Below are 288,358 nucleotides of genomic sequence, written 5' to 3' on the forward strand. Positions count from 1 at the left end.
ATTGGCATGAAGCTCTGAGCCAGAGTAAGAAAAGTTAGGTGGCTAAAGGCTAGGGAGGGATTAGATGGAATTTGGGCCTCTGGAACACAATCTCTGCACTCCATCAAGAGAATTTACTGCCATCTCTGACGATGAGCAGGCTGCAAATTGAAATCTAAGACTAAGCTACCAGGACAAGTTTCTGGCTGGAGAGCAAACACTCTGCTATGGGGGCAGGAGCTGTCACATCAGCAGTGGATAAATGGCACATTGCCATGAGTATGAATTCTGAGGAACTGTCACTGTGTGCCCTGACACAGCCAATCACCACATATGTTATGGCAGCCCTGCACAATTGGATGCAGAGAATGACCAACCTATTCCTTTTCACTTTTGTGCTTCCCAGGCTGTTCTTAGGTTCACAGATAAAGCACTCAGCTTCCATCTCCAATTAATGGTGCCAGATCAAGCCTTTCCACAGAAGATACTCGAGCACCAGAAATGGTAATTACCTGACATGAAACCAAAAGTGAAGAGTTCAAAAAGAATCTCACTGACTCAACAAAAGGTATCCAATTCTAAGCTTTGACTGTAACACTGGGGGAACCAGCAAAAGCAGGACAACACAAACTTAGCAAAAAACATTACTTAACAACAAGTTCAATCATACCCAGCAGTTTGTACACAAGCCAAAGCCTCAGCTACAGCCAAGGTACACAAATGTCCCACTTCAGTGTATGGTTTCAAACAAGGAGCCCAGACATAGCCACTATGAGAGAACAATTCCTAGGAAAGGCATCACAAGGGAAGGTGAGCCCTAGTTCTTCTACAGGTTTACTATAGCTCTGAAAGTTAATGAAATAAAAAATAATGTCCAATCTTAATACTATTACCTTTATCACAAAATAGCCTAGTCATAAAAAGAAGTATTAAATTAACTTAGAAATACTCATTGACCATTTGACTTGAAAACACATTTCTTCTGCTTTTGGGATCTCATGACTTGGGTGTATAACAAAGCACAGCCCAGCCTAGCACACACCTGCAGAACTAAAACAGACCTGTGGAACTTGTGCCAATGAATGATCTATCAATGCAACTTAACAAAAGAAACAATTGAGACAATATATGTCAATACCCCAAGAAAGAAAACCCAACCTACAGCTCTAAATTCCTGCATGGAATATTTGCAGTCATTGTTAAGTGGTCTCTGTGTTCCTGAAGGAGAGAAGATGGAGCACCACCACCTGAAAGTTCTTGATTTACATTGCACTACTGTTCACATCTTTGCATGAAGGAGATGGAGATGTTTTCTCTTTCAGACAAACATCACTTCCATATCCTCCTTTGGTCTGGAGCATTAGAGTGGTACATTCTTTTTATCGGAATCTTTTACAAAGTGATGTTTGTAACTCTGTCTGTAAACACGGAATTCCAGCAACCTATGACTGGCTATGTACAACTCTTTTCTAATCTGACCCTGAGGCAAAGTTTCAAAGTCACAAAAGGAACAGAGTAATAACAAACTAAAAAAAAAAAAATCATAATTTACAGGTATTAACTGCTAGTTTACATTTAGATTTCCAAATCTTACACTTAGGACTCTTAAACAAGAATTCTGTTTAAGAGATATGCTTCTGAAATACAATTAGCATCCAAAATGTTACCACAAAGATTTTTGTTTTCCATTTTAGTTTATAATTACTTAAGAGATAAAACAAATATTTCATACTAGTGGGCTGCTCAGCAATGGAGAAATTAGATATTTTTACCATCACATTAAAACCTTCTTACTTTCCCTGCAGCATCTTTGCGAGATTTCATAAGGGAATCATTTTTTATATTTAGAGCTTTTAATTTTGGGCAAGAGAAGTCATTTTTTTCTAAAACTTATGAAAACAGAAGCTTCAGTTCTGAAATGTGTCTGTCTAAGTGGAGAGAGGGGAAGGGAGAAAAATTGCAAACTTCTGGTGGGTTCCTGCCCTCTGAATTAAGAGAATATATTAGTGTTACACGTTTTATTTTCTTCAAGCAAAGAGTAAAATACAGTGTAAGGAAACAAGTGAGAAAGAAAAAGCACAAACATGGAAAGTCATACACTCTTGCATAGAAACAGAAGTCTTGATCTTGAATTTGCAAAGAGTACCCTACCTGCAATTAAAGAGATGAGAGGTGGAGAGTAGAAACAGTGACCAGTTTCCCAGCCCATTACAGGACACTCACATCAAACTTGTTTTGGTGCAACTGGGACTCACTGCACTTCTTTAATAACTCCCTACATGCTTAACTTGAATGACAAAAAGGATTTCAAACAGAAGAGCATAAAAATCTGTGCTAATATATATATTTTAAAAAGACTCAGATATCATCTAACAGGCAGTTTTCTAGAACTATTTCTATTTCTAGAGTTCATTCTTTACAGTGATTCCACATCTTTTAGGTTTCACACCTCGGAACGTCAAGCCTTCTGCTCCCCAGCTGTGGAAAAGCAAGTCCTGGCACTGCTGGGCTGTGCTGGCAGGCAGCAGCAATTCACACGCAGCAGCTGCCTCCTCCCGCCCAAAACCCAGCCCCGCACAGGCCCTGCAGAGTGTGTCTGCCCTTCCCTAGGCTGGGTACAAGTGGTCACCACAGCAAAGCTAACAGGGGCAGAAAGGCCTGTGGAGAGCCCCAGAAGCCAGAGTTCCAAGCACTCACTGACACCTCTGATGATGCAGAGTGAGCACTTCAAATTAATTTGACAAGTCCCATAGTTCTTGAGTTATTGAAAACAAAAATATTAAACCAATTTGTCTCAGAGCTTGAAAGGTTAGGTCCAATAAGTAAAACAGAGCACAGATGATGAATAGCTAAGGATATACAAGATACCAGAGAAATTAATTTTTATAATAAATAGGTTTGTCAACCTCTTTTATAATAGCCTCTGTCCTAAATCAAATTTAGACAAAGGAATGCAAATCAGAGAATATTCTTAATCAGTGCCTTAACTACAAGATTAATGATTCATTTAAAACAAATGTCTACTCTGATAAAATAAAATCTCATTATTTTAAGAAGCTGCCTTAGTCTACTTGATTACTCCATCTAATAGGAATGTAAATTAAATAACAAAACATAAAACTCATTTATCTTATAATTTTTACATTTAAAATAATATTGTTGTAAGTTGCTGCTGAGTAAACTAGTAATGAAACAGCTACACAATAGTTCCAGTTAAAAATCAGCAGCAGCTTGGTTTGCAACATAAAAGACAACAAAAACACAGCTTGCATATCAATTGCATCTTTCAGTAAAATACACAAATAATAAAATGCTGGCCAGGATTACAACACCTGGATTGAAACCTTTCAAGAGACAGGCCAATAGAGTCACTTAATGCAGGGACCATGGTACTTTATCACTGCAACATATCTAATCAACACCCTATTGCAAGAAGCAACACCAGTGTTTTCTCTTGAACAGCAGCTTTTTGCACAGATGAAAATGCTTGTACAAAGGCTTTTGCCAATGTAGGTAATATTTCAGAGGGAAAGGAAATTGCACTCTTAATGATGTTACCATTACAGAAATTTCAGTTCAGTGAAAAGCAGGCTGGGGAGTCAATGGAAGGTCAAGCCAGTTAGAAGTCAAGTTCCTTGAAAGAACAGGCTCTGAAATTGAATTGTTTTCAGGGAGAAGCCTGTTGATAGGTCAATAGCTTGAGTTTTATAGCTGACAACATTCATGGGAAAAAATAACTTCCAAGGCTGAAGTGGCTATGGACCACTGAACAACAAGATTGGGAAAAAAGTAGCTCTACAAGTCACAAAGTATTTAAGATCCCCATTTACCAGCTTTTTAAAGAATGCTACTTGCATGACTGATAAGTAAAGCTGGGTTATGTATCTCCCAGAAGCTGCTGAAATACAAAGCAAAAATACAATGTTTTACAAGACAATATAGAAATCTGAAGATCATATAAAAGTTGCTTGATGTTCTAATAGATTACAAAATTTCTTAAGTTGAAAAGATTTTAAAGACCATTTAACTTCTTTGCTGTGGGCAGGGACATCTTTCATTGCAATTTACCCATCCAACTATCAACACAGAATTAAAAATTAGGAGAAAGACAGGCAAACATCAAGTGAAATCTTCAGATTTCAGACTCATCCATACATATTCTTAAACTGCCAGGAAAACTTACATCATATAGGAAGAAAGAATCATTTCCAGTGTTATAATCTCAGTGATCTTGTCTGGAATATGCAAGCCCATGTGGGCACCTTCACATAGCATCCACAGAAATTCTTCTTTTTCCTAAGCAAAGTGAAAGAAAGAAATGGGAAAAATCTTTGAAAGTACTCTGAAAGTACTCATAACCATTCACCTGTTCCTCAGTAAGTGATAACACTTATAGCACTCTTGCAGATAAGGTTTAAAAATAAAAATTGGGAAGTGGAGCTGGAGTCAGTCCACAGCCAATTTTTACTTTCTCAACTGTCTTGCACATATGAATAAATTAGCAAGTCCTTTCAAAGTACTAATGAAAAACCCTGTTTCCTCCACTTTCATAATCATAGGAGATATATTAATAACTTTTCACTCCAACTGAGTAGGGCTCCCCATCTGCAGCTTCACAGCCCTTGATTGAATTCACAAGGTACTATTTGTGTATTCAGATCAGAAATCTGATTGCCATCTGTATGCACTGATTAGTTAGTGATCAAATAAGGTGCAAAATATATTCAAGTATGCAAATCAACTCTTTGCCCAAATACCAAAGGCTCAGTTATGCATGGCCACCTGAAATGTGTCCTTTATGTTCCACAATTTGCATAGTTTTAGTATTAGTTTTCATCATCATCTCAGAGAATCAATTGCACTACTATTACAAAGTTAGCATGTTGATGTTGGACAAACACTGCACTAGTTTTGTTGGAACCCAACAAGGACTGTTATTACAAAATAAGACATTTTAGTTGTTTTAGGTCTCCATTTCACAGTCTTGCAGAGGCAGGATTGTCTTAAATTACTTCCTTTTCACAGAGACAGAAAACTGCAGCAGACATAAACTCAGCAAATAAGAAAAACCACGCAAGAAATTAATACTGAAGTCATCAGTATTGCACCAGATGAAGCCTCCACTTGATTTCTATACCTGATTCTACAAAATCAGGCAAAACTCAGAGCTGAAACCGCACAATGGTTTAGTGATATGGGAAAGTGTGTTTTTGGGAACTGAGAGGGACTAAGAACACTCTAAGAGTCTATTCTCTTCGTTATGGCCTTTATATCACCAGGATGACAACTTTTTTTCCAGATATTTCTAAAAACATCTGACTCAGCCTCATTTTGAGAGCACAAAATATCCACAAGCATGGGAAGTGACTGTGCATCAACAGAAGTGATGCATGGCAACCTCCTGCCAGGTCTTCAGTGCAGTTAGCTCAGAAAGCATTTAAGTCAAAGCTATATACATCCTTGACCTTTCCTGCTCCTGAAAACCAAGCTAAATTCATTCTACCATAAAGTGGATGTTCAAATAAGAACAAAACTTTATGCACAGAAGCACAGCATTTGATCTATTATTTTCTCCCTTCTCGTCCTTTGGTGCTAGTGCTAACAGAAAGCCAGAAATTCCTCAGTGGGTTAGTTTAAGGAAAACATTTATTAATCAATTGTTTCTTTTTTTCTTTTTAACCTTCATTTGTTATTTTGAGAAATTCTGTACAAATCAGTGTAAGATATAATCACAAAAATACTACCTGAAGGCAATTCAGAATGTGAAATGTATGTCTATAAAACACACTAATTAAACATTGACAACTAAAATTGATTTTGATGTAAAAAGTGAAAAACAGCAAGGCTGAAAATGCTGTAAGTTCCTTAATGGTGGCACAAACACAGATCTCAAGACAATCCATCAATTTATTATTTTTTTAATAATTACATATAAGTTTGTACAGTTTCCTTCTTTTAGTCTAACATATACTAAGCAAAAAAAGAAGCAGAGTTTTAGCAGACATTATATTTATAAGCTATATACCCTGCTATTTTTTTCACTAATAACTTTACTACAGGAAGAGGGCAAGTAATCTATTCCTCTGAACAAATGCTGCCTTCCCTGGTGTGCTGGGTCTGGCTGGGATGGAGTTAATCCTGAGTACAGCCCATACCATGGTGTATTTTGGACTTGTGATTAAACCAATGTTATAAACACACCAGTGTTGTGACTTTCACAGCACCATGGTTTTCTTTCCACTACTCTGCCCACCTCAGCAAGTAGGCCAGAGATGTGACATGAGGCTGGAAAGGGACACAGTTGGGACAGTGGCCCCAAACTGACCAAAGGGACATTTCCTACAGTATACCATTATGCTCTGCAATAAAAGCTCAGGGAAAGGAGGAGGAAGATGGGGGTTTTGGTCATGGCTTTCATTTTCCCAACCAACCATCATGTGTGCTTGCTTTCCAGGAATTAGATGGACTTTATCCTGCCAACAACAAATAGAGAATATAATTATTATTTTCTATTCTGCTTGCACATGCTGCAGCTTTGCTGCTTCATCTCAGCCCAGGGGTTGCCAGCCTTTGCTCTTCTAGTTCTCTCCTCTGGGCCACTGTGGGTTGAGTGGCTGGGTGGGTGCTCAGCTGCTGGCCAGTTAACCCATGGCACCTGGGCACACTCAAGACACTGTTCTCACATTACACTCCCTGTGCTCCTACTCACTTTTGGCAATTCTGAAAAAAGAAGACAGATTGTGACATTTCTATTCCTTTTAATCTAACATACTCATTGCTGCTTAAAGGGCAGGGATGAAGATCCAATTTAGAATCTGCAAAAAACAGATAAATATCTCTAAAAACTGTGAAACGTTGATAACGCCTACTCTCAGCTACTTAAAGGCAGCACTGTGAAGTCATCGTGCCCAACAACTGATTAAGATAGCTGATGAAAATTATCTAGTGCAAATAGTATGAGTACCTCTGAGGCAAATAATCCTTTATACATTATGAAACCTTTAGAATTTAACTGAATTATTAACAAACAACTGAGAAAAAAATGAATTTAGGTAAGTGATGAGTTATAAAACTGGGCCTAAGACTGTGAAGCTGTGATCTAAAGCTTCCTACATGTGTTTGACAAATATTGTAGAAAATACTAAAACAAAAGCAAGATATATATAAATATTTTTTTTCCATCCCTTGTTAAAGCAGGGGTTATCTCTTAGCTACACACACATAACTGGGCACAGAGGCAGGACCCAAGTACAAAACAGGCTCTTAGTGAAACCATGCAAGGAAACAAAAAAATACAACAGGAGGGTGGAGTCCCTAGAACAACACACACTTCATATATAACAATTCTACAGTTCTCCAAACAGCTCAAATCAAAAAGTTCCTCTTTAATAAAAATTACCTCCTCCTTTTCTGTCAAAACAAACAAGGACAAACAGAATAAGGTATCATCTTGGTTACAAGACAAATTGTTCATTACATCAGATCATAGAGTGATAACCTGTTCACTAAAATATGTTTAATTATTCTGCTAAGTTAATGGATTCTGTCCCTTTTCACATTTAGTTTTTCTCATCTTTATTTGATCTCCCATGTACAAATGATGGGGACATGACTCTCATCTCTATCACTAATACCACTACTTTTGACTCTCATCAGAAAATTATGTAAGCAAATAACTAGGTAAAAAAAATCCATGCCCTGATTTTTGCTGGTGTAAAAAATAAACAATTCAGATGATTTAATCTCTATAGCCTTAAACAGCAATTTAAATAATCCTGTAATTGTCAAAATCACATGGATTATTATTCAGGTGAGCATTAAAAAGTATCGCATTTACTTTGAATGCAAGAAATCCATTACTTTAAGATAGGAACTGGGTACTTTTTCATTGAGACTGGGGTCTTCATGAAAAGTGGCACCAGCATAAAAGCTCTCCTTTTCTTTGAGAAGCAGCAGCAATCAGGAGGAGAAGCTTCAGATGGGCTCAAGCACAGTATCAATTCACATGACAATTTTCATCACCAGCCTATGTGTATTATGCACCTCTTGGTGAATAAACTCACAGAAAGTGTGATTTTCTTCTGTCCTTGCCTGAAAAGGACAAATAACCCACATATTCCAATTCAAACCCTATATTTTAATCTACATAATGGAAAAATATTTCAAGAACTCTACAATTTTTCAAGTTCTCCTAACACCTTATTACTTAAAAAACCCCAACAAAGCCGTAACAAATGTTCTCACCTAGCTTAATGGAAGAGAATATCAGAAATTTCAGGGCAAAACATAGCAATAAAGTCCCATTGTTCTGTGATACTCTAGCATAAAATGTCAGCTTCGACACAAGGACAAGTTAACCCATGTAGTTTCTGGTGAAAGCTGAAGTTTGAAGGTATACACTGAGATGTACAGCAGACCTCTCTAACATATCCATTGGTGGAAAGTAATTTTCTCTTTCTTACCTGTCTGGAGAGAGACAGAGCTGTAGGCTCAAACAACAGGGACTGAACACTTTTTCACTCTAGTGTACTCTGATAAATAAAGGCTACATGCAACTGAGACAGGAATGAGCTTTCACAGTCAGTACCTCAGCTTGCTTTGAAAGATCCCCTTTGAAACTCAAGGCAAACCTTTCGCTGAATAGTATCTATGAGTAAAATTTTCTACCATTTCTGGCAGACTCCAAAATAAGTATCAGAAATAAGAATCAGAATAAGAATAGATTTAAAAGCTCACATGAGATCAAATTTGCCTAGCTGAGGTTCTCTTCTCAAGTTCTGAATATCTTTGAAGGTGGAGATTACACAATCAGTCTCGTATGTAATGTCTGACCACCCTCAAGGTAAATTATTTTCTACTATTGAATTGGGTTTACCTCATTGCAACTTCTCTTTGATGACTTGTTCTTTCATTGTGCACCTACTAGAAGAGTTTGGCTTCCTCTTCCCTGTAACTACCCACCAGACAGTTTAGGACAGCAACAGCCTCTTTTTTTCTTCAGACTAAACAATCCCAGCTCTCTCAGGCTCTCCTTGTATATGATTTGTCCTAGCATCCCAGTGGCCTTTCTCTGAACTCACTCCAGTATATCTATGTATTTCTTGTACTGGGGAGCCCAGTGCTGAACACAGTATTTCAGATGCAGTCTCACAAGCACCAAGCAGAGGAAAATAATCACTTCCCTCCACCTGCTCTCCAGGCCCTTACTTTTAGTCTAGTATGCAGTTGGCCTTCTTTATTGAGAGGATACATCACCTTCATATGTTCAGCTTGTTTGCAGGGACACCTAAATGATTTCCTGCAGTTCCACATTTCCAGACTAGACTGTTATAGCTTGATTCCTGTAGATAGTAAACTCATCTTCATTGCTTATGATTTTAAGAGCATCTGGGCTACAGTATCTCATCTTTGAGCACTTCACAGTGTCATAACTCTTCACAGCAAACCAGACAAGGTCTGTTTATTGCTCTACTCTAGCAGAGCACATAAGCACTAAAGGCAAACAAAACCTTTTCATAAGCCAAAAAAACCTTGGCTTTGCAGCCAAGGCCAAGACAGTGCTGGCAGAAAGCAAAGTTACTGTGTCTCACCTCATAAATCCTGGACTCAGCTCACATTCATATGGAGCTAGGAAAAGGCTGCTATGAGTCATCTCTCAAATGCTCTAAGGTTACACCAACCTGAGTGTCCTCATAGCATCCCCTAACAGCCACAAAATAAGCATTTGGGCCTTTTGTTTGTGAACATACTATCATTTACTTCCTCTTCCTTGTTCTGGTCCTTTGATACGTGATGCACAGAAAGTAGTATTTATTAGCTTTCATTTGCCTCAGAAGAACAATCTCTGTCATGCCACTGGGTGTCTGACCACTAAATTATGTAATTGATCCTGTGGAGGAGGGACTGGAAGTAGTACTTAATTATGAGTAGATACCAAATCTCAGCCTCATTTTCTTTGCACTGTTTCCCTCCATATAAAGATCAATGTATCTGTAAGCAGAAGTTAGAATGATATATAACATCTTGCACTGAAAATTTTGCTTTGGAAAAATAAATATAAGCTGCAAAGCATTTGATATTGTGATTTCCTGGTGTAGCTTACCAGAAGCAGAATGATCTTACCAGCCCAGTATCAAAACTGAATGCCTAATTCTTTACTCCTTTACAGCCTGTGTTCCTATGGATCTGTAAACAATGGGAGTAAAATGCTACCATTTTAGCAAGACAAATTTTCTGCTTTTTAGCAAAGAGTAAAATCTGTCAAACATCCAAAAGAGATTTTGGCAAGATGTTGATTCATTGCAGCCATTACACCTGAAACTGATTTTTACTGCTAAAATACAACTTTTTGAGACCATAGTTGAGCTTCCATGAAGATTTAGTAAAATATCCTAAGGCAGCAGTGAGGAATAATTGCAAAAATTAAGTATGGACACATCAGCTATCAAAAAAAATCAGAATGGCTATACAGTGCTGACTCCTACTTCTTACCTCCTCTTCTACTAATGCATTTGAAAAGGAAAAAAATATTACTCTCTTTCTTGCCATCTTATAGAGAAGTGCATGAGTCAATAAAAGCTGTGCATTAACTGTGATGTGTCACAGAGACACAAATAGGACAGCAGAAAAACCCTGCATTGAACACTTTGAAATGTATTACAAACTTGTGATAATATAGAATTTGAGAAGACAAGAGCTCCAGGAAAAAACTCAACAGTGGACACACGAAGAACTACAGAATATCCTGATTTGGATGGGACCCACAAGGATCATCCAGAATCCACACAGGACAACCTAGAAATTAAACCTTATATCTAAGAGCAAACATCTATTTAACACCAAGAGTCTTGGGGTCATGATCACTACCTGGAAAATCCTGTTCTAATGCTTGACCACTCCCTCAGTGAAGAACTTTTTCCTAATAGCCAATCTAAATTTACCCTTTCACAGCTTCAAGTCATTTCCTCACCTATAGCTTTCATGATCAGACACACTATTTTATAAACTATGTAACACCTACATAATGTCAGCTGTTCCTATTTCAATATCAGCTTTAGCTAAGAGGATTCTACAAATTTCAAAGTAGTAAAATACTAGTAACCTCCATGGTTTTCTTGTTATTTTCACCTTTTGTCATCTTGCTTAGCTATTTCAGAACACTGTAAATATGTACTTCTATACCAACAGCAAGAGAAGTTAATGAGATTATGGCAGCTGTTAAGGCACTTAATACCAAGATGTTGACTTAATAAAAGCATAAAAGGAATCCATTTTGAGAACTGTAGCACTGTAACAATAATGTAATTTTTTTTTTTTTTTTTTTTTTTTTTTTTTTTTTGCAGGCACTGCAGTACTGCCAGCCTGAGACAGTTGCCCTTACGCCTGTCAGGCAGGGGCAGACTCAGAAACTCCATTCACAGCCTCATCAGAACCAGACTGAGTGAAACAGAGGAATACAGAAAGGGATAACAGAGCAGCATGTGAGATGTAATACCACAGCCTGTGAAGCCAGGAGAATCTTCAGAGTCCTGAGCCACACAGAACTCTGGGCATCAGCAGGGGGCACAGGGAATAACGAAAGCAGAAGTCACAGCTCAGAGCTCTTGGGACACAGCATATTAAGAAGCCACAAAGTTAGATGAATCTCTGAAGTAATCATGCTTACCAGCATAAGGAAGTGCAGCTGGAAATGGCACCTTCTGGACATTCTCAGTCTGTACCTCCTTGCAGATGTAGCAATCTCTTTGAAATCTACACCTATTTCACAGGGAGGAAAATTTCAGTGGCCGCTTTTAAGATTTTTCTCCTTGAAACAGGTATAATGTAGACATAGGATAGAAAAGAACAAGTTAATTTTAGTCAAATCTGAAGTTCAGGTATGAAGCATGACACAACAGAAGAAACACTGTAATAAAAGCTTACTTTCTGATCACAGAAAGTGGATAAAATCAATTTTTGAAGCATTGAGGGGAGAAAGATAACTGCATAGGATCAGAATAAAATAAAAACCAAAACTTGGGGGTTTGGTGTGTTTGGGGATTATTTGTTGCTTTTTGGTTTTTTTCTGATTGACCAAACAAAGCTTTTAAAACAAAGACATTTTTAGTATGTAAAAGTAGTCTGCAAGAAAGCTAGAGAGGGACTTTTTACAAGGATATGTAGGGATAGGACAAGGAAAGAGGGTTGGTTTAGACCAAAAATAAGGCACAGAAGCCCTCTCTGCTTTACCTTTCTGGTTAGGCAGTTGTTTATTCAGGAAAGCTATCATGTAACAGCACAAGAATAACAAAACCTTTTTGTTGATGTTTTCAACAGCTACCCATTGTAACCACCCTTTAAATGGCTACATTCTTACAGAGTGCATCAAATTATGATTGAAGAAAAAGTAGTTGGAGATAAGACTTAGATACCAGGTACAATATCACTATCCCCTGATATTAAGTTTTGTTAGGGTGCAATTGAGTCTCTGTCACAGCAGCTGCACAGAGATCTATTTCAACCAGCACCTCTATCCTACGTACAGTATTCCAGAATACCATTCTCATCCCTGCTACTGCCTGAGTGAATGCACAGGCACACATCAGACCAGAAAAAGTTTCAAATGGTAATATGGTACAGGATTGAGGCTTAAACTAACCCCTGAAACTCTAAGAGCAGATAGATGTCACTGTGGTACAGGTTACTCAGTATCTTATATTGCTGCAGTTTGTGTCTGATTACTGTTCTGTACAAAAAGCCCACTTCACTCTTGCTGTGAAAGACACCTAGAGATGGTTTCCAGACAGCCAGATCTTAAAAGTTCTGATGACCTCTATGCCCAACTTTCTTGTGATATTATATTCCAGCTACAGATTTTTTTAAAATGTGCTCACATGTAGCATATTGCTCATCTAAGCTGCACTGAGATATTTTTAAGCATTTTCCCACAGACTACAGGGCTTGACAGATAAAAACAGGATGCAACAAAAATCCATGCTCCCTTTTAAATACTTTTACATCAAGTAGTGGTTCTGCTATTAAAATAATGGGTGCTCAGTAAAGATTGAGTATGATCCTCTGTTTTGGTAAATGCAACCTGGAAAATGTAGGTCTTTACCACCAGGGCCCATAATCTTTTGGGAGAAAACCTGTTGAAATACACTCTGAATAATATTTAACTAAAATACTTTCTTTTTAAAATAACTGTGAAGATAATTGTAAAACACTGTTTAAAAACATTTGAATTGCTGAATTGCAACTCTTATATGCCTCTTTCATAAATAATATGCACCTCAAACTTACTGCAATTCAAGCTTATAACTTTAGACAATATAGTTATGCATATAAAGTAGGTTTATATTCTATAATAAAAATACCATTTGTTTTTAAGACTGCACTGTGTAAATTACATACATGTACATATTTCTTCTATTACTACATTATTATTATCATCATCATAATCATCAAGTTCTCTGTAATTAGTTTACATTTTAGACTGGGAATGGAATATCATGGAGCCAGTACAAGCTGGCATGGATCAGGCTGAAGTAGGAATGGCAGCATCTCCACCATGCCCTCTCCTCTGGCTTTCCTGGAAGAGTCCTCTCCCTGCTCACAGCAGGAACACACCTGAATGCCTCCACAGTACCCCCAACACCATGCTATCAGCTGGGGCACCTCGGTTTTTCTTTAGCCACAGATTAATGAGCTGAGAGTTGATGAAATATATTGTTCAAGTCCTTTTGTAGAACCCTACTTTTGATCCTTTGGGTTTATAGTTAATTAATAGTAAACTAACTCCATAGTAAACTATTAGTTGGATTTTGTGTTTAGAAAAGATGCAAGAGGCTTCAGGACTAGAAATTGGTGATAGAGCTTCTCCACAGGCTTTGCACCATTAAAGGACAAATTGGAAAAAAAAAATTAACTCTTTAACACAAGGAAACTTGTGCTTTAAATTCCTGACTATTGCTAAGTACCTCCAGTGCAGAAAAGTAAAACTGCTTAGAATATTTTCAAAGGTGACAACCTAAATGCTATATATAGTTCTTTAAATATCTTTTATTCAGGTTAAAACTGTGCAGCAAATGAATGTCTTTTGTCCACAACTAATTGATTCAAAAGCATCAATTGTTTGTCCTGAAATAATACCACGTAAAAGTTGAACTTAAGTCACGGACAAAGATCTCAAAGAGTGAGGTGAAGATAAATCACTTACAGACAGCATTTATATTATCAGTACCACTGAGGCTTCTTTGTTTATTGAAAGACTGTTAGAAAATGTATTAATAACTTTTAATTTGATAGACTGCACTTGCCCAAAATAAATCTAAGCCATTTTTAGACCAGCACAATTCATCACTTTAACTTATTACATGGGAAGAAATTCTTAATTGCCTCCAGAGTAATTTATTTTAAATGAAAGTGAAAAGAATTCATAAATTAATCATCCTTTTCAATTACTCTTTCCCAAAGCAGTGGGACTACTTATTTTCAAGAATGTTTTTCCTACTCACAGAACATAAGACTGCTCAGTAAAACTCACTGAGCACCCAATTTCGTGCTGCATTTTGGTTAGTGACACAGCTGCTGCCTTGACATTTTCAGCCTTCAGAGTGGTTGCAAGAATCAAAGTGAAGCAAGGAAGGACTAAGTTGAAGTCAAAATTGGACTAATCTCTGATGACTAATCAGTATTTAAGAGCTAAACTTGTACTTAAACCAGTTTATCTTCTCTACAATTACCAACCACAGTTCCAATCTGGAGTTTGATATTTCAATGAACCAAGTGCATTTGTAGGGATATTTCATTTGGCCAGCAATGGACAAAATTATTTAGATTTTTATCATGTTATAACACTCTTTTCCTATTCCCCAGAGGTGGTAACTCAATAACTGCAATTTAAGTCCAGAAAAAAAAAAGCAGTCAGAGGCTAAAATCCACTTGAGAGCTTTTCCATACATTTAAGGAAGGCTAAACAGGCATGCCAGAGAGGTGTGAAACTTACCAATGACCTAGCAAGTTTTCATGGTGCAGAACTTCCTGCAATTCTAGTTAGGCATTATTATCTATACTTCAGGAGAGCACTATGCTTGGATTAATAGCAGACAGAGCAGCTACCAGTCTTTGTCTTCTTTCTTATTTTGATTTGCAAAAGGTTAGAATACAATCTTCACTTTCCAAGAGGATTAAACTAAAGGGGTGATCAAAACAACACAGTCTGAAGCAATGTTCTTCTGCTTAACAAGGAAAAGACAGTGCATGGCATACTTGGCTTTCAAATGAGATGTCATTGACTCAAGTCTTAACTTTTTGGTCCTTAAAATGGTCAACACCTTTATCAAAAGGAAAATGAGATAGACATCCAAATAAGACAACGAATATCTCCATTTTTGTCTGCATGTCACCCGGTACCTTGAGCATGGGATGGCTGCACCAGCTGCTCACCAGGAACATGGGTGGCTGCCAAGCCTGCAGTCAGCCCTGGCTGCTGCAGGATATAACTGGGAATCTTGAAGGGGTCACATTCTCACTGTGAAGGCACAATTCACTCTCTCTCCAATATAATTGACTCCAACAAGAATGTATTTTCTAATGCTATGAAAGGGTAAAGTCGCTCCACCCTAGTGAGTTTACTTCGTTTCCTGAAATGCACTGAAAAGACAGCCAGGCCAGGCCTAGCTGGAAATCATCACTCTCTGGCCATTTCTCTGGTGCTGCTTTTCTGCCCTGCCTCCCTGCCCAGCTGGCTGCCTGTGCTGCTCCCCACCTGCTGCACCTGCAGAGGATAACTTCACCCGGACAGAATAGCACTCAACAGAACAGAAGAATGAGAAATATTAATATATTCCCTTTAATAAAATTCAAACAAAAGAGCAAAATTAACCCAAGTCTATTCAGATTCAAAACAAAGGAACTCTGAGTAGAGTCCTCCCACAGCTATAAGACCAATCTTAAGGAAAAGTGCATTCCCAGCACTTGATCCCTGATAAGCACATTATCTCTGCAAAGATGAGTTCAGAGGGTGCAGCTAGTGCAGGGTGGTTGCACACTCCAAAGAAATATACTCTTTATAAAGAAAAGCAATTCAAGGCAGCCTGCCCGTGTAATTAGCAAGGGCAGACTGTAATATGACAGGCGTGTTGGGGAAAATGAGTTCCTGAAAGCTCTGGAAGCTGGGCTTAGGTAAGCACCTCTTGCCACAGCATTTAGTGTCCATTTTAATTGCACACATGTCCTTGGCTCCGAATTACAACAAATTAAGGCAAATAACATCTCAGTTATTTAACTGCTAGGGCCAGACAGCCCGTACTGTAAATGGATGACATCTCAGGTAATGAATATTCTTCCCAAAACTGGACCACAAAGGTATAAAATAAAAATGTCCTAAGCACTCATTAGTGCCTATTTTCTGCTGCAGTCTACAAATGTGAAATCTAATTTTGTAGGTCTTTATACTCTCTTTGCATTCATTTTGGCTGGAAATGAATGGTGGTGTTAACTAAAAATATCCTCTCAACATTAAAATGAAGTACATTGGGTTAAGAAACATAGTCCAAACAGATGCAGTTCTTCTCAGCTCAAATTATACATTATTTAATTTCATCAAGTTCTCCATCATTTCAAAATACTTAAGCATGACGAACCTAATGGGAAAAATTGTTTTGAGCACAGAAAATATTAACCTTATTGTATATTCATGGTCAACCAAAAGAAGCAGCATGTCTGATGTTGACCATAGGTAGCCTGGTAGAGATTTTACAATTTTTTTAACCATCCCAAAGAGATGGTTAATTATGTTAAGTTCAATTATGTTAAGTTCAAAATAAAAATAACCCTCTCAGTCTCAAAAAAAAAAAAAAAAAAAAAAAAATTAAAACTGGCAACACACCCTGAACAACTAGCAGAGATAATTGCTTCTCTTAGAGCATGTACCAATCTCAGCCACACATCCACATCTGGCCATGAACATTATGTTTACATTCCCCAGAAATGACCACACAAAGACAAAAAAAAACATAGTTTGACACGGTGTTTCTCCATCAGCATTAAAATCCGGTGACATGCTGGTAACTCAATCCAGGCATCTCAGTGGGGCTGACAGGCTCAAAGCCTAAAAAGTTTCCACACCTTCAGCATGAGCAACTCCTATACATATATACCATTCTTCAGACAAAATGTTCCCTCAAGAATTACCTCAATCTATTTGAAAACTGTTGCTTAAAATATATTACTGTAATGTTGTTAATTTTAAGTGAAACTTAAATGTAGGTGTTAAAATAGATATTAAATCCTTTTCATGTAATACTAAATATCTACTACTTTCCCTCAAATTCTACCATGTTGTGCACTCATAGCCTTTGGATACTGAGCTGTCACAACAAACACGCTGTAGGTGTTCTGTACATGGCTAGCCTGGTTATCAAAACATATTAAAAAAATATGAGAAAAATGATACTGTCACAGGCTTTTGTAAAAGCAGAACATATTTCCTGTGTCCTTTTGAAAGAATGATGTCTCAAATCATCCCTAGTATGAAGGGCTTCAACTTGAATGAGCTCTCAATACTCCAAGGAAAAGCTGAGATACAAGAAAGTTTTGCTTTCAGAAGGTAACATGTAACACTTGCCACGATGAGGCTTTTCAAAAGAAATTGCCTCTCCAGTTCTCCTTTGTGCTCAGCTACACATGAGAAGCTGTGGGGTTCAGAACAGAATGCTAACCCCGTCATTAAGAGTCTGCCTTATATTACATATAAAGTTTCTACTTCCTGGGAAAAATCAGAAGTGCAGCTCAGTATCCTCATGAACCAAAATAAGTCAGAACTTAGTACCCAAAACCCGGCACTACCCTTTTAAAACCACAACTAACTTTTGCTAACAGAGAAAGGGTGAAGTCAGCTGTCATTATGTTTTAAATCAACCCAAGCACAATAAATATTTGAGTAATTTATGAAACCTTTTTTTTTTTTTTTTTTGTGCAACAGTTCCTGACATCATCTAATTTTTTCAAAACAATGTAATCTAATCATCTGGGAAACTAAGTGCACTGCCATGTATGGCCTTACACTGTAGTGGTTTGTAAGAAGAAAACTAGAAGCTGTAATAGGATTTCTCCCTTCCCCCTGACAAGCTGTAGACACAAGTTCAAAGTCTGTAACAAAACAAATATACAAGGCTCAGTTGTGCCCCCCATAACATTAATTTCATATCACTATAATTACACACTCACACAAAGCTCCTCCTTGTTTACTTCCAGGACCACAGAATGGTGAAACTAAACTTTTGCTTACAGTCATAAAAAAGCATCAGCTCACAGGAAAAGTCAACATTTATTTGAAATTATGTTAAAATAACAGTTTAAGTCCAAAATTTACATGAAGTATAAACAACTACAAGCCCAGAATTTTCCTGACTTTTGCTTTAAATACACACAATAAATTATCCTATGATCCTCCAATCTCAAAATACGTTCAAATTCCAATTTGCAAGATGATTACAAGTAAAATATCACCTTTATGAATCCTGAAACATCCTTCCTTTCTGCATGACAAAAGCATTTTTACCTTTTCTTTGTCTCCAAACTTTTATCAATGTATGTATATATGACACACTCCTACTGCACTTGTTTCTTTCTAAAAAGAAGAATAATTTCTTGCAATTGAACAAGAGGAACTGTCTAAAATATAACAAAGGCAACTGTGGGGTCTGTCCCACAGTTGTCCAAAATATAACAAAGGCAACTGTGGGTTCTTGCATTTGAGGTGGAACAACCCCATGCTCCAGGACAGGGTGGGGGTGACCTGCTGGAAAGCAACTCAGCAGAGAAGGATCTGGGGGTTCTGGTGGACAACTTGTCCATGAACATGCAGGGCTCTTGTGGCCAGAAAGGCTGATGGTGCCCCTGGGTGCATTAGGAAGAACATTTCAGCAGGAAAAGGAGCTGATCCTGCTCCTCTGCTCAGCCCTGATGAGGCAACATCTGGAGTGTTGTGTCCAGTTCTGGGCTCCTCAGGACAAGAGAGACATGGAGCTCCTGGAGCTGGAGGGGAGATCCAGACCCTTCATCATTTTTGCGGTCTTCCACTACAAAAATGATGAAGGGTCTGGATCACCCCTCTTATGAGAAAAGGGCCTGTTCAGCCTTGAGAAGAGACAACTGAGAGGGGAACTCATCAATGTCTCTCAGTACAGAAGGACAGAGCCAGGTTCATCTCAGCAATGCCAAATAATAGGACAAGAGGCAGTGGGCAGAACCTGATGTACAGAAGGTTCCACCTGCACATGAAGAAAAACTTCACTGTGCAGGTGATGAGCACTGGTACAGATTGCCAACAGAGGTCGTGGAGTCAATCCTCAGTAAACATGGTCTAGGGGACCCTGCCTGAGCAGTGAGGCTGGATGAGATGACTGCCAGTGTCTCCTTCCAATCTCATCCATTCTGTGATTAAAATACCAGGATAATGACATGGCACTCTCATACCAGCCATAGATGCAGACTGAAGATGACAACCATGGCAGGCTGTGTGCTTCCCTTGGCAACAAAAGAGGGAAACAAGGGCATAGTCCTACACATCTTTCTCTAAATCTATTTTCCTGCATAATAATCCTCCCATTTTCAACAGGCAGCTGGGTCCTAATACCCTCCTAACATGTCAGAACTGCAAGACTTCAGAAAAGCTCATCCTCTTTAGCAGCATGTATGGAAACAGTGGCAAGGTGCATTTCACACAGGCAACAGCAGGGAAGGCAGGGCTGCCACTCCTCTTGCATGAAAGCCCTTTAGACCAAAGGGTAAAGCAACAAAACAAGTTAACTTCCAGCAAAACTTTACACAATAAAAAAATCAACCACTGATGTAAAACAGACCCTCTATTTCTGTGCACAGGTTAGTCATGGACACAGACTCATGCCTGGGTGGAAATTTGACATTAGTTTTACATTGCTGACCTTCCCACAAAGAGCATTGGAGTTGTATGGATAAGAAACACTACAGGGACAAATTGTAACTTCAATAGTATTATAATCACAGCAGTAAGTCACAACTGATTCACACCAACGTGACTGTAAAATCCATTCCTTTAAGTTCCACAGTAAAACAAAAGAGGAAGGTATTGCATATGAAACAGAAGGAATAATGAAACAGAAAGAATATAAAGTTGGGATGATTCAACAGCATTTTTGAATTATAATCACCCATGAAAAAAGTCAGCAAGCAGATCCTCCAAAAAGGAGAACAAAAATCTATGTAGGATAGAAATACCTTGATTCCTAAATGGTGCTTTTTCCCTTTAATTGTGTTTCTCCTTTCAGGTGAATTTTGAAAACCTTCTTAATCTCCTGCTGGATTCCTCTACCAACAAAGTCACTGAAGAGGAATTCATGAAGGATATACAAAAACCTAACTGGAGCATTTACAGAAATCTGCAAACTAGACTCTGTAAAACAGCATTACTTCTACATATAAGTCCTTTGTCCACATCCCATGGTTAAAAAGTTTGATGGAAGAAATCAGAACCATTAGAGTGAAAAAATGTTTATCTGTACTTATGCCCTTAGGCCAAGCTGCACCAAATATTGCCTGAAATTCTTCCTGAAAAGCTGACCACTTAACCCACTTTCTGAAAAGACTGAAAACAAACAAGCAAAAAGCCAATAAGCAAATAAGATTTGAATGGCCTGGTTATGAGAAATTTTCTAAGCTGAGAATATTTAATGTGAATTTGTAGACACCGGCAAGTGGGACTGGAAATGAAGGCAGAGCAAATCAGATTTCTCAGAGAAAAGCCAATTCTCAGATCCCTAAAACTGACAATACTTCTTACTTCATTCTCACTCAGAACAGGTGTTGCTCCTTTCTGCATTTTTATTTTTTGCTTCACTGTTTGATTTTGAATATTAGCTCCACTGCCAGCCTTCTTCATTCATAATTCATCCCTTACTGACAAGATTGAAGCAAAACCTTTTAAAAGGAGCCAGAGACTTCGTGGTGTTTAGGATATTCAGCTGAGATAAAGTCAGGTTTGAGAAGCAGATCCTACAGTTATTCCATTATTTGCAAGGGAAGCTCATTCTACCAGGAGAGACTTCATGGCCAGCACAGATGTTTGTCATGATCCACCCAAGGCAGGCCCGGGCACGGTTTGGTTACTCCTGCAAACCCAAGTGCTCCCATGTGTCAATTTCATTGCTTCTCACAAATTTAAAAAGTCCAGCTTGGGGCTCAAAAAAGGCAACTTCTGACCATTTGCTAGATCAACAGCACTCATTTACCCTCACAGGAATACATTTCATCCCGAGATTGCAATTCTCACTTGCTTTGCTTGCATTTAATAATTGTTACCAGTGCAACTGTATTAGCAAACAACACCTCTGCAAGGTCCTAAAATAAGCAAATCCGTGAACACAATTTTTCCCCACAAGCCTTTTTAAGAAGGGCACTTAGCTCCATCTGCTGGATTTATACAATTTCTCTCTGATGCTGAAGACCACACAACAGAAATGCATCGCTTTTCCATTTGTTATATGTCTAAAACAGGATTCCAAACTGCTGCTAAGTAAATACCTCCCCAAGTGCTTTAAAGGCATCACTCCTCCCTGAAGGTCCATTAATACATCTCATTAATGCCCTTAGGAGCAGCAACACCCATCCTTGGCACACCTGTCTCCAACTTAAAAGTAATTCCTTGTATTTTGCCCTGTTTGCTATGCTAATTATAAACACAAAGACCAGGGGTCACTGAAACTAGGATGTCCAACCAGATTTAATTAACTATTTCAAGCATCTAAGCAAAAATCTCTGGAGGGAAAAAAAAAGCCTGACTAATAAATATAAACATGATCTTTCAATCTGAACCTGTAATACCATAAAAACCCACCCACTAATAATACTGGTGTGCCATGAGAAATCTTTAAAATTGGTGTTTTGCAGCTGATTCTCTTAGTAAAGGAATATCCTTATTTAAAGAAAGGATGTTCTTTAGAGTAGTAGAGTTTAGAGGTTCCTAAATATATATTCATTATTGCTTCTTCCCTTGGTATGCATTGTTTCAGCTCATCAAATACTTCTAATGAATAGCCAGAATGAGATAGAGATACGTAAAATTTCATTAAAATATATTTTTAAAAAGCTATTTACAGTTATAAAATTTTAAATCAGAAAAAAAATGGGGGGAAAAAAAAACATAAAAATACTTTTATCATCTGTCTGTGATGACCAGTGTAACTAATATATGGCTTACCTGTGTCAATGAACCAATAAGAATTGCATCGATAAAACCTTTAAAAAACCTCAACCGAACAAAAAAACCAAAACAATATACCCAACAAACACGTCTATACCCTATTCTTTTTATAGGCCTTATTCTTACATTATTTTTACAAGTGTATTTTCTTTTATCTTAATGAAGCATGGCTAAATTTACACTGGAGTAATGTAAAGCAGAGCAGGGACTGCATGCCTGCAGACTGACCTCTCTGTGTACTTTGGTGGGGTTTTGCTCATCTGAGCACAGGTACAAAATGTTTTTATGGCATGGTAGGTATTTCAGTGGAAAAAGAAAACCATCTGAAACACTTTGGCTGTCAGTCACCTGCCTTTGGCTGTTTGTTACACTTTCTTTCCCCCGAGTCAGTCACCAGAGGAGACACTGACTTTTCTTAAAATCTCTCCTCCTGAACAAGATATACTGAAACAGCTATTTAGTACACAGAGAGCAAATCCAGGGGAAACAAACGTTTTCCTCATCCTATACTATACAGAATTTTTAATGCAAAGCAATCTGAGATACATCTATTTTCCAAAAATAGGAGGGGATTTTTTTATTTTTGCTTGTTTGTTTGGAGGTTATTTCTTTTAATTAAAATAAAAATGAAAGTTGTGTGGTTTGTAACTACATTTCAGAAGTCCTTTGCTGCCCTCATGTGTTTCATGGGCAAAGTAACCCTTGAAGTCTACATACAAACCAAAACGGCTCCTCCAATCAGGATTACTTCTGTTTGAAAACTGCATAGTCTATACAAATAATAACGCAAAAATAGCTGAAAGTTTATGCCTTTTTTATATTAAAGCTAGGTTGGCTTGTTTAAAATTTAATGACTATATATTAAAAATATGAAAAAATATTCAGCTTGAGATAATCATAATCCTGGAACAACAGATTTCAAGGGCAGCAGGCCAATTTAGAGAGTGTTGATCATGTTAGACTGATGGAAAATCCTAATTTTTTTATGAAAACTATGTTTTAAAATAAAGCATAATTTCAACATCTTTCTGTTGCTTACATTAACTGGCAAAGTAAGATCTTTCCTGTTCCATTCTGCTGCACCATAGAGAATAAAACCATGTGACTGCTGCATTGAGGCTGCTGTTCCTCCCACAGCCAGTACATCCAAAGCTATTGTGACCACAGCAAGCTGTCCTTTGACACTCCTGCCAGACCCTACACCTGCACTTCTCACGAGGGCCTCAGTGCTCAGCCACAGTTTGATGGAATTTGCCTCAGAATTTGGCTGCTGAGGTTCAAACCATCCTTACAAAGGTTTCACCGTTCAGTTCTTATGTCATCCTATTCAGTCCCTATGCTGATCCCAGACCTCAATCTGTCAAGATGAATTTGTAATAAATTGGAGTAACATCTCCAGCGCCAATCCTGGGTTTACAGTGATGAACCGTGTCAGAATAACCAATAAAATTTGCCCTGCTAACAAGCTCTTCCATACACTGGTAATAAGCCAGAAATAGCCTTCTCTGTAACAAAACCAGTGGCAGTTCAGCTAATTCCATGGGAGGAGGGCTAAGGCAAAGCTGGATTGTGATCGCACAGGTTTGTTCCCCAAGCACAGTGCTACCAGGTGTGCTACTGGCACCACAGGACAGGACATCTGTGTTAACAAGAGGCAAGAGGGTACGTGGGGGGAAAACAGCAGAGAGAACTGAAACATACAGCAGGTTTAAAGCAGACAAAGATCCTATTTACAGGCACTGCATAAAAATACCTGGTGATGGAAATTAACTAAGAGGGCGCTATTAACTCGTAGCGGCCTAATGGAGCTTTTAAACGCTGAACACTGACCTGCTTACCCAAGTACCAGCATGACCAGTCTCTGAGGAAAGTCATGGTTTCTCTCCGTGCGCTCTTTCAGCACCAGCTCTCTCACTGGGACGCACGGCTGCGGGCACCAGGCAGCTCTGCTCTGCCCGCCCCTGCCTTCCCTTGCTAAAGCCTTTAACCTGCATTGCTGCTGCTTCCCTCTCCTGCTGGCAGCCCAGCTTGCAGGTACCAAGCAGGACCTGACTCAGGTACCAGCCTCTCGGAGAAGGTTTTTATAACCTGGCAAATACCTGAACGCTCAGCATCCCTTCTCCCCTCCCTGGCAGCCCTGCGCGCCTGGCTCCCACGTGAGAAACACGGCTGCAAACACGGCTCTGCCCAGGCGCTGCTGAGCGCTCTCGGGCATGCCCAGGCGCTGCTGAGCGCTCTCGGGCACAGCTCGGACTGGGCGCCATCCCCCCGAGCCGCCAGGAGAAGGATCCGCAGCAGCGCTCCCAGCCCCGTGCGGCGCTGCGGGATCGGCGCTGCGGGGCGGGCGCTCCTCCATGCCCCGCCCGGGCCCGCCCCGCCCGCCGGCCCGCGGGAAGCGGCAGCGGGGACAGCCTCCGGCCGCGGGCTGGGAAGGAAGCCGGGCTCGGCCCCTTTCCCGCTCGGAACCCGTCGGACCTCAGCCCCGCGGGCGGGGTGCGTGCCCGGGCCCGCCCCGCCATGGCGCGGCGGCCGATGGCGGTGCTGGCGCTGCTGCTGTGCCTGCTGCGGCCGGGCAGTGCCGCCCTCACGGGCACCCGGCTGCGGGATGGCGGCGGCCGGGAGCGAGGAGGAGCGGCGGCGGCTCTGCGGGTAGGTGTCCCAGCCCGCTCTGGCCTCACCATCCGCGCTGCGGGGCTGGGGCGGGCTCTGCGGGGCTGTCGCGGGCTCTGCGGGGCTGGGGCGGGCTCTGCGGGGCTGTCGCGGGCTCTGCGGGGCTGGGGCGGGCTCTGCGGGGCTGGGGCGGGCTCTGCGGGGCTGATGCGGGCTCTGCGGGGCTGTCGCGGGCTCTGCGGGGCTGGGGCGGGCTCTGCGGGGCTGACGCGGGCTCTGCGGGGCTGGGGCGGGCTCTGCGGGGCTGTCGCGGGCTCTGCGGGGCTGGGGCGGGCTCTGCGGGGCTGGGGCGGGCTCTGCGGGGCTGATGCGGGCTCTGCGGGGCTGACGCGGGCTCTGCGGGGCTGGGGCGGGCTCTGCGGGGCTGACGCGGGCTCTGCGGGGCTGGGGCGGGCGGAGCGCCCCTCCTGCAGGCCCGGACGCGCTCCCCGGTGCCGCTCCCGGTGCCACTCCCGGGGCTCGCCCACTGCCCAGCCACATCGGGCCGCCGGGGGAGGCGAGGAGGCCTCTGTGTTATTATGCTGTTCTTTGGGTCCGTGAAGTGGTGGGGTTAACTCGTATCTGGAGACGTTTTTGTATATCTCTCAACCACAAGGTTTGTTGTGCTGTCAAAGAAGGACATCAGATGAGTTTGACGCAGCTTGCTGTGTTTTGTCTGTTTCATGTAAATTTTTTGCGCCTAACAAATGCTTTTTTGGTATCTGTTGGAGTTGAAATTAGCGTAATGGCTTTCCTATTGCTAGGGATGCAGGATGAATTTAAGATGAACAGTTCTTGTTATCCAATTTCATGTTTACTGTTACTGACCTTTTTTTTTTTCTGCTCTTACAGTTTTGTTCCTGCTGCCAACTCAATAATGCCCACAATTATTTTTTGTATTCCTTCAGGAAAGTGCCGAAAGAATTAGATTATTGAATTCATTATCAAAAGATAATACAACTGCTGTCTATGGAATAAATCAGTTTTCTCACCTGTTTCCTGAAGAGTTCAAAGGTACATTTTCTGGTTTTCTAGTACCTTTTCTGTCATTTTTTAATTCTTTCCCAGAACCTTGTGTCTTTCACACTTACAGATTCTTCCCGTGCTGATAGTCAGCTAATTTACAATGGCTGGTACCAAACTGTAAGTACTTCTGGAGGACAGAACAATCCTCTTTGTGTTCTGTAGTCTTGCAAGGTTGAATTACCCACAGCCTGAATATGTTTTAGTATTCAGGCAGTTCTGGTTTTCTTTCTTTCTTCTCACTGCTCTTTAAAGCTTTCTTCAATTACAACAGAAGAAAGGAAGATACACAAAGTTCTTCCTTTTTCAAAAAGGAAGATACAGAATGTTCTGCAGTAAGTTCATATTCCCTACCCCAGCACAAGGCTGACCACAATCCAAACAAAGCTTGGAGGTCCATGGCTGCATAATGACAGCTGGAGCTTTCTCAAGCAACATGACATACTTGATTTTCTTTTTTCCTAGAAAACTCTATAAAACTTCCCTTCTTGTTGTTCATGTCTGTTGTTACATTTTCTATTCATCAGAGGATTTAACATCTTGCTTTAATTTTAAATAACTAAACAAAGTTTTTTAGTGAAAACGTAGCAACTTTAAGGTGTTTCAGAATCCTTACTTTATTCTCCTCTTATTTTCCCCTTGTACATGACTAAAACTAAGTATTTTTTAAGTTAGTAAAATGTTTTGCAAATTTTCAAGTAAAAATTTTTTTTATGGAGTGGTTATGGTTATTGTTCAACTTCAGACCCACATTCCCTACCGAGAGTATTTCTGTTCTTTCTGAAACTGTAGAAATACATTCATTCTGGAGCATAATGATTGTTTTAAAATACATGAATTTTCTATGGATTTTAGAATGAGATACAATCTCATGGTTGCAACTGTAGATCAAAATTACCTCTGAGTTCTAGTAAAGTAGTTATTAGGGGGATTTTTTTTTTTTTTTTGTTAATAGATTTAAATATGTTTATATTCTGTGTTTAGCTATTTACTTGAGAAGCATGCCTCACAAACTTCCCAGATACATGAAAGTGCCAAAGGGGAAGGAAAAGCCTCTGCCAAAGAAGTTTGACTGGAGGGACAAGAAAGTCATTGTAGAAGTGAGAAATCAGCAGACAGTAAGTCCTGGTGTTTTCCCTTCCTGATTCTCAGCGGTGGGCTGTAGAGCACAGGGAAGGTTTTGCAGGGACCAGCTCTGCCTGAAGGCTCCTTGGAGCACTGGCACAAGAGTGGCCAGCTGAACAGACACAAAGTCATGTAGCATTTTATGTAAAGAGGTATTGGCTTAAAAGAATGAGGTGTAGGAGTTGTGCATTTAGAAATTGTAATATTCTTTTTGATCTAGTTGAGTGAATCTCCAAATATTTTGCATCATGTGTGTTTTGTATTTTTCTGAAGGAACCAAGTTCAGTACTTGGTCTCATCCCACCTGGAGGGGTGTAGATCCTTTCCTGTAACCAGACCCCACACAGTTATAGTTTGTCCGAAAGTGGTTATGGTCCCTGTTAAGAAACAAGCTGCTCAATCCCCAGTGTCTCCTTTCCATGCTTCATGTAGGACCTTGTAAGGAATAAATTCTGCTGCTTATTTTAAATGTCACAGTTCAAAGAGCCTGGAATTGCAGTATAGATTGTTATTGTCTAAGATTTTTTTTCTATTATGTTTAATTTCATTTTATCATTTCTTAAACTGTAATCTGCTTGTACAAAATTCTAGAAAAACTTACTAATGTGGTTAAAAACTGATTTCATCCTGAGGCCACTTTTTTTTTGGAAAATAGATATCTCACAGTAAAAGCATCCTCAGACCTATCATCAAGAACAAAACTTCATGAGGAAAGAGTCTTTAAAAAAATGCCCATAATGCATTTCCAGCATTCAGAGAGCAATATAGGGGGAAAAACAGTTCAGCATTTTAAATTGATGATAACATTTCTTTTTAATTGCCTTAAAAACAGAATTCAAGGATGATGTATTAAATGAAGAGCATTGGAAGACTCTTGCCTCTTTTTTTCATACCAGGCTTCGAAACCAAAGCTGACTTCCCCTTTCTCTGCCATTTCCCTTTTGTCTCTCTCAGTGTGGAGGCTGCTGGGCTTTCAGCGTGGTGGGTGGCATAGAGTCTGCCTATGCAATTAAAAGAAACACCCTGGAAGAGCTCAGTGTACAGCAAGTTATTGACTGCTCATACAATAACTACGGCTGCAGCGGGGGATCCACCGTTAGCGCTTTGAGCTGGCTGAACCAGGTTTGAAACTCTTTGTAAAAATCCCAAAAGGCTTCATCAGCTTCTCTATTAGCATTCTTATTTATTGGGAAAAAAAACTCATGGGGAAGGTGAAATGTACAGAGATTTTTTTTTTTTAATCACATGTGTGTGTACATATATGCATACACCTATGTGATTGTGTGTATGTATCTATGCTTATTTATTTAGTTTGGAACCAGGAGAGAATTAGTTCAAGCAGAATTCAAATTTAATTGGAACTTTATGGTCCATACATGTTCTTGTGAACTTAACAAATCAGTCCACAGGGGCTGAAAACAATGTTCCTGAATTCATTTGTGGGCATGCAGTACCAGTGTAGACAGAGCCACCTATGCATATGGCATTTTGTGGATTTAAAGCACCTGCATCTGGGGAAAAGAAGGGATCCTGACATTTTCTGCTTTCAAATTTCAGTAGTTTCCCTTGCAAACACTGTAAAATTATGTACAAGTGTATGTGGAAAACCTCAGAATAAAATGAACTGCATTTACCTTTGTTTCCCTTGAAGACCAGGACATTCAAAATGCATTCAAAGTTTCTACTTCAATTGTTGCTAATATATTTCATTTCATTAAAAATTCAAAATGTGTGTTAATAACATGGGTACACAGAAACATTTTAATATCATTAAAATAAAAATACTCTCTCAGATTGAATTACAATATGAATTAAAAATATGAAAAGAGATCTTTCTTTTTTTGAATTAAAAAACCCTCAGAATTTAAGAAAGCATAATTCTACCCCTATAGAGTAATATACCCATGGCTAATAACAGTCTAGATAACTTGTATAAGTTTGAATATCAAGAACAACAGAGGATACTCACCTTTTATTCCTCTGAAAGAACATTCCCTCTTGGCTGCAGAGGAACCACAAATGAATTAGGCTGAAGAAGTAACTGTCATAAATATGCTGTACTCCAGAAGACATGAAAAGCATGAAAGGCTGATGCATATGTCATGTATTAGCATGAGAATTACATGCTAAGAACAGAATTGGACTTTACAGTATTTTATATAACTTTTTGGGATAATTTTCCTTCTTTAACCATCCCAAGGAGAATATAATTTTGTATGTGGAAGTCATTTGAGGAGAATTAATAGTTCATGAATGAACATCTGTGTCTTGAAATTGACAGAATTGCTTATGAGGATAGTTTAAATCAGAGATGCCTTTTAAATTTAGTTTCTTATTTAAAGATTTCTGAATCCCTGCTGAAGCTCAGTGAACAAGGAAACTAGAGCTAGTAAATAGTTATTTCACAATGTGACATTCTTACTTCTAATCTCGCCCAGTACACACTGAATTTTGAGTGGGTTATGTGGTCATTCTCCATATGTTTTGAGGTGCATAGAAGAAAAGTCAAATGCATTAATTTCTTCCTCCATTACCTTCTTGCAGACCAAAGTAAAACTCGTGAGAGATTCAGAGTACACTTTCAAAGCTCAGACAGGACTGTGCCATTATTTTGAGCGCTCAGATTTTGGAGTTTCAATAACAGGATTTGCTGCATATGACTTCAGGTAGCTTTTATTCATTCTTTTCTTTCACTGTCCTTTTCCTTCTGCAAACAGCAATCATGGAGTTAGGTGGAGTGAACAGTGCATTGACCAGGCAAAGGATGTGAGGTTGATTGCATCAGTTCTGTAGCTGTGTGCTGGAGAAGGATTAATGCATAACATCTTTGAGAGTTAAGGCTTGCCACAATGAATCCGCTCAACACTGCTATCATTAAGCCTGTTCAAATGAGAAGGCTTGAAATTGGGTCTTTTAAATTTGCTATAAACTGGAACATAGTCAGTTAGTTTTTAATATATGAACATGACACTGCTTTTGTCAGAAACAGTAAATCCTACCAATAGTGAGTGGAATTTATTGAAAAACATAGGAAGCATTCAACTACTTCAGTATTCATGCATTTGCATATCTACCCACATCCTCTCCAGTCCATGACTTTAGAAACCGTGTTGCCACCTGAACTCTGTAAAAACTTCAGCTTTTTAGGTTTCTGTGTGAAGAAACTTCATTTCTATTTTTTATCAGTGCAGTACAACTACTGAAAAAAGACAAGAAGTATTATTCTGACTAGGAATTGTGTTACTTCTAGCTATAAGTAAACAAAATCAATCATATCTTTGCCAGTCTGTATTTGCCAAATTTACCTAATGAACAGATTTTTAGTGATGAAAATTTCCTGCTCCAGTCAAATAAAACTGTGCGAGGGTGCTAATGATAAATGTCTGATAGTGGAAATGTCCTGCATTTTGATATGTTTGAGGCACATACTTTAGTGTATTATTAGGTAAAGAGGTACTTGTGTAGGTTTAAAAAGCAATGGGAAATTCTAATACAGACTAATGGTTTGTTCAAAGCTTGTTTGATTGAGAAGGGGGATGTACAAAAAGTATGAAGTGCTCTCCACTGCCACTGGCTTGGCCTAGATACCTTTTGCTATTTAATAATGTTATGTGTTTGGATCTACACCCATCCCATAGTTTGTGTGTCCTGTATTTGTATCACTGTGTTGTAGTATATGAAATATATAATTACTGATGTGTGATACGTAGAACTTGGAGGAAAGAGTTTAATTATTTGACTTTTAAACTGTTCTTAACAAGGAGATTACAATCACTCTAATCACTTTAGTGTGCTACCTTAAGTAACTTGGTATTTTTACTCACTTCTTTTGCAGTGGTCAAGAGGAGGAAATGATGAGGATGCTTGTCAGCTGGGGCCCTTTGGCAGTGACAGTCGATGCCATTAGCTGGCAGGATTATCTCGGTGGAATCATACAATATCACTGCTCCAGTGGAAGAGCAAACCATGCTGTTCTTATCACTGGTTTTGACAGAACAGGTGCGTTTCCACCAGCTGAACTTCAGCACAGTAGGTTTCTTTGACTTGCAACTTGCCTTTTGTGGGATAAGTGATTAAAATCCAGAACTCGGTTTTCTGTTGGAAGCTCTTGGGTTTGATGTCACATCAGTTCTGGAAGTTCTGTGAAGATCACATCATCTTCACATCAGCCAGAAGAAAAACTCTTTTTGTCATTGCTTCTTCAGTTTGTAGGACTTCATCCTTGTAAAGCCAAGACCATGGCTGTATGTGTCCTTATGCAGCCCATATCCAGTGTTCCCATACCAGAATATTAGCTCTGTTATCTATGTGAACAGCAGTAGGTTTCACTGACCTGTATCGTCCATCCGTCAGAAGCTGTGTGAGATACTGAAATGCTAATTAACTCTGTGGAGTGTTAGTAGGCTAAAACTTCCCAACTCCCATTTTGTCTCTTGTTCATGAAATGTCTCTTTCAGGTAGCATTCCTTACTGGATTGTACAGAACTCTTGGGGGCCAACGTGGGGAATAGATGGCTATGTTCGTGTTAAGATGGGCAGCAATGTCTGTGGTAAGTCTGGCAAAAAGTAAGTGGTAAAAGCCATGGGCTGGGATATGTTTTCCAATAGCTATAAAATTAATTATCACCATAATATAATATAATATATATAATAAAAATATAATGGGATCCTCAGAGAGGCAGTACAATCATCGCTATGCTTTAAAAGAGATTAAATGAGTCCAGATGGAAAAATAAATGAAGTGGTTGCTAGTTCAACCAAGGCATGTAGTGGAATGATTGAAAAACACCATGTAAAGGCAAAGCTGTATAAGACAAAACAAATAATCAAAGTACTCTTGTCCCTTACCATGCAGAGGTAATGGCACTGTAAAATATCCCGTCATGTGTGATCCTTGTAGGTGAGTGCCATTGCTGTACTCCCTGTAGGTAAAACAGCTGCTGTTCTTGTCTGGTGGGTGCCAGTATCTCTGGGCTCAGTTTAACAAACAAATATGAAAAACTAATCTACCTGGAAATTGTGTACCCTGCTTGTGGCTTTCCTTGTAGGACAGAGATATATCCTTTCAGTGCTAGTTCAATCTCCTGCCCTATTGTTGTTTGCATGAATTTTTTCTTTGTGTTTGAGGGATTCCTGTAGCATTAAATACCCAGTTTCTGCTAGACATGGAGGTAAGGCAAGTCAAGCTCTGGTTTATCATCAGATTGCTGAGCCAAATTGGTGGGATGGTTCCACTAGATATGAAGAGTTGTGTATCTGTGGTAATTTTATGTGTTAGAGTAACCCATTGGCTTTCCCTTCCATGTGTGTTTCACAGCAGCTCTCAGTCATTGCAGGAACTGTTGGATTACCTAAATCATCTGCACATAAAGAATAGACAATATTCAGTTTGCCTGCACTTAGTAAAGATCAGAGCAATGTATCCAATCATAGCTTTCTCATGTTACTGAATCTTTGTTCTTACTGTTGTTGTATAAACAGTTTGGAAAGAGAAATTTACAAGTAGTGATACAGCAAATCAGTTATAGACATGGCAGGGAGAACAGATGTGTTATTTTCAAAAAGCAGGATCTTTCATATTTTCTGTAGTGTACCACACAAGAACAATCCAGCAAAGACAGTAGTTCCTCCTTTTCCCACAGAGATGTTGTCTTCTGATTTAGAGGTGCTCTGAAACCACCAGGACATAAAATTTTGAACATAAAAGCAGAGGAAGGAAGAGATTAGGCTTCAATTATACACAGTGCCAGGAGAGGAAGAAATAAAAGGGTTGCAGATGATTCCCTAGATTCCTACTGTCCTGGCTTGGAGGGGAGAGGGCATTATATGAACATGAATTTTGGGAAGTCTCCACTTCTGTATTTATTAAAACCAAATTTTATGTCATTTCTAGGTATAGCAGATACAGTCTCAGCAGTATTTGTTTGACATTCCTGTGAGCCTCTACAACTGGTCAAAGACCACAAGTATCATGAGGACAGACACTGTATATGAAGGTGGAATTCAAAAAACCATTTTCAAATATAAGAAATGGCTGTAAGGGCAATTCCTGCAACTCCTGGCTGAAGTTTTTAAAAATGTTTTTATTTTGAATTTGTGTTGAATGCCAAATTTCTCATGGATTAAGAAGACTGATTTGCAGAGTGCACAAAGAGAAGCTACAAAGATGGACTGAAGCCTCAAATGTAAAGCTTTATCCAGGTGTTGAATACTACTCCATAGAAAAATCTTGAAAGAAATGATGACAAATAAGAAGGAATTTGAATCAAAAAATCAATACTATAAGAGTATATTTGAAATCATTTGAGTGTAAGAAGAATCATGAGTAACAGTTTAGAAAGTCAGCAGTTACAGAATATATCCAATAGAGTGAGTGTTAAATTTCCCTCATTAATTGAATTCAGACGTGCAACTTGCTGGTAATAAAAAGGTGTCCCAGCTTTGCTGAGCTGTGAAACTGCAGGTGTGGGCAACTGTAACTAGAACTCACAATGAAACATGTAATTCTAAAATGCTCTGAATTTTTCACCTCAAATGCTTTACCTGTATCTTTTAAGAAGGCCTACCATGAAAAGTGTTAAAGCAATTCTGTAATTTTTTGCACTCAATTATTGTACCATGTTTTTAGATCAGTTTTTTATAACTTTTATGACAAGTGCAACAAGTATTTATAATTATATATTGTTAGGTGATGCTGTTTTATTCCTTTAATTGTTAATATTTTAAATGAAAGGAAGACCAAGTGTGATGTTTCTTTACTTCAGGTTTTGCTACTTACTGAATTTACTTGGCTGAAAACTTCAGTTTTAAAAAATGTGAAGTCTTCTGTACTCTTGAGTGTTGTGTAGTCTGGCCTTCCCTGAGTGGCTTACAAACAAAGATAGCACTCTTTCATAACTGGAAAACAAAGTCTGTAATGGGCACAGATAGGAGTAATGTAGTCACAGCAATATGAAACACAGATGTGCCTCCGGTGTTTTTTAGGTGCTACTGACAGGTATAAGTACCTGAAGTACTGTGGTAGAGGGAACTTACCAGAAATTCCAGCCTACACTGTTTGTGTCTTTCCAAAGGGAGCACTTAAAAAGACAAAAGTCCATTTTATAAGATGGCAGTGCTTTATCAGTATTCTATAGCCAAAGTTGCCTTTTATTGTATACCAATTTGAATAAAAATCACTTTAAATGCCTGTCATACTCTTGTTTGAACTTTATAGTTTGCTTTAGGAGGAGACTTAACAAAAGATGAGCTTTAATACTGCTTTATTTGGAACGCAAAGTAAGTACTTATATCTGCTATTTTTAACAGTATTTCTCTGTAAGGGATTTACATTCACATGTAAAGAGATAGAAACATGATTCTTGATGTATTATAAGTTCAGGATGGTTTGGTTTCTGTAGATTCAGGACTTAGTTTTTGAATCTAGCTTTGGAAACTTTTAACCCAAAATTCTTTTTGAAATTGCATTAGAGCTCAGAAATGAATATTCTTCTGAAGGTGATGAGATTGATTATATCCTTAAGTAGTCATAAATTAGTAGCAGCCATTAGGCAAACAAGCAAATACAAAAACATGTACAAATAAGTCATGATCATAATAACTGCATGTACTTTTCTCCCTTTCTCTAGGTGCAGGCTTTAAGAAGCCAGCCAAGAGTTAAATTTGCCCTGGGTTGAATTGGGGTATCATTTTACTCTTAACACAGGCTATCTCAATACAGATTTATTTTCTCTACAAGCAAGTAATTTCTTCCACAGGACAATTGTTCTATTCACAAAGCTGTCACACATAAATACATATTTACACACCCACAATCTTGGTGGGAATGGCTGGGAGCACCACTGAAGGTGAAAGTCAGGAGGTTGTTTACAGCAACAGCCTAGAAAGGCAGGTTAGTCAGAGTCATCACTGCTGAAGTAGGAGCTGTCACAGTATTCTGCTGTGTAAAGGAATTTATGAATGCTTGGGTTCATCTTTGGTATCCAGTGTCTTGGCACTAGAAATGTTGAAAGATTGAACAAATCCACAAACACCTTGTATCTGTCACTGAAAAAGACAATTGGAACAATACTTCCATCAGCATAGAAGGCCATAATTTCTAAATCCTCAGTAATCATTCCTTCTCATGCAAATAACAAGATTCCTTGCACCAGCCCTCCGGAATATTGCAGAGCAAGAATCCAGTCCTGACTTCCTAGGGCATAGAAGATCAGGCTTAATAGGGATCTATAGTAACATCTTTCTTCTGAAAATGCAGAGTCTATAGGGTGTGATCTCTAGCAGAATTTATCTAGGAACAATAATGTTAACCTGACATTGAGCTAGAGTGGGAGACCTTTCTAAGAAAGACCTCAGGCATTCAATCCTCAGCATCAGTCTAACATCTGCTTTCTGCTCTGCCCTCTGTACCATTGGTTGTGATAGTAGTTGCTCACAGCACTGCATGGTGGTTCACAGCTCTTTGACAGCAAACCTCAAAGAAGATCCTCTTTAAGGAGGTTGTGCAATTAGAGGTCATGCTAGGGAATAAAGAAACTCTGTCACACAGTAGCTGGTGCTCACTTCCAGCCTGTGTCACCTCCTTAACTTGGGCTAGCTGGCACACCAGCTGAACAATGCAGGGTTCATATTATTGCTATCACTGTAACACTTTGACTGAGAATTACAGATGGCATGAGTGATCAAAAGGGACTTTTTTGCCTTAGAAGGCTTGGAATTTATATGTCACTGATAAATAAATGTACAACAACCAAGGGGAGATGTGCTGGAGTCCCAGAAGAGAGTCAGCAGCCCTCTGGCCTCCAGTGAGCCATCTGAATTATGTCTCCCAGCATTAGAGTGTTTGTGAGCTGCATTGCTGCAGGTACAGGGGAAACACATTATTTGTACCTCACTGTGGAACGCAAGTAGTGGTAGCCTGAGGAGCCTCCAGTGCCAGCCTTGCCACCAATCATTCTGTGCACCAGGCAGACATGGTTATCTAAATGATACAACAGGAGAAAATAACACATGTTCAGTATTTAAATATAACTAAAGGGTCACACTTATTGAAGGTCATTCAGAGATCTTTACAGGGATACAGAACTCTTAGGTGTTCAGCAATGCAGGAGTTAATTCTGCCATTCTTTAGTCAATTATATAAAATTATTGTTAATTCAGAATGAACACACTAATTATTACACATTACTATGCTCTGTGAATACAGAATTACACATTCACTTATGTATAGATATGGAAGGAGGCAGAAGGAATGTTTGCATATAAAGACATGACATTATGACTTTTTGGGATACATTGAAAAATAGATACCTGTCCCTAGATAAGATAGTACACTTAAAGCAGGTCAGAGAAGTGATAGCTATACCTATGTACATAATGATCACAGAAGCATCTCTTTATCTTCCCTCTTGGCTGAAGTACATACAAAAAGAGTCATTCCTATTGCGTGAACTCCAAAGCTCAATTCTAAGACAGGGTGTAACTCAGAGACAGAACAATTTATTTGCATCTAGAAGAGGGAGTGTCACAGTCAAAAAAGTCAAACTTACATCTCCATTTAGTCATGAGCACATCAAGATCCATAAGGGAGGTAAGAAGCTGAAATGGAACCTGGAAACGAGGCTCCTCCCTTGGAAAATGAAAGAGGACAGTGAGAGCTCTCAGCATAAGCTGTATTTTTCAAAGTTGCACTTCACCAGTGCTTAGTGACTTAAAGCTTGCTTTTCCTAAATTGGTACTGGAATATTACTAGATATTTTAACAAATGCTTCTGCTATGTAAGTCTTGATCTGCCCCTTTATTTTTGAACTTGGAAACAGACTCCAGACCTTTCTAGGACAGGTAAAACAAGGCATTTACTAGTTACAATCTGAGGAGCAGCACCTGGTCAAGCTGCCCAGAGGGGATGTGCAGCCTCCCATCCTTGAAGATATTCAGAACTCATCAGGACATGGCCCTGAGCAGCCTGGTCTGACCTTTGAGCTGCATCTGACTAATCAGGGTTCCTGTGGAGGGCTGAAATAGATTCCTTCCCACTGCCCATTCCAGCCTAACTAAACCTGTGCTGCTGTTCTTAACCTTCACCTCTCCTCCTGCCAGTCACCATCAAAGACACATCACCTGTAGAAGTAGATCATCAAGGCCCCCTTCAGTGCTTTGTAGGACAGTCTCCTCTCTCCTGCAAAATACAAGTGTCCTCAGTTGGCTGCTCATTCTCCTGCAACTTCAATGCTACAACAAGCATTTATAAATAACATGTATAAACCATACAAAGTACATATTCACATATGGTAATAAAATCTACCTTTACTGAGCAGATGTTCATGGCGTTTTTCATCAAACAATGAAAGTAAAATGTCTCTCTGCTTTTGGAATTCAGACAGTAAGTCATCTTTTTCTTCTGATTCTGCTTTGGCCTTTGGTATTTAAAACAAAGACAAGCTTTAGAATTCAACAGGGAAAATTAAGCACTTGAATGACTCATTTTGCAATTTTTATTTAAATAAATACTCTGAAGTTTGAATCTTAGATGTAAGAACTGTATTTTCAAATAAGATACGTGAGTCACTGTCCTTTGAAAAGTGCAATTACCAAGAAATGTACAATTAAATAGATTCCAACACAACCCAGATAAATGAATATTCAAACAAACTGGCAATTTATTGCATTTCTTGATCTAGAGGCCTTAAAAAGTTAATCATAATTTGTTTGAAGTCTGATTTATTTGTTTTCAAGGCAAAAATGTTACATCTTTGCAGAGCAGTGGCCAAGAAAATTGTAAATAAAAAGTTTAGATAAGTTAGAAAGACAAACAGATATTCTCAGGAAGTTGATACATTCTTAATTTTTTTTCATTAAAAATGAAAATATTAAAAAATGTTATTTAAAGCTGAAGATCTTGAAATAGTCAGGGATTTTCTGATGCTTATTTGCCATTGCAATTCAAATGATCACATAGCAGCAAATTGCCATATACTGTGTTAAACAGAAATGGGCTCTTAGTGGGACATTCCATATCCACAGCTCAAGATTCCAAACTTCATATTCACTTTATATTGTAGATGCAAGCACTAATTAATGGTGAAGTTGTAGTTTCAGTTAAATCAAATTCAGCCCTTCCATTGATACTAATCCTTCCCTTTTGCAATCCTGATCATCCATGTATCTCATGCTTTAAATCATCTTAGGTGTCAAATATAAAAAATATTCCTATTTCCTGAAGAATTTGCATTTTTTTCTGCTTCTTGTAGAAAAAGACTGATGAAGATTAAGTGAAGTGAGTGAGAAACTTTGAATAAGCCAAAAGTTAAATTTATGTCACAATATCATTTTGCCAGATGTCTTTGCCTATGGTTCGTTCAAGAGTAAACTGTATACCTGTATCAAGGCAAATTCCTCTTCTAGGCCTTTTAAAACATTCTCTTCAAATTGTCCCCAGAAATCAAATTCTTCTGAGTCAAGTCCCGGAGTTCTTTCCAGCCATGCCTTTAATAATAAAAGCAGTAGTGGTAGTAATGATAATATATTCAAACAATAGCAATGCAACTGCATTATCTTAGAACTACAAGTTATAGCAACATAAATTCTACTGCTACAATTCTGGTTTAGCAATAAGCACTTTACAGTATCCTGCAGAAGTGCTTAGTGCTAAATTCAGCATGTCCATGTGGATGATTTACACCTGCCATACCATAATGGTGCCATACCAGCCCCCTCAGGCTCCAGGTTGCATGGACAATGTTGGAAGACAGAAGCTGTCTCATTCTAAGGATATATTTAAAGCAAACTACAGAAAAACAAACCTTATTCCAACATGTATGTAAGATAAGAGTAATGATAAGTCTCAGAAGGAAGACAGAGCCATCTATAGTTTTTAACCTCTCTAACAGCCATCACTAACAGTGGGACTATTTTTAAAATTTTCCTCCCAAAAGGGCTTATAGTCACAAAAAGCAATGCAAGTGAAACAGTGCATCTACATTCTTAGCTCACACTTCCACAATGCTATTTACCAGTTTAACAGCCAGAATTTTCAGATGAAAGCAAGATGCTGTGAAAAACCAGTTGGTTTACTAACAATTAACTCTCTTTCATGCCAAATTTGTCAAGAAGCCAAAATACAATTGACAGAATTTGCCAACATGCTTGTTTCTCTTAAGGTAGGAGAATTTGTCACTGACACTAATGAAGGACATTCTTGGGAGATGGGGAAAATGTGGCAAGGTCCAAGACAGACGTTGTTACCTCCACAAGTTGCAGTAGTGTTGGTTCTTGCTCTGATTGAAGCAGCAGTTCATGATCCTGTCCCTTGAAGTTATCACGGTAATGCCTTCTGTTATAAGGCACTCTCAGGCTTTGGGGAACTCCAATCTTGTTCTCCAGCAAGCGAAACTGCAGGCTCTGAAACCCCGAGGCTGGGCTTAGGTAGTACCTTTGGGAACAGAAGAAAAGATACAAAAATGCATGATGTTATTTTACAATGGTGGATTTTTCTTGTTCTCTAAAAATCCCCCATATTTCACATCTGAAGAATATCAAATAGCTATCTGAAGACTTTTTTATATGACTGTGCTTAGGAAAAGAAAAAAAACCAAGCAATTTTTATGCGACTACAGTGCAATTAAAATCTCATTTTCTAGTTCTGTATTGTTTGTGCATACACAGGTAGTGCAAACATAAACATGTGAATTTGTGCTTTAAAAGGGCAGCTTTGTGCGTGTGATGTACAGGAGGCAATGTCAGTGAATAGAATTTCCTTTCCAAATAGACTAAGCAGCTGCACTCCAAAAAGCTATTACAAAAATTTTCACAGCAACAACATGCCATTTTAAATAGTCTTGATACACAACATAATTCCTATATATTATTATGTATAATAGTCTATACATGCAATATATAGATCTGCAATATTGTATATTGCTTTATTCTATAGAGTAGAATAATGCTCAAAAGAACTCCAGTGGAGTTTTTTTTTGAAGGATTCATTAATGGGAATCTTAAAGAGTTAAGTCATCTGACCATGCTGAAAAACAATTACATATTAAAGCAACCTGAAATCCCACATTGCTAGATAATTGTAATGCATTTTGAATTGTGAGTACAAGATTTGACAGTGACACATCATTGATTTAATCTTATGTTTACTTATCAAATGAGTATGTGGCTGAAAAGCTGAAGCAGGTATGGATGTAAATGGATGATTAGCCGATGGATTTCCCCTGCTGTAGGGTAATGCTCAATTCAAACAAGTGAAGAAAATTCATAGTTTCCTGCTCTTTTCAATGGGGAACATTAAAAGAAGGGAAAGGCTGCCAAAATGCAAAAGTGGATGGGATGCTGGATGGCACTGAGGTCACAAGACAGACAGATATGCACAAGCGACACAAGCAGGAGAAGAATAGGGAAGGGAGACTATGGATGAAGCTGTAACACGTGGTAGTGTGGTGAAAGGGCCTAGATGTAGAGAGGCAAGAGAAGGAAATGTGAGAGGTGAGAAAAGCCAAAGGATCCAGAGAAAGCCTGAGCAGAAGGCAGAAGAGGTACAACCACCCAGCCCAGCAATGCACTGAGCTGCTACTGGACAGCAGAAGTTATTGGGGAAAAGGACAAGGGGCAGCAATGCTTCCTTCAGCCTCCAGCACTGCAGGGCCAAAGCAGCACCATGCAAACCAAGACAGCTGAAATACCTGTTTGATAATCTAGAGAGAGTGCATGTCTCTCCCCCAAGCTCTTCTATGATTTGCCATGGAGCAAGTCTTCAATCTGCAGTGCCAAGTTTCAACTAAATTGCTATCAGAACTGTGAGCTATTTCTGTTGTTTCTGCTGTTTTAACTTTTGACCCTGAAACCAGTCAGCAGCACCCTACACAAAAGAGTCAACAATTCATTTGTACTTCTTTCCAGAACATGCTGGACTCACAGTCAGGGTCAATTTCATAACTGACCCTTGCACTTTAATGTCATGTTTGCCTCTCCAAGGTGAGCTCTCAACCAACACACATGCAAAATTCACAATCCGTTCTAAGGGTGGGAATTACCAGCTCCTGGATTGCTGTGGAGGAATAGTAAGTCTTTACCTGAAATCAAAGAAGTCCAATGCAGTCATAGTTTCCAAAACTGAGAACTGTTCCACAAGTAATTTCAGAATCAGTGAAATTCTGTTCATTCGAGTAATAACCTTCAGCATGTTCCTCTCATCTCTTACCTGTAAAAAAAAAACAAATAGAGATCATAACCAGAATGGTGCTTTGTCATTTTTTATAGATCTATGTAGTTTTTTCATGTCTTTTCACTGTTGTACATCACTGTAGTTCCCAAGTCCTTCCCATATGAAATCCATAGAGGCAGAATCTCATATGGAACAGAGCACTCTGGTTTTAACTTAAAACTGAAACTCTAAATTTCAAAGATTGAAATATATTTTTTTCTGACTGATGCTACATTATAGGTAAGCCTATTATAAAGGGTTTTCTTTATTTTTCTTTTCTATGCTTTTGACTAAAATAGAAGTCAAAAAAATTAAATTCTAAAAATAATTTATAATTTCCAATATTTGCAATATTATTGTAACTTAATATTATATATATGAAAATTATATATTTTCCATTATAGTTACTTCTAGAATAATTTCTATTTTTGCTCCATTCTGCAAGCCATAAGGCAGCTAAGGAAATTACTTAGAACTTGAGAAGCTAACTGATCTGACAGCTATATCAGGAGAGCACATCTAAAACATGTTCATCAGAAATGTGCATTAGCAAGCAGAGAAGAAGAGAAAAGACTCCATCTGGTGGGAAATAGATAATATTAAATGGAAAATGCAGAAGTTCTTTTTTTTCACTAAATTAAACATTCTGCCTGCAGAGGAGTCTGCTAAAATTCTGTTCAGTTTCAATGGGATTAAACTTCTCTCTGAAATCTGGGCATGCAACCAGGAAATACCAAACTACAAAAAATGGCAGATGATATTCATTTCCCTAACTGCTTGGCTGTGTATTTGACCTTAACATTGACATTTCAATTTCTGATCACAAGCAAGGCTTCATTTTTCACAAAAAAAAAAAAAAAAAAAAAAAACAAACTTCTCTTAAGAACTGGTTGTTACAATTTGATAAAATATTAAACTAAAATGCCAATGAAATTAGGAATATAATGGACAACAGAGAACATTTTCATTGGACCTTGAAAAGAAAGTTCCTTTTTTCAATCTGGTCTAGTTTCAAATCTGCTGCTTAGACACATGCTAATGATGTACTCAAGGTATTTCTCAAACTGCATGCTGTCAGGTTTTTCTGTGGATGTAGTATCAATTCAAGAGTTTTCCTTTCTTACCCACTCTTATAATGTCTGCTTAGCTTTGGACAAATGTGAAGAGTTGCTTATATTTCTAATTTTCAGAAATTCTTGCGCCGTATTACACTGCTTTGGATTATTGCTTCTCTGTTGGATTTACTATTACACAATCACAAAAATGTGTTCTGCTCACAGCAGATATTGCATGGAAGGAGATAGTATGTAGACTTCAGAAACTGAACAAAGGCAGAAATTACTTTTCAACATAAAAATACCTATAAGCCTTCTGCTTTTTAGTTTTGCCTCTGAGCCTGCCTTTTCTGCAGTAGATATTTCCAGCTTGAGTTTCTGCAGTTACTCAGCACTAGCAAGAGAGTATGAGAGCATTTTGGCCAATGAAATTGGCCCTGGAAGGTGATCTACACAAAAGGCATACTTCAGGAGGAAGTAAAATTTTGCTGATCAAAAATCTGTACTAATGGGATATAAGACCAAATTTTATTTGGTCTTTTGATGCTGTTTCTAAAAAGAGCACATGTTCTTAAGTAAACCCAAGTATATCAGACTCAGAGGCAGGAAGCAAGAGAAAATCAGGGCTGAATTTTCCCAAAATTCATATTTGTTTTAACTTACATGACCATTTTGAAAGATCACTCGCACAGAGTCCATTTCCCACAAAATCTGCTTAAACCAAAGTTCATATGCTACAACAAGAAAGGCACTGTTAGCATCAACTTCAAAGTTACTTTTTCTTCTTAGCACCAGGAAAAAAAAAAATTTACATGTTGATTTGAAATTAATAGCCTACATTGACACTGCCAGTGCAAAAGAAGATATATAAAAACTTATTACTTCTTACAGTATTCTGTCCTTTACCTGAAGTATTAGGCAAAATAATCTAGAGTTGAGAATACTGACAAATTTTTTTTAAATATGCTTTATACATCAGATATTTCATCGGCAGATTGCTCATTACAAAAAGAGGAAAGAGAAAATCCAGATCATATACTTCAATAAAGTCTAACTCAACACCTGCTTACAAACTACGTGTTTTCTGTCAGTAACAGAAAATATCATCATGCCAGGGTCTGAAAAACAGAAGGATATGGGCATTAGGGAGTACCTGACTGGTGTGCTGATTTCTAGACAGATTCTAGATGGCTAAAACTGGAATTTCAGAGAAGGCACAAGGCAACACCCAAAATTTGCCTACAATAACCTGCATAGCAGCCTGTTGCTTGGATGACCCCAAGGTTTTCACTGCCTTCATTTCTGTAAGAACAGAACCACCCATGTCTTAGTTTACCAAATCCAAATGTTATACTTATGGCTTCACAAGCAAAGAGTTGATTACTGCCTTACAATTTATAGATTAATATATGCATATACAAAAAGAGATAAAATACAAAGATAATGCTGTGCCAGTGTCTGAAATTAGAAAAAATGGTGTATTGCATGTGTCAGCATCAATTAACTCTCTGTGGCAAAAATATTGGCTAAGTAAACCACCCCTGCACCCCTCCACTTACCTTGATGTGTCACAATGAAAAGATGCTCATCATGGATTTTTTTCCCTTTCTTCTCACTCTCAAGTTCTTGAGCATTCAATATTTTGTTCAGCTTAAAAATAAAGGTAAGAACTGTTCTGTAAAGCTCTGTATGTTACTGCATACAGCTAATTTTTAAGAATAATATTTTTAAAAATACATATACAGACCTCACACTCTAGGTTGTATGAAAATTTGATTAAATTGTCTCAGGTATGACTTTTACTTTTTAATTAGAAAAAATCTTGCCTGAAATGGAACATTTAGGTACCTCAAGTAATAAAGTTTTGACAATAATTTAAAGGGTAATTTTAATTACATAAATATATGTATGCATAGTTTAAAAAAATAGAGAAAACAAAATTTCCAGCATGTTTCCCAGATTTTAGATATATACTGTCCTGTCCCATGAAAACAGAGTTCCTATAGTAAAATTCTTAGTAATCATGCAACAGCATCAGCATAAGAGCTCTGAGTTGAGACAGTAATAATAATTTCAGTTCTGACATTATTAAATTTTTTTAGTCACATTTACAATCTAATCATAGCTGTTTTCAAATTATTCTTTGCAAAATTCTAAAGAGTATGTCAACAAATCAAAGTTAACATACTCTTACTTTAGTTCAAAAGAAGAGTAATTCCCTTCAGTTCACGCTGTCTAAAAAATAAAAACTCAAAAGAACTTCTCGATTCTTTTACTATCTATGGTACTTTATCTGTAGTTATTTCTTAATTACTTCTAGCTTTGGCAGAAAAGGTTTTTTTTTGGGGAGGTTTCTTTTATGTTCCCCCCTAGTCATCATCCTACCCCCTAGATTTACCCTCCCCCTGAAATAGATTTTTCCAGCCAAGTGTTCTGGATGTTCAAGGACATTGCGCAGATCCTGCTGACGTGCAGAAATTGCTGACCAGAGAAAGCTTTTAGTGGTGTGTCACTTTGCAGTTTGCCAACATGGATAATTCCCTACCAACCCCCACAAAATATCCATATTCCTTGCAGTTTGAGAGCCCACCTTGGGGTCCCAGGTGAGATGGGCACCTGTGCCTGCTACGCCTGGAGATGTGTCTCAGTCAGTGACCGACTGCTGGGAGCAGTGTCAGTCACAGGGGCTGCCTCAAGAGCAACCAGCACAGCACACATGAAACCAGTTAACTTACTTGTAGGTATTCTCCATAGATAAGCCCACCTTTGCTGGCTTTATTTATGCCTTCTTGAGATTTGTCATTATTTTCATCTTCCAAAGATAGCTTGCTAAAATTAAATCTAAGAAGAAAATGAAGTAAATATGTGAGTTACTTAATTAAAGAATTATGAATATACCTGTCTTTTTACTAACATCTACAATTCAATCAATGCTTTATTTTGATAAACAGAACCAGTAAAGCAGGCTCTTGATAAAAACTGAAATTCCTCTTGTCACAGTAACAGCTGGTAACATCACATAAAATAACAAGTGCTCAGACAAGTCCTTGTACGATCTCTACTTATTTAGCAACAGCTAAATGACAGCTACAGCTACAGCTGTCTATTTGCTGATAATAAGTAATTCCTCTCTGAGATTTCATATTTTGCACTAACACTTCATCATTTGAATGGAATTAATAGAGCAAACAGAAAGAGGAAGGACTCACAGGTAATTCTTCCCCGCAAAGGGGCACTGGCTCATGGTTTCAGGATCCAAACTCGCTGAGCTGCACACGGGGGAAAATACCCTGATAGTGTTCCCAAACCTGCTGCAGCTCCCTTTTATGTAGCCTTATCTCACTGCCAAGGCCAACCCCCAAATTCCCCTCCTTAGCCCTCAGCCCAACCCCTCTATGCAATAATGGCAGAAACCATCACAGCACAAAGGTCAGGAAGTTCATGTGTTGTTGGCTCTCCAGGACTGTGTTTTTCCCTGCCCGTTAAAAAATGAATGGATGAAATGCTTGTTTTGTCCAATGGCACAAGCTTTTTGTGCTTTTCATGCAAGGTTTCCACCAGTTGCTTCTTTGGATGCATTTGTATGGTGCAGTGTGTAAGATGTAAACCAATGAGAGGTCTGTGTGTGATAAAAAGGCAATATTTAATAAAACCATGAATTGTTAGAGTAGGTTTTTAACCTGCAGCCTTTTGTATCAGGATACTATTAAGTTTAAAAAATTGGACACAGGGAAAGAGAAAAGAGGGATGGGCATGGGGGTGGAAGTGAAAAAACATGTTTCCATGACAGACCAAATAGTGCTTATTCAAAGAGATTTCAAGTAATATATATAATTTTTAAAGAATGTACACAGATTAAGTGAAGCACTAAAAACATCATGAACCTCTCATGCTGGTTTTCCAAGTATTTAATTCAGAATTATTTCTTAATTTTATCTCCTTGCACAAAAATTTCTGTCTCATTTATTGACAAATGTTACTCAATTCTATCTGGTCAACAGCTTAACACACAATGAAGTAACATGTAACTAGCATACACTTCTTCTCTGCCTGCCAGCCCTTTCTGAAAAAAAAAAGTTAATGCTCAGTTTCACTGCAAACAAAACTACAGGACCTCTGTGACCCTGGATCATTTGCTCTCTGCAAGACTTACTCTGCTTAGTGGTGTCTGTGTGGTGGTTTCAGCTGTTCCAGTCCCTTAAGAATAGTTTTCTCATTAAAAAAAGGCAGATGTAGGATGTGGGTGATGGGATAGATACCCCGTTCAGCCAGATGTCATTTCTCAGGCTTTACACAAATCAGCTTAAATTGAAGTTGAGCCACAAGAAATGTAGGACTTCACTGAAGCAACTACCAAGCAAGGTCAAGGAGTTCTTCCTTCCTGATATAAAACCTGACAGAAGAAAATAATCCTCTCCTTACACACACCTACATGTGCTCAGCAATGCAGACAACTAGAGATGAAAGTGAGGACATCACAAACCAAATGCTGAAAGCCACTTTTCACATATTTGCACTCAAACTGCTTGATTTACAAATGTGGAAATCTTGCACATCCATATATCTCAAAAGAAAAAGAAGATTTATCTTGTCATTCCTCTATATCTTCACCTGAAACATCCAGACTGAGCCTGCATAATGAAATCAAGCTGTTATCTTTTCTCATGGCACAAAGAAAGAAAGAATGCAAAACTAGTAAAAATAAGGACAGTTGGAAAATATTGAACTTTTAACCTCACAAAGTATGTTAATGTGTGTTTTCTTGTGCAGTTTTATCGTCTTCTGTGAAATACAGAGAATTATAAACTTCCGGTGCAATGATCTCTGACAGGCAACCTTTACATTGCCTACCCAGCAGGCAAAGGACTTTGAAGTAGCAGAGCCCTTTTACACTCTCTACTTAACAAAACATTAACTCCCTATTTGGGAAGTAATAGTACCATTAATTCACTCAGGGTTAGCAAACTCACTTGAAATCTAGCTGGGGATATTGTCTAAGCAACAACTATACAAACACCCTTTCCAATTCAGCAACAGACAGCCTTCAGTCAATCAAGTAAATCGGCCAGACAAGAGCAATTTAGAAAGTTTTTTCCAGTGTTTCCAACATGTCAAATTCCTTGTTTAAGGACCTCATAGCTGTTTAAGGTCCCAAAGCTGTAAACTGATCAATTCCTAAAGAACTGGGTAATGTTATGGATAACATTTGCATCCATTCATTTAAGAAAATTTAATCTCACACTAGCTGAATTCAGCTCTCTAACTGTTGCAACTACAATAGATCTAAAACTCTCCAAGATCAGTGGAAAAAGATATCTTGATGAGGACTTGAAAACCCCTGAAAAAAAACCACAGACAATGGTTTTCAGACAATGGTTGAAGCCATCTCGATAAGGCTTCAAAGTATGTAACTAACTTGGTAGTAAAATAATTTAAGTGGCTTGTATGACCTGATTATGAAACTGTCTGTTGGTAGTGTAGATGACAGCACAGCTTACAAGAGCCCTCAGGTTTGGATCAGCTCAGAGCCTTGAACTCTGGCATGGCTGCAGACACCCTTAGAAATAAATGTGCTTCTGCCATGCTGCTCAAATCTGGGGCTCACTGTAGGGACCTGATTTTTATTGGAGTGTCCTTTATATCCTGACAGAGATTTATAGCCACTTGGTCCTCTCTCCTACTAGCATAATCATAAACAAGTCTTGATGAAAAAAGCTCTTCAATGTGAATGTATCCAAAAGCAAAACATAACTTTAATTTTCATTGATGGTATTGCTTTTTTCTCAAAATGTACCTTCACTTCCCTTTTTCATGTTGAACACTCAAAACCAGAAAGAAGCAGATCTAGCCACATGCATGACTTGCTGTTCATGCTGCAGATGACTGAGCAAGGCTGTGAAAACTAAGAGTGTGTGCGCCCTTGAGTTTTATTTAGTTATTTGTTAATTTACTTCTAACACGTGAAAGTCAGATAAAAAACCTTCTTTTCATCACAGGGGACTCTTATCTTCAGCAGACAGTGAGAATGTTCTGTTTTGTGACTGGGCTGAATACAAGACCAACAGTTACATACAACAGAACCCCCCCCCCCCCAAAAAAAAAACTCTAAAAACAAAACAAAAAAAAAATAAAAAACCCCACAGCTTCCCAAAACTGCTCTTTGTGGCCTTCAAATGCACTGCCACAGCCTTCATGACCAAGCCTGGGAATTGTTAAGCACCCCTCTTAATTCACCCTGGCCCCTTTTCCATTTACCTGCTCTTCCCAGGGGGATGTGGGGTGGCTGGACTGGCTGCAGTAGGGCTGCAGAGCAGGGACAAACTGAACTTGCTTGGACTGAGAGCAGTGATTCACATGGGCAAAAAGGGAGCCTCTCCCCAGCCTGGCCAAGGGAGGTCCCATGTAAGGCAGAGGTGGCCTGCAGCGTGATTTATGGATACAGCCAGAGCCAGGAGTTGGCATGTTCTCACTGTGGGGCCCTCTGTCTGAAACATTATGGTCTGATGAGGACAGGTAAGTAAGACTGTCCTTCTACACACTGTCATGAATCCAAAAAAAGTATGAATTGGAAGTGACCTGTCCACCCAAGCCAAATCTCAAGCTTTCCTACATGAAATCACTTATGGAGAAGAAAAAGTACACACACAAGTGGTTTGGACAATGTCACCCATTCTACTGCTCAAACTCTCATCCTGATTACAAAATCCTCACAAATCAATTTGTTTGTCTAGTGTTTGCTAACTTGAAGAAAGAGCTCAGAGAGCTTCTGACTGCAAACAAATGACGCTTGAAGCTTCCCAGCACTCTGGTCCAACAATTGCAGACTAGGAGCTACCCAGCACACATGGCTTCTACCTATGTTACAATGCCTGCAGTCAGTCAAAGATCCAAGTAGGTCATGCCATGCTGAAAAGTTTCAAAGAGAAAGTAAAAGATTGGGAAGAGCTATTAGAACAAAAGAAACAAACGTTAAAAAACAAAACAAAACACCAACAGCAAAAAACCAAAACAAAACAAAAAACCAACCCAAGCAAACTAAAAAGCAAGCTTATAAGCAAGCTTATAGTGCAATAATTTCCCCAGAATATTCATGTAACTTTCTAATTTTGATAGCTCGTGACTTCCTAAGATTTCTGTGTTCTCGCATTTAATAACCTTTTTGTGGATTCTGTGACTCCACAACCTGCAGCAATGAATTCCATAACTGAAGTACACATGTGAAGGAGTATTTCCATGTGCAAGTTTCAAACTTCCTGACAAATAATCAAGTAATTTTCATTTTTGTTTGGTACTTATTCCTGGCTAATGAGAAATAGGTGCACTATACCTTTGTAGTCCCAGGCACCCTGTTCTGCATTTGTGCAGATTCTGCTGTGACCTTTGTGAGACAAAGCACTCAGAAGGAAAATATCTTTTCTACATACAGATGTTGCATTGGTAATTTGATAAAACTATAGTGATGAAATAATTTTGATAACAAACATACAACTATAATAGTGAAATACAGTGCAGCAGCTGCTGTTCTGGTTGACAAAGTGCAGCTCAAATTGTAGAGGCGAAGCCCCCAGTGTCCTAAGCCAGAACCTCACTGTGCTGGCTACTCTGCTAGCACTGAACAAAAACCACTTCCTCACCCAATAATAACAGTAAGAGATATGTGAATAAAGACACATGAAAGGAGGGTGAAGAGCAGAAGATAAACTTGGAACCAAAATGTGTCCTCTGCGTGTTTTGTGATTTTCCAAACTGGACTTACTATCTAACTAGCACTTGAAATTAACAGTTGGTTTTAAGAAAACTAAAATTTGGTGACTCCAGGCTAAAACAAACAAGCTTAAAGTTGATGCAATATTAATAATCCAATCAGACATTTGTACCTGGGGGAGGAACAGAGATCAAGGTCTTGCAAACTACAAACAAAGAGATGAGATAGTGCTGGAGAGATTTTTTTTTTCTTTCTAAATACTGCATTTGTTCAAATTCTTAAACACAAAGAACTGTGTCATAACTTCCCAGAATACTTTTAACTTCCATTTATGTTTCACACATCCCAGCACAACCTTCCCCTCACCATCTCTCATTTGTGGCTCAGCAGAATGCAGCAGCGTTTCTTTCACATGCTGATAATTTTTGACTGATAATTATTCCCCAAGTATGGAGAAAATGTTCTTTCACTTCTATTGCCCAAACACCCTGCTTTCATCAATGTAAATGGATCAGTGCCAGCCAGAACTGTAAACTTAGGAGAAACAGCATATCTTGAACACATTCCACAGTGTTGTCCCAAGGCAAACCTATCCCTACTAATGCCTTTCAGCCACACATTGCAGGGTGCAGTACTTTAGTATATAAAGAATATAATCCTTTGGGCTGTTTTTCCCCTCCTGAACACCCCAGTCCTGGTTACCTGTGAGGTCCAGTGAAGCACAAATCTGGAGCCATGAGCTACTCCCTTGCCTCCACGTGGTTCAGCTCGTGTTGCTGTTTACTCCACAGCTGCCTGGCAAGTGCAAAGGGCTGGTTTAGGACAAACGTTGACAAAAACGTGCTCATCTCATCCCATTCAGCATTATTATTAACAGATGGGGTGATGGAATAGGTTGTGCACTTCTTGAACTGACAAATGAGAGCAGCCTGGAAAGTCTAAGAGCATGCTGGCAGATAGGAGCTGGAATTCAGAATTACCTTAATGCACTGAAATTAGTAACGTGCGGGTTCTGTGATGCAAAGAGCAGTACTTTTAAACTTCAGCCATGATAACCAAACTTACAAATAGGAAGTTCTGTAGAGAAAATCTTATACTGGAATTTTTAAATAGCAACTTTCTACATGGCATGGAACCCCTCACTTCTATCCAGCATCAAAAAAGACTTTATCTATTACATTATGTCCTGGGCATCGCTCTTCAAGACAGATGAAGACAATGTGGAAAGGGTTCAAAAGAGGATGGCAAGAACAACAAATGTTTGATGTAGAAAATATGGCCCCTTAAAGATTGAAAGAATTGACCCTATAACTAAGGGAAGATTGTAGATAGAAAAGTGAGAGATACTTTCCTATCAAAAGGAAGGGCAATAAGCAACTTCCAATACACCACAGGATGGGAAAAGAAGTAACCAGTTTAAATTATGTCAGGATAACACTGGCATAAGAAAACAAAAATTAAGGAAATTCTAGTATCTTTAATGATTAGAAAACAATGATGAGAGCTCATGATTTCTCATCAATGTAGAGAGAGACTCAATGAGTCCTCAAACTCTCCTTGAGCACCTCCTGTGGCAGCCCCTTCTGCCCCCATTGCTGAATCCACTTTCAGCACATGCTCTAGGGAAGGAGCAAGACAGATGCTTGCATATACTGTTAGTACCAGCATTCCATGGAATGGCAATACATTACAACAATCCAGGCAGTGTGTTGTTTTCCTGTTTTGCCTTTTTCTGCTAATATTTTTGTATGAATTGAGTAAAAGTATTTGTAGTCTGCCATATTAGTAAATGCATTACTTCGGTCTTAAAAGCAGATAATATTTGAGATGCTTCTATTAAAAGAGAGAGCTAAGCAAATGAACAGAAGCATTAATATCAAAAAAGCACTTATAGAGGGTGATACAATGTAACAGGCATTGGAAAGAAACACTTTAATATATTCTAAAAAATACAATTTTGTCCAAAGAAAGCTAAATATACACCAAATGCATAATGTGTACACATGCATTTTATCTCAGCAACCCATAAGAATTCTCAGAAGATATTTTGCTGCAACTAGGCTATAAAGAATTAACTTTATCAGAATCATGTTATCTATTTGTCTCAGGAAATAACTATGTAGTTACGCTGCCTGCAGCATTACTTTTTAATTTAGCACCATAACAGCAGAACTGAACAGCATGTAAGAGTGACTTCAAATAATAATTTGAGTACAAAATTAGTATTATGTGTGAATGCAAAAAATGGTGACCACCTCTGTTGGTTTTCCTATCTTTACTGCATTGAGTGTTAGGGAATGTGTGGTTTTAATAACCAAATACATATGCTAGGAGTGAGTGGCCAGAGCAAGCTGCCTGTCACCAATTTACACCCTGGAACCTGTTTGTCCAAGCCATTTGGGAAGGATGAACAAACATAAGATGGTTGGTCTTCATCCATTAGTATTTGCTTAAGAATTAATATAAAACAACCATAAAAGAAAGAAATTTCTCAAAATCAATTTCTTATGTAAAACACAAGGGGACAACATAAGCCTTGTTCATCTAAAGTATTGCATAAGCATAACAACTCTTTGTAAGGCAGCAACACAATTTAAAAACAAAAGTTGAATCACTTGCTGTATATAGAGCCAAGTAACTTACAGTTTGTACTTCTTAATTCTATACACATAACAGTATAAAAGATTAACATAATTTGTTTTATGAACTCAAGCAACTCGGGCAAGAGGAGTTGTCTGGGTTCTGTGAATTACAGTGGTTTGCATTCATAGGAGTCAATGGATCTGCAGGGCTCAGAAACTGCTCAGCAGAGCATCAGCTGGGCTCGAGTTACAAACATCTTAAAAACTGCTTGTGTCAACACAAGTGCTGTGCAAAACTTGTCCTGGCAGAGTCCCACCAGTGAGGCAACAGTGATAAATGGAGCTGGGAATTCCAAGCACTAGAGTACAGAAACTTGTCAGCTGGGAATAATTAAATGGAGTTCTTTACCTTGTTGCTTGTACCATTAACAACACAGCCAGAAACTAGCAAACAACCAGGCAGTGAGGCACCAAGGACCCAAGCTGATACACTAACCCAAGAATTCTGTAGGTGACCAACGGGACAACAGAGGGAAAGAAGCAAAGAAATCAGAAAGAGAATGTGAGGGGACTTTTTTCTTGTTTTTTCCTAAAGCGTTAATGAAGTATATCCCAGGTTTGAATTTCTAGTATTTTTATTCACTTTCATTAGATGTTCAGCTCTTTTCTTGAAATAAATTTCAAACAAGATAATTTTGCACATTAACAAAAAAGCAGCCTCTGTACTTTTGCATAAGGCCTTACTGGAATGATTGACCCTGTGTATATTCATCCTTGCCTACAGGGTTAATTCTTAGAAGTAACAGCTCGTTTTTGCTGAAATGTCTACAAGAACAAGAAATCTGGAGCTGGTTATGAAGACAGCTATTCAAAGTGTGGATAAACTGCATCCTGTTCCTGCTAGCAATCTAGTGAGAGACATTTTACTGCTCTCCCGACCAGGAAGGGGCTTCTTATTTATCTCAAGAGAAGCTATTTAATTCTGAACAGCACAGTATTTTAGCAAAGATCATAGGCTTTTCTAAAACAGAAGGAAAATATGTGAAAGAAATTTGTAAGGTGATGCAATACCCAAGTGCACTTGTGCGACTATGAGCATAATAAGTAATTATATATAAAGGTGTACATCTGATCCTGTAATCAAAATTATCTCCTTCACATTGCAGACTGTGTTAATAAAAGGCAAAACATAGCAACCCCAGCAGGTAAATTACCCAGTCCCATGTGTCATTGAGAATCACCTCCCATTTAGTGTTCTATAAAAGCCATTACCTGGCAGTGATCACAGTGGTAAGGCAGCTTCTTATCCATCCTTTCCTCACTGAAATCAGCACGGCCTCATGGACCAGCTCAGGAGATTCATTCAATGGGATGCCAAAGGTATGTAACTAGGTATTTTAGAGTACTTTACCAACAGCTTTGTTATTTGTCATCTTGTCCAAAAGTAGCAATAATGTACCTTTTCAAGATACAACAAAGAAGGGAGAGCTCAAAAAAGCTTGCAGAAAAAAATTTGTATGCTTACTTAAAAAATGTTAAAAGCCTTTAGCTATTGGCCCTCTGTGTATTTAGAATAAAGCTAATACAGTTTTAACTAGGGAATTGCTAAATAGCATTTTCTGCAGAAATCTGGAAGTAGAGTAAGAATTCTTTAAGACACTCACAAAGTAGTGCTAATGAAAGCAGCAACATGCTATTATTAGATTATCTTATACATTAAAAGCAAAACTTTTATTGATTTTTTTTCTCAGGTGAAACATAATTTTTACTTACTACTATTTACTATACTAGCTATGCACAGGAGGAGAAATGCAGCTTAGCTTAATTTTTGCTAGATTCAAAGTTACACCTTTGCTGATTAAGGCAACTATTGTTTTTTGATGGCACTTGGCTTCTAGGTAGGGACATGCTATCATTCTTATACTAGCTCAATGCATATAAGAGAAATAAATAGTCACAGCATTGTCCTTGGAGAAAAGGATCTGACTTGCCTGTGATCTCTTGTTGCAGTCTATAGGCTCCAGATGCAGAGATGTAGGAATGTAGGAATGTACTTCTCCCTCTGTTCTGTTTTGGGGAACAGGAAAAGAACTCATCCCACTGGCCATGTGCTAGTGAGAGAGAAGCCTACAGCAAAACCAGAAATCTTCTCCATTCCAGCATGATGTACAAATCCACACAGGGCTGAACAGATTTGCAGTGGGCTCCAGCAGTCACTAGAGCTAGGAGAGAAACTTTTGAACAGTTTTGCAGCGGAGGATAAGGATAAAGGATAAGCGGAGTCTGAGGATAAAACAAGGTCATAGTAAATTACATAATATTGATCAAAGTACTTACACAAACCTTAAAAGAGCAACATGAAGTAAATTCTTTCCCTTCAGAAACATTTTGAAATCCAGCACCACCTGGGATTTCATTATCATGGTCCAGAGACTGTGGGCCAAAGAAAGGCCCCAGAGTACTGATGTGGTCACGATGTGGCTCTGGCAGATGACTCTTACATCCTTTGTTCCTTTGCCCAGCTGTAATAGCCTTGAGTAACTCAGCCTTTAAAAGGCTATATTCTCTATGTACCACACATGCAAAGAGTTAAAGCTAATTTTTGGATACAAACAGAAGAGAAGCATTTAATTGCTGTTAAACACTGATCTAAAGAATACATTTTTGGATATTAAAAACTGTCTCTCAAACTTTCTTGATTTACTGTTCTTATGGACTTAATGCCAAAAAAAAAGTAGTGGATGGCAACCTGTGGAAGAAGCACTTTGCAAAAAGAGAGATCCAATTTTGACAAGGTACAAAAAAGATCTCATGAAGTTTCCTTTATTTGGATATTTTGGGAGAGAAAATTAAGTTTAAATCCATGTCCAAAAGGTTATTAGGCATTAAGCACAGTAACATTACTGCAGTTCCAGATATTGACTACATTCATTATTGTTATAGCCCTTTTTAAACTTTAAAAATGGTTTGGTTTATTTTAATATCAGTTTATAGAAAACATGATGCAAACGAAAACTAAACCCATCCCATTCCAAAGTTATGGAATCAGACAAGTGTGAACCTAAGGAAATGAGATTGGGTATTCTTTTGAATCTGCAAACCTTCCAATACTTATCTTGAAAATTTTAATAGTGAAAGAGTGAAATTCCCTTTCATATAATTCCATATCATTCATTTTAAACCTAATTTGTCAGAGCATGTGTGAAGGACCAGTCCTTTATGGAGTTGTTGCTGTAAAAATGAGATGTTTAACTTTTCACATAAGCTCACCAACCTATGGTTTTAGACCCCTGATGTATGTCAAAATCCTATCTTTCCCCCAAAAGTGAAACTACTCTTAAATTAAAGTGCTTAAACATTTGTGGGCTTGAAATACTGCAAGATATACTTTATACTCAGGGCAACACTGAGCCCATCTCTTCCCACACAACTCTTCCATCCTCAGAATCAAGTTCATTACTTAAAGAGAGAATTTGCAATTAAAGGGAAAATTCACATCAGAATTATGAGGATTCCTTTTTTTTTTAGTGACGGTTAAACGCTAATTTTTTTGAAACTTTAACTTCGTTCCACATTCAGGAATACTGGAAAAGATACGATTGTGTTTGATAAAGAAACTGCTGCCAGACTGGGAAGACAGAAGGAAGTATCACGAGGAGTTTGCCTCATCCACTTCGTTCCATGGCGTGCACAACATTGTGCACAGGCAGAGCAGGGCCCGCAGGGCGCTGTGGCTGCTGGTGGTGGCGGGCTGCCTCGCCACTGCTGCCTGGCAGATCTGCAGCCGCTTCAGCTACTACCTCAGCTGGCCAACCACCACTGCCGTGGTGGTACAGTACACGGAAAAAGTCAAATTCCCCGCCGTGACCTTCTGCAACTTGAACAGGTACAAATTATGTTTGTTGTTTGCTCTTGAGACGCAGCACATCTTCATCTGAAAGCAGATCGGTTTCACAACCTGTTTGGACAAATCACATAAACCAAGGATAATATGGCTATGAGGGGCATGTCTTCCACATGTCCCTCACCTCCCTCACCACCACATGATACTTAAAAGAGGATGAAAATACAAGAATCAAGAAAGGGAGGCTGCTTTCATAATCTTCCCCTTCCTTCAGATGACATGATTTTTAAGTTTCACAACAGAAATTGGAATAGAAAAACTCTGGTAGTAGTGTTCTGTGTATCAGTGTTGCTTTTCAGTGTAACTAAGGGGCAGCCATCAGCCCCATTCAAGTTAAAAATAAAAGACAAGATTAAAAAATTATTTTAAACAGGAACTTCATGCAAAGGTAAAAATCTTAGGTAAAACAGATATTCCTTTCTCAGAGGTGCTCAGCCTTCATGACTCCTGCTGATGTCTGGAGGTTTTGCAGGACAAAAACATTTGGGTTGTTTGAAAATTGTGTGTTTAAGCAAGAGCTTCACTACAGATTTCTACATTTGAAGACAGTGTCCAACATTCAGTGCAGCCACTTCAAAAATAATTTAATGAAATTGTGGCTGATTTTTAGAGCAAAAACATGGAACAGTTTTAGAAACACAGAAAGCTTATCCACATCTTTTTCCTCAAAAATTAGTACATTTTCTCATTTTCCACCTTCTGCTGGCAGAATCAGCCAGAAGCCCAAGTCTCAAAGGCCTGGAGTCGTTCTGCCTCTCTCTGCCACTTCCTCATTACCTGCATAAAGCTACCCTGGGTTGTACCACACGATGGGCACTGCAGACAGAAGTCTCTCTGGCTGCAGTGGGCTGGCTGTTACATATGAGCCTCAGTTCTTGTACCCATAGCAGCAGCACACCGTAAGGAGCCAGCCACTGAGCACAGCATTTTCCCATCTAAGTAACCGTTTGCTGCTGTATCCATCTGCCAGTCACGCTGTGCTTATCCTCCCCTCCTGCTCTTATTAACTGGGGTTTTTTCATTAGCAAGACAAAGAGCCACAGCACTCCCTTTGTCTTTATTTTTTGACTCAAATTTAGTGGTGAAAAGCTGTTCCTATTAACCTTCCTTAAACTGGGGCATCAAGATCTCTTACACAAATATGTTACGTTAATACATTTTTAAAAATAACTTTATAACTTCTGTAAAGCCTTACTTTACTTCAATAAAGAACTTCAGTGCTGTACATAAGGTAAGCACCATCAAAGTCTCATCATGCTTTTGAGTCTTTTCTAGTGGATTCAAAGAGTAAAGATCACCTTTGATTAAACCACCACGCCACCAGCTCATGGGAAGGTACACTGTCTAGAGTGGGGTGCAGCGCCTTAGTAAAGCAGGCACATGAGACTATTGCAAATGTGCTGAGAATTCCATTTCCAAATTAATGAAGACAGCTTTTTTTTCTGGAAGGGACAGCTCCTCTCAGCTAGTTTCCCACCCGTAAACTCAATTGTTCAGCTTGTCATCGGTTCTACTAATCTGGTTGTTGGTTTACGTGAACGGTTCATTTTTGTATTTGCAGGGTTTCCAGACAAAGGAAGAAATGATGGATCTAACTTCCCAATGGCAGGAACGTGGATCTAACTCCACATTCTTAGAAGGCTAATTTATTATTTTATGATACTATATTATATTAAAGAATACTATAGTAGACTATACTAAAGAATACAGAAAGGATACTTACAAAAGGCTAAAAGATCAAAATAAAAGCTCGTGACTCCTTCCAGAGTCCTGACACAGTTGGGCACTGATTGGCCAATGAGTGAAAACACTCACACCAGAAACCAATGAAACAATCACCAAACACATTCCAAAGCAGCAAAACACAGGAGAAGCACATGAGATAATATTATTTTCCTTTTTCTCTGAGGCTTCTCAGCTTCCCAGGAGAAGAATCCTGGACAAAGGGATTTTTCCAGAGAATGTGACGGTGACAGTTCATTTACTCAGGGGATTTGGTTTTTAATGTTTAGTAAATAACCACACACAACAGAAATATTTCCTATATGACTGACCAGAATAGCCATGGGAAGGTGGATATTTGCTGTTTCCAGATATGGAAATACAATCCTAGAGATAGGGACTATATTGTTTGTTCATGTTGCAGAGATCAAACTGCAACCTGTTGGGCAAGAATCACTCATAGTTTGTGAGCAGATAGCAAATTTGTCACAGTTTTGTCAAAATTAGCCTTGAGATCAGTCCTATAACTACAGAATCCCAAGCAATTCTTTTCCTTTCTCATTGGCAGGTTTCAAGCTCATGCTGTGAGCAAGCTGAAAGTAATTTTTTTAATTTGGAACACTGTATCTGCAATTCTCCAAAAATTTGCTATGGAAGACAAATATTCCCAGGAGTTAAATGATTTCCTTCTTGGGAACCAGAACTTCAGCATCAAAGACTTTACAAGGCAAAATGGGTTTTATCTGAACAGCAGCACATTGCTTGAATGTGATTTTTTTGGAAAGCCATGTTACCCACAGGTAAATATGTTTATTTTATTAAAACAATAGCAAAGAGAGGAAGGGGATATATTCTTTATACTCAACTTAAAATATCTAGCTTTGCCACTGCTCCCCTATTGCTCTTTTACAGTCAGAAAATAGAGAACAAAAGTGCTGCTCTAAATTACCCTGAGGGTCTCAGTTCTCCCACTGACTACAGAGGCAGCCTGCTGGACTCTCTGAGCTGTAAGATGGGAATTCAGTTTAAATTGCTCTCTGCCTGATGCCACTTCTGCACAGACAGCAGCCCTTGAAAGCTGTCACACCCCCAGGCTGTATCTAACAACCTTTCCCATCAGTGGCCTAAATGAAGGACAGTTTGAACCAAGTTTTTTTACATGACGTGATTCTGTGGTTTTGTTCTTGAGGTCAAGAATACAGACAGCCAGGGTAACAGGAATTTTAAATCTTGCAAAGAAAATAGCCCATGTTTGGGAATTTGGGATGACAGCCAAAAAATATGATCGTCCCATTTTTATGTCAATTATTCTGTAAAGGAATTCCCAACTTAGACAGAAATGTGAACAAAGTCAGGTTTATATCCTTTCAGATTAATCTAACCTTTAGATATGCTGTAGATTCTAAAATTAGGCATTAGAGACTTCTCTTAACTGGAAGACACTAGTGCTAAGAACTAAACTAAAGCAATGAGATGCAGTCATATTAAATTTCGAGGTGGTTTCAGGAAAAAATGCAAATATTGTACTTTCATATGTAACATGACATTTATTTTTGAAACAGTCTGCACTAAGCAGCTAATGGAAAAAAATTAAAATTTATTTTTGAATATATAATTTCTATATAATGTAACAGGTATAGAAATAACACAGGACCTCATTAAATTATTCTGAGCAGCTCATTAGTATTAATAAAGAATGTGAAATTTCTCCTTTAAACTTCATTTTCTATAGAAAGGGCTGAAATACTTTTGAATATTTCATTAAACGCCTCTTTTCTTATTGTAATATTGAGCACTTTGGACAAAAAAATAAAACTAAATAAGTCAACAACAACCCCAGTAGCCCCTTTCTTGCATTGTAATTAACTAAGGAAACTACAAGTGTTCTTTCTTTCATTTCACCCTTTCCTATTTTCCTTTATTGAAGGATTTTGAACATGTGTTTACTGAATATGGAAACTGCTTTACTTTTAATCACAATGATCTTTCAGCAAGAAGAGTGAGTTTGTCTGGAAGAGGCTTACATTTGCTTTTTGATGTCCAGCAGGTACCGCTATCCTAAGGATTATAAGCAATGAATCATGTACTAACTTATAAATTTGTGGAGGGGTTTTTTTGTTTGGTTTGGGATTTTTGTTTGATTGGGGTTACACAGGCCTCCAGAATTTCATGCACAAAATTCAAAATCAAGACTATTTCCAAGTGAGAGTGTATTTTAAAGGAAATACCAAAATAGAGCTTTAAAAAGACAGAATTAGTAGTGACTCTGTCCCCAGCTAAGGGGAAGAAGGTTGTGAGTGAGCATACACATACACTGCTCATTCAGAACTGAAACATGTCATCAGAAGAGTGATTTAATTTTATACAAGCAGTTCATCTTAATAAAAGGCCCAGAAGGGAAGGTCACCTGGTGTCAGTTTCTATGTAGCAACAAATTTTAGTTAGAGCAGCTGCAGCAGCTCAATGCCAGCCAAGACCTTTGCACTGTAAATTGTTTCTGACATTAGAATTGTCTTTGACCAACAAAAAGGCAGAACAGGGAAGAAAACTAATAGATTGATAAATTATTAGACATTGGCTTTTGTTCTCTAGGAATTATAAGTCAGGAGTGAAAGGTTCTGAAGAGAATAATGGAAAGCTTAGTGAAATGTGATGGGTAGTTGCAAGTAAAAGGAACAAATCTCCAAGTTATGAGTAAATGCTAATCTATGACTTCTTGTATTTAAAATTGGGGTTGCCAAAAAGAATAAAAAGGTTAAAAGTTTATAGCAACTGGAAGGAAAACCACAGAGGTAATGAACAAAGGAAATTCAAGTCAGTTTGCTTCTGTACTTTCCTGTAAATTGCCAAAAATATTACTAAACAGCACGGTACCACAATAAATATAGCTAAAAGTTCAGATGGCAAGCAAAGCCAAAACGATTTAAACAATTCTTTTTGTATCAGGAGAAATTCACTGATGAGCCTACCCTTGGTTATACTGACGCTGGAATAACTTTTGTTGTCCACTCACCCCAAGAGCTGCCGCGCTTTGATGGGTTGGGTTTGCTGACGCCGGTGGGCACGCACGCGCAGGTCGCAATCCGCCAGCTGAAGGTAAGGGCTTTGCCCAGGGACTGGAAGGAGCGTTTGTTACTCTCTCCTGTTCTCTTCTGAAGCACTAACAATGAATCAGACATTTTGGAGTGCAAAATATCTATTATGCCTTAGTGAGTCCAAAAAATAACATGTCCTCCAAACGCAAGCGAAATTTGGGAGAATATCACTGCTTTTCCAACTTTGTCTACCAAAGTCAGCCTTATTTCCTGTAACTTTACAACCTCATTGACAGGTAATGATAAAAAGACATCACAGAATTTCCCCTATCAACACATTCTGCTATCATTAAGGGGTTCTCAAATTCCTAGCAGAATTCAAGTGGAGTAGAGAACCATTTTACACTAAGCTGTCTAATCAAGCTCTACTTTGTCTTTGAGAGAGGGGAGATGAATTTTTAATCCCAAGAGCATGAACTGTAATTGCCTCTAATTAAATCACAATGTTACAGCTTGTGTCTTCAACAGGCTTCCTGCAGCACTTTAAAATGTGGAAAAGCAATACCAGCGTTTAAAACAGACCCCAAAAAAATTGTATCTTTTGTTATTATTATCCTACAGTCAATTATCCAAGAATACCCATGGGGAGAGTGCAAGCCTGATATAAAGCTTCAGTACCACAAGATTTATAGTACTAATGGATGTTTGCTGGAATGCAAAGCCCGGTACATACAGGACTGGTGTGGCTGTTTGCCTTTCATTCTTCCAGGTATTTCTCAGGAAAATCATTATACCCCACGCTGATCATCTTCCTGGAAGATCTCATGTGTTATTGAATAACCAGAGCTATTGCTATATACTGAATAGATAGAGCACACATTTGAGGGAAATCTCCAGTTGATGTTAATTAAAATTCCAAGGAAACAAGCAAGATATTTGGTCAAGGCTAGACCTAGCATTGGGTCAATGTCTATTCTTAGGACACAGTCCAAAAAATAGAAACAATTATGCCTCAGGAGTGTGAGACAGGTCTGTAGTCTTCAACCTGACTTCCTAAGGAGCTGGAACTAAACCCATAAGAAGGCATAAATTTTCACACATAATCCAGGCAACTTACTTTGCAGGCAGGTGTTCAGCAACCACAGCAGAAGAGCTGGCTTGAAGACAGAATCTCAGGACTCCTATATGAGCCACAGAAAGAGCCTGGCAGCAGCAAAGGCTCCACAAAGCCAAAAAGGCTGTATGAAGCCTTCTAATCAGCTTCAAACGTGGAGCACCAGGTGCATGCTGTAATACTCCCCTAAAGTATCCAGGTTGCTTAATCACTCCAGAAATGTAAGGCAGTAACAGTGAGCTCTCACACCTTTTCAGCATTAATGACAATACTGTCACCTAAAGCAACCCTGGAACCCAGATCTCTGCTCTTGCACCTCTTTTCTCACAACTGGTGGGCAAGAAAGCCACTAGATCACAAGAAAGCCTGTACTGACTCATTGTATTTTTTAAATATTCTGCTCAAGCAAGGCAGAAAGCTCTTACTAAATCAGACCCCCTAATATGTAATCTCTAGTCTGTTAGTTTGGGAACCCCTGGGAAAGGAGGTTGGCAGCCTTCTGCAAACTGTCATGGAAAAGGGGTTGCCAAGACAATTAAGTCTGGGTCTCCCATGCCTGGGGTGACAGCTTTATACTTTATACTAGGACAATTAGATAAAGGAGAGCAATGCCTTCTGGAACTGTGTGCTGAACTGCTACACCACATTTCCGTGTGATGGAAAAAAAATTTAAAATGGGGTGAAACTGAGGCCAACTGAAAATTTTGCTCTAGTTCAGCATACTATTTTACATCCTAGATCTCCAAAAAACTCCTGCATGAAGCTCAGAATTTCTGCAGAAACATGTGGGATGTAATCTCATATCAAATCTACCTTACTTTGGGTTTATTTTTTTCATTTCCACTAGGAAAAGCAGAAATTCCTGTCTTTAGCAAGCTAACACCAAGAGTGAGCCACTCTTAAGCTTAAAAGCAGTTCAGGCTGGTACACATAATGAAGGTATTTGCTCCATCAGCATCCTCCTGGCTTGGTCTGTTGTGTCTCTTCAGCCTGTACCCCTCCTGGTGTTGGCAACTGCACTTTGCCCAGCCGAATTGATTTCTCAGTTGTGTAATCATTAACCTGAAGTGATGAGCAAGTTTTGATGACATTACATTTCAGTTTAGTACAAATAGAGCTAAGGGTTAGATGGTTAATTGAGGCTCCTAAATATTTTTATTTATTTTTAGGAAATGGAACAGAATGTGACTTGCTGAAGTTTTACAAATGTGTTTATCCAGCAGTCTGTAAGTAATAACTTCATATTCATGATTTCCAAGCCAATTACAAATAGAAGACAATATCAATAAATATCAATAATGAAAATAATCTGAAATGGCGTACATCCCAGTCCATTTAATATTCTGAAAATAGACACCAGACAGAGCATGAAATATATTCCATTAAAAAAAAAACCACACAAAAATACTAAAAAAAAAAGTGTGTGTATGTATGTGTATATATAAACTAATAGGAGAATTCATTTTAGCAATCAGAAATGGTTTAAAATGGAAGAACATCCAACTAATATGCTTTCAATTACCAAGCCTCTGGCTGGCATTTTCACATCTTCACAGCATCCTTCTAGATCCAATGTTATATTCTTTGTGCAAGAAGAGTGAACAGTACAGTAATAACAGGTTTGTTAACAGGTAAAACAGAAATCACTAGCTTTAAGATTTCATCTTTTTAAAAGTAAAATATAAATTTTGAAAGCACTTGAAATGCAATTCTTTTCCATAAACAAATAATCTATGCACAGTGGGTATGAAATTTGTAAGTCGCTGCAACAGACTGGAAAATACATAAAACAGTAATCTGAGAAGTCACTTTTCATGAACCTCAGAAAGCTTTGTTTTTGAATTGGTTTGGTTTTTATTGTGTAATGTGACTCTGAGTGATTAGCAGACTCAGAAGTTGGTGGGGGGACTGTTTTGATAAGGTGTGTGCAACATTCAGGCCAGATCTTCTACTGTCAACAATTACTTGTTTCCCTGTAAGCTATTTTAAAATGGATTCCACTAAGCTCACATTCTTATGATCCTTAAAAGCCTGTCATGAGGGAAGATATTATTTTATATTATTATATTATTTTACTTAAGAGATATTCAGTGACTGAATGTCAAAGAAACCACAGAGCAATAAGCAAAAATGACCCCAAATTCCTCTGAAGGATGGCCAGGATCCCAGAAGGTTTGCAGATTGATGGTCTCTGGGATCTCATTTTAGGGGCTGACCCTCCTTTGACAGTGTTGGAGAGGTAAGATAACAAAATAACAAAATAGATCTGATAACAAAATCCCAAGTAACAGCACACTTATCCAGTATCTGCAGGACCCACTAAGAGCATTATTTTAGCAGCTCTAAAGGCTGCCTCTCCAGAACAAAACCCACAACCCCAGCATCCCTGGAGAGTATTTCAAGTCATGAGCTAACAGGCTGAGATATCTCTTCCTCTGTGCTTTGCAAAAGTGAGAAGCCCACCAGCAGAATGAACAGACACTGCCTCTGCCACCCCACAAACAGGACAAATAGAGCATCACAAGCAGGAGATCACAGTGCTCATCCCACAGCGATGGCTTATGATTTAGGAAACATTTATGCCTTACAATTTTTCATCCACATTGTTTTTCTCTAGCTTTGCCAGATTTCTGTAATGATTATTTTCTGTACTTCTTTCTGTACTTCTTTCTGTAATTCCTTGTTAAGACAAATGGTTCCCCAGTTTCATGGCAGCCAGACCTGCAGAATTTTATGACTTCTCTTCAGTGTTTGAAGAGGCAAAGCTTTCCCTAAGCCTTCTTAGCTGTCTTGAGCCCAATTATGAAATGGCAGGCAGAGGTTAAGGTAAAGTGAACTTATCTTACCAAGGTTTTTACAGTTATCAGATGATAGCCAACTGCAATTGGAACTGCTCTGGAAGATGTTTCTGTGCACTGAAATGAGCTGGTCAGGCACTAAGGCATTAATATCAAGGATATATACCTAAGTATTTAATTAAAAAGCTAGCACAGAACATGGAAAGTTGTCTGTTGTCTTTTTGTTTAACTGTGGGTGAGAAATAGTAAGCACATAAAGCCCCAATGAAGGCAGAAAGACTTAGAGGTGCTGTATTTCTTTGGAAAAAAATGAGAAATATATCTCAACCCTTGTTTTTGTGCACCAGTTTCCCAAATGAAAGTCGCAAACACTTATTTGATCCTTCAATACTGGTAAGTATCCACTTTTCTTGGGATAATTAATGCACACATTTATGAAAGAAAATTAAAAGTAATTTAGTAAGTAATTTTAAAGTTTTTAATCTGTGTGCTTTCTAAGAAATATTGTATAAAATTATTTATTCTGAAATTTCAGATAATATAGAGATAAAAGGATTATGTACAGTAGGAACACACAATTCCACTTGCCCTGCCCCGTGTGAAGAAACAGATTATCCTACCACTGTCACCTATTCAAACTTTGGAGGAGAAAAAGCCATAAAATATTTTTCTACAAAACTGAAGAAAAGCCCAGAATACATCAGGTAATCTTGCTTAACACCTTGTCTAATAAAGAAATTATCAATTCCTTTTAACCATGGTAGCAGAGTGTATGATGAAAATATGACCTTAAAAAGATATTCTTATGTGTGGTATTAGTAACATGGCCTGTGAGACAACATAATCTCTTGGACAAACTGGTAAAGATTTATACTAATTCATGTCTGCATTGATGTATGTATGTATTATACACATAGATACATATATATATGTATGTATATAATATACTAAGATACACCTAAGACTGTATAAAAAAGAATAGAAAATGCAATAATTACAATGTAATATTCTCAATTACCTTCTCTTTCACTAATCTCTGATGACAAAGTTTTTTTATCACTGTTTCAATTAGGAATTAAAAAAGTAGAGTTGTCAAACATACTCACAATGGATTCGTTAGAGAAAACCAATCTTCACACTTCCACAAATTAGGGCAATGAAAAAACACAAATAGATGCTGCATAAAGTTTTTCTCCTTTTAGCCTATTCCCAAAGGAAGTTTTGTAAATACTGAAGACCTGGGTTTTATTGTAGCAGCAAAGCTAAAAATTTAATAACATTTTCTATTGCTAGTAGAATTCCTTAACACTATTTATATTATAGAAGTTATTTAGAAAATCTTTGGTACCACATCAATTCTCACAAGGTAGCAGAAGACAGAAACAGGTTGGTTGTGTGTGATTGAAAGCACTACTCAGAAAAAGGAGGTGGAAAATTTAATCCAGTTTCATACACTGAATTGCCTCTTTCTCATAGCCAGAGATGTCAGTAGTGCAAATAAGTATTAAGGCAGGTGCTACATGAACTCATGGTATATACAATATCAAAGTATTTTTATAAATAACTGTAGAACATTTGATTCCTGAAATATCTATGAGTTTCATTCTCTCAGTGACTTTGGTTTTCTCACTTTTGAAGGCATCAGTCTGCAAATGCTGACTGATATGCTGGCATATGTTTATACATGCATAGGAACTATACAAATCATAAAATGGTTGGGCTGGATGGGACCTTTAATGGTCAACTAATCCAATTCCCCTGCAATGAGCAGGGACATCATCATCTACATCAGGTTGCTCAGAGCCCAGTCCAACCTGACCTTGAATATTTCCAGGCATGGGCTAGTCACCACCTCTCAGGGCAACCTGTTCCAGTGTTTCACCATGCTTGTTGTAAAAGATGCCTCCCTTACACCCAGTCTGAATCTACCCTTAGTTTACAACCATTACCTCTTGTCCTATATCTACAGGCCCTATTAAAAGTCTGTTCCAAATGAACATTATGAAAATGAAACCTGTTATATACAAACAATAATAATCCCTTCAGGACATTTTATCTTTGTTGATTATTTTATTGTCTGCAAACATTATGCACAACTCAGTAATTATTCAATTACATAAGGGAACATACAAGAAATTCCCCTGTAACCAGGCCTTAACCAATAGGAATCCTGCCAACACATTAATGAGTACACATTTCAAACTATAAAACATAGAGATGTAATTATTTCCGAAGATGTTATGAAGAAAAAAGTTAAATATTTATTGATAATTCTGCTAGCAAATCCATTACAAGGGCAGGAGCCTTACTAACAGAATCTAGGAGAAAAGGATTATTTTTATACATTAGCGCTACCTGAATTTTAGTATTTTCACCCAAAGAGATAGAAGTGATGCTTTTGTATAGAAAACACTTTATTTTCATTATTATTGTTAATGAGCTCACTGTCACTGCCAAAACGAAAACCTGCAGCTGTTAACACTTCTGAAGAATCACAGGAGGGTTTGGATTGGAAGGGACCTTAATGATCATCCAACCCGTGTGGACAGGGATACCACCCTCTACATCAGGTTGCTCAAAGCCCCATCCAACACAGCCTTGATCACTGCCAGGGATGGGGTATCCACAGCTTCTCTGGGCAACCTGTTCCAGTGCCTCATCACCCTCACAGTAAAGACTTTCTTCCCAATATCTAATCTAAACCTACTCTGTTTTGGCTTAAAGCCATTCCTCTTGTCCTATCCCTACATATTCTTGTAATAAGTCCCGTTCTGTGGTTTTTGTGAGCCCCCTTTAGGTACTGGCAGGCTGCTGTGATTTCCCTCCAGAGGGTTCTCTTTTCCAGGCTGAGCAGCCACAAGTCTCTCAGCCTGTCCTCATAGGTGAGGTGCTCCAGCCCTCTGATCATCTTCATGGCCTCCTGTGGACTTTCTCTACATCCTTTTTATGATGGGAGCCCCAGAACTGGACAAAACACTCCATTCTGCCCCTCTACTTCACTCTTCCCTCAGTGTTCTGGTCACTCTTCCTTCGAAGCAGTCCAGGCTGACTCCAAGGGCTCCAAGTGCACATTGCTGGTTTGTGTTGAGCTTCTCCTCAACGAACAGCCCAAGTCCCTCCACTTGGGGCTGCTCTCATTCTATTCTCTGTTCTACCTCCACCTGTGCTTGTGCTTGCCCCGATCCAGGTTCAGTGCTTAGCACCTGGCCTTGCTGAACTGTGTGAGGTTTGCACAGGCTCACCTCTCAAACCTGTCCAGGTCCCAGCTCCTGGGATGGCAACCCTTCCCTCCAGCATGTCAGTCACACCACACAGCTCAGTGTCATCGACAAACTTGCCAAATAAGCCCTCAGTGCCACTGTCCGTGTCACTAAAAAGATGTTCAACAGCACTGGTCAAAATATTCTACTTGGACATTGAGCCATTGACATTATGTGTGCAGGCAGTTTTTGTGTCAGTTTTCTTCCAAACCCATTATTTTTATATTCCATTTAAGACTTAGGCAGAGTCTTTCTGTAGACAAGATACCATAAAGAGGAGTTCTTCACTCCTCTTTATTACCTGAGTTATTACACAGGTCTTGCTCAAACTGAGATTTACCTACTCTTCCACTTTTGCAGCAGGCAAGAATATAATTAGATAAGTGAAGCTGCTTGCAGAGGGTAGAACTGAACATCCAAGTTTAGGACAAGCACTGCTCTGCACAAACATCCCAATTGAATTAAGCACAATTAAATATGCAGTTGCATGTAATTAAGAGTGGTAGGCTACACTTTACTTGACATGTCCATTCAAGTTTCTCTCAGTGATCCTTAAAAATAATGAGTCTATCCCACAGTACAGATCTAGAGCTACCTTTTCAACACAGTGGGAAGATCTACTCCTGCTAAACTGCTGTTGTTATTTGGATTTAGGTGTTTCTCCTTCTCTCATGTAACTGATTTTGATAAAACTCATCTAACTTCTCATTAAAGACACCATCCCTCTCCCTGAACTCAGACCATGCTGACAGATGTTGGTAAAAATGAGCAGCACTCCTGACTGTCTCAAGTAAACTGTGTATTTGTCATTAGGCAAAACCTGGTGCGTATTGAGATTAAATATCATGATCTGAGCTACAAAATAACACAGCAGCAGAAGGCTTTGACTATCTCTGAGTTGCTTGGTAAGTGAATGCATAATATTTATTATTGATTAATAATTAATCTAAAAATAATATTTAAAAAAAAACCAGAAAACAAACTCCCCCATTTTTAAAATTCTCCCACTTCCTGAATAAAAAACTACTTCTGAACAAGAAGCACAATTTTTATATGTAATAGTAATAATCATGTCTGTCTCGTGGTGACTTTTGATACAGTCTCCCATCATTCCACTAAAGAAGCCGTGGTATGGACAGCAGCTGAGAGTAAGAGTTAAGTTTGGCACTAGTTTATGGTTCTGTTACACACAGGACTGTAAGAACAGTGACATTTGGGGATTTGGAGAGGAGAGGAAGAACATGGGAATGAGAAGCAAGGGAACAGCTAAAAGGGCACAGAAGTAGTAAATATTTTAAGTATCCATTTCACAGTAGGATGTCTTGTGTTGTACTTGCTTTATTTAGAATTTTCAAAAACACATTACTCCTCTTCAGTAAACTTTCTTAAGAATATTAATTCTGTTTTCCTAAAGTGATGGATTATGTATATTGAATTTATGCAGCACTTGAGCCTGGCACGGCTTTGTTTGCTTGCTAGACTAAACCAGATGCTTTGTATGACACATGTTTATTTCCTTCTATTACAGCTGATGTAGGTGGCCAGCTTGGATTGTTTTGTGGTGCCAGTATGATTACAATCATAGAACTGCTAGAGTATGTTTTTACTAACTTCTGTTGGATGTGCATCTTTCTTCTTTTGAAAGCTCCTGAAATGCCTCAATGGAACAATCCATCCCAGAACCAACCAACGCAAAAGGGAAAAAAGAGGAGAATACAAGAATGTTAATGGCTTGTGGAAGTCTGGAACTAATTGGTTTTGCAAATTCCCTTTCTTTTTAAGATACAAAGGAGACTGTAGTATTTTACACCGCTCTCCTTATTCTCCCTATTATTTCCTAAAATGATTTAACTGTGCTAAATAACTTTAAAGAGCGCATTTCACAAAGTCTTACTTTCCTTCTCATATAAAGAAAAATTTAATCTTTAAATTTGATTTAACAAATTAGTTTTTTTTTTTTAAATATCATGGCAAGTGATGCTGACATATGATACAATTTAGCATTCATAACCCAGATTTTATCTTCTGTGTTTTGAGTGATGAGAAGTAATACACATGCCAATTTATCTCACAGAAATTTCTTGACTACCATAAACACGGAGCATTGCTATTTCTAAAATGCTGGTTCCTTATTAGCAACTCCTCTAGTATGTTATCATTGTAACATATTCCATTGAAGAACATGTAACTTCACCTAGAACAATTAGGAATGTGCCTAATAGCAATAAAATTTACAATACTACCTGTGTGAAACACATCAAAAAATCTCATCAGTCTACCAGTTGTTATGGAGAACAACAGGGCATCCAAGTGGATGGCAAGTGGGCAAACACAGGTCAAGTTCAGTGTTTAATGTCATGAAAGATGATAATAAAGGCTTCATCTAAGTCTTACTAAATATGAGTCAGTGTAAGAATGTTGTGGCTTTGGTACTGATTCAGGCTTCCTGAACATTTATTTCAGTGTTCAGAAAAGCTTCCATGATTTCCTGCATCTGTTTGGGCTTATAGAACAGTGGTGGTTTAGTCTTCTACTTTTTTAAGACTGCAATGATTAAATAAAGTAATAAGTGTATTTACTGAAGAGCCAAGTCCTTAAGGTCAGATATAAAGTAATGAAAATGCTACCACTTGGCCATCATTGGCAACAGCTTCCCTTCAGCATAAGCCCTAGGATTTGCAATTCAGGAAACACAGGAAATGTTTTTGCTACCTAGAAAGAGTTGCCTTGATTTTTGTCCTCTAACCTTTTTTCTCAATTCTTATTTATTGGTCACTCCACTTCTGCTGGGACTTTCCCCCCTCACTGTTACCAAGCACAGGCACATTTGGCTCAGCACTGCTATAAAAATTGTTCTAACCCCACTGTTCAAGGTGTGCATTAGCCAACCCAGAGGAAGAATGGAAAGAACAGAGGAAACATACTGCAATATTTCTCCAAAGACTTCCCCCAGCCTCAAACAGTTTCTAACTGTGGAATTCTCGAGCCAAAAGAAATTATAGGTTTGGAAGTAGAAACCAGGTATTATCTGACTTACGGAAAAAAAGAAAAGCAGGGTAAAGTTTAAACATAGTAATCAAGCACATCTTGTATTTCAGAGATCAAAGTGTTTTGTAGCTATCAATCACAATGATTTGTTTTGTTTGCTTCTATTAATAAGAGCTGAATAAAATAACATTAGTATTGTAAGGGCTAAAGAAAACAAAACTGGTATTGTTTCTGTCCAAAGGTTCACGTGAAATGAGGCACAGAACATGCTAAAAAATCAGCCAAAAAAGCACCAGTTCCCAGAAAGGGAACGTACTGAAATCTTTGCTTTGTTTAACAAGACTAAAATGACTTTTGCTTACACCACTGACTTTGGACAAGGACAGCTGAAATCACAGCTTGGTTACAGATTCTTTTAACATACGTGGCAGAAGGAGTTGTGAAGAAAGCACAAAGACTTGTTTTGCCCAAGGTCAAGTGACAGACTTGGATGGGGTTTTTTTTCAGCAATGGTTTGTGATAAGATTATATAAAGCAATTGATTCCCAGCACAGCTAAATTTAGCAAGTGTGCTGTGCAGCAGAGCAGAAGTAAGGGTGCTTTTGTATTTTGATGTATGACTACTCCTCTATTATGGCAATAGGATTTTAAAAAGTGTTAAAGAAAATGTCTGGCTCTACTGACTGGGTGACAATGTCATATCTGTAATGACAGCAGAAGCAGGGTATTTTAACAGTTTGATCAGATCATCTCCTACTTTAGCATGACTTTGTCGCTTATTTATTCAGTTTTCCTTTTCACAAGTGCACATCCATGCTCCAAGAAAACATACTGGCAAGCTTTTCCCATAGCAATTGATTCTAAAATGGTAGTCTTAACAATGAAATTAGTTTATATGATTGGAAAAGCTCCCTTAAGCTTCTCTCAAGTCTTTTTCTAATGTGCAATATAGAATTTTGTAAAAAAATTAAAAATACATTTTAAAATGCATTCTGTAGAAGCCATTAAACTTTAATGCTGTAGAGAATCTCAGACTCTTGCATACATTTTCTGAAGAACCAAGGAAAGAAATTTAGTTACGTGGATAATGACCTGTGTTTGGGAGCTCTGGATTTTATAGAGTGGTGTCACATTCACTTATGAATTTTGTAAGTATTTTTCATAGAGTATTGTTTATACATAGAGTATTATTTATACATAGTATTCATTTTCAACTGAGTTCCTGGTATGAGGAAGACAGACTTAATACTATCAGAGAACTTGCCATAAGAGAATGGGGTGGGGGAAAGCTGGGGATAGTTAAAGACATGAATCACACCTTTTGACAAGTTTTTTAGCTCATTTCCCTTCTTCTAACTGTCTCACAATACTACTATTGCAATGTACATGGCAGCCATCTCTAAAGGAGTGCCAGAAAGTAAGGAATTATTCAAGAAATAATTTCCTTTTTTCCCAGAGTTCAGGAAACAGGTCTGGCACTTGCTTATTTGGCACAGCAAGATGTAGAATGTACAGAACGGCCTGTACAGAAGGATTTGGAGCAGACTCTCATGGCGTAGATGAATTCACTGCAACATTTCACCAGTAGATGCCCCACTTACCTTAGGCTGCTGTTCACAAGACTCCTCTTGCACAGTTGATTTCTCAGCACTTAGAGAATTTCTCAGAGTAGCTGAAGTCAGATTGTTTCCCTCTGGTTAATGATGTATCAGCTGGGGAAATATTTCAAAGGAGCTTCTGACAAACCTGCCATTAATTAGACCTGCCATTATTTAAGAGACATCATCTTTGCAACACTATGTTTAGATGGATTTCTGAGGAAAACAAACAAAAAAAAAGTACACAGCCATCCCCACTCTGCATCAAAATAACCTACCAAAGCATTTCTTAAGGAGCTTAAACATGCCAGCTGATCTAACGTTGCTTAAGAAAGTGTTGGTTAAGGTAAAATAATTATCCTCACCAACTACTTTAAGCTGAAACTATGGGGCAGGGAGGAGGATTATTTCCCTATATAATCACTCAAGTTTGAAGGCACTTAGCTGTGCCTACACCCTAGCCCAAATACAAGTGATTGCACTGTGTGTGAATCTGGTGCTGGCAAACCTTCAGAAAAGAACTCTTCCTCACCTAAGTAGTACCTCATGGCAGTTGTTCAGTATTTTGGAAATCCAAACATGATCATGCAATTCTAAAACCTCCCAGACCAACATAAACCATATTGTTTCACTCACACTGTCTCTCAAAGTATGAAGTGTTTCCAGAACTTCATACTTCTGTACACAGAAGTGAGTATCCCTTATGAGGCTATAAACATTAGTACATCTTGTCATACTAACTGTATCCAGAGTTAAACACATTTTTGTGTTGGCAGTCAGTGTGCTCAATAAACTCAGGATACAGGAAATATTTCCAACTTCATACCATATTAATTACTTGTGCAACGTTGAAACATGACAGGGTTATAAATGATAAATTCTGTATGGTGAGGGTACTGCTGCAGATCCAGGGTTAGCATCACATCTTGTTCATGTTGCTTATGGCCATCCTGCACTGTTAACCCTCTTGCACTCTGTCCCTTCATCCAGCAGGAGATGCTCACCTCTGTTCACTCCTCACTGAAAGCAGTCACCATGAGAAGGAAAGCTTCTTTAGAACACAAAAGCTTCCAAATGGCTCTTCCCACTACACACACAATTGATGTTTAAACAGGGAACACCCACGCATCTCTTGTCTCAGGACAGAAATGCCCAAGATGGTGGGGTTTTGTGGTTTTTGGTTTGAGTATTTTTTAGCATCTTTTGGGATCAGGACTACTTCCACAAAACTAGGAGAAAGAGGTTCACACATGCAGCCATTCTTTCTCGTGTGAAATTCTAGAACACTTCTATCTCCAGAGAAGAATGTCATTTTGCAACAGGAAGCCTGCTTAAATGCATATCTAGTTTTGCCTTGCTAATTCTTGGGGGTTACTTTCAAAGAAATAACCCTGAGCTTTAGAAAATTTAGTACCACTTCCAGTACACTTAAAGGTCATTAACGGAAAGGCTGATAGCCCATATTTGTTAGTATTTCTGCCTATTTTGTGACACTCAAAGCCACTCTCCCCTTAGCCAGTCATTTTGATTTAAAGAGATGAACACTAAATAAACACAGGTTGTGTCCCTTGTGGATATCAAATCTCAGCACAGCATTGAGTTCCCTTATCTCATTCTACCTATTTAAGAACTTGGCAAACAGGTGTGCAAGGCAGGATTGATGATTAGACACTTGACCATTCCTGCTACACCCCTGACACACTGTGTATCAGCTGAAGATAAGAAATAGGAACAGTTACAACAAGGAATGCTATCATGCACAAGCTGTAAAAAACGTGGGTTTGTCAGGGCTGCACGCACACCACAGAACATGCAAAAAGAGTTCATTAAAAATGAAAATTTTCTTCTGGTGTTTTTCAACTGAACCCATATGCCTCCCACAACAATGACTCATTTCTTATGCAGTTTCCGTAACTGATACTTCCAATAACTTTAGCTAAGAATTTTAATATAACCCTTTCGCCTGGGGTAACCAACAGGTCTTTGTGTACAGTAGCTACAAAGAGAACATCAAAACTTAGAAAGCCTACTGTGAATCCTCCCTAATAGGACTAGCCCAGGAATATTTTCCTGTTGGTCACCTGGCCTGCTACATGTTTAATCCTGAATTTCACCTAAACGTTTCTAGCCCCATTGCGTAGGACTCATATTACATGCTACACACTTTGATCCAGAGTTCAGCAGAAATTTTCCAACCTTAAAATGCCAACAACTTCAGACCATGCCCACGTAAATATACTGTTCACTTATAGATTGTGCATGCTCTAGTCTGGAAGTGCTGCATCACATCTTCATCTTCTCCTGCAATCTGAATAAATTGAATTTTCTGAGGCTGTTTTACTCCAAACATCTAAGCAATGTATGAATAAAAATGGCAAACAATCTCCTACATGAAACAAACCAGGTATGAGAAAAAAAGCCTTGTTTAACTGGAGAAACATCACAAAAGTCTGTTTTAAAACTAATTATAAGAAGCTGCTCACTGTTTAAACATGGAAGTCAAGCAAACAGTAACAAGTAGGAGAAAAAATTTTTTTAAAGGCCATACTGTTACTAAGAGACCTACATAATTCTAAAAAAAATACCTGAGAGAAGTGAAGTTATAGAGTGCATTACAGCACCAGATTTTAGAGAATTCATTTGTCCTCAAGCCTAAGTTGCTCCTTATTCTTTTTTTCCCAGTATTCCGGTTCAGACAAGGACTCTGCTGTGTGAAGTACCTCACAGACCCTGTTCCAAACAAAACTGTAAGGCACCTGGTTTTCTCCTCAATTCAAGCACATGTGTGTTTGGGAAGCCACTTTACATGGTCACATAAGAAAGTGTGGTTAGGCAGGCAATGGTAACTACGTTTTCTCTCATTCTTACTTATTGCACAGAAAACTTAAATGTCTCAAAAGAAATGGCCTCAATAGCAAGCAGAGAACAGCAAGAGCACTGTCATGTGATAGACATGACTTTTCCTGAGCTTCCCTTGTGAAGGCAAAGAGGTTTTGTACCTGGTGTATGAAGAAGGGTGGAGAAACAATGCTTTTGAGTTATGTGGACAGAGCAACTTCCTGTCACCCAGTTGCTTTGATGACATCTTTGGGTTTGCTCCAGAAAATACTCACCCACATAGGCTCTGCTGGTGACACTTGCAAATACTGCATTATGAGGTTTACATCTATATTTGGAAACAATCTATTTATTCTTTATTGCTGACACATGGCTGAAATCCCACTGGCTGGCATTGCCAGTTTCTGCAGACTCCATAGGAGGTTTTTAGTACAATAAGCCAATAAGAAAATATTGCCAGAAAACCTGTCTGGAAATCAAGAACATTTTTAGCAAATTAGTAATGGTATTCAATTCCAAAGATGCATCCAAGAGTGAAAACCATCTCTTTAGGGAAGAGGAAGGAGTAGGTTCCCATTGAAGAAGAGAGTACTTCTCATGATGGTATAGCTCATATCTCTGAGGAAAATCAGGAGAGCTGAGGATTCAAACAGTTGCTGTGCTAAGGGAAACGCTAGACTTTTGCTTTCTCAACCTCTGTGTCTTTCACAATGCCCAACAAGAAATAAACCTTCTAAAGGTATAATTTTCTACTGAATGTGCACCCAGCAATGGAATTCAGCTCTTCAGCTCCATTAATTAACCCCTACATAAAACACTCAACACATTCCCACAGTGTAAAGTCAAAAAAAATAGTTCTGAATTCAGCTGCATAATTCTGACATTTTTGCCTTAATAAAGAAAATAAACAAGTCCACAAAGTGATCAGTAATTTACATGATATCAAGATCAGACCCAGGATGCCCTGTAATGAAAATATGCAACAGCTACTTATCGATATGAATGTCATTAACAACAAACTATACAATAGTGGTTAAAGCTAGCAAAATCCTCCAGGATTACATCAGGGACAAAGTTTGACTACTTCTTTTTTCCAGTCTCCCCGTCTTAATTTATAAATACTATGTTACTCAAAAGCATTCTACCATTAAATAATCAGCAGAAAGAGGTTGAGGGTTAATTTCTGAGATTGCTCAGCAATCAGCTGAACAGAATGGCTCTCCTGCTGAGAAAGCTACAAGTGGAATGGATTTCTAGCATGTATTCTGAATGCATGCATTTGGTTTTGTATTACTAAGAGCAGGTTGATGAAATAAAGCATTTACAGAACTTGGTAATTAAAATGAATGCACACTTCACATGCATCAATAGATGAGTATTTGCCCTAAGGAGGTGAAGGACAGCAGAACAGAAAACAGATGGCAGGCAGGTCTCAGATCCATAAACCAAAACTATTATTTTGGCCATGCTTACAGAATCTGTTAGTGCCCAAATTCTGTCCCTCTTTTTCTTGTTAAAAGTGGGAAAGGAGCAACACTGCTTGGTACTGTTGTTTCTTTGGATGCTGATGGAAGATAAAGTCCTCAGCAAGGTCTTGGGTCTCCAGCACCTTGCCCAGGTCCCCTGCACCCACAGAGCCTCACTGCCTCTGCTCCAGGGCAAGGCAGGCGCATCCCAAATGCTGCTGCTTGTGCAAGTGTCCAGACAAGGAGAGAAGCCCAAATGAGGCCTGGTGCTCAGGAAGCAACAAGTCTCCTTTTCTTCACCCTCCTGATTATCTGCTCCACCTGCCCCTGCAGGAAGGAAAGAAGCAGAGTTGAAAAAGCCTTGGCAGTGCTTAAAGTTATTGCCTGACTAATCTGTGTGCTGGTGGGTGGGGACCATTCCTTTCATAGCCTAATTTCCCACTCAGAATCCTGTTCCACTGATTACTACTAATTTTTTTTGCACCAAGCTGTGCACTGATAGAATTCACCCACTTGCATACCAGCCAGAATAAAGCTGCTTTTTGTTTTTCCACAAGCAGGGAGCTTTCCTGCTTGTTTTTTGTTTAGGAGCAGGAGATGTTCCAACCTGACCTAGTGACTGCTATTAGTAACTCTAATGACCTGTGGATGTTTTCAAGCACTTGACTGAGCAAGTAAAACAGCTCTGATAAATGCAACCCAAAGTTCAAATCTGCATAACTGAGATGCATAGAAGGGGAAATGTTACAGAAACAGATGAAGGAAAGAAGCAAAGACTTTAACATCAGTCCTTCCAGTTTGTCCACATCCTCATAATTAACAATGGAAGTAGTTTGAAGGCTGCAGAACAGAATAAAAGCAGATGCAGGGAATTTTGGCGTACTCCAGGTATAAGCAACAGCCTGGAAATAATATATTAGTTCTTCCTGATTTGCAAGTATTTTTATTCCTGCCTTCAATTCAGAGACACTTTCAGTAGCACTTTTCTCAACAGAAATTTTCCTGTGTATTTACCAGAGAGCTGTAGAGAAAATGAACATAAGGAACAGAAAGAGATGTGTAAAATGGACTATTCTGCATCAGGAGTGACACTGTTGGTCAGCAGGAAGTCCTAGCAGAAAAGTGAGCACTCTACAACAGAAGCTAGTCCTAAAGTGCTGACGAACTCTTTCAAATACTTAATTAACAGACCAGATAAATTTTTTTTGCAGCAGTTTGCAATTGCCATGGGCCTTCATATTCATGGGGACAATAAAATCAGTAATGCAAACAGAAATAATCCAAAAATCTTTGTATGAGAAACTACATATGAATGAAGAATTTGAATGTTTAGAAAGACCTGTCAATGCAGCATCTTTGCCTTGTAATTTTTAAATAGTTTAAACAAACTATCTCTCAAATATGACCTCCTATGATGGAACAACTTTAAGTTATTTGTAGGATGCTTTCCTTCTAAGAGCCTCATGTAAATGCAGCTATAGGAATGCTGGGTTCTGCTTGGGCAAAGTTGAACTTTTCTTGAACAACACTGTTGTTACATAATCCTTCCCAAAATGTTACCAAAGATCCGTGCCATTGTAACCGTGTCTTATGTTAGATGTTGGAATATTATATCTTCATATAAAATTGTAGCTTATGTTACCTGCTTTTACACATGAGAGATGTTACAATTCAAAGTACTGATACATCCATCAGAGACACAACATTTGATTTGTGCATTCCTGAACTAAAATGTAATGAGCTACATGATATATGGGTTTTGGGTAGCATCAATAGCACCAGTAATAGATGAAACAACCACAAATATTGGACTGACTTCTGAAGTCCAGAGCAGTCAGCAGTCAAGAAGGAAAAGGCTTTGATTTTCTTCAGAGTGCCAGGGGCAGTCAAGGGTAAGTTGAAAATTTAGCACTTAGTAAAAACAAAACCAATGAACTAAAAGGATGGACAGTGCTCCTTGACAGCTATGCAGCATGGTTTGGAAAATAAGGTTCAAGTGAAAACTCAAATTGAGTCACTCATAAAGATAGAAATGTTATCATTAACCCCAGCCCTTTTGCCCAGATAGCCTCTCCTTTCAGACTTATAAAATGAGCAATGGAAAGAAGCAATTGCTTTCAAAACTAAATACTTATCTGTATAAACAAAATTGATCTTTTCTTCCAGTGATGAAAGCAACACAGTAGTTATTTCCATGGTCTTCCTTTGGAGAATTGAGCACTTCAGGAAAGCAAATTCTTCCAACAGCTGCCAACTTTAGAACTTGCAGTCTGTACACCACTCATGATATTCTATTCAAGAGCATGTAGCACTCAAATATGTGTCTGTGTACATACACATGGCATCTATAAATCCTGAAGGGTAAGCTAATGTAGGAAAGGCTGTGTGAAAAGGCATGAATCCTTATTTTGTGGGCAAGTTTCTTATCCTCTAGATCATTACAAAATTGCCCAGAAACACATATATAATGTGACAGAAAGTGAGGCTTGGATTTCTTGTTCAGGTAGTTGAAGCTCTGAATGCTTCACTATGCCCTCTGTAGAAAAAGAATACTTACACTTCAATCTCCTTATATGAGGGTTTTTGGTTTTTTAAAATATGTTGTTTCTGAACACTTTGTATAGGAAAGCTTACATTTATTAAGTTGACTTGCACAAAATATCTGAAAATAACAAGGCATAACAAGCTGTCTTTTCTTTCCAGGAACCTTAGACCCAGTGTTTAGGACTTGTAAGAAATAGACGTACATTTCTTCACCTAATACACTGCATATTTCAGTGTGATTTATGAAGGTGGTTTATTTTTCATACACTTCATTAGAGCACTGTGCTCACACTGACACAGGGGCTGAAGACAGCAATACTGAACTCAGAGTTTTACTCCTTATCTGAAAACTATGAACTTTTAGTTTTTGTGGGAGGTATTATTTGGTTTTATTTTTAAACAAAGGCTCAAGGACTATTGGCTTAATTAGTTCAGGATTATGATTAACACCTGCTAGGAAGTGTGAACATTTTTAGCCGTTTGCTGGGGCTCAGCTGAGTTCTGTCATTTTAATCACAAGTCAGTTTTTAGAGCACTAGACAGGACAGCACATTTATCAAAGTGTAAAATCAGTTGTTAAGGGCTAGAATGACCCTGACAACCCACAATACAAAAAGGCACACAGGTTTCCTGCCAGAGCTGCCTAGCATATGAACAGATAGACCCTCGACCCACAAAACTGCTGCCCTTGAAAGCACAGCTGCTCTGTGGTGTTAAATCTGTATTAGGTAATCACCTCTGGAAAACAATGCCAATGTGAATGCTGCATGTGGGAAACAGTCTGGGACAAAACCCTTATAAACAGAGATCCCACATCTTCATCCCAGAATAATAATCAAAATATTGTTTTCACATTCCACTCTTGTAATTATCTCCAAACAGTTATATTGGCAAAAAAGATCCGTTGATTATGATGAAACTGAACATTAGCCTTTTCCTGTTAATAACGAAGAATTACTTGGTAGAGACTGCGTGTGTTGTTGCAGTTTTTCCAAAGTCTCACCCAAAGTCAGACAGACAGTAGAAAAAAACTCAGTGCCTCGTATACATGCAGCTATAGACTGGGGAATGGAACCTCTTTTTTTGTTCTTTTTTTGTTTTGTTCTGGTTTTAGGGGTTTTTGTGGTTTTGGGGTTTTTTTGCAGTTACATTAGCACAGCTCAGTTTACTGGCTTATTACTTGCTCCCCTTCCCATGGTCAGGTCAGTGCATTAAATAACAAGAGTTTCAGACTGTCTCCAGGAAAGAAAGGATCTTGTTATAATGAGAAATAAAATCCTGTTAAAATAAAACAGGACTGTAAGTCCAGTCACCTCCCTTTACTTGGATGTGATAAGCCAACACAGTGACTGGCAGAATTAATTTATAATTGCCCAAAAAATCCCATTTGTACCAGTGTGCTGATTGCCTGGAGAACATGAATACTACATTCTCTTCAAGTTCTCACAGTGCTAGAATCTCATGACCAAATTTTCATTTTTTTTTAATAGTATTTGATGGCTCTAGAAATGCATGGAATAACCATTTTACAGTTTGTGACAATACAGTAAAGTGTTGACCTGTCTACATGGTGAATGAAAACCACATTTTAGGATACAGATACCTCAGACCTTTCTCTGGCTCCGTGGAGAGAGGTGTTGCTGACAAGGCCATAGACATTGCAGAGTACAAGAATGTACATTGTAGTGCACAACTGCCTGCAGCACACTCATTGATTAGCTTTAGATTTTACTAGAGGTTTGTTCAAAACAAAGGTTCTGGGGCCTCCAGCACCACCCATTCATATCAGATGCTAGCACATCCCATCCTGTTTCCTTCTTGTGCCTATGACTGTCTTTCAAAAGTGAGCTTGGAACCAATCAGATATGATTTGCACTACCATCTCAAACACTGTAACCAAGTCATTAAAAAAAAAAACTCACATAACCTTATCAGTTTTGTCTTCATGTGTCCCTCCTGGAGGACTGCCTTTACAGAGAATCCTAGTTTGGAAAACAACTCTTAAGACCACCAAGTCCAACTGTTAATTTAGTACTGCTGTGTTCACTGCTAAACCACATTCCCAAGTGCTGCCTCTATTTGCCTTTTGAACACTTCCAGGGATGGTGATTGCACCACATGCTTGGGCAGCCCGTTCCAATGCCTGCATACCTTTCACTAAAGACATTTTTGCGATAATCCTGTAAGCAGATATCCAAATGAGCATCTCATCCATTGTTTATCATTCTGTTTTTAAAAAATAAAATCAAACATGAAGTTATGTCCCCAGAGGTTGCTCCTACCAAGGACTGGCCCAGCAGTTTGGAAGCCAACTGCAGTGCCCCCTTAAAGACAGCAGTAGAGGCACAGAGCCCCCTGCACGGCCAAAGCACAAACACCACCAAAAATCAGTTTCCCTTGCCTGTCTGATTTCACAGGAATGCATAAGATCCAGGAGATTCCAAACAACTAAGCATTCCATAATTTGCATTTTCGTGGCTGATCTCCCCTTTTTTCTCCTTGTTCTAGTTTTTCTTTTTTAAACAAAAAATACCAGAATAAAATACATTTATAAAGACCTTTGAAACAGACTTTGATGATTACTCTGCCTCATGTTTCAGCTAGAGAGCCTCTATTAAAAAGCAAATCATTATAATTAAATAAAAGAGGCAGTAGAACACACATAAAAGTACTAAATACCTGCAGAAATGTTTAACTGTCAACTGAGAGTAATATTTAACCAAACTGTAAATTTAGTAGTTGAATGCAACATTTAAGTGGAGACTAGTTTTAGTAACAGAAGTGGCTAAGTGCCTAAACGGTACTGAGATAAAAAGCTCTTACATGAGCACAATATGAGCTATTATTCTATGCTTTAAGAAATTTCAAAATTTTAAAGCTCCCATAAGCTTTAAATGTTATGTTACAAGGTAGCTTATGGGAGCTTTAATATTTTGAAATTATTAAGAAGAAACAATATAAACCCAGAGCATTATTTAAGTTTTCTGGCATGCCATCTTCCACCATCTTGAAGTGTGATACAGAACTTCATTTTCTTCAGAATCATTTGCATATGAGTTATATCAATACACAACCACAGCTGTCACAAATTCCATGTCTTTCAAAGGCACCATAAAGTTTTTGTAAGCTTGAACAACTTGATCAGACCACATTGCGGCTGTGGACTTATCTGAGAGAGGGCAACCTCTGATGATGTCTTGGGGTGTGTTGCTGTCCAGCAGTGAGATGATGCAGAAGAAAAAATGAGGTTTCCTCCCTTCATTTCCCATTTCTAAAGCTTGGGTTCCTAATGTACCTCCTGCTCAATCATACAGCTAATAATGTTCAATCATACAGCTAATAATGTTTGATTGTTAAATATTGCCCAAGGGTTTCAAAGGAAGGTTTTATACATTTTTGTCACCTCATCTACTGTTTTTGAAGCATCAACCTCAACATCCTGAACACTACTTTAATTTGAGGATGTGATCCATTAATGTGAATATGTGAGACATTTGGACATTTGCAAACATTAGAACAATGCCTCAACAATTTATTTAAATATGAACTGCAAATTATTTAATGGAGAAAATACTTTTTTTGTATCAAGCAATGAAATAAAGTTTTCTACCAAAAGAAAATCACAAGATTTCTAGAAGTCCGTGGAAAAAATAATTTATTGCAATTTCTTTTGCACATTAACATGAAACATTTATACATATATATTCTGTGCTAATAAGATATACTAGATATAGACAATTTTTATACACAAAGTAATTGCACTATTCTATTTTATAATGCAAATATTCAGAAATGATCAGTCAGATAAGAACAGATACTATTCACATAAAAATGCACTATATATTAAAGTTATGGAAGGTCTATGCATCTGAAAACTTGTCCACTTTTACTGTGTCATATGATGAAACACACTATGACCCTTTCCAAGCTTTACATCCCTTAATTATGTCATAATGCCTAGAATATAACCAGGTCCTCTCAAGGAATAACATAAGATCATTTCTGAAATTAGAGACCAAACCAAAAGGCAACTGTATCAACCATGTCCCAGCAGCATGCCTTCCAACTCCAGGGGCTACATCAGATGAGCGTCAATGCACTACGAGTCATCTAAAATTGTCCAGCAAACTATTACTAATATGACAATTTAATTTTGTTTATATAAATCAATGAGAAATACATTGCAAGTGAACAGCATTTCAGTAGAAGTACATTGGCACATGCTTCAAATGGCAGTATCAGAAAAACAGCTGCCCCCTCCCAATACAGAAGATGTTTACAGTGTCCACAAAGGGAAAATGCAGGATGATATCACATGAGAAACCTTTTTCTAACCAGGAGTTTACAGAGCATCAAGTGTTATTCACAAAATGAATGAGAAGCATGGTAATAGCAGAACCAAATGTGATACCATATATGCAATAATTTTCATAATGCTGCTTTAAGTTTTTTTTAAATATAGTTCCTTAGGTTCACGGTCCTGCCTATCAACTGAAATACCTATCTTTCAAGAAATGTCATCAATTCACATAACCACAGTACTTCAGAGATGAAGATGAAGATGTGAAGTATCAGATTGAAGTGGTTAGCTGTGGCGTGCATACTACATGGATTCATTCAATATTATCTGGTGGTAGGAATGGTCACATGACTGACATGCAAAAATGCATATCAAAAAAAGGAAAGCTTGAAATACATGCTCATAGCAGAGGTATAACAGTACCAAACAATAAGGACAAAAAATTAGCAAGCAAGCCTGGAGAAAAATGGTAAGTATGACTTCAGGAGCAGGGCAAAGGACAATGGTATTGCACATGGCAATGGGAGATATAATGTGAAAGAACATCCATAACATAACCTTACTGCCTGCACCCTACTTGGAGACAGCATTGCACCCTATTCAGTGTCCTCTTCCTCCTCCCTCAGCTCAGAAAGCATCTTGCTTTGTTTCCTTGAGAGCATGCAAACAGAATTTGAGAAGTAAGGAATATTTTTTGAAGCAACAACATGGTGAGTTAATGCAGTGACAAAATACATTTTACAACTTGCAACCAGTATCAGTAAATAGTAAAAACTAAAAAAAAAACCAAAAAAGCACAGGTAATGCATGTATTTCTTCCATGTGTATTGTATGTAGGAATGAAACAATTCCTACATGTCCTGGTGAACTACCAGCTCTGCCTGAGATATTTCAATTTGTTCCCACCAGTAATGTGGGAACAGGGCAGAAGAGAAAGATATTAAAAACTGGAGAGGGAGTAAAATTGCAGTCATACATCTGAAGCTCTTGGCAAGATTTATTTTTTACAACAAATCTGTTTCTCAAGAAACTTCAGCTGAACCTCTGTTAAAACAATGAAGCCAGCAATAATTAATCTTATGCAAACAAGCAGATGCAAAGTGATTAACTGGTCACAGTTTCTTTGTTGTATGTGTATTTTGATGCAATTCTACTTATTGCTGTACTGGTATCATGGAAGAGATATCAGAGAAAAAAGGTGAAGGAGCAGCACTCCAAACCAACACTTATTCTTATAAATTAGGTCTTTCTCAGAAGTAACTGCTGCTCATGGGGACTGATATTAGAGATGCCAACCCAGGAATCAAGTTTGAGGCATGCTGAGCTGCTTCAGCCCTATCATTTTCTACTGGCCCAGTAGAGAAACAGTGTATTTTTAGCTTTGTTTTCACATCTCTTATGGCATCTGTGAACATTTTGTCCTTTCTCCTCACCATGTTCTTATTACTGGTCTTCAGAGTAAAATATGCTGATAGATTTGAAATGCTGAGCTAATAACTCTCCACTGAATATAATGAAAAGAAAAATACATCACTAATGTGCATCAATCCTAGATTGAAGATACTGGAGATAGAAAACTTCACAATAAAAGCATAATTAGCAGAAGTGTCTTCAGGATTATTTAAGAAATATTTTCATGCTTACTTCTATATGCCACTTCTTGCAATATTCCGCAGTGACCTTTCAGGAAGTTTACCATATAGTTTCTAAATATATTTAAACATGCCTCTATTTATTGTCATGTACAGTCGCCCTGTACATAACAATAAACAGCACTGCACAAAATAATACATTAGCATTCTGCAAAAAATTCTGAAAAGGAAACCAAGACTACATGTTGGCATAAAGCAAAGTGATTACTTTAAAATGATCAAACATAAAAAGTTGGTTATCTGATTTTTGCTTTTGGATCAAAACATATATGCACAGCCTATAAAGTGCCAGAAAAAAACACAAAGAGTATGTTCACAGGAGAAATAGTTCAGAAAATATTAAAGGAATAAAATTTTGTGCATTTTTTGTGTATGGACAGATGAAATTGTGCAGGCAGGAGAGAAGAATCAAAAGGTTAAAGGAATATATTCTTTCACTTCTCAAAATCACTTCTGACAAAATGATTATCAGTTCATCACATCAGTGTATATTTCTATTCTCCTGTGCTCCCAAACTTAGTACAATTTAGAAGAGATACCTGTCTTGGGAGAAGTCCTTCTGTCTCTAAGAATTACATCTATATCTGAATTTCAGAATTAATAAAAACTAACAAAATTAGAAAGGCTTTTTCAGTGTGCTTGAACTGTGAGTCTTAAATGCTCCTGAAAATCAGGCTCACAATACTTCTCAGTCAGGTTTATTCCTGCCCCCATGTGTCCCTCTGTAAAGCTCCATTACTGGATAATAGTATCAGCAAGTGTCTCTCAGGACTGCTGTGAGGATTAACAAAAACACCTGTTGTACAATATCTCTCAAAGTCTTAAACTACCTGAACCTTTCATACTAAACATATGTTAGGCTAAAACAAGAAAAATACTCATCTGACTCAGTAACTGTCTAAAATTTACATTTAAAATTATAATGTGTCTTGAAACAAATGATAGGACATTTATAAGGCAGAAAAAAAGTGAAAGGTGTTTTATTAAAATGTATTTTAAATACAGATTTTAAATAATGGTAGCCATGTGAAGTTATCTTACTGTAGAATAAGAATAGAAAAGTATTCTCAAAAGTGGCATCCACAATATAATTGTAAATAATATATATTCAAATACAGAATTAAAATGCAGAGCTAAAGTACAGAGGGTTAATATTGGGAGTTACCATTAAAAAGTCAATATTCATATACTTGGGTACCAGTGGTAATAAATCTGGATTAGATCTCCTAAAAAGCCTAAACAGTTTAAGAGCCTAAATTACACTTTCAGAAGTATATGAGCATTCAGACACATAATTAATTTCCTCTGACTTACAAGAATTATTTCAGCCAAGGTGACTGATGACTTTAATTATTTTAGTCAAGGGTGTTTTTAAGTTTAAATACATAGTAGAAAACTCATTCCTTTTATATTGCTTCAGGGCAAAATTCAAGCTATATAAATTACTTTTATCTTTTTTTTTTCTTCCTGTTGACATATTGGATGGATTGTATGCACCTGTTCAGCTATGGCAAAGCAGCTGGCATACTGTAGCCTCATTGTCTAAGTCTGTACCACACTTTCAGTCTAGACCTCATTGGCTTTTACTGAAATTCTGGATAATACATGCCCAGAATTCTGAAACTGAGGCATAAGCTTAAAGGTCCCTCAGTTCTTGAAGAGCTCTACCCCACCTCATTTTGAGAAGACAACTTAGGCTGATATGTTTATAATTTACAAGAATTAGTTTTCACCCCATGTATTTATAAAGCAGGACCTCTGCCATGCAACAGTGTCTGAACAAGCAGGGGCCATCTGGGGTTAAGAGACCACCACACACATCAGGTGTGAACCTGCTTGCAAACAGTTGCTTGACTGTTGCCTAAAGATTTGAAAGCACATTTTTTCACTCACTGCAAGAAAGCAAATGGCAAATTTTGAAGTGCTGGTAACCAGACATGTCAGCTAAACAGAAACCGACATTATATTGCAAAATCTAGCACAGTGCAGAAATCTGTAAGAGGGAGATATAAATATTTAAACACTTGGCATTCCCTCAAGGACTTTCTGAAATCAAAAGTACTCTTTCAGGAACTGCATAAACTGCAAAGACAAATAATCAAGTATTTTCAAGTACTGTCAAGATAATAAATGTGCTAATGAAAGAGTGTTGCACAAAAGTCGTCATTTTTTTTCTGTGGAACATTTCGTTTTGCAAATGTAAATGTATCTCCATGGTTTAGATTAAATTTTTTAATGTTTATGTTTGGAAAAAAACAAAATTACACTCTAGTTACTCATACCTCTGTCTCTGTACTCTTTCTGGACAAAAACCAAACCTGCATTGGTTCTTTTTTGCCCTTCATAGAAACTGGACCTCTGTACTCCAGGTGGAACTGAGGATCTGAATTTTCTGGTGTCATAAGACACCTGAAATTGAAAGAGAAAACATGTAAATGAATGGACTTTGCATGCAGGCCACACACTGTGCAAAATATTAAACATGCTACATGTACGTGAGCAGACTATCAAAAGATTCAACTCCATCTCTACATCACTATTATACTTGCAGACCAATAACTGTGTACCATAATGCAGTTTGCCATACAGCTCCATGAGAAGTCACAGACTTAAATGATGGTTGCATGAGGACTGTCACTTTCAACTCCAAAAAACCTTTATGGTATGCTGACAAAGTGATTTAAGATGTCAATACCAATAAAAATAACACATCACTCACCTGTAAGTGTATTCAGAGACATTGATCTTTCCCTTTTCTCCAGTAGTTTCTGTTCTGCTTGTAAGATTGACTGTATTTCCAAAGAGACAGTACCGTGGCATCCTTTGACCTATGACACCTGTGACTACCTCTCCAGTATGGATTCCTATGGTTATCTTTAGAGAGAAAAAATTAAGTCTCAATATTCAAAAGTAACATAATTAATCTGATGCCTCTGACTAAACACAGGCAACATGATACTCATATCTACTAGAGTTTATTTTCCCAAAATGCTACTCCTGCTTCTTCAAAGCCTTGCATTTTGTGGGTTTTGTCACTTCTTTGTTTTTTAACTTCAGTACAGTGTCATGCCTCTGCCTTCCACATGAACAATCCAACTCTGTAATTTTCCAGCATCCACCCTGCTGTTATTATGTACTGTGAAAATAAAGCAGTGAGCAGAGAGGCACACTCTGCAGGCCTGTGCTTAATGACTGCTCAGAAGGTGCAGAAAAGGTGGCATGGGCCAAGAAAAAAGATGTTTCTCAAAGGAAAAATCATGGTATTTTGTATTCAGAAGGTCAAGAGATAGGACAGAGGTTTGGAGAAGCTCATTCTAGTAGCACATTACAGTTACTGTAAAGCCCCAAAGCTGAAGTACACAGCTGAAGTACACAGCTCTGAGCTAGGTGATAGAACAGCAGCATTCATGTAAATAGAAATATGCATTGCACTCAATCATTTTCCGCTCACAGCCTTCTGATGAGGACAGTCAATGCTGCTTGCCCAGTTATGTATCAGTGCTACAGCATCTCCAGAAAGTCCCACAATGAGTGAAATTCCACTAATATACAATGGTGTCAGTAATCATTTCTATATCTGTCTATGACACTGTAATTCTCCTTTTAATGCAATAATGTCTCATTCTGACATGAGGATCTGAGGTGTGATGAAAAATATCAGGGAGGGAATATTATTTTTCTGCTCCTTGAATTGAAGAAGACCCAACAGACTATACTTGATGCACAATAGGAATTCACTGATTATATTGAAATTATCAGAAAACAGACATAAATGGTGTGGACTTAAATGAGTCCTTTACCTTTTAAAGCATAATAAGCATTTTAAGGTCTGGGAACTACATGTGACTTCTCATATTATTTGTATATATCAGTCACAAAATTTAACAATAACAAGGCCCATCCCCTGCATGGACTGTGACTAGAGCATTATCTTATTTCAAAACATTACCATGCTGTCAGAGAATGGGTTTTCATTCAAGCCCTCATTTACTAACCTGTACAGGCTCACCATCTACTTGAACTTGGCCTGCAATTTCCATCATATCCAAAGCCAGGTGGCAGATAGATCGTGCATGATGCATGCAGGGCTCTGGCAGACCACTCACTGTCATATACTTGTCCCCAACTGTTTCCACCTATCAAGATAGATATTTTTCAATTACTTCATTATTATGGTTTTTAGAGTACTAGAATTGATGTAGTGTTTCAAGACTACTTCTCCTCTAAAAGAGTTCCCTTTCCCTTTCATTCAAATCACCCTAATTACTGTCATCTCTGCTTGTTATTGAAGGGGATTTATCATAAACCCACAATGTAGCAACTTACAATGACTGTGATTGTGTAAACTTGAGTCTCTCTTCTGGTGTCTTCTGAATGAAACTGAGCTCTATGTTTGTTCTGACTCACACTCTTAAGTCACATGGTACAGGACACAAAATTCAGTTCTATCAAGACCTAGGAATGAACCTCATAGATATAAACACACAAGCAAACACATATACCTATTTATGGGATGCATATGTATCTATCTCTGTACTTTCCTGCTACCAGGCAGATTTGCAACTACACCTCACTCCTGAAGTGAATGAAGGCATGAAATTCACATTGAGTAACTGAATAGTAAGTTATAATTTACAATTAGAAGACCCAGGAATAGAACAGAAAAACTTAAAGCACAAGGTCAGAAGAACCACAAATGGCTTGTATGAGTTCACATCAGCTAAATGTGGAAGTACCTTTATATGTCCACCTAATGGGTGACTGCAGAAATCATGATGAGAACTTAGCACTTTATGTTCCTTCAGACATTTAGAGAAAACCAAAATACTCTTCTGTAGCTATCTAATATCAGATAGAACAGTTCAGAATGAGAACATAAGTTGTTTTTTTTTAAAGCCTAAAATCCAAGAAGATTGGAAAAGAATGACACCATAGCAAATTATAGAAAAGCAACAGATTAGATTCTTCAAAAATCTTATGCTTACCTTATAAACAAATGGATTCCTTCGTGAATCAGTCAGAATATCAAATCTTGTGTAAAGATCATTTAAAAGATTGACAATTTTCATGGCTCCCTCTCCAGAGGCATGTTTGCTACAAAAGGCATTGAAGCCCACAATGCCACTGAAGAGAATGGTGACATTGTCGTAGCGCTTGGCTGGCACAGGGCGCTTGTGCCTCAGCTCATTTGCCACTGAGGGTGGCAGAACAGAGTACAGCAACCTACACAGGCAAGGAAAGAAAGGCAAAAGTGAAAAAAGGGAATCTGGAGAAAGCTGTTTACAGCAGCACTCTTCATATATTAAATTCCTAAACCCCCCAGAGGGTTTGTAACATTCTCCCACCATCAACAAGCAATAGAAAAAGTGCTTACTGAAGAATATGTTATTTGGAAAACAGGAAGTGATCATACCATTTAGAACACATTAGTATACATCTAAATTATCAACAAAATGAGACATGTATTATTCTTCTAACATGATTTGTTAGTAGTGTCTAGGATTCTTTTTACTTCTTTCTGCCACATCCTCAGCTCATATAACATGGTTTTTCTCACAGAACCATAAAGACTGCAAAAAAGACTATGAAGAGATCAAACAGTTTTCTGTCTCTGATTAACTCATGCATTTCTAAATGCTTGCTCTCTGTTGAGCATGCTGGTTTTAGGGTCTAGAGTGTCTTTTTATCAGTCTATATGATGTATTAACACTTGTTCATATTACAAATCACACATACAGACCTTCACCCTATTCTCATGTGTCTTCCTTCAACTATCTAACTCCTATCTTAAGCTCCTTTTCCCTCTCTGACTTTTTCACAAATCTTGAACATCATTTTGTACACAGCCTCCTGCACAATCCCTCATTAGTTGCATTTTTGGCAAGTTCACTACTTGAGTTATAATTAGTGAATACTTTTGGCACATCACACAGTACGTGACACTATCTGTTCCAGCAGCTGCCATGAAGGCAAGAACTCCTGAAGATAAAATGACTTTATAAAGTAAGCCACCAGGAATAAAGAGAAAAAATACTTCTTAGTCTTTGTTTTCTCTGGTTCTCCTGTCCATCCCTTTCAAGTATTTTTAAAATAATTTCCATTACTCCATTACAGAAAAAACATATCTGTCAATAGAATTAATACAGAGATGGGACTGTGTTTTATAAATAAAAGTCAATCATGAACTCCATGCTACTTTTTGCAAAAACTTTTTTTTAATTTGCCAGTCATTGTTGAGCTGAAATGCCATAGACTAATGACTTTTGAAATTGACTTTACAGTTATCTGTAGTACAGGATTTGGGGCCCAATGCACACTGTTATGTGTTATTTTTACGTACATATATCTAGATAAACCCAAATTCATTTCTACAAGTAACTACTACATCAAATTCATAGCATTAAGCTATTCCCAAGTTTCAGCCTTACACAAACTGCTTTCAAGATATGTTTTTCTGTTCTATTATCCTGTGCCAGAAAGACAAGAGTTGGTTTACTGAACTCTGTCAAATAACACCACTCGGGCATTCATCAAATTCACCTTCGCTACAGTGACCGCATGTAAGTTTCCAAAATTTTAGGTAATTCACAAGTAAAAATGAATCGTCAGCTCCTTTTTTATAACTTTTCTTTTCAGGGAGGGAGGCATCAAAACATCTAGGCATATAATGGCCTAGACTGTGGGTGACATTTGACAATCTAAATAAAGACATACCCTATTAAATGTTCTTTCTCGACTCCAAAATTACCAGTCCTGATTATCTCTGATATTTCTTACAAGATTCTGTTATTCTTTAAAGAAGGTAGCTATAAATAATATATTGCTCTGAGTGTTTCAGCCCAAAACTGGGATTTGGTTCTTACGTGTCTGTCTTTTTCTTCTCATCCTCCAGTGCACGCAGAGTGTGCTGCAGTCGGTCGGTGAGGATCTCAAGCTCCTGGGTCAGTTTGTATTCCTCTCGGAACTGCTCTCCCAAAAGAACCAGATCACGGGTGGCATCATGCAGTGGGATATCACTCAGATATAAACCTCTCCTGGTTAAATCATCCAAGTTCATCACACTGCAAAGCAGAGAAATATACACTAATATGGGTAAAATGAAACTTGACAAAGGAGCATTTTAAACTCAAATAAACAGCAGTCTGCTGAATAACAGTAGAAAGATGAAGCTTCTGAAATTGTGATGAGCTGTACAACATATTCTAGGAAAACCTTATTTGTGATCATCCATTTTAACCCACAGCACTTGATTTTTGTGTTTAAATACAGAATTCTCACAAAGAGTTCCATGAGCATATCAAACGCATGTACTTCAGCTCACAAAGTGAGGTTATGTAAAGAATCTTTCCATTCAATCCTCCATTCCAACCACTTTTTTATCACCAATCTATTACATTAAAACTACTGCAAAAATACACGAATATACATAGAAAACCAAGTCACTGTCACATTCCTTAGCATTCTCTGAGTAAAAAACAAAACTTGCTAAAAAAAAAAAGGAATATGAGGAATAACCATTTATACAAACTGGGCAAGAGCAAGCCAATGTTTCTACTGAGTATTTAATAGTCAAGTTCCAATGTTTAAATGCTCCTACCTCTTTTCGTATAAACACATCAAAACCAATTAAATCAATACTTGAACCAATTAGTCTCTGTAGTACTACTCTCATAAGTGTTCTTAAAATTAGTCATTGTAAAATGAAAATCAATATCATAGAACTCTAGGTTTGAAGTACCTTGGTGAACAAAGAAAGAGAATGCTGTCTGCTTCAGGCAAGTAGATCATTTGCCCTTTCAGGCGTAGGCAGCTGATTTCTGTGCCAGTCAGTTCATCTTCACACTCCAACTTTTCCACATCCAACAGCCCCTCCTGGTGATGAAAAGTCACCACTGTGTAAGGGCAATGGTGTGTTATGCACCAGGCCTAGTCTGTAAGTGCATTCACTACAAAGGCAGTCAGAATATTTGGAACAGACTTACAGCTTACACTAAGCCCTGATTAACTTCTCGTTTGAACACCATGCACTGTCTGTATTTTAATACTACGTTTTGCTACCTTGAAGACACATAGCATGGTATCTTTCTTTACATTCATGTTCCTAACTCCTTGTTTTCCACATTGCTCCTTAACAATAGTTTTAACAATAGTATTGCCTGTTCTGTGAAGTTCTATCGGTGCCTGAGATCATCTCTAATAAATCATCCTGGTTTCCCTCAGGTACAGTTTTCTTTAAATAAACAGGGTCCTTGATGTAGTAGGCATTACTCTACACACTGCATCTGCTCATATCACACACCTTGTCTCCTGCCCTCTTTAGAGAACAGGACACAGACCTTTGTATGAACATAGGAATCCAAGCAAGAACACATTTCATATTTGTGTCCCACACTCTTATGAAGTAAAGTAAATGTAATTACCTCTCTACATTTGCTTTGATACAACACCATAAACTAGACTGGCACCTTGCAGAGAAAGCATGAGACATGAAGTGTGTTTACTTCACCATTCCTACAAAACACTCTGCTTAACAGCTATTCACAAATTCATACCTGTGACTCTCTCTTGGCTCAAGACTCATATAGGTCTGAGCATACTACAGAGAATTTTCTCTGAAGACTTCTGAGCTTTCTGCACTTCTTATCTCTCCAAAGCACACATCCTTAAAGAAAAACAGGGAAAATATTCTCTAGTTACCTTAGTCCTCAGTACAAAGACTGTATTGATATGAGAGAGGATCCCATGGAAGCTAATATCAATATGAGGCCGGACCAAGGAGAAAACTGACAGCAGACTGCAATTTCCTGGCTGCAGCTACAATATTAAAAAACAGAAAAGAGGAAAAAAACCCCAAATGTTATGCTTTATAATAAAAATATACATAGAGTAATTATATTCCATTTTATTAGATGACAATACCAAATAGAAGAGAATTTATGCATCTCTTCATTGAATAACAAATTTTTTTAATTATTCTCTTACTGCATATGGACACGACCATAAGGAACAAAGCTGTTGTAGAATTAGGTTATTTTCAAGTCCTTTTTCTAACAAGAGAAGCACAATTTAGTAAATATTATACAGTTACATTGGAATGCAGTTTAGACAGAGAATCCTAAATCTGTTTTATTCATCTTTATAATTAACCTGTGAAGCATCTATCACTATTAATTTTCTATGGCTATCCATGCATAAGAATCATCTAACCTGTGGAAGGACTCTGTATATAGCATTGCCACATTGTGTGACCACCAGATCTCTGTCAAATATGATGTGGAAAGGAAATGCCTTGCAGAAAGTGTAGGGACTGATGCGAGACTCTTGGGTACCGTTTTCCTCAAATCTATCAAGGTCCTCATAGTAGTCCTCTTCTTTAGATTCTTTTTCTTCAATTAAAAATTGAATGTGGTCACACTCCTCATTTCTCTGTTGAATAACCTAAAGAAATTAAGAAAAAATGAAAAACTGAAAACTGCTACTCAATAGTAACTGGACTGCTACTATGGAGACAGGAGTGTATTTAGAGGAGAAAGATAAATTCAGGAATTATACTGACATCTTGAAAAATACCATATTGTAGTAAGAATTTGTGATTTCACAGTCTTTGTAATTGCAGGTGAATAATTATGCCTTTGCTTAGCCACAGTTGCTCTCTACAAGAGCAACATAGTGAAGATCACTCAAATACAATTTATTAAGCCTGAGTGAAATGCAAATCCTGAAATGAGGGGTCAAGGCTCAGGTTGTACTTGATTTTTTTTCTTGCCAGAAAATAGGGTGGCCCCTTTCCCTGAAATGAACCTGTGTGAGCTTTGAATCCCACAGAACCCCATAATCCTTATTTTGATCAAAGATGTTTGCAAGGCGTATAACACAACAGCAAATAGTGCTGACTGTTTAGTGATGACTAAATAGTGCTAAGAGGGTGGATGTGTCACTGACAGCAAGAAGGAAAGTGGATGGAACACGTTAGGATATACAGTCCTTATACATTCCAGCAGACTGCAAGATCAGAGCCAACAGACAAAACTAAAAGCAATCCTCTCTGGGCTGTATTCCACATTAAAGGAAATGACAGCAAAACTAGAATCATCCACATCAGTGGAATATCAAAAAGGTGTCCTTAACACAGCATTACACTCTTCAGTAATTTTACTCAAAGTTAGTAAAAAATATGAAATTAATAGGGACTAGTTTATTTCCAACGAGAGTCATGTATGGCAATATAATTTAAGGTAATAACTACTAGAATAACATCACTTACCCTGAGAAGCCAAATTCACCTCTTTTCAAATTTAATTACACTTAATGATTGGGAAAGAACAATTCTATTTACATAGTATTGTTTAGCAGCTTTTTTCTGGAACATGTTCCACCTGATTCTACTTTCATGTTGACTCTGATCCTGAAGTCATTGAAGCAAAAAAAAAGATTTCTTAAAATTTCTAAAGCATCCTAATTTTGCCCTTTACACATAGTCTTAACCACAGAGATAAACAGTTACAATTTGAAAACAGAACAGATTTGCTCAAACACTGCAACTGATCCCTAAGATGTTAAGTTTATTAAATATTTGATCTCCAAAACTGCCAAAAATAGTACTTGAAGGGCTAGGGAGTGCTGATGCCTTTTTTTGTTCCTAAACAAATGGAGGAGTGTAAAACAACAAAACAGTATTTTATTGTTAAATGATGATTAATTTAAGGTGGCAGTGTTCTTTGATCTATAAATTGACTGCTCATTTGAAGGAAAGAGGCTTTTCTGGAGGACAGTTTAGAGCATGAGCCTGATTTAGGTGCTCTATAGCTGTGTGCTGCATTATTCTCCTCTTTCTTTTGCTTATGTAAGTAACTTAGAGAAAGATCAGCCTACTAAATTTACCAGCTAATGTAGGTACCCAAAGCTGCATGTACAAATAAATTCAAATGTTGATGATGAGAAAACCTAACTGCCTCAAAAACTGTACTGGTAACCCACATCTCAGTGTATGACAAAGATAAGTGGGAAATTATGACCTAAGAAGGGGTAAGCCTCAGAAAAAATAAATGGTGGCCATCTGAGGAAAACATATTAAGTGGGTTTGTCTAGGAGAATGGAACATAGTAGATGAACACCTAGTTTTCCTCTGAATTCAGAATTTAAAGGTTTTCCACATCTTCCTTTTAAATCATTATCCCTGCAATTGTGAGAGACTGTGGTCATATTGAAGATTATCAGAAGGCAGTCAAGAGTCCTAGCTCTTACTTTCTATCATTCATGTACACTCCCACAGGTTTTATTTTAACAGTACCATTATTGTGGCCAGAGATGGCTGAGATTACACACAGAAACCTTTTTAAAATTGTGAAGATTTATCTCTAGAACTGATCTATGCTTCCAGATTATTTCCAGTCTTGGATCTTAAAGTGTTGCTCTTGCCACAAATGGAAAAAAAAACCCTGCATATTTTGGATAAAAACCTTCTTAATTCAGCAAAGGTGATTTTAAATAAGCTAATAATTTTTAAGGAAATGTTCATATTAACAACACATCACCTTCCAGACAGATTATCTCCTTATAGCCATCTTAGTCACTGCACACTAGTATTCTGTTACCAACTTGTACTTACAGACTTTTTCCTGCTACAATGCAGCATTTAACAGGTTGCTTTTAATAACTTCCCATTTTATTTCATCTATTATAAATGAATGATGCATCAGTGAACAAAACTCAGGCTTAGATTAAGAAAACTACCTATAAAAATAGAACTGCTACATGTTTCCAGACATCTAGCTAGTTTGAGCCATGACCCTCTGCAGATCCTACAAGCTCACACAGTGACAAAGTCAGTCCTCACACATGCTGTGCTATTTTCCTAACCTTTACAGATTAGAACTGTGCCAGTAACAGTGAAAAGCTGCAAATTTCCTAAGCATCTTCAAGTTCATTTGAAACACTATTTTTGACCAGACTCCAGGGCATCTAGAAATGCCTGCTGTATTAGTGCAACATGCTAGGACAGCAAATGAACACCAGGCCAAACAAATGGACATGTGTCAGACCTACAAGACAGACACAGAGCCAGCAGCACATTCCTGGTAAACATGATATGCTGTGGACATGGCTGGTTTATGCAATTTTATTCTGATCATTCATGCACAGACACTTATTAACAGATGCTTTAATCATACCCCTCTCCAGGCTACAAAAATCCACTGATGCATCCCTAATTAACTTCCCAATGGATATGCAATTTCATTATGTCCTTTCTGCTCACACAACTTATGAACTATCTAATCTTCTGATCTCATTACGTCATTCAGCTGGTCAGCAAATTCAAAATTAGCACTTTTGACTGTTAATATAAGATGTTAAATTCTGTTCCTTCACCCTTACCCCTATAGATCCAAACTAACTGGCCAGGTATTTGTTTGGCATAAGGACCTGCCCTAGATACTCTGATAAGCTTAAGTAGAATAGAACTTATCTACTGTTTCATCCTGCAAGCAAAGTTTGCAAGCCACACAATTTCAGTATCATTTAAATATTGTTGAAGAAGCCTCTGATAAATGCTTGACAAATCAAAGTTCAGTCACAAAGCAACAAAGCCAGCAATCAAGTCTAATTCTTCCTCCCCCTGCAGTCTTAGCTGAAGTGACATCAGTTCACAATGTCTAAGAGCTCAATCACCATAGTAACTGCAGTTAAAACTGAAGGGAGAAATCATTCTCTTGGTTTCAAAGAGAATATATAACATCTTACTGCTAACCTGCCTGTGCCTTCCAGGAGATGTAGCTTCAGAGTTTGTCCTTGCCTAATCAAGTGAAAAGTCACACCAATATTTCAGGGAATGACAATTGAGAGCAAAGTTATTTTAAAATGAGTGTGGTTTAATGTATTTGGTGAGCTTCACACAAGATATTAAATCAAGAAGTATTGCTGTGATACAGAATAAATAATGAGCACATGCTATCTGTTAAGCTGTCACTATGTGTCTACAAGACTCAGTTCTGTAGATCTGAGCATATCCCCAGGACACACTCGTATTTCAGCATGGCAGGACAGAATGTCCTTGGACAGTGCTCTTTTTTGATGAGATTGTGAAAATTAATACAAAAACAGGGGGGTTTTGCCCTTTAAAGGCCAATACAGCATGAAATTCTTGATCTCTTCTGATCAAAACTGACTGTGAAATGCTGCTTAACAAAGTTCACTGTAGTTGCTTCAGAATGATCCCAAGACAAAGGAGTTCAACTGCGGAAATGGCAGTGAAAAACTTTCAGTTTTGCATACCCAAAGATAGAACCATGGGGATATCTGTCCCTGGCAGCTGGCATCAAAGCAGATTGCCTCACTTCACCAAACCACTGTGCCTGGAGATAGTGAAGTTTACAGCTGCCCCAATACCAAAATTAGAGACTGACCATGCTCCATGACTGACTTATCTTCACACACAGTTGGCATTGTAATGTGTGGACCAGCATTGCTTGTCTTCCATGACAAGTACCAAAGTAATTTTTAGACCAGCTCTCCAGCTGGTCACATCTTCACTTTGTTTTTTCATACTGCCATTACTAAGCCTGAAATTATCATCTTGTCAAGGACTTTCCCTGTTCTTTTCTCATTTTATATTGTAAAACATCTTCCCTATGTAAAAGATTGTGACAGTCTGCTCTCAAATAACAGAACTGCAGAAGTCTGCTCTCCCAACAGATTTTTGGGCTCTGCTGGATTATGTACAACACTCTTTGTTGTCCATACCATTAGTAGCCTTGAGGAAATCCCTGTCCTGACTTCACCTTCACAGGTCACCCTCATTTATATACAAACAACCTCTGACAAGTGAAGCAAGAGAAGGCTTAGCCAGTAGGCTGCTAACAGAAATCTCCTGACAAAGTTTGTCACCAGCACTGTGATGATTTTTCAGTTCTCATACTGAGACTGGAAGAACATGAACATTCTTAGTGCATACACAAAGTCAGCAACAATTTTAGAGACAATACCTGCTGCAAAAATGATTTAGTCTTAGCTCTATTTGCTAAAAATGGATTACCATATCAGAGAAGATAAGGAAAATTGGATTTGAACTAATTAATCAATTAATGTCAACTTGGGCTTTCCTGAACTATTCAGCCAGAATTTTGAATCCAAGTTCAAAACAAATTGGTTTCCTTTCAATCTAACAGAAACAAAATTACACTTCCCCCCAACCCCATCCCCCCTTTCCTTCTGCGCACACACACTCTAGGTGTTAAAAGAGAAAGTAAACTTCCCAAAGGACACCATTCTGGAAAAAGGAAGCCCTACTTTATTTCAGAAGATGTATAGTTTTAGATACATACATATATATATATATATATATATATATATATATATACACACATACACACAAAATTGTTCTGTGTGACTCTGAAGAAAGATGATAAAATGAAAACTTTTTTTTTATTCAGCTACTTCTCCACCCCAAGAAACAATGTGAGACAAAACAAGACAATAGTTCTTTAATATTTAGTTTCCTCTTGCGACCATTAGTTGGTTTTCTCTGCAGGTTGAGGAAGGTGATCCTTCCCCTCTCCTCAGCACTGGAAAGCCACACCTGGAGTGCTGTGTCCAGCTGTGGGTTCCTCAGTTCAAGAGAGACACAGAGCTACGAGACAGAGTCCACTCCCTCTAGGGAGGGCTGCTAAGATGACCAAGGCACTGGAGCATGTCTCAGAAGAGGAAAGGCTGAGACAGCCAGCGCTGCTCAGCCTGGAGAGCAGATGGCTCAGCAGGATCTCATCCATGCACACAAATACCTGAAGGGAGGGTGAAGAGAGAATGGAGCCAGGCTCTTTTCAGAGCCTGGACAAGAGGCAATGGGCACAAACTGAAACACAGGACATGTTGTCTGGACATCAGGAAACACTTTTCTACTATGAGAGAGATGGAGCACTGGCATCTGTTGTCTGAAGAATTTGCAGAGTCTCCATCCCCAGCGACAGCTGAAAATGTCTGAGCATGGCCCAGAACAGCTGGCCCTAGGTGGCCAGGCACGAGCAGGTGAGGTTGAACAAAACAACCTCCAGAAGTCCTTTCCAACCTCAGCCATTCTGTAACCCATGAAAAAAAAATCTAACCACTTAATGAAACAAAACCAGCATTATCAAAACCAATTAATCTCTGCTACCACCTATACGGAGACTTGTAATATATTAGACAAATTCAAGCAAAGTTTCATGGAAATACAGAATTAGAAGCATGTATTCTCTCAAGCAGATTTATATAAGCATTTCTTTAAAACAGATGGAGAAGAAAAGTGGATAACAAAGTATTGAACATCAAATTGCAGATATCAACATTATATTAATATAAAGAGAACTGCAGAACTTACTAAGTCAGTCCTGTGTTGGACTGTCATGTGAGATGTTTGGATAAAGACATTTGAAAGGACAAGTCAGAATCTTTCTGCAAGTCAGAAGATGACTCCTGTAATAACATTGGAAACTTTGAGCTAGGCACTGAGGTTTTTATCAGATTAAAAAAAAAACCCATTCTTCCTTAAGCAAAATGATAATTAGGTTCAAAACAAGAATTTTACAGTAGAGGCACTGATTGGTCCACAAAACCTGAACGAATTAAAAGCAATTCCATTGTTCTTCTGGGCTGTGCTGTTTCAAACAATGCATTGCTAACAGACTGAAACACAAAGCATTAACTCACTAAATTATGAGGCAAAGAATGGAGACGAAAGAATTTGGTCTATTTTTTCTCCTATTCTCAATATTTTGAACAGTAAAGCTACCTAGTTATAACAATGCCAGACTTTACTTTAAAACCTTCACTCCATACCATTCCTGATTAATATCTGACCTGTGGAGTAACACTGGAAGACTTCAGCATCTGTGGATAAGCTGCAAATTTCAGCTTTTTTTTTCATTTTTAGAGAATAAATTCTCTTCCTATCTACCACTGAAGTTTCTGAGTACCAGTGGAGTACAGCAGTGTGTAATGTCCTAGAGATGTCAAGACATGGGCTTTATCAATCAGGAGAGGCGTGAAAATGTTCAGTGTTAAGGGTACATTCTAACAGGGAGAAGTTTAGAACTGGGGTAACAGACAAAATAAGACAATATAAACTTTCTTCAGTTTAGAGTTTAATACTATTTTTAGGCACCTATGTGCTTCTACCTCAGACAGTCTAGAAGAACAGTGTAGGTTGAAATTAGACTTTGCATTCATTTACAGTAGGTTTGACTAATAGTATTAAATACCTATTTACTTACAGTACAACTGTAAAATTTCCAGAAAAGCCTAAAACAGTCAAATTAATATAAGAAGTAAATACATAATAAATATTTAAACCTCTTTAGAACACATATTATTTGTGAGAAGTTCTAGGATATTAATACAATTTTCTCAGCAAAGTAACCTTCAGATTGAGAGGACAGTTTATCAAAAGTTTGTGCTGCTAGATGCTTTGGACAACCCAGATTTCTCCTCTGCCCCATGGATCACTTTTGCCTCTGTGTGGACCTCTGAGAGACAGAACACTAAACCATGTAAAGGAACATATAAAGGTTAAAAAAATATGAGGAAAAAACTATACTGAGGAAGTGAACCCAGTTCACTTCCTCAGTATAGTTTATTTTATAACTTGACACCAGCTGGAAAGCAGAGCTGAAGAAGCTGCTGAAGACAAATCTGAGCACTGAGAGAACAGGGACTGCTTAAGCTCTACCAAAAGAAATGCTTGTCAAGCAACAGCTTCAGCACTTTTACAGCCAACTTTCCAACATGGTGCTCCTTGTCTGTCTCAACACTTCAAATAAACAGGGAACTAAAAAGAGGATTGTTTTGATTGTGTTGTATCCTTCTGTATCTGATTACCAACACCTGCTGCAAAGTTTGAACTGTGGCTTTCTACAAAATAGAATCTAAACAAGGACACAAGTATATCACCCACTATACACAACTAGACATGTACTATAAACTTGAGCTAGCTTAGAACAGGAAATCTAAAAGGCAAATACTTCAATACAGCAGTAAAAATATCTTTGTTATTGGATTGCTTGCAAATCTCTTACCTGAGCAAGATCATGTTTTTGTGATAAAATAATGAATGGATTTTCTCAGAGAGCATACAATGAAACTGCTAGAAATGTAGTATGACTAGGGAATATTTAAAAAACCCAAAGATTGATTGGTGTATCTGCTTAGATTCTTTTCTACTTGATAAAAAAAATTTATATTAGTTTCAATAATTCTAATAGAAAAAAGCTTTCATTTTTTGTTTCTCCCCCCACGCCTTAGACCAAACTCTGATTTTATATTATTACATATACAGGACCTGATTAATCAAATCTTTCTGTTGCTCTGTATGGGCAAAGAAGAAGTCTCTTTCCCATTTTACAAGCGAGAGAGCAATCATGTCATTACATTAACTCTGTCACTGAGGAACATTTTTTTCACTTCTGGGGCTCTAGGCGCATATCCAGTCACACTTCCATGCAATGACAGCAAGAAACCCACAAACATGTTCTTTTTTCTGGTCAGAACTTGGCATGCTAGCTGGGAGGAAAACAGTGCTTGCTGCCCAGGCCTCACCAATGAACATCAGCCTCACAGTCTGCACACAAATTAAGAATATAGGACAAAGAGGAAATGTCTGTGCTCTCAGAGAACACAGTAGACACTAAGAAATATATGCCAAACATTAAATAAAGGGGGAAAAAAGCACCCTAAATGAGCCAGTATTAATTTCTTTACATGTGCTTTTCTGAATAAGGGGATATTGCTCTGTACTGTTCCCAGTCAGGTCTGGCTGCCAGTTAGAGCTGGCCTTCTCAGCACATAGCTGTGTCCTTCAAGCAACACAAATGATGATGGCTCTTCCTGAGAGTCATGCCACTTCTTCACAGAAGAGAGCAACAGTGAAAATTTCTGTTTGCCATCACTTCACCTTTAATTTTCTTGGTTTTTTCCTATTGACATAAATTTTCAATGAGTATATAGCTTCAGACATTACCTTCATGTCTATTTCTGTACCATGGATCTGTTGAGCTACTGTTTTGATGATGCCAATGACAATATCCTGCAGACCTTCTCTTTCAGAATAGTAATGCAGAATGAGTCCCTTCCCCTTCTCTGCATCCGTGCATCTGAAGGAAGGGGCTCGCATACCCGGGTAAATTGTAGCAAGGTGGTCATGCAGAGCATCCAGGTTCTGGAAGAAGAAATTAAAAACATGATTATAAGGCATTCACTCACTATTTATGAAGAAAGTAAGCACATATTTTGTCCAATCTGAATGTCCCCTTTCTCCTAGTGCTCATGCTTCTACACATTTGCCTTATTCTCTGTAGACCTGCCATCACAGCAGGCTTTTCAGGTAGCCCAAAATGTTCTATCCACCATGGCAACATTTGAACAACGAATGGCATAAAAATAAGGACTACTATAAATTACTCCAGATAATGGGAAGTCATGCTTGATTATGCTGCATTTTGAAACATTCAGATGATTAAAGACCTTCTGTGTGTTTCTCGGTCTGGTACCTCACCCAGTTTCATTCCTTCCAGTTCTTGTCTCTATAATCTACTCTTCAAATATGAGTTCAGGAGCCAAATACAAATAAGCATGTCTGAATAAACATAAATCTTTGTCCTTATTATCAGTGAAAAAGCCTAGGTCTGACACCTTAAAATCAAGTTTACAGGGCCTGACAAAGTTCAAATTTTAAAGTTAAGATTTAAATGCTTGAAAGACCAAACTTAAATATATCTTTTCTTTTGACAATAATTGAAAAACTCCACAAAATAAACAGAAATAGCACAGCTGTTGTAATAATTTATCAGGAAAAGTTGTTTTAAAAAGGGAAGAGATTTTTTTCCCCCTGCTATTCTCCCAGATATCTCACATGTTTAACTTTAAATTTCAACCAGACAAATTGTGATATGGAGAGGAAAGCTAAATTATAAACTTAGGCATACCTAATCAGGATATTAGAGAGAACAGTGAGATCAAAATTACACTTAAAACACAACACTTGATTCAACTTTGATTGTGATGCAATTATCAAGGATCCATTTACTGTACGTTTAGCATAGAAAGAGAAACCTAGTTTGCAGGATAGAGCTGCAACCCACAATTTTTTATTTATCCTCTAAAATTCAGACAACTCTTTGCATCTTAAGTCCAGAACATTACTGCATATTTTAAATGTTGTTCTCTCACTGCCCTGCAAGTGACTGCTTTTCTGCCAACATAGGAAGTTAAGTGAAAATATTTTCAATGTGCTGTCTGGGAAATTCTCCACCTTTCATGAGCATCTGTCGATCATCAATTTGTGGAGGCACACTGAACTTGATTTCATGTGAGCTGTGAAGTGCTTAAACAGCTGCCTTTTCTCTCGGAGACCTCCAGACAAAATGACACTCTTAGCAATGAATTCCGTGGGATGCACTTAGCCTGGAATTTCCTCCTTCAGTTTTTCAGCTTGTTTCAAATTCATGTTTTTGTTGCTATATCAACATCTCCAAATTAGAACATGAAGAGGCAACAATCTGGGTGTCAATTCATTCCAGCTGTTAGTGGGCACTGACAAAAAGACATAATGCTTGAAGGCAAATTCTGTAAGAATTTTGCAGGGTTCAAGACAATGAAATTGGAAGAGACTGCTTTGAAAGAGTGTGGATGAGAAAAGAGCAAGAGAGATGACTCTGAAAGATTGCCCCACCATCTCCTTCAATGGATGCAGAGCTCCAGTTTCAGTAGATATGCCTCAGAAACAGCTGGGATATATTGACCTTTTGGAGAAAAACTCCCAGGGAGATACATGGGAAAAGACAATAATCTTTCAGTTACACAGTCACCAGCTGAAGAATTTCAAACAGGGAACAGCAAATGTCTCAAGGACAGGATTTTTGTAAAATGATTGCCTAAGTATCAACATTTAAAGTAAAGATTTGGCACAAGTGTGACTAACAACTGGCAATAGCCCCACCCTGCAAAACCACTTTGCCACCCTTCCACTCCTTTATGGCCAACTCTCTCAAAGCAGTGTCACAGGTGAAGTCCATGTGATGTGTCCTTCAGCTTTTACTCTCTAATCTTCCAGAGTGGGGACTTACAGCTCACTGTATTCAAAACCTCTCTCTGAGACATAACCAAGGAGTATACAGATTTTTCCAGATCATGGAGCTGAAACCACTCCTAGACCCAGACACTGTCATTGTTACTCCTACTCCTATTTCTTTTTTGTGCTCAATCCATTTCAAATTGATATTGCAGATTCTGAAAGAATGAATGTCTTTTTTCCCTGTATGTTCACCTGCTGTGAGCCAGAGGTGAGGTCAGGTACAGATCATAGTAGGCCAAGCTCTCTCCCTGAATTCTTGGCTCCTAGACTGCTCAGATGTATGCCAGAGCTTGTGCTGGGACCAAAGAACAATTCCAGAGCTATGAGTGATCAGAACAGTGATCAGCTCCATGGAGAAACACAAGGGAATCTCCAGCAAAGAACAAGCAGTCAAATTAAATGGGGCTGATTCTGGTCTGTCCAAAAGTGAGAGCTGTGGTTGGCACCTGAAATACAAAGATAGGCTGTTCAGTGCTGTGTGGTACACAGCACCTGGAGACTTATCTAAAGGAGGAGTTAATCCCCTGAATTTCAATGCACTGCAAGTATGAAAGTCTAAACAGCCATGTAAACAATTCCTTAAATGGGAGAACTAACCACTTTGATTTTCATTCAATAGAAAGTTACTAAACTGAACATAAATCACACTTTGGGTTTCTTAGGAGGTACCTCTTTTCACATTGCTTCTCTTTGGCACAGTGTCTTTCAACATCATTTGCAAATTTTCCATGCTTGAGTTTTTCACATAAAGTATAAATATTTGATTTAGTTGCCCTTTTTATTTTCCTCATTCATGAAGCTTGAAGTACCTGTGTTTCAACTACGAATAAATGAAATTTTCTTGAGATGTCAAAGGAAATGGAATATAAATGTGAGATTTATTTTTATATATTTTAAAAAGCTGCAGCTCTCAATTATTTTGTATATATCCTGGACTCCATATACATTTCAAGAAGCACATTTTGGAACTCTATTATGTAAAGAATCTGAGAAAAGTTTGGGACATTAAACCCAATCTGCACCTATTTTTGTAACACATATATAAAGTCATTTCCTGACCTAATATGACTGCTGGAAGATGCAAAAGTAATAAATCACAGGTAGTGTTGATTTTCCATTGCAATAAAAAGCTAAAAAAGTACACTTCTGGCACAGCTACTAACACATTAGTCCTGTTAACATTTAGAGAAGTACATAATAGCCAATGTCATCTGTTAACACTGAAATTCAAACAAAGCAACTTAAAATACTGTCATTAGAAGAATATAAATGTAAGCTGTTTCCACTTTTGTAGATGTTTGGTGTGTATAACAACCATGTCCAGTCCTTCCACCAGCACACATGGTACGGAATGAAAAGAGAAGTATCTGGAAAAGGGCATGAGGGAAAGCAAACAGAATCTGTATTTCTGGCCCATACATGAGCAACCAAAGTTACTCCTGTATAAAACCAAAGTATCTGAAGGCTTGCCTTGAAGGCAGCCTGTGAATGAAGCTATGAAATATAAAGGATGTCACATCCCACAGTGGTTTACAGATTGCTCCATGATGTGTTGGAACATCCACATACTCTGTTCTACCCAGCAACTACAGTTTGTGGGATTTGTACAAGAAGTCTGGGTTGACTGCATCTAGAATGCTCTGGAATGATGCAGGTTTTGGGGCAGTGAGACACAGAAGTAAATATTCAAGTAATCCAACAAACTATGATTCTGCTGTTTCCCTTAATGCTGGAGAGATTTTAAGGGTACAGATGACAAGAGGCTCCTATATATTCAGAAAAAATCAAGAATTTTGATAGTTTTTGGGCACTCTCCAGTTCAATTCTTTTAACCTCATTAGAGTAAACAGTTCTCTCTAAGAGTCATGTAGATCACAAATCTTAAATACAAAGTGCTTACAGAAGTGAACAATCTTCAGATGACAAAAAGGCCATTTTTCTACACCTAGAAATAACACTCTAGAGAAGACCCTACATTTCTTCCATGCTATTAAAGAATATTTTTAATTTTGTGTTTATAATGCAGTATCATGCTGTTCTGCAGTATCCCATCCTCAGTTCATGGATGAAGGACAATATCAAGAGATAAGCTGTTATGAGCCCTTGCTCTGTACATAACATACTATTAGAAATATCCAGTATCTATAATAAGTCAGAGATAACAGAAGAAATATCATAAAACCTGAAGATCACATTTTCTGTTACAATAAATAAGGCAAGTCTACTTATCACAGACCACCCCTGCAATCAGTTGCATATGAATACTCCTGATGTAAATTTCTCTTTGGAATTTCAAAGTAAATTTCTTTTGACTAGGCAACAATTCTGTCTGGTATATGAAACATTTTTGCAAAAAATTCTTACCTGCAAAAACTCTCTGACATTTGAGCCCAAGACACGTAGAATTGTATCATAACCAGATTCTTGACAAAACACAAAAAACATCTTCCCAAACATTTGAAGAATTTCCCCAGCATTTAAATCTAGTTAAAACAGGAAAATATGATTCAGTCCAAACACTGTATTTCATGCACTTATTTCATTACTTTTGCATTCAAAACCAAGAAAGACAGTACGTAAACACTATCCAGATCCAGTAGGTCAAGAACAAAGCAAAATTCAGGGTTCATATGGCAAATAAAGAGCATCCAATAGAGGAATTTCATTAAGATTTGCCAATTACTATTACTATTTCACCACACTGTGCATTTCACACATGTATAGCATTTAGATTTTGATACAGAAAAATTAATCACTTCCTGAAAATAAAGGAACTTGGTTGTTAGTAGTGCTTGCCTCAGCAGAGTTGATTCCAATTTACAATAGCATGAAACCACATCAGCTGCTCCAATTCAGCATTACTACAGTCATCAGTCTTATAGATTCTTGGCTAATTACTGATGCAGAACAATTTCATACCACACTTGGGCCTGCAGATAAAATAATGCTGATGGGCATAATTCTACCTTTTAAATTCTAGACCAGAGTTGCAATGATTGAAAATGAATGCAACCCAAATCAATGGCTGATATGCAACTAAATGAAATATGTCCATGCCACAAGCATTTCTGTGACTCAGCACTGTTCTTCAGCAGAGATCAAGGATTCATTCACTCATTCATACATTTATTCATTCACTGCTCTTGCAGCAGTGGTTGAAAGTTGCAGTTGCAGCAGGATGTTGTTACTTCACGACTGCTCATTACACTGCCCATGTTGTGTGGATGAGGTATATTTCTTCAGTTTAACATGGAATACTTTGTAAATAATAAAAATTATTTCAAGCAATAAAATAAGTAGATTTTTCTTAGAGAAATACAGAAATACAATTCTCTCTCCTAAGATTTAAAAAAAATTTTGTGACCAATACTCCATTTTCACTTCCCCTGTGCTAAATCCTGTTCCTCTCTGCTGCACAGATTTGGGGGGCAGGAGGATATTACCTTTTTTGTGATGAATAGGTAAAGAAGATATCTGCATTACTTACTAAGGACCTTGCTTGCAGCTGCAACGAGGTCATAGGTTTTGGAATCATCGTAAATTATTCTGACCAGAAACTGTCCCTCTTCATCCAGCTGTGCCTCCTTCCTAAAAAGAAAATAGAATAAAATCTTTTTGCTTGAGGGAAAAGCACCATATGGATAAAAGTCTTTTAAAACAAAGAAGCCTGTATAGTTATTTAAAACAGAAAATTAGAAATAAATTTGTTCCATATCCCAGTCATTAGTGTACAATATAAATATTTCAGACCACAAGTGTTCTGAAAATAATAATTAGCTACAAGAAAATAAACATGATTTTTCAGTACAGAGCCTCAAAGAGAAGTTGCTGTACTAGTAAAGACACAATCTGCATTTTAAATAAGAGACTATCCAATAATGCATCCCATGATGGGCTCTTTAAACTCTTTTTGCTTTTTCATTCCATCACATTTTAATTACACTTTATTTACAAAAGGTGTGGGATGTTTCTAACAACCATTTGCACACACATCCAAAGAGGAATTTAAAATACAGATGCAGGTACCAAATCAAATGTCTTTTTTCAGAATTCTGCACACGCCAAGCAGATAGGAAGAAAAAGGATGCTAGGATTTTGCAAGGCCTTGTTCTCATATCACACATCTATTCTCACGTGTAAAACGTCACCACTTAGCTAAAGCAGAATAAAAATACACATTTCTTCACTAAAGGAAACAACTCTCTACCCTAGGTTTAAGACAAGACTCATATATATGTCCTGTGCACACTTACTCCAAGTAAAAAACCAAAACAAAATGACTACTTTGTTTTTCATGTCCTTTCCTATTCTCTTCAACTTGAACATCAAGTCAGCAGCTTGTCCAAAAGGCAGCACAAATCTGTAGGGTTTGTTTTTTTACTGAGGAAAACAAGTTGATCCCCCAGACAATGAATGTGCCTCCCAAGCTTTGCCTCTGGCACAAGTGAGTTGCTAGGGAGGACCCGCATGTGCCCTCCTCCCTGTTTTACCCTGTGTGCACGGCACAGGAGCCAGGGCACTGGTGCTGCAGGAGTGCTGAGTCCCAGCTCCTGGAGCACCTCCATGGGCAGGCAGAGCCCAGGACACTGAAGAAGCAGCTCCCATGGGGCTGGTCCTGCTGTGCACAGAGCATGCCAATGGACATGGCCCTGGCTCTGCCCAGTTTCATGTACAGCAGAATTCTGCATTCGCTCTTATGCCCTTGCACATTTTTCTTCAGCAAATGAGGAGATGTGCAGAGAGGCCTGCTGTGTTCTCTGATGAAGTCGCGCCCTGTTTGTTGAAGTCCTCATCTGGAAAATGAGCACAGCCTCCTTTCTCAGTGTGCTTTTTAAAATAGGTGCTCACTTCCTGTGGTGTTGCCTACCATGACTCTCTATAGAGATAGTGTGCTTTGCAGAAATAATGATGAAGTGAGACATTTGTAAGTACTCATGCTCTAATTGATGTACTTAGAATATATTTTGGCTCAGCAAAACTAATATGATCACAGCATCATTACTATATTTGCAGGTGGAGGGTCACAGCTACCTCATTAAAAAGAAATTATACCCTTTCATCTAAATGTATCTCTATGCTGCAGTCCATTTCAGGAAGTCAAAAGAAAGGCAAAGAGACAGGAAAGCCTTGAAGTGAATTACTGAATCACATCTTGCATCACACCAAAAAAAAACCCAATCAGTATACAATGTTGCTCTTTAGAAAAATACCCTCACAATTAGAAAAACTATAAAAACGGCAGATTATGAGGTAGGTTCTTAAAAAATTCTAAGGACAAGGGATGCCAATCAAGACATTCCTCAACTTGGTAGTAGTATAATTATTTTTCTAATGTACAAATTAAAGAGGACAGTGAGTAAACAATTATTTACTAGTACCATGGTAATGAAGAGCTTTTACCAGAGTATGACTGGTAAATTGAGTAAATACAAAGAAATGCTCTTTGAGATATGGCTCAAGCCTACAGAGCCAGTATTTCTAACTTCTGAATTTTTCTGGGTCACCAGAGGAATTATAAAGACCTATAAAAAGTAGAATTCTAAATCTACTATGTAAAATCCTGCATCCCCTCTATATCAAACAATTTCTCTCCATTATCATAACATAATCACCCATAAATTAAAATCAAATTATTTGACTGTAACTCAGGTTTTAATTTCCTAAAATGGTGTAATTGATTTTAAAAGTAAATTAATACAAAATAATAATGCCTGCAGAACAATTCAAGCACTTACAGATGTAGTGGAATTATCCATCCATAGAAATAGAAACATCTCCTGAGGTACTCAAAGGGAAGAGGTCTGAGAATTAAGTACTCTGGTTGATCTTAAAACTGCTAGATGGCAAATGGTACTGCTGGGAAGGACTGATTCCCATGTAATATGGCAGTATTTTATTGAATTAAGTGAAATGACTTGTCATCTAACCCTCCAGTTTGTAATCATCAGTCTTTGGTAATCTGTTCACTTAATGGATATCTGGAACCCATTATTTTCTTATTCCTCTTCATCTTCCTTTAATCTTGCTCCTCACATTCTTCCCACTGTCCAAAAATTACACAACACTGTTTTCATATTATTTTAAAAATATATAAAAATATATTCTTTATTATTACCAGAAGTATTGAAACTGTTACTTGACATAATCATTTTTATACTCACTCCAAGAATGATGAACTGAACACAAGCTAAGCAATTTCCTAAAGAAAAATGACAAGGTTATAGGGGAGGTGTGACTAAATATACCTCATCATTCCACCTAAAAGAAACATCATTCTCTATCCAATGACATGAAAAATATTATAATAACCTTAATTAAGCAGGCTCTTAAGCAGGAAGAGAGGTGGGAAATGATGTCTTGAAACATGAGATCAATCAGGGACAGGAAGGTAAAGTTTACAACTCCTAAGAACAGAACTGAAATGAATATGAGAAAAGAAAGCCATCTTGATTTTTTGGTTCTCATAACATGGTCTGTAACAAGCCAGCTACAGTTCGGAGGGAGGTTTGCAAAGGGTGAACAAACTTTCCCACATCTCTGATACATGCTGTGCTTTCTTTTAGTCTCTCTGATCTGAGCCAAACCACAAAGGATAATACACACATCTGGAAAAGCAATGAACATCCTCAAAAATACTGCATACTTACACAGTTCAGTAGACACAGCTTTTCTGTGTGAGAATTTTCTCTATGAAAAATTGACCCAGTTTGATGTTGGTATCTCTTTCAAAACTTCTTGCATTTTTTTCCAACTACATTGACTGGAACTTTTCCTGTTTACTTCTCTGTGCCAAGCCATGCTTCTTTTTTTCTTATTTTATTTGTCTTTAGTTTACTTTGTCAAAGTTTTTCTTCAACATTTGCGATTTCTCTGAGACACCACTTTTTAAAATCACCCCTGGTTGTTTCAGTTATTTCATTCTATTCCATTTAATTATTTTAACTATTTTTTTCCTAGTTTACTCTAGATGCTTTGGATCACTCAGCAGCCATCTTCTCTGTAGCCTTACTGATGTATTTCCCACTAAAAATATTTTTAAGTTGAGCAAAATTTTCTAGAAAATTTGTCAAAGTAAATATTTACTCCTGCAGGGGATTACACTTCTTAGTTACTTCTCATGCAGGAAAAAATTTCTTTGCTTGTTCTATAAATATGGCAAGTATCATGACAATGGCTAATCAAAGACCATGTCAAAAGATAAACTGCCTTTTTAAGATGCATAGTTGAAAATTATTAAATTTCAGAACTTTCTTGTTCCATTCCAAGTCCATTCCTTCATATTCTGAGATCTGTTGTGCTGGGGCATCCCAGCAATTTAGATACATGTTGAGCTGAAATAAAATTCAGTTAGACATCTGTTTTTCTGTATTATTTTTCTGCTAGATGAATTTCCCTGTCTGCTCCATCACCTTTTCACAGAAGTTGCTCTGCATACAGACCACACATAGGCACAGTGATTGTGGACAGGCTTGTGAAACCTTTCTGCTTCCCTCAGTAATCTAACAGCAGTGAGAGCTTCCAAAAGTCTTTCTCTCTGAAACACTACTCTTAAGACTATATGTGATGGGAAAATGCTGCTGTGAGTTTATCCAAAATGGCCACTGCAAAGTGAAAGCAATCCTACTTTTTCAGAGGCACTGGTCCTTCAGCAAGGCTTCAAAACAGCAGGGCCTCTAAAGAACTTGTGTGAGAGAGCATCACAGCCATCAGCACCAGAGGCTGACCGTGCCCAACCTCCAGCAGCCCAGGACACAGGGCAGTGTCATTCAGGTGGATACCTCAAATTGTTTCCCCAAGGCTGCAGTTTTCACATTTAATTACCTGACCCTACCTGATTTCTCAAAGCTGCCTGCACTTACACTAAGGAAATGGTTTTATAACACGGGTGAGAGGAAGAAATATATGATAGTGTCATAATTAGAATTAATGTTAAGAGTGAGGCTGCTTTTTCAGCTTTGCAGAGCTGCTGTGGTCAGCTGTCCATAACCTGTAATTCCTTATATTTGTATTTGGCTGACCACATTTTAGAGAAAACTTCACAATCCATAGCTTTACAAAAAACTGTAGCATTTCCCTTGAAATGTTTTGCTGCAATCTTAAGTTACAGTTTTTGACCAGATAAAATTGTGGGAGGAAATTAGCATAGTTCTAATGTTTTCTGCAGACTGTGGTGTTTGATCACAAAGACATTAACAGCAATAACATGTTGGTAGCTTTCTTAAGAACTTGACTGGAAATGAGCCAAAAGCAACAAGCTCTGGCAAATTCCCAAGCCCGGCTTATTTCTTTAGTGAAGAAGCAGTATTACAGTAGCAAACTCCTAACTTTTATATGGCTGTTCTTTCAAAATAAGTTTCAAGTCAAATAGAACAGAATTTACAATTAATGTCTCATTTACATTTATAGAGACAAAAGTGTAGGGTTTGCTCCCCTATAAATTTATGTTCAAAATGTTGAAATACCCCAGGATTTTAATGCTCTTCCCAAACTGATTCCTGTCACACGAGACGGGATATTTCATGTTCAAAACTTACATCCTATGACATGCCTGCCCTAACTTCTACAGTCTGGCAGCCCTTTTATTTACTCTAGACTAATTCTGAATGATTACTCAGAGCTATTTCAATTGTGGGAAACAAAGATTCCAGCACAGACTTTTCTAAAATGCTTTTGTTTTCCTCCAGAATGTTTCTATTATCCAGGTTAATGTGAGGCAGTTTACTTGGGCAAGAGAAGAACCTTAACCATTGCACCATGGAAAATAACAGCTATACAGAGGATATTTTTCACATAAAGATTTGGCCTTGAAATCAGTGGAAAAATTCCTATTGAATAGATCAAAGCAAGATCAAGTCTTAAAGCAGCCTTTCCTCCATCAGTCATGCTAACACCCCCAAAAATTCAGCAGCACAGAACAGCATTGCAGGTGATACATCTGTGTACAATGGTCTCTTTGAAAATCTTTCCCATTGTGCAACTAGTTTAGTATTTGTAAACACACTACTAATGTTCAAAGGTGATGTTAATAATTCACAGAAATGGCTGAAATGCTATGTGTGGACAAGCATTCTGAGAAGAACTATTCCTAAAATCAGAACAGATGCTGCACTTCAGATGTTTAAACCATAGGATGCACGCATTTTTATATCTCAAGAGGTTTGATGTAGAAAGGGTTTCTTTTGCCATTTTTGGAGATTTTACAGACAACACAGCTGGGCAAGATGTCACATCTGCCTGGTCTTACTTATACATAGTCCATTCTGCACAAGGTGAGTTTTAATGTAGTTTTGCAGTCAGACTGTAGTATTTAAAGTGAATTTGCATAAATCATACTCAGGAAGACTGCTGCTGACAACACTTTTTTTTCCTGTGAAGTCATACTTGCTATCCTGCCTCTGTAACCAGTCAAAAAGGTGAAATCTTAAGAAATTCTTAAAGAAGAAGAACCCTTTCCATTTGCATGAGGCAAGTATTGACAAATATGTGGTAGAAGACTGTATGAACAATTATTTTGCATCCTGAAGATGCATAGGCTTTCTGTGATATAACATTATTGCTTAGAAGCTGCTGGTGTCACTTTAAGAGATCATCCAGTGTCCCAAAAGCTCAACTGGATCTCTTCCTACCAAAACTCAGCCCAGAGTGTGTGCACTGGGTGTGTCACCTTGAACACACCAAAAACAGCAGCTAGTTCCAAGACCACCTCCAGGACTTCTTCCATGATACATATTGTTTCTGCTGGGACTTTTGCCACCATTGTGCTTCAGTATTCTTGGTGTACCAAGGATGGAAAAGTGCTCGTTAAATTGAAGAGATCGGTCAAAACAATCTTAATGACAAAATAACTCCAGTGCACTTAGAAAGCCAGCATGGTTCTGATCTCACTGATAGGAGCAAGTCAAGTTTAATTCCGTTCCAAGAGTAGCCCTCTTAAACAGGATTACATGGGTCAGACCCAAAGATGGTATCTGTGAACCCAGAATCATTGCCTTTGCATCTCATTTACATTAAAATGGCAAACTCACTGCTCATATTACTTCACAGACAGTTGTTTTTTCAAACTGTTTTGGGTCTTTTTTTCATGTATTTCACAAAGACGCTTTACAAAAGTTATTAAAAATATTCAGCCCCTATTCTGAAAAGGAAAAAAAGAAAACAGGCTTGTACATGTTTTGGATGGTCCAAGGATATTTTAAACTACCCAGCTGGGAAGAACATAAGTTATATTAAGTTACAAGATTAAATAAAAATGGGAATCTGTCCAGGAAAATGATGTTCTGGGTAAAATAAATAGGTGTATTTATAGACTTCACAGTTCTGAGCTATTTCCCAGTTTTACAGGCTGGATACGGGAGTGTTTAATGTAGGTTTTCAAAACAAGATAATACTAGAAGATACAGTTAACAAAAGTACAAGTTCCTTGCTGCTACTACAAACACTAAAAATATTAAAAATATAAAGCCAGTATTATTTTGCTTCCTTTTACGTAAGTGGAATAAAAAGAATGGTATTTACAAAATACTCCTTCGTGCATTTCATTAACAAGAGTGAATGATGTGTTTATAACACCTGTTATCCTGGCACATCTAAAAGCACTTAATTCTGGGAAAACTGCAAAGTACCTGAGAGATTCTGGAAGAACACACACACCAAGTTTCATAACATGCCAGTATTTCATTTTAGCCAGCCCTTTCCCAGAGGAATTAAATAATTTGGCATCCACTGAGTTTAACTCCTGACCTTCAAGCAGGTCCTTCCGCTGTGAGGAACTGAAATAGCAGGAATTATAGTGTTCTGACCCTATGAAGCTTGTAAGTATTGACCTCCCTACCCATGAAGAATCATCTAGTCAGAACCACTTAAAAAAATATTAAAATACTGATTAGAACTTTGGAATAGTATGAAACAAGGACTTTAAAACAGAAACAAAAATAAATGTTGCTTTCTGGATAAAACCTCAATAATGTTAAAAGGGGTATGGATTAAAAAGAATCATCTACTGTCATTTCACCACTAATGGCTTTCCAAAGTGTCCTTCTCATATCTATTTGTAGGAAATCTGTATTTTTTCAAAATTGTTGAGATTGATCGAACAGAACATTGCCTTCAGCACTGGGTAAACCCACATGGTACTGAAAGAGGCAGCAAAACCTCCATTTTCTTGCTTTTTAACAGACCACTGCAATTATTTACAAGTGAAAACAACATGATCCAAAATAAGAATGGATTCACAATCTAAACTATAGTGAAACAGTCAATTTCTTCCACCAGCGTGCATTGTGACAAGAGAGTTAAAATAATTAACACAGGATGTCTGCAACACTTGAGCATGAAAGAACCAGTAAGTTCAAATAAATTGTAAAGCACAGTAATTAGTTGTGGGCTGGGAAAGGGAAATATTGAGCAAGCTCCCAGCAGTTCAACAAAGAAGGAAAGAGGATTCACAGGGACTGACTGCCCCCACTGCAGCACACGGGTATGAATGTGGGTCTACATGGTATACTCCATAACTCACCTGGTCACCACCCAGAATTCTACAGTTCCTGGGGGGAGAAGTACAGAAGAAAGGAACAGGAAAGGCAACATTTTGATGGGAGAAATCCCAAAGGCTTTAATAGGATAAATAAAAAGGCTTTAATAGGATAAAATAAAATTGAAGTCTGAGACACACCAACACCTACACCTAGAAATTTACAAGGAGGTTTGCACTGAGGTTCTCCTGCAAATCAACCCCTTGACAAGAAATACCAAAGAGAACTGGAAGGCTTTGTCACTTGCTTCCACTACAGATGATTACTAACTGAAGTGCCCCAGTCACATTTTGTACAGATATTTGATTCTTATTTGCTGTTTAGTTTGCATTTTTATTGCATTTTTATTGCCCAGGCCACATGGTGATTATGTAGACTTAATATGCACATACACATACACATCAATATTTATTTGCTTATGTACCTAGAGACACAAATAGATTTTCTCCAAAAATTTTACATTCTAAGCTGTTGATTATCCAACTTCTCCGCCACCAGAAGTGATGCTGTTATCACTGCAGACAGACTGTTACAGACTATGGCACTGCTTTACATGCTTTCTAAAGGGCTGCCCTATATATAGAAACTACAGTCAGCTCAAAACTGGAAAAACACTTTCCAGAACAATTACAAAGAAATAAAACACATCTCATAAAGAGCCTTAAGCATCTGGTGAATTTTTCTTTGCAGTTTAGTGAAAGCAGAAAAGATGGACTCGGGCGCACTCAGCACCATGAGAGCAGCTTGCTCCAAGCAACATTTCCCTGCCTGTTCCCAGGCCTGTGTGACACAGCACCCCACCCACACCCAGGAGCCCACAAAAGCTGCTCCTTTTCCTGCAGGCCTCCAGCTCCCTCAGTACTGAGGCTACATCTGTTGCAGACATTTCTCCACAGAAATCCTTTCTTTCGGATTTCTGTGTCTTCTGGAGGACAGAGGCCTCAGAAGAGAAGGAAAACAATTATTATCAGCTGCTGTGGCATGTAATGGGATGCACCTTGATTGGCTCATTTTCTTTGTTTATAATTAAGGGCCAATCACAAAGTGTAAGCCAGGGACTCAGTCCTTGAACACAACTTTGTTATAGATTCTTTGCTATCAATCGATTCTTAGCCTAGCCTAGCTGCTCTGCAAACCTCTCTCTATATTCTATTAGTATAGTAATAATGTATTATATATAATATCTTAATAAATCAAGCCTTCTGATTCAAGAAACAAGATTCACCGTCTCTCTATCACCAGCAGCGCCCACTCAGGCACGGTAATACTACATCCTACTCCACTAATGCATAACTATTCTGTGTTTTGTTTTATCCCATTCCTCAATGTATAATCTCAGACTTGATTTACAGCAGTTTTCAAATCCAGTTCTGAAGAGAGAATTATTCCTTTCTCATAAGTTTTCCTGTGGAATTGATCTCCACTAATTGCATGCAGAAGCATTAATTAGGTCTCCAACAATCTCATGAGGCCAATTATACCATTTCCATTTAAAATAGGCAAGAACACCGCAGATCAAAAAGGTTTAATTCACTTCGGGTGCCCAGTATGTGATCAATGGTTCTGTTTTTTTAAGATACTAAGCACTTTTTATGCTTAAAACACAACATTCATGGACTTTACAGCCTACCACCATCAGCCCTACAAAGTATCTAAATTCCCATTAATTTTAAAAGCTTGCTATTGCAACGTAAAAGAGATTTTCACTAGAGCTGTTGTGCATATTTTCCTAGGTTTCTGAAAAGCAAACTACACTATAGTAGGAGCTATTACTACACCTGAACACTGTGCTAAGCAATAGCAGTAGGTCAAAATCTTAATTCTCACAGGATTTGTCAAGAAATACAAGTTATGTTTTGATATAATATTAAAAAGAAAAAAAAATCTCTGACAAAGTGACATTTTGAACACAGCATAGAGACATAGAAAGCCAAGCTAAGGCCTTCACTCTGCAACTAAAGAAGGTTTTTATTATTTGCTTTGTTTAAGTAGTATAAAAATGGGCAATTTTTGCTGTGAGAAATTCCCACAAAACAATGCAATCCAAGTCCATCTCCTGTAAAAAAAGTATAAAATATTTTTTCCGAGGCATTTAATATTCATTTTATATTATTTATTTTTATTATTTACTATTTTAGAATTGCAAATTCTATATATATTACAAATATATTTAATCAGAACAGCACATCCTGTCAATGAGTTCCTAATTACCTAAATGCTAGGGAAATCAGTGGAGTACCATTTTTAGATAGGTAAATTAACAAAAGCATCTACCTTTCCTGACTTAAGCAGGCAACTTACAACACTACTCATAAACCTAACTGCTAAGAATGCCTTTGAAAATTTATCCCATAATATGCACTCTTAAACCACCTACATTTCACTGCAAAAGCCACACCAAGTCACTACAGTCTGACCTATGTTAACCTTCACCAATGGGATGTGGAAGTTTCTGTCTGTTTAGTTTTCATTTTCAGGCCCTGCAGTTTCTTTCACTTCCCCAAATGGTACAGCTTCTACTTCACCTGAACCCAATTTGAAACTGAGCAGTTTTCCACTTTCCTTTTCCACATTACACCAGGCCAATTACTCAATCCTCAGTGTTTCACCATTTTAACCATAACAGGAGATTTACAGGAAAAAAAAGCTTTTAAGAGACTGGAGCCTTGGTAGGTGATAATCTGTGAAACTTGGGGAATGAGTTTCCTTCCTCCTAGGAGAAGCAATTGGCTTTTGCTCTTCCACAGTGTGCACTTCCAGACCACTGGGTCCCTGCAGAGTCTGTGCTGGCCAGAAGGCTCCCCAGACCTGCAGTCTTGGCATTTAACAGTGTGGAGAGCACATGCCATCCCAACCCCTCCAAAGGACAAAGCAGGGCAAAGGCAGGAGCAGAGGCCTTAATTCTACATTAAGCACCAGGGATGTAAGACTATTACTTGATTTATATATCCCTATGCTAAGTACAGACAGCAAAGGGGCAAAAATTGCCGATTTTTCTACTGTGTAAGTTTCAACACTTCTTCAGAACCAAAATTAAAAGTGTTTTCACCTCTATGTAGCTACTTTTAGTAAACACTGAGTTTCAACTTCCAGTGGAAAAACTTCTAGTTTTTCCACACTACACATTTTTGTGGGAACTTCTACCATAAAAACAGATGAAGATGAAGGAAGATGAAGGAAGATGAAGACTGTGGTCGACTGGTTGTGCCATTTCATTTCCCAAGTCCTGATATTTCATATACCTGTGTGGGGAAAATATTAATTTACTCTACAGGCTTGTAATGAAGCATTTTAATGCATTTCTTTATTAGATTTTTCAGTTCTCATTCATTTTCTTGGCAGTATGTTGGAAAGTATCACAATTTGAGCATCTAACCTGGCCTCAATTCAGATTTAGGAGCCCGTGGGAAAATCCTCTATTCATTTAATCAAACACAGAGGAATAGTGTTGGGAAACACAGGAAAAAAGACTCTGTACATATTCCCTGCTGACAGCATTGCTCTAGCTCCCACACATTGACCTGGAGCTGTTTCAAGAAGACATCCCTGTCAATGCTTGTCACACAATTAAACCCTTAGAACTGCCGAATGGAGTGATCAGAATTTCACATACATTGGCTGTTCAGCTCAGCCATAAGTGATACCTGTTGTTCAGATTTTATGGTAGAGGCCTCTTTCAAAAATGTACTATCACACACCATAAAAACATGCCTGCCATAGAAACATACTAGGGAATACAATTTCTTAAGCCCTGGAAATTTTCATTTATTTTGACAATGTGAGTAATCTCTCTGCATCGTTTTGGACAGGTACATGGACAGTAATTCCATGTGCACTACTTACAATTGTGTGCACACACTACCACACCACCCAGCAGTACAAATTTGGCCTTAAACAGACATGAGCCACAATTGCATGTATGTGGGAAAGGCCAGGCCTGACAACTTGGAGTTTATGTTGGCTGCAGAGGGCTTGAAGATATCTAATGCCAAAGGAATCTTGAGAACCACCCTGAGAACCAGCCATTACAACTGTGGCACACAGTCTAAACCAGCCCTCTGCATGGAACAAGTACAAAATAAAGGAGTCACAAGAGGTTTTCTCTTAAGCATGGAAGGAACAAATGAAAACTGTTTTCTCAGCAACAGTGTGGTTAACAGCTCTAGGCTAACTGTTGATTTACTAGTAACTCATCCTCACTTTCCACCAAGGAACTTCTGCTACTGCACAATTCAGAAGCTACAGGAGGACTGTCCTCTCACTCCCTGTTGCTCATCCAGCTTTGCTGGATAAATCCTCTAATGATTCTAGGGCTTAATAACAAAACCCCTGTTTATTAGTTCAAATTCTTAATTCTGCAAGTGGCAGTCAGAGAAAACCCTAAGGAGAAGCAAAATTTTGAGACTCTGCTGTTGGAAAATGAGTAAAGTCATCATAAATCAAGATTAACTTTCATTACTTACATGCCAGCTTTCTTAGTCTTATTTTAAATTCAACCTATTTGGGATCCAGAATGCTGGTTCAGAAATAGAAGGCTTTGAACCATTTTGTGTGTCAAGCATTTTAATTCTAGTTCTTTAGGAAAGTCAAGCCCTGTATCAAAGTATATACTGTAATTTTTCCATTAACTTAGTTAGCCTTTTATATGATGTGTAAAAGAATATTTTGTTCAGTTATGCTTTTTTTTTTTTAAGTGGGTGAAAATAACATGGAGAACTTTCTATCTAACTAACTTTCCCAAGAATTCCACTCTGGGTCATTAAAAACCAGTGAATCTTTTTCTGATGAGATCATGGTTTTACAATAATGCTGAAAAATGAAAAAAATATCAGACACAGAGACTTGAAATCATCATGCTAACTCAGGTAACAGTAAGTGATGGCACTGAAAACACCACTCTTGTAACAGCATCAAACTCAACCATTTGGGTATCCAAATTCTCTATGTAAGAACTTCATTCAACACCTCTTTTGACTGAACAAGCTACGAAAGAGTTTCCATGTGTCAGATGGAGAATACCCTTTCAATTCAGCATTTAACTTTCTAAAATTCATTTTATTTGAAGAATGACCATATTTCATTAGTTCAGTTTATTTAGTTTCATGTTTTCTTTCCCCTTCTATCAACACTAAGTACAAATTCACCTGTTGGCATTTCAGAATCACTCAGCAATCATAACCCACCACTCTGCAGTGCTGATTCACATCTTCTGTGCTGACTTCAGAGAGAACAAAATGGCAGTATGTGACCAACTCAATATTGAAAAAAAAACCAAAAAAGTTTAGATAAGAAATGTACTGAACTACCCAGAGGTCTCTTTATTTCACAAAAATGCTGAAGTTCTATTGCAAATTCAAGCTTACTAACAGTGAAAAGTTCCTCTTGGGTTTTTTTGAAACAGCCAAGGACTGTTGACTTCAATAATTATTTCTCCAGTCATCTGTGATTCAACTGATCCAATTCAGCATGCCACAACCCTGTTCTGTACTTTCTTGCTGTTTCCTAAATGATTAACAGTTCTAACAAAAAAAAGCCTTTGCAAGAAGTTTGCATTATCTTATAAAAGGTAAAACATCCAAGTTTTTCATCAACATCCCTTGGCTACCAGCTGACACTACCATTCCCTAAATCAGCGGCACCAGAATGTGTTCCAGGGAGGGTTGGCTTACTGGTTTCTGAACTCTGGATACACAACTGAGAAATCCTGCTGAATAAATACCCCATGGTGACCAATTCCACACAAGGAGCTATGGCAGCTGCTGCAAATGCATTGGCTCCTTCTTGGGGATCACATTCCAATTTTCTGCTGGGTGGTGTCGTGCTGGTTTCCTTCCAGAGAGCCATCTTCTTGTGAGCTAACAGCAGAGCCTACCTGCTGGGCTGCCACAAGACACAAATGTTTCTCACTTGAAAAGCAGAAACAGGAGGTACCAGCTTCCTGAATTATCACAGCTGACCTTAGAAAAGTATTTTGTATATTTCTATTAGACTTCTCCAAAATGTTATATGAGTAATATTCTTCATGGGCTTTAGTTATCTACAGTATTCCATCAGGTGTTTCCAAAATCTAAAGAGACAGGACGCATCAGGGATTATGGCTGTGCTCTGGCAGTCTGCAGTACGGTCTCATGCTAGAAGATGAAACTCTGTATCTTCTCTGATGGATTGATCTTAAATACAAATACATATTCAGTGAGTAATCTGGACAATAAGTGGTTCATGATACTTAAAGGCATCTTGGTAAGGGATGCCATGGCAAGAAAGAGTGAACATCATATTTTATACATATTTTTCTTCTATTTATTTATTTTAATTTTCATGGGAAATTATGCACGTGTCACTATTTTACCACCTCCTAATTAATATATGTCATTTTAAAAAATCAAAAATTTTCAGGAATTCAAAGTAGATCACTGTGTTTAGAAACGTTTAGTATGTAAGGAAAATAAATGTCTTACTTATAGCACAAAACTCTGTGGCACACACTAAAAGTTCATCTGTGCTATGCACAGAACTGTATTTGCAAACAGTAGTTTACAGAATACCTGTCAGGGATCAATAGAACAATGAATGCCTGCTGAACCACAACTGTGGACTCACCTCTGGTCATTTTAAAGACTTGGCTAGACAAAAGTCATAGCTGAGCCCTGATCTAGTGCCGGTGCCAATCCAGGCTGGAACAGAAACTGGACTAGATGACCTCCAGAGGCCCCTTCCAGAGAACATTTCTATGATTCTCTGATTTCATGGTACTGTGCAAGGTTACCACACTCTTAACAAATGATTTTATGAAAAAAAATATGTCATGGTAACAAAAATATCACAATCAAAACTGGCCTTTTGAATTGTATTAAGACAACAGCAATATATTATAAAATCAACATCAACACTGACATATTAAAATAAAAGCAACAGAGGCATATAGTAGGCGTCCAGCTGAAAGAGAAGCACTTTCTTCAAGTTGGATAATCGACTTCTGCCTTCTTAAGAGATCATATTAAACCATTTCTTCTGACCACATGTTGCCTAAAGCCTGATGAAGTAAGCCTACAATTCTGTAAGCTTTTTACAACCTTTCAAAGAATTTTGTTGTAGTTTTGCCCAGTGGTTCGTACTACTATTTTTAAGGTAAACAGAATTTTGTTTGCACACTCATTTAAAACTTTTAGTGCAAGATCACAACTGATCAAAGGTTTAAAGTGAAGGCAGTCAGCTCCTTAGAAAAACATTACACTACCAGAAAACCAAGGGTTGGGCTCAAGAAACCAGGTTCAAGAAATGAAGCCAAAAACCATTCTTCTACCTACATCCTTACATATGTACATCCTCTTAAATAATCAGTGACTGTTTTGATTTCGAGCTGAGGACATTACCAAAACCCGACACTATTTTCACACGGTGTTTATTAAACAAACACTGTATCTTAGTTCCTTCAGGGATGCAGAGGGATGCAACTGTTGCACGGTTCACCTGGTGGCCTGATGCCAGGACAGCACTTCGGCCACATACTCCTTATCTGAGGGAACCGGGGGCTCACTGCCATCCCCGCTGCGGCTCCTGGGCACCGGGAAAGATGGATCGAGGCGGGTCTTGGAGGCGTTAAGGGAGGCCGTGAGCGGGACGAGGTGCGGCAGGAGCCGCGCTGGTTTGTCACGGCTGGGAGCCGCGTCCTGGGCGCCGCTGCCGGCCCGCGGAGCTGCGGGTACCGCTGCTTGTTGTGCCGGTGCCGCTGCCAGCCCCTGCGGCCCGCAGACCGCCCGGCACGGCACACGGAGCGCTGGTACCCGGTACCCGGCACACGGAGCGCTGGTACCCGGTACCCGGCACACGGAGCGCTGATACCCGGTACCCGGCCCGGCTCCCGGCCCTGCGCGCCCCCGCGGACGGGCGCGCACACAGACGCGCATCCACAGACAGACACACGGACGGACGCGCACAGACACTTACTTGATGTCCTCCCAGACGGCGGGGCCGTAGTTGCGGATGACGAGCAGCTCCAGGGCGTGATTGACGAAGCCGTACTGCGGGGCAGGACGAGGCGGCGGCACGGTCAGGCCCCGGGCGGCAGGGGAGCCCCTTCCCCCGCCGCGCAGCATCCCACCCCACCCTGCCCATCACCCCGCCGGGAAGCGACCCCACCGAAACATCACCCATCTCCCCCAAAACAAAGCTATGGCGCCCGGCTGCCCGCTTCCCAAGGGGATTCAACCCCCTCCCTCCCACCGCGGGCCCGGTGCCGGCAGAGCGGACGCGGCCCGGCCCCGGGCAGGGCGGGCGGCCCGGCGGAGCTCACCATGGTGCCGCCGCCGCCGCCGCCGCCAGCAGAGGATGGGCCCGGCCGCCTCACCGCCTCCCCCGGCCGCCGCAGCCCCGAGTGGCACTCGCCGGCAGCCAATGGCGAGCGCGACCGCTGCCCGAGGGGCCAATGGCGGTCGCGGCCGCCGCGCTTTCCGCCAATCAGAGGCGGAGGCGGGGCCGGCGCCGCCCGGGGCTGAGGGGCGGCCGCTGCCCGTGCCCGGCCCGGAGCCGGGGCTCAGCCCGGGTAGCGGCTCGTTCCTGCTCGTGCCCATCCTGCGCGTACTGCTTGCGTGGGAACCTGTAGGGCACTTCCCCGTGCAGCGGCTGCCTTCGCAAGAATGCTTCAGTTGTTCCTTGTACCCATGCAAACGCTTAGATTTTAGGGAGAAAAACGTCCCCCCAAAACGGACGAATCTGGGCGACAAAGTGATCCCAGACATTTCTGTTCCTGGGCGTTCATTTCTCAAAGCAGTGAAGTTAAAAGCGTAATGATGAGTGCTTTCAGTAACGGAATTTTTGTGTGTTTTTGAGTCCTTTCAGGTGTCAGTGTTAATAAATACAGTGCTGTATCATTAATCTCCTGAACATGTATTCTTAGACAGTTCTCTAGGTAAGGTATGATCTTTACAACAGGGGTCTTGAGCAGAGACAATATGCCAAAGCCAGTTTGGAAATAACACAGTCCATCATGCTGTCATATACAAGGAATAAAAAAAGATTATACAGCACCATGTATTTTAAAGCCCTTTGTACAATAGTAAGACCTGGCCCCAGTGTGCGAAATAAAAAATCTAAGGGGACCAGTAACTTTAAAAAACTTGTTTAAGAAGAATCACAATATACTAAAAATATAGTTAGTTTATCTAGGAGGACAAGGAGATGAGTACCTAGTGGACTACCAATGTAGTAGCTCTTGGGCAGAAACCTTGCTGCATGAAGCCATAAACACTAGTCAGACCAGATCAATTCTAAATGTAGGTAAAATCACAGAAGTTCAGACCTTAGTAAAATAATGCAAAATAAGTTTAACATTTGAACTGTTCACACAGTTCTTGAAAAAAAAATATGAATCATTGATGTTGGAAGTTCCATGTAAATAAGTTTAAAAATGGCAGCATGTAAAATCTTTTGAAATTTCAACCACTGCCTGATCAACTTTTGAATCTGTGTTAAGAGCTTTTAAAAGTTCTAGTAAGTGAGGACACGAATGGATGGGCATTAGAAATTTAGCAAAATCATCTCAGTAGACATTCCAAGAACAGAAGAAACAAACTCTAGTTTTAGGTTTTGTAGGCATAGTCATCAGTTCTACTTAACACAGTCCAAATCTACTGGGAAAACCAATTTTAGGTTTTTTAAAAGAATGACCAAGAACAAAAGCTTCAGTATAACCAGTTAAAATCAAGCAATATGATAATTTTAAGGGAGAAAGAAAATATTTAGATAAATTAACCAAACGGTTCCAAACTACTGGTTGAATATCTCTGTGTAGAAAACCAAATAAAAACTGGAGATGTAAATCTCTAAAAATCTTTTCAATTTCCCGGAAACTGGCAACAAAATAATGTAATAAATCATACTGCTGGAACCAGACCAAAGGCTGTGCTTTGCTGTAGCTAAAGAGGGGTTGGCACCAGTTAACTAAGATTTGAACGTGTCAGGTCACTATCTACTTTTTACGTTTTCGTAGGAAGTGAATTTTGGGAAAATGGGAAAATTCATCCTACCATACAACTGTTGTAGTTACATCTTTGTGTGCCTGCTGCTTGTAATGAAAAGACAACACCTGGGACTTTTGCCCTCCACTGGGGTTGGTCTTCTCCCTCAAGCACTTATAGAACAGTTTTGAGGGTACAAATGTCAAGGAATTCCTGGCAGCACGTCCCAGGCAGGAAACAAGTTGACTGTATGGAGAATAGGTATAAAAAACATTCTTCACAGGTTTCAAGGGAATCCACTTTGTATATGGAGTGAGCCCTCATGCTCATGAAGTATTAGAGAGATTAAATGAAATATTTATAGTTATGGTTTTCAGAGGTGGATTATCTGGTGATTTTGTGTACCTGAGTGACGCTTTTTTGAAAGTGCTGACATCTACAAGGGTCAAAATTGCCTGAGATAAATATGAAATTGCCTTTCTTCTGATTTGGTTCAGGCTTGGTAGGTTGCATTTACAGGCTGTTCTTGAGATTAACTCAATAGGATACAAATGGAAGTTCTAGACAAGGTGAGATTTGTAAAATGTGAAGTGAAAATGGCATGGTCAGAGTAAAAGCAGGTAGATTTAGTTTTCTAAAATAGAGGTCTCGTTTGGAAGACGCTGAATTAAAGAATTCAACCAAGTGATTTGCTGAGAAGGACTAGCTTCAATTCCAGATACCTGCTCAATCAAGACTGTCTGGAAGTCTTAGGCAAGAAGATCTGCTTTCATCTGAAGGAGAGGCTCAATGTCAATAAGATAAATTATTCCATCATAGCATACAATTAAATTCCCATTTGGTGACCCTCATGCACTAGGTACATGTTATACATGTTTTATTTTAATATGTTTCTTCCTGATTTGAGATGCTGACTTCATCTGGCAATTCTTGGTGAGATTCATGAAAGCAAAAAGTAGCATAAGATCCTTTTATGCTGTGTGAAAGGGCAGCTGCTGAGAGAGTAACATTCAGCTCAATATGGTTTGTGTTAATGCACAAGCACTATAAAACAAAGGAAGTATTTTAATAAGTTGCATTTTTTACTTTGGACTTTGCTTTTACAGTTTATTTTGTTACTGAAGTCCTGAATAAAAAGACTGCCTTATATGGTACTGCTGGATTCCACTTGCTGAAGATGGAGTTATTCTACTGACATGGACTGAACTATAGGTATTTTCTAGTTATGGTCTGAGACCTGACACTTGGAATTGTCATAACAATACTTCTCAGGTGCAGAAACACCCTTGTAAGTTCACTTCAGCAAGATTCATTATTTCTACTATACCACTATATAGTGTTCTCCTATACAATTCCATTAATTTTTCAGTCCTGGTATTGACAAGCTATGATGAACCAGCCCTAAATATTCCTATGCTGTTCTGTAATGCAGTAAGATGTGTACATTTGAGAAACAGAGAGCTCTATTGCATCCTCCTGTTAGAGGAATGTAATCTTAGCCATGCAGAGTGAACTAATAATATGTATGAATTTTCCCCAACATCATCTGCAACCAGTGGAAAGATTTCTGTTCATTTTCATGTGCTTGTAGTCCAAAACCCCTGGGAATGCCTTTGTCCTTGATACTTCTTTGGCAGGTTTTGTTTGGCCTGAAAAATCAGAAGAGTGGAAATGTTTCTGTGTCTGAATCCAGCTCTTTTCACATCCTTGGGATGCTACTGCATGTATTCTCTCAGTTATTTCCCCACTGTGTGCTGCTGTGCAGGATATGCATTTGCTGTAGTAGAACAAAAAATTGTAATTTCCTACTGCTCAAAAAATGAGAAGCAATTTTAGCACAGATCTTCAAAGGCCATCTTATAACGAGGCTGCAAAGCAATGTGCTCATTTACATTTCTGTTAGGAAACCACTGGCTTGACTTTGCTTTCAGCATCAAAAGTCTGCCGAGGGAGATGAGACACAACTTTATAAGGTTGTTTACTTCATTTCAGATTCTTTCACAGTTTATTATTTCTTTGACTGGCTTTCCAGATTACATTCCACCCTAAATGCATATTTAACATTCAGATCCTACTGCTTGTGCTCTGAAGAATATGTGTCTTTAAACTGTTACATCTGGCCATAGCAAAGGTTCCAGACTCATCGATTATCTTTCTTCTTTTATTTGTGTTTCAGTATCAGACCAATGGTCACTAACCTAAGACAGTAGCTTTTACTCTCCCTCCATGCTCTGCAGAGAAGGACTGCCAGTGAACATATGCAAATAGGATTGGAAAATTAAAATAAAACCAAAACCAAACAAATCTTATATCTGATTATTTTCTTCCCATGCAGGTGCAAATAGCCACACAATCAGAGGTGGCTTTAGAAGTCTCAAAAGACTGTTATGGCACACACCTTGCAGACTTTAGAGGCAGGAAAGCAAGTCCTAGCTTTCATTTTAGAAAGTTATATTTGGTTTCTGCCAAGCTGACTTAAGAGAAACTGGAGCAGAGCTTTGAAAGCAACTCAGTACCTTGTACACTCTATGGCAAACAGCCACAAAAGTCTTTGCTGTTGCAGGAAGCAAATCTCCCACCGCTATCGCAGAACAATGGGCAGGCATTAAAAAAAATGTTAGCAGATGGAGTGGCCTGTAGGTTGTAGGATGGGTGGGGTTTGAAAAAGGGTCCCCTTGCCAAGATTCAAGAGCAACTCCCTTAATTCTGATGGCCTTTTGTTGGAAATACTGATTTTGCCCCATGTACTGTTAATTGCAGCTGTTTCTGGAAAGATTGCAAAAGAAAATGACGAGAGAAATAAACTGGGTTTGGGGGAGGTCTCAATTGTGCCTTCACAAGTTTTCCCAGGAAGAAGTAGATCTGTCCCAGGGGCTCAATTATCTGTGCACTTCACTGTTCTGTCAGTTTCCCTGACTCCCTTTGCTCTGGTTTTGCACAGTAGTTCAGAGAGAAGGAAAGCATCAGCTCCACACTAATTGCACTTCCTCTGACACCAGCAATGCAAATTTTTTCTGACATCCCCCTGAAATCTTATCAGGTCATGCCTGAATGAAATAAAATTAATTGAATTCTTTTGGTACAGCTTACAGTTTAGCTATGTCAGTGTTAAGATTCAAAGGACCCACTTTTTATTTCAAGGGCCATTTACACTTCTTTGGCAAAGAAACTGCAGTAATAAAAATGCATCTTCCATCACATAGTGTAAGTGTGAACAGGAATCAGCTACACAGAATCTTCATGAACTAATAAAATAAAATTTCACACGTAACAAAACTGTTTCTGGACATAATACTAAGGTATTTTTATATTCATATAAATAGCATTGCATAGCCTCCAAACATTTTCACAATATCATACACTATACTACAGAAGAGATCAACTTAAAAACAACTCTATTATTTTCTTCCAAAATGTCCAAGTATTGCATCAGCTAAACTGCCTTTCTTCTGTTTATTTCAACAACTTGCTCATTAGCTTTCTGATTCCTTTTGTTCAATTTAAATGAAATGATTAGTTAAAGGTGAAAAGAATATTTTAGATCTAAGTGAAAAGATCAATTCAAATATTTGTCCCTTGTTAAATACATATTTATTCTGAAAAAGAATTTAAACAGAGGAACAGTTTAATTTAGGTCTCTCAGTGAGACCTAAATTCTTAAATTATGTTTAAAGCTAAATGGACTTATGAAGGATTTATTTACAACACGTCTGAACACATGCACCTTTTAAAGCATTTTCATGAATTGTTGTCTTAAATATGTGCCTAAATCCTGTTTACTTCCCTTAGACTCAAGTATGTTGCTTTCTGTGCACACTAAAGCACTTCAGCAGAATTCCTCCTGGAAGGCTGTTACCTAAGGAAGGTTATCAAGAACTGCCATGATGAGCATCCTATCTGATGACAGATTTATATGGAATTTGGCTTTGAGCATGGCCCTCATCCAGTCAGCAATAGTTGTCTTCTAGGAACAAAAGGCAATTCCCTCCTAAATGTAATTCCCATTCGGTCTGTGAAATAAATCCTTTTTATTTATAAGTCTACTTATTTCTTAACCAGGATGGATAGATTCATACTGACCTCAGTAATTTCTGGTTTAATAACATAAGCCTACTGAACTGTCAGGAGTCAAATACTCCCCTATATTCTATATCCAGGGGTACCCACACAGCACTGCTAGTAACCTCTGGGTATTTGTCTCAATAGAACAGAACTATCTGACCAATATAATATTGTAAAGATCAGTTTCCAAGATTTGCATAGGTCTTGTTTCCTTGAAACACTGGGGTCCAAAGTGTGACAAATACATGTGCCTGTATATATGTGTGTGTGTATATATATACATATAAATATACATATATATACATATATGTGCATATATATATATATTTATATATATATAAAACTTTCTGGTTCCATTTTTGTGCCACAGAACTATTTCTAAGCATCTTGGATGGATATAGTAGACCTGAGAAAGGATTTAATGGTTCAAGTTTTGTTCAAATGCTCCTTACAGGAAATCTGAATTGAAATATGTCTTTAAAACATTTTTAATTCTAGTCTCTTTTAAGGTCTTTTCTCAAGATTCTGATGCCACATGTATGAGTTTCTACCAAACACGAGTAGGATTAAATGGTTTATTGAGCTTCAGAATGTACCAGTCAAGATCAGAAAATGAACAAAATTGTATCTTAGTCTAATAAAATTGCTCCCTGTAAATATTAAGAGACCAAAATCTGATTTAGTGGTTTGAAGAGACATTTATGGCTTGATATGCCAAACACCAGGAGCTGAAGAAGTCATAATAATAATACCTGATACAAATGGGAGTAGTAGTATGTGCATAAGCGATGCAGTTCTCCAGCCTGTAGTTGGGATCAAACTGTACAGCACAGAGGAATTTCTGGGCAGACGGACATGCTAATCAGAGGCAGAATCCTCAACTCAGAACTCTTAACTAACTCTATTCTGCCAGTTCCACAGGCAAAGCCTTTAGGATTCTCCACTCATATTCCATCAGCCACAACAGAAAAGTTTGTACTGTAGTAGTACTAATCTTTGTAAATGTGCTCAGATGTTTAAAAGCATCTCTTTTCACCTGAAAATTCCCCTGGCAACTTCAGACCGAGTATGTGATGGGCATTTCCATAGCACCTCACACCCACATTGCATCCTCAGATAAGGATCAGAGATTTAAGCTGGTGTGCTTCCATTCCATACAGTCTAACTGGAATTCCATTTCTAAGCAAACATTCCAAAGCATATTTTATTACACTTCTGTTAAAACATTTCAAATTTAATTGACAACAAAAAGAAAACATTTATTGCTGTAATACATAATAACAAGTGGATAGTATTATTTTTAAGTACTTTAAAAACCCTAAGAACTAAAATAGTTTGATGATAACAGAGATGTTAGTATGTGATTATACAGTATTTTAATCTATATTCATTTTATACACAAAATAAAGTTCATGAAACAGTAAGCAGCAACTCTGCTATGCATGTGTATTAGCTACAATTATCAGCCTGATCCAGAAAATGCTGAGCACCCTCATACTTTGACCAGCCAGTGTGAGAAGATGGTCAGCAGCCTTCTAGGATGGGGCCCAAATGATGCACTAGGAGTATGTGATGGCAGTGACATACTTTAATATTTTAATGGACATTTTCTTATGGAATCTCTAAGAAAATACATTTTCATAGTCATTGATAAGCACCAGCTCACAACACTGCATGTGGCTGCATCACTTGCACATTACATTTCCTGACAAACTGCATATACAATACATCTAGAATTCTCAGTATAGAGAGAACTGTAGCACTTACAAATTACCACAGGGAAAATACAGTTTATAGTAGCATTTCCAACAGTGACATTGCAACATTACTTTAGCGATTATGTTCCTTATGCAAAGGAGAAATAAAAAGTAGTCAGTGACATACTTCCTGAAATTTTAATACTGGCTTTCAGGTGTTAACAATCTAAAGTGCTTTCATGTTTCATACAGTTTTAAAAATTTTCAATTTGTACCAAAAAAAAAATCCAAATATTTATAAATTTATTCTATACATTTGTGAATGTACAATTTAGTCTATTCCTGTTTCCTCACCAAAAAAATTGGCATTGCCATCTCCCAAATCTCTCTTTTGAAACCAAGTCTGTGAGTTTGTTCCTTGATTATAAGCATCCAGAAAATAGCAAATTCCAGGGATATCACTTGGAAAATTTGGTGGAAGCTCCTCTCTTGAGCGTGGTGTGAACACAAAACCTGGGTATTCCTTTAATAACCTAAAACAAAAATTAAACATATTGATTAAAATCAACCAGTCACTAAGAACTAAGCAGATATTCAATAACTCTTCATATATGGCAGGGAGAATCCAATTTAATTTTTATAGTTATTTACTGGAAATATAAAAAATAGTGTTTACTTGGTAACCTTGAAAGCCTAATTAAGTGTGCATCAGTGCAAATAACAGTTTCTCCTCTTTTTTTTTTTTTTGTCTTGGTAATGTTTTGCACATAGGTGCTATGTTTGTTGTAATTTTTTTCAAGAATTATTTAGTGCTAAAAGCTTGCTCACATCCGCACATCAAATGCACCATAATTAGTATTTCAAAGAAGGGAATACTGTGAACCTTATTAAACTATTCAGACCCTCTTATCAATTTTAATATTATTTGCTTTTTCACATGTTGAAACAGAGACTGCTCTCTGTAGGGATAAATGTTGGTTAACTCATACCAAAGCTTTCAAACAATTACTGACATATACAGCAGTTGTGCAAGGTGCCAAAACGTTATGCGTGTGTCTTTAGAATTGGTGAATGAATCAAAATTTTAAAAAGACATGAAACAAAAAGGAGGTTAACACCTCATTCAGTAAGAAAAAAAAAAAGAAACTCTATAACAACAATAGTTTACCAATTAATCAACATGCCTACTTTTTAGGGGTATGATTCAAAATGATTTTCCATATGAGTGGAATGGAAAAACAATCACTGTTGGCCAGCACTGCTTATGTTGACATACACAAGCACTGGTGATGCTAATGCTCTCTCTGCATTTTCAGAGTGCATGAGCAAAAGGGTTACTTTCTCTGTGCTCTAATACCTGTGCTGCTTTTTCTAAATCACCTATCCAAAATCATCTTAAGCTTGGCACCATCTATGTCACATAACACATGCTGCAGGGGATGTCAGGAAAGATCCTCTGCCAAGTTCTCTGTCTGATGCTGGATGCAGAACCTTGCCACAAGGCATTATCAGATATGTGGCAGTGGGTACAAGCTAAGTAAGAAAAACAGATCACAGTCCAGGCTACACTGAGGGTAGCAGAGCTTCCTTAAAAGTAATAATAATTTATACTTTTGCTTATTTTCCCCAGCCAAAAAAACAACAAGAAGATAACAGACTACTACAGTAACTACTGCAGGTGGACATTTTACATACTGCACTGTACCTGTAAGTCGTTGGGCTGACATTTATTTTTCTAGGTATACTGCAAGATTCAAACTTATTGGCAAGGGTCACATTATTTCCAAAAAGGCAATAACGAGGCATTTTAACCCCAACAACTCCAGCAAAGACAGATCCAGAATGAAGGCCAATACGCATCTTTAAACAAAAGAAAGAAAACAGCACTTTTAGGTAAAATAGAACTGGTAAAGTCAATTTTATAAATTATTCTTCATTAAAAAATATAAAGAAAGAATGAGCTATGAAAATAAACAGGGTTAGCAGAGTCTCCTTAAAATATCTGTACTCTGGTCATTACTGCTCATGGAGAAGGAACTAGCTGAAGTTTATCTTGTTCTGCATTTTTAGTCAATAATCCTACCATATCAAAATGTGAACTGCTGTGAACTTAGCTCATACTCAGATCTTTGACTCTTACTTAACTGCTGCTGGTTTTTTTATGGTTCTTTTTGTTAGGTTTTTTTTCTGAGCTGTGTTCTTTTTCTCATGTGCATTATACATGTGTAGAGGTGTTTTCTTCAGAACAGCATTCTGACTAAATAATGGTATGATGCCAGGAACCTTGTATGTCTACTCTGCATACTACTCTTTACATACCAAGAGAGTATCATACCAGTACGAAGAAGTTGCAGTTCCTAACTTTGAGTGTAAAAGTAGAAAAACCTGCAACAATACCAAAATCCACCCACATTGAAAAGATGGCTGAAATATGTTCATCAAAATGCAAGTCTGATTCAAAGTATGCCATTTGCAGTCACACCGTTTTTTCTTGGCAATTGATATGTAAAATGACAGTAGATTGTGTGACAAATGTATTGCTTTGCACAATATACAATGTTTTCATGAAGCATTTAATTAAAATAGATGCATGCTTTCATTAAAAATATAGTTTCCTTCTTAGAAGCTTCTGGTTAGGTACTTACACAATATTACATTTTATCCTTATTTTAAAATAGTTTCAAAAATGTAGTACTAGCATTTGCATGTAAATTATACACCTGTTATAACATTGTCAGGGTGTTTCCAGATTTTTAAAGTGTAACTTAATTTGATACTGCTAAATACAAAAAGAACAATATTTATTTATAATTCAATACTGCTGTTCTGTGTGATAAATGTGGAGCATATAATCCTCTTAATAACCATTTTCTTTTTCTTGGAATACAAGTATTCCTTAATTTAAAATTAAAAAAAAAAAAAAAAAACAAAAAAAAAACCAAAAAAAACAAAAACCACTAAGCTTTCTGGAGGAACAATGAACAGATAAATGTTAAAAATTAGGAAATGAAAGACATAATGAACTGAGACACCTCTATTAAAAATAACAGGATGGCTATTCCAGGCCATTTGAAGTACATTGAAGGTCCACAACATAATTTTTCATGCACACAGACCTTTCTTTTTCTTTCTCAGTAGGACATAATCCTATATGAAAATTTCAGTACATGTGTAAGTTCTCACTGAAAGGAAGCCATAAATATAATTACCACTGAATTTAACAGTTGCTTTGACAGCATTAACACCATTATCTTATGGTGGTTCGGTATCTGACTGTGAAACAAGAGCAGCAATGGAATCCTCCAAAGCTGTGTGGATTACTACAATCAGAACGTCTTTGGGCATTCATATTCATAGCTTCTGCGTCAAAAGACCTGCAGTCTAATTTGGAAAGAGGATTAGTCATTTCCTTAGAAAAGAGACTATTCCATGCCACTGACAGTTTTATTGCAACTGAGACAAGAACTGCAGCATGTCAGATTGCACCTATTCCCTTCACTGCATTTGTCTTTTAAGTTGATTTTCATATCTCTATTTCACCTTTACCACTCTACAAAACTCTCATCCACAAATCTAAAAAGGTCAGCTTCTCCAGCCACAGTCACTTGATTCCCCAAATTCCCTAAGTTAATGCAATGATGGGAAAATTCCTTGAGACAAAATCCCAGAAAGCAATTAAACAAACAAAAGAGCTCAGTTTAACCAAAGAAAATACAATAAAATATATGACCTTGATTGGCTCTCCATGGGGAGACACCACCTCGTCTGACAGTTCCATCATCTTCAGGGCCATCAGTGCTATTTGAACAGCATGTGTTTCACTTTCTTTGTGCAAGCCTCCAGCAACACAGTAGGCATCTCCAATAGTCTCCACCTAAAACAGACATATTTGTTCCTTACACTTAGATTGTTTGATAAATATAAAAGAACTGCCTAAGTTCTTTCAGTAAGAATTTAGTAAAACATAATTCTTGAGTAAGTCTTAGTTTTCCTGCAAAATTATGTAAGTACTGGACAAATCTTGCAGTATCATGCAAAAGGAAAAATTACACAACTTTTATTTATTGCTGGGCATAATTCTAAAATAGTTTTCCTTTTTCATTTACAGTCAGGCACCCCCAGCTACATTAAACACCTGTTTACTCCAGAGTCACAACACCGTCATTGAAATTAATTTTTAAAATTAACTGTTAAGTTTTGATGGGTTTTTTTTCTTGGCTGAATTAACAGCTGTTTGTGTTCACCATTTTTGTTTGTTTGTTTTGTGATTTATTTTGTCTTTCATTTGAAAAAGGTTTATAGCAAAATAATTTTTGGACTTCTGTTATTTTTGTCCCACTTATTCTTAATTTCCTTTCCTGCCCCAGAATCCCAAAGAAAAGCAATGAGTGGTGTACCTTGTAGACATCTAGCTCTCCACATTGGTAATCAAAGCGAGTATAAAGCTCATTAAGCATGGTGATAACCTGCATAGGTGAGCATTGGGAACAGATGGCAGTGAATCCAACAATGTCAGAAAACAGCATTGTGACATTATTAAATTTCTTGGCTTGTACAACTTGTCCCTGCCACAGCTGCTGAGCAACCTCTCCAGGAAAAATTGAAAACAGAAGATCTACAGTCTTCTTCTTCTCCTCTTCAAGTGCTTGATGGGCCTGCTCAAGGGTTGCTTTTAGCTTTCCTAACCTCTTCTTCAGTCCATCCTGGGCTCTGGCCTGCTCTCCTATCAGAACAACATCTCTTAAAGCATTGTGAATGGGAATATCAGAGAGGTACAATCCACGTCCTGTAAAATCTTCTAGTCTGTCCACACAGGGAGATCCCAAGAATAGAATGGCACTGGATTCAAAAATATAGATCATTTGGCCTTTAAGATCCATTACCTGAAACAGTTAAAGAAACAAGAATTCACACAAAACATACAAGGCAATGGTCTAGAAGTGAGAAATTTTAGAGAAAATACACTTCGCTAAAATGTAAGAAAATCAAGACTGGCCCATAATCCTTACATTTTTATTTAGTTGCCTAGAGAAATCATGGGGTGCTGAATCACAGAGCCATCAAGTAAGTTCATTTTTATTTAGTCTTCTGGTACAAGAGGACCCCAACTTAAGGATAAACCCCTAATTATGTCTGAGTATCAGTTTATCTTAGGGAGAAAAGAAAACTGAAAAGAATAATTTTGCGTATTATCAGCAATTGAAAAAATGTGCTACTATAGTGGCCTCTGAATTTCTACTAATAACTGGTTCATGCACCACTTTCTCCATAAGGTAAAGTGAGAAAATCTGCTTCAGTTTTATCACAGGATGTTCTATACTCACTGAAATTTAAAATTAAAGGCAGAAATGGCAGGAATATCCAATTTTAATAGTCTAAAAAGGAAAAATGTTTTATGTGAGGTGTTTTTATGTCCCTTCTTTATTCAATTGTGTAATGTGAAAGGTGCTGCAGAGCTTAGCTTAACATGGCTCTGAAAGACCACTTGTTTAATAAAATCTGTTCCTTACTAATAGACATTTGCATATGCAAGTACATGCAGAATCAAAGCCAACTCTACTACCCCTTGTAACCATTCTAGTGCAGAAATGGATCTGAGATGAAGTAGCTACAGCTTTTAATGGTAGCTACATTACTAACTGGGTAAAACTTCCTAACTGTTCCTCACTGAAGTTTTTGGAGTGTTGAGTCTGAGTTGGTAATTCATCCCGGAGTGCTTCAGGTGTAGAGAAGCTGGAATTTAGCTGGGAGCAGGAACAAATAAAAACAGTCATTGGACACGAGATGTTTTTTACTGTCCCAGGTCATTTGTCACAGACCCAGCTTCAGCAGAGATAGTTGTAATCCCATCAGCTGAAACTAAGTGGAACCTTTGGTGATTCTATCTGATGAAAACATCAGAGTATCAAAGATTCCAAAACACCAAAGGCTGAATGAGCACAGAAAACATCTGTTTATTTTCCCCAAACCTAGAACTGTTCCCAGATAACTCAGGGGCATTTTGTTAAAGCTTTTCCTGCCACTGTCTTTGTGCTGAAGATGCCCTTACTCTCAGCAGCATGGCTTTATTTCAGTATTTCAAATTATTGAAATGAATCAAATTTGCAGTCAGATTTTACTTCTGTAAAAGTCCTAAAGCAGAGTTTTGACTGAACACTGGCTTCAGAATCTGAATTACATTTGACTACGCTAATTAAATCATTATTATGCAGTTGTATCAGATGTAGATAATGCAAAATGCACCATGTTTTGTGGCTATTTTAACTCCATCTGAAGAAAAAAAAATTCCTGGTAGAAGTAATGGTGATAAAAAGTCTCTTACCATGGATGGTTTCATATCAGTATTATCCCATCTTCTAACTCGTACAGTAAACTGCATATTTAGCATGGTCATTATTGCACTAAAAGTGCAGCTTACTTTGGGGGTAAGAATTTCAAAATACTCTTCAAAATTTGGCTTAGCCTGGAATTCTCTCCTGGTCAAAAGTCTTCTTATCCCATTTCCAATTTGAAGAACTGACATGTCCTTGTCAAACATAAAATGAAATGGGAAAGTCTTACAGAACACAGAGGCAGGAATCACAAGTGAAGACTGTGGTTTACATGGAGATAAGGATGGTTTTGCACTTTTGACTTGTATAGAATACAGCAAATAAGGCTGATTAGCAAACTCAGTGCAGTCATTATGGAAACAAGGAGGCATGAGCATCACTTCCACTTCAGTTTCATACAAAATATGAGCTGCTGCTTTAATGATACCAGGTAGAATAAGACTTGTGATTTTCTTAGGAAAGAAATAATAAACATTTAAGAAGTCCTGATCTTTCTCCAGGCATAATATGGAGGCATCTTCAAGTCTGTCCCTTTTTCCTGCTTCTTGGCTGTGGCTACTCTGCTTCAGCAGAGTAGTGAAACTATTCAAGAAGTCCTTAAGGGTGCCTCCAATAACCCCTAATATGTGTTCATCCTCTTCATAGCATACTTTGAATAGCTCTTCACCAAGAGATTCCCGTAGAGACTCCACGGGAACACCTGCACAGAACCACATTTTAGTCAGAGCTGCACTCATCATCCTGAATCACAGACTAACCTCCCCATTTTTTTCCAAAACAAACAATCAATACCCTTCCCTGATACAGCATTGACACCTGAAGGCACTCTCATTTAGGAGTCCTGGAAACAAGGCCTGGAAATGGGGGGATGATTGGTTGTGGTTTAGAAAGACCCAAGATTCAGTGTTCTTTGTAGAGATGTAAGACAAAATGGATGCGAGTTTTCGCACAAGATTTAACTCAACTCCCTTAGTTTGGTCTAAAGGAGTAAAATAAGTTTAAAAACTAACACACAAATAAAATAGGATCTGCTGATCTAAGTACTATGTGTAATCCAGTACATTAAATAACCCTGGGAATATTCTGGAGCACTGAGGACAATTGGCACTGAATGGCTCACATCATTGCTAGTAAATTTGTTTTACCTAGATAGCTGCATGCAAACTGACTGCTGGAAATATTCCATTTCTCCAAATGTTACAGGGAATCCTTTGAAAAAGTATTATCTCTCGCAGACCAGCTGTGTGCCTGGACCAGTTAAACAGTTTAAGTGTACTTATATTCAGTTCCAGGAAATGTTAATTTACTATTACAGATGTAGCCAGAGTTACATATTAAAAATTATAGCGTTCTCTTCTGACATACAACAGTCCTCAGAATATGAAGTAACAAATTAGTAACAATACTAATTTATATAAAATATATTTTATAGATATATATAATAGATACTCTATTTATTTATATATATTACTAAACAAGCTTAAATTACCTGCTGCATTAGCATGATCACTGATTATTTTTTCAAAATCTTCTCTATCACCAGTTTTTCTGCAAAGATCATAAAAATATAATAAAACCCCTGAATTATCAAGATAAATGTGGTAAAGACAATAAGTATAGAAGTTACCTCGTCTTTAAAGTGTATAGACTCAGTTCTGCTGATCAAATAATAAGTTCTTAATTAATTCAAAAGGGGGTCTTGGTAGGATCTTAGATTATCCTATGCATTTCTGGTAAATTAAAAGTTTTGTGGTCTGATAAAAGTTTTGTGGTCTGAGCTCATATTGTGGATTTCAGTCAAATGCTATTGCCTGTCATTGTAACAGTCCTGGTTTTTTGTTTGGTTTGTGTTTTTATCTTGAAGCCAAAACTAAATTTCCTAACACATTGTAAAATATAATTGGCATTTATATTCAAGCATTTTTTGGAATTACAGTGTATTTAATTCAAAAGAGGCCAGAACATATTTTTGCATTGAGAGGAAAAACAAATAACAACTATTAACTCCAAAATTACTTGTTCATTGTTAGTAATGAAGATATGTGACACAAAACTGCAGTTCTCTGAGGACAATAAATGTCAAACTGAATGTTTGACTCCAAGTTATGAGAAAGGCTTATAGCTTAGATTAATCTTCATATAAGCAATAAATGCCTGATACATGCCTTCTGAATTTCTTCACTTGGAATATCATAGGTATATTTATAGGCAAAAACAACACAGACACTTAGATTTGTTTTACATTGGCATTATTGCCTCCTTCAGAATATCACAGTAATTTTTTCTTTTCAACTGATACTCCAGGGAAGCAACACATAATTAAAGAATGGGAAAACATTCATAGCAATAAGCCAGTCTGCAATTGCAAAGCACATCTGACCCGCTATCTTTGGTTCAGTCAATGTATGTAAAGTGCTTTAAAAATATCAAGTATAATTTAAAAGATACACTGCAATTATCTATTCTTATCATGGTGAGCAACAGTGTAGTTTCCAACTTGATTATTTTTCTTCACTTCAGAAAGCAGATTTAAACTGATGGTTTTATTTTTTCAGATGCATTCAATAAACAGAATCATCAGAGTATCATGAGATGGAAAGAAATTCTAACTCCCTACAAGGCTCAAATGATTAATATTGGATACTAAGAAGTGCTGAAAATTGAGCTGAGTTCCTCAGAAGCAGAAACCAGAAGCCATGTGAGCTCAGGAAAACATCCAAGTCAGTATCTGTAGTGTAAGAGTGTTCACTGTATCAGAAACCAAATTATTTTGTATAATACTAATAGTATTTCAGAATCTTTCCCTGGGATCTTAGAAACTCTGAGCTAGATCCATATACAACCAATCTATTGCTCCATCAATGCCAAGCTGTCTCTGAGCTCCTCCAAAGTCCTTGCCTGCTTTGCTTCCCTGTACAATTTGTCCATTAAGTCAACTTTGTGAATGATGTCAATATTTGTGAATATTTTAAAATAAACTAAATCATTACTAGCTTACTTTACATGAAATGTTACACACCAATTTGACAAGATAATTGAATATAAATTCCAGAAGTCTTGATTCCTGGTCACCACCCCATTCCTGTCTGAAAAACATTATTGCACTGATACAATATTATTGCAGTGTAGTTACAAACCCATTACACTTACATACCTGGTTTCTTTTATTCTGTGTTTTGCAAGTGTTCTCTGCAGTGCAAGATTAAGCCTTTCAAACTGGGGAAAAAAATAAGTATGTCATATGTATATATGTCATTGCTGAAAATTTAATCATGAGGTAACATTTTTATACACAGAATTTCTTTGCCATCCTTGGGACTAACAACTTTCATTCAAGACAGTATTGTTGTTAAAAACAGCATGTCTCTTCTGTGGTTATGGGGTTTACTTTATGTTCATCTCTTCAGCTCCAGTACCACTGTAATTAAAATTAAAAAGTTAAGCCCCTCAGTAATTAAAGCCCCTCACTTCATGTGCACCAGTGGTAGTGTATTTTAAAAACAGTGATCTTCTTCAGCTCCAAGCTTTCAGGTGGCAGTAAAGACAGTGCTGCTAAGAAATAACTAACACAGCTCTCTATTATTACAAATCCCAGCCCCCAAAAAAACACAAATTAATACAAAATTATTTTAAAGAAAAGAATAATTTTCACTGTGTATGCCACGACATCCTCCAAATGAAAATCTAGTCATTGTAGACAGCCTTTATTAAAGGATTCTCTAATAAAAGAAACTTTAGAGCATAACAAATATTTGCCTTAAAATACTTCAATCCCATGATTCCATATCCCTTTTGCAGTTCCTAATTGGAACAGATGGAACATTTTCCAAATATGTGTATTTCAAATTGTTAGGGCCAGTAAAGCTGTCATATGTATGTAGTCTCTGATATTCAAACCCCAAACTTCCCACACAGACAGGGTCATAGAATAGTACTATACTGGCATGACAGAATTCAGCTGTGAGGCTTCCTGTGGCCTGGCTTTTCTTTGGCTCTCTTTCCCTAAAGAAACTAGCAGCTTTTACTGCATCTTTTACTTTTGTATTTCCAGGAGGAAAGGTTGCACAACCAAAGAAAATATCACATGAAAGAAAGACATATTCTGTAAATGTTCTCCAAGGAAAAATCTAAAGTGAATTAGATGCATATATACATATCTATATATGAATATATAGAACATGTATATGAACACAACATAAATTACATCTGTGTAGAAACCAATACAGTAAGTGGAACGCCATCCAATCCATTACTTATAAATGAGCAATGTTCTCCATATTTCTGTAAAGAAAGAAGCAAATTAATCAACAACATGCACTACATTATATCCCAAATTTAATCAAAAAGTTGTCTGGAAGCACTTTGTCCTGGACTTCCAAGCACAGCTCACTGTCTCCATGAGAAGCACACAGTTCAACAGAGGTCATGATGCAGCTCCATTTTGGAGCTTCCAGTTGGAAGGAAGATGATGTTACTCAATGACATTTAGGTAAGGTAAATTTTCTAAGCAATGAAAAATATGTTTCTAAACAAGCAAGGCCCTTTTATGGAAAAATAGGATTAGGAAAATGCTTAGGGCTTGAACCTAAATCAGCATGAGAACAGACCTGGACAAAGTTCTGATGCATATGACTTGAATAATTGTAAATAAAAACAATGATAACCTTGTATTTCAGTGGTTCCTAGGCTACACGGCCATAATATCTTTGCTTTGCCAAGCTTTGTCCCATATGATGAACTAGCCTATCATAATTATGTAATAGGCAACTGCATACATTTATACCACTCTTTAAAGAGGAAAAAAATACCAGTTATTAAAAATCCCCTGAACAACTATATACTAGAAAAGCAATGCAGCAATCATGACATCCTGGAAAGGGTGCTTTGCCAGTTCATTTTTGGGTTACGAGTATTTTCCTTTATAAATTTAGAGATCAGTTTAAAGGTTTAAAGGGATGCATTCCATCTGTATAAATGCAGCAGAGGTAAAAAGATCTGCATAACCAGATCTGCAAATAGATTTAAAAAAACTCCGGCACTTTAAGTAAGATACACCAAATGTCCAAGTAATGGAATTGTAATTAAATGAGTGTACAGAATTGTCCATTTGCTATTTCCAGTCCCGATATGTCAGTCAGTTCCTTCAAACCTCCCACTGAATTTGAGACAAGGCCAAGAGCTGGATGTCAGAGAGCTGCATTTTTCATGTTCTTTTTACAGAGATAAACCATGGTATTCATCTCCTCTCAAGCAAGCCTAGGCCTGTTTTCAGTTAAGTTGAGCAGAGACATAAGAATATCTTTGTGGTAAATACGAACAGTAATGGTTTTAAAAATAGCATGACAGGAGGTTAGTATCACAGCAGATGGAAACATCTATTTTAATTTTTTTGTGATAATGACTAATGCACTTAGCAGTTTGGATTCAGTTAGGTGAACTGATGAGATGACCACATAATTTACATAATTAGGTATCAAGGCTGAATTACTATTACTATATCACTATGTTAAAAAATAGTACAAAAATAGATGGATTTAAAAAGAACAATTAAAAAGATCAGTGTAAGGGTGCAAATGCAAGGCAAAAATAAGGGAAATACATTAGAAGGAATGATGTTTATGACACAGATTGTGGCAAAATTATGTCCAGAAGGAATGGAAGTGGATTTAAACTAGGGAGAACTACAAAAGAACACAAACTTTTAAGTTAAAGCAACTTTCTAAGGGCTTACATCTAAAGGCAGGCATAGAATGCTTTTTTAACATTTATAGTTAAATGCTATTAAAGTTTTATTTAGTACCTATTTACCTCAGGAAAGATTAGTTTGCAGATGCTTTCAGTTAGTGTGTGCAGGTACACTCTACTTCTGCTCGTTTTCCTTTGTGGAAGGTTTCCTTGACCATCTTTTTCATGGACTTCTTTGCAGATGGGCAAAGCTGCTCTAGAGCTGTTTTCTGTGCAGTCCTTGTCATGTTCCTCAGTAATGTGACCTTGAGTCAGTAAGGAGAAAGGACATTCTCCTGTGATCTTCAAGTCTTTCAGTTTTGTACAGAACATACTGTACAAAGTCTCTCTCTTGAGATTAGGAGTACTTAGCTCTGTGTTTACTAACAAGAGCAGAAGATGCCAGAATAATAAGTTGATAAGGCAACCACTGTGGAAGGCTATTGGTAGCTATAAATCACCACAGGAAAAATTTTCTGCCCCTACAAAACAAGAAAGAAAAAAAGAATTACAAACATTTATTTTCTCTTTTAAAATCTTATGATGTGCTGGTTTTATCTTAAGTGCATTAAAATAATGACTTTTTGAGGACTTAGCTCAAGAAAGCACTTAGTCTTGTCCCATTTTAAGCATGTAGTATCTACTGACTTTAGTGCTTTGTGTAACTCAAGCTGAGTGCATGGTTAAGTTTTGTACGAGTTGGGACTCAAGTGATAAAGGCAGAGGACTTGTCTTACCCGACACATATTTGGTCACATTGATGGATGAGGTTTCTGAAAGTTGAATTCCAATGAGGAAACCTTTTTCTTTATAAGTAACTATTAAAAACTATCTCACATGAAACAGATTAGTTGTGAATACTTAAATCTAAATTTACTTGATGTCCAAGATATCCTTTATGTAACAGAGAAACATATGTGTGTGTACTTAAACAGTAAACCAACCAAGACCAAAGGTTAGAGTCTCTTGTAAAAACAACTGACTGGTGACAACTCACATCTTGGGAATTTGACCACACAACTGCAGTTGCTTGGAAACACTAAGGGATTTTTATGCTTTTGAAGGTGGTATTTTCCAAACAACACATTAAACTTTTAATTTTAATAGTGGTTCCATTTGTTACAGGGCCAAAGCCCAGCTAGAACTTAATCTGACTACTGCTGTAAAACACAAAAATGTTTTTACAAATACATCAGCAACAAAAGGAGGGCTAAGGAGAATGTCCATCCTTTACTGCACGCAGGAGGAAATATAGTGGCAAAGGACAAGGAAAAGGCTGAGGTACTCAATGCCTTCTTTGCCTCAGTCTTTAACAGTGAGAGCAGTTGCTCACAGGACACCAAGACCCTGGGCTGGAAGACAGAGACAGAGAGCAGAATGATGCTCCTATAAACCAGGAGAAAATGGTCAGTGACCAGCTACACAATATAAGATACACAAGCCCATGGGGCCAAATGGGATTTACCCAAAGATCTAAAGGCAACTGGCAGAAGAGATCACCAAATCATCTTTCATTTACCAGCAGTCTTGGCTAATTGGGCAGGTCCCAGTTGACAGGAGGTCTGTTAAGATAATGTCCATCCACAAGAAGTCAGAGGGAGGATATCATCTTGCAGCCTGACTTCAGTCAGGCTCAGTCAGCCAGGGAAGGTCATGGAGCAGATCATCTTGAGTACCATCACACAACACATGCAGGACAACCAGGGGATCAGGCACAGCCAGCATGGGTTTAGGAAAGGCAGGACCTGCCTGACAAGTCTGGTCTCCTTCTATGACAAGGTGACCTGCTTAGTGAATGAAGAAAAAAGATAAAATCTACCCAGACTCAATTAAAGACTTTGACACCATTTCCCACAACATTCTGGAGAAACTGGCAGCTCATGGCTTTTACAAGAATATCCTTTGCCAAGCAAAGAACTGGCTGGATGACTAAGCCCAGAGAGTACTGGTGAATGGAGTTACATCCAGTTGGCAGCCAGTCACTAGTGGGGCTCCCCACAGCTCAGTACTGGGGCCAGACCTGGTTAATATCTTTATCAATGACCTGGACAAGGGGATTGAGTGAACCCTCAGTCAGTCTGCAGGCAGCACAAAGATGGGTGGGAATGCTGGGGGATCTGCACAGGATGGATCTGAGGCCAATCATATGAGGTTCAATAAGCAAAGTGATTATCCCTGCCCTTGGGTCACAAGAGCCCCATGCAGTGCTACAGTCTGAGGGAGAGTGACTGGAAAATCGCCTGGCAGAAAAGGACCAGGTGCTGGCCATGCTGGTCAACAGCAGCTGAACATGAGCCACTGAGTGCCCAGGAGGCCAAGAAGGGCAATGGATCCTGGCCTGGATCAGCAATAGTGGCCAGCAGGACCAGGCAGTGATCATCCCTCTGTACTCAGCATTGGTGAGATCACACCTTGAACCCTGCATCCAGTTCTGGGCCCCTCACTGAGGTGCTGGAGCATGTCCAGAGAAGGGCAATGGATCTGGGGAAGGATCTGGGGTAAAAGTTTTATAAGAAGCAGCTGAGGAAGCTGGGTGTGTTTATCCTGAAGAAAAGGAGGCTCAGCCAAGACCTTACTGCTTCTAAAAGGAGGCTGTAGCAAGCTGAGGATCAGTTTCTTCTCTCCAGTAACAAATGTCAAAGAAGAATCAGCCTCCAGTTTTAACAAGGGAGGTTTAGACTAGATATTAAGAAACATTTCTTCAAAGAAAGGGTGCACAAAAATTGGAACAGGCTGTGCAGGGAAGCAGTAGAATCATCATCCTTGGAGGTATTTAAAAGATGTGTAGATGTGGCACTTAGGGACACGGTTTAGTGAAGATGATTTATTTCAGTCAGGCAGTCTGAAAAAGGCTCTTTCTTTAATTTTCTATTGACTGTATCTCATTGAATCAGATCCTCTCATCCTCATATAATACTCTTAAAAAATAATCCTCGAGAGCTTCTGGCAACTCTGGAAGCAGCTAAGTATTACATTTTTCTCTTTGGAGATACAACAACTACTTCTCTCAAAGGCACTACGGCTTTAATAAGCCTGTGGATAACACCATTTGTTTCTGCCCCTGAGACACCCTAAGGGCATTTGGGGTCACACGGCAACTGTATCAGGGTTAAAAATAACTAATTCCCTGATACAGGTTATCAGCTCCTGCTTTTGAAACAGCTGGAATGAATGGCACAGCAGAGGAATGCTGCAGACACAGCACAAATGGCACGGAAAAAAGGAGAAACAGACAGGGTCTACTTTGATTGGACCTGCTGCTGAGAAAAATATTTGGCAGAAAAGCCCCTTTAAAGCATGCTGTAATACTGATGGTGTCAGGCCAGGCTCTAGGGGACATCTATCAAAATTAACGTCTTATTTTAAGAATCAATAAACACAATGCTAAGAACAAGAGGCTGAAGAATGTTTACATAACATTTTATATTTCTGATTTCAGTTTTTACACAGAAACTCATTTGTTTCTCCTGCATGGACATCAGCAATACTTCATTTTTTTATTGCTGAATAACACTGGGCAGCAAATAAGGCAGTGAAAAATTTCAAGCAAGAACCATACTCCAAATACATAAATATACATAATACTTTATAGTGTAAACATTTTTATGGATACATAGATGGATATTTTTATTCAGAAGCCATTACATACCCAATATTACTACACTAAGAAATAAAAGCAGAAAAGAACCATATTTTATGTAGTTGGACTGATGTGTGTACTGAAGTTAAACACACATATATACATGCAGAATTGTCAGACCTAAAAAAATTATGGCTCTGATGGGTCTTACATTTATACTCAGGTGCTTTGCTGGATTCGGGCCTTAAATTTCAAGATAAATTTTGAATTTACAAAATAACCACTAAAATTTCTTAAGTCAAGTATATCTGCAGTTTGAAAGGAAAAAAAGACTCTGAAACATATTTTTGGAAAAGAATGTAGAATTAAACATTTTAAACATCTCCCAGGGAATGCAACACTGCAAATGCATATGCTGCTATTTAAACAGACTTAAAAAAATTTCTGAGTGAAGAATGTAAGAGTGAATTAATGGCTAGATTAGACAGCAACAAATATGTACTACATTTGCACTAACCTAAGAACAAAGAAAGTGAATGACCTTCATCAGTTACCAATGAGTTTTCAGTTTCTTTGGATTTTTTCCTGCTGATTAAGTTATTTCTCTATTTTTAGAAAACAATAATCTGGAAGTATTTGGGGTTCATTTCCATGCTATAATATAGTATTTTAACTATACCACATTTATTGTGATAGGAAAAATATCCAGGCAGGTAGAATCAGTTCAGAAAAGGAAGTGATGCCATTGTTTTACACCTGAAAAGTCTCCAGAAGCTGTCAATTGAGAAGAGGTCCCAGAAGATGGTCATGGGACAAGACACTGTCAGGGGCAAAATGGACACTAATGTGAAGATCCCTGAGTTGACAAAGCTGCTGGACATGCAGCTACTGCGTCTGCAGCTTCTTTTTGTGAAGCCACCCTGTGTGCTGCAGGACACCGACACTCAGCCTTGTCCTGCCCTGGTGGGGACTGGAATCTTTGCCCTTGATCTCAACACTACTTTGGGCTCCTGCCAATTGCTATTTATGAACATATCATAATTGATTTGGAAGAATGTGGATATCCATGATGTTTCTAGCAATAACACTGTTGTACAAAACCAATACCAGATCTTTAAAGTCCAAATAATGAAGACATAGAGAGAGTTTTCTGAAGAATCCTTTTCAAAGGATCCTGAAGTTCTTGTTTTCCCAGAAACAAATTGTATGGCTCTTTGATAAGAGAGATCCCAGTTCAAAACCATTATCAATTTAACAGGTATAACAATTTTCAAGCAGTGGTCAGTTCAAAACTCTTCCTGACCTCTGCAATGACAAAACCCCCTAAATCACATCTTTAAATAAACAAAGAGGAAAACCTAAATCCATTACACTTTAGAGGATTCAAATACTGAAAAAAACCTCTGTCTTCTTTAATTAAAACATCAAGTTTGCATCTGGTACCCTAAGTGTATCTTGCACTTAATTTAAGTAATGTTCAGAAAAAAAGTCTATTGTATTACAGGAAAATCTGTCTCACTCATATAGTAATTAGACATGTTAAAGGTCTGACAGGAGAAAGATAATGAATTCCCAGTGCAGAGATTACAGAAGCAATTTCAGCAGTATGATGGACCTTAAAAAGGTATGAAAAACATGATACCACACATCACAGTTTAAGTCAAACATCTGCAGATGCGTTTCAGGAATGAGGAACACCAGCCCTCCAACTGTTCACCATGTCTTTAGACATTTTCTGACCCTAACAAAAAAACCCAAAAGGAAACATGAAAGTAGTTTCTGTTTTTGATTCCTCTCCAAACATGGTTTGAGAGAGCTCATCCCAGGGGAGTAGCAGTGTCTAATGTGAATTCTCCATCTCTGGCATATTAATTGATGTTGTAATTACCTTGGGAAACAAACTGAAAATTAAAATTAAATAATCTGCTGTGAGATCAAACTACAAGGAACCAATTTATTTAGTGTCTGACTGAGTACAAGATGGCACTGTGCCACTCAGAAAAATGAAGATGACTTTACATAGTATAGCTGCAGAATAACTTAACAATGCTCAAAATGCTCTGTACAAACATTTCTAAGTTTACATCTATACATGTCTCTATAGATCTCTCATACTCATCTATACAAGTCAAAAACACATTCCTCTATGTTTATGTTTACTATCTGCTACTGAATACTTTCTTTATTACAACATTTATTGACATTGTCATGTAATACAGATCAATGAATCAATCATACAGTAAAATCCCTAATATTAACACAGCCATTTATAAAAATCAAGCAATACCACTTGTCAACAGTAGCTAAAGGCAGTTTATAATCTTAATTTATGGATATGGCACAAAAATTAAAAGCAACATTAAATACGTTTTATCTTATGACAAGCAGAGTCCTTCACTCAGAATAAGACAGAATATGGTATGATGGTATGTCATTTTTTAATTTTAAATCATACATATCACTTTGTTAGGTGAACTGCTGCATGTTGAGCAATAATTAAAAAAAAATAGTCCATTTTGCCAGAGTCAAAAGATATCACTGACTGAATCTAACTTTCTTTAATACGACAGAGATTGCAGCACTTGCAGGAGTGATGTGGAAGCCTTTGCCTCCACAGAAGCAGCTGTTAACTTCTGCCGTTATGAAAGAAAGGGGTTTGCTGTTCCCACTCAGCTCTAATCTCTGTGGGGTTCAGAAATCATTGCCTTTTGCCCCTTGCCAATCAGTGCCTCTGAAGAGAGCAAGGCAGGAACTGTTCTTTTTATGCACAGGCAAAATGCAACCAGCTTCTAGTGAGACACGTAAGGATCCAGCACCCTCCCCATCATGAGTAGCAGCTCATTTCTATTTTAGCTGCTGTGTCTATCAGCATATAACTAAATATTATAATTTTTCTTAGTAATATTAAGCACAATATCTGCATATTATTTTTTCTACTACAAGTGCTGTAGGTAGCAACAAAATCAAAGCCCTGGTGATTGGTCCATTTCCAAGGATCCTGAGGTTGTTTCTAAAATACTAAGAAGCAAGCACCTCAGGTCCACATCAATATAAAAGCTCATATTTTAATAAGTCAAAGCAAGTATTTATTATCTTATTAAATCCTGTACAAATAAGTTAACCTTTCATTGTTTGCTTCACTGTTAGTTTAAACATGTCCTGGGTACATACACCTTCAAAGCAATAATTTGTTTGGATATTGCAAAGCCAAGGAGTTGAGGTCTAGAAACCCCTTAATAAATGTGACCATTCAATCCTAAATCATTACCACCTTGTGTAGACATGGGCTTTATTTCATTTACAAAGTGGTACTTTCCTTTCCTGAAAGATTCTAGGCTTTTTCACAGCACCTATTTCTGCTACCAGAGCAAAGGCAAAAACTGACGAAAAGGTTGTTACCCTCTCTACAGATCAGGATCAGACACGATATGGAACAGTGGACTCCACAATAATTTACTGGTGCCCAAGAAATTACTAGAATCAGCAATCTCAAACTCCACTCCAGTTCCCAAAATGAATATGCTTTGCCAGGCATTAACTTTCCTTCTTGTTCAGCCAAAATTTCCACCCTCCTTTCTTTCAAGTCAATCCTTGTTCCGATCCATCTTTACCTCAGAGTCCTTTAAGTATTTTACCATTTTTTCTTCAATGCACTAAAATTTCCATTGTGTGCTGTGCAAGCCCAGTTCCAGTGTTCTCACCCTCTGTTTAGGGCTATTTCTAATACAAAGAGAGACAAAATTTTTCTGTAAGTCACAGCATACCTTTGATAATAAGGTAATACCACAACACACCACAGAATTTACTGATTTAATGAAATTACAGTGATTACCAAATGAAGTAAAATATAGTAAAGCAGCTATTAAAAATAATATAAATCACACCAATCAATCATTTTTTTAACAGTCCAAACATTTTAGTAAATCCAATTTCAGTGTTGTAACTCATCCCAGTGACTGTCCTATATTACTATATGACTGCTTAGGGCAAGTTAAAAATCTAGACCTTGCTTACAAGAAATCTTTCTCCCCACACAATGTGGAATTTCCTCACCTTTCTACCTTTTTTTTTTCCTGTATAAATTGTTTTAAGAGGCAGAGAAACACAATCAAATGTTTCCTCTGTGCTCCAAGTTGAATAGATTGCGATTTGCAACATTAGACAGCTACCAAGCCAGGAGATGAAGAAAATAATTACCTTTGTTTTCTGAGAAAAAACCAAAATTATCTACTTTTCTATCTTGTCATCTATCTTGAAAACAAGTTTCACAGAATACATGTCAACTTCAAAACTACTAATATGTCTTATTTTAAGGTCACGAGACAGACATTTCTGCTGCTTTACAATATTAGCATTTGTGTAATAACACCAAACACTATACCTTAATATTGAAACTAAGGTTCTTGAATACAGGGCAGAACCCTCATTTTAAAGTTACTGAGATTTCTTAAACTGGTTTTGCGACTGACTCATTTCCCTGTAATGGTCTGAAGCAAGTTCCTGGATCCAAATATACCCCTGGGAGAACCCCAGACTCCAGATGTGAAAGTCATATTGCAGCCACATCTCTGGTTTCAATTAAAAGCACAGGGGGAACCTTAATTACTACACCCATGTTTTGGCATGTAGCTAAAGGAAGAACCGATTCCCAAATGCTGCTGATAAAATACATATTTGCCATTTTAAGTATCACATTAAGTACTTTCATAGGGTAAATATTTTCCTATGCTAGGACCAAATAACAGGGAGGCATGCTGAGAAGGCAGCGTGGGAAAAATATTATTTTCCTGTGAGTCAAAACCTCTGTGAAAACAGTCCCCAGCGAGCCCAGCAGGCAGGCTCACAGCACCTGATGCTCTGCTCAGGATGAGAAGGAGCCCTTGACTGTGACACATCCGCACCCCCGGCCCGCAGCAGGGCTGGAGCCCCAGCTGAGCGATCCCTGACGGAGACACCCCGAGAGCCACGGCCCCTTGCACTGCAGGAGCGCTGGAGCTGCGCTGCCCACGGCCACTTGCACTGAGGCAGCAATAAAGATACCTCAACAAAAACTAGAGACCTGCTGTATGTAACCGTGATGCATTATTCAGGGTTTGGGCTTGCATTTTGGTTTGGTTTTTTGAGAAATCCCGACACTGAACTGACATAACTGACGAGACCTCGAGTGATCCGGGTGCCCGGATGAGGAAGAATTGGAAGGAGAGGAGCTGCTGTAGTGTGGGCAAGCAATGCAAAGCATCTGGAAATTATTCTCAGATTTAAAGGAATATATTTTTAAATATAGCATAATCTACATTTGCAGTCCCTGAAACTACAATACTTCCATAAAACTTGTACGAGAAAAGCTATGAAAAATAAATTTATGTCTTTTTTTTTAAGAATTAAAACTCATCCTGAGGACATGCAGTGGTCATGACAGTCTGCAGGAGTTAAATGTAAAGATCAAAGTGTTGCCCACAGCCAATGGAATTTAATTAGAATCCACAAAAGGAGAAGCACTGATGGTTAGAACATGAAGTCATTGTTAATTGTTGTGCTTACTGATTCCTTCCAAATGCCTACTTACAGCTCAATCTCTCAAATTTAGCAATGCATAGCACTTTACTATTTAACTTGACCTTTAACTTTACATGTCTGCAAAATCTGATTTTTGTTAATTTCATAGACCAAAAATGCTTTTAAGAAGCAAATAAACTAAAAAATAATAGCAATAATTTTGTGATTAAAGTGAAATCTAGTAACCTTTTATCCCATACCATTAGTGGATCTTCAGCTAGCATTCATGACTTAGCCAGCACTGCTGCATCTCTTTTTTAATAAATGAAACAACAAAGTGTTTAACAACTCCAAATTTCTAAAGCATGAAGTAGCTTCTCATTTGAGTACCATGCTCTGGATGAACTGTGAAGCATCTTTCAGAGATGATAAAAATTTCCTCTACTTCTTGCAAGACACTTATCTTGCTGAGATTTGTACCTGCACGTATTCTTGCTGAAGTTGATGTAACAGTTTACGCAACTGACATACAGGCTTTCATAAATATTATTTTCCCAAATACGCTGGAGCATGGTAGAGCAATATAAAACATTGATTGTAGTGTCTAAAGACAGTGCATATAGTTAAATATTCCCTTTGTGTTCCCAGCTTTAAATTATAATGAACAGCAAGTTTTATAAATAAAAGTATTATAAATAAAATGTACTAAAAGTTTCCATGGACTCCACAGATCTTAGAGAAGTGTCTGAAAACTAGGTCTGTAGAAAGAAAAGTGTTTCATTAGCAGAGTTCAGTTGCAGAGTTTTCTGACTAGGTATTTGCCACCTGTCACTTCTGTTTACAATGTCTTCAAAATCATTTTCATGCTGAAAATCACTGACAACTACCTTTCATATTTATTCAGGGCTAAGCACTCATGCCAACTCCTGTTGAAGTCAACAGCAGGTTTCTGGATACAGCAGGAACAGGATTAAACCTAAAAGGTCTGTCACTGCTGTCACTGAAATACTGATTTGCATGTTTTCTTATTTTTGAACCAAAATATGACCTTGGTTTTTTAATGTTGGGTTTTTGCAGCTAAGTGTGCAGATGCAATATTCACAGAACTGAGGTCATTTGAGATTACAGAAAGGTTAAAAACTGTGCATGGGAAGGTAATAACAGGAACTTGTAATTAGCAAAAATGGTTTGTCCTGCAGCATTGAGGTTATGTCCTTGTACTTTTTCTAAAAAAAAATATTGATTTAAGATGTGTACAACCCAAATAGATGGCTGAAGGGGTGTTTTCATAGCCATCATACAGCTACTGATTCTGTTTTAGGTAGGTCCCTGCAAAAAAAAAGCAGCTCTGAAGGAGCAGAGAAATCAGCTACTTTCCCAATTGTTCTCTTCCATGGTATTTGCAGAGCAGGACCAAGAGGCACCTTCCTTTTTGATTAAATGCCTACAGATGGTTTCTGCTACAAAACATGTTTAAAAATAATTGGAATTGCTGATTTAGCCCATGTGCACTGTAAATTAGCACCTTCCTTTTTTATGTCACTGATTGGCCTGTCATTTTGCACACAATGGTACAGGCTCATATAGTTATTCATAGCCCACCTCTTTCAAAATCTGCTCTTCTAAAAAAGATTTGAATACACAAAAGCATCTTACCTTTGAAAAGATTATCAGCACATCCAGAGAGACTGAATGCTCTAAGAATACATTACAAAACCACTCTGAGTATCTTGTTTAGGTGCTTTCTAATACTCTTCCACAAAATACAGCAGATATGCATTGAAAGCAGAGAAAGCTAGGTAAATATAAGAATTTATATTGTCCTTAAAAACACAGGCTTCTCTTTTCACTAAAATGATGAAGCTAAGTAAACATGAGAGCTTCTGTAAAATATTGAGCTTGCACGTGTGGTATTAAGAGAAATTAATCTTGTTAATCACAACAAATAAGCACTTAATGACTTACATTAGCCTGCTGTTAGTGTACACCATGTGTGTAACAAAACTAAAGATAAAATAAATCCAGAAGCAGATTTTGGCTTCCTGTTGAATGTTCAATCTGAGATGCTTGTTATTGTCTCCAGTGCAATTGCTGAAGTTACCACAGCTATTGCTCTTTCAAATCCTTCCGTTCCATTTATTCAACACTTCTTTTAAGCATATGAATGAAATCAAATTGCACAGAGTGTTTTTCAGATTACTTTTGCACAGGAAAAGTCAGCACATATAAATGAGAGCAGCAGGGAGAAGGAATGCAAGATTAACTCAGAGAGAACTGCCACGCTCACCATCTATTCTGCAATATCTTCCCCTTGGCCCCGGTGGCAGTTTGAGGGGATAATGTGGCCCTATGAAAAAGTAAGCTGAAAACATTTATGGGAGATTCAGCTTTGATATATCTAAATCATAGCAAGGCTAGTGAGATGTAGAAATGTGAGCTCCTTTATAAAGAAACTTCTCAAGTTATTAAAATGTAGCTTCTTGTTTTAATAATGGACACAGTGAAAATCAGAGGATCACTGAGGTATTGATCATGACACCAAGGAAAAGAAAACGTTCATAATGCTACATTTCCAAATCCTCACTAGTGATAAACAATTTAAAAAAAGACACATCCTTATAGGTAAAACATTTAAAATAGTAGAAGCCTTGGACAGTGCTGCTCCTCCAGTTAGAACAGATACATTTAGAAAGATTTAGTATGTTTCAAGCTATGCATTATACAGGTTCAAGTACATTAGCCGTTGAATTGCAGCCTTTTGTTACAATACCAAAGTTGAATATTCAAACAGAACAAAAATAATACCATCCAGTTTTTTGAAACTCTGTTTCAGTTTTGGATATTTTTGTGCCCAAGTGCTGGTTACAGACTGGCACTTCCAGAAATAGATGAAATAGATGCTTAGCTTGCAATGCTTGCAAATTCCACTGAAATTCACCAATTTCTGTGGCAGGTGTTTCAGACAGGGATTAAACAGTTTAAGAGATACTGAAAAATGGAAATCCAAGAAAAGGTTAACAAAGAACAATTCAGAAAATTTGATCAGATGTATCAATTGCCAGCCTCTAATTCAAGGCACAAATGCAGGGCTTAATTATTGAGGCAAATTAAATGTATTTTAACCGTAATTCTTCTGCTGCTTTTTTGTGACTTTTTGTGCAAGGTCCTCAGGTCTTTCTCTCATTGGGTAAATACAGACATTGTGCATTGCATGAACCACAGGGTAATCTTCCTGGACTTATTCCAGGCAGGGTACCTAGAATCACCCACATTTCTTCACTTCACAACCTGTATAACTGCACTGGCTGCAATGATGTTAACATCACAGTATTCTTACCGAAGTCTGAAAGATCAGAGCTTGTCTCCACTCCTCAGATTGCAGTTTTCCTATTTTTTCTAATTTATTTTGCTGTTCTTTATTATGTGAAAGACAAAGAGAGATGCAGACAGAATAAAGGATCATGGAGGAAAGAACAGAGGAAAACCTATAGAAAAACATGAAGATCAAAAAATCCATAAGAAATAAGGAAAACACGGCCAATAGAGCAAAACTATTTGCAATTGAATGGACAGTTCTCTTACTGATAAAGTGCTTTCTCTCTACTACAAATCCATTGAAGTTTGGTAGGTTCTTATGCAAATAATTTTTCTGTAATCTGTCAGTATAGCCTATAGAACATGTTGACATGCCAATTTAATGGAGTCTTCCAGCAGTATTTTAGATTTTAGGAGAAATTTTTTGTTTGTTGTTTCTGTGTTTCAACCAACTCTCCTGGCTATGTATTACTCTCTGATGCACAATTAAGGAAAGATACATGTTTATTACCTTGATTTGGCCATCGAGATTCAATTTCTAGTTTCACTGGTTCGCTGCACTAACACCTATTGGAGGGCTGGGAATGACATACTTTGTTTTGCAGCATTGTTTAATGAGGCTGCCCTGTGTTAATAAAGAAGTAAAAACTTCCTGTGTTATCTTCCAGTATTTTGTTTTAAATGGCATTGATTTCGAACATAAAGGTTAAATGTCCATTGTTACCAACTTAAGGTTTCATTTCATAATTTTACATTTTCTTTTTTTTTAAGGATATTTCACTTGTGTTCTACAATATGTCCATATTGTACAATATAGACATTTTGTTCTACAATATGTCTATAAGAAATCCATCAGGCCTTCTGAAGGACCAGTTAGTGCTGCACGTGTATCTGAGATGCCAGGATGGAAGCATTACCTACCTGCTCCCTTCAAGGCCCTGACCTGCATGGCAGCGAGGCAGCATGGAAGTGCACTGGTGTCAGCAACCACCCATAACCACAAGCACACCTTCCTCCCACTGCCACCACAGAAGGGAAGGAACTGTATGGGCATCCAGTTCTTAGCTCAAGGTATGGCAATTTATGATTCAGTGCTGGGAGGCTTTGGGCTTCAGTCCTCAGGTAAAATGAGCACAGAACACATCTTGGTCTAGAGGAGCTCTCAAACAGGAGCCAAAGAAAAGTAGCAACAGAGTCATCTCAGATTTACTTTATTGAGAACCCAAACTAAAATCCATTGTTATTGATAAACATCTTTGTCTCAACACTTCAGCTGCCCAGAGACCTAAGGCTTACTTGAAGTGTAGGGGCTGTACCACCACAAAGGTCCTTCAAGTACAATTTCCCACCAAAATGTTAACAAATAACATATGAATTCCACATGTGCTGTTTTTTTAAATCTGTAAAATGGAAATCCACCACTGAGCACCTGTTTTCTTTTGTCATATTAAGAAATTACGTTCATTTCAAAAATGGAGCTACCTAACAGGATGTCTCCAACTTGCTGTGTTGCATACTAGTTCTGTGAATAACAGCTCCAAGCAGAAAAGAACACAGTTCAGCTGTTTCTGAGGTGAAAGAGCAGAGCAACTGGCTAGTGAACTGAGGCAGAAAAGCTAAAAACGAACCAAAATCAAATTCCGGCCATATCAAGTGGATAGGTACGCAAGAGTAGTACTTCAAATAGGTTTTGAATGTTATTTGAATATTATCTTGAAGAGATATGCTCCTTTGCCTGGACAGTTAAAATTATTGTTCACTGGACCTTGAAAAAAAAAATCATGTAACAAATAATGTGTTCCACCTCTGTACTTGTTTATGTGCTCAGAAAGAGAATGCTACATAGGAAGCTTCCCCTTTTCCAAGGGAGTAAAGGCTGAGAAGCCATGAGAATAGCTGGGGCAGAGGGAGGGAATGTGATGCACAAGTTGCTGGAGGATGTAAACCACAGACTTAAGTTTAAGGATAAAGAAAAGTAGTATCTCCTTCACAAGGAATTTCCTGCCAAGATGAAGACAAATTTTTTTAAGCATTTTGGCATTCTAGAGCATTTTGAAGCAGCGTGAATCTTGCACTCTCAACACGTAAAAATAACACAGGGAGGAAAGAAAGGCTGCTGCACTGTGCATAGTCTTCCTTTGTATGGGGTCAGAAATATTTGACATTTCTGCTTACACTTTAGGTGATGTGGAAAATACAAAACATTTATTTTAAATACTTGTACCTGACAAGCCTTAACAAGACACAAGCACTAACTTTACAAGTATCTTGTGGAGAAATTAAATTCTCACAGTATCACAAGTATCATTGCAGTATATTCACATTGTAAACCTTTGCTCCTGATTTTCAACTCTGTTTATAACAGGCATGTAAATCCCATGATGCCCATACTATGTTTAACTGACATTAGGATTGCATTCCTAAGTAATGCAGCTTCTTTGCTAAAAGACAGAGTGCCAAACCTAAGTTTAAAGATCAGAATGCATTTATTAATATTTTACTCAAGATCATGAGCATTTTCCATCACTGCAGTGTAACAGCTTGGAAAGAAAACACTGAGTATTTGTCATATAAACCCATATAACTGCCTTTTTTGGCATATTTATTCCAGCATTAAACTGATCAGCCATTTACAATATAATAGCTTACAACAGTGGCAATAAAATCTAACTAATTTTTTAGATGCTTTTCTGCCACTCCCACTTTTTTATTTATCATCTTATTTTTCCATCTACCAATTTCCTACTAACAAAATTCTGCCCACAACACAGGCAGGGATATTTTGTTTTCGTTTTTGCTACGGGTAAAGCATAACCCTGTATCCTATCAGTAGTCCTTGTTTTTCACTGTTTCAAAGCCTATTTGAAAAGATACTTTTTCCTTTTAATTCCCCTCTATCGTTTGAACCCATTTTTGCTTAGAACTTATGATTGCTTAGAACTCCAAATAATTTTCAAAGAGAAACTCAAAGGAAGATACCATGAAACCACATTTCATATATGAGGCAACAATCAAAGCCAGTTTTTACTGGCATTTCTGAGTGCCTGTCTCTAATCTGCTACGAGAATAGTCAGTGACATGATGCCCACCCACCTCTATCTCATGCATGGTATAGCTGCACACTTCAAACTGTGACTAGCCATGCCTCTGTTGGTTCTAAAATTTACTGTTGTTATGGTAAGTGACTTTTTCCACATATAGCTGACAATCATGCTGCCTCTCCCACAGATCAGGAGCATGTGACATTCGGGGCTAAGTCCGACCCTGATCGAAGCTGATACTAATTTTCAGATCAGCAACAGATTTTCAGTGTCACGCTACAAATGTGGTCTCCGTCTCATGAGAACATCAAAAGGTTTTGCAAACTGTGCCTAACTTGAGATGAAGACTGGTCTCTTCTCTGTTATTTCACTGCCACAACACAACCAAATGCTTTGTCTGCAAAAGGAAATATTTCATTACCTTCCAACATTCATGAAGGTCTCACTATTTAGTCAGCAAGATCACAACTTGCGAAAATTTTTACAGAACTTTTGTTTACGCTTAAATACTGGTATTTAACCTTCTGTGAGGTGATCCTTGGGCAGGTTGCTTAGCAGAGAAATAGTGCCACTGATACCCTGCATACTGCTCTCTCTCTCTCTGTTGCTGTTGGTAGGCCTATTACGTGCTTATTTTAACCCAGAAGGCTCCAATTAATAGCAGGGCCATACAGAAATATATAGCAAAAGATGATGTCTGACCTGAAGGGTTTGCCCTCTGAATGGCTAAAACAGAAAAATGGGATATGAAAGGAGCATAACAATGCTTCCTTTATAAATGGGGAAATAAAGCATGCTGGAGATCACAAAAGGAACACAGCAGCCAAGCTAAGAAGTGTATCCAGATGTCTTAGCAAAAGTTAAGAGATTGCACAAGTTTGCTGGGCAGTTTACTAGATCTGAGTGATTTAGAAAAGTTATGTTTGACCTTATAAAAACTGGCAGCCAGATCTTAAAAGCAACAGTGGGACGAAAACACTTTACACAATAAAATTCTAACAGATTTTGAAGATAGGATTCATGAAAGGATGCAGGGGCTAAATATACATGCAGAACAAGGAAGGTATCCTCATACTAAAACCACATGGCTAATACACAGCAGGTTTAATGTCATTCTCTTACTTCTGAAAGCTTCATAATTCCTTAAAGAAAATGCATTTCCCCTTGGCTGGTTTTTAATATCATGCAACTTTTTTGGGAACTTTAACTGTATCAAAATAAGCATTTCATTCAAGCTATAATTAATTGTAATTATTTCTGTCACAGTTTTTGAGAAAAAAAATTGGTTCCCCATTGACCAAAAGCCTTGCTAAGTTACTTAAGCCACCAGACTCTCCCCCTTCATAACATTCTAATGGGGAAATTCTAAAATCCTACCTCTAAATATGCCTCGTGAGCTCTATGGACTAATGGCTCCATTTTCACTAAAATTCCAGAAATTTATCTGTCTGCCAAAGATTTTTCTCATCACAAAGGCAAATAGTTTTGCACTTTCAGCTTGCCAGTGCAAAGAGACAAGAGACAGCTATGAAGACAATTTCGGCAAAAACAACAAAAAAGGAGATTTAAAGTTAGATTGATACATGCTTTCTCTGAAGACATGGAAATTTTGCCATTTTTAGCAGTTCTATTTAAAACAGGAACTGCAATGAGTATTTTAGGGTCCTGGATGCCAGCAGTCAGGGCTGGGGAGAAACACAGCTATTCGTGTAAGCAGATGCCCCTCCCTATTAACCAGAAGGCAGCACCTGAGCATATTGTCTTGTGTTTTCAAATCATAGAAATCATTATGAGCAAACATAAAATCCCAATTTTTCCCAATAACAAACTAGAAATATTGCTGAGGTGTTCCTCTGTTTTCAGGCTTTTACTAATGCTCTTTTGTGTGTGAAGAGTTTCTGCATTTGCCGAGGAGGGCAATCAGCTTTCCCTGAACAATTTTTGCCAGTCTGCATCTGTATCAAGTGCCAAGTGAAATGCAAGGTTAAAATGAAATTAAATACACATTTACTTTGGTCAGCATTAGAAAGGCAGTCATTGCTGCACAACACACTTCTGTCTAATATACTATTGAGAAACTTGGTGTTGTGCTATTATTTATTAAAAATGGAGAGTTTAGCAGCAACTAATGTACATGGCATCACAGAAACCACAAGTTTTACTGCACTGTCTGGAATCAGTGACATTCAAGAATTACACCGGGAGGATTCCCACAAAATACATTTTCCCCAAAAGCATGATGTATTTTGGTTCTGAATAACTCAGAACTGGGCTGAGGAACAGATTCACTTCATAAATGTATGTTTCTTTCAACTTCCATTTGTGGAGGGGAAAATAATCAAAGAATCTTAGCATGCAACCTTCTAACAAAATATTTTAACTTTATTCACTTGGGAGGCAATTGGATGACTTGCATGGGATATTCCCTGCAGCTCTCTAACACAAATAGCTGTCCAAGGGCTACATTCCACAATGCTTGATAACATCTTTGGAAGTGGTTCCAGTCTCCTCCAAGATGATACACACGTCCTGTTTCTAGATTACAACTACACAATTGAAGCTCTCTTCCTGAGCCACTGCATGGCTGACCTATTTTCTATATGGACTTAGCTGAAACAATCAATGGGCATAGCCAAGCGTGAAGTGCAAGGCACAGCCAAGCCATCCCAAGGGAGGGTTCCAGAGAGTGTGACCCACAGCCCCAAACCATCCCAAGGGAGGGTTCCAGAGAGTGTGACCCACAGCCCCATGCCCCACAGCCCCTGCAGGAGTGCAAGCCTCCAGGCATTTCTTCCCTTGCCTTAGGGCACAGAAAAAGTGGCCTTGTCACTCAAGCAGGGACAGCACAGCATTCTGCTCACAGGCAGATACATATGCATAGGAAATAGAGATGGGGGCTCTCATGAAGGAAATACCCTCTAAGAAATAACACAAGGTCACAGCTTGGTTATCATCTGGGCTTAGTGCCCTCCCTGGAAGGAATTACCCTCCTGGGGTCGACTTGCACAAGGGATTTCATTTGAATGCCTCTGCTAGCAGGGCACCATTCTCTTGGAACAGCTACTTCGAGTGTGAATAGTGAATATGCAAGAAGAAAATCAATTCACAAATTGACTTTAAGTAGTACAAAGGAACTAATTTAAAGAGTCAGAGCAGTAAAATCAAGAATAATGTGTACCACAATACTGCCACTGGGAGAGTGCTTAAAAGTAGCAGTAAAGGCCTGAACCATGGAAGGGGGCATTTGAATGAAATGAGAATGTCAGTTAGAATACAATTAATCTCAATTAAATCTGAAAGCAGTAATATTCTTAGCAAGGGCATCTATTCCACTTAACAAAACTATCATATAACAGGAAACATTAATAAAAAAACAACTGGAAGTGAATATCACGAAGTACTATGCTCTGACAGGGTGGAGAGACTGAAGGCCTGTGCAGGCCCTGAAGCTCAGAGAGGTGCCTGGGGTCAGAATCAATGGACAGGACGTGGTGAGGCCTCTCTGTGGTGAAGTAAAATTAATCTGTAGGGAGCACATTTGCTCTGGCTTAGGTCATGAAGCAGCAGAACAGTGAAACGTGCACTCCTGCAAAAAGGTTGATATCAGCTTGCTCTCAACACCACATCTACAGAAATAAATATCCTGTGTGGTGAGCCACTTCCTAGCACTGACCTACAGCTGCCATCACCCGATTAGGACAACCAAAAATATGGAAGACAAGCATATCACCAAATGAGCTGCAGTCAGTACCTATGGCACAAATAAAAGGCTTAACTATAGATATTAACATGTTTTTTTCAGTTGTCTCAAAGCATGAGAATCTATAAACAAAAACCTTATACAAAATCTGCTTTTTCTAGCAAATTTTGCTGCTTTTATTAGTAAAAATTAGTTTGTTGTTTACACCATAGCTAGAAGCCCTAGTCAATTTAAGCACATGCTTAAATCCTATTGTAATTTTAAAATTAAATAGACACTAACATTCTGCCCTGAGCAGTGTTGCTTTGTTGAACAAAAACCAATGCCTTGAACTGACTTAAAAATATAATATGTTTAATGATAAACTTGAATCTCTACTTGTCATACAACTATTCATGGAAGACACACTGAATATACATCATACATACAGCCATACAATATACAAACATCATACAGCCATATCTGAAATGGTGAAGACATGCTAGAAAGAATGTTCAAAGTAATGTCAAATATGAGATTTGGCCTAATTGAAATTTCAAATGCTAAAAATCTTAATTGTAATGGCAAACATCTCCATAAATGCAGTAAATTTTAGGACACGTAGACAATAAAGATCTTTAAAAATTAAATAGTACAAAAAGTGCAAGGACTCCCAGCAAAGAAACTCTAATGGCAGGTCTCCAATGGCCCAAATTTCATTTGTTAATAAAATGTGCCATCTGAAATGCAATGATTTCTACATAACGTTACAATAAAATACTTTAAATCACATCCTGCAGTTTCCAAGAATTTTTTAAAATAAGATTTCTTTTTCCTTATGCAGAACTTTTCTTAAATGACTAGGCTTTTATAAAGAAAAAATATATTTTTTTCTTTATAAAAACCTGTTGCTAGTCTGCAAAGTAGATACAAAATACAGCCAGTACCTCCTCGCACATATTTCCTTGTGGATAATTTACAACATGGCATATGCTTGCTTAGATTACTGAGGTGCTTGAATTTTAGTTCTTGGGGATTTTTGAAAGTACAATACGATTTACAGGATTTTTTGTTGAAAACTCATTTCAGTTAAGAGGGAAATAGCTGTGTTTGTTACAAATTCTATCTTGGCCTCTTGGATAACTTATTTTGAGTCTTGGTAATTTTTTTTTTTTTTTAGAATTTTAAACAGATGGCATTCATACTCATAATAGCACTGATATTTTATCTTTTATAGCATGACATAACCAGGTTTTGACTGCTACTGATATTTGGCATATTAAATTTTATTATCAACTCTTACTTATGTTTTGATTTCACTATGGGATCTGTTTTGAAACAGACTGTCATAGAAGGCTAAGAACAGATTTTTTTAAAGAAAGCATTAATCCCAGTAAGACAAATATACTCGAGTACTTACTTTTATGGACCCTGACTTCTCATTTTTAGTGTTTTATTAAAAATTTTATTCATTTGAGTACTCAGCAAGTGAACCAGTGGAAGAGAGTGCAGCGAGACCTTGGTGAGACATTTTATTGATGTCAAAAAGGAAAAAAAAACCACTGTAGAACTAAATTCCTTACCTTTTCCTCCAATATTTGCCTCATGATCTTGCATTGTCATGACTCATAATAGCTGCAAGCTACATATTTCCACAGAAAAAGGAAGTACAACCAGGAAATCTGAAAATGTCCTTTCCTTCTCTCTCCTTCCATACTTTTCCTGCCTGCTTTGGATCAGCATGATTCCAGCAAATGCTTTTTTTTTTTTGAGAATGGGAGCACAAAGTTTTTCTATCACTGCTACAGTACTCCTCCTGCTTCCTTACAATCACCTGGTTCATTTAAGGTTCTTGCTACTGGCAAAGCAAAGAGAACAGTCATCAGAACGTATGGCCGGATGTAGCACCCCAGAGCAACACAATCCAAGCAAGAAACTTCTCTACAATTCTCTTTCCTACAAAGAGAACATTTGTAACATATTTGCACACATTCCTGGGATGCCTGAATTGCTTATCTTCTCTGATTAATTATATAAAATGGTCTGTTACAGGAATCTCTTCCCAGTACCGCCTGTCACCACCTTTTGTTCCTGACCCTAGGAAAGTAGTAGACCCATTTACATGATTTAAAGTGTATGTTTCCTTACGACTCCTTTTTGTAGTTTGGAAACAAATAATCTCAATTCTAACTACAAGAAAAGGGAGTGGCTCCATTGGGAGTTTTGTCTTAGGAAAATTATAAGATTAGACCACTTCCAAATAAGTAAAACACTTTGTTCTATTCATACAAATATAATTAAACTCTTACACTTGTTATGAAAAAAATTCCTCTGTTACATTATTCTGCAGCTCTGTATTCTCAGACTTAATAATGGAAAATCCAAGTGAATAAAAATGTTGGTTTTCCTACTAGTATTCCAAATAGCAAATGTCTGATCATCTCTCTTTAGAGCAACCCACATGCAGCACACGTAGTCCAGTGGATGTGAAAAGCCCAAATACAGCATTACAGACACACTGCATCCTTGCTTATCACTTGTTCCCTGTTAAATCATCCTTTGAACTTAGAAAGCCATCTTACTACATCCCCAGAATTAGTGACCAGCTCTGAAAATAGAGCCATTTTAGAGGCAGCATTAGATCAAGCTTGAGACATGACGTAAGATGTTTAAAAGATGTAGGAAAGATGTACAAAAGCACTCCTTTATATATGAGAGAAAAAGTTTTCAAGTGTATCATGATTATAGATAGTGATGATTTTATAAAGGGAATACTAAACGTAGGCTATTAATGCCCACTGGGCTTTAGCCACAGAAACGAACCTATTCACTCAGAAAAGGATGAGCCTAAAGTCTTGAAGAAATGGAAAGAAGAGGGAGGAAAGTGACTGAAAAACTGCTAATCATCATGAGTGCAACACAATTTGGCGGTTCATTTACTCTTCCTAGGAAAAAGAAGCAATTGGAATAGCAGATGCAGAGATGAAGTTATTGTTAGAGCATCAAGTATGTGATGAAATATCAGGCTGGTGTCTCATTCATGAGGTGGCATGATAGAAATTGCTCTGAAAACCGGATAAGAAACCTTACCTAAGCATAACGCAGTAACGCCAGCCTGAACGGCTTTAATTAGCTCGACGAGCATCGGCAGGTCGCGAATTCTTAGAAAGCCTCACAATGCACAAAGGCCGCCGGAGTACCGCCCGTGGCTGGAGCCCTCAGCGGGCTCCCCGAGCGCTTCCAGCCCCGAATCGATCCCTGTTCCGCTCACGCCCATGTCTGCCTCGGAGCACGGCGCACAGGGGGCTCGGGGCGCTGAGGGGAGAGCGCTTCGCTTCCCCCGCCCGCTGCCGGGCTCAGCACCGACCACCGCCCGGCCGGAGAGAGCCCCGGCCCCGGCCGCGCCCCGCGGTCACGCCGGGCGCCCCGTCCCAGCGCTGTCCAGGGTCCCCGCCGCCCCTCTCCGCGCCCCGAGCGCCGCTCGCTCCCTCGCTCGCTCCCTCCCTGCCTCCGTCACTCACTCACCATGGCGCGGGGTGCCCGCGGCCGCAGCCCCGCCGAGGGGCTCTGGGCAGGCGCCGCTGCCGCTCCCCGGCGCCGCCAAGGTGTATTTGGGGAGCGGGCGCGGCGCGGCGGCGGCGGGGCCCGGCGGGAGGGGCCTCCCCGCGGGCCCAATCAGGGCGGCGGCGGGGCGGGGGCGGCGGCCGGGGGCGGTGCGATGGCCCCGCGGGCCGGGCCGGGCCGGGCCGGGCCGGGCCGGGCCGGTCAGGCAGAGCCGGGGCAGAGCCGGGGCAGAGCCGGGGCAGAGCCGGGGCAGAGCCGGGGCAGAGCCGGGGCAGAGCCCGGGCAGTCCCGCCGAGCGCCGCCGGCGTGGAGCGGCCCCTGCGCGGGGACCGGCGGGGGCTGCGAGCGGGGCGCGGGCTCCCCGGTACCCCCCCGCCGCCGGTGCCCCCTCGCCTTGCGGCCCCCACGGGTCTGGGCTCGGAGAAATGTCAGCCTGCGCAGCCGGGAGCTCCTGTCTGCGCCTTCCGCGCCAGTGGGAGCCTGTGTCACTGGGGGCACGGCGCTGTGCTCACTGACGTCTTTTCCACACCAGGATCCTTCCACATACCCTTCTGTTCGAAAACGTGTGCTGCCATATTTGTTTTATTCGCGTTTTCTCTACCACGGCTTATATTTACTTATTGCTAATGATATTCCGTGCAATATGTGATACACACCTTTTTTTACTGTGGCCTTGGAGTGCTGCTATTTAAGCTCATACCTAAGCAGTGAAAGAAGGGAAATGCCTTTCCAGATAAGCACAGAATAAAAGAATCGTTTACTCAACATCAGCATATCAGATGGCCAACTTCAATTTAGAGCACAAATTCATAAAACGCTCCTTGTAGCGTTGCCCAGGTATGAAATTGTGCTCTTAGTTTGTGCATGCCACCAGAATGATAAGTCAACAAATTTTAAATCTTTACCAAAGCCTTTTTATGGTAGATTCACTGGATGGAACCAATGGATAGTTTATTGGAAGCCCAGGAGAATAAATAATTTTGTCGGGCTTGGACAATTAATAGTGACTGAGTTCACAGTAGGAACAGTTGCCTTATTAAGTCACATGGAAACAAACAGAAAATTTCACCAGGAAAAATGGCTGTTGTTAGCTGAAGGATGAGTTTGGAGCAGGACCATACCTACGCAGCAAGGGAAGAGTGGCTTGTGGCTGACTGACTATTGTACTGTAATAAGCAAGTGTCAAAATCAACCAAAACAAAAGTAGCACATCTCCAAGTGGTTTTGAACAGACCAACTTTACGCAATAGAGGGTATCAAACTTAAGGTGTGAACGTTTTGTTGCTTCCCTGTCAGAACTGGAAGATGGTTTAATAAATATATCTGCTTCACACCATACTTCCCTGCCTGCCATGTAAAAAGAAGAGAAATCTGTCAGCCAAAGAAGCGATTAATTCCTTCAGCCACCAGTTAGTTAACTGAAAATAATCTGCCAGAGCCCAGTCTGCTGCCATTTCTGAAGTCATTGACAAGCAATATGAAACCTGAGTGATAAATAGCATAAGACTTTGTGTCCCTCATAAAACTATTGCATCAATAGATAATGCATTGATGCAGTGTCTTGCCTTCAAAAACAAAAATTAGTCTCAAGGCAAGGTGTGGCCCTGCTAATGTTTGCCCTCATTTGCAAACTGCCCTAACTCTCACTTTTCAGTCTCACTTTTCTTGCCTTTTCCAGACATTTCTGGAAAAAAAAAGTAGAAACAGCTTTTGAGCAACTGATATAAGTGAATTCCATTATCAGGTTTCTGTACCAAAAGGAGTAAGAGCTTCTGTTGCACAGAGAATTCCTATTCCAGGATGTGCCATGCAGATTTAGATATGATGATCGCTGCAGTGTAATCCTGCTGTGACCAGGGACAAACAAACACTGGACAGGAATGGCGAATTTGGACATTTGGTGAGGAGCTGAATCATCAGCACACCAAGGTCTCCCAAAGTTCTTGGAAAGCCACTGTTCATCCCTGTCATTTGTTATGTGTGTACTAGCAGTGACTTGCAAACTTGCACCAAATAAAACAAAGAACGTGCTTAGGAATAGGAACTTTGCAGTGAGTATTTGAAAGAAGAGAATAGTATTTCAAGTTATATCAATTGAAGTATTAATTAATACAAGGCAGTATTCATTTTACTTTAGTCATTGGAAAGTTAGTGCTCCAAACAAAATTAGATTAGATAAATTCCTTCCATAAGATCCATAAGATCCTACAAATACCAAAAAAGATATCACGTTTTATTTAAGGAACACTTATGTCACACTTAAAAATGGCAACATTTTCTTAATTTTCTTCTATAAAATCAAGTTCTTTTTTTTGACCAATAAGATGGAAAGATTGTAATATATGTAATGGTGCTAAGATATATGTATAATCAAATATAAGGGCATCATAATTCAGAGCATAATTAGCACTCCTAAACTGCCATTTACTTGCATCTGCTGTATTTAATTCAAGTTCCCAAATCAGATGTCTTCAAAGAAGCACCTCTCAAATGTATCATCTCCCCCATGGCAACTGAAATTTCTGAAAATACAGAAAGCTGCAACCCAGAGCTGTGGTGCTGAGCAGCTGATGGCTCAGCCTGGATGGCTTCAGGCACCGTGGGGCTGGAGATGCTGGCAGATAATGGCAGAAAGAGTGAGGTTGGAAGTTACCTCTGGACTTGAGCTAATCCAACCCTGCTGCTCACAGCAGGGTGAACTAGAGCACATTGTTCAGCATGGTGTCCAGCCAAATTTCTAGTGTCTTCAAGGATGAAGACTCCAAAACATTTTTAAACATCACATTGCAGTGTTTGACAACCTTCACAGAAAAAAAAAAAAAAAAAAAAAAAAAAAAAAAAAAAAAAAAGTTATTTTCCCATATTTAAAAGGAATTTCCTGTATTTCAGTTCGTGAAATACACATCCTCCTGTCCTCCTGTCTTTGCACAGGATGCCACTGGGAAGAGTCCAGCTCCCTATTCTTTTCTGTTCCATTAGATATTTATACCTGTGGATAAGATCTCCAGAAGCCTCCCTTTCCTTAGTCTGAGCAACCACAGCTGTGCCCTGTCCTTGTACATCAGATGCTGCTGTCCCTTAACCATTTCAGCAGCCTTTGCTGCACTTGCTGCAGTCAGTCCATGTCTCTCCCTCGTGCTAGGGAGCCCAGGCTTAGACCCAGAAATCCAGATTCTCCACCAGTACTGAGTAGAGGGGAAGCATTACCTCCTGCCACCTGCGGGCTGTGCTCTCCCTAATGCAGGCTCTGTAATGTTTATGGCAGCCTAAAATGATCCTAAATAGCATTTACCACTGACAGGAGAAATTGCACTGCTGCAAATGTGCAGTGCTCCAGGTAGAAGTCTGCTTGGCTGTAGTGCTCATTTGTGTTTTTGCTTGTGAAGTCAATGTGGTCAATCACAGTCCTCATGGATTCCCTGGCTCAGTTCACCTCTAATTGGTGGATTATTGAACCAATAATAAAGGGGTGATGTGGCTGTGCTGTGCATCTTTTTTGAAGGCATGGACAAACTTAATTCTTGCCTTAACTATAATGCTTGGCTTTGTAGCTTTGATTCTTTTTATTTTTCTTTTCTTCTTCTTTTTTTTAATCATGCTTCTTGTTTGTAATTAATTTCTATCCCACTGTGTAATGATGCATTTTCAGGACTGCCATGTAATGGTGTTTGTTGGAGTCTCCCATGAGAAACTCATTACCTTTCCACTCCAGTGCAGAGGAGATGCACACAACACAGAAAGGTGACAGTCACCTAATCCATGACACTACTAATCAAACCAGGGGTTACACAACAGGAGGTGAGAATTAAGCTTGAAGATGGATGAAAATTTGAAAAACTGAAAAAAACTCTGTATCATTTACTGTGCCTTTTTAACAGCCTTCTAAGATCAATCTAGGTGCCAAAAGGTGTGATGCCAGCTGAAGAGTGAGTTTAGTGTTGTACTATCTAAAAAACATATGAACTGAGATTAATTGTGGGGCTTTGATATCTCTGCCACCTGGTTAATATTCTCTTATTGGTTCTTGCTATAGGAAGTTGAAAACACAGTGGAGGACATACTACCACTGATATATCTAAAGGCATCTTACCAAATTACATCAAATTCAGAAGAGGTTTCAGTGATTTATCCACACCTAACTCAATATGTCTCTTTCTGGACAATATTAAATCCTCTCAGTTAGAAATCACTTTTATTTAAGGTTCATAAATTCCTTCTTCAGGAATGTGTCTTATGCTGTTTGAAAATATCTGAAAAGGGTACCAATGTTAGATGTTTTACCTTCAGTCTTTTTCACTGAAAGACTCCCTTTTCAAATAGTTCCTGTCATTTTTTCACAGTTATTCAGCCATGATCAGTCAGATCTGAGTATTTATCAGGATTACTGTCTGTATTTTCAACAAAGAAAGGTTTGCACAATTTCAAGTCTGCCTTGAAGAGGAGTTTTTTCAATTAATTAATAAAAGCACAGGTTCCCTCTTCTTTCATGGACTTCATACACCTGCAAGCAAGCTGTCCTGGAACAAATACTTTCTGAAGATAGAAAGAATTTTTTGTTTCTACTGAAAGTTTTCTTGGTAAACTGCTGTTTCCTGGAGGGTAGATTAGATTTACTATGTGTGTTCTAACAGTATGTCTGTATCTTGTATACAGAAGTACAATTTTGTGAAGTTTTCACAGTAAATTACCATGGAGAGTCACAGGGATGTTGCAAAAGTTGTAACAGCAGTGACAGATAAATAGGATTCTTGGTTTTCATTTTCATTGGAAGATAGAGGCAGTCAGACTTCCTGTGAAACATCTTCCAGCTGGATTTGCTTTCCTGCCCAACATTCTTATTTTTAGTTGTAAGATGGGTGTAATGCTTGTTTGTACTGATCCTAATACCTCTTTTTAGGCAAGGAAGCAGTGATATTTGGCCAGATGATAAAATTATTTCATTTATGAAGTCATATTTAGGAAACTATCAATTTTAAATACAAGTTCCATCTTGGATAATTGAAAAGATTTTTGCATTCTCCTCTAACTTAAATTGTTATGGCATCCTTCCTGTCCTGAGTGAGTTGTTATGAAATCTCTGTCCTGTGTTGTACTAAACATTGGCTATGCTTATGATGTGTGATCCTGAATAACTTTTAAGTTCCCTGCTGCAGGTGCATGACCTGGCAACACCCTGACTTTGTCATGGACGAGCTCTGCAAATGGATTCTTTCCCACTGTGGCTTGATTTCCATGAAAGGAAGCCTAGGCAGGCGGGCTGGCAGGCTGGCAGCAGGAAAGCAGCTGCAGAGTGCTTCAAAAGGGAGCACCAGGCTCAGGGAGTAGGAGTGCAGGGAGCAAACGTCATAAAGTGCATGTGTGCTGCAGCATGTTTTAGCCTTTTTCACATTTTATAATCACATTAGGGAATTGATTCTTGCAGGCATAAGAATTCAAATCTAGAAAAAGTTTCATAACTAAATAAGCTCAGTTTTGTGAAATGTTTGATTTATATACTGTAGTCCACTGCTGTGGACTTTCTCTGCTACCCTTTCTTCACAGTCTCTGAATATGAGCTTCATTCAGCTGTGAAAATGATGTGAGAAGAAAAAACCCTGTGCACAAATTGGCATTCAAATTATATGCTGTTTTAGCAATATTGAAAATAAGTTCAAGTATAATTCCTGTGCATAAAAGTAGTTCTCATTCAATATTTCAGTCTCTGATCTTCTAAATTAGATAAAGTTTTGTAACTATGTAATTATAAAAATTGCTTGTTTGTTTTTATTAGGAAGGTTCTTTTTGCATTATGTTAAGTATGATGGATTCCAGCCATTTTTTTACTTGTTTGGAAGCTGTGAGAGGACAAATATATGCTAACATTCTATTTCCTATACATATTCTCTCTCCATTTTCTATAGAAATTATTGCTCATGAAAATATTCTTGAACAAGCTCAGGAAGTTCCTCTTTTAGATACTTTTATGCAAACATCTGGATCTACCCTTGATTTTGTGAGGAACTATTGTGAGTAGTTAAAGAGACACTATTCTGGAAATCCTACAGTGTCAAAAGAAAATGGAATACAGTACTGTATTTTCATCACTGGAAAAGCAAGAACATCTGCAAATAAAATTATTTTGACCTCTGTTTTGCAAATGTTAGTTTGTATAGATAAATATTTCTCCTTTATTCTAATTACTTACCATGACAAATGCTTACTGACTGGCAAACCAGTACTGTAGGTATGGGTTTCTTCTTTTTAGATTTTATTCCTGGATCATTTTGGTTTGCAACTTCTTAGCATGGTCTGCACAGAGTTAAAATATAATGGTCTACTTGCAGGGCAAAGGTGTTATCACCATCAGAATCTAGCTCTCAGCAGTTGCTACTGAATACTGGAAATTTTGAATAGACTCATCATGCCACTAAAAACTGATTGGAGTTGGCTCTCTAATTCATCATAAAAAAGCCTGCAACCCCTCCCCTCCACTGCCCTGTTAAACTGTGTTGTTTGATATTAATAAATGCAAATAAATATTAAGCTACAGTGACTTCATTTATCTCAAGTTATCTAGTCAGACAAATCATGACTAGAAAATGAAAACTTAGCTCAAAACTCATTGGGATTTCTGTTCTGTCTTTTTCATGTTGGGATTTTGTTTTGGTTTTTTGTGTTGCCTTGTTTTTTGGTTTTATTTGTGTTTTTTTTTTAGGAAAAGTAGAAAAGTACTAAAGAAGGAACCTCTTTCTTACAGGACTACACACATGCAGGCAATTATCACCTGAATTTGTCATATTAAGCATATCTAGAATTGATTTCCTACAAAGTAAAATGTTGATTTCTTACTGCCTCCCCCCCAAATATATGGGTGTCTTTTCATCACTCTTAAACTTCCTACAGTAATTTTTTTCTACATCTTGGCAGAAACCTTCTATCTTATGTTAAATGAGAACATTTGTCATTATCCCTTCACCTCTCACTTGTATTCATAACAAAGAATTAGTTCCTTGCAGAGCATATTGTCCTATAATGAGCCTGACACTCCTTTTGTTCTGTAGACCTTTCCGTGGAATAAGTCTATGAGTAGATTCTTTGTATTAAATCAGTACAAAGTAGCATGTTCTCAGTTTTGAATAGCTAAATATGATAATAAGACAACAAAAGAATGAAATCTGAAATTGACTTAATACAATGACTAGAAACAGAATAAGAAAAAGAGAAAAGAAGCCATGTTCTGAAAAGCCAGCAAAAAAGCTACCTGGCAAAAGAAAAAAAAATATATGTAAGAGTAAAAAAATTTGTGAATTTCATAAAAGAGAAGCTCCACTGAATGATTTTATTCTTTTGCCCCTGAATTTCCAAGTCCATACTTATTAGCTGTTCTGTGAAAATTTCCACTGCTAGATTACACCAAGTGCCACTGCTCTTACTGCCAGATAGGCATTAATAACTATGTGCCAGCACTGCCTAGGCTTATTCTGTTCAAACTAACACTCATAAAGTTGATGAGGAGAAATTTAAAAGCTCCTAAAGTGGTTTTTGATTTTGCTATTCTAATAATAACTAGTTTATGAGAAAGGTCTTGAAAGTTAGAGCTCTGTGAGAGAGGAGTTTTGCACAGCTGGATCATGCATCCTTAAATCTGAAGTGAAAATATCCTTCAGCCAGCAGAGTAAAAGGCATTCTTCCTCAAAGAGTAAAGATCATGTGCACCTGTTAGCTTCATCACTTCCCCTAGCACTTATTCAGTATCACTAGGTTTAACATGATTTTCTTGAGGTAGTTCCTTAGGTGGAAAGATATTAAAAAAGCAGAGTCAAAAGTACATTTGAATATGTTTGTAAAAAATTTCAAATTACTTACTTAACATTAGGGACCAAAACCCCACAAAGCACATGCATGGTTTTGCAGACACATGCACCAATGCTCACTGTCCTCCTACACAGCCACGTGCTGCCATCAGCATCACCAGTGACATCTCCTGTAACAGAACCACAGCTCCTTCACCACTAGTCTGAATTAAAAATAAACAAACAAACAAAAAATTATTTACTCTAAAACCTGTTTTAAAAGTGACAATGTGGATGGTGGAAAAACCCTTTGATGGGTATTCAGGAAGGATTTGTTGTGTTTCCAGTTGTTAATACTCCCTCTAAGGAAAAGAGCATGCTTAAAATACATCATGGGCAGCATCTCTCTGTGCTAAGTTATTTACAAAGGTATGGATTTTTCAGTTAGAAAGGAATTATATAAATATCACTGTAGCTTAACTAGTATTATTTGTGGTGGCATGTTAAAGATTGACTCTTTATAAAAGCTTTTTTAACCTCAGAAGTGTATTTCATTGTTTTTCCTGATTAAGAAAAGCACAAATACACCCCACAAAACAAACTATCAAAAGCTAAGGCAACCACAAAAACAAAACCAGAAAAAGATAAAAATCATTTTATGGTGCTGATCTGTCTGTCCCGGTCTCCCTCAGTTTGATTTTTCAGTCAAAAGACTAAAATAGACCTTGTTAATAAGCCTGTCCAAAATACATCCAAAAAAGGAAGAATTTTCAGGACCAGGGAGAAAAGATTCAAAGATTGCTTACCTGCCATTCTTTCTAAAAAATTGCTTAATTTAGTAAGCTTTGGAATGAAACATAACTTCATAGGTTCTGGAGGTGATTCTACATCTGTTTGAACAGCTGCAGCAACATGACCTTGTCACTGATTTAATTTTTAATTTTTCTGGTTTTAATATGTAATTGAATTGCAAATTGAATTAAGCCATAAATGTTTCATTGTGAAATCTAAAAATGCATATGTCTTGAATGATAATTTTAAAAAAATTCTGGACTTGCTAAAACGATTGTTCTGATTAAAAAAAAAAATGCTTGTTTTGGTATAAAGAATGGCAACAACTTATGCTTTGGTCTGAAATGTTTGGACCTGGTTCTCTTGCAAAAGAGATTTTTGTACTGTTGGGTTTAGATTGTATACTGAAATAGCTGAAATAAAAGATTTTCTAAAGTAGTTTGAGAATTTTTATCCACTTCATTTTACCCAGGTACTCTATGCTTTATTTATACACTTTGGTTGCATTTTTAAGTTGTTTGTAACTACTCTGTGAATTTTCCTAGTTAACATCTGATTGAACTAGGCAACCTTACAAGCCAACCTGCTTGTGTGTGATGGAAACATGCCTACAGTCAGATTACCATTTAAATAGTATATTACCTAAACTCGGGCAAAGCCTGACAAAATCTGCTCTCCCTGTTTGTATAGCATACACTTAGCCAAGCTCTTGTTTCTTTACTCACATGTACAGATAGACAATCCAGTTTCTGGACAAGTCAATAATGGATAGATTATTTATAACAGCTTCTAAATGTTCGTGGGTAAAAATATTATCTACTTACTGCATTCATGAATGAGCTGAAAATCTGAACATTTACCATAATCATCCTTTTTTCCTAGCAGCCATAGTTTTAGAACTGCCAAAACTGAGGCGTTGTTTCTTTTTTCTTCTTTTCTGCCTTTCTTCTTGTTTTTCAATCTTAATGTTGTCAAAGAGTTGACAATAACAAAAAGATCTCAAGGTTAGACAACTCATATGCATAGGAATTTAAACAGGAGTCAACTTCCCTCCATCTGCTTTAATTCTATTTCAGTTTTATGAATCACCTCAATGCATAAACTGCTGCTGTCCCACAGGTGGATTTGTCATTTGTGACATGAAAGAGCCTCTTCTTAATATCAGAAAAACAGGTGTTGGTGTCCTGTTGTAGAAATACATGGGAGGCTTCTGAAGTGGGTTACTGGAGTAGGCTGTGGCGTGCAGTTGGGAGCCAGCCTCTCTTTGAGGGTCTGTAAAGCAACCTCTGGAGTGACTCACTGGCTCCAGGAGGAATCTCAAAGCATCCACATGGACTTTCCTGCCCTGGGTCCAAGCACGGCACTGACTTATTCATTCTCAGTAACACCAAGGATTCCTACCAGGTCTATTCACACACAGGGAGTTTAATGTAGCATTTCAAGAGTTTGTTAGTGAAGGAGGCCAATACAAGTCTCTTTACCAAGCCAGGCTATTGCAAAGCTCTTCATTGAAGCTTCTGGAGGATTAGAAGAGCTAGTTTTTGTGGCCATCAAATATATTATCTCTTAGTATACTGTGCAATAATAGAAGAACTTTTAATTTCAAGTAGTTACTATATTAAATCAACAAGAAACTTATTTTAAAGAGCATGATAAATTTTATGAAAGTTATTCATATTGCCTTTTTGCAGGCAATTAATCTTGCCCATATTGCAGACTGAAAGAAAAACAAATCACAAACCACTGAAAGTTTAGCAATCAGTGTTGTTTTTAGGGCCTGTGCCTGCTGGTCTCTGAAATTTACAAACTTTGTGTCTTACCTATAGAGAATACTAGGTTTTATGGAAAATACTGATTACCTAATATGTGAGTCATAGCTTAGGTTTCTGTTAAGTAACAAATTTTTATCCAGCAGAATCTTTATTATCACTAGTATACCAGAACAAAAAAAATATAATTGTCAGAGCTTTGGCTGAATTTAAAAGGACACAGATTTACTAGAAGCAGAAAAAGTAGAAATTAAACAGAACTGACAGAAAATGGGAAGTGTGAAAAGGAGGGAGGAGAAGAAATAATTCTGATTATTTTTAGTTATACTCTTTCATCTCCTCTATTGACTCTGTCAAATATCACCAGCAGAAAAATTATGTATAAAATGTCACAGAAAGAAGAAAGCAAACATAGGTTAAATATAGATACAATGTATAAAGGGAATTTATTGTAATTTTTGCTCCCTGCTGTAGTTAACACATAGATAGACATATTTTGAAATGTTTTTGAGAAATGTTTTTTTATACAGTTTTATGGTCACTGAACTTCTTACATATTAGAAAAGCTCCATCTCTAACCTCCTGAGGGAATGGCACATAGGCAACTACTTTTGAAACATGATTAGGGAAATACACTCAATTGTGTCATGGAGGTTTAGGAAATGCAGTTGTGCATTTGGGACAAATCCTGGTTCTTTACAACGCAGCGGATTGATCATGTGATTGTGACGGCCTCACCCTGGCTGCTCTGTTCCCCTCTTGCCCTCCCTTGCCTTGCACCTCTCAAGGCTTCTACCCACCAGAGGAACATTCTCCTTCTCCAATCCACATCTTCACAGACGTCTCTCTTCTCATCTTATCCGGGTGAAAGACTAATGTTCTTCTCCCTTGTTTCCTCTAGAGAAACAGGATACAACATGACAACAGTATCATATATTGCAATATCATGCAGCAAGGTTCCAAGTAAAACAATTTTTCCATATGAATTCTGTTTTTCCTAAAGGTGATTCACTGTGTCTTACTCTCATATGCACTGACTTGGAGCAATGTTTACATTTCTTTTATGCATGAGAATAAATATGCACATTGTAATGTGCTTTTTTCTATGTAAAGGAATGTTTCACAGGATTGAATGTAGCTTATCTTATGCAATGGGTTGACAGGCATTGTCTAAAGCAATTTAACTTTCCTGTCCCTAGACGATACCAGAAAAAATAATTTATTTGCTGTTTCAAAGGAAATATTTTTACTTCTGCAGTCCTTAATGTAGATAAACCCTTGCTTTTATCATATGAAGTGGAATAACTTGAAACATATTTGAAGTACATATGCTGATATTGCTCAGTATTTTGTAAATGAATTGTATACACAAATGAGCAATGTAATATTGCTGATGTGATGTGTAGGAGTGGGTACTGGGAGCTATAGCACAGGATGAACTGTGTCACAACCAAACGCTCACCCTGGCTGCTGTTTAATTTCTGCAGCTTTAGATCCTTACTTAGGAACTTTGCATCCATTTTTCTGGCCTCAGCTCAGGTAATGACACTACATACTGAAAGTAATACTGACCATTCATTTGTGTTGCTCTCTCTCAGGCAGCTCTTCTGGATATTGCAGGCACATGAAATACATTGTATATAACATATCACTTGTTACTTCCATCTGGCTCTTTTGGAAAAAAAAAACATTTCTGGTACATGAAAAAACCTGCTGCTTATGGACTGAGCTCACGTTAGTAGCCTAGCTTCACACTCAGCTACCATTATCACTATATCCAAAGGCAAGAAATGCAGAAAGCTGAGGTGCAAAACTCTCTTCACACTGCTGGCATGCTGGCTTCTAGGGCAGTCATGACATACACAGATAAGGCAGATGTAAGGCAACATGTAAATTCAATATCTACTCTCACTATTTGATTTCTACTGGATGCCATTCTTCATTCCCTTCAGTAGGGCTACTCCTGGGATAGATGGATGGTGTACAAGAAAGATTATCTCTTAGATAATAATTTTCAACAGCTTTTTTTTAGCTTTTTACCTTAAATATTAAGGAAAAAAGTTTACAAATGCTGGAGAAATTAGCTTTGTTACAAAGCAAAATTGAAAATTAATTATTTTGGCTATTTGATATATTCTCTCTATGCAAACTTGTGAAAACAAATTTGTGCCATCCAAATTTCGTTATATTTTTTTATTTGCTGATCTATTTATATGTTAATTAACATGCATTTTTATGCCTGTAAAAATGTTGATGACTATAGAAAGAAATATTAGTCTCCAATTTCAATAGATCCTATTAGGAGTTGAAGTTAAGGATTTCTGAGATTAATGCTTTCTCCTTCAGGTAGTCTTATCTTTTGTTCCCTATCTCAGTGCTGGAACTCCTAAAATCCCCTTTTCATGCTGTCCACATGTCCGCAAAACATGGCCTGTCATGGAAGGAGTATCCCTGTCATATTGCCTGATGCAAAGCTCTAGAGCTCCATGTAAAGACCTTTCCATCTAAACATCTTTCCATGTAAACAAAAATTAAGTACTTTTTCAAGCCTTGTATAGAAAAAAGACAACAAAAACACTTGACTTCTTGACCTGTTTGGTAACAGGAGGGAACATCCTTCTTGCACCAAGTGTTAATGCAGCGCTGTAGGCACTCGATGCCCCGAGACTGCTGGTTTCAGTTCTGTACAAAGCTGCAGTCAGCTGGAGCTTCTTCATTTGCCATGCTTGAACAAGTTCAAGGTTGTAACTCCTGCCCTGCTGAAACTGTGTCAGTGAGATCAGGATCAGACCTCTGTATTAGTATAGACTGGGAGAACACTGGTGAGAGATGGAGAAAAAGAAAACAAGAAACTTACTTTCCCTTTTTTTTTTGATAGCTCAGTCAAATCTGATTATTTTATTCATTATTTAGCATAATTTCACCAATTTTGAGCTGGTTTGGCATTTGTACAGGTGCCATATGTGTTTCCAAGACCTGTAAATTCTAATTACCCTTGCATAGGGGATCTGACATAAACTGTGTCCAGCTTCAAATCAGGCTTGGCAGCTGGGACACACGCTCCAAATTTCTATCCCTTCTGGGGGCTAAAGGGAGCTATAAGCCCCCTAATCAGTGCTCTGAGAGATATCCCTGCCCTGCCAACAGGGAAAGCCAAAAACTTCCTTTGGCCAAAATGTTGTCACTGTCAGCTGGCTGTTTCTGTATCTTCCTATAGTGGTGTGCTGGCTAAAATAAGTAACAGTAAGTTATGTAAGCTTCCACTTTACTAAAACTATGAAACCTGAAAATAAAGGATTTGTTCATAAGTTTTTAAGATCCTTGTCTAGAAGGCGATAAATTTCCTTTTTCTCCAAAGTTGTTTTGGTTACCCCAAAATGGCAATGAATCCAGTGTACAAGGAACAGAAGGAGACTGTCAGTCTGAATTCTTGGGTCCTGAGAACTATGCCAGCTTGACAGTCTGTATTATCCTCTGCTTCCTCACTACACTTGCATTTCTCTCCCTTTCCCAGGTAGAGGAAATGAATTAGGGGAAGGAGTGAATGTTTTATGTGGGAACGTAGTGAAAAATAAGAACTGAGTATCACATAAAAATTCAAAAAAGTAAGTTGCCACCAGTATTATATTCTCCTCCTCTTTTGAACATTGCAAAGTATTAACTAGACAGCATTCATAAAAGGTATTTATTTCTAAGGAAGAAAGAAAAGGACAAAAGACAGGAAATACTGTGTTAGTGTCTTGTTAGTGTCTGTGACTGTTATGCATTCTGTAAGGCTTCAAGGCGGTTGAGTTAAAAATGGAGACTTATTTCCTTCCCTCAGAACAATGGAAAAATCTTTTGATATTCTGGTAAACCTGTATGAGATAAAAGCAAGAAGGAAGTAAAAGAATTTCACTTTCTTGAGTACTTGGGTCCATATGGGGACTCTAATTTTTATTTGATAATTAATAGAGGGGGAAAATATATTGCAATATAAGTATTTTAGTTCACACCTTTCTTCTTTCTTTTTTTCTTTCTTTCTTTCTTTCTTTCTTTCTTTCTTTCTTTCTTTCTTTCTTTCTTTCTTTCTTTCTTTCTTTCTTTCTTTCTTTCTTTCTTTCTTTCTTTCTTTCTTTCTTTCTTTCTTTCTTTCTTCCTTCCTTCCTTCCTTCCTTCCTTCCTTCCTTCCGACACTTCCTTCCTTCCGACACTTCCTTCCTTCCGACACTTCCTTCCTTCCGACACTTCCTTCCTTCCTTCCTTCCGACACTTCCTTCCTTCCGACACTTCCTTCCTTCCTTCCTTCCGACACTTCCTTCCTTCCGACACTTCCTTCCGACACTTCCTTCCTTCCTTCCTTCCTTCCTTCCTTCCTTCCTTCCTTCCTTCCTTCCTTCCTTCCTTCCTTCCTTCCTTCCTTCCTTCCTTCCTTCCTTCCTTCCTTCCTTCCTTCCGACACTTCCTTCCGACACTTCCTTCCTTCCTTCCGACACTTCCTTACTTCCTTCCTTCCTTCCGACACTTCCTTCCTTCCTTCCTTCCTTCCTTCCTTCTTTCCTTCCTTCCTTCCTTCCTTCCTTCCTTCCTTCCTTCCTTCCTTCCTTCCTTCCTTCCTTCCTTCCTTCCTTCCTTCCTTCCTTCCGACACTTCCTTCCTTCCTTCCTTCCTTCCTTCCTTCCTTCCTTCCTTCCTTCCTTCCTTCCTTCCTTCCTTCCTTCCTTCCTTCCTTCCTTCCTTCCTTCCTTCCTTCCTTCCTTCCTTCCGACACTTCCTTCCTTCCGACACTTCCTTCCTTCCGACACTTCCTTCCTTCCTTCCTTCCGACACTTCCTTCCTTCCGACACTTCCTTCCTTCCTTCCTTCCTTCCTTCCTTCCTTCCTTCCTTCCTTCCTTCCTTCCTTCCTTCCTTCCTTCCTTCCTTCCGACACTTCCTTCCTTCCGACACTTCCTTCCTTCCTTCCTTCCTTCCTTCCTTCCTTCCTTCCTTCCTTCCTTCCTTCCTTCCTTCCTTCCTTCCTTCCTTCCTTCCTTCCTTCCTTCCTTCCGACACTTCCTTCCTTCCTTCCGACACTTCCTTCCTTCCTTCCTTCCGACACTTCCTTCCTTCCTTCCTTCCTTCCATCCATCCATCCATCCATCCATCCATCCATAAATTTCATGCTACAAGGTAAAGTAAAAAATGGAAGGCAATAGGTCAGATTTCCTACAATGTTCCAGTGACACACTGAAATAAGCCTTACTGTTTATCCTTCTTACATCCTCCTGAAACAAATCTTTATTAATTGTCTGTTTGAAATAGAACACAATGTGTGTCCTCATAATGGGCCATATCCTGCTATCAATATTTTAACAGATCCCCCACGGACTGTAATGTGGAGTCTGCTAAAAAATTGATGGCACCATTATGCTCAACTGTAAGTATATTTATAATTAAATTATTTTTCTTTGAATTCATTCAAATTTCTGTCTATGAGAAATTCAAGTGCCCTGGTTAAACTAATTAATTGTGAACACATTGTGTTGTGTGTATTTTGGTAGTGTTTGTTTCAGTCTGAAAACCTGTCAGAAATATTCATGCTTTCCTGCTGTGGATTAACACACAAAAGTTCAGCAACTTAGTACAGATTCCGAAGACAAATTACAGCAGAAGTAATTTGCTCTGATTATAGGGAGCAATTGTTATAACTAAGTATAATATATGTACAAGTCAAGCCTTGTTGGATAAAGCTGCATAAAAGAGAGGAAGGAAGGCTACAAATTGCAGTACAGTAAAGTTATGATAAAAACTGAAATAAAAGAATTTATGAAAAATTCCTATTTTTGACCTTCTGACTTCCATCAAGGTTCAGAGAGCTGGGAAATAAAGTATATGAAGTTTCAGCAAATACCATAGGATCTCCACTCAAGAAGTATGTGCTTTACAAAATAATTCTCCATGTTATTTAAAAGTTAAACAAACAAATTTTTTGCAAAATACATACTCCAATTTATTTAAGGGGAAGACTTTCCAAAATAAGAGAGAGATTACGGTTCTGGGCTGTATTACATTGGACTAAGCTTTTTAGCTGCTGTTTTCCTTTATTAACCAGCTGAATTTCTTATTTCTGAGTATTTCCCACCACTGAGACAAGGAATTAATGAATTGCTAGCTGAATTTGAGCCCATTCTTTGTGTTCTTTTTGAATTTGAGTCTTTCTTTGTGTTCTCTTTGTTTCTCTTGGTAGCTTTTTGAGGTTTTCTTTCCTTCCCTTCCTTTAGTGCTTTGCAGCTCTTGGAAATATCTTAATTTACTCATTTCAGAAACCACCTGGAAGATAAATATTGGTAACTATCAATGCACGAGATGATCAAAAGCTTTATGAATATGATACTTTTAAAATTTTTTTTCATCATGTGTGCTAGATAAAATTTAGTTTTTTAGACTTTCACACTGCATAAATACATGTATAAATCTGTTTCCATTTTTTAAGTGTTCAGAAACAGTATATCATTAGAGTGGATGCATATATCTATAAATAGGGTTTATACATACATTTTTAAGGACCTAATTTTGAATGGCTAGATTTTTATGTGTCCGTCTGAAAGTTTTTTCAGCCCATAACAAAGAGCAGGATAAGCCAACTAAGCAAAATAGAATAGAAGGAATATCACCCTTCTGCAGTCTTTTACAAAATATGGGAAGCTTTGGGCTAGGCCCCTTAAAATACTGAGTATTTCTCATGCAAACAATAGAGTGGAGCATTCTAAACTACTTGATTTTAAGCAGAAAATCTCTTCTTTCCACAAAGTTTCTGACAGGAATGGAAAATGGCAGTTTATGAACGATGGTTTCTTGTAATCAGAATGGAAAACTGCTTCATCACAGCCTCCTGTCTTTACCATGTTAAAGCTGGGTCTGTATATCCCTTCTTGTGTGCAGCAGGAGAACATGTACAGCAATCCTTTTTATGCTGCATTCACATCATTATTCAGTAAATATTGCTAGAAGGATCTGTTGCAGTGGCAACATTCAGTGTTCATCCATAGGGTGACAATCTACGATACAAATCCATTGGATATGTGTTTTGCCAAGGTCCTTACTCCCAAAATCAGATTTAACTTTTCTATGGAAACTGGCCTAGTAATTTATGAGAACAGGAGGCAAGCAAAATTCTTCTCATCTGTATTTCTCAGCAGTAAATCAAAATAAACATTTAAGTTTAGGAACTGTTTCTCTTGCTTTTTGTAGTTCTGCAGGACCAGTTTTTTCTAAGTTAGTTGCTTCATTAATTCTTTGGTGTTGCAAACCAGGGAAGACACACAGAAGCTTAAAATGTTTTCGTATTTATGTATAGAGTTTATAAATATATGTATATATGTTTATGTATAGAAAAGTATCCAACCCATTTAGGCAAGTAAATGAACCCAGTTTTCAACAAATTAAAGGATCCAATATCCCATAGTAGATGAAAAAGCTCTCTCCTTTTACAACTGCACAAATGTCAGCTGCTCAAAATGGGCAGAATGACTAAAGGATAATTCTCTGTTCCCCACCCTGGTGCATGAGAAGTGCTGCAGTGTGGGTGGTGTACTCTTGCCATGTATTTTTGGGCCACCAGTATGAGACATACCACTCAGAAGATTACAAAAATATTTTCATCGATGTCTTTTTATGGAGTCTTTATCTTTATATAGCTCTTTCAGTCTGCTGCTTGGTGTAAACCTGCAATATGAGAAAATTTCTTGAAAAAGCTGAAAAAAAAGAAAAAAAACCAAACTACTAAAATTAAATTTACAAAACACAGTGAGGGTGAACATGCCCAGTCTGGTTTGTTTATAATTACATTCAGCAGATCTGCTTACAAGTGCTATATGTTGATATGTCTCATTGATAAGAGACACCACAATAAGAAACAGAACATGCAGGATTTTTCATAACAAAGGAAATTTTTTCAAAAAATAGAAGACAGTTTTTCATACAAGAGGATTGAACTTAGCTTTGTCCCATTTGCATTATTACAGCTTAAAGATGAACTTGGTGTTTATGCTGTGACACAATGTTAATGTTTAATAGATTAAAAAAAATTAATTGTAGTTTCAAGGCTGATGCACCAGAGAGTTTGTTATTGCTGAGACGCAGATTTTTTACATGTGTAAATTTTGCACTAACATAATAAAATTTATTGAGAATGGTCTTTAATACTATTTAGGAACATTTAGGGACATTATACATTTCACATAAACTATTAGACTTCCTATCTTTAGTAAAGGCAGTAAGTTTCTGGAATAAAGCTGATCCTACTAGCCGCATGATACTAAACCATGCTTCAGTTTCATTTAAATGAACCATAATTACAGTTGCAGTTGAATCCCAACACCTGCCTTAGCTGATTACAGTAAAAAAATCAACAAATAAGCATAGCTTCAAAGGAATAAAATTAAACCTACCAAATCCCTATGACTGCTCCAGCAAAGCTGTGGAAAACAGATTAGAAAAGAGCTCAGTGAGATATGTTGTGAGGCAGACAATATAATATTCCTTTTGTATTACATGGTAGAGCAGAGAAGCTTTAAAGCATGAGCTTTAAACTGGCAGTTCAGCTGGTGTTGAATTGTCCTTGGCTGGAGCAACACCAAGAAAACAGGTTTTGCATCTCTCCTGGTCCTCTCTCCCAAATATGTACAGGTTGACATGCCTACAGTCTTCTGATTCCATCATGTAGACACCATGTAGAGTTAGAAGAGGGCACAAAGAAAGCATCCAAGTTTCCTGTATTTACTGCCTCCTGAGACTGATTTTTGTTGTTTGAAGCAAAATTACATGCTTCAGGTGTGGATAAAGTAGAAAGAATCGTATTAACCATTCTTGTAATTGTTATAAGAGAGTTAACGCTAGTGTTATCTAGCATGCAATGTTAATTTATCGATAGCAAATGTTAATTTATTATGTATGTTAGTGTTAATTTATTGATGTAAATAGTACATTTATCTTTTAATGCACCAGTCTAGAAAACACTATGGATTTTATCAGGGAAGTATTCTTTTTTAAAGAATCTGATGCAGATTCTGCATATCAATCATGTCTTAAATTGTCAGCTCTTATTCTAAACTTAACATTCAAGCAACACAGCAAAACCACCTTTGTTCTGAACTCAGTGGGATGTGAAATGCCAGCATGGCAGAAAAATACGATTTCTTCCTGTAGAAACAGACCATCAGACCATCAAAGATGTCAGGATTAATATGAAGTGGGCTGTCAGAAGAACTATCTGCACTGAAAAAGCAGATAAACAGATTTCAAAATGGGAGTTAAATGCTTTTTCTTTTAAAGTATTAAATACCAGCTATAAGTTCATTTCTATGTCAGGAGTAAAAACTATGCCATCTGGTAGAACAAGAAAGTTTTCAGGCTCTAGTCACAGTGAATGCAGCTGGCTCTGCTGAAGACTGTCTATACTGCACATTGCAGTACAATGTAGAATTTCCAGTTATGTATAAAAGGAGGGCCTTGAGTACTGGGAGGAATAAAGCCACATTAGTTAAGATTTCTGCTTGGATTAATACATACTGCTTTTCATCATAGGGTTTGTGTAGAAAAATTCCAGTTGGATTATCTTCAATGGAAATGTTGCTATAGTGCTTCTAGTTTCCAGTCTAGTGCCAGCATGACTCTGTGCTGGGATATCCTGAACCTGATTTCATAGGCAAAATTAATACAGATCATCATCTTGAGTATGTGCTACTCCAGTTATGTAAGAGTCAATTTACCTACACACAAGTAATCTGAAGAAGTCTGTCGCTTGTCACAAACCCAGACTGAGGATGTTGCAGAGGAACTGCCAAGGCACCATCTCATGGGAACTATTAGCCTTCCCTGCTCACAGGAAAAAAAAAGTGTGAAAATGACACTTTTGTGCTTCCAAAGATATTGAAAAAGTGGAGCGTAAAGCCACCAGAACATTTGGCAGGCTGGAGCACATAGTGTGAAAAGCTGATAGACTTTAATTTGTTAAGTCTGGAGAAGAGGAGGCTCATGAGGGTCTCACTGGTTTCTTTATTGCTTCACGGGCATCTATACAGGACATGGAGCCATAATCTTCCCAGTACAGACTGCAATAAGTGTCAAGATAGCATAAACAAACTTAATCAAGGTCATCAAACACAGGACAGTGAAAGGAAAACATCTTCACAGTGAGTGTGGTCGAAAGTTTAAATCAGATGTGATCATCTAGGGGGGTATATCCCATCTGCATCTTTTACATGTAAACTATGTGAACAGTTTCTATGGTGTCTCAATTCCGTTAACAAACTTTCTCCTATCAGAATGTAAAGACAAATTAGTAAATTGCCCCATAAGTATCACCAGTAGATGAAAAATAGCTATGTATGTCATGAATATTTAGAATTCTTATTCCACAAAAACTTCCCATGTTTTAATACAAATATGGAGGGAGGTTGTTTTCCTAAGGATAACTTGATTTGAAAAAATACTGTCTAAATAGAAAGTGTTGCAAGTAATTTATTTTGAAATACAAAGGCTTTTGGTACAAAGTATTTATCCACAAACTGGTTTGAAATCCTTTTTTGTTCTTTAAGTTGTCATAGAGCCAAATTCTGCTTGAAGAGTGAAGCACGTGGCTACACTGGAGTCAGCATATATTAAGTCATTGAAAGTTTATAAATTTATAATGTTACAATTTGGTTCAAACTTTTTAGCACTTCTGCCTACAATTTTTCAAAAATTGTTAAATAATCTCAATGCAAAGCTTTATTCTAACTGCTTTTTGATGCGTTTTGTAGAGCAGCTGACTGGTGCTCAGCATGTAACAATAATGAGTGGCTGACTTTGCAGTATGATCAGCAACCATTGTTTTTTGAGATAAAAGGCCCCTTGGGCTCAGCCTTGCAAAGTGCACAGCATTCTGGCTGCAGTTCTGCCAACTTGGTCAACACATACATGATATTAAACATCTGAGTCAGCTCCCAAAAATAATGAGGCTGCACTTGCATTCACAGACAAACACACACTAAAACATCTCTCTGAGCACAGCACACATCATCCTGCAGGACTGGCTTTCTACCTGATGTGCTTATGCATGAGCATCAACTTGTCAGCTGCTCTACTAAGCCACAGTTTTACTCCTAGCAGAATGGCTGACAGCAGCTTGGGAAATGTGAGGTATAACACGTGTCAAGAATTTGCTAAGAAAATGAAAGAGGCCATACCCACAGTTGATACTGATGTGCAGCATAATCAATTGTCTGTATTGTAGATTCATACAGCACTGATCAAGTCAGAGGCTTCCTGCAGGCTAACAGCTAGCTGATAGTCCAAGGTCATTTACAGTTATAGTGTAAAGATAAGCTTGATAGTGTTGCAGCTAGCTACAGGGCTAGAAATACATGCTCTGCAGAGCAATGCTTAAAAACAGAAACTCTGTGGTTGAATACTCTCTCACAGCCAAAGGGTGAAGACTGCTGTCCAGTGAAGATACAGTCAGATCCTTCTTCCTTGGAATATATATATATATGTATATACAAGCCGTGATTTTTGGTGCTTTTACAGAGCTGCAGCTTGTTTTTCTTCCATTTTGTCTTTTATTTAGGAGATGCATGACTGCATCAGACCAAAACAGACTACTAGGGCTAAAGTACATAAGGTTTTTTACTCTGTCATATTACTTGCTGCTCTTGTTGCAAGTGTTAAAAGCGAACCACATAATTACTTTTCATCAGTTTATTTTATAAACCAACCTTTATTTCACATACAATGACATTGAAAGAACCATGCAAAGCCTTATTTTTCATCAGGTGTTTCCAACAGGCAGTGCAAAGATTTAGAATATTTTACTGGCGTTACTGAAATCTGTGTAGCTGGTGAGAAATAGATGATGAGAGTTGCTGCAGTGCAGGGTGCAAGGGCTGGCTGGATGTCCTGCAGTAAGGCTGAGGGTTGCTGTGCACGCTCCTCCTTTGGCCCATTGGCCAGGGCGTGCTTCCTGAGGGTACATTATAAATGCGTTTGCAAATTTGAAGAGCATGGTGATGAATTAGGATATACACTGCAGAAGAGGGTGCTGACTCTAAGTTAGCAAGTCACAGACCTTTGCTGCTGACTCCACCATCCATTAAGAAAGTGCTTGATCTCTCACTCTCTCTCATCTGACATTTCAGAGTACACTGTGGGAAAGAGAAGTTCCAATTGAAATTCAAGCCAAGTAAAACAGAAGAGAAAAATGCATTCTGTGAACTGAAAAACTGGGTTAGAGGTTTGCGTAGATGGAAGGGGCTCCAAAGGGTCAAACTTTTGAAATCCTTCAAAATAACTTTTGTTTTAGTTATTTGTTTGACAAATAACTAAAAATAACAATGAACTTAAAACTTCCATTTTGTTTTTTTAACTTTTGCAGTTCTGCAACATATTAAGATATTTGCCACTGTTTAAAATAAATAACTTTTCCATAGTATGATTTAAAAGAAAATAAAGCAAACTTCCAACAACCCACCTTGAGTCACTTGGTTAAGAAAACAGTGTACTTACTTATTTTAATGTAATATTCATATATTTCTGAACATTTTAATATCCCCAAGTACATTTCTGTGCCTATAGCTATATAAATAGCTAATAGTATAATAGCTATATAATAATATATGTTAGCTAATAAATACAATAAATATTTAGCTAATAATAGTTAAATAGCTATATAATATCTATTCTAGGCTATTGCTGTGTCTGTAGTGGATACTGATGACACTATTTGAGCACAGTTACAGAATATTACCAAATTAGCTGGAATACACACACTGAGTTGTCTGAGACAAACTACTTAATAAATCTGTAGGAAATTTCATGGTGATTGCTAAAAATCTGCAAGGGAAACACTATAGCACATTTGTGGCAATGAGACATGTTGAATAATGTACATTCTGAATATTTTCTCTTGTGATTTGAAGCCTTTATTTACATTGACTAATTGTGAAGCAGACCTCAGAAAGAGCAAAATAAAAAAAAATTGGTAGATTGCTAATGGATGGCATGCACAATCATTAATAGGACTTCTTTGGTTATTTTAATTTGCTTGTATACTAAATTTAAAACAGAAGAATATGTTTGGGTAAGGAATTCTGAATCTGCTAGTGTTCATTTAGGGTTGCAAGTTCAAGGGCAGTTATTGGGTCTTATTCCTTATTTACCAAGAAGTGTTGGATCAAATGATCCTTAATATCGTCCAACCTGGTATTCTGTTTCTATCATATGATTTTTCTATCAGTATATGACTCATGTGAGAATACTCCTGGCCTTGAAATGAATTGGTCTTTGTTTACACTGACAGCTATGACTGACCTGAATCTTCCTCCAATCCATATTCAAAGATCATTAATCTAAGAACTCCTCCACAGTGCCCCTGGGAAACCACCTGGTATCAGGTAAACAACATTCCTATTTGTCAAAATTTTAGAATTTATGTGTTAAACTTTACTGGAGTGCAGGATGTTTTTAAGTATTAACACAACAGTTCAATCTTGCAGCACTTCCCTTCCCTGCCCCTTCTCAAAGCTGTTTTACGTGGACACAACCCAGAAAGGCAAAGGAGTCGCCCACCTTCAGAGTCATCTGGAAGAGTCTCACCATGAGAGTTTAGCCATATCACAAAGAGGGTGAGGGGACTGGAGACATCTCTCAAGAGGAAACCTGAGGGAGCTGGGCCTGTGCAGCCTTGAGAAGAGATGCTTGAAGAAGAGGCATACAAATACTTTGAGGGCAGACGTTCAGAGACTGGGGCCACTCTTTCCAGGGGCGCCCAGTCAGAGGATAAGGGGTTACAAGCACAAACTGAAACACAGAAAGTTCCACCTGAAAATGAATAAAAAAAAATTTTTCTTTGAGGGCAACAGCACTGGAACAGGCTGCTCAGAGGAGCTGTGGAATCTTCTTCCATGGAGATACTCAAACACCATTTGGATGCAATCCTGTACAACCTGCTGAACCTGCTTTAGCAGGATGGTTGGACTAGAGATCTCCAGAGATCTTTTCAAATCCCACCCATTCTGTGATTCACTGAGAAGGGACAAATGGAAAATAAAGTCTTTGCATGAGGGAAAAATGCAAGAAAACCTTTGTCTAAGCAAAGACAAATTTATGTTCACATAAATTTCCGTTCAGTTAGGTACGCAAACAATGCAACTGAAAAGAATTAAAAATAGTATTACCCAGTTAAAAATAATACTTCTTAACAAAACCCAGAGAACAAAGCATTGAAATTGTGGTCAGAAAGACTCCTTTCTCTGTCTTTTTTCATTTTTCATCAGGAATATCAAGACACTGCATTTCTTTTCCTATTGTTTGACTTGAATTGAAATACTGTATTTCATTTGATGGTCTCCAAATGTTTAACATTTGTCAATTCAGTACTTCCAGGGGTGAGGGAGAGGTCTGCAATGGTGCCACAGATATCTTGTTATGGAAGCAGATGTCTAATTTATTTCCTCTGTATTGGCTTTCCTGGTTGAACTACTGCCTTCAATAAAGCTAGGGCAGATTACTGTCTGCCTGAGCATCAGAGCGCACAGGAGAGTCAGCACAGCTGACTGTGAGTCCTGGAAGAAGAAAACACTTTGATTTTAGTACACCTGGGCTGCCCAGGGGCTGTGGCTGAGTCAGTGCTCATCTCACCATCCTTGGTACAGACCAAATGTGCCTGTGGCAGCAGTAACTTGGTGCATGTTGGCATCGCCTGTCAAACCCAGGAAACACCTGGGAGGGAGCACACAGAGTTAGTTCTCTGTTGCCATGGCTACCTGCACTGCCATCCTCTAAAACCAGTGTCAGTATTTTGGTCTTTTGTTCATGTCTGCAGTGGAATAAACCTGAAAATAATAATAAAAAGTAAAATTCATTTCACATGCTTGTTGTACTGTGGATTATAGGAAGTTATGAAACCATAATTTGTCTTAGAAAAAGCACTGTGGAAGGCACTAAAATGCCAGAGTTGATTTCCACTTTTGTTTAAATTGTATAAATTGTTTATTCAAGATTTGCAAATATTGTTTCTTGATTACAACTGTATTTTTCACTTGCAGCTCTTCAAACATGACATGATTAAATATAACAGGAGTACCATTCAACCCACATAAAAATAATCATAATCTGACAAAGTGCTAAGTAAACTTTATTAGTCCTTTTGACAGACCAAGAGAGAGTATCCAGAAGCTTTCTTAAGATATTGTGTAGTAGAGCCTATTAAGGAAAGAATTTACTGAAGCTGATATAGCAATATATAGTCAGAGAAGGATATAGGGCCTTATGGGTGACATAAGATGAGAAAATATAAAAATATGCAACTGATTATAAAAACATGATAGAGGACCTGCCTTTTAGGTTGTTTCTGAAGTGTTAGGCTTTAACAGTTCCTAGACACATGGCAGGAAAGCAGCTATGGGAACATAAAATTTGATTAATTCTACAGAAAGCTGTCATCAGTGATCTGCACATTTTACAGCTCACTGATTTTTGTATTCCAAAACTCGAGGGCTAAGAGAGCAAGACTCTATGGCCAGGGCACAGAGACAAGGGGCCTGTGCAAGAGTGTTCTGCCTTCCTGGGAGCCCTGTGAAGCCGGGACAATCCCTCTCCTTCTGCAACAATATACTGCAATGTAGTCAATATATTTGTACCTGGTTTTATCTTCTTTAAACATCAGAAGTAGTCTGAAAATTTACATTTTTATAAGTCAGAATAAAAAAATGACAATTTTCAAAAATAAAAAAATTCTCAAAACCTATTCTGGACCTGGTCTGTAACTTGCCTAAATTGCTGCTTTTTGAGTATTCATCTCTTAGTTAAAATAGTAAGACTCAATTAGATTGGATTCTATTGAGTAAAATCCTGGGAAACTGTGATTTTAGAGTATTATCAGTTTACATAAAACAGCTCAGAATAAAACAAATTACCAGCCATATAATTGACTTGTTCAGTTATTTAGGGAAATAAAGGTATATCATATCATATCATAGGAGAAACTCAAGTCTGGTGGTCACATTGGAGGATATCAGGTATTTAATAACTCTTCACAATCTTTATGGAAAGTCTCTTAGAAATTTTCTGCCGATTCTCTCTGAAATTTGTATTTTTTTCAAGCCAATCTCCTACTTTCTAGGTTATTGTCTCAGTAAAAATGAATAAAACTGCATAGTAACCAGCTGAGTACTTCCACAAGCCTGCTGATATTTGAAGTAAGTGAGGGGAAAGCACAGGAAAACACACTAAGAGCAATTAAAAATGTATACCTTTAGGCAAGTCCATGTCCTCTGCTGCTTTAACATCTAAGTCTAGCACTAAAACTTGAATTTCCTACCCTATCTATAGTATAAAGCATGGCAGTATAATCAGTTTCAGAAAAAAAAAAATTTACTCCTAGAGTCAGGTTTTGCTTTGCCTCTGACAGAGTTGTGCAGTGCATATGTCACTGTAAACTTGTCTCAAGACAGTTCCATATGTGGTTTAGGGAATTTAAAATAACTATAGTTGAATCAAAGAGTTTTGATAGCAGCTATTATGACATGATATTTCAGTGAAAAAATTACTGGTGAGAACTGGGGAAAGGTTTTCACAATAATTAGATGTAATAATAGAAGTAGCTGGCACAGAAACATAGCATTTTCATTTCCCTACAGTTATTTTTGCACTTAAGTGCCCCCCAACCCAGCAGGTAATGGGCAGATCCAAAAGCAAGCAGTTTGCCTCCTCAAAGGCATGGATATAAAATTGGCTGGTTTATACCTGCAGTTTATGAGACTGTTTCATTCCTGGAGCACTGTTCAAAGCACTGTGCAAGGCATCAGGTCAAAGATTGTTGAGACTAAATCCAGCCCCCAGCAAGGAATGTCACCTCTTTCATGTAAAAATGACATTGACTGTTCCTGTGGAAATGAGCCGCCTGTGAATGAGGATCAAATATGAGAGACTTACTTTCTGCTTCCAGTTATTGATAAATATATCTGGAAATTTGAATCCAATCAGTATTTCCTACTAATAATTAATCTTTCCTACTAAGTAAAAATGCAACATCTTCAGTCTAGCAAAACTGCTATTCAGGGACAGAAAATTCACGTTTAATGTCTAAATGTATGGTATTTGCTGGAGCTTCATTCCAAAATCACAAATCCTGGATAGCTGCACCTGATAGCAAAGGTTGCATACTGTCATACAAGCAATGAGTAAGTGAAAACTCAGTGAGAAAGGTGAGAGGTGCATAGTAATTTGGAAAGGCTAAGAATATACAAAATTACCACCCTGTGTGGAAAAAATTAGGCAGATTTGTCCCATAGGGCCATTTTTTTCCTATTTGGTTCACACAAAATATAGGAATTCTATTTACAGAAATGAGTTTGAGGTTAGATCTACAAAGAAACTTAATGAAATGCATTTGATAGCTTTGGAAAGATGGGGCTCATCAGTGACTGTTTGGTACAGGGTGGAACCTGCCTGGCCTTGTTGGGCACTGCCAGCATTACAATGATCATATTCCAGAGAATAAGCCTTGGAAATAGAATAAGGAGAATATAACTAGAACTGCTTCCACTGCCTGTGCAAACATCCTACTGAAGCTCATAGCAGAAGGCATATAAAATTACTTTGATGATCAGGCTATATATATTTATCTATGACATTTCTCTGTCAGAGGATCAAATGATTATACTAAACAAAACTGTGAGTGGTATCTATTTTCACATCTATATTAAGAATATGTAGCAATGCATGCCAGGATTTCTCAGTTTTCATTTATTGTTTTGACATCAGCAAGCAAAAGTGGGTGTCTTACACCACCATATGACAAACAGCAGATGATATTGCATGGTCACTGTGGAAACTGCATTTCTGAAAAAGAGGTTCATATTTGTACTTTTTAAATGAAGATAAACCATAGCAATTTTTTCAGTGTGCTTTCTGTAACTTTTCTGCCAGATTGCCAGAGTTACAAGTAAAAAGAAGGAGCAAAAAATAGCTAGGATTCTTTTCTTTTCTTTTTTTTTCTGAAGTCATTAACATAATTCAAAGTTTAAAAACTATAATATTCTACATGGAAGAAACAGACTTTCCAGCAAGAAGGTGACAGTTCACTCATCTTGGTAAAAGTATATTAAGGACAACAGAAAGCACTCACTGGTTTTGATGGGAGGTGGTCACCTGATATAGGAAGCAGATTCAAAAATACACATTTGCCTTCACTTGGGATGCACTAGGTATTGATTCAGCGCTGTTCAGAGACAGTGAAAAAGGCTGATGGTGTAGTTATGGAACAGGTTGTTCACCAACAGCAAAGGTCAGTAGCATTGCAATAAAGGCACAACACTGAAGTAGGGAATATTCCCCGATGAGGAATACGGACTCCACACTGGCCAAGGAAGTGTTAGGAAGCTGCTGTAGATTTAAATAACCCTCTCCTATTTACTTTCAAAATTATTGCAGAGGAGAGGTGCCAGTTCAGTTGACAGAGGCTGAAGGAAGCTTCTCTCCTTCGCTGGTGCCTTTGTGACGCTCTGGGGTGGATGGGCATGACCAGGTTTCCTTACCAATCTGCTGCTGCCAGCTGTGGCTGCATAGGCATGGAGTGTTTTTTCTGTCCTGCATGGGACTGGCCTTCTTGACACAGGGCTGTGGAGATTCAATGATGCAACTCCACTGCAGAGAGCTGAAAAGCAGATATGGGTAATACACTTGGAAGAGGATGTCTGCAGAGCAGTCTGCAATTACACTTCAACAATGTGATGTGACCATTTCCACTGTGGCCAGGTGCTTTGTTTTTCCCTCTTTTGGTGAGTCTTTTTTATCACATCGAGTCAGATAAGGCCAAAGTCCTGTTGTATGGAATCTGCATCTGTGCTGTTGAATGTGATGCTGAGCTGCTAGAAATAAGAAAGAGTGGTGTCACTGGGACGTGCCTCTTTGCCAGGGCAGTCTCTGAGAAGCAGGATCAATTCCTCAGTGGTGTGGTAATGCAGGCCAACAGCTCCTTGCAGTGATGTAGGGTCATGTATATGTGCATTGAGGAATTTTTAGAGTCAAAGCATGTAGCTCTGTAATTCACTTTGGTGCTCGTCCACTGCAGGAGGAAAAATATTCTTATTTATGTACTGAGCTTTCTTTTATGCTGCACATAGATTGCTGGGGCTCCTCAAACACAAAAAACCCCCAAAAAACAAAAAAAAACAACAAATATCCAACACAATGAAGAAACAAACAAGGCAAAATGAAACAAAAAACCAAAACAAAACCAAAACAAGAAAAAATAAAAAACAAACCCAACCAACCAACCAAAAAACCAAACAAACAAACAAAAAAAAAAAAGCAAAAAAGCAAAAGTATGAAGGATTCTTCATATGTTAAGAACTTGCTATAAATTCTTTAGAATTATTTGGTGGTAGAACTGTTTTCCAACCCTTCACAGCATCTTCAGAAAAGAAATCTGTGTGAAAAAATGGTACCCCAAGGTTTCAGGTAAGTATTAGCACTATAGAAGTGTTTATTTTTGAATCACTGCACTAAATATCTGTGGTTTTGAAAAAAACAAAAATTGCAGCAATGTGAGCTTTCCTATCAGTAGAGATTTCATGGCAACTGCCTGGGGACCATTAATTCACCATTTCATTTGGATGTGACTTTGTCCTTTTTTTTGCAAGCAGTTTGTCTTCTCTTTGATAGAACAAACCAACAAAGACCAAAAAAGAAGCATTACCCTTATTTCAACTCTCAATAATGGTATGATGAATTAGAACATGTGAAGATATTTAAGCCTTTATTTTGACAAATTATATACCCATCACTGCATATTAAATGTTAGGCAGTAGCTCTGAAAATGGCCTTTCATTAAGATTGTGCTTTACTTAGTAAATATTTGATGTGTGCCATCTTAGATGGAGTAGCTCACTGTAAATTTCTTTTGCTTCTAAAAAGTCTAAAAGTCTAAACAGCCTGAACAGTAATTTGAAACATAGCTCTCCTTTCCCAGACTTACTTAACACATATCTTGCCAAGGATGGTAAGGAGCATTCTGGAATGTAGCAGGCAACAAAGCTCTGCAGCAAATTCAGGGCAGACCAGACATCTTATATTTTTAATGAGTGCCACAGGGCTCATAAGAGTTAGATAATAAAACACAGGGATAGGAGAGTTGGTCTGAAGTGGAACTAGAAATGTAAATTCTCTCTAAGTCTTTAACTATTATATTCCAACAACTTGCTCAATCCCTCAAGCCCATTGCACATTATTTTTTATTTTAAGGTCCTTGCAGACACAGCCATGCTACAACAGTCCAGATCTATCTGGTTTTAGCCATGTCCAGCCACTTCTTTCATGTGTCTTGTAGCAGATGATAACCCTTTTTTTCATAGCCAAGGGGCGAGACCAGAAAGTCAACCTAGTGTCAGATCATCCTGGATCTGGAGGTGTTCCAATTCAAATTTTCCTCTTTGCATTAGAATACTATTCTCACTAGCTATATCCTCTGCTATTCTGAGACAGATTCTTTTTCCCCTGGTTGAACTGAGCCACAGTGCAGGAAACTCCAATGCATCAGAGTATCCCAAGATGAAATCTGTTTTATATTATGCAGTAGATTAATGTGGACTGCTCCAAGTGCAAGGGCCAATAATTTATGCTGGGCTGTATTATATTCACAACTCATGGCCACAGTTACCAGAACTTTATTTCTAGTCCTGAGGTGATTTTTTAAAAATTTTTCAGATTTGCAAATCCTCATCTGTTTCAGTAAAAAACTACTGGCATTGCTTGCAGGCTACATTCACTTAGACCAGATTAATAGGTAGCTATTTGTTAAACTTTTAAATAGAATAGTGTTTAAGGTTTGGCGTGCACTGGACATGTTAATGGCAGGCAAATTTGATCTCTGGTTTGTATCATGTATAATAGGCTGCTCTATTATGACTGTAGTATAGCTGTGCCTATGCAACTGTGGTTGTGTCCTGTTTAGGCTGTGAACATTCTGCTTTTGCTTGTGGACATATTGATTCCCTCTGAGTCATTCCCTCTCCTGTCAGAGTTGCCAACAGTGATAATTACTCTGAAAACAAACAGAACTGGGTTCAAGGCTGCCACATTTTATTCCGTGGTTTCTGAGGCAGGCAATCAAATATGAGAAGATAAATGCCAGCCCTCTCTGATTCTCCTGGGGAAAGTTTGGCCACTTACACCACAAAGGCATTTCAAATGCTTCTAAACCTTGCTAATAGACTCCCAAAGGAGCCCAGAGCTGTAAGAGGAGCAGGACGCTGAAACCAGGCTATTGCACGATACACACTTTTGTGATTCCTCTTAAGTTGATAGGTTTATGAGTCTTTAAACCAATTCAGGTGGTTTTGCTTTCCTAGCACAACTCCGATTGGAGGACTGTCCCATTCTTTTGCTACTGAAAATGGTAAGAAACTTTTGTCTTATTTCCTGAAGTATGCAGAGCAAGTTTTGGCTTTTTAAATTTTCCTCCACTGTTTATATAGCTCTCATATAACTCTGGTAGCTCTTTTCTTCCCTGGTATGCCATGACACATCAGGAAGTATGTCTAAAAAGAGCACTCAGTTTTTGTTGTGCTAAGTTAAGTGAACCAGTCTAATATATGCCTCCCTGGACATTGTGGCCCATCCCATCACTAATTCTGACACCAGGTTTGCATACGTGCCGTAACTAAAACTCCATCAGTCTCAAAAATGTGTTTTAATCTTGGTACATTAAGGAGTTGGTTCCCTGCATATCTCTGCTGTTTCACAAGCTTGTTCTCACATCCATCATATGCCAAACTCACTGATTATGCAGCCATCCACAAACTGTTGTGCTCGGGCTCATATGGAAACTGAGGCACATATGGAACATTAGCTCAAGATGCAGTATATACTTACTAGCCTTCTAAATTCACTGCCAAATATCAGTATAAATAAAACATCCAGGGTTTTATCATTCTGCATAACAAGCAGAATTTTACGCTTGCAGAAGTAAATGTTGGTTAAGATTAAAAGCAGCACGCTTGAGACCTGTGCTGTTGAATTTTACTCTGAATCTATTCATTTATCTCTACCTGACAGTCAGGTAGACCTGACACTTCAAAACAGTCTTCAGATTTTGTCTCGCTCCATGAATCTCTTTCTATCATTACTTAACATCTTACCATTCAGATTCAGTTATTAGTTTCACTTAAAAAAAAAATAAAAAAAGAAGCAAAGGAAGTATTAATATTGGAGAATGTCACAGGCAAAAGGTTTCAAAAAATGGGGGATGGATATTCTAAAATGACCACCATCAGCAACCTTTACAGCTGAATTGTGTGTGTGAGTTTTAAAGCTAAAAGAAGGCAAGAAAGTATATTTTTTATCCTTCCACCAAGTAAAAATAGAACTCTGTTTTATCTGTTGATAGAAAAATATATGTTCATGACCAGCATGAGAGAACTTGGTTCTTATAAGATTCTGTCTTTGAGAGCTGTTGTTCTGCTTCATGGAAAAATCTTAAAGGGTATGGGACAGGAAAGTTAATACTCATCTTCATATTGAATAAGTCCTTTCATGTTTGCTCCAACATGTTAGACTGTCACAGCCCAGCATGTGCACATCTTTATACTAAATAGAAGGGAGTTCAGTGTGTAATTCCTTTACAAAAGTAATTGCACTGTACTGCAGTCAAACTTGAGCAGAATATTGGCATTTTATCAAGTTATATATTCAGAATAATGAAATTCAGTGAAAAAATACAAGTTGCTGTCTTTGACAGGATGGATGATATTCAAAGTCTATGAAACGTAGAGTTAAATGTGAAAGCCTTAGTTCTTGATACTGCAGCTAGCTTGTAAAATTGGACAGAGCACTGTGAAAAGCAGCTATGGCTGGGATCTTTTCTTTAGTCAGTTAACTACATAAATGTCCATGGACTGTGCTCCCATACTTTTTCTACAGCTCAGGATAAATGCAGAAATCCAAAGGAAAGCTGCAAAGCACAGGCTGGCAGAGGAAATACTTGCTAGAGTAACTGATGAAAAGGCTGAATATTATCTGGCTAAAGCACCAACTTCTCAGTTTCTGTTTCTGCTATCTTATTGGTGAGTTGCAAAGTTCTCATTCCAAATGCAAAGACAGACCTTGTAGACAATACTGGTGCTTGATCATCAATACTAGCAATAAAGTAATACCCACGAAGAGAGCAAAAGTTAATGGTGTGTGTTGGGTTGGCCCTGGCTGGATGTTATATACTCAGTAAGCCAACTCCATCACTCCCTCTATACCTGGTCAGGGGAGAGAAAATAAAACAAAAGGCTCACAAGCTGAGATGAGGAGAGCCAGAGATCATTCACCAATCATCATAATGGGCAAAGCAGGTCTGACTTGGGGAAATTAATAGACCTTATTACCAATCAAAATCAGAGCAGCATAATGAGAAGCAGAGGAAATATTAAACCCCCTCACTCCTTCCTCCTGCCCAGCTCTACCTCCCCCCCAGCAGTGGCTCAGGGAGGCAGGGAATGGGGGTTGTGGTCAGCTCATCGCAGGTTGTTTCTGCAACTGCGCAGGGAGAGGAGTCCTTGCCCTGCTCCAGCATGGGGTCCCTCCCACAGCAGACATTTCTCCATGAACTGCTCCAGTGTGAGACAATCCTTACAACAGGATTACTTATAGCTTAATAGTGCTATTAAGCACTATTGAGGATGAACTTGTGCATGACTGTTGATTGTGGATATAGGTAAAAGTCAAAAAAGCAGCATTGCTCATATAACATCTGTAGGACTCAAGTAGCACGTATAGCCACACAGATAGCTTGAGTGATAGTAAATGCATTGTGTGTTAGTTATAATTCAATTCAGATTTATTCCTGAGGGAAGACTTTAGTATTCTGAAAAGTTATATACTTCATGTGTAAAGGGACTGATGCCCTATGTAAGAGAGTATGTATTTATACACAAATGCAGTAAATTTGAGCATTGTAGATTGCATTAAAAGAAGAGGAAGTGGGACTATTCCTTGCTTGAATTATATGCCACGTGGTATGTATTAACATGATAGTTGCCAGAACATATTTATTCTGGCCTCCAAGCTTTCCACATAAATGAGGAACAAAGTCAAACATTCAGGGAGAAAAGAGGAATAGAGATTTTAGGTAAGCTAGGTAAGCTAGTCCAATAGAATAGAATAGAATAGAATAGAATAGAATAGAATAGAATAGAATATTAACATTCATTAATGTATCTAAAACTTCACACATGGTGCATTAATTGAATAGTTACCTACTTAAGCAGTAAGAAACAAGATGGCAAATACAGGGAGCAGATGTTTATAAATCACCAGGGAAGCAGGAATTTTTTTTCATTTTCTAAGCAACTTTAACCTCCTTTTCTATATAAAGTCACAGGACCAGGATTGAATAATCCTGTTGCCAAATATTTTACATATTTCAGAAGCAGACAAGCAAACCTCTCAAAAAATATTGTACTACCAGACTTTATCAGAATGTGGTGACTTTAATTGTAGATTGGGCCTTGTGCACCTGTCAAGGCTTGCTGTCCTTCTCATGTGAAAACACAGACATGAAGGAGAGTGAAGTAAAGGAAACCCAGCATAAATCCAGTCCCACTTCACCCTGTGCACCACAGGGTGTATATGCATGTGAGCTCTGCATTTGGTGTTTGGTAGAGCACTTGGATTTACTCTTAACTCTTGTGGCATTAACAAAATAGCAAAGCATCTCTTTACATATGCAGAACCCAAATATATTTTTAAATCTACCACTTGTTTACAAAGAATATTTGGATGACCTGTAGGTCTTGATTTTTTCAAATGAGTTTTGAAGGGCTGTGAAAAAGAGGGGGCTGACCATGTCTCCATTCTGCTACACTCAGTATTTTTGGCATTTCCTGCCTACTAAATGCCTGAAGCTGGAAAAGGCTGTTATCTTTCCTAGCAGTGATCTCTTCCTAAAGTTTGTAAACTTATAAATAATATATCTATAGACAACAGTTTAGTCTTTAGAAAGGAAAGTTGACTTTGAAGAATCTACATCATGGACAGAAGAGTTCTTCTGGCACATGACAGGAAGATCCTCTTCCTTCTGTGGTATGGGACTGTCTGATGAGGTGCTAATCTTGCCCTTTAAAAGGCAACAACTCCTAGGGGAGAGCTCTGCAGTACCCTCTCCAAGCGAACTGAGCTGGGTCCCCACAGTCCTTGGGATGGAGAGAAGTCTCTGACTCTCCTTCCAGCCAGCAGGAAGGGCTGAATGGAACTGTAAATAAAAGCATCTTTCTGGGATACCTAACGACCCACGTGCGGTACAGGAGAACCTTGCACCTTCAATTTAGCTCTGGGTTCCAAGGGTCTGTCCCTAAGAAAGCTGCAAGCTAACACTAAGTTTAAATTTTCAAATTTAAATAGTTTGTGAGACTGGTGGAAGATCCCAGTATGTTCTGTGCTTTGTGAGCTGGCAGAAGTCAGCCTGTTTGTAGCTGGATCCTTTGTGTTTGTACACAATCAGCAAGTAAGTGGTGTAATGTTGTTTCTCTCTGGGATGCAAGAGAAGTTTGTTATCTTTTTCTGTAACAAAACTAATAAATGTTTACAGACAAACTTGCACCAGTTAAAATAAACTGCCTTGGTGTTACATCATTCATTAGATCACTGCAGTTCCTCTGTATACAAGTTCCCAGACAGATATTTTTAGGACAATGAAGATTCATTGTAGAAGTAATTATTTTCACTGTTCCATATTAACATGCAATTGAGAAATAAAAGAAAACTATTATCATGGTCAGATGGTCCTGTGAGACAAGTGTTATTTCACCAATGGAAAAACTGAGTATTCCGTTATTATCCCTGTTAATATATTCTGAAATTATCTCAAAATAACCTAATTGTCAGAGAAGTTGGTGACAATCACCTGCATTCAGAGCAATGTGAGCTATTCAGAAAATATTAATTTCCTTTTAAATCCTAAATTGATCTGTGTCATTGTTCAGGCTGTAGTCCAGACCACCCTTAAAACCTTAAAACCCCATTATCTTTCTCTTGATTTTTTTTTTTTTACTTGTATTTTGTTGACACAGATGTAAAAACTCTGTTTTAGAGTTTAATTCCATTATGTCAATATCCCTCTTTCAAATAATCACTGAGTTGACAGACATCAATAATTTAGCAAGTATCTGAGAGGAATGTTTAAAAATATGTCAATATCACTCATTGTTCAAAGCCTCTAAAAATCCCTGAGGGCAGGGTAGATCTGATTTGTGTGAAGACTGAGATGAAGAGAATTATGTCACCTAAACCAATGATGTTTGTTCCAAGCAAATTACAGAGTCACTGTGTTTCAAATATTCAGCAACAGAATAATTATGTTTCCATTTGGGCTGTGAATGCAGGATTACTTCTGCTTTGCCATAGTTCCAAATCCCATTTCCAGTGATATCTAGGCTATTCATATTCTAATTCTTGGAATTACTCATATTCTGTGCAAGTGCTTTCACATTTCTATTAGTAGTAACAGAAAATAGATTACCAATAGAGCTTTAATCATTATTATGATTATGTCATTTTTCTGTCTAAGTTCCTTAGGAATATCAGCCTTAGGTATGAATGAGAAAAACTTTAAAAAATTCTGGGTAAAATCTATTGCATACAACAGTGTGTTCAACAAAATTATGAACCAACAGAAAAAAAAATTTCTTAGAGCCATCATGTCCATCAGTCTGAACATTTACAGTAATGTGATGAGAAGACTTGGGAGTCAATGCTGGAAATTACCTTAGAAATATGGTTCAAAGATAGTTCTTCTTTTTTACCACTGCAAGACAATTCCATTTTAAATCATCAGTAGATCTCTCTTTGGAACAACCTTAGAATTTTGCTGATGTTCAAAGTGCATCAAAATAGAATCAAATTCAAATTCACCTAAATATATATCAACTGAATGAATCATAAACATGTTAACTGATGCCTTAATGCTTGCACTCAGATCTACTATGCTTTCATAATTCGGAGCATTTTGAAATCCATAAACATTCAGACTTCCTTTATGCTTGTTTTTATGTCCATTATTTGTGCAAGGTCTCAAGGTTAATAGGTGCCTGTGACAGACTCGTTGCTTTCCCTGTCACTACCACTTGCTCAGAGTTTGACCTTCTCATTGAATGGGGTTTGAGGATTCATCAAAAGACAGCTGGTGTAATAGTATGTGACTTTCCTCCCCACTTTAGTTTGCCTTCCTTTCTTTCTTATTTCTCTGCTACAGATATGTGTGTCTTATGTGTTCCATGTTCATCTGCAAATCAATTGATCTTCTAGCTGTTTGGAAGCCAATTTATTTTGCTCTGTGTCAGACATCTGTGCATGAACCCTGAAACATCTTGCTTGGTTTCTTGCTGTAAAGTTTCATCATATGCAATAGTACAGTCAAGTAACAAAAAATATCAAAAGTTGTGTTAAGTATACCTTTGAAAAATGCTGAAACCAGAATGCTTTTGAAAAATTTCTATTAGATTTCAAAGTTACCAAGCAACAAAACACAAGTTTTACAGGTTTTCTTGTAAAAACCACACTTGAACTAACCTAGATATTATTGCCTACTCTTGTTGAAAATACCTGTATTGTCTGAGATGACCTTAAATACTACCTTGTTCATATCAGAGATCCCCAAAGCACAGAAGAAGCACAGTAGCACGACAGAATGTTTCCACTCATTTGCTTCCTAGAGGTGCCTCTACAGCAACATTTATTTTTAGAAATAAACAATTAAAAAAAAAAAGAAGGTCAACAAAACAAAACAAAGGAAACAGACCAGAGACACTTGGGTTCCTCAGCCTGCTGATTATTTGCTCAAGTTTATGCTTGATTGCTTTAAATTGCCTGAGCTATAAAGCATGATTGTTAAATTTCTGCTGTTCTACTGAAACTACTAGAAAAACCTGGTACTGTGCCAATTTAGATCAGCAGAAAACTCAGCATAATATCATCAACTTATTTTTTTAACAGTTTGGCTTCCATTTAATCAACACATAAGGAAATCAGGACAGTTTAATAAACATTCAGAACAGCAATGTTATGAAAAAAATAATTCAATTTTGTATTAAAACTCCTGTAATTGAGTTATGTCTGTTTACTACATTTCTGCCAAAGCCATCAGGCATCAGGAGGCTCTGCAGTAACACAAGCATAGCAGCTCTAAGTGGTCATGGAGTTTGACGCAGTTACTCCATGGGAATATTTACATAAATGAATTAAGTGAAACAATTTTTGCAATTAAAAAATCCAGAAACTGCAGACAAAACCTTTTTCCTTCACTTGCAGATTCATTATTAAAGCTGGAAAGCAAATCAGACTCTGTTTTTAGCTATTATGATGAACATTTAGGACAGGGAGCAGATTTTTTGAGGAGACAAAGAGCAGTGAAGAATTAAAAACCATGCTCAAATATATAATGCAACTTCCTCCCCCGCATGTGCCTTTAATGTGCATCCTGATACAGTGAGAGATAGGGCAACATTGCTGATAACTCTGACTTCAAAGCCAGGCTTTTACAGGAGAGTGAGATGAAATACCTAGCCAGATTTATGTGTACTGTGCAGCAGTGGGAAGACCATGCTGGACTCTGTGTTCGCAATCAGAGAAGCTGTAGAAGGTATGGTGTGTGAGTGGCTTTGAGAAGACTGATACAGACTTTGATACAGTGGCATTGAGAAGACTCTGTTAAATGAGTAATATTCTAGAGCAATTAAATTTAAAAAAATCAGCTTGCTAGAAAAGCAGATTTCAAGTTCTCATCTATTTACATTGGGTGTTTCTATACTGAAATATTTTGTACAACCAGGAAGACACAGCACAGCAACCACCAGGCCAAAAACCAGTGGGCCTCCTCCTCAAGTATTCACTCACTTGCTCAAAACCAGATGAACTCTGAATTCAGTCCCAGCTGCTCAGGGCTTTGTCCAGTTTGGTTTCAAGGTCTCTGAGGACAGAATTGACACAACCTACTGAGAAGAAAACCTGCTCTGGAGCTTGAGAGCTCTCCCAGTGTTTGGTCAGAATCTTCTAATTGCTGACCATTCTTTCTCATCCTCCCATTATGCATTATTGGGAAGAGTTTGGGTCCATCTTTTCTGTAGTTTTTCATAGGTACTGGAAAATTTTTAGTAGCAAAACAGCTTTTCCAAGATGAACACACACAGTTCTCTCAGTCTGCCCTCATGCCCTGATGATGTTGGTGACACAGCTTGTTGCAGTTTATCACTGCCTTTTTTTGTACAGCAAGAGTTCCAAACTCAATGTAGTATTCTGGGTGTGATCTAACAAATACTGAGTGAGGGGAACAGTCACCTTCCTTGGTCATCTGTCTATGTTCTGCTTAGTAAGTTACTGCCTGTTAGCTTTTGCTGCTGTCAGGGAGCACACCTGATATGTGCTTAGAGTGATGTCTACCAGGATTTACAATTCCTTTCCTGAAAAACTGCTAATCAGGTGGGCAGTGCCCAGCCTTTAACAATGCAGAGAGTTGGTTCATGCCAGGCACAGGACTCTCCCTTTGACAATTTTGTATTCTGTGAGTTCTGTGTCTTCCCAGTTTTGTCCCTCTGAACAGCTGTCTTGTTATTTAGTATGTCATTTGCTTCATCAGTTTTGTTTCATCCACAGTTTTGGTGAAGCTACAAAGCAGAATAGCTCACAGGATAGACCCCTGAGGAAATCCATTTTAAGCTGAATTTCCAGGAGAGACCATTACCCACTGCCCTCATGACCCTGGCAGTTTTTCATAAATCTAATCAGGCATCCACCCAGAAAATGAGGTTTCCATCTTGGATATAATGAAAGATGGTGTAAAGCTGACCTTGCTGAAGCCAACATAGACATCACAGACAACTGTTTGATCCCCCATGCATATAGCCATTTTGTTTATTTTATTGTAGAAGGCAAACAGGTCTGTAAAGCATAATTTACTGTTGGTAAGCCTCTATTAACTACTTACAGTCACCTGCTGAGTAGTTTAATTTTTTGCCTCTTGGTCATCCAGGTAAGCAAAGACCTTACTGTGTTTTTGGAACTCAGATCCATTATACACCATCAGAGACAACTTTGCCAGTGGGCAAAATTCCAATTAGTTATAACACCTCTAGGGACGGGCAGCCAGTTTCTGAGTGTACCCACACTCTTTTTGAGAATTGTTTTTCTTATTACTAATTGTCATTCTGCTTGCTGCAATTTGTGATAATTTTCTTTGTCAATGCAGTTTATTGTACAATGATCAATAGCTAGGTAACAAAAAAATGTTGAAGACAGGGCTATGCCTGAAAATCAAAGCTTTAGAATCTCAGCTCCTGAGTAGAGCAGTCTTATTTTGCTATTCATCTGATCAGAAGTGGTATTTTTATCAGTTCAACTGCACTGGAACAAATTTTCCAGACATACTACTTTTTAATGGATCTAATTCTTATTGCAGGCTTATTAGACTGTGTCTTTTAGCATATGGCTTTGCAGTAGTTAACAACTATTAAAAATCAGTCAAACCAGATTTTCTCTTCTATTTACAAGTGTGTATATATTTGAGCTCATTTTCTCTGATTGCAACACTGCCATTAAGACTGCTGGTTAAGCCCTTCATTCTCCGTAGCATTTATTAAACCAAATGCATTGTTTGATAGGAATTTCTAGACCTCTCACTAGCTAATATTTAATCAAAAAAGTGGAGCCACTACTTACCCTTGACAATGTCTACCAAACAATCAACAGGTCATCCTGACACTGCACACCTCCAGGAAAGACAAACTGCTCCAGAATATTTCAGAATATTGTGGGGAGGCTCTGCTTCTATTCCTGTCTGTTTTACACCAGCAGAATTGAGTAGAAAATTTTCTGTCACTTCTTCTAATGTCTCTTCAGCACATATGATAGAAGCCACAATTACCACTGCAGTGTGAAGGGTTACTCCTTATTCACTATCCAAATAGAAAATTACTTCCAGTCTTTTATTTCAGGGTGGGATTTTTTAGCAATCCATCTCAAAGTTTTATTTCTCACTAAGTCACCAGATATTTTAAAAGTATAAATATTTGCTATTTTCTGTGATATTTGACCATTTATCTGTTGCCTAACCTTAAAATGTTTGCTTTAGTCAAAGCTCTTATATACTTAAATCACTGGCTGTGCCATACAGGTCTCACCTCTGGTTTGTGTTATTTCTAACTTGCCTGTTGCAGAGTCAACAAAGAGTATGATTTTTCTGGCAGAAGTTTCACATTAAATCTATAGAAACAATGTTAGTCTAGTATGTATTGACTTTAGAAGGGCTGAGAAATGAAAAACATGCATTCCATCCTTTTAATAATTTTAAAATCCAGTTTCTAAAAAGTGATGGACTTATTCTGTTCCTTTACATGAAATATAGTCCCTTCTATTTTGCTGGTAAATGTGTTTAAGAGGCTCAGTGTTTTCAAATAAAAATTACATAACTCTTATGATCTTTGCCACTCATTTCTCACTTCTACTAACTGGAGTGTGGCCAGAATCTCAAGTTTCAATTCCATTTGCAAGCAAATAATTCCTCTTACTGCTTTCCCATTTTCTAGCTTTGAGAATAACTATTACTCCTCTTTAGTATTTATCCTGATAGAAGCCAGCAGAGTAACCAACTGTGCACCTTTACTTGCTGCTTCAGAGCAATAGCATCTAGTGACTTTATGGTCAGGAAGCCGTTTTCTCACAAAACTCTGTCTTCATTAATTCTTATTCTGTTTTCAGCATACCTCTCACCCAGTTTGAACTGGGCAAACTGATAATCACACAGTGTGCCTGACAGGGAAATACTATCATGTGTCTGTCCCAAGTATAGATGCTATTGAGCTGTGTATTTGCACACTGGTGTTACAGATGGGCGAATTTGATCTGTCCTACATACAGACAATGACAAGCAATGTCACATACTTCTCTCTCTTCTATTTTGGCTGTTTAAGAGCAAGCTAAAACCTAGCTAAATATCAAAGTACTACACCTCTGTTGCCCCAGTTGGCCAGCTGAAAGGCGTAGACAGATTGACTCATAGATGACCTGATTTCTTTCTTGTCATTTGACAGGGTGTAGCTTGGAAGTGGAATGAACACAAGCATCAGGGCCTATTGGAGAAGAGCAAGCTGGAATGAGATACAGCTTCACCAGCTCCTTTGATATTTTAGCCCTTCTGCATCCAATAAAGTAAAAAAGCTCAGGTTTACTTCTGCATCCACAGCAGAAGGATCCCTTCCATCAAACTACTTGGCATTTCTGTGATGAGGCCACGAGAGAGACTGAGCAGCATTGCCCAAAATTCTCATGATACTTAGAGGAGAGCTCTTACTGTTTTATCATGCATAAATGGTACTATCTCCTTGCTGTGCTGGTATTATTCTGATTTCAGAAACTGAACAAAGACTAGAGCAGAACTGCAAAAAAATGTACTACTGGAGCATCAATGGTGTAGAGAATTGGACATTAAAATAATGGCCTACTCAGACAGTATTTCTTTCTAGACCATTTAAGGATCTCCGCTCCAGCACTTTTCAATTGTTTCTGCCTGCTCACATAGCCACAGCTGAAATAATGACATTTCTTCACTCATTCCTGAAGGAAATGCTGTCTATATATAGGATTTAGCTAGAGTGACTTGCAGGTTTTAACCGTGATTCTGTGCTGCTTCTTTTCTCATTTTTGTCCTTTAAAAAAAACCAGGAGATTATACTTTAGCCATGCACACAGTTAGTTAAGCCAGTGACAACGTGATGCACGTGTCATTACACAAGCAGACCTCGCAAGTGCTTTCTCCTTTCCCTGTCTCTGTGTGATAGTTGGGCGGCTCTGCTGTAAGTAATTGCCCTCAAAATGCTTCCCAAATTGATGTGACAAACTTCACCTTGGGGTCAGCCACAGCAGTGGCTTGTCACAGGATCCATTTATGTCAAGTGTTGAACTGGAATTTTCAGAAATGGAATTTCAGCCTGGAACTGTTCCCTACATAAGCACACTAAATGTGAGGCTCATGGGGTTATATTAACTTTCCCACCCAAACTACCAAAACAGAGAAGATTACATCTCTGGCTGGAGGTGAAGGATGCAGGTCAGACTACCCTTGGGAGGTGGTAATTTATCACTGCAAGAACTGTTACAGAAGAACTTAAGTAAAATATTTAATGGAAAGGATGGGATGATAAGAAACATGTTGAAGAGAAAACCCACACATAGTTTTCCTTCATATGCATAAATAAATTTCCCTATCATAGAGGCATATATCTTGCTAAATTTCATGTTTAGTGAGATAATTGCAGTGGTCTACCTGGAAATCATTCACAGCTCTTAATATGCTTGTCTTAATAGCCCCTCTATGAGAGAAGAAGAAAGTGATACTATTCCAGTATTGCACAGAAAGAACCAGGGCAAAAAGAAAATATGACTTGTTCAAGATCACAGTTGGTGTTTGTTATTCATGTCAATGTCTTCAAGTGCCTGTGATACAATTCCTTGCTGAGGCAAGGTGGCAATGGCACTAGCATTATTATGTAAAAAATTATTTTGCTTTGAAATTAAATTTCTGGGGTTGTTTTTTATTGGTTTTTTTGAGGGGTATTTTAGGGTTTTTTTTTTTTTTGTTTGCTTGTTTGATTGTGGGTTCTTTGTTCTTGTTGTTTTGGGGTTTGGGGTTTTTTTTCAGATTTTGTATTTACTTTTGTGAGGCCTCATGCCATAGGAAACTTCAAGGACTTGCGTTTTCTGGTTGAAAGTATACAACTGGATAACTATTTATTTGTGTTAGCTCTAAGATATCAGAATATTTTTCTCAAAATTAATGCTGTAAGACTATTTATATCCTATTTATATTTATACTCTTTTGCAGATGATGGCAAAGGAAAGCTTTTTGTTTTGGTTATCCTAAGGTAACCCAAGGGAGATGCAAAGCCCCAACAAGATAAAAAAAGTATATTCTACTTGCGGACTGTGCATTAATTTTAAAAATGTAGGAATGGAAAGGGCTAATAAAAAGTGTTTTCAGGATTCCTCAATTCCTTTAAATAACAGTGTGTATTCACAAACCTTGTCTCCAAATATGGTATCATGGATTTATTGCTGTGTGATTTCTTCCTTTACAACACTCCGGAACATTTAAAAGCTTCCAGGACATATTGTTGGATGTGTATCTCTGAGTATCTGTATTGAAAAGTAGCAGCTGCAAAGATCACTGGCTTTTTGCATTGAATTGGAGTAAAGGAAAAATGAACTATGTTGATTAGATGGGATTTATTGATGTGTCAAAGGGCCACTGCAATTGCTGTGCTCTGCTCTTCATACATGCTTTAAAATACTGATATATCTCCTTGGTGCTTTTGGAGTGGCAAGATGAAGCTGGCTTGTTTCCTTTCTGGTATGACTGGAAAGAAAAATCAATTTTTGCTTCATCTGAAACCCAGAAAAATCTCAGTGTTGTCAAGCTCAAAGAAAAGTAGGAGCTGAATTCTTGCCTCTGATCAGAGCAAAGAACTTCTGCCTGCACACACTGGCTAATAAGGACAACACCAAGCACAGGGGTTAACTGTGTCCTGATGGAACTAACTGAAAATTCACTTCCTGCATTTCAGCCTTTATCATTTTGGTTTAAAACCAAACACTGCCCATTGAAAGAGTGTCTAATGTAAAATGTAGGTGAGTGCTTTCAGCTTTAGAGAGCTAGCATAGAGTGGAATGTAAAAATGTTCTCCATACTGCTTGTGTTCTCTGACATCTGTCTCCTTGTCATTTTAGTTCATTGCCTTTGTGTGGCTATCAGAGCATTTTCGCCATATTAGTCTTCCTGACATACAGATGCAAGAAAACATAGCTATACTCTGAATTTACTTTCTTACCTTAGTGGCAAATGGACTTGGAAGAAATGTGAGTATTAGTTTACATCAAATAAGCAGGATTTCTGAAGCGATGAAGTGTGGGGAGTTTTCATGAATTTGAAGGAGCCAGAAGCTGCCAATTATTCATTTCTACAGGACTCCTACTTCAGACAAGATGTGAAGGTTAATCCATTATGAAACACTTTTCCTCCTTACTTTTCTAAACAGTATCTAAAGATTGAAATGATCACCAGTAACTCTTTTTTGTGTGGGTAGTAGAGGAGGAGAATTTTTTTATGTCAAGTATACACTCCTACATATGGTGTTATTAGGAAGGTTAAATACATAGTGACTTTCTAGGTACAAGTTTAATTTAAGGGAAAGAGGTTATTCAAAGTCAGAAACCAAGAAGTAACTTGCTTTTCAGCACCTCAGAAAAGATCGTTTGCTCTCAAAATAAGCCTATCTTTTAACTGTGTATAAGGCTTTTACATTTCCTGAATTAAGGGTAAAAAATTGCTTCACACCTGCCTTGCTCATCAGTTTAACTTGAGGGTGCTAGGAGCTGAGCAAGAAGTCAAATTTACAATGAGGGCTACTGTTAATTTCCCAACAATCGTGGCCTATCCCACTGTGTATGCTGAATTGCTGCAACACTCCAATTACACTCCGATTCTCTTCTGCTGCTGTTTGGTCTCCTTGTGGAACAGTCATCCCAATGAACTGTCTATTTACAAAATCTAAAAAAAACCTTGAAGGAAAAAGCAGCAAGGTTTTTCTTGCTCTTTTCCATGGGCATTCTCTTGGCACATGTTCAGAAATGACTGTTGCTTGCAGATGAGAAATGCTTTCATTATGCATTCAGCAAAAATATTACCATCATATGTGTCAAAATCTTGAACACATACAGATGGCCACAGTGATAGAAACTAATTGATGGTTAAGATAAAAATAAGTTTTTTGATTTTTTCCATTTGTCAATGTACTTAACAGAATTAATTTCAAATAGATAAAAACTTAATGATAACCTGTATTTGCTCATTTTCTGAACACATCACAAAGACCATTAAGTGAATGCTACACTTCAGTATTTAAATATATTCCCCAAACTTCTACTGGAATTTAAGATGACAGGAAAGTTGTGTTCTGTTCTAAATGTGTCTCATTTATCTCATAAAATAATTGTGAAATTTTATGGTATTTAGCTTGCATATAGAGGTTTCTCTGTGTGATTATTTAGTAGACATTTACAGCTTCACTAACTGCAGTCAGTGTCTTGCTCCAGCTAGGTACCTGGAATTCTTTAATATTTCAGCTGCAACTTCATGAGCCAAAATAGACATACCTTATATCTAGATGCAAACACAAAGCAAGAATGTTTGTGCAGAAGAGTTTAAAATATTATCACATCAGTTTAACATTTATGTACAATTTACAGGAGGAATTTTAGAGGAATTATTTTTTGCTTTTCCTAAAGCAGGATCCCACTTAGTTTCAATACAAACGTAAATCACAATTCACACTCTCATTTTGTGGAAATTTCATACAAAAGTGTTAAAAAATGCAGATTATTTGCATTTTCAGTTTCACATGGCAATGCAATCTGTTACCTAATCTCCACATTTGGGAATAAATAGAAGACAAGCAGGCACCAATGAATAGATGGTTTAAAGGGCATTTTGTAGCAGAATAAAATTCCTCTCTATCTTATTACAATTAAATTTCATTGTAAGTTCACATGTTTAGAACCTTCCCAGGGAGAGAATGTGAGTGAGGCCAGGCCACTTTCAGTGCTCCTCTGTTCTACAATGTGGTTTCACAACCAAGGAAAACTTTCTGCACCAAATGCATGCCTCAGTCCTTTGGACTGAATATCCTTAGTTCTGTTCTTACTAAGATCAAGCACATGTTTAAAACTATGGTGTGAAACTAAAGCAAGCCCTAAGAAGAACAGTAGCCACATCATATGGAACTGATAGTTTTTGAAATGACACAAAACCAATGCATCAGTGTCTGCATCACTGGCTGACTGGCTTCATAGAAACTGAGTACTCAGGAGGAAACCATTTAAACATATTCTTGTTTCTAATGCTAAAAGCAGTTGAATTCCAAGCACTGAGAGGAAAATTCTAGTATCACTGAGAATTTGAGTAGACTGAGGGCTTGAGATTATTTTATTCTTCTTTGGATTTAATTTTCACTCAAACCTGGTCAATGTGTTCCTTGTTAATGCTACTTCATTCTAAATAAGCTGACCATTTTTTGTCCAGCAATGCCTTTCGTTATGAACTTCTGACCTGATAAGTTCCAGTGTTACCTTTCTTTTCATGCTTCCTGGGCCTGTATTACTGTACTACTAAGTTACCTACATGAATAATTACCCTATTTTACTCCTATTATCTTTGTCATGTTTGGGTGGAAAATCTCAAGTAGAGTGGCAGAAGCAGCCTGCTCTGCAGAAATTGCAGCACTGTACTCTCCTAGCATAATAAAGTGGTTCAGAGCAACCTGCCAAAATCTGTAACTCCTGTTCTTACATCTAGGAGGTCTGTTCTGGCTGCACACTTCAGAAAGACAAACTGCCTTTCCTTTTTCTCTCTGCAGAGATGTTCAGCCAGCTGGAGACATATTGTGCCTTCTGGGCTGCTCTCTATTTGTCTCAATGGTTTCTGTTAAGATTATTTTGTCTTTAATGAGTCTTAAAAGCTTGACATGTTAGAGTTTTTAATTTCATTTTGTTTTTTTTTAAATACATAAATAAAGATCATCTGTGGTAGCTGCATGAAAGAAACAATAGATCGAAAGAATTGTTCACAAATAACTTTTTTTCAAGAAAAACCTTTGATGGTTATTCTCCATTGAGCAATCAAATTTTGCAGGACACAGGGGAGTCAGTGTATGCAGCATATCAAGGCAATGGAGCATCTGGAAATATTTTTTTCTTTAATATTTAAAGGGAAATAATGCTCATAAAAATTCTTGCAAAATATTGAGGTCAACTTCTTTTGTGAAGATACAAACCACAAACTGACAAAAAGTATGAGGTGGAGATTCAGTCCTGGAGTTTATTGTACAAACACACTCTGTCAGGTGTATTCAGCTGACTTTCAAATTGATTTCTGTGGTGAGTACTATTATTTGTGTTGATGGGGATTTGAACCAGGAAAACCTCTTTTAAAAGCACAGATGGCTGGATGTGGTTGCTGCCTGTATCCGCTGTGCTATCCTGAACCAACTCTGATAGACAAGAAAAGCCTGATGCACCTGAAAGAGTATTTGCTGTTGCCAAAAAAAGTCCTCCAACTCTTGATAAAATTATGCTTAGGTGAAACTGCTGCTTCTTATAACATGATGATTTTCATCAGAGCTGACACAGTGATTTTAAATCAGAGTATCACCTTGTTTACAGGGGAGATGCTTCTTTTAAAAAAATACAGCACATCTGTATGTGCAGTTTAATGATGAACTTTTAATTGTCATTCAGTGGGTATTAACAGAACCTTTTGTAATGAACAAACTAGGACAATACAATCTTCTAGAGAAGGAAGAATTACTGTGTTTTCTCCCCCATTGATCCCTCCTTTTAATGCATTCCTGTGAACAAGAGGAAGTGGGAGTTGCCTCGGGTATAAGATTGTCCCAGCTGTGACATGAGGGAAGAGCACTTAAGTTGTGGGATGCTCTATGACCTGTGTGAATATGCTGCTATTTTTGGAAGTTTACCAGGATCTGAGATTTTGAGGAAACATACACTGTGCCTAGTTTCACTAGATCAAAGCTTTGTCCCACTCCTTGGAGAACTCAGAAGCATGACAACAAAGTGGTTTTCCCATCCCTTTGCTCCTGTTCATGCTCTCTAGAAGAAAGGTGTTGATCCAACTGTTTAGTTTGTAGCCAAATAGAGAGCTGCACATTACCAAAACCACCAAAGGGGATTTCCAGTACAAATTTGCAATTTCAACAGCTCTTTGTTTTGGGAAAGGAGTTTTTTGCTAATGAGCTGAACCAAAGCATATTACAAATTATAATTTTTTGTATGTGTTTAAGAGGGTTTATTCCCTGGCTTACTGGGAGAATTTTGACAGAAAATATGTACTTGTTCAGCGACTCTCAGTATGCCTTTTCTCCTCATCAAGACACAACTGTTTTCATAGGATTTTTATTTTCCCAAAGCCTGTGAACCATAAAGCTAACAATCTCACTGAAAATTTGAAAGAGCATGAAATGTATACAAAATAGAAGCTCAGAATGAAAAAGATTGCCTGGAATAAACACTGATAGCATAGTAAAGCAAAATCATTGGAGATTTCTGGAATACTCATCCCCAGTACATTGTCCTACCTTGATATATTGAAATTAATCTATTATTTTAGAATAAAAAATACATGCTTGTGTGCTAATGTGAAGTGTTTGTGTATATGGAAGGTATACTTGAACATATAGTTTCCCCTGTAAAAAAAAAAAAAAAATACTTAGGGATTTTTACATTGAGCTTGGTTTGCAAAGCTGAATTGTGAAAGTTTTACTTTTGACCTAATTTTCAGAAATGAAATTAGAGAGTATTCAACAGAAGGGAAAAATTTAAAACTTTTGGAAAAGAGAAACAATAAAAGAAAAAACCAAAATAATTTAAACTACACTCACATAACAAACACTATTAACAAATAGAATATACATACACACACAAAAGAATAAAAATAGATGTAATCATTGCAAAATAATTTAAATGGACATATTTACTAAGGACATTGGAAGGTCAACAGTCAAATTGTGTAATATGAGGTATATTCAAGTCTCCTGGTACAAGGACAATTCTTGCTTCAACAGACTGCCTTGATGAATTCCCTGTTTAGTGTTATTCTGCAATTATCTCTTAATTTAGTTATCTTAGATTTAAAATCTGATTTCAGCACAAGTATACAGAAATAGTGTAATTCATAAAACATGCTCTCCCAATTAAAGAGAAGAGATGCATTCCTTAGCTAATCTTTCTGGGCAGAAGCAAATTTTTAAAATTAAAATCTGTTCATAAACACAAATAATTGAAGGGGCCTGCAAGCATATTTCTGTAGTCTCGTCACTACATATATCCTGATATGGAAAGCTGATGACTAAGACTGTATGTAAAGCAGAAGATTTAACCTCATAGCATTTTCAACACAGCAGGAGGGTTAGAGAGAGGTTCTGAAGCAAAAGTTAAATCATGCAAACCAGGATGTTCAGAATTCACAGTCTCTGAAATCTTCCTGCCATGCTGAGGGCAAAATTTAGGCAGAAAAGAAAAGCTGCAATGTATGGCTGAGAAATGAGATAGGTTCTGATTTACAGGGAACAAGGGGAAAAAGAAAACACAACAAAAAAAAAAAACCAAGCAGAAAACCAAACCCAACCAAGAAAGCCCATTAAACAAAACCACCACCAACAACAAAGAAGGCAAAATCCAAAACAAAATAACTTAGAAAGAGAGGGAGTCCATACAAGTGGAGAATAAAGACTTCATAAAAACAAAGTAGAAACCAACTGCTAATGCTTTGTATGAAAATGCTACAGGGGGCATTTTAAGGAGGAAAAAAGAAAGAAGAATGGAAGAAAAACATCAAACATTAAAGAAACCACCATTTGAGATGATGGACCCTCTAGGAATTAAGTCAAAATCATTCTTCTGTATTTTGGTAAACAGGGTGGTCCAAAGTATGACATTTTTACTGGTGATGTAGAGTGTATTTGAAGACTCTGTATCAGAAGCTCTCATCAGATGTACACCTCCTGCCCTAAAGAACAAAATTAGGGTAGTTAAACTGAATCATAGAGTCATAGTCAAAAAATGGCCTAGGCTAGGTTGGAATGGACCTTAAAGATGTTGTAATTTGAGCCTCCTTGTAGGGGTCAGGAACATCTTCCAGTAGACCAAGTGGAAGGGTCCAGTAGATCCAAAGACTCCTCCAGCCTGGCCTCAGGGGAATGGACAGAGAAGTTGTTAAGAACAAAAAGCCTGCCTTCATAGAGCTGAGTTCTGTCCGACTGAGGGTCTCAGACAAGGCCACAAGCACTGGCAGGTTAAATGCAAGTGTATGCCAAAGTAGGCTTTGAGAAAAAAAAAAACTTGCAAAGACATAAAAAGTAATAATAAATTCTTTTTCCAACACATCAGGAGCAGAAAGCTTGCCAGAGAAGTGTGAGAGCCAATAGATAAGCAAGGCATAAAAGCATTTGCCATGTACAAACTTAGGGAAGTTTCCATGCTGAAACTCTTCTTTTTAGAGGAGGTGTTAGAGAATCTGTCACAAACTGAAGTGTTAGTGGAACAGATTATAGAACAAATTGACAGAATACTCGAACCACCAGAGCTGGATGGCACCTGCCCAAGTTCTAATGGAATGCAAACGTGAAACGGCTGAACTATATAAATTCATAGCCAGACTACATAAATTCTCACTTAAAGCCACCTAGGTATAAGGTGCAAATGGGAAGGGCAAGAAGACTTTCAACAAAGAGGTTCAGAGAACAATACAAAGGTACAGAAAAAGATCAAACTTTTGCAACAGTTTCAGCATGATGAATGATTAAGTAGATCAGCACTACCCTGCCTGCAAAAGAGGCAACTGCCATGACACTGCAGAAAGGAGCATGTTACAGAAAGTATTGAAAGTTGGTCATCATTTTTTCTAAGGCTTAAATAAGCAAATATCAAATTAAACTAATTTGTGTGAGAGTCAAACAAAAAAATTTTCAAACAATCATTACTTTAGTTGCAAAGCCTTTTATCTTATGAGAAAAGCTGAGTTTGTTTGGTTTTTTGGGTGTTTTTTGGGGTTTGTTTGGTTTTTTTTTTTTTGGTCCAGATTTGACTTTTGTCCAGTTGGGAAGATTTTTGTTTCCTAATTGGATAAATCTCATTTGAGAACAAAGAAAAAGACTGGTGGCTAGGAGAAAAAAAATATAGAAAAATATTTAATTGATATGTTTTAAATAAAGAGGAGGTCACTGAAGGAGAATGTAAGTTCTCAAGTACCTAAAAGGCTGTTTTCCTAGAGCTAAGGGACTATTCTCCATGTCCTCCAGGGACCAAAAGGAATAGGTTTCTCTCTGCAAACTAATTAATAGCAGGAATACATTTCTAATGATAGAGAAGCACTAGAAGAGATTTCCTGGAGATTCAGTGGAGCCTCTACCCTTGGAAGGCTTTTTAAACTGACAGGAGTACTGGGTGATTATACACTGATAGGAGGATGGTCTACACTGCTTGTTGAGGGATATCTAATCTTTTATCTCTTCTGCTGCTATTTTTCTCTCCTCAAAGTAAGAGAAGAAACATTATTTCCTCTTTTACTTTGGCTTTTTCTGACTATTCTTTCATGCATTTATTTAAGTTGTTGACCCATCTGCCAACTTTCTATGGCTATCAATGTAATCCATTACTTCCCAGATCTGAAAAAGTATGTGTGAGATGTAGACATTCTGCAAGATAACAGCTGTCTGTGACTGACAGAAGTCTAAACCAAACAAAAATGGATTCTCCAAGCCAATTTAAATAGTAAGGAAGTATATGGTAGTCAGATGAATGTTTTGACTGGCTAACTGTTGTATTATTTACACAATGACTTCAACGTGCTTTGATAATATAGCCCAAGCAAAGATCCTCAATCTAAAACTAAATGCAGTATATCAATCAAATTGCACTTAATCCATGATATTCTATCTGTTTTCTTACCCCAGGACTTCCATTTCTCCATCAGTCCATCTCAGGTATAGAGGGCCATGTGATGCTCTAAAGCAATGAGCACATGCTTAATAGACCAGTTTCAAAACTAAGTTAACAACCTGAGAAGAACATTTTGATCAAAGCATTTAAAATTTTGGCCTGCGATATTTTTTTTTTAATGCCAAAAAATTTTTCTTAATTTAGGCCCTTGAAAGACATAGATTTGCTTTCCAATATCCTGGATTTGACAGACAGTGGAAGACGCCCATAGGATATGTGGGTGCTGGCAGTGAAGCCAGACCAGATACTTCCAATAGAGGTGTCTAAATATGGATTAAACCATCTCTCTTGAGGCACCCAAATTTGAAAATGACTGGCTGCAATCCCCACTGGAGCAGCTCACACCACTCTCTACAGGGACTGCATGCCAAAGTTCTAGTAGCAATTGTTTTAACTGGAAAGAGTTCAGATTTCATTTTTCTGAGAGAAAACTGGCCAGTCCCAATTATGGAAACAAATCTTCAGCATAAAACTTTTAAAACACACAGAAATTCTCCTGGAGAAGTTACTAGCAGGGCAAAACTAGCTTTTCCAGAAGAGCTGACAGTTGTTTACATTTTAATGCAGAGGAATCCAGCAAGTCTGCAAGTTTATTTTTAGTAGCTGTAAACTGAGTTATTTAACTCCTTTTCTTCTGTGACTGGAGCTGAGACATAAAAATGATTAACATAATGGCCAACTGGTGCCTGAGCTTATGCTAGAGTTCAGATAATGATGAATACTGTGTTAATAAGAAAGCAGTAGGATTCTTTCACATTATATTTCTTGTGATGTCTCATCCAAATATTTGCAATCTGACAGCCTCTGTGCTTAGAATAGCTCTGGTTGCCACATAAAATGCTGGGTTGCTATCCCTGCACAGGATGAATCTGCTTCCTTCCTTGTGGAGTAAATCTGGCAAAGAATATTTTGTTACCAGCGTCCTGGCTTCATCACTGGAGCACAAGTCCTGCCAGATCCAGCGATGAAAGCTGTGGCAGCTGCTCTGTCAGGGCTGTGAGCTAGCAAAAGCCAAAAGCAAGCCAAGCTTCCCTGCAATGGGATTATGAGAGGCCCCCTTCGCTCAGGGTCTCCAGTGGTGCGGAACTGTGGCAGTCCTAGGGAAAGCACCCCAGGCAGCTTGAGCTGCTCCCTGCTCACATCAAAGCCAGCAGTTCAACACTGCTGCTGCTAGTCCTGTGTGCTTGTCAGAGAAAGGACTTTGCTGCACTAAATTAATTACCTTCTAAGTGTGAAGCGCCTTCCTGTAAGACAGCAAACTTGCAAAGCTGGTGTAGAACTGGGATTCTGGTGTAAAATCAGAATTGCCTCAATTATAAATCAATCAAGTCACAGGAGCTCAGTTGGGAGATCATGTTTTCTAAAAGAACAAAGCTGCCTTTTCCTCCAAATCCACCCTTAGGGATTGCATCCAGGGAGCAGTCAGAACAGCAAGTGTCAAAATCATTTCACCGAGGAACCATATCATGAAAAAGTGCTAATGTAGGCATAAAAGAAAAGACATTTCTAAATTATGCACATTGAGGAAGATAAACCATCAGGTTTTACTATATTACCATGTATGTGTATATGATCAAAAAATAGCTCTAACCAAAAGAAGGTGAGAGGCAGTCACATAACTTAAAATGGATGGCTAGTACCTGCATGGTTTGGCTTCTGTTCTTAACTAAGATGCACACTTCTGCCCTTTTCTCTGGCACATTATTCAACTTCAGAGTCTGTTTCCAGATATATCTCCAAAGTCATGCAATTTAATTAGCTAGCCTCCAAGGGGGCTGGAAAAATATTTATGAAATACTTGCAGATGCTTTTGATCTGGAAAGCACAGTGAAAGGGCAAAGCAGTATTTACATGGGGTTTGACATGAATTGCAAGCAAACTTTGCGTTTGGTTTTAAAGGGAAAGCTGAATTACATTGCAAAGCATTGAACTATTCTGTCAGAAAGCACAGAAAAACATCTAGCATATTTGGTAACCAAACCCTTTATTGACACAGGTCTTACAGGTCTTTCACATTTCCCACTGTTATGACCAAATCTATTCAAAGTTTGTCAGAAAGAAATGCATCTGAAATCATGCTTATGTTAGGATAAAACCTCTAATATGTCACTGGTTCTGTACACACAATCACACAAGGGGAATTTTGTATTGCATACCTTACACAGCCTATTAAAGCCAAGGAGGGCAATTTGGATAGATAAGTAATTTTCTTATCTCACTAACACAAAGTCTTTATTGGTGAGACCCATATCAATCAAGCAATTCCTGAATAACTGCTCTTTGAGAGAAGTTAATATTAACAGGCTAATGCTACCTGTGTATCTCTTTGTTCTTTTCACCTGCATTCAGAATAGCAAGAGTAGGCAAACCATTGTTAAGGATCAAATATTAATCCACTGTGTCATGTGAAATTTGCACAAAGAAATATACAGTATTTTCTGAGGTTTTCTTTGTCTATGATCTTAATAGTGAGATGTGAAAGGTGAAGAAACCTGAGTTAAGATTTTTCTTATAAGTTTGGGGGTTTTTCTTTCTCTATTTAGCCAAAAAAACCCCCAAAACCCACCACCAGTTGTTGGAATTGCCAACAGTTATGAGCTGAAGAGTTCAACATAGTCTGACAGACACTGGCAACACAATATAACTACTGCCAGGCCACTGTCTTTGCATTGTCATTTTAGTCCCACAGTCTTGTCTATAGCCCCATATAAGTGGATTCCTACAGATCTTCAATTGGCAGTGATGTTTCCTCAGCTTAAGGAAGGGGGCTGATGGGTATGAGCTCTGAAATTAGTAAAAGTTGTGTTTGGTAATTTTAAATTACTTGCCCAAAATAACCATCATTCCAAGAGGAACCTGATTCACATCAGGTTAGATCATGCACATCCATGAAAGCCAAACTCTTCCATACAGTCTGAAAGGAGCGCAGACTGGTCTCTAAAGGTTGGAAAGCTCAGGTCTTATTTAGTGAAAAGCCTTCATATCACAAAGTCTCAGTACTGAGATTTTAGAGTGAGAGAGGGAAAAGGGGCTGCATTTTTGGTTAGCACATGACAGAAGTTTTATTGGAAGGAAAAGCATCACCAAGTTTAAATTATAGCAAGTGTAAATCTGTACCTGTTTTAATATTTCATCCCCAAACAGAGGAACTTCAAAACAAGTATGTTGTAGGATGGATTTAATAATCACTTTCAGTCAAAGGGTTTCTCCCTGTGAAGAGCAGTTCAGAAGGATTTACTGTGTAATATCCATTTAGACCTATCACCAACCGGACTACACAGGACATCGCAGTCAGTAAGAAAGCTTCTTTGTAGCTTTTAGAAAACTTTCTGATTGAAATATTTCCTGTCTATTTTCTTTACTGAAGATTAACTAAATTCAGTATTCAGTTAATACATCAAATGCAGAAAAATAATACTCCCAAATTATTGAGGTAACTTTTCTTTAGAAAAGGACAAGAAGGGCACTGTGGTTGAGGGAGTGATGCACAGTGAAACTACTTCTTTAAAATGAAAGCAGTTCCATGGTCTCCCTAACATGTTAATAATGGGTGACAAATAGTAACCTATTCAATTCTTAAAAAAAACCCCTGACAGATGGAATCTATGTGTTTTAAATTAGGTTTGGTCCAATAATGAAAAAAATGACAGTGCTAACTGTCAAATGCAAGGCTGCCATTCCTGGTAGAAAAAAATCACTTGTCTGAGGCTAACTTAGTCAGCACTAAAAGATACTTATTGTTTGGAATGCAAATTTAGCAGAACAATAAAAGGACAGAACATTACCATGTAAGTGCACAATTTAGGATTTATCAAGTGACTCTCTAAATTTCAAGGTAATGAGAAACAAATTACTAGAATATATATAAACTTTCTCATTGGACAGGTAAACTTATTATATTAGAAAATACTTCAAATACACAAGATAAAAGATATCAAACTAATTCTGTACTCTTTTTATACAAGAGCACCATCTTCTACATTCATAACTATTTAATGTCTCATTATTGTCTTTTATAACTCATGTACTTTTAAGATGAAATCACTTGAACCATAAAATGGTCCTGAGATTAAACCTCTGCTACTTAGTGCACAGCTTGTCCCTCATTAAAATAGAGTAAAACAGTCAGAAGATGGTGGTCAGGATGCAATTAAGCATAAATTCAGTTTGTGGAAGAGGGAAAAGTAAGCAATTGTGTAAAATTTGCTAGGAGATCCAATAAATTAAACATTCATCTGTTCCAAAGCCTAAATACCCACAGCAGGAGAGCAATAGTTGAAAGGGGGAAGGAGAGTTACTACTGCATGTTTTTGACTGGCTGGTTAGAGAAGTGTGTAAGAAAAAATGGAATATGAAGAAGGGCAAGGTTTAGAAGGTGAGCTCACAAGTGGATCACTCAGCAGACTCAGAATAAACATAGATGGACTCTTAGAGTGAAGAGCTGTAAAACCTGTAGAAGAGGCTTTCTGCCAGAAAGAACTTTTGCTCCTTTTCACTTCTGTTAGCTGGTCTAAAGATTTTATTTCTATCCCTAAATCTTGCCAATTCCACCCCCTTTACTGCTTCTATATATCAAAGCCACTCCGCTCCCCCGCCATATCAGGGCAGGCACTGTGTGCAGCAAGACTTCCTACTACTGCTGGGCAGTACAGACAATCCCACAAATCCTTTTAGTCTTGTTTTGTTTTGCATGAAGCCACTGGTTAATGACCATAAATGTTATAATTGTGAAATTAATATTTCAGTTGTACCTACAGAGATACACATCTTTTGTTGTAGATATTGTTAATAGAATAAAAGGCAGTAAGTGGCTACTCATATAAGAGCTGAAACCAGTGATATTTTTATTAGGCAGGTAATTTTCTATTTTGAAATTCAGTAGTTCAAATTACATTGCAAACTGTCTATCTTTGAATATATTTTTACTGAAATATCACATGCAATTACTTTGCCATTTTCCTGGTCCTCTCTTACATTTCTCCATGGACAAACTGAAAGGCCTGTGTGCCACAAGAATCCTCCTAACAAGTATTAGAAAATTATATTCCTTAATAGCACAGTCTCTCTAATGTAACTTGCAGCAAGGTTTGCTTGTATTTTAAGTACAGTGAGATGCAAAGTATACAAATAAAAGCCAGAGGAAAAAGGTACACCAACGAAAATTAATTAAGGGCCTCAGCCTTTCCCTTAACTCCAAAAATCCTGAGTGGTGTTGTTCAAGGGTCTGAAGGCTCCACTGGGTAATAGCTTTGCTGTGTAAGGCACTATATTGACACATAAGGAGACAGTTCCTGCCCTGGAGAGTTTGTCTGTTTATCCAAATTCAATAAAACTTGCATTCCCTTTAATGTGACCTTTTTTCCTTTCTTCATTTTAAATGGCTTTAAATGTACCATGCTGGGGACAAGTTCTCTGTGATATTTTTATTTTGAATCAATGTTTCTGTGAAGTATTGCCTTTTGGGCTTTAGAAAAGAAAGACATTCTTAGCCTACACATACTGCATGAATTTTTCATGATCCTATAGCAAGTAACAGTATCACATGCTGGCACATATACCAAGCAGTATTATTTTTGTTTAAATACATGAACACAAATAAAGGATTTTCTGAAACAGAAGAAACACCATTCACTCTTTGCTGTGTCTCTTAGTGACACCGGAAAAGCAAAATTACTTCAACCGCAGTGGCTTGCTTGCATTCCAATCCCTCTGCTTCTCTAAAAGGGCAGGAGGCCTCTTTTAGATATCAAAGGGCAGGTATGGTGTTACTTGTCTGAGAAAAGGTGAACAAACTTTCCCACAATGTCTTACATGGATATTTGAGAAAGGGAGCGCTCACAAGGGAGATGACAGTGGAAAGTGTAATTGCTGCACACAAACTCTCCTGCTGGATTTTGTGTAGTGAGAGCTGTGCCATGCCCTTCACCACACACCATGCAGCTGTGTGTAACAATGGGGCCACACGTTGTAAGTGAGGTCTTGGTGTCAGGATTGGTATCCATTTCTTCCATTTTTCTGCCCATCAGGAACACACACCATCTCTACTCTAATCAACAAGGAGCTTTACTCTCCTTGATGGAGAGTCATGATATAAGAATAAGCGCAGCATTAACTGGTAGCTAAAGATAGGGAGTGGAGTAGGAGCGCTGATTTAGGGGATTATGTGGAATGTAAATCAGAGCATTATTGAAACCCAGGGGATGAATTAAATCCTGGAATATATACACTCAAACGTAGCTCCTGAAATTTATGTTTCACTGAAATAAAAATAATAAAGAACACGTTCTTTGTAACAAGAACCCACTTTAACTCATATGTAGCTACAAATTCTAAAAATCCACTCTATCAGGTTTATAAGCACTTCTAGTGTTATATCAGAGATTTGAAGAGGTTAAACTAAAGGCTGCAAATAGAAATTGCAGGAGCATACATCACTGTTGAAACTGCTAATCTTTCAAAAGGCTTAACAGGAACAATCTTTCTCATATGTTCTCTTATCTTCTCATATCAATAGAGGTTTGTCTGAGTACTAGCCCAGAAAACCTCTGCAGGCAGAGATTAAATTAATTGTTAATATTGGAAAGCTATTTTCAATCTGCTGAAAGGTTTTAAACCATAGTTCAATGACTCCATTTCATTCCCTATGCCCTGAGGGCTGTCTCCTTTAGGAGGTGGGGACGTGTCAAAATGAAAAGATCATTGATTAAGTATCAAATGTGTTTGCTCATGACTTCTTCCCCCACAAAGAAATGCCCTGAAGCAATATAATGCATGAGCTTGAAGCACATCAGTTTCACCCTCTGTATCATTAAAGCTAAACAGCCCAGCTGGGTCACCACACCGGGGCAATTCTACTACCCTCAGTATCAGGACTATTACCCAAGATCTGTTGGCCATTCTCCATTTCCAGAGGAGGTATCCAAGGCCTCCCATCTACAACAGTTTCTGGACTTCAGCTCCAAAATTATTAACAAGACATTGCACACTCTGGTACTGTAAAAAAAAATATTGGAATTAAGGAATAAGTGTATAATTAGGAAGCATTGCTCTGAAACTTAAAAAAAATCATGCGTTTAGTCACAAATTTCTCCACAGTTTATCAAATTAGATGACTGGCTACTGAAGCACTGGGATAAGGATCAGTGCCCAAATAAATTGCCATTCTCTAAGTACCAATATATGAACTGACTGCAGTTAATCATAGTCTGCTGCAAAGAGAGCCAAAAACATTGGTATCCGCTAAAGCAATGGCAACGTGGCCATTCCATTTATCTGTCAAAAGATCTCGCTTAATGATTCTTATTTTCTTGAAGTACTTCTGATATCAACCTTGAATATCTACTAGAAGCAGAAAATATACAGATTTGCTGTCTACCAACCCTATCACTTGCATGCAGAAGAGTAAATCTGAGATTATTAAGGTTCCTTCTAGTCTTAAAATTGATTTTGCAAGATTCTGTCTGTGTCTGATCTTAAAATTAAGCACTTTCTTTCTGCAGACAGGTACTTGTGCATACATGAACAATGGAACAGGTGAAATGGAAATTCTACTGGGGATGCATGGTAATAGCCTTTTTCTGCATCAATTATCTTTGAATGCATGGAAGCCACATGATAACAAGTTTTATTCTAGTCCTTGTTCTGAAATTCCCAGACAGCAGGCAAAACTCCAGCTTCTGTCCTTTTTAATGGATGTTTGGGAAACTCATAAACACAGAAAGGGCAATGAGAGTGATTCTGTCCTCTTTCCTCAGAACATGAATGGAAGCATTTCCTGAGAACCTATGACTTCTATCTTGCATGTTAAATACAAATAATAATACAAAAATTGAGCTCTTGTTTCTCAACCGTGATTCCTGAACATAGGGAAATAATAACAATATTTTCTAAAGTCAGACTGAAAACCTTTGATAAGAAATGGTTTTGAGCCTGAAGCAGATGATTGCAGTTCTTAGATTGTCACTACCTTCATGGGTTTCCCCAGAGGTGCCAATCAGTGCAGCATCACTGATTTGAAAGGAAACAGACTGCTGTAAATCATCTGCATTGTTTGCTAGATAAGTTTAGAATATAGGATGAGAGAGGAAAATATTACAAACAAAGAGTCTTCTATTCCAAGACATCATTTCTTATACATACCTTATATTCCCTATCAACTTTAATGCCTATATCATTCCAAACTGGACACTCTTCACAAAAGGCAGATGTTTAGCACTACAGTAAAATAAATTAGGTCCCTGTTGAAGTCCTTCAAGTTTCTAGATTGCTTTACAGCAAAAATTAGTAAGAATAGCAAAAATGTTTGTAGTTTTCAGTTTGCTCTTTCAAATTTCCCCCTGCTCATAATTATGAATCTCCTTGGGGGTTTTCTTTGGGAAGGGAAAAAGTGCAATGGACAGCTTTTTTATTTCCCAGGAGTGGTCAGAGCACTGCTTCCTTTCCTTGAGGGAGCAGGGTTTCTGATTGACAAAAGCAAGTTTGAGTCCTCCTTTGAATACACAAACCCCATTTTTGAATGGCTCAGAATTGAGCTATCAGAGCACCAGGTCTCTGCTAGGGTTTGGGCTTAACGACTCTGACACTCTTTGGCCCATGAGGTCTGGGAGCGTGGGACAAGTTCAAGACCTGGAATTGAACCCCTTCTGGGAAAGTGCATTGTGCTAACTGAGAGAGACTCCTGGGACAAACCACTTTAAATAGCATTTGTTTCTAAGTGCGATAGTTCATGTGAAAATGCATGCAGCACTAGCTCTTACAAATGTTTCACCTCAGAATGCATTCTGTATTAAGAACAGTCTCAAGCAGTTGCTGGATTTGCAGGATGTGGACAGGAAGAATAAGGAGGGAGCAAAAGTTCAGTTGCTCGAATATGCAGATAGAGAAGCTGGGTTTTCATTGTCTCCCAGTGCTCCCTCTCTCCTTCGGGGCTGCATAGGGGAATGCATGGGAGAGAGGGAGGCTGTAGCTTCCCAGAACACCGCAGCTGAAGCTTGCCAGACACATGGTGACCATCAGAAGGTTGCAGTGATTAGTCCAGCTATATAAATAAACATGGCTGAATTCTGCCCCAACAAAACATTGTTTGCTCTGCGTGACTCTGCTGCACTGAGCACGCTTAGGTCAGTGTTGCATGGAAAAGGAAGAGGAAGGGATTGGATTGAAAACTCTCCCATATCGCAAAAGCAAGGAGAGAGAAATTTTGACTGGCTTTTACTTGACTGTAGGGGGCAGGAGAAATGCAAAAAATGCCTCTCCCACTGGGATTTATTGAACTTTTTGTACTGTGCTGGGGCTTTATGCAGTATTTACTATGGGCATATGAGAGTAAACTTTAAGGTCAGTCCATCGTGGAGATGTGTGAGAGAGACCTTCCTCCTGCCTCACCCAGCAGTGAGTAGTACAACTGAGCCACTGAGGAGAGGAGATACTGAGAACTAAACAAATATATTTTTGCTTTTTCCATTGTCTCTTCCAGTTTTGTTTTGTTTTGTTTCTACTTGAAATTTGCAAGTAAACCTGGCTCAGCTAAAGTGTATTCATGGCCATCATAGCCTCTTTCAGGAGAGCTGTTTATCTTAGGCATAGCATCCATGGGACCCACAAGCATCTGTATCTCTGTACCAAGTACATCTCTTCTTACAGCATGTAGAACACAGGTGAGAGAAGCAGCCTTGTACTTTGCTGGGAAAGTATTCCCTGAGGAGTGGATCCTGAACCCTGACTGATGCTGTGCTCTTTACAACTCTCTTTTTAATTAAAGCAGGTTCTGTTTTGCTCTTGTCAGTGACCAAGCTCATGGTCAGTGAACACATTCAGTACTGTTCCAAGGATTACTGTGAAGCTGTCCAAGGGTCTCCAGACAAACTGGTGTGTCTGCTGAAATCAGTAAAGCAATAGTAGCAGCATGGGGCTGAGTTTACTGGTGGTGGGGCAGATAGGCTGACACAATTCTGCTAGTTTCAGGATGCAAGCCAGTATCTCATAATGCACTAAAGCACTGAAAGCCGTTTTGAGTCCAGACTGCCCAAGTAGAAAAGGAACAATGCTGTTTCTGGAATATGTGCTAACTGGCTGGGACTGAGCTGAAAATTCTTTGTTTAGCACCAAATCTTATTACAGAGATGCACTTTCTGTGCTATAAAAAGGACCCAGCTTGTTTGGAGCTGAGCCAATGCACTTACAAGACATTCCATTACAAAACTAAGATTCATCCTACATCACCCTTTCAGACTATCTGGTAGTGTGTTTGAGGTCACTATTCTGAAGTACTTTACATCAGTTGACTGTAGACTTTCTGATTCTGGAGGATGAAGATTTCAAGCATGTCTCCCCTTTCATTTCACTGTCATATGAGGTAACCTCAGCAAAAGGGAATGTGCAGATAAACATGTATACCAGCATAGGGAACCATAGCAACAATAGTTACATGAAGAATGGAAATAATTCACTAGTAAAAGATATAAAATAACAGTATTCTGAGTCTATTGCAAGTTGCTGAATGTCAGGTTTGAGACACTTTCACTTCAGCTTATTGCTTTTTATAGCAAAATGCTGGAAATGTCATCACCATATTTAAAACCTGCCTCTTGATAGAAGGGTGCACATATCTGCCTCTCTGCAAGCATATTGTCTGATTTTAATTCGAATCCAACGAGAAAGACTTCACTGCAAAGACCTGGGTTTATGACTACTGAGCATTTCTCCATGCTGGGCTTAGGATAAAATTGTCTGTGCAGGTCTTCATTACAATAAGTTAGTGTTCAGAAAGATGCCTGTAAAGGATAGGACAAAGCCCAGCAGCAAGTTCTGCTAACCAAGAAAATGCAGTATGCTGCTCTGCTAATTCCTGTGATCACAGCTCCTACGGCTCGTTCAATGAGCTCACATATTTCTTGCAGTTTCTTTTATATACCTGTTGCAGGGTGACACCACCTTACAGGATGTTTAGTTTATGTTGTCAGTAGGATTTCCTGTGCAGGGATGTCCTGTGCAGCGCAAGCCTCCCCTTCCCTGCCTCTCACACACATCCACAAAGGTCATAAAACATGCATCTAATACAGCTGCAAAACACTGCTCATGTTGTGGAAATTGAAGGGCATTGAGACGATGTCCTGATACTGGAATATCCTGAGGCTAGTTCTTTCTAGACTGAGTATCCCATGACTGAGAACAATTGAAAAGTATGATGTTACATCTGCTAGCTAATCTCAGTGGTCTCAACATCATTCTGTGCAGATGATTCACATGGAACACAGTTTTAGTTTACCTATGTTATATTATGTGTAATCCTTGATCATTAGGTATGGGGGCTTATTCCAAACCCCATATACTGTTAATAGTAATTTTTCTGAAAATGTTAAATATTAATTTCTTTTTTAAAAATTCCTTTTTCATCTTGCACTATGGTGTATATTGTTTTTGTCATCATGCACACACATTGCTGCTACTGTGATCAATAAGTAACAAGTCTGTTTACTGTTCATTAACTAGCCCTTTCAACTTCCCAGATAAATAGAAACAAAGAGGTTTTCAGGCTGTTTTGCTCCAGGCATCTTTTTCTTGTATTCTTCCAGTAAATGAATGGATAGATAGAGGTTGAAACTTTCATATGAACAATTTGTTTGCCTGCTGCTTTGAACCACACCCTCACAAGATGCATTATACCTTCAATTTTTTCCCATTTCTGTCATCAAGACACAATCTTTGGGGTTTTTACCACCACATCCTTTCCAATTCACAACAGACACCAGAAGCTAGTGCTACTTTTACTATTATGACTGCCCCACACTCTGATTTATGATTTCTATGCTTTGAGAGGGTAAGCAGTATTTTGTTCTGTTAAAAAGGAAACATGAATACACCAACAACCAACAGCTGCAGAACAGCAGCAAAAATGTTTATGTGTTCAGAAATAAAACCTTGCAAGCTGATTAACTGGTTTAGCTCTCAATGTAATATCTCTTCTGTAAAAGTAACTTTTTTAAAGATTTAGAACTGTATAAAATAATGAGCTTAAAACTGAAATGTTTGCCTGGGGAAGTCTGCCTTATGAAATATTACTTAACAGGGATGCTAATGACTCACTTAGCTCTGATGTTCAGCTCCTGAAATAAAGGAAACAGAAAAACACAAGAAGACTATAGCTGTTAATAAAGTTAGCAACCCCACATATAAATTTTAAATCCCCTGCATTCTAAAATGCCAGTGAACTGAGGTCCTCAGGCTAGATGTAACAATAAGGTTTAACAGACTGGGAGAACACAGAATGTTTTATATAATCCGCAAATTTAAGAAATGATTGATAGGTTTTGAAAAGACACACACTGTTCCTGAATTTTAAACTTTTTCCAGTTATTACCACTGGGAAGGATGACTAATTGCAGTACTCTCTGTGCTACACAATATACATAGCAGACATATACACTGAGGAGTTTTGATTTAGGTGTTCTCCATTTGGTAGAAGGAGTTAAGCTATTTTTGGAAAGAGACCTATGTGCCTGAGGCTGTAGGCTGATGAAAGTCTTCAACTGTGCTTTGTAGAATCAAAACATTTTCTGATGCTGCTGTAAATCAAAGTCAAAGCTTTTGAATTTAATACAATATGCACAATTACTCAAAGGGCAATTATATTATTATTATTAAAACTGCCATCCCTTTAGTTAATCACTGCAAATGGTTTACATGCAAAAGGGCAATCATAGGTTCTTCTGACACAATAGATGTATAACTTTTAGCAGTGGTTGAACATAGGTGTTGAGATTTCTGTTGCTATTTTCATCCTCTTAAGCCAACATATTTTTTTTAATAATATTGATAATCAGAAAAATATATATAGAAGCCTATTCCATTCTCCTGAATCAATTTTGTGCTTACCTAAAACAGAAGGGAAGCCAATTCAAATCAGCCAGTGGATAAGTAGTGTGAAGGAGTAATACCCCTGTTTCCCCAATTTTTTCTTTTTCTTCCAAAATTGGCTAGCATCCATTGTGTGCCAGAAAGTTTCCTGGACTTTTTTGTCCCAGGAAACAGAGTTACAACTCTTCAGTTCAAAGTTAGCTGATCTGACTGGTGCCACACAGCACAAAGAGTGAGCTTGAAACACCCCCATCTAATCAGGGCCGGTATAAAATTTAGGTTCCCTGTTAGAGTTTGCATGTTATTTATTTTTGGATATGAGGAAGTTACATTGCATGGTACCCATTTTGAGCACAGCATTTAGCACTTTTTATCTGTGAACTATTTCACTTCCTGGAGCTTTGCTATGATGAAAGCTGCCTGTCTGAACCTGGGTGTACCTCCACCCATAACTGCATGTTTTACTTCTGGAGTTTAGAGGCCAACAGCGCCTGGTAGCATCACTAGGAATATGCAGTGAAATATCCTGTCAAAAGTTTTACAGTTTAGAGCTGAGGTGGTATCTACAGAACTGTTAGCTGGGGAATATGTATTTAAGAGGAAGAAAATTCCATCATTCCCTTTACTTTGGCACTGAATTAAAATTCCTGCCTGCACTGGGTGTAGGTGGCAAGGTTTTATCAGAAGGCGAGGGACTTCTGTGGAAGGAGGTCAGAACCTGTCCTGTGCTGGACACAGCCAGTTCTGCTGGCACAGATGGCTCTGCAGCAGGCCCACCATAGGACACAGCAGAGCCCTTCAACCAAACTGGTGGCACTTCTGTAAAAACACGCCTAAGACCAGAAAACGCTGATGGGGAGGCATCAGAGGATGGAATGAGGGAGCACGAGAAGGAGGAATGAACAAAAATAATGATGAACAAAAAAGAAAACACCACAGTTAGAGGGGAAAGTGGTGCTCCATGGCAGGACAGGCATACCACCCAAGGGACTCAAGTCTGCTGAGGATCTACTTTGGAGCACAGGAAAAGCATAAAAAGGTGGGAGCTGCAGAAAGAAACAGCTGCATCTGTGACCACCTTCCCCCATTGAGGCTGCCCATTGCCTCCCTGAAGGGACTGATCACCACTGGAGTGGTGACAAGGGGTGAGGAGGGCAGTCTGAAGCTGAGCCTGGCAAAGGGGAAGGATAGATGTTTCAGATATTTGTCTTTTGTCTTTGTTTCCCATCACCAAAACAAGAGTTAAACATTAAGTTCTTCAAATCCAGTCTGGTTTTCACACAGCAGTACTTGGTTAGTGAGTTGCCTGTTTTTGTTCTGACCCTTGAGTTTTCTCACCCCTGTTCTCTTGCCCTTTCTCTTTCATCTTGCTGGGCAGGGAAAGTGAGTAAAGAGCTGTATGAGTGCTCAGGTGATAACTGGGCCAACCCACTGCTGTCACAGAGACTTTTTATCACACACTGACATCCTGGGTCAGGAGCTGGGTTTCAGACACAGTTTCTTAGTAGTAAAAACTGCAGGAATGATTCAAAACTCACAGTAAAAAGCCAGTGGATTTAAAGTATTTAATAGACTGAAAACTGCAGTTATTTTTTTAACTTTCTCCTGGTGGCCCTCAGCATTTCCAAAATTAAATTCACCTTTGGCTAACTAAAACCCAAACCAAAATACAACAAAGCCTGAATAAATGGTGAGATAAACTGATTCTAAAAGGAGTAGCATGAGAAAGGAAGGCAAAAGAGCCTGAAATGTCATTGTTATTTCTTGGTTTCATCTGCAAATGAGAACAGTTTACAATAGTTATCACTGCTTTGGAAAGCAGTTTTTTATTGATGACAGCAGATCATGAATAACATGCCAGGCTATAAGGACTCACAAGTGACCTTCTTCTGTAAAGGCCATTTATCTTCTTGCATTCTTGCAGATGAACTGGTTGTCTTCTGTGGTTTGTTGATCATTTGCTCTCCTACACTAATCAGCTATCTCCAAATACCATTTTACATTTCTCAGTGCTGAGAGTACAGTGTAATTTTTTGACAGTGTTTTATCCTATTGTTTCACAGAACAGCTCCACTGATAATTATTTAAACTCCATCAGTAAAAAATTCTCTCACTTAGCTTCTGTTGATTTCCTAGGAATGATTTTAGTGTTCAATACTCATTAAAGGTTCCTATTTTCTTTGTGATGGATAAGAAAAGTACAGTGACAATTAATTTAGGATTCAAGCATATTCTTGAAATGGACACTTACTGAATTCTACTTGTTGCAATCCAGACAATGTACAGAACTGAAGTCACTTTAGTGCAATCGGTAAATCATACTGCTTTCACTGGTTTGTTGACATTTTAAACAACAGCTGCAGTCCCTTGATAAGTGATAGATGAAGGGTTCTGCACTTAATCCGGCGCTGTCCTATCACACAGTGGCACAGTGTGCTGTGAAATGGCTTCTAAGGTCTTTCACAGGGGCACCAATACTTGTACAATGCCTTTTGCCCCAGGTTCCCCACAGACCTGGATGATGCTTGCTCTGTCTAAGTGCTCAAGCTGAAGGAGTAAGGAGAAGCCTTCTAAGTATGGGGTGACATTTTCAGCACAACATAATAAAAAATATTAATGGAACTCATGCTTCAAAGTCCTTTCAGTGCATTTGAAATTCCTCTGTTTCTGCCCTTACAGAGAAGATGAGGTACAGTCTGAAAGGAAATGGTTATCTATGGTCTCCTCTTGTTATCTATATTCTCTTATATTTCAAAGAGTATTTATGTAGTTCTAAAACTCTGTGGCCCTCTGTGGAAATGTACAAACCATTCTTAGTGTGTTTGCTGAATGTAAAAATATAAAATAAAGATAATTTCCTTGACCACAAATATACCATTTCATAACAGACACCCAATTCAGAAAGCTGGATAAAATTTCAGTCCCCCAGAATTCAGAAAGGATTGCTGATCTACTTGGGGCTGTCAGTAAAATGTTTCTTTTTTATATAAATCATTCCCACAGGCATTCCTATCTTCAGAAAACTGTTTGGTGCAAGTGCATATCTTTTCAAGTCATTCTTACTGGGTCATCAGTGGAAGTGGGAATAAACCTATTTCAAACCATGGTGTCAAAGCTCAGCAGCTGTAACAGTATTTGTGAGAAGGCAAGAATTTGGAAACTGGGAGCATGTAGAGCCTGTCTCATGGCTTGGTCACGTCCCAGCCTCACAGCACTAAACCCAGACTCTCCATGTGCTGTTTCTGGTGTTCACAGACATAATTATTGCATTTTGCAGGGTTACTTTTTTCAGTTCAGTGTCTGTAATAATGTGACCACTCAGCTGTAAGCCATCATAGTGATAACTGGGAATAAATATATTAAAAGGGGATATAAGCATACAAGGATTTGGTTTGGTTTCAAGAAAGCCAGCTGGTTCATTTAAAAAAATGTTTCCAAGATTATATTGAAGTATTTTTTCAGTTTGGAAGTGCCTGAAGCAGGATTAATGGTGAAATGAGAAGGTAAAATGTTTGAAAACCAATACATACCCTATACATATCCTCATAATAATTTTTATCAAAATTTCCTGCAGTAGGGATATCTGCCTCAGTCTTCAATGATGCTATCTACAGGCAGTTGTGTTGATAGGCTTGGCAAAGATTAAAAAATATTAACCTTCTTTTTATTTTTTCTTTTATGAGACGGAATTTTACATAGCTGGGTCTCTGACTATGAAAAAAGCAGTAAGAAGGAATATTTTTTCTGCCTTAGACTATGGATAATGATTTTTTTTTGTCCTTTAAATTATTCACTAGTCATATCTTTATGGAACACAGTGTGCCTCCACAACCTCCAAATTTCACAAGGATAATTTTGTTATTAAACATAAATTCTCATCACTTCATATTAAATATACACACTTCTAAGTGGCTATTGCCCATACCAGATTTGATCCTCTATCAGTAGTTTCTTGGTACAGCTGCCCTATTACAGCAAGCAATCAGCATTATAACTGCAACTTAAAGTTTAGATTGACCTTAGTCCTTTAGATAATTCTATCTTTTATTCATAGGAAGCTAATTTATTTTTCACAGGCACTTTTGTTGTTTTTACCGTTTCAGAGTTGTTTAGGCAATGTTTACACTGAGTACATTTAGTGTCTCTAAACTGAAAATCTTTGGAGGTGTTTGGCTTCTGGCATACCTGTGTGGACTGGTATGTGAGTGACACATTCAAATTTTATCTGACATCTGGGTCACTTACTCTGAGGGATTTACTGACATTAAGGAAAACACTGCAGTACATTTCCAAAGGTTTTTAGTGACTGTGGTACATGTAATGTAAATAGTTTTCTGGGCCTTGCCTACTGGTTAGTCAGTGCTACTAATGTGGAAAATTAATGTTTTTGCTAAACATAATCTATCAGACCATGATACGTTCATGTCTGTGGCTTGGCCCTGACCATCTCTGCTTCTCTCTCCCACTTTAGTGGGTATTGGGTTGTGCCATTAACAGAAACCATGCAAAATTGCTCTAATGCTCCAGAAACACTTTGCAGCTCTCAGCTCTTCATGTTCTTGAGATGAAATCTTTCCCAATAACTCAAAAGAGAAAAGTCTATCAGCTCAGGAGTGATGCATTTTATGTATAGGTGCCTCTGTGTGTGAGGCTTCAGATTCTGCAAAGCACTTGCTAATACATAGAAGTCAAAACTTTTCAGTACTTTTTACATCATACTCATGAGACAAAACCCACATTGGGTGAGAGTATTCAAATTCACTATTTGTTTCTATCCCCTTTCTTGGCTCTTTGAATAATACAAAAGCAAAGACAGCAGAGGATTTGTGGAGAAAATTATCTTACATTATTGGAAGAACAACAAATTCTTTCTACCCCTCCTGCTCAATTTTTCCATCAGCTTCTCCTAGAAAACAGCACCAGCATTTCTAAGCTTTTGCTTTTCTTGACTCTGTCAGGTTATTTTTGAGATAATTCAGACTGACTCAGTTACCCTGCTGTCAAGCCTGAGAAACTGCAATGACTGCAATAAATGTTCTCGGGTGGGTGTAACCACGCCAGGAGAATTTGGCAGAATGGACATACAAAGGAACTACCAAACAGGACAGCATATAGCTTTGGTAACAGGGGTTAAGGAGAGGTGTGCAAATCCACTCCACCCCAATGATTTGGCCACTAGTTCCTTCCCTCCCACTGGAGTTTTAATAGTATTTATAGAAAACCAGAGCCCACTGAAACCTTGATGCCCTGATACAACATGATCTCTGTTCAGCTGGAGCATTGCTCCTGCCCTACCTGGGATGCTGCAGTACTAGTAACCACTGTCTCCTCAAATCCTAATCATTCTGAACCTCCTATTTCCCACTCTAATCATAGCAAACACCAGAATGTGTGAATTCGTTCCACTTCTCTGGGAATTTGCATCCAAAGAGATCCTAAGGACAAATGCCAAGAGGGTTCTTTGAAGCTTCTCAGGTTCAAAGAATTGCTGACACTCAGCTTCCCTCCTTCGACATTCTTCCCACTCAATGTCCACTCACCGTTGTCATGTTGCTAGCCACCACATTCAAATTTCTGTTTATCCCCAGATTCTGGAAGATTTTTAGCATAAACTCTAATCTCTTCCCATGTAAGCAGTGCAACGATTCTCGGTAGTGTAGGTAAAGAACATGCTATTATTTATATCAAATCACTGATTTTTGGAGAATTAATCAGATCATTTTATAGTTCTCTATAAATAAAAAGTTTTGATTTTCTACAGCTCCAAGAAACTAAAAACATTGCATATTTTAGAAAAAATCCATATATTATATTATATAAATATATTATATTCCTTTAATATAAAGACACTTTTTTTTACTTTAAATTAAAAGCTGAGATAACTCTCTTTAACATAGTAGGATTATAGTAGTCTTCATTATTCTTTTTGAGGCTATAGTGCCTGTAAGGAAAAGAACCAAGTATGAGCCCTATGTTTCTAGAAAAAGAATCTTTAAAATAGTACTTGGCATTTTCCAGTTTATTGCACTGAATGTTAATGCACATTGGGAATTCATAAACACGGAGAAATGATTTAGACTTTCCCTTCCTGTATAACAAACACAGAAGGATGGAGAGGTGAAAAAACTGCTATTATATTGCTTAAAGCCAGGATCCAGTGTGAATACTGTTTTAACCTCAGCTAGTTTCTTGCTCATGCTGTACCTAGGTTCAGCCTCTGAGGAGAGCTGGCTGAGGCACATTTAGGGCAGCTTTAGTTCAGCTTGATTGGGACTGCCATGCACGGCCCAGTGTGCAGACATCACTTGATGCAGACGAGCCCATGGCCCCCAGCCCTGGCCTGTGGTTGCCTGTTGTGCTCATGCCCCGCAGCCCCCTTGTAGCCAGTGCCAGTGACTGCCCTCCTGGGGAGTAGGCTGGGGACAGCAAAGGCCAACCATGGCTCCCAGTTGGCACCACAGCCCAGGCCTCTCTATTTTGGGAACAGAGAGGCTGTGTAGACGTGAGCTGTGTTGTGACACTTGCCCCTGGGGCCAGCAGGCAGGCACGGCCTGTTCTGCGCCGGCACAGGCATAGCCCACGTAACCCAGTTTTAGCTACGCGAACAAGCCCACGGGGTGTCTGCTGGGCTCTCTTCAAAGCCCACACTTGCTTGTTCCCTGCATTGGTAGCAGAATTACAGCTGTCAAAATGCAGGTAAATCTGTGCACTGTCCCCACCCAGTTAATTCCAGAAGAGCCTGCAGCAGCAGAGTGAGGAACAATGAGCCCACTGATGAGGCTGCTGGCCATTGTAGCTGCTCTATTCTGAGATGGTTAAAAGGGGTAAGTTACTAAAACATGCTCTGCCTTTCATCAACCTGGCATCTTCATTTTCTATAGAAAGGAAGTGTGACTGATATACTCTCTAAATTTGACAGTGCTAATCCCCAAGTTGACTCACTCTGACAAAGATAACGGATCATCTTGGTGGCATTTTTCAGTGAAATGCAAAAATTATTTCAAGAAAAAAATCCTGGGTGTACACACACGCATGTATATGCATATACAATGCATATATGCATTTATATATAAAGTGATTGTTTCTAAGTTCTTTTTGTTTCTATCTGGGTTAGATAATATTCCTCCCTGTTTGTTTTATTGATTTTTTTAAAGAAACATTGTTGGAAGAGTTTACTTGATATTAGTTTCCTTCGCTTTTGGTTTGACATAGAATGTTTGGAAAAAAATTAGACCAGATTTTTTGACATACTGAAAACCTGTAGTTTTGCCTAATTAAAAAAATCCCTGTATATATTGAATTGTTTTCATGTCATTCTACTTAACTTAAACAATTTGAAAGACATTCTGACAGATGGGAAGAAAAATTGAAATATAAAGGGAAGCCAACACTCATTCAAATTAAAAATATAATCTCTGCTATCCCTCTGGCTGGTTATATGCAGTTCAGACAAGTGAATGAAATTCCTAAGTGACAGATTTGCTCCACATCTTCTACTTCACAGACAGATCAGCAGAAAAATATCCTTCTGTCATGGCTTAAATTATGTACCTTTAATCAAGGTACCCCAGATAATGCAAAGGACTTGGCACTAGTGTTTTTATAGAGCTCTATAATCTTTTGTTTGCCATGACAGAACATTATGGAAATACTGATTACATTTATAGAACATCATACAGTGCCATCCAAAAAGATCCATCCCTGGAAGGTTAGAACAGCAGCAGCCAGGGTTCTGAGCCAACCAGCTCTGCTAAATTACAAGGAGTGTTAGCAGGAGCAAAAAGTCCCAGCAGTGTGACTGCTGCTTCCCAGGCTGAGCAGTCCTGCATGACACAGCCTGGCATCCCTGGGATAAATCGTCAGCCTTGTACAAAAGCCAGACTTATTCCAGTTAACATCATCTAGAGATTTGAATCATATTTTGTGATTAGGAGATGCATATTTGACTGAATTTGAGAATGAAACATAAACACCCAGTGAAATCCCAATTCCTGGATTGCAAACCTTGCCAACTCCATCTTGCTTGGATTCTTAAATGTATTTTCAGTGGATTCAGCTTTTACAGACAGTACTTAAATTTTTAATTATTGAATCAGCATGACTTTTTGCTATACAAAAGTCTGAATGCATTAAAAAACATGAGCGAATGAAGATTATATCTGTATTTAATATTATTCTTCCATATAATAAAGTATTTTTAAAACAAAAAATATAAAGTTAAGTAATCCAGTAACTGTGATGCTACACTCAAGTAGTGTATAAGATTACATATTTGAACTAAATAAAATTTTTTACTGCTTTCCCTGATTTTAAACTGACAGCAGTTGGAGAAATGTCCATGATGTTCACTTCACTGGGGCAAAGCCTAGGAGATAATGAAGAAGCTCTTGAAAACACATTTGAAGTTTGAGACATGAAACTCAAAGCTTTTTGTTGATCTGTAAAAACAGGAAACTGAGAACTGCCAACAGTCTTATGTCAAATGGAAATCCAAAAATGCCACTGCTAACTAAATAGTAGGCATATATGCGACAGTAGACTATGAAATTCTCTAGTCATGGGATTAGATATTAGTGTAAGTAGAAAATCAGTCTATATGGTTTCTGCAAAAAAAAAAAAAAAAAAAAAGGCTCTGAAAAATTCATAACTTGAAGGAAAAAAAGCATATTATCAAAAAAATCTACCCATGGTGTCCGGTATCTTTTCCTTATTTCAGCATTAATAAATCCCAGAATCAGAAAAATAAGAAATGTCCTCTCTTTCCTTCTCTCTCTCATTGCTTTGATTCCATCATTTCTCTCACCCTATATAATGGCATATGTCATTCAAATGGATAAGAGTCTGTAGTCCAATACTTGCCAGCAATATCCTTTTATGTGTGCTTATCAGAGTCCTAGTGCGCAGAATTGTCCTCCCAACTGAGTAAGGGCATGAAACAACCGGACTACTGTTAGGTAAGCTCAAAATCATTTAGTTTTTATTGTGATTATATCTTCTGCCTCCTATTTTCTATATAAAAGACTCATTATTAATTGGGGTTTGATGATGCAGCTTCTCCTATAGACCTTTTCTTTTCATAACAAAATGGGATAGTCTTCTAGGAATATAAAGTGTGATTCAACCCCATCACCACACGTCTTATTCTCATGGTACTTTTTTCTCTCCCACTGTATCAGCACTTCTTACTGACCACCCACAGCATTCTGAACAGTGAAAACTTTCTCTGAACACTGCTCTGACAACTGTGAAATTATTATCTATGTAAAAAAATGTTAGGATAATGTTAAACCCATGTCATGGTATACTCCTGCAGGGATTAGGAAATATGTCTTTAACATTCCTCTCCCTTTCTAACTTGGTTGCAAAATTGATTTCTTCTGTGTGGCGGCAGGGGTAGAATTGTAACCCTGCCCATGAGGAGCAAATAAAACGAAGACAATTTCAACGTATTGTTCTACCTACTTCAAACTTGAATTTTACTTTGCCACAAGCAAGTAACTTAACCAAAGGAAACTCACCTGCATCGATTCTTGCAGGTTTTTGAGGGGCTTAATTTAAATATTTCAAGAGATGAGAAAACATTAATGTTCAAAAAAATCAACAAGACATAATAGTTGTATGAAATTCTTAAGGGGTTTAAAACTTTAGGTAAAGTCTCACTCATTTTATGTATGACACAAAATTGGACAGAAAAGTTCTATGTCTAAACCAGACTAATTCAACACTGTAAGACCTCAAGAATAAAATTTCTTAAATTTTCCATCAACACATATTCCTGGTTTTAATTAAATTTTAGTTTTCATTTGAATTCTCTTTTTCTAAGCCCTTCAAAAAGATAATGAAAAGAGCATTTCTGCAAAGGACAAGTAAAAGAAATAAATCAGTCTAACAGGATATAGCAAGCCATAAACTTAAGCATTCCACATTCAATTTCATTTCCAGTTTATTGAAATAGAAATTAATAATTCTTAAATAAATGTGGGGCTTGTACATTTCCCCTTGCTTAGATACTTTGAAAGTTCCTCTATGCACTTTAACTCAGAAAGGCTTTTAAAAACAACTTCATCAAAATAAAAAAGATGGCAAGGTTTGGTATTTTTACCACCTTTTGTTGTATTTATCTGACTCTGTGTAGTAGCCTATAGATTATATCTAGTGCTTTTTATCCCCAGAGAAAGAACTCCAAATTGTTAATTCACACACATTTCTTTTCAAGTTTTGCATACTTTTCTGACACATGATTATTCTGTGATAGAGAAAAATGTAAGTCCCTCCTCTATCACTTTTCTATAATTTAAATAATTATCTGAATAAAGCATTCAAATTATGGCTTTCACCTCTCTCAGTTCAATCATGCTAATTTAGTTACTGGCAGAGAATTTCAAACAAAATTAGTGTCTCGTTGTGAGACATGATGTTAATAAAAGATATTAATTACTTCTTAGAAGGCATATTTTTTCTCCACACCATGAATTTGCCAGGAGAAAATCTCTGCTGTAATTTTCCCTTTTCTCCCCAGCACATAATTTCTCTCACAGCCATAAAAAAACCAAAACCACCACCAACAAAAACAACATAAAACCTAACAAAAAACCTAACCAAAGAAAAAAAAAACCAAAAAACCCTCAAACACCTCTTTTTTCTCCTCCTCATTGAAAACTTTTCCATCCATTTTTTCTGTATCCTCACTGGCCATCCAGGCATCCCTTCTTTTAGGGCATACACTTACTCTGAAAATTCATCTTTCTAGCTTTGAAAATATACATCTCTGGTGTCTTAACAAAGCAAATGCACAATACAGTTTATATTCTATACTATTGCCTTTCTATAAGAAAGGAAATATTTTCTTGCTCAGTTCCACATACTATACCCTGGTCATAAATAGGAAATTTTGACTAAAAGTATATTATATATATATTTTTTTATATATGTATAAAAGAAAAAGTGCATGCAACAAAAATGAATGAGCACAAGAGCTGAATGCATGTCAAAGGTTTTGCACAGCATGAACTGTTCACCATTTAGGAAGAAAGCCTCTCCAAATGTATCTACTTGCTTGTCAGTATATCTGGGAAACAGAACTATTATGTCCCTGATCTCCATCTCAGGGATAAAAATCATTCTTCTATCCTACCACTTGGAAAAAAACCAAAACCTGTAAGCTTTCACTGCATTACCAATGTTCTACTCTAGAATAATGTTTTATAATGGAGACAAAAAAATCTGGTTTAGATTGATATTGAAATAATTGGCAGTGGAAGACACAAGGCTAACATTTATTTTAACCTCTGCATTCAGTGGAACACAGACAATAGACTATTTGACTGCAAATACTGCAGCAATGAAAGAGGATTTATCATGGACTGGTCCTGTCACAATAAACCACAATAATAAAGAAAAGTAATGTACCATTTTAAATAGTTTGGCTAAGAGATTTAAACTAAAAATTTATAAACAAATAGTGTTTTCTGATGCCAGAGAAAGTTATTAGAAAATCCAAATAGAACACAGAAGTACCAGATGCTAAAAGCAGAAGAATCTCTCATTTTCCCATCACTGTTCCCCAACATTAAAGCATGATCAGTGGTCCTCTTGTTTGCTTGGGCACCATTTAATCTCTGCACTTCACTTATTTATACTCCTTCTAAGCAAAACAGGCACTGGGCTATATAGAAGCTGTAGAGTATGAATTCAAAGTGCAAGTGATAAATGTGCTAGTATTCCATCAGGTTTGTATATTAATTCTAGACATAACTTGGACTTCCCCTGGAGTGAGAACGAACTTTCCTCTGGCTGTGCCAGGACACGGCCATTGCTGGTGCACAATCCTTGCGATGCAGCTTGGTGCAGGTGCCAGCAGCCTCACTTCTTGTGGAGCATCCACAGCTTCCCTGGGCAACATAGTCCAGTGCCTCACCCCCCTCACAGCAAAGGATTTCTTCCTTAAATCTGATCTACACCTACCACCCTTCAGTTTAAACCCATTACCCCCTGGTCTAACATTACATGCCTTGTAACCCTGTGGTTTTTGTCTATTACTGAGTTTCTTAAAAACTGATTATTGTCTTGTCTTTTGCCCTTCAGAACAATCTTAATTTCTCTGTTATACTCAGATTTGTTCTTGTTTTTTCCAGACTAGGAACACTAAGTCCTGAAACTAATGCTGGGCCTTCCTGCACCTTAAAGTAAAACAAGAGTTAAAAGGAATGGGGAGAAGTCATACCATTGTACTTTATACTGACAGCAACACCACTGAGGCAAAATAAAGCATGCAGAGTCTTTCTCCAGTTCAAGTGATAGTTATTTGCTCTTCATGTTAATTTTAGTTTAAATTCTCTATGTTAATTGCAATTTTAATTCCTTTTTATTTCCTAAGTCAGTTGTAAAAAAGAAAGAATGCCCTGCATGTTTAATCACTACACAGAGATAAAGGCTCGTGCATGTGTCTGCATACAAAAAAAATTCAGACACTGAGAGGAAGGCAGAAGCAAACTTCACTGTTAATAGTCTGGCAGAAAGTTGAGATTTTATTGAGTTCAACTCAAATATTTATTGTAAAGGGAACATATTCCAAAGATTAAACTTATATGATGAGTGAGAAATATTTTTTAAGCAGCTGAATTTTTGCCAGGATTTTTTTTTATTTACAGAGCACCTCAGATGCATGCATAGGAACACTCAACATGGAAAATCTGAGGGAGCTATCTAGTAAAAGAACATCAGCCATTAATTAACACAAGCATCACAAAACTGGGAGAGGCACAGAGAAGGAATTCAGCAGCCTTAGGTAACTTCTGGGGAGAAGTGGAGCCAACACCTTACACTTACTGGGGAAAACAATACTTTAAAGTTAGCAATTACTTTCAATGATGAGTGAACAATGTGTCAGATGTGTCACTGGTGAAAATACAAGCCTCTGAGATGAACACAAGATCTCATAGTCCAGAAAATGCAATGCTCTTTTAAAGCAAATCAAATTCTCTTCTAGACAGAACACTAAACAAAAGTGAGAGCTCCTAACTGAAAGTAGAAAGTACATTTCAGTATTGGAAGATCTATTTTTAATCTTCTTTCTGACCACATTTTGTAAATACGCTAAAAGCTAGTGCAGAGGAATGGAAAATAATTCCTAATTCTTTAGACCAACAGCAGTGATGTAATTAAAAACAACTATGAATTGCCCCAAGGAATAGGCTAGGAAATCTGCTAACTGTATCCTGATTTCTAAGCTGCTAGTGTCTCCAGCAGAACTGAGACCAACATGTAAAAGTCTACTTTTAGATCTCTGGGCTTTCAGATCTTTTTGCCTTGGAAGCCCCTTCTTTATTCATCTGCCAACACATGGTACTGTGATCTGATAATTTCTTTTGGTTTTTCACTCCTATTCCTGTGTCTCGAGTCTCCATGTATTGCAAAACTCTCTGAAGTTTTGAATTTTTTATCCATGTTCAGAATATTGGTCTACATTTCCTGCAGAAGCACCTTTCTTTTCTACAGAGCAAATTTCAAATGGAGGCCATGTGAGTAACTTTTGGATACTTTCTTGCTGCCAGCGCTCTCAGCTTTACCATGGAAGTTAAAGAACCAAAAAATTTAACCTTTCATCCTAGGTATTTAGAAATACCTAATTCAGGTGCTAAGGACCAAATCAGCAGAACCCTCACCCTGATCCCAGTTATAACATGTTAATATGGATTAACTCCATTGTTATCTGGATTGTACAGATTTTCTCTATTAGCATAAGTGAGACGGTATATTCACAAGAACTTTTTTTTCTTGTATATTCATTTCCATTTCCATTCTCGGTCAGATGAAATGATAGCTCTGAAATCAGCCTGTCACTTATATAATTTGAAAAACCTACTTACTATAGAGCTTGAAACCATACTCCGCCTACACACACGCACTCCTAGTCGAATTAACCTTCAAGTCAATGAATATTTAATTTTTAAATTATTTTCAGCATCTCATCTCCCCACAGTAAGTGTTTACTGGATAACAACAAAGTTGATATGGTGCTAAATTCTTCAAGGCACAAGAGACGGAGTAAAAAGGGCTACAGACCAACTAACTACTCCTGAATACAGAAAGCCCAAATCCAAAGATAAAAAGATTTTGTCAAGTGTTGAAATGTAGGCAAAACGTAAGGACATAGAAACTCAGCAAAGATATAAAATGTTCTTTCCTATCTTGACAACAGCCCTAAAAGTGTGCTATTAAGGAAATTAAAGCACTGGAGGCCACAATGATACATTATAAACAGATCAATAGCCCAAAATGCCACAAGTATCTTCTTTCCAACATATTCAATAGCTAAACACTGACCTTTATCAAGAGGTACAAAGAGGTAAGAAATAATCTGATTCATTTTGTCTAATGCTATAAACCTAAGAGCAACAAAAACAAAAACCAAGCCAAGAGATACTACTTAGGTTTTAAATAAGCTCAAGACTTTCTTTAAAAGCAGACAAATGAAACAAAGCAAAATCAAACCCAACCCAACTGAAACCAAACAAAAGAAAACAATGAACCTAGAAAATGTTGTGTTAAAATTCCTAATCCAGCAATCTCAAAGCATTTTATAGAAATGTATCAGTCAGACAAAAAATTCACTTGCACAGTGAATTCACTTCCTCACATCCAGGTTCAAATTTTGACAAGAGCATATTCTATTCCTTAGACTTAGTTCACGTTCTTATGAACTTCTATGAAGTTCAATTCATTTATTTGTGTCAGGCAGAGGAGTGGTTTGATGCTGTCTCATTTCTCTGCTGAGTGCCCTACTCATCTCTTGGTTACATGGCTTTGGGGCTCTCCCCTCTGCCTCCATGGCCTCCAAATGGAGTTCGGCACAAAATTTTAAAAAATAAGATTTTTTCCATTATCAAATTGCTATTTTCTGAATGATCTGACTGCAGCTGTAAGTTCTAGCCTTGAATACTAGATTAGATATAAACTGTTATTTCCACTATTTTGATGTAAAACTGTTTAAGGGAGAATAATACCACCAATAACTATAACAGGGAGTAAGAGGATGTACCTGCATTGCTGGGATTAATTGTGTCATGTTAATTTCCCTATTGAAAATATTCATTGTGTTTCTTTAAAATATTCATTGTGTATTCTTTAAAATATGAACTGCAGTATATGAATAATAAGAAAAAAAGGAGTACTTCTGTTTCCATCTGATACCAACAGTTGACTTACAAACTCGTGAATCCCTAAGAAAAGCAAGTCTTGCAAATAACTGGTGTATTTAAAGGATTTCTAAAAGGCTTTAGAAAAGAGATTTTATTTAGGCATATTTCAGCTAGGGTTTGTGTTTATTTTTATGTCTGCTTAGGGAGGAGTGTTATTTACACATTTTTTGAATCTATTATTTATGTATTAGCTCTCTGTGACATGAATAGCATTTCAGGGAAGGGCTGATCCTGGTCTAAAGAAGATATGCAAAGCTAAATATCCATGTGTGCAGAAATCTGATTGTTGGGATTTATAGTCAAAGCATCTTTCCTTACCAAATGTTTTCAGAGAGGCTGTAATTCCATGTTATTGCACAGGACAGCAAGAGAAACCCTTTGAAGTACAGAAATCAACATAGAGCAACTGTGAAAAGCAGTAGCAATTACACCGAAATTGGTGGTTGGATAAAGCCAGACCATTTTTCTATGCCTTTACATTTAATCCAAGACTGAAATTCAGATCGATTATTTCTAGGTTTACAGAAACAAAGCAGAGAGTATGTTTTTTTGTTTTTTTTTAAAAGACTACAATTTGCTTTCTATTGAATTATTTTATTTTTCTCCAGAGATGTACACTGACTACCCATGAGGCTACAGTATACATTGGAGAGGCTATTCCCTGATGTTACAGCTTACATAAAAGGAAAATGTTCTCGCCTTCCATTCTCCTTTTAGCTATCCAGGGCAGCCATATTTTGTATGGTACCAAGCAAGAATACTGAAAACATGATAAAAGCAGTGGCTTCTGACTTTCAAGAGAAAATTATTCCAGTCAGAAAAACCAGCTCCCAGCACCACTCTAAAAGATCGTAGTAAGAAAGTGCAAATCAACATGATCTTAAGACACAATATGTTCCTTTCAGTGGGAAAATGAAAAGCTATCATTTTACATTGAATTCCCTAAATAACCTTGCTGATGGTATTTTTTCAGGTTTTTTTTTTAAGTATTTCAGTTCTACATGCCAAAGGAGATGGGCTGCTGATTAAAGTTGTTTGGTCATACACCAGCAGACTGAAGGTCTCCTACTGCTTACTTAAACTGCTCCCTCACTTTCTCAAATGCATGTCTTCATTATTTTGACTTCATCTGTAGCTTTGTGTAATAAAAAACAAAGTCATTTGTCTGGTATGTATTTATATCACTCTGATACCAGTCCTCTGTTTTCACAAATGGGTTTTCAGTGTGTCATTTCCGTGTATGTTACCATACTGCACATACCCAAGTTACCCCAAAATAATTATGATGACATGCTCATCCTAATATAGAGCTGGAACTGCATTCCTAATGTGGAGCTGCTTTTCAATATATTATCTGTGGAACAACCTTCTTTGAAAACAGTAATACAACAAATTATTTGGCTGGTACTTTATTAATGCTACTTACAATGTCTGTCCACCAGAAAAATTCATGTCAGAATAATTAACAATATGTGTCGCGACTCATTAGAATCAGCACATGAAACTATTGCTACTGGCAACACAAATGACACACACAAGTCAGCCAGTGGCAAAGACATGTCACTTCTTCTAATCACAGGAGGGAGGGACATGATATCTCTTCTGATCAAAAAGTGCTTTCTCCATTTAAATTTAGTACTCATGTTGATTAAATGGTTTTCCACTTTAATCTGTTTTAATCAGATAAAAAGACTTTGTACCATGTACCATGTACATGAGGCAGTACCTATAACTGATGCTCAAGAGAATGCAGAATACAAGAAGAAATTATGTTTGAAAACCAGAAAGCTTTGTAATAAACTGCATAATGAAATAGTATATACATTTATCATAAATAATAAAAGCAGCATGAACATATGATACATTTTATTAAATGAGCAGGGTGTTACTGAAGGCAGAGAAATACTACCCCTTTCTTGAGGAGGAAAAGTAAGATAGAAATAAGAAGCTAAATGTAGCTTCCTCCAAAAATGTCATAATATTATGTGCAAGAAAGCATGATTATACCTTTTCTAAGTAGATTATGATTTCTGTACATACACAGTTCTTGGGATTGTAGGAACAGTCAGATCACATCTAACTGGTTATTTAGTCTCACAGGCCTCCTGTACAGTTGCAGGAGAGGTTTTTGCATGCATAGTTCTGTTACACAAATATTAGCCTGTGTTTCTTGCTGTAAAGGACTGAGGTCATGTCTACAACAGAAAGTTCTTCTGGCAGAACTCTGAGCTGATTACAACTTGTACACATTGCACTGGAAGGAGAGAGAGGCATACTTGCTGAACTGCCTTTGCCAGTGCCAAATACCCTCTATTTAAAGGTCCATTTTGGAAAAAAACATGAGGTATACACACTTTCTATTGACCCTAACCACTGTGCCAAGCCCAATTCCTCAGGGACCTCCTGAAGCAGGTTCTGAGATATCAACAAGGAGTTCAGGTTCAAATTCTCATTAATTCCCTTTTTTTCTAGCCCGCCATGGTTTTCCCATTCTTTGACATTCACATTTCTGTTGTAGATTTCCATGATACCTTTTCATGTTTCTGTTCAGTTGCTCAGCCAGAAATAGGGCCACAGAAATATAAATTGCATAGCAGAGCCTGCTTACATACAAAACCTTCCACAGGCTCTACTCCCAAGGCAGCCAGTGGAGCTGTGCTGGACACAGGGTGGAGCAGCTGATGATGGCACTGCATGGAAAGGGCACAATGTCCTAGACATCTGATGCTCAGCACAGCACAACAGAGCAGCAGGAAGCTAGTGTTAAAGAATGTGCCACGTTATTATACTGCACTACAAACCCAGGAAAATCACCAGTGATCCCAAATTTCACAAAGGTTAAAATGTCCTCTGGCACAGAGACACTGGTGACAGCAGATGGAGCTTGTTCATTTTGCAGCCCTCAGTCCAGATGTTGATTCACTTGGGGCAAGAAAGGCCAGGAAGTGAATATAATCCTCCCACAGCATTGCTACACAGGCTCAATCTGCTCTGGCACAGCACAGTATCCTCACAGACATATGGAGGCACAGCCTCCCCCTTCTTTCATACCCAAACTTTGGCTCTGTCTGTCCAAGACAGTTACCAAAGGCTGAGATGGGGTGGATAAGCCCAGCATGGGAACAGATTGTCAGTCAGGTGTGCCAGGACTGTCGCAGGAGGAACAACAGGGAGATTTGAAATCATTTTGGAAGAGGCAAAAGTGTGTGGCACAATCCAGCCCAGCTCACCACATTGTGCCTCTGAGCACATAGGGACAGAAGAACAGTTATGCTGGCCCAGATAAAAGCTCTAACAAGACTCATACTTTTCCGACAGTGATCAGCAACAGATGCTGAGAGAAGAGTAAAAAGGAGAGGAGGCAAGTGTTGGCACTTCTTCTGAACATCCTCCCAGCCTCAGGACTTCCTAAGTCAAAGGTTTCCACATTGTATTTCATTGTCTTTGATTAATTGCTTTTCCAGTAATTTGTTTTTGCTGTTGTTTTTGAAACCCTGTAAAATTTTACTGTCCACAACAAGTTGTGGTAAGAAGTTCTACAAATTTTTGGGAAGTTTCCAAGGAACTAAATTAATGAGTTTTCTTTGAAGAGTTAAATAATTCAATCTGATGCTCATTATATTTCACACTGAAGGCAACAGCAAGAAATTGCTCAGTACTTCTTGTTTTGTAACCATATGGGACCTCATTGTCTTACAATCATAAAATCATAAAATTGTTAAGGTTGTACAAGACCTCTAAGATCATCAAGGCCAACCATTAATCCAGGACCACCATATTTACTTGTCCCCAAGTGCCCCATCCACAGGACTTTTGAACACTTCCAGACGATGATTCCATCACTTCCTTGCACAGTTGCTTCCATAACTGACTTGGCTTTTGATTTTTCATAACTCTGTTACGAACAGAGTAGAGAGGATGGTAAGAGCCTGTAAATATGTACAAACAGGAATGTCATACTCATTAGCTTGTTCATTATTTGAAAGTAAAGTTAAATTGGGACAAACAATGTGCAAGCAGCAATACCTTCAGACCTCATGAACTTGAATATTAATACTTCAGCTTATCACTAACATGTGTGTGAAGCGTTTTCCGACACAGCCTCTATTTTGTCCCATAGGCCAATGTATATTACTTCCTGTTACTTGTCTTATTCATGAAAGGCCTGTTACACACCTCCTACAGCTTTCATCATTCTTCTAATATTTGTCTTGTACTTTCTGCTTCTTTTCAGCCACGTTGTGCATTAACCCTTTGTGCTTTTTCTTGGACTCAAGAACTCTCAGACATCATTTCATGCAGCCCCACTTCCTACTAATTACACTTGAGAAGCATGGGGGGGTGTAAGCTACCCTGCTTCTTCTGATTTTCTAATCAAGGTCTATTAGTAGGGGACTCTGACTTTGAAAAATGCAAATATGCATATTGAATAAAATATCAAGGGAGGAAAAATAAAATTAACTTGGTGAAAATTTGAAAAGGGTTATATTTGCTTTGGGGCTGTTCCATAATTTGAGACATCACAAACATGAAGGCACTTGTGAGAGTCTCTGGAGAGGTGTTTGTGAGAAGAGAAAGGACTGTCAGAGTGGCACCAAACTACTGAAAGGAAGTAGGTGGAGATGAGCACTGGCTGCTAAATGTTGTTAGCCTGCCCATGACTTGAATGTGGGTTCTTGCCATGGATTCTATGCACCAGCCCAGATATCTCTGATTTGAAGTCCTCCTAGTTATCTGAAGGGTCCTTTTCCCTCTCCTGAATAAATTCATCATTACTGGGTGCTGCCAGCATCCTTCTTTTCAGTCTGAAATGGTGTCCTCTCTTACTTTTGGCAGCGGCAATCCAAACAAGGCTGGAACTTTTTTGGTAGCCAGAACAGATATGTTTTGGAGAGAAGCACTAGATTACCCTTCGTTTTACTTCATTTAACGTCTTTAGCTGAAAGTGTTGTTGTTTCTTGTCATTGTTGAATTAAGAATTTTGTCATTTGCAGGGGCAGTTTTGCTTTGGAGACAGAAAGCTGGTTTAATCAACAAGAACTTTGGACAAAAACTTTACAATGCAAGCTAAGTTTGAGAAATTGCTATAAAAATTACTGAAAAAAATCAATGTCCAAAAGTAAAATCAGAAAAAGGAATTGTTTACTGTGCTGCAGATCATGACTGATCTTCTAATGCTGTGTTTTGTATTAAAAAGACATTTTTGTTATGAAGATACGAATAATACAAATGTTTATTTTTTTAGAAAACCGGAAATAATAGAAAAACAATCACATCACAATGGTCTTCCATGCTTTAGAAACTGTGCCATAAATACTCTAAAAATTAGGAAATTAGGAATTAGGAAATCAACATTTTATTTGTTTTACATGATACTGCCCACAACAAAATGTGCCAGTTTGGGAATGTAGTTCAGAAAGTCACTTGAGGTAGGAATCCCGCCAATGATTGCTGTATCAACAAACAGAAATAATAATACATATGCTTGTACATAATTAGAATAATTTGCTTTATTTCTTAAAACACTGTTTCATTCTTATGGATTAATTGATGGGGCAAACATCCATTACATATAATAATTACTCGACCCTTATTAATCTGAATGTATCTCCTCATTCTTCACCAAATATATACATGTCTATCACAACCTCACTGAAGGAGCTGCTAAATTGAGCCTTTGATAACCTCAAAATAATACTATTTTTAACTTCCCTTCTATAGCTCCTCCATTCAGTTTTCTGGTGTACTCCACCACCATCTTCCCTCTTTGTAAAGCAAGTGTCCTCTGCTTGACCTTCTGCTTCTATTTTGCTTCCTGCTTGCTGGTGCAGTGATTCACCACCCGGTCTAATCTCGGATTTACAAATGGGTTGATAGCCCACAGTCAAGGAGATGAGGCAGTAAAAAGGACTGCCAGGGGAAATTAAATAAACTTGGAAATTATCCATCTTTAGAAAGTGGTGCAAAACCCCTTAATCTCTATCACCCCAAAGAGTTTTTATGGCAATAAAAACTCTGTGTGCCTTCTATGTGCCCTCCTACCTTTCTTTAAAAAAAACCTAAAAATTAATACAAACAAAATAATGACATCAATAAACTTACCAGAAGAAGAAGGACAGCCCCTGACATCAAGTAGAAATGGACACTCCAAGAAATAAGGGAAACTCATTAAACCCATTAAGGACTTTTGCAATTAAGAAGTGGTATGACACAGGAGGTACCCCCACAATGTGATTTTATGAGAAGCAAAGAAAGGAGAGGTAGAGAGAGGGAGATGCATGTACATGAGATTTTAAAACAAACCCAAGGCAACTAGTAGGAGAAAAATTATCAAACATTTCTATTAATATTCTAGGCCTGCTAAAGGTATTAGTGCAAATCAGTCATATACCCTTGAATTTAATTAATGGCATATTATTGACAACAGCTTATTGTGAGTCCATCTGCCCCTTCTGCTGTAATTGGATGGCCAAGAAAATAAGGAATTGTTTACCAATAAAATTGAACAAGACCCATATTTTCTAGAAAAAATTTATGGGAAATGCATGTGTCATTTCCCTGTAAGCCCTGTGTCCAATCTTTCTTTGGCCAGCAAGTGGTATCTCAGCCTTTGCTTCTGCCAATGCTTGATGATGTCATGATATTTTACCACAGGAAAAAGAAAGGCAAATTAGTGCCCTTTGGGAATTTCTGGTATGCACATACGTACAAGCCACTTTTGACAAAATGCTGTACAATCTGCTTTTGGAACATATCTAGCATCTTTGCTAATAAGGCTTTGACTTCAAAGGTACCTACACAGAATTTTCTTTCCTACCATACACTTATGCTGTACATTTCGCTCCTTGCTAAGATGTGGCAAGAAGGTATAGCATCTACAAGAACTTTGTTTTTTCCTCCTCCTTCTGAAATTCGTATTTGGAACTTTATTAAAAAGAGGGACTTGGTTTTACTTGTTAGCTTTCTAATTTTGACTGACTGGAGTGACTTAATGACCCTGGGCACCTGTGTGCATTTCCTGTTATGCTTCAGTGCACTTCAGTGATAGAAGTGCACATTAAAACTCAGTTATTTTGAATTCCTGCGTCTTCCCTGAACACCAAATACTACCTGTATTTATGCTCTCCCTCCCTCCCACAGAGAGATAAAGAGGCTTAATCTTCTCCTGGGCTCTGCATGATCTTCTTTTATCTCCTTAGCTGTGTTCCATATAATGAAAGTGACATCACAGGGTGGCTTTTTGCCTCTTCTCAAATTACTTTCAAATTAATTAATGCCCTAAGTTTAGAATGTTTAGAAGGATTTCAATTTTTACTTTTACTTTTACAATTTTAGATTGCATGCACACTTTTTTATCTTTTTCTTGGGATGTGTATTTTTAGATCCCTGACCTTTTGGATGTATGATTCATGCTGATTTAATTTTTTCCAGCTGGTCCATTTTCACTTAAATTGATACAGATGTTCTGAATCAGATACTTTTGCCATTAAACCAGTCATTGCACACCTGGGATCTCAATTTTTTATTGAAAATAAATTTATTTTCTTCTCTATTCTCTATATTTATTTCCCAAAATGTCTGTAGAAACCTCTCAGGACAAAAACCCAGTATAAAAAAAAAAGCCCAAGCACCTGCACACTAATGCCACCTGTGACAGATCAAGAAGTAATTCCAAATCAGATAATGCTATTTAATTTATCATGCAACTTTTAAGAATCATGCACATAGTCTATTTATTAATGCAACTAACTAAGATTTAGTATTTTGTGCATACATCAGACTACAATGAGCTTTGCCAAAAATGATTCTATGTTTCCTTGGGTTGTATTCTACACACATAGCTCTTAGATACACTCTCAAAAATATTAACAAGCACATCCATCAGTAGCTGAGCATTCAAAAAGTAAATATCCCAGCATGTGATTTGTCCATTGAGGTGCTGATCTGAGCTTTTGTTAGGTTTCTTTCATATGTAGAGCTTGGAAGCAAAGAGCATTTCCATGCTTTTACTACTGAGCATGTATCCTCTCGGTACTCTTATTTCGTCATGAGAAAAAAAGACCATCTCCCGCCCTGGTCCCCTCCCTGAATTTCTCCTCTTCCCCTCCAAAACCTACAAAAGCACATAGGCTCACTCACAGTTCATGAATTTGACTTACCCTTAACCTTGGGAGGAGCGATTCCATATTACTTCTCTACTCAGAGAGTCACCTGTTTACTCTTGTATTTTCTCCATTAAAAAGAGACTCATAAATAGTTCTTGTCCCTTCCCATAGAGGAGAGATTATATTTAATATTAGTCCCCAAATATTACACTAAAAAAACCCCAAAGTTTGACTGCTGAATGTGTTCAAGAGGGCTGCAGTATGGACAAGGCCAAGCAGCTTAACAAAAGCATTGACTGATACAAGACAAGGCTTAAAAGCTTTGTGCAAACACAAGGGCAATGTCTAGGACTTTTAGCACTGAGCTTTCAGGCTCCATTTTTTGAAAAATCCTAGAGACTTGCCAGAACTTCAGCAGTAAAATTAAACTGAAATCTGGGAGTAGGATGAAAATAAAAAAAATGGAGATATTCCCTGTGCAAATGTAGCATCACAATATTAATAGCAGCTGATACTGGTGTCGACTGGAGCTGTATTTCATGTATAGTTCATAAGAAAGATGGAATTCTGGAAAATAGGGAATTACAGTAAAACACATCAGCTAATAAAGAAGTGGTGATGGCATTAGCATAAATGACCCAGGATGATTGCTGGTGAAACAGCTAACATGAAAAACTTTCTAATACATCATTTTAAAGATGATAATACAGAAACCACTTCATATTTGCAGTGATATCCTCAGTTTACATGTATTTTATTAACTGAGAGACTTGATGCTTTGTGAATCGTAAGAAAGATTATTCTGATTTCATCAATCAGAATCTTTGCCATAAAATCTTAGCTGGAGACTGAATTCTGCTGTGCCAGATCACTCCCAATTAATTAATCAGTAGCCCTACAATTAAGGATTCTAATTAACAGATTAGGCCACAAAGGGATTCCTGCCTTATCAGCCATTTATGCAATTGTTTGCTGCACATCGAGGAAAAGGGCTCTGCAGGTTTGCTGCAGGTCCCCAGCACAGATGGACAGGAGGAGGTGACACAGTTTGACACTGAGAGCATTTTCCTCCCTGCGGTCTCTCGAGGTAGAGTGATAACTCCTGGGAATTCCAGTGCAGCAGGTGGGCTTTCCTGAAGCAGCTGGGAGGCAGCAATAGTCTTTCCTAGCTGCTCTCAGGCTGGGACAGCAACACTCTCCTGATTTCCATTGCTTAATTGCAAATTGATGAAAAGCAGCCTGGGTGGCTGGTGTTAGTAAGTAATAGCATTTAGCTCTTAGAAGAGGACTTAGGGTAGGATGACAACTTCTCCTTCACCTGAAGCTTCAAAGGTTGTTACACCAGAATGAATGAGACAGCAAAGCTGAGTCATGCATCTTTAACTCTTTAGTGTTCAGAGTAGACAAAATGTTTGCATGTTTACAATGAGCAAAAAAACCACCAACCAAACCAAACAAAACAAAAAAAAACCCACAAAAAACCAAACCACCAAAAAGCAAAAACCAAAACAAACCCCACAAACTAAAAGTACAAGAGTTTCCAGTGGGTGAAAATAAAATATCAGCATTTCTCACAAGGACAGTTCAGTGATTCACATCTGGGCAGGGATCAGAAATGCTCAGTTAAGGATCTCATTGCCATTACAGCTTTGTCTCACTGCATTCCATGTGAGAAGGTTTAGATGCTATAATTCATGGATTAAAGCAAAATGTGTAAGGATAAATCACAACAGAGGAAGATAAATATGGAATTGTCTATATTTGGAATAAGTAGAGGAATTTATGTCTGGAAAAAAATTCATTTCTGTTTTTCATGCTCATTTTTGTGTCTTCCATTTCAATTCTGTTTGTGGTCACATTGAAATAAAAACCCTTTATAGTAAAAATTTCAAAACCATTTGAAAAAGAAAGATTTTTGTGTCCTGAGTTTTCAGTCCTATTTGGGATCTTTTCCTTCTGTTTGCAACTACTTTGCTATATAGCTGCTGAAATTCAACCATGTATTTTTAACATTGAAATAGTAAAATGAAATTCCAGAGGTAGCAAAGAATTAATGGGAAATGTGCTTAAATCATAGTGTGTTTAATAATAGTTTTAAGGGCTAAACTTTCCCTAGTTTTCTGTGGGTAGTCAGCATGAAGTGTTTCTGTTTCCTTAAATTTCCACAGCAACTTGCTCCCTTCCTCGTGTAAGTGGACTCGGCGGATAGAGCAACATCCAAAAGACTGGCGAGGAGTTGCAGGCAAAGAGTCACTCCACACACAGGTCAATAGCACAAGAATCCATTGAGGGCTATTCAAAATAAATAGAAAGCTGTTATTCATAACTCAGGAACCTTCTCAGCAACACACAGCTACAGGATGAGAACACTGTCCATAGAAACACCACTATAGGCTTGCCATGTTCTTTTGGTGCTGACATGGGATGTTGAAGTAGACAGACCTTTGATATAGAAATGGATAATCCTAAAATTTTCTTACCTCATCTGTAATAAATGACATGGACAGTGGTGAAAAGTGTTCAACTAGTGAAATATTAAAATCACAGGAGTACATGGATCCCAATTTATGTCTGTAATCCCTTGTTATCTACATAAATCCACAATAAAGATCAAAATGGAAAATCAGACCAAGATCCCATATTAAGTTTTGCAAGTATAAATGGAATGGAACTAAGCAAACCTTTTATTATTAAAGAGATAGAATAAGGGAGATTTCTAAATCCAGAAAGACAGTTGTTTCACCTCTGAAGATGTTTTTAAAGAATAATGTATTCCTTCCTTCCAATTTCTTTCCGTGTGTATTTCTAAAGAAGGCCATTCTGCAAAGAAATACAGGTTATGAGTATACTGCACAGCAATCTTGTGTGACAGGTGGACAGAAAGTCAATTACCAAAAATTCACCTTTAGGATCTGAGAAGTGTTATTGTGTATGTGTGTGTGTGTGTGTTTCATTAATCAAAGAGTTGTAAAGTGTGTTGAGGGACTTGATTTTTAAAACAAAACACAAGTTAAAACTTGTCATAAATTTGGAAAGGCAGCAGCATCAAATCAAATGGTCTGATTAATTCTACAAAGGCATGAGTTCTTTAATCTCTCTGAAGTTCATTTCCTCGGAGAAAAGCCAAGCTTAATAAGAAAAAAAGGAAGAACATTGGTGGTTGAAAGACCTAAAACCCTGCATGGAAGAAGAGGGCAAGAGTGGAAACACCTGTCTGTAATGGTAAGTGTCCTTAAGCTCACATCATCTCAGTAATATGCTCTGACATCCTGTGGTGTAGGGGCAGATACCTAAATTTGCCAAAAGGCAGTAAGACTTTGGCAGATTTGGACTTTCTGGATCTTGCTGATTAGTAGAAACAGTGTTATTATTTAATACAGGTAAAGTTCTGGTGCAACAGCTGCACCTTGTCATCTGGAGGAAAAGCAGTTCTGGTCCATCATTTCAGTTCAGAACAAAAACACTGAAGCAGTTATGACTTGCATAAATTTGGTTTCTCTGTGGACCCTAGGCAATTACCAGTAAGGCCATGACAGCGAAAATGTACTTGTCAGAATATTCCTTTAATTACAGGTTATTTGAGAAATTGATTAAATAACTCCTCCATTTTGTTTTATATGCTAACCAGCTCCAACATGTTTGGTTTTATAAGAAAGTATTTCCTAAATCTCTCAGAAAAATTACTTAAGAGGCTTTCTGTAGTAACTGGGATCTCTGCTGTCTGGGGGTAACTTGGGAGACACTGTTGCCACAGTTAACGAAAAAAGGAATGTTTGCTTAGCCACTGGCTATGTTTTTGTAGTAATTGTGCAAACCTAAGTGGTCCCTTTCATGCGCAGGACCAAGATTTTACAATTTAGTTCCTTTCTCAATTTGATTACCATCTCTAACCGAGAAAAGTATTATATTTTGTTCAAAGACTTTATCCCATGTTCTGACACGATATTTATCTAGGCATTTACTAAAAATGTTAAGGACAGCAGGGTCCACATAATTTAGACTTGATTCTCCTCAGCCTAAGACAGCACTTATATCTGTGAAAACCTGCAGCCTCTGAACTGCATGTTTATTCCACCAGTCCTCCTTAACAGGCTGTACATTTCACCATCACCTCCTTATAACTCAGAGACCGTGAACATCACAAGAACCTTTAGCACATCACTGTATCTTTTCCCACACCATGAAAAGACAGGAGAAAGAATCTGTATATCTGAAACTTGGTTTCTAAATACACATCTCTACCCTTCAAAAATATATTCTACCTCGACAAATCTTTCTGAGTGAGATGCTAAGTAATAAAGGGTGTAGGAGAAAAATTAAATTAAATGGGGCTTAAGTACTAAATCTGACACACTTGGATGATTCCCCAAGGAACATGTTATGTTTTTTGTCCCATGTGAAAGGAAGCCAAAGTTAATTATAGAACATAGCACTGGGCAAGCAAATAAATCAAGCTTTGCACTGCTGAATTCTCACATCTGCAAATTAACAGCTATGGGTCTGTTAGTGTAGACTCTTCTGTTACACCAAAATGATACATGTAATAGTTGTTTATCTTAGGATAAGAAGATATAATAGAATTTTCAAAAAGTGCATTTCACAAGAATTCATAGCCAAGGGCATAAATCACCACCCACAGAATGTATTAGAATGAGAGCATTAGCTCAATATGTAATACTTCAAATGCCCACTCACAGTATCTGTGCAAAACCAGCGCATACAGCACGATACAGCAGCATAGCAGTGCTGCAAGTATAATTTCTATTACAGAGGCTGGTGAATGCATTGTATCCTGTATCTTATATCTGTAAATATAATGGGCATTTGGCAACCTACAGACATAGGAATCCTACAAAAAATAATATATAACTATACACATTATTATGTCTCTGTGTGTGTGAGACAGTGAAATAAAGGCAGAGGGAAAAACATGCAAATAATCTTCCGAAGAGAAACTTCTCCAGAAGGTAACACAAAAATTTCCATGAACAGAAGCTGTGACAAAAGCCTACAGACCCTGTAGCATAGAAGTGGTTCAGTCACTTCCACATGTGCAAGCCAGGCTGATTGAACATTCACTTTGAAAGATTAGTTTCAACAATCACAGTGATCAGTAGCTTCTATGGTTCATGCACTTGGAAAAATGGGTGGCACACCAATTTTTTTTTTTCTGCTGGCCAGCAGTAAGCATGTTCAGGCAGAAAAAAAAAAAAAAAAACCAAAAAACACTACAAGCACAAAGAAACATCCAATCTCTGCGTGTTTCTGAGGCTAAGTACTGTACCAGACAGTTTATATTGAAATGTTCATCACAGGACTCTGGTGCAAGTTTCATTTTCCCTTATTTAAAAAGCAGGTACTATTTACTTTCTGCTACTTCACTTGGGGGGGTCTGTAAAAATCACTCATTAATGGCAACACTTTGAACAAGTGAAATTCTCTACAGTGACACCAGCACTATTATTATGGGGAGAGAAAGGCACCACCTGAAAATAAAATCAGGACCAGTTTTTCTTTCCCCCCTTTGAAGACTGGGAGCTCACATCTAATTTGCACTCTGTTTTGTTGTTTAGCTTTATTTCTCTCTACTTGGCTATTATCTCTCCAGATCAAGTAGGGCGGCATCATAACTTTCAGGGAGGATTCTCATTACAAGGCATTGCAGGATTACTCCAGCTTTATTCAAACTAATGCATTTAGCCCCAGTGCAAAAAAAAAGAAAACACAACCACCCTATTCTCCCACTTGCAATCGTACTCAGGAGCTTTACTCCATAGATTTGGGGCTTTCTGGTTTTTCCTTTTTCCTATGTGTTTCATTTGACTACAGCACAGAGTAGCCTTCTCTAGCCAGCCAGCTTCTCCTTTAGCAGAGGTCAGCTGTAATACATATGTAGTGTTATCAACAGGATTTGTACAACACGCAGGGAAAGTCTCTGCAGCCCAGATTCCATCAGTGTTTTTTACCCGTATTAGGTAAGATTAAAGCCAGCCACGATAGCAGGCAGAGGAGGTGTTGAATTGTGCAAGGGCACCGCTTGACTCTTTGTGGAGGCTCACTTAGCACCTTTCTGTTTCACTTAACAACTTTGCTGGGCTAAATCCAGACCTGGCTAAAGCCATTCATTACACAGCACTCAGGCACAGATAAAAGACAGCAGCTCAATGCCAGAAGAGTGCTCTCACTGAGATAATGCAGCAGTAAAGAATTAGAAAAACCCTCAGCATTGCTCCTTCACAAATCATTCCAGTCCTGCTGCTAATACGAGTGGTGCAGAATTAGGCCACCAGTGAACATCTCCAGTGAACAGCACACTGTGAATATCCTCCGAATATCCTGAGTGCACGGATTAGCACACAGGAAAGCCACTGCCTGCTTTGGCACTGACTCCAGTTTGCTTAAGCATGTATCATGGACTAATGAACACTGTATTGGTGGAGATTTTCCCCTTTTTTTCTTTTTTCTTCTCCGACGAGCTGAACACTAACTGGATTGCATCAAAATGACTAAAAAACCAGGACTTTTATATCAGGGCACTCTTTCAGTAGCAGGTCACACAAATTAGAACACGAAGAATATAGATTGTTCTTGGTATATTCCCACTGATTTCCAAGGATTTCTTTGTGATTTTAAGGAGAAAATGAGAAACATAGCTAAGAAAGTAATCCTAGAGAAAATCCCACTAGATCAATACTAGGTACTCCTATGCAGTAAGCCATCAGCATCTGTCAGTGTGATCTGTGCTTCTTATTAGCAGTGGCTGAGCTGCATGCAGAAATCATCTGTTTCCCTAGATGATCTGGATATACAGTTGATATATTTAATGTGAATTATGAGGTAAATAGCTGTCTGTTTGAGAAAAAAAAAAACACAGGAAAAAAAAAGAGGCAAAAATCACATCTAAGAAAAGCACTGCACAATCCATTTATTAATTTGCTGTAATGTAATTGGGTCTCACATCATTAGCAAGAAGAGTTTCTGTGAAACATTTCAGCTTTGAAACACTGCATAAAAAGATCAGCATGTGATCACTCTCTTATCTGGTTTCCATTATTCATCTACACATTAAAAAAATGTTTTGATACAAGACAAAATGCAGTTCCCAGCTGTATTTTGTCATGAAATGGCTTTCATAGCTCACAGCTCTATTATTAGGAAAAGATTCTCAGCAGCTGGGTAAATACATTTTGCTTTGTTGATGCTGACTGTTAATTTTGCATCTAAAGCTTGCCAATGTTATAGAACTATAAAGCTTCAGAAAATGCCATTGATGGGAAGCGCAGTTGCTGTGCTACGGATAATTCATAGGCAATAGATGAAAAGGACCATGTTGGGTCCTCTCATGAAGTATTCCTGTTTTCAATATACACAGTCAATGACCAAGAAGACAGGTAGGCCCTCAGGTGCTCAGGTAGATTTTGCAATATAAACGGCAAACATGCATGGGCTGCTGGTGAGGCTGCAAGCAATTTTTAAACACCTTGATTTAAATAGTAAGTTTTAACTTCAGAAAAGGATTGCCTGGAGAAGTTGTGGATGCCCCATGCCCAGAAGTGTTCAAGGCTGAGTGGGATGGGGCTTTGAGTTGTCTGGTCCCATGGAAGATTTTCTTGCCCACAGAGAGGGTGTTGGATCAAGATGATCTTTCAGGTCCCTTCCACTCTAAACCACTCTGAGATTCTGTGATTCAGCATCAGCCACTGTCCCTTTGAAGTTTTAAACACTGGTACTAAGAAAGAAATTAAATACATGATGAAAGTTCATTTACAAATAATTTTCCAGAATTGGTATTAAAATAAAATTTTCATGTATTAATCTTTCTCTGCGGCACTTTAGTGGCTGGGCTTGTACCTAGAAATGTCTGCATGTACCTCAGACATTTAGAACATATCTCAATGGCATGAGGTATTGGTGGCAAGGGATACCAGCTCTATGGCTGAGTTTAGTTCAGGAATGGAAACAGCCCAGCTGTTAGTGTGATCCTACAGTCCTGAAGTGGAACAGCTCTGCTTCCCACTTCCCCAAACAGCCTGGGCGGACCTATGTAACTGAAAGCACAATTTCACACTCTGTGTGCACAAAGCGTACTTAGAGGAGGCACCATTACTGAAGAGTACACAGTCAAAAATACTCAGCTCGGTTATCCCTTTTCCCCCCGCTGCACTGTCTCCTCCTCACCATGTCCAGCCCAGTGCTTTCTTCTGCATTAGGATGATGTCTCTTTCTCTCTGACTCCCTCCCGCACTACACAAGAGTCCCTCTTGACACTCAGACCTTCTCCCACCCTTCACATGTTTCTGGCATGCCCATTAGCTTTTGTTTAGGATTTTCCTCTGACAAAACAGGCTGAAGAGCCCTGGCACAGAGACCAGTCTTAGGGTAGCTTTGGATAATCGCCTAAACTGGCAACTAATCAATTTGAAAAGAAATAGGAAATGGAAAGAAAGATCACATAAAGCCCAGATTTGGGCTGATGACATTGCTGTTAAACTGAAGCCAAATCATCTCAGCAGCTGCAAAATTTCAAATCAGTTGCAGTGGCTATAAACTAAGTCACAAGACGGAAGGAAGGAAACATGGAGAACCAGAAAAGATGAACTGTTAAGCTGCCTTTGCAAATACAGTTTGCCTTGATGTTCCAGATTACTAACTTGGATTATTTGTTCCCAAGTGCTGGGATTAATCAACGCTTTCCATTCACAAGTCTGAATGAAATGTTCTTTCCATAGCCCTTGCAGAGATGACATAAGAGTACACAGAAATATTAATAATGGGAAAGTCAATATAGTCTTTAATCCACAATAAAAATATCCTAATGTATCATGGTCTCCATAGGAACTGCACAAAATCTGGAGTTTGTATTTTGTATAACACAGTTCTCTGTGTAACTGGTGTTACCAGTGTGGAGCTCAATCTGCAGCCCTGGCCCTGAGCAGTGGACATGTTGGATGGCCCAGAAAGGGGAAAGGGTATGCAAGTGTGCTCCCTTCCTACCACTCTCTTTAAAGGAGCAGCTGAGTAAGTGAATCTGAAGCTGAGGAAACCAGGGCTCCAATTTATGAGATAACAGTGACCTATCCATTTATGAGCTAAAGAAAAAATAGAAAACACCCAGCTAGATGCTACACTTGTCCATATATTTGTTCAGGTGTGGGTCTGATGTTATAGCTTTTTCTGCTATTTTATCTTAGAATCTTGCCTTGTCTCTAGGGTAAGCTGAAAGGAAAATGCTCTCCAACAGTTCTTTTCCTAAAAAAAGGGAACCACAAAGGGCAGCTGTTAGCAAATGCCTAAACCTTTTATCAAGCACTGAAATACCACTGATGTTCTTGTGATTCTTCTGCGTCTTCTGCATCACTGCCTCTAATGGGTACAAGTCATCATGTGACGTCTGAGTTTTCTTCACTGGTTAAGAGCATAAGTTAGTGCAAAATAGGCATGATAGAAATCCTCCACAGTTACACCACCACAGAATTTTTGCATGCCTTTGTGTCACTAGCACAGCTTCTGAGTCTTCTCTCTACATATAAAAAATGGGAATAATAAGTCTGTCTCAGCAGCCTAGCAGGGAAGCTGACAACTCCCTTCAAGACTAGGCAGTGCTCAGATACGGAAAGTGTACTGATAGATAAATCAATACATTCAAAAGATATAAAAAGATAATATCTTGTATGGTAAATTATAAATCTGAAAAGATTAAGTGATACATTCAGTGTGTTTCCAATGGGCCTTTATTTTGCTGCACTGGAGTAAGCTAATCATTCATCTTTACTTGCTGAAGCTACTTGCACTGTAAAGCTTTATCTTCATTAGGATAATGGTAGAAAAATCAGACCTGGCAGTGTTATTCTCCTTTAAATCTTCCTGTCATACTGCAAGTAGAATAGCACCAAAAATTAAAAGGAGACAAGGGAGGAATATAGATGTAAAGAGCAGAAGAAGCCATTTTTATTGTCAGTGAGAATTAGCTAGCCAACCTTTCTAACCACAAAGCAATTTAACTTAGCCTTTTGCTGCATCCATTTTCTCTGATTAATTTTTATGATGTCAGACTTCTCATCCCTTGGGGCTGGAAGTTTGCAGGACATTATGCAAGTCTTTAACCCAAGGCCCTGTCTCTGGCTCTCTGGTGATCTTCCAGGTGCCAGCAGCTTGGAGTCCTGACACTTCTCAAATGTGCAGGTGATAATCTGACAAGCGTGGTTCCTCTCTCTATGAAATGTGCCATAGCATTAAAGTGAGTTACTGCTCAGCATTTAACAGCTGTTGGCTTCTCCTGACAGCATTAATACAACATCAGACACAGAGATATTTTGAGAGTGAGAGATGTTTTTAAGCAATTGCAGGTCTGCGAGGTTTCTCTCAAAGGTGTTTATTTAACCGGAGCTCACAGCTGCAAAACTTAAAAAGAATGTATCCATATACAAGCAACAGCAGTAGCTTGAGTCATTTGCACACAAAATGACTCCACTTGACGTGAAAAGGTTTGCATTTTCTGACTCCCCTTACAGGAAGTCTAATCTGCTGCCACCAACACAAACAAGCTTTGTCTGTTTGAAAAGTTCATTGCCTTGTTACTATGACCAAGCACAACCGAGACAGCTGTTTCATTCCTCTGTGTTCCAATGCTTTTCCGTAAAATCACATCAAGTACTATTTACAAAAAAAGACAGCTTAAAAAAATAAAGCTGAAAATAACTTTAAAAAGTCAAGGATACATTTTTTTTTCTTTTGCAATATCTACCTCCATCTGCTACTTCTAAGTCTAATGCTCAGGAATAAATTAACCAGTCCAGAACACATGTATTCATAAACTGCCATGTAAATGATGTAGTTGTGAAATTATTCATCCTAGTTTATTCTTTTTTTGCTCCATTTTTACAGTCTGTTCCTACAATGTTTTCCTATGTTTTTGTATGTATGAATTTTATCCAATTCAACTTTCCTGGCTGAATGCCTGAGAACAATCTACTAAGTCAAGGTTGCATACCTTCTTACCCTGAAAGCATCTTCTCTATCTACTTACAAATCAGGTCAAGATGCAAAAGTGAGAGGTTGAATTTGATGACAATGGGGATTTCCGTCTGATGCTCAAAGTTGATTATACTTCTGGTTTTATTTCAAGACAAGCATAAGAAGAACAGTCTATTTTGGCAGGACAGGCATAGCCCAAAACATGGCATGTTTTAATAGACTATTTCGTATGAACTGGGAGAAAAATGTGAGAATAATAATTTGTAATGTTTGTACTTAAGAAGGTCTGTGATGGTGACCCCTAGATAGAAGAGCTCTTTGATGTTCAGAATTGAAGCTACTTGTTACTGTGCTAAGACAATCCATGTGCAAGGGCCAAGAGCCAGATGCACTTGTAGATGATTCCCACTGATGTCAAGAACAGGAACAGTCCTTTATGAGCCGAGACCCTGGCAACCAACATGAAAATCACATTCTACAGGAATGTACACCAATTCAGAGATTTTGTCATGGCATTACATTTCCTTTCAAGTGTAACTTTTGACTTTGGGAGGGAAAACCTAAGCAAGCAGAACAACATTTCCCTCCAGTAAGGGGTTTTATATATTTTGCCTTGATCTATGTGTCATGTTTCAGAAGGAAAAACCTGCCTTACAAATTCTAAACATATTGATAAAATAAACCATCTAAGGAAGTTGTTTATATGCATATAAGCTAGCCATCCAAAAATCTTGTCATACTTGACTGCTTTCTGAATATAACATCATTCCTGCAGATGGTAATCACACTGCATCATGATGCTTGTTTTAAAAAGTGCTTTTTTTAAGGCTCTGGGCACGGCAGAGACTCACACACATTTGGTCAGCAGAATAAAATGTTACCTCTAAGTTTATTTTAACCCAAATTAATATAATTGGTGGGATCATTTACAGCCTTATTCTCAATGCTCCATGTCTACTCAAGAGAAGACGTTTTACAGTTTACATTTGTGATATGTTAGTCAGTTATTAATTCAAAAGCAGATGTTAATGCTCATTTTCATACCCTAAAATCTTCTGGGTTTTGTCCTTAATAAACCTCCATGTTTGGGGTTTTGGTTTTTTGGTTGGTCGGGGGTTGTGTTTTGTTCATTTGTCAGTTTTTATTGTTTTTGTTGTTGTGCAGGGTTTTTTTTTTAAATAAGTCTCTTATACCCAGAGCACTAGATTCATATTTAGGCTTAAGCCCATCCACCTCACTGGGTCTCAATGGGATTTTTGCCTCAGGTAAGACTAGAAGATTCAGACCTGATGTTCATGTGTTTTGACAAAAACATCTTCACACATTTTGAGTTCTTCAGTGCTGACAGTATTGATATTTTTTTCCTGCAGTCAACCAACTCAGTGCCTTGAATATTTAATAATACAGGTGACACGAGGACTCATTTTCTGACTCATGTAAATAACACAGTAATTTAAACCAAATCTTCCTTCTCTACAGTGTATGCAATGCTAAATGAATATAGTCTTTCTCAAAAAAACCCCATAAACATTGCCAATAATATAAAAGAAACTAGAATAAACTGGACATTTGGGAAAAAAAGATCCAATTGTTCAAATTTAGAATATTTTGCTGCCACCTTTTGGAATTTAATAAAATGTGCATCTCAGTGGTTTGTAACAGGGATAAATAATTTAGCCCTCAACAGCAATCACATTATTAGAGAAAGTATATCTGCATTTCTTCTTCCTTCCTTTTAAAATTTTAAACAAGTATGTTGAGTTTCACCTTTCATCTTCACAGAGAGATGGAAGAGCATAGATTCAAATTTAAGGCTTTCACATGTGAAGAAAATATAGCAAAAAAATGGATGCATCAAACATAACTCTCAATAAATGCCATGATTAGACAGCAGATCAAGCATTATTTGGCCATAAAAAAATATAGGCAAACAAAGAAAGCAGCTGCTTACAGATGATACCTAAATATAAATTAATCACTGACAAATAATTGTTAGTTTAAATGCAAGGTTACTTGTTAGAACTCAGGGCCTCTTTCCCCCCAGGTGCATTGTGGCCTTTGCATAACTGCATTGCTTTTAAAATCTAACTCTTCATAAATAAACAGGAGGAAAACAAGTCCTAAGGCTCTGGGCTCTGTCCCATATACCCTCTCCCTGTTTCTGTCAGAGAGATTTTCTTCTGCACAACTTACAAAAATGCAATGCATTTTGGGGAACGTTAATATAAATAAATATAACACCAGTATAGAGAACATGTCAGAAGTTCTTTGTTATCACTAAGACAACTGGAGCACTAGTCTTATTTTAGAAAGACAAGATCAGAAGCATTTAAACTGGAGGAAGAACAGAAATGTCTGTGTCTGTAAATGGTCCTGAAGTGGACAGCACGGGATTGGGAGCCCCCTGGGATTCGGGTGCCTTCATCGTGGCCCATACAGGGGAGAGGTGACCTCTAGGAAATAAAAATTGGAGTGTCAGGAGGTGTAAGCACCAGGAAATTTACTTCTATGCTACTGTAATTTCTCCATGCCTAAAATCTGATTTCAACTAACACACAGGGGCTATGAGATCTGTATTCCAGAAAGCACTAAAGTGAGTATGTTTCATATGGAAAGCGCTCACATCCCAAGTAGGAAGGTTTTGTACAATTACCTGACAGCAAGAGTGGGGCTGACGAACCTGTGTCAGCCCTGGTACGAGTGCCATGGATGTATGGATGCACTCCTTGTGGGAACGGGGTTATTTGCAGGATAGGGACATCGATAATAAATCCCGGTAGAACACGGGCATCGATAATAAATCCCGGCAGAACACGGGCATCGATAATCCATCCTGGCAGCGCGGCTTTGGCCCGGCTGAGGAAGTGGCGCTGCCGCGACGTGAGACGATTCCCGACTAATGAAGGCGATCGCCGGCGCGGCCGTTGCCGGGCGACCGAGCGGGACCGGCCGGGCCCGGCCCGCGGCTCTTTCCCGGGGCTCCTTCCAGGGGCTCTTTCCCAGGGCTCCTTCCCGGGGCTCTCCGCCGGGGATTTTTCCCGGGGCTCTCCGCCGGGGACTTTTCCCGAGGTTCTTTGCCAGGGCTCTCGGAGGACACGGCGGCGGCCGCGGGCGCTGCGAAGCGGCAGCGAGACGCGTCCGCCATGGCGGGGGCAGGCACCGCCGACTCTGGGCTGCAGGTGAGCGGCGGCGGCCGGGGCAGGGCAGGGGCAGGAACAGGGGCAGGAACAGGGACAAGGGAAAGCCGACGCTGGGGAGCGGGGCCTGCGAGCAGGTTTCTGCCATTGGGAACACGTTAATTCGCTGTTACAGGCAGCACACACACAAAAATCCGCGTTGCTTTGGAAATGGAAGCGGGCAGCAGGCTTCCCGCGGTGAGGACAGCGGGAGCTGCGGCCCGTGCCTGGGCAGGGAGCAGCCCCGCTGCCCCGTCTCTGACAGCCGCGCTGTAGGAGCCGGAGGTCCGGAATATCGAGTTACTGGTGCATTTCTTTATGGGTTTACAATCTGTAATTAAGACCAGTGCCCTTCAGAATCATGAGAATGTATTGTGTCCGTTATGTGCTGCAGCAGAGAGTCCAAACTATGTGGAGTTCTTCCATTGGTTTGGACCCGCGACCTGCTTCAGGCTCCTGTCCTGCGGCACCTGTTCTCATAGATCCTCGTCTTGTGTTCTTCCCGATCAAAACATACAAAAGAGGAGAAGTGTCACATGATGATACATCATAAGTGCCCAAGAATGAAAAAGGGGTTTTCAAGATAGGTTTCTTATGATGAAGAAATATAAATAAATACATGGAGATTCGGGGGTTTTTTTTTGATTCAGATATGCTAGGGGAATGGAGATAGAATGGATGCACTATGCTGCAGCATAACTATCAATTAAATAGGCTTATCTCAGTTTGGCTTACATATGTGTGGGAGGGGAGAATTAGTGCTGAACTTGAACAAGTGAATCCTCCCTTTTTTGTAAAAGTTATTTGTGAAGCCATTTCAGGATGGGCTACAGGAGGCAATTTCTGATCATGCAACAAGCAAGGAAAAAGATGAATATCCAGACGACTTTGAAAGTGATGAAGATGGCATGTTAAATGGTAAAACAAAATTAAATATTTTTCCTTGTGTTTTTCCTTTCTTAACTCATTACTAGATCCTAGACAATCTTTATGTGTCGATATAATTTAGTGCTCCAAGATTTCATATTTTAACAACTTCTAAAGCGCTGTCCTCCTCTGTGAAGTTACCAGCAGAATTCCCAATGAAATCAGCAGATGTGCCAGCCTGCTAGGCCACACACAGACTGTACTGGTCCCTACCATTGTGGTCCCCAGTTCTCCTCCACAGTCATCTTGTTTACTTGACATCTGGTTCAGACAGTAGTGCACAGTACTGTAAATGAAAGTGGACATGGGCAGAGAAAAAGGCAGTGTTTTTTTCTTACTGGTTTCCCAGCCTGGACAATCAGTGAATAAGGGCTGCAGGACAGAATTCCCTGGCAGACTGCATAAACCAGAAATAAGTTTGATCTGTCTGTTTTTCTTGGAGCAGGATGCATTTGATGTTTGCTAATGTTTATGCTTAGTCTAACAAGATTGGCCAAAAGACTCGTCTTCCTGCTGGTATGGCACTAAATGTAAGGGAAGTAGGAATATTAAATATGATCATGTATTTTTAAAAGGACTTCCTCTGCAGCCTGTTTTTCATTCTCACCTGAAGCATCTTTTAACAGTTTGTGGGATGCTTTGATTTCCCGTTGTGGATAAGAATTAGGAAAACATCTCTCCAGCAGTTAATGCATTATCCCACTATCATGACATTCTTTTGTCATCTTGTTCAAGCATTCAAGCTCCAAAATTCGATCAATTAGCAATAACAGGCTAGAAGAAGATAAATAAGTTTGGTAAACGTGAATGTTGGCATTGTAGAAGATACTCAAAAGTTACTTCTAGTTAACTTTAAATGGGGCAGAAGTGAAGAGAAGGGAAGGGAGGATGGGTTCCTATACAAAATGTGCCCAGCTTTGTTGTTGATGACTTGCTTCCACTTTCTATAGCATTGACACATTTTTTTCAGAAAGACTTTAAATTGCATGTCAGAAAATAATAAATGAGTAAATATTTTTCTTTGATTGGGTTCATGAAAATAGATGACAGGAAAGGAAGTAGAATAAGTCTGTAGTTTGGTGGCTTTGCAGAGATCAGAGGCTCAGAAAGAGAAATGCTCAGAAACTTAAGTCAGGAGGGTGTTACATGAAAAATAGTGTTAAGTTATAGAAAATACAGGTTCAGTGTTGCATTTTTTTCCACTTGTATCAAATACAAGTTGATAATGTGCTCTTTGCAGATATTGGGGAAGAACGTGCTGAAAGTAATTCAGGTTCTACAAGCACTGAGAGATCTCTTGCTGGGAGTCCTCTCTTGAATGATGATGCTTTACAAAAAGTAGTAGATTTGGAAAATGAAGCTCCTGATGACTTGAATTTATCCTTTCATGAAAAGAAACTTCAGCAAATAATGGTTTTAGAAGGTGAGCCCATACAGAATGATAGAAAAGATGGCAAAGAAGGATGTTTGGAAGGTCAAAATGAGGATAACAGAAAAAATAATGAAGAGGTACTGCGTGATAATAGTGAAAGTGATGACTTGCCTATTAACAAACTACACGAAAAAAGAAATCAAGAGGAAAATCAACCAAAAGCAAAGCCTCAGATGCACAAAAAACGAAATGCTTCAGCACCAGGTAAAAAGAAAATATTTTAATGTTGTTGCTGCTTAACCATTTTACAGTATTTTAAAGTTTTTTCATTTGGGTTATTTTCTGTGTTAATGATCATCTTCTAAAGATACATGAAATCTGTATGCCAGGGGGTAAACTGAACCAGTGTGGGCCAAAAGCAGGAGGTTCCTGTTTGCCTTTTCCTTTCAGAAGATGAAAAACAGCTGTTTAGGGTCCCTAAAGTCCAGCTCTCCATTGGTGCATGTGCATGGAAGGCGTGAGGGGGCTGCCGAGATGCCCCCTCAGTGTGTGCATGGCACAGAAAGCTGCGTTCACATAGTGTCCACTGACGCAGTTTGGATGTGTACTCAAACACATAAACCCCCCCAAACTTAAATGCTTCAGTGTAAGAGTAGCTAATTCATATTTAATGTGCAATGCAGAACTTGGAATTCTGCCAATCAACTATATGTGTCAAAAGACTATTTTTTATGGAATTCCTAATATGACAGGAATTTGTCCTGCTTGATGTTGAGATAAGTTTATGGCTGGTCATTACCTTTGATGGAATATTGGAACTTTGAAATTGGTAGAGCACGATTAAAGGTATCAGCTTCATTTTTCCTTTCCACATGATGGCACCAAAGTGCCATCAAAGGCTTTTGAATGTGCAGACCCCTCTTCTTCCTGACTGGTGTGCCAGTGTAGTTTTAGACTGGCAGAAAAGAAGTTGAAATACTCCATTTCTTCATGTGAATTAAAGTAGCGCAGTGACACTCTGCAATATTGGTTAAAATTCAGGAAATTCAGAATTCTTGTCACCTTGAATGTACCTTCATCACTTAAATTTAAATTTCTTCAATTATGGCCATTGATGTTCCTTTCTTCAGGTAATTTGGAGTTAATTTGTCATCCAAAAAATCAATTCTTCTAAAGAATTCCATCAGAAATTTGTAAACTATTTTTAATTTGATTTTACTTGGGCATTTTTTGGTTTCTGTCTGAATTGTTTTACAGATTTAGATCTCTGCATTACTGGAAGTTGAAATCTGATGAAAATGGTTTTTCAGTCTTAATAATAATGTGTTTTGTAAATAACGGCTTCACCATTTAGGCATTTATGCACATTGAGGTGATATTTTCTTTAAATCCCCACTGTGGAATTTTTCAATTATTCCTTCATGTGTCCCACACCCCTGAAGAACACTACACAATGAAAGCAGTATTTGTTACCCAGAGCGTTAGCTGGCATACTTCATTAGAAGTTGGCCAGATGTCAGAAGAGCTCTTGCTGTGACTGCATTGACTCTTGCTTTTGGTTTCTGCACTAGAGCCACGTAAGGCAGATGGAAAGTTTTCCCTTTGTCTTGCTCCTACATTCTCTAACATTCAAGCTTCAGTTGCTGCTCCAGACTTACATGAAAATACAAGTGAATGCTGCTCTTATTCGTATATAGTTCTCAGAAGGAGGCATACAGAAAATACATTGTACTATATAAAATCTAGTAACAACTTTCATAGATGGATGGCTTTTCTACGACTACATTTTGTACAGAAAAAAACAATACTCAAAAACAATGAAGTTCTTTTTAATGTGTCCTCTCAATCTTTTTTCTCCCTTTAGAGAAAGATCAGAAGACTGTCAACACCAGTGACTTGAAACTGGAGGACAATGGTATGAAATCCCCTTCTGTTGACAGTTCAGATGGAATGATGAAAATAACAGAAGAGCAAAAAATAGCTGATGCAATGCAGGAGGTGTCAGTGAATGATCAATCTGAGCATGGGGAGGCAAAAAACACATCCAAGAACTCTGTCAAGGTATTGCTCTTACGCAGTTTACCATTGTTTGGAACAATGTCCTGGAAGCACAGTGGAGTTTTGTAATGTTGCTGTTGGTATCTTAAGTGTGTAAAGCTGACAATTTAGATCTGGTTTCTAGAGACCAGGCTCTTGTAAATTCTGTATAGCTTAATGAAAGATGTAAGGAATACCTTTTCCACAAATTATTGAAGTCAGATAAAGGTATTGAAATGTGTTTTTCAGCCTTAAGAAAGTACCCTTTTCAAAGTGAAAATGTCAGATGTCTGTTGTGAGGGTAGCTGAATAGCAGTGAGCAATGTGTGTTGGCAGAGGATGGAATCCATGTGTGACCTGAATAATGGATAGGATGCCGAGCACTCTACACTTTCTCCTAAAAAGAAAATATGTAGCTGTATGTAATTATTGAAGCTAAGTAATCCAAATACTTAAAAGAGTGTTTATAGAATAAACCAGCTGTATACTTTTCACTTTTTACTATTTCTAAACTATTGACTGTATTTTTACATAATACAAATGAACATTCCTAGCTGCCATTCCAAAGTGATACAGGCATTCTGAATGGTTGGTTGGTTGGTTGGTTCGGGGACTTTCTTTGGTTTGTTTTTTGGTTTTTTTCTCTCCTTACTTCCTTACTCTGTACTATACCCTCTCTTTATTAGGGTGTCTTTCTTGCCTGTTTTTGTAACATCATGAGACCACAGAATATCTTGACTTTGAAGAGATTCGTAAGGGCCGAGTCCAATTCTCAGTGCCCTTGTTATCTTTTAAAAACCTGTTTCATCCTGATCTGTCGTTAAAGAGACTCTATAACTTTAATTTTCCTCTGTGTTTCTTAGAAACTAAGTGAAACAAAGGAGAGAGTTGAGAACCCAAAGCCTTCTTTATCTGACAGGTAAGAGGAGAATGCCAAATGTTGTTCTGAGCCATTTAAGATACCTGTAAGCACCCCGACAATGCTGCTCTCCTCTCATTTTCTATCAGCATTATCTTTGCTGCTGACAACCTCTGACCATCTGTGTAAAACAGCTGAGTGCCTGTGACATGTTGTTATGACCCTTGCTCAGGTTTATGTCAGATCAGACTCCCAGATCTTTTGCCAGTGTCTGTGGTGAGTGTGTTACTGGAGTCTTTACAGGCTCTAAGCTGTTTCTTAGATGAAAGTGTAAGTAATTTGTAAATTTACAAGAGGTAATTTTTTTCTCCTTTTCCTTTCCCCAGTCCCCAGGCCCCAGTCAAGTGCATATACAAAAAAATCACAGTAACTTTTGGTATGCACTGAAATAAAAGGAATACTACTCATACCCAGCTCATAATACAGTATGAGCTACAGTAAAAGGAAAGGTCATTAATGTGTTTGTGTCCTGGTATTTTCCTAGGTCTACAACTTCTGTGCATTTAAAGAGAAAGGGGAAAGCTGTTCCATCAACTTCCCCTGTTTCATCTCAGTATCTGGGATCATTGAAGATGTTGGAGGATAAATGCATGCAGAAGACAAGTCCAGAATTCAACAAAGTAGATAATTTAAGGGCAGCTGTTTATCAGGTAGATTTGAAAAACTGAACAACAAAAAAATTGTGCACATAAAGGTCCTGATACAGGGCTCAAGACCTCATTTTTTCTTGCAATCAATACTTTTTACTATATTCCTTTTATTGGCTCACAGTATAGTAATCCTTTTATTCTGTTGGCTATGCCTTTTCCTCATATTATGAACAAAAAGCTCAATGAAAGGGACATAATGTTGTTATGTGGTTTATACTTTATTGTTTCAGACTATTTTCAGGCACATATTTTCCTTGATTTCTACTTCATCCTTAACATAAGTAAGTGTCTACTTACAGTTCTTTGGTTATTTCCCTGATACATTCTATTCAAACAGCATTCAGGAGAAGTGATAAAAAATCTTGTACTCTTTCCAGAAGAATAATATATGTAAATTCCTTGTAGAATTTCACAATTATTTTCTGGTTTTAAACAAATTTTTGCTAATCTGTTTGAGAACAACTCTCATTAACAGGCACCGTTTATATTGGTATGTGGTTTTAATACTTTTTATGGTCCTAAAAGAAATGTTAGACCCTCAAATCGATATTTATATTGGATCCACAGTTTTTGAGAGTAGAATAGTTTTCATTTAGGACACTATTATCTTTGAGCTGCATACCAAATATACAGTTAATTATTGAAAATTAAGCCTGATTCTGCCGATGGCTCATAACCTTTTATGGCTGCCTGAAGTTTCACTTCTCCCAGCAGGATTTTATTCTCTTTTATTGTGTGTATTTTCCAGAGAGACAACAAATGTAAATAATATTCCTATAGACCAAATAATAAGAACCTATATTACATTCTTCTGTTTAATTTTGATTAGAGCTGACATTTTTGTTGGCATTTCTAGGAAGATGCTTTTTAAAAGATCTTTGAGCTTTTTTAGATTTTGTAGCTGTGATTTTAGAACCTTAAATTTTTTTGATCACAATGTTCATATGATGACATCTTAGTTTTCCACATAGAATGCTTATTTAACTTGGAAAAACTGAGAGTAATTTTGGTGGTCATTATATTGGTGCTGTTCTTTACTTATACCTTAAAAGGACTTTAAAAATATTTTAATGATTCTTTCAGAACTGGTTGGAAAGGAAAAAGCTCCTTCTACTGGAATTAAAAAGAAGTGAAAAAGAAAAAGCTGAAATTCTAAGGAACAACACTGAAAAGGTTTGTTTACATTGTTGTTTAAAAAGAAGTTGACAAACTATGACTCTTTGAAGTGTTCTTCCTGCCTTAGTGCATCCCTCTGCTGTTGAGAGGTATCTGGTTTTCTCCAAATAGCACAAGGTGATGTGAAATAATAAATGGCATGTCCTGCTTGTTAGGATTGTGGTAAGCAGTGTCTGTCCACTGCTTCCCTACATATTTACAGAAGGTGTGTTGGAAATGTGCTTCCCAGATTAATTTCTGAGTTAGTTTACAAAGGCCTTGGGATGTTTAACTCTTAAGGTGCCAAGTTTTGTTTTATGCATGAGAACATGCATTCACTCCCTGCCTCGAGAGATGCTTACGTAGAGAGGGCTCTGGCTTGAATAGTATCATGCACATTCTTTGATTTGCCTTTTAACTATTTAATATGTTTCACTTCTAAGCATTTAGCATGCATTTCATATCCTTCTACACATATTTTGTGGGAGCAGTTAGTCTCATTCAAGTAAATTAAAAATGGGCATAGAAAAAACCCCTCTATATGCTTAAAATTTAATTGTAATACTTGCAATGTTGTCAGCAAATCAATGTCTGTTTCTTTATTGCTCCATTTAGCAATAAGTTTACAGCTTACTATTTCACTTAAAATTTCATACTGAAATTGATTTAAATCTATACTTTTATTTCCAATCTAGAAAGAAGCACTTAAAAGAGAAGAATCAATTGCATGTTATGAAGCCTGGAAAAAAAAGAAAGAGAAAGAAGCAAGGAAGTTAAGTGAAAGAAAAAAGCGTGAGGAACTTGAGGAAAAGAAACCAGCAGAACAGAATAAGGAAAAAACAGAAGCAGCACAAGCGGTGATGTGAAATATGTACCTGAGTGTATATTTGAATGTGGTTCAGGAGCTGGTAAAAATAATTTTGATTAATCCAGAATGAGATGAAAATGAACTAGAATCTTAAAATCTAGACATGCTTAGTTTTTGAAGGAAGCTTGTACTAGGCTTTGTTCTGTAAGAAATGTGTAACATTTACACTTGCAGACAAACAGGTTTCTATATTTGGAGTCTATTAACTGAGCATAAAATAAACTTCATACAAATACATTAGCAATTAACTATTACCTACTGGACAAATAAGATTCTTTTTAGATATAGTGATACCCACTTCTGAGCAATTCTGCAAGCGAATATTCTAAAATTAGAATGTGTAGAAATTACAAAAAATAATAATGCAGATTAGACTAGTGGAGTATTGACAGAAAGGTGAGAGGTAAGATTTTTTATAGATCTGTGGTTGTCTTTAGGCATTCAAAAAATGGAAAGAAAGAAAAGTGGAATATTTAAGAGAGCAAAACAAGAAGGAAAAACAGTCTGAAAGAATGAGGAAGAAGATAGAAGAGGACCTAGTTGCAGAGAAGAGGAGAGTCAGTGTATTGGCAGTTGAAAAATGGTACTTCTCCACTGTGTTTTATATATCATAGCTTCCAAAATCCTTGCTTATAAATGTAATAGGTCTTCTGTGAATGCTTGATGTGCTTGTAATTGGTAGACAATGGATTGCTTGGGATCAGACTCTTAATTCCCAATGGAGACAAAGTCTAACAGTGCAAACCAGCTGTGCAGCTCCCTTTGGTTTATTAATTTAGTTACTTTCCTCCCCAAGAGGATATTAACTAAGCCCAGACAGAGATACTGCAAAAGATAAAATTCACTGTGTAGTAGTACTGTGTCTTACATAGTTATTTTCATGCATCATTACTAAGCCAGAGGAAGGAAGGTAAATCTTTAAAGTTTCATGGAATACAGTATAGGAATGCAGATGTAGGAAGAAGGAAATGAGATGTCTCTGCTGGAGATATTCTTTATTAGTTTTATAAGCCAAGAGTTTTCACAAAAAATGCACAACTTAAGGTTACGTACAGAAGTTCAGAATGTTTTTTTTTTTATTATTCTAAAAAAGTACTGAAAAGGTGATGCCATAACAGATAGAGTAGTAGATTCATTTATACCTTGATGACGTATAAAAATGGACATGGAAGATTTTAAATACATATTCTCAATCTTTTATTTAAAGTGTATAATACCTATTTTGACTCAATTTACTTAATTGGTCACAGAGCAGCTTTTGGTCTGTACATTATGACCTCTTGCTCTTCCCTCTCACTACGCAGGAATGAAAAGAAGAAGGAATGTATCAAAAAGAAAAAAGTAGAAAAGTTCCTGGAGAAAAAAAAGCGAGAAATGCAACAGGCAAAGAAGGAAGAAAAAAGTGAAAAGGCTATGGAGGAGTATGAAAGATGGCTGGTATGTTTGGTTGGGTTTGGGGTTTTCTTTGCCTTTTGTCAAAGCCAAAACATTTGGTGTAGTGTGAGCATTTGAGTATTGTAGTACTTATGGGGTGTTCTGCTGTTATAAGAGAGGCCAGATGATGGCAACATTACATTGCTTGTCCCCCTTGAATGTGTGAGCAAAATGTTGCTAAAGTACAGTGCACTTGATATCTGGCATACTTGGAAAATACATTCTCCCTACCTACACAGAATTTTCAGTTTCCCTAAGGCTTAATTTTTTGCCATTTCATGTCAGGAGCAACCATCTCCTAAGGGCCATTTAGCCAGAGCACAAAACCTGCAAAGTCAAAAAGCATTGCCAGCTGCAACAGTCAGTGCATGTACATTCAAGGAAGCATTTAAAATGGAGACTTGGAGACCTCACAATTGATAAAAGGACTTGTAATGGAGTTCATGATGATTTCCATTTGCAAGAAAGGGTGGAACTCTGATGCTCCTAGTTATATTTTTCTCACAGCAGCATCCCTGTTGTAAAGCAGTAAATTAATCCAGTGCTCTAGTACCAACAATAAGGCAGGTTATTTTTCCTTGCTCCAGAAAGACAAACTAGAAGTGAGATCAATAATATTCTTAACATGTTGTTTTCTTAAAGATGTGTGACTTGTCAGTTAAAGAAGAACCTGTTTTAATTCCCCACCCTGTGACAGTCTTCCTTCATACTGCCTGTCAAGTTTTTTTTTACTTAGAAAGTGTTTCTTCTGTTCTACCATGTGATTTCTGGCATGCCTTGTACATATGGTCTCTGTTGCCATTTTTAAGAATAAGATCTTGCAACCCAGCTGGATTATGGTCCTTACAGGAATTCTTCTTTAGTGTCAATAGCTTAATTTTTTTTCTTTTTTTTTTTTTTTTAGGAGGGAGAGGCAGATAGATGAAAACTGAGTCAGCTGTACAGGTGTGGGACAGGTTTAGAGAGGACAATCATTCTTTACTTGGCTAACTCAGAAATACACAGTTGCACAAAACAGCAAGAGCCTGCACATTTTTCCCTTCTCTCTGTTTCCAAACTTTTTTAATCTTAGGTTTATATCTTTTAAGATGTTTGACCTGTTGAAATACCTCTCATTTCTGTGATCACTGATAAGGTTGTTTTCTGGTCCCCATTGTCAAGAGATTATCAGCTCACTTTAGCAAATGGTTAATGTCTGATCTTAAGTGATTTCTTGCTTGAACAACACTCCTGATTGCCAAGGTAGGGAGTGAGCAGTAACTAATCCACTGCCCTGCTATGCTCTGCTCAGTGAGACTATCCTAATCAACTTAGTTGTACCAAAGCAAGAGTGTTACTTCTCATTGTATATTTGACTTCCTTCCTGTTCTGGATTCTGTATGAAGGTAAAAAAAATCTGTTTTTTTTTTGAAAGTGAAGATTGCTGCCTAGCACAGGCTCTCCCATTCAAATTGTGTGTGAACTCCTGAAGTGATCACTTCAATGGGATTATTAATAAAAATTTTAGTAGTTGGAGGAATGACCAGATCTAACTAGATAGATATGTGAAATAAGCAAGTATAGGATGGGATAAGTACTGAACTGGTTGGCAGAGGTGCCTCTAAAACAATCCCATTTTCAGTGTCAGTGTGCAAGTGTTGACTGATGTGTCTCGTGCCCAGTCTTCACATTTTTTACTTTCAGAATTTGTGCTGTCTTTTTGCAACTTACACATCTTTATTTGAGAAAGCACATTGGGAAATGGCTCTGTCATAATTTTAGGCCAGAATATTGCCTCACTTTGTACAGTTGCAGAAAAAAATACAGGCAGTAGTGAACTGCCTGAGAGAAACACTGTAAAGTTGTCATTGCGTTACCAGGGGAACTCAGGTGACATCTGCTTGCAGGTGGATATGCATCAGATCTGAGGGTAGAATTTGGAAGCCTTTTGAAAGTATTCTTTCAACTACAATTATTTTTTAAATGGAAATAAAATAGTAGTGATATAGTGGAAAGTCTAAAATGTTTTCATTAACATTCATCAGAAAGAAATGTGTACATTCATCCTCAGCTTTCCTGAAGCAGGTGTTGACCATAATGCATGGATAAAACAGACATAAAAATCTCATTGTAGTTCTTCTAAAATAGAAGAAACATTCTGCTTTTATGTTAATGGCAATGCTGAATTACTTCTGCTTTTTGAGGTCATTGTGTGAATGTTTGATAGCATAAGAGCAGAGAAGATTACTTTTTAAGCCTGGAAATAAATGCCCTGGAAAAGGCTATTAACACTTGTAAAATACTGGCATAAATAGGATAATCTTGAGATGAGATGCTTTAGAAGCTGGAAATTCGAGCTTCTGATTATTTTGTTTCTTCTGATCATTTGCTTCTTGCTACTCACCAAGAACTCTTCAAGCCAATCTATCTTGATAAATGATCATTTTTTACTTACTGTATAATGCCAGTGTCTGACACTTGTCATTGCTATGCACCTATTCTGAGGAGTGGAATGTGGAGAAGAATCACATAGAAAGTTGATAATGACTGATCACTTTAGTTTCCATTATTTCTGACATACTTGTTTACTTGTTGATACTTGTTTACTGTGGATAGAAGTGAGTATCATCTCTAGATAAGTTAATGTTGTCCATTTTGTGATAAAAATCAACCCACCATGAACTTCTGAGAAGTAAGGCTGCTCTCAAATAGTTCTCAAGGGCCAGCACAGTAATGTTAAAAGCCTTAGAAGAAGTTTGACATTTTACCTTGAATTTGAGCATGTGCAATATCTAATTTTGGCATTCTAAAGCTGTTTAAAAACATCAAGAAAGGATAGGATATACTGGATAAGTCCCAGGATTTGTTGCTTGTCAGGGTTAGAAATAGCTGAAGTGGGTTGTTAATTTCATGTATTCATTAATTTCATATGATCTCTGAAAATTCTTTCTAAATTGCAATTTTCATGGCCTGTCATTGCAATAGGTTGGAAATAAGACTGCTATTGTTACTCCTCTCAAATGTTGTCAGTCTTCTGTAATATCTAAAATTCAATTTCTATCTGGCAGTCATACTGCTAAAGAATGTGCTCTTCCTAGAATTTCATAAGTGAAAAATATATTCATCTTACTAGGATATTGAGTAGGAAACTTCCACAGAAATCAAGCCACACAGTTGACTTGATCTAGTGCAAGACAAGCTACAGTTTATTGATTTAACCTTTCACTGTTTCTGTTACTCTACTTCAATAAGTGCAAATGACATCTTGTTTATTATTCTATGGAATATTTATATCAGTTATGTCTTGTGAGAATTTGCAGTTTGCGACAAGAGTTACAGGAACATAAAACTTTGTGTGTGTTGAAGACAGGGAGGAGGCAAGTAGATCTTCACTTTGAATTTAATCTTTTAAAAACAGTTAAATTAGCTTAAGACTCTTTCCTTGCCACTTGGATTCATTAATGCAAACTGGATCTCAAACCCAAACACTCAAAACTGAAGCACAGTGAAAAAAACCAGAGCAACTTTTGTTCCTTTCCTGGGTGGGTTTATGCTTTATTTTTGGTTGTGGTTTTTCATACTTGAGTCTGTTGTGTAACATCTAGTCAGTAGAGAGTGCTTGATAAACATAAAATATGCACATTTCTTTGTAGCATGCAGTTTCTCTAATGCTTGCAATACTGCTACAATAAGTGTTACTTTTAAGGTTTTAAGGAGTTTGCACTTACCTGTCCTGATGGTATACATATCTTTGTACAATATAATTCTATGATTATAGATCCACGAGCATGTATCGTATATGTATTCCTTTAGAGCATGTTCTTCCCTAGCTCATCTGTACTGCTTCACATATCTTTTTTTGAAAAATATCACTTATAATGAAGACTACTTTTCTCTTAGGGTACCAAACAGTTCCCTTGAACAATTTTAGGATATCTTGACTTTTTTCTAAAGACCCAAAGCCATTAGTTGTGTTCATCTGACAAAATCTCTGTGGAGGGAGAGAGAAGGCAAAAATGAGGGATGAGAAGAGTCAGAATGTCACTGCAAGCCTAGTTTGTCTCAATTGCTCCATGTGATCAGAAGAATATAGTTTTTACAGAGAGATAATATTTTTTATTAGACTGTGATAAACTTTTGGATTGCTTACTTTAGCAAAGGGCATTCCTTTTCTGTGCAAACCTTGCCTTGCTTTTAATCAGCCTTACTAGTAACGACATGAAATTATTGCATGTTTGTTTAGCCAGACCAGATGTTCCTGACTGAATTGGATCTTCAGGTTTATGTTTACAAAGAGCTGAAGGGCACCGATTAAAATCATATTGATAGGGTTGATATTTCTGTGTGTTGCTTTGCATTCTACAATTTTTGGACACATGTGTAAAACAGGAGAAAACTTCACTCAGGCACCCTTTCTCACAGTAATGCTTCCACACCCCTTTTTCAGTCTACTCCCTCAGCCACAGTTATCTCACTATTGCCCTGCTCACATATGAGTAACAGACAAACACTGCCAGCATTTTGGGAATTGGTGGGATATATGGCATCCATCAGAGAAGAGGATCATAGGTTATATGAGAGTACCAGTTGTCTTACAGCTGTCCTCAAAGAGCAGCACTTCCACTGCAGTGCAGTTCATACATGTGAAAATACAAAACTTCTATGGATGCTTCAAAATGCTGGCTTATGGGCTGCAAACAATGAAGGAACCAGGGCTGGATGTGGCACAGCTGATGATGGTTTTAAGTGGGCATATCCACATTGCATCTTTACTACCAGGGATGTGTTTGCCAGTTGTTGGACTTGGGAGTGAATGTACTGTTCATGTGTGAGAAAGGCAGCTGCTCAAGGACCTCTTATCCACCCATCACAGGGGGCACTGTAAATTGTGCTGTGGTCTATATGGCCAACCTTGGTTCCACCAAGAAAGAAACTACTATTAAGTCAGTAAGAAATCTGCACCCATATGCACCACAAACCTGCAAGGAAAACTTGCACCCATAGAGAGCTTGCCAGTGTACTAAACTGCTAATGCTGATGCACCTTTAGATGCTGGTTCTCTTGAGGGAGAAATGGCAGTCATCTTTGCAAAGAAGAATGCTTATGAAGAATAGAACTGATTAGAAATTAAAAAATTATTATTAATAATTGCAACTTAATTTTTGAATGACAAGTCTCTTGAAAATCATTACTTAATGAGACACAAAAAGAGTGTAGCAAGTATCTTGTAATCCTCATCATCCTAATTGCCCCATTGCTGTTTGAAACAACAGAAAATAGAATTGGAACCTTGCAGTGCTTATAACATGAATTAAATAGGTCTTTTTTTTAAATTAAATTGCTTAATTATCAGTTTGTTCTAATACATGGCAAGTGTGATTTAATAAGTACAGGAAGTTACAATGATGCATCACTGTTCTCATTATATGAGAACAACATATTTTGCATTGTGATTTAGGTATCCTCCTAAAGACAAGAAGTAATTAATATGAGACTAATTACATACAAGACCAATACCTAGTCCAGTAGGCTTTCTGTTGGGCTTTTTGTTTAGACAGTGCACAAACCCAGCCCATCCTTGAGACAGATGCCCTAACTGTGACATTCAGTGTGCAGTCTCTTTTGTTGGTTGCATTGTGCAAAGTCCGTGACTGAACCTGCAAAAGGGATGTGCTGAGCTCCAAAAGGCAGATTTCCATTGCATGTTTTCTTTTCATTTTACACAAGAAAGGCATAACAATAATGTAACTTTTCTGTTTGTATAATTGTTGTTGAGGGGCAGTGGGTTGGTTTTGGTTTGGGCTTTTTTTCACACATCTTTTTATTCTCAGGAAAATAAAATGAGGAGAGAACAGCTTGAGAAGAGCCAAAAGAAGTTTCAGGCTGTCCATGGGAATGAAATGAGTCCTCCCTGGAGACCATCTGGCAAAGTCACATATTCTAGTAATTACTAAGGAGTTTATTGCCTTCCCAAAGAACAGAGAGTTTACAAAGTTCTGTCCGTAGCTGGTAGCTCTTTTGTTATCAGCTGATTCTCACCAAATCTATTATAAGTGTTAAATTATTTCTTTTGAGTTTAATTGATATCTGCAGTTTAAATAAACCTGTTACTCATTTACATTGCTTTAGAAAATGTAATAATTTTTCTAATTCCACATTTAAATTACTTTTGCTAAATGCCATGGTATGTCATACCTTTTTGGTGAAAATTTATATCCAGCATACATAAAGCTGGACTCAGGCATTTTTTTTCTCCCAATAAATAGCAGAATGGTTATTTTTAAGTTACTAGACCACACTCCTAAGGAGCTAATTCTTGAAGAAATTATATGAGGAGGCTGTGGAGTAATGATGATGATAAGGAGATATTGTCTCTCTTGTGGTGGTATATGACAAAACTCTAGGAGTATGGAAGCAGAATGCCATTTTCATACAGTAGTATATAAGATACAGAGAAAATATATATTGCAGATAGGTGAATACAGGGCTTTCATAAGCTCCAGGTCTGGCTCTGGCTGTTCCCTCATGGCAGGCCAGGCATTTTTTCCAGCAGTAGTCGAGAAAAGAGAAAGAATCTACTGCCAGCAGAAACTTTCAAGTAGCTGAGAAGATGCCCAGCCAGAGCAGCTTCAGTGGCCCATGTAAGAGGCAGAGTAAACTTACAGACTGCAGCAGGAGAGATGAGGAACTTCAGCCCTGGCAGATTGCAAGAGAATTGCCAATTCAAAAGTGGCACACCTGGATTTTTTGAGAAAATACTAAATTACTTCAGGCCTTCAGAGTGGGGTGGTGATGTCCATCATTGATGCTCTGGCCTTTTAGCACTTGGAGTCTTGAATTTGAGTTTAGTCTGTTAAGAAACTCCAACTGTAGTATAATGGGAGGGTGAAATTTGTAGCAGGCACCAGAGTTTATTGTGCAACAGACCTGAAGAGTCTGAGACAAGGCAGCCTGTGAGAAAAGGCAAATCTGGATCTTTATTTTTGCAGTGTCCACCTAGAGGAAACAAGGAAGGTCCCTATGCTGACTTGAGGGATGGAAATGAAAAGTGTGGTACGGTTAGTGGCAGGGATAAAGAGAGTTTGTCAGGTGCCTGTTCCTGAGCTGAATGCTGCATCCTCACTGACTTTAAGCCTTTCTATAACTGGATAAAAGGTTTTGACAGAAGACAGAAGTGAGAAGATGTGGGTGACATCTTTCAGAGGAATGAGGAGAAGCTCACAAATTGACAACTTCTCAATTAGGAAAAGATGCTGAAGTCTGTAGACAAGGGAAACCAACTAGCTGATATGTTTAACTGTTATAGTAAAATTTGGGGAGCTTCATTTAATGTTATATTGTAAAAATTTGTGTATGTGACAGCATAACACAAATGTGATAGGAGAATTAGAGCTGAGAAATATAAAAATATGTACATTAATGTATAAGAATATACATATATCTGTATAGATCCTATCTATATGTTTATTGATGACAGAAAGTATTTTGTATTAATAAAGTATATTTTAGTAAAATGAGCCTCAATATTTTAATTGTATTTTGGAATACAAATCTTTATTTAAAGCTTTAATATATAGAAATTAACTAGGCAGTGACTCTTAAGCACAAGGTATCATTGTTAACGTGACAAGTAGATAGGGAACTGTATCCCACTGAAGGCAAGCTTCTACAGCATTCCAGCTGTCTCCTCCAGCTCCCTGACACTTGCTGACACACCAATGCAAACATTCATTTAAGGAACATGGTTTCTAAACAGTAACTTAGAAGATGGTTAGTATCTCTAATTTTTTTCCAAAGTATTTAATTTAGGCATTAAGTTGCTCCTTTGGTGCTAAAGGCACAGGCTGATGATAAATGATTTTCTGTTTCAAGTCTTATTCTGGGTAAGAAAAATGGCATGATCTTTTCCATTGTATCTTTTTTTCTTTTATGTTCACA

General features: G+C 38.0%; 6 protein-coding genes across 7 annotated transcripts; 3 read left to right on the forward strand and 3 right to left on the reverse strand.

Annotated features, from left to right (window-relative positions):
• Positions 1–24,628: 24,628 nt before the first annotated feature.
• On the forward strand, positions 24,629–34,187 carry CTSO (cathepsin O). The gene is made up of 8 exons (XM_058803587.1): positions 24,629–24,850; positions 25,759–25,864; positions 26,858–26,991; positions 27,953–28,120; positions 29,543–29,664; positions 30,834–30,997; positions 31,456–31,548; positions 32,892–34,187. Exons 1-8 carry the CDS (start codon positions 24,719–24,721, stop codon positions 32,924–32,926), a joined length of 954 nt encoding a protein of 317 aa, XP_058659570.1. The 5' UTR covers positions 24,629–24,718; the 3' UTR covers positions 32,927–34,187.
• A 56-nt stretch (positions 34,188–34,243) lies between these two features.
• Positions 34,244–45,544, reverse strand: TDO2 (tryptophan 2,3-dioxygenase). The gene is made up of 12 exons (XM_058803586.1): positions 45,469–45,544; positions 44,995–45,100; positions 43,819–43,909; positions 42,923–42,993; positions 41,074–41,201; positions 39,242–39,428; positions 38,375–38,482; positions 37,302–37,413; positions 37,118–37,175; positions 36,547–36,626; positions 35,888–35,978; positions 34,244–35,044 (listed from the first exon to the last, which is right to left on the reverse strand). The coding sequence occupies exons 1-12, from the start codon at positions 45,501–45,503 to the stop codon at positions 34,891–34,893; spliced, it is 1,221 nt and encodes a 406-aa protein (XP_058659569.1). The 5' UTR covers positions 45,504–45,544; the 3' UTR covers positions 34,244–34,890.
• An 8,342-nt stretch (positions 45,545–53,886) lies between these two features.
• Positions 53,887–70,107, forward strand: ASIC5 (acid sensing ion channel subunit family member 5). Its single transcript, XM_058804254.1, has 10 exons — positions 53,887–53,926; positions 56,126–56,432; positions 58,741–58,972; positions 60,100–60,219; positions 61,119–61,268; positions 61,829–61,976; positions 63,491–63,547; positions 65,655–65,823; positions 69,193–69,284; positions 69,908–70,107. Exons 1-10 carry the CDS (start codon positions 53,887–53,889, stop codon positions 70,105–70,107), a joined length of 1,515 nt encoding a protein of 504 aa, XP_058660237.1.
• A 13,344-nt stretch (positions 70,108–83,451) lies between these two features.
• GUCY1B1 (guanylate cyclase 1 soluble subunit beta 1) lies at positions 83,452–125,731 on the reverse strand. The gene is made up of 14 exons (XM_058803580.1): positions 125,688–125,731; positions 125,342–125,415; positions 109,351–109,451; positions 108,228–108,346; positions 103,752–103,949; positions 94,973–95,203; positions 94,463–94,579; positions 93,504–93,637; positions 92,629–92,826; positions 90,751–90,988; positions 89,761–89,901; positions 88,485–88,639; positions 88,048–88,174; positions 83,452–84,764 (listed from the first exon to the last, which is right to left on the reverse strand). Exons 1-14 carry the CDS (start codon positions 125,688–125,690, stop codon positions 84,741–84,743), a joined length of 1,860 nt encoding a protein of 619 aa, XP_058659563.1. The 5' UTR covers positions 125,691–125,731; the 3' UTR covers positions 83,452–84,740.
• Positions 125,732–130,690: 4,959 nt separating this feature from the next.
• GUCY1A1 (guanylate cyclase 1 soluble subunit alpha 1) lies at positions 130,691–167,862 on the reverse strand. Of its 2 annotated transcripts, none has more exons than XM_058803504.1 (9): positions 167,802–167,862; positions 145,250–145,647; positions 142,596–142,657; positions 140,931–140,989; positions 139,432–140,141; positions 137,507–137,992; positions 136,840–136,983; positions 134,815–134,969; positions 130,691–133,642 (listed from the first exon to the last, which is right to left on the reverse strand). In XM_058803504.1, exons 2-9 carry the CDS (start codon positions 145,496–145,498, stop codon positions 133,441–133,443), a joined length of 2,067 nt encoding a protein of 688 aa, XP_058659487.1. In that variant the 5' UTR covers positions 145,499–145,647; positions 167,802–167,862; the 3' UTR covers positions 130,691–133,440. The 2 variants fall into 2 exon arrangements, with proteins under 2 accessions (XP_058659487.1, XP_058659486.1); XM_058803503.1 differs by lacking the exon at positions 167,802–167,862 and adding an exon at positions 157,579–157,726.
• Positions 167,863–270,612: 102,750 nt separating this feature from the next.
• On the forward strand, positions 270,613–287,810 carry MAP9 (microtubule associated protein 9). Its single transcript, XM_058804085.1, is given in 13 exon segments — positions 270,613–270,840; positions 270,843–270,920; positions 270,996–271,082; positions 271,880–271,997; positions 273,247–273,642; positions 275,243–275,439; positions 276,279–276,334; positions 276,819–276,984; positions 278,068–278,157; positions 278,835–278,996; positions 279,445–279,590; positions 280,312–280,444; positions 286,252–287,810. Coding segments are annotated over 13 exon segments (1,980 nt in total). The 3' UTR covers positions 286,375–287,810.
• The last annotated feature ends 548 nt before the right edge of the window (positions 287,811–288,358 follow it).

This window comes from Ammospiza caudacuta, chromosome 4 (assembly GCF_027887145.1).
Source record: "Ammospiza caudacuta isolate bAmmCau1 chromosome 4, bAmmCau1.pri, whole genome shotgun sequence".
NCBI lineage: Eukaryota > Metazoa > Chordata > Aves > Passeriformes > Passerellidae > Ammospiza > Ammospiza caudacuta.

What these genes read in the sequence shown, in the direction of transcription:
- CTSO (XM_058803587.1), top strand. Translation starts at nt 24,719, where the DNA reads ATGGCGCGGCGGCCGATGGCGGTGCTGGCGCTGCTGCTGTGCCTGCTG. An exon ending in GAGCGGCGGCGGCTCTGCGG is followed by an intron (nt 24,851 to 25,758) that starts GTAGGTGTCCCA and finishes GTATTCCTTCAG; the next exon opens with GAAAGTGCCGAAAGAATTAG. An exon ending in CACTGGTTTTGACAGAACAG is followed by an intron (nt 30,998 to 31,455) that starts GTGCGTTTCCAC and finishes TGTCTCTTTCAG; the next exon opens with GTAGCATTCCTTACTGGATT.
- GUCY1A1 (XM_058803504.1), bottom strand. Translation starts at nt 145,498, where the DNA reads ATGTTCTGTACAAAACTGAAAGACTTGAAGATCACAGGAGAATGTCCT. An exon ending in GCAAACTAATCTTTCCTGAG is followed by an intron (nt 142,658 to 145,249) that starts GTAAATAGGTAC and finishes TTTTTTCCCCAG; the next exon opens with TTTGAAAGGCTTAATCTTGC. An exon ending in CACAGAATAAAAGAAACCAG is followed by an intron (nt 140,990 to 142,595) that starts GTATGTAAGTGT and finishes TGATCTTTGCAG; the next exon opens with AAAAACTGGTGATAGAGAAG.
- ASIC5 (XM_058804254.1), top strand. Translation starts at nt 53,887, where the DNA reads ATGGACCAGCTCAGGAGATTCATTCAATGGGATGCCAAAG. An exon ending in GAAAGCCATGTTACCCACAG is followed by an intron (nt 58,973 to 60,099) that starts GTAAATATGTTT and finishes CCTTTATTGAAG; the next exon opens with GATTTTGAACATGTGTTTAC. An exon ending in TTTGCCTTTCATTCTTCCAG is followed by an intron (nt 61,977 to 63,490) that starts GTATTTCTCAGG and finishes ATTTATTTTTAG; the next exon opens with GAAATGGAACAGAATGTGAC.
- GUCY1B1 (XM_058803580.1), bottom strand. An exon ending in TATACAGAGTCCTTCCACAG is followed by an intron (nt 94,580 to 94,972) that starts GTTAGATGATTC and finishes TTAATATTGTAG; the next exon opens with CTGCAGCCAGGAAATTGCAG. An exon ending in GAAAGAGTACAGAGACAGAG is followed by an intron (nt 84,765 to 88,047) that starts GTATGAGTAACT and finishes CATGCTCTCAAG; the next exon opens with GAAACAAAGCAAGATGCTTT.
- TDO2 (XM_058803586.1), bottom strand. Translation starts at nt 45,503, where the DNA reads ATGAGCCAGTGCCCCTTTGCGGGGAAGAATTACCT. An exon ending in CACTACTGCAACTTGTGGAG is followed by an intron (nt 38,483 to 39,241) that starts GTAACAACGTCT and finishes TTATTATTAAAG; the next exon opens with GCATGGCTGGAAAGAACTCC. An exon ending in GCTCATGACTAAATGGAGAT is followed by an intron (nt 35,979 to 36,546) that starts GTAAGTTTGACT and finishes TGTATCATTTAG; the next exon opens with ATAACCATGTCTGCCTGGTG.